The sequence below is a fragment of the Puma concolor genome, chromosome E1 (genome assembly GCF_028749965.1).
Source record: "Puma concolor isolate L17-30 chromosome E1, mPumCon1.1.hap2, whole genome shotgun sequence".
NCBI classification, from domain to species: domain Eukaryota; kingdom Metazoa; phylum Chordata; class Mammalia; order Carnivora; family Felidae; genus Puma; species Puma concolor.
This window is the reverse complement of record NC_141680.1, coordinates 60183474-60459493: the sequence shown is the minus strand read 5'-3', so window position 1 is coordinate 60459493 and position 276020 is coordinate 60183474. Positions and strand designations below refer to the sequence as shown.

Sequence of the window (276020 nt, the reverse complement as noted above, 5' to 3'; positions counted from 1 at the left end):
GAAGCCCTCGGGAGGCAGGGCGGCCGGAGGGGATGCCAGCGTGTCCATCTGTGCTGACGTTTAGCCGAGGGGTGCGGCTCGGGTACATGTTTTTTTTTTTACTTTACGCTTTTTTGTATTTCTTGACTCCTGATGAAAACGTCCTGCTTTCAGTAAAGGTGACCATAAAGATCCCCACGTGTGCACGACTCACAAAATCCCACCACCGTTCAGAGAAGCGACAGCGTCCTTACCGTGTGTCCCCCCAGATAATCTGTCTTGAATTGCTTGGCAGGGACCCTGCCTGCCTCTGACGGTGCCTTGACCTCGCGGGGGGAGCCGCCGGCCCACGCTCCCTCCCGGGTGTCACCGTGTCCCCTGCGCCCTCCCGGGTGTGACCGTGTCCCCTGCTTGCTCTCCTCCAGCGACTGGACCCCGCGGCGCTGAAGAAGCTGCAGGCCACTGAGGAGCTCGGCGTGCTTGTTTCCAGAAACGGCTCTGTGTTGGGTCTGAAGTCTCAGAATGGATACGTTCCTCCAAAGCCACCCTTGGGGTCCCCTTCCCCCCGACTCTCCAAAACGCCCCCCAACACTCCGACCATTCTGGATGAGCCCGGAAAGAAAGTCAAGAAGCCGACTCCCCTGCACTTCGTGTCCCCGTCACGCAGAGCTTCTCAGGGGCTCCACGGTACCAGCACCGGGAGCTGCAGCAGGGGCGAGGGCCGCAGGCCCGGCTCCTGGGACGGCAGGGCTGCTGCCCCCTCTACCTCACCCAGGCTCCCGGCCGGAGTGACTGCCAGCGGGCCCGCGGCGGGCAGCGAGCGTCCCGAGCCCGACAGGAGGGGTTCCGGTGGTCCCAGCCCGGAGCACTCCGCCAGCAGCGACCCCACCAAGGCCCCCCCAACGCCCGAGAGCGGAGCCGCCCCCTCGGGTGATTCTCAGGGAACAAACCCCAGAGCGCTGCCGGGCGGAGAGGACTCCAAGGCGGCGAAGCCCAAGCCCCCCGTCCTGAGCACCACCGCCACTGAGCCCGCAAGCATCATGTCTCCTCCACCAGCCAAAAAACTGGCCCTTTCTGCCAAGAAGGTGGGTGTGTGAGGGTCTTGCCGCAGGAAGTGTGTCTGTAGAGTTCAAAGAGCAGGTTTGGTGCTAGTCTTGGGGGTGGGGGTTGTGGTGGGGCCTTCGGCCCCCCCCATCGACCGGAGGAACAGAGTGGTTGTGGGCACTCGCAGGATGCACGGGGCCGTCCCGGGCGTGGGCGGGGGCCCGGGGGACGCTGGTGTGATAATACTGCGTGTGGCTGTCGGGGGTCGGGGCGAGGTGGCGGTCCCCCGGATCCGTCCGTAGGCAGGATCTCCCGCGGAAGCCTCGGGGAGGACGGGGCAGGTGCGGTGGGCGGACAGGACGCGGGCGGGCTGCACCTCTGCGTGTAGCACGAAGCTCGAGGATGCGACTGTTGTGCTGAGACTTTTGCTTCAATTTCCTTCCTTTTCTCCTTTTTGTTTCTAACCAAAAACACTTCTGGTTCTTCTTCTACCATTCCCCACCCCCACCTCCCTCTGTTTTGTCCCCTTCTGTCCCCTCATCCTTCTTTCTGGGCTCTTTCATTTTTACTTTTCGTTTGTGTTTATTTTCATTCTTGTTTTCCCTCTTCACTCACGGCAACCTCTTTTAGACCACCAAGTTTTTATTTATGTCAATAACTGCAGGCCAGCACCCTGCGGAGGGCAGCCGGCAATGACCTCCGTCCACCCCTCTCACCATTGTCCGACCTCACCTACCCCAGGAAAACCACTCACCCGGTCGCCGCCTCCGCCTGGCCTGTCGGTGCCATCAGGTGAGCCGTGGGCGCGGGCCCTGCAGGCCGGCTGCTCCTCCCCTGTGCTTAGCGTGTGCTTGGCTGGTGAAGACTCACCAGGTCTCCAGCCTTGCGGGATGGACGGTGTTGTGCAGCTGGACGGGTACAGGGCGTATCCCGCACCGACTTCTCCCTGTTTTCCTGGTTTCCATGTGGCAAAGGAGCCCTGGCCGGTCAGAGGCGGCCTGATCTCTGCCACACTGATGTTTTTTTTTTTTTACTGGTCTTCGTTTTCTGGCTGTCTGCCGTGTCCATGTGGTGACGGTGACGTGCCTGTGGTCCCTCCCCAGCCTCACGACGGGACCGCACAGGAGAAGAGGAAGGCGGGAGTCCCAGAAGGACCCTGCGTGGACTCATTTCTGTGAGCCCACCGAGGGGTGTCTTTTTGCCGCCGGTGTCGTTTTGTGCGTCTCCCCGGGCCGTCTGGGCGCGCTGGCCTCCGGAGCTCCGGGCGGGCGTCCAGAGCGGGAGGTGTGGCTCTCTGGGGGGGTCTGTTCAGGCTCCGCGCCGACGCGTCTCCCAGCCTGTTACGCACGGGGTGCGGGTGTCCCTCAGGGTGTCGAGTGGTAGGAAGCGGAGTTGCCGATGTGCCCGGTCGCCCGGTGGCCGGTGGGGCCTTTGGCGCCTGTGGAGGGAGGGAAGGAGGCAGCTGGGTGAGGCCGGGACATGGTGCTGGTAGTTTGGTGTTCGCCGTGGGCGCTGATGTGTCCTCCCCACCCCCCGGCCGCCCCGGGGATGGTGTGGTCAGCCGCGTGTTCCCGCCACCCAGCCTCGCCCGCCCTCGTGCTCGGGCTGGACCCGGCACAGTGTTTTTGCAGCGGGTAGGTCCTTAGACTCTTAAGGCATTTGCTGTGTGTTTCTTACTCTTTCTCTGACGCGCAGCTTTTTCATGACATTTGCCAGGGGGCGCGGTAAATGGCGTGGTAGTTACCTTTGTCCAGCTGACAGTCTGTTCCGGTTTAGGGAACAGCTTCCTGTTTGCTGCCATGACCCTTCCCGGCAGGCTTTGTCATCACTCAGTCCCGAATGAGAACAGTGAGGCCCACAGAGGTTAGCTGTCTTGGGACCCTGCCGCCGGCAGGAGGTGGGCCAGAGAGTCTGGCGTGAGGGAGCCCCCGTTCCTGCCCCGTCCCCGTCTAGCCGCGGGGTCTGCTGTAGAGTCTGTTCCCCTGATTTCCCAGAGCCCCCCAAATTGGGGAGTCCTGGTACACGACCCCTAGGCCTGCACCGGCCCTCCTTGCAAGGCTGGCGTCCTGGGCATGAACATCGCGAGGCTCGTGGGGAGCTTAGCGAAGCTGCTTCTCCCAGCACACTCGTGTTGAAAATTAGCAACAGGAGGGGTGCCTGGGGGGCTCAGTCGGTTAAGCGTCCAGCTTTGGCTCAGGTCACAATCTCAACGGTTCATGGGGTTGAGCCCCACATCGGGCTCTGTGCTGACAGCTCGGGGCCTGGAGCCTGCTTTGGATTCTGTGTCTCCCTCTCTCTCTGGCCCTCCCCCGCTCACACGCTGTCTCTCTCTCTCCCAATAATAAGCAGACATTAAAAAAAATTTTTTTTTAATTAATATCAAGAACTTGCAAAAATACTTCAAACCGTCTGGTGATAGGGACAAAGAGATATGTTACGACTTTTATTAACTTTGACCTTCGGTGTATTTGCGTTTTCTCGTGAGTCTCTCTTCTCACTCGCTACGTATGACCAACGTACGTCTAAGGTTGACAGCGGGGAAAACCACCTGAAAGGGAAGGGGGCCGAGGGTGGGTGGGAAGGGCCCAGCTGTGCATCAGAGCAGCGTGTCCTCACAGGGCGCTCTCACCTGCTCCCAGACCATCCAGCCGTCCGAAGCTCCCCGTCGGCCCCTGCTCGTCACTGTCCAGTAGCCCCCGACCCCTCGGGACGTCAGACCCACAGAGCTGCTCCTCCGCCTCTGCTCCCCTGCCTCAGGTCAACGGGGGCTTCTGGGCCCCTCCACACCAGCTGCCGGAGGCCAGCAAGCCCCCCCGGAGCCTCTGTAAGAAGAGGAAGAGGAACCGGAGGGGAGAGACGCAGGGGCGGGGCTCAGAGACGTGCGCGGCGGCCGCAGCCCCTCCGGGGAAGAGGAGGAAGAAGAAGGGAAAACGCGCGGAGGCCGTGGACGCCTCCCCCCTGCAGGAGGGGCAGGTGCAGAGGCAGCACCGGGGCCTCGAGCGCAGGAAGGAGGGCCGGGCGGAGGTGCCCGTGGACCGCCTGGAGGAGGAGGGCGGACGGCAGCAAGAGAACGGCCAGCAAGCGGGGTGCGTGGCCGACGGCCACCAAGTGAGCGGCAGGAAGAGGAGGCGGGAGGGAGCCGAGGGCCTCGGCGCCGAAGACGGCCTCCCGCAGGACCCACCGTGGCACAGGTGAGCGCAGGGAGCCAGGCGGCCCCCCACCCCGCCAGCAACACGGTCCGACCCAGGTGGGTGTCATCTGGCAATACAGCGTGCCGACCAGGCTTCTGGGACGCGGCCGCGTCGTCAGGTGTCTCGCCGGGGCGGTGAGCGGGCGGCATTGTTCCAGAGCCGGCTGGCGTGGTGCGTGCCCCCAGGCGGCACGTCATCCGGCCTGTACGACTTGCCCGGGTCGGTTGCAGTTATGGGCTTTTCTCCCCGACCGTGGCCTCGGACAGCTAGCACGCTCTGTCCTGCTCACGTCGGGGGGTGGGGGGGGCGGTTTCTCACGGGGGGCTCTTCCGCACAGTTAGGCATCTGCCATCTGGGAGTTCCGGGGCGAGTGAACCCCCACTCTCACTCCCCGTTTGCTCAGAGCTGACTGTTGACTGACTTCCCGGCAGCTGTTCTCTCTTGGATGTCACCGAGTCAGAGGCCAGTGCAGCATCTCCAAGGAAAAAGAAAAAGAAAAGAAGGCAGCAGGAGTCACGGCAGGAAGTACAAGAGAACGAGCTCCCCGAAGCCTGCAGGGGCGAGACGCAGAGGGGCCCTGCCGTCCCTGGGAGCCAGCCCTCACCGGCCGTGAACGGCAGGCGGCCCGGGGACCGAGCAGGTGTGCACCCGCCGAGGAAGGGGAGCCGGGGGCTGGGCCCAGGCCGCGTGGCTGTACATCCGGGAAGGGGACCGCAGGGGAAGGGGGCTGGGCACAGGCCTGCTGTATTCCAGAGGCAGGTGCGGTGCAGGGGGAGGGGCCAGGATGAAGACCTCTTACCTCTGCTCTGTCCCCGTGGGCAAGCCGCCTGCCCTGGGGGTCACTGCCTCCCCATCCGGACAAGCATTTGGCTGTAACTACTCCGGAGAAGCAGAGAGGTATACGCGTGCGCTTCTCCACGTTCTGGGAATACCGTGTTTCTCCCGATTCAGGGCTCTTCCTGCCTGAACTTTCCCGTCAGGATGAGTCCTGGGCCATCCAGCCTAGAGTTCCTCCGTGACTCTTGAACTTGGAGTGTCGGCCTGTGTTTATACTTGGCCTTTTCTGAAGATCACGTGGCCTCTTGCTGCCCGGGTGCCCAGTGTTTCGGCTGTTCCCCAGGCCTTAAACGCCCGTGGCTCAGCACCTCCTCTGGCTTTTGTTTCCTTGTTCCCTCAGAGCTGGCCAGCCTCAGCTGGGTGCTCCTGACAGCGTGTCCGCTAAGCAAAGGGTAGAGAAGGTCACCCCTGCTCGGGAAGGGACCCGGCAGGCGGCAGACTCCGTGAGATCTGCTCTGCCGCCTGGGGATCCAGTTACGTTCGTGCTTTTGGGGGCGAGCGGGCTGCTGGGGAGCGCTGTGTGTTTGTCCAGCCCCTGAGAAGCGAATCTGGCTGGGCGTTGGTTACCGTGGGAAGCGCTACCACGAGGCCGTGACGAACAAGGCGGCCAGCGTGTCGAGAAAACGTCCGCACGGAGGTGGCCACGGAGCAGCCTGGCCGCGGTCGTCAGACCCCGGCTTGCTCTGTCAGCACGCTGAGCACGTGGAGACGGTGCTCGGGCCTCAGGGCCCACCGCCCGGCGCAGGTGCCCCCGCGGCCCCTCGTCTGTTTGCTTCCCATCCCGAATATCACAAGGCTGGGCTTCGTGGGCAAGGGCCTTCACGGCCGGGAGACGGGGAGAGCGTTGCGGTAGCTCAGCGGGACCACTGGCCCGGGCCGTGCTGTGGAGCAGGGCAGGAGGCTGGAGAGGGCAGCGGGCACTGGCCGAGGGGCACCGCGCTCGGGACACGAGCCCACACTTCATGGGGTCACTGACGAAGTGGAGGCCAGGAGAGCAAGGTCCGCTTTGTGCCGAGGGAAGGGAATCCGTTCTGGCAGCCGTAGGCAGAGGAGCTCGGGCAGAGGTTGGGACCAGGCAGACGTCGTTTCTAGAAGCCTGAGGAGGGTGGTCAGAGCCGTCAGTACCCAGGTGTCCGTGGTGGCCTGGCCGTGCCGGGACGGGGCTGAGAGACCGCCTCCCCGGAAGCTGAGGTGATGCTGGTGCTTTGTGGTTCCCTCCGGTTCCGGCCCCTCGTTTCTGGCCCCTTCCCTGGAGGAGGCGCCGGTTCCCACAGTGGGGTGCTGGGGTTTTGGTCTTTTCCGAGAGTCGGGGTGGTCGGTGGGCCGTTCTTCGTGAGAGGCAGACGTGGTGTTTGTCTGATTGTAGGGCAGGCACGGGCTCCTCGCGTGTCCTGGGTCCGAGACGGGGAGGCCGACGTGCTCCAGGAGCTGCTTGAGTATTCCTCAGATAAAGCCTACGGGAGGAAAGGTACCGGTTTTGAGCCCGGGCAGCGCAGAGGTCTCAGGTGGGCCCTGGGGTCACGATCCTGGGGCGCGGGAATTGCTGGGCTCCAAAGATGAGCCGAGAAGTGTCCGTTCAGAACTGGTCCCTGGGGGCGGGGAGAGCAGACCCTGTGCCCCTGGGCGGCGCGGGCCGGGCGGGGCGGGCACGGGTTGGAGGGAAACATCCGGTGCCTGAGACCTCTGGTAAACAAGGGTGTGGGTCTGAGAGGGACTAACTGCAGGCTGACGACGCAGAGCCAAGGACGTCTGCAAGGAAGTCACGGAACCCCTGACTGTCCTGCTCGCTGCGGGCCCCTCTGCCCTCCCCCGTCCTTCTCTGCATGTCCGTTTCACCAGAGGGTGGCACTCGACCGTTTGAGTGTATCAGGAGTAGGCCCGTCCCTGTCTACACCGCGTTCTGGAAGCCGGTGCACAGAGGTGTCTGTTTTGCAGTGTTGACGTGGGACGGCGAGGTGTCGGCCGTCAGTCAGGACGCCATTCAGGACAGCAGATGGGCCCGCGCGGCCACGGTGATCGACGACTGGGACGAAGAGTTCGATCGAGGGAAGGTACGGGGTGTGCTCGTGGCCGGCGTGGCGGGGTGCTCGTGGTGGCCCCGCTGAGGCCTGGCTCAGGGAGACTAGGCCCTTTGGGGCGGTTGGAAGCGGCAGTGGCCTGGTGAAGTCGTCCGGGACGGCGGGAGGTGGCTGCTGGGCTCGATGCCGGCCTGGCCGCTCTGAACGTGGCGTGGCCACGGACGAGGCGTCTGTCCCCCGCTGCTTTGTTCCTGCCCCAGCAAGGTGGGGACAGCGGGGACGCCTCCCGCGGGCTGCACGAAGAGAAAGCCTGTCGATTTGGTGGCATGTTGAGATCCGTGTGGCCCCCCCCCCCCCCGCAGTAAGCCTTCACGAGGGGCTGCGGGAACGGGGACGAGTTGTGACGCGTGCGGTTTCTTGACGCAGGAAAAGAAAGTGAAAAAGTTCAAGAAAGAGAAGAAAAGAACCTTCAACGCCTTCCAGAAACTTCAGAGTAGACGGAACTTTTGGTCTGTGACTCACCCAGCTAAGGCTACCAGCCTCAGTTACCGCCGCTGAGTTTGCTGCTGTCGAGATGGGTCAGTGTGTGTGTGTGTGTGAAGCGGATGTCAGTGTGGGGTTCTGGGCTGTGTCTGGTGCATATGCGTGTGTGTGCTGAGGTGTGTGTTAAGTGTGGGGGTTGTGTGATGAGGTGTAAGGGTGGGGGTGTAGTGCGTGTGCGCGGGACAGAGCTGGCTCCGTCTGATGTCACGTGCTGACTGGTGTGGACATGCCCTCCGGGACGTTGGCGGGAGTCCCAGGCTCTCCTTTCTCGTCAGGAGCAATGTCCTTTGCCCCACAGCCTCCGGAGACGAGGTGTCCTTCCTGGGTCCTGTCCGTCTGAGCTGAGAGCAGCCTCGCCGAGGACTTTGTGCCCCGTGGCCGCCAGGCCGGCACCGCGAGCCCGCCGCAGGAGGACGGCCCACGGAGGCCCTGGGCTTCTTTGGATCGGGACCTCTGGTGTCACGGCGTGAGCCGCACGGTGACGCGTAGAGCGGGTGGCAGCACGCCGGGCTGGCGGTGCTTGTGGCCCGCGGGGGGCGCGGGGGAGGACGGCGGCCGCACCCCTCCCCGCGCATCCTCGGGAGAGAGGGCGAGACGTCCGTCCCTTGCTGCTGGCGGCCGGCGCTGCCGTCTGGTCCCGGCCTCCCCGTCTCTGCGGGGGTGCTCTGTCTATGCCTTACGTGTCCCCTCAGAGGGTAAGCCCGAGGCCGCCGCCCACCGCACTCCTTCCTTTTCTGGAATCGGGGGCGGCCCTTCCGGTGTATCGTCCCCTGCGAGAGACTCTAGGCCGGCTCCGGGGAGCAGGGGCCTGGAGACGATGTGCCGACACGCCTGCCTTTCCGGCTGTTTATTCCGAGGTGGCTTTGCCATTCCTTCCCCTGCAGCTGCAGCGACCCGCGGGTCTTTATCGAGGTGGTGGTCTTGGGGTAGAACCCTTTTCTTTTGCTACTTAATAGAAGACTTTCGTTTTGACCAGGTCTGTGGCTTCCGTCAGCAATATATTTCCTTCCCCCAATACGCAATACCAGCTTTGTTTGCTCAATTTTGTGAGTGCTTTTGAATTTAGATGATTGTATGATTCGAGATCACTTTTTTATCTTGCTCAAGCTGTGCCTGCGACTTGTAATTTAATAAATGTGGGAAACCCTCAGTCGAGGTGGCGTTTTCCGGAGAACAGACACGTGACCCAGTAGTACAGGGCATAGAGGTCAATCTTAGAGCGACTCCACGGAATACGTCTGCGCGTCCTTTCCTCTTGGGAACATCCGCGTGGAGGTGGGCTGACGTCTGGTGTGGACCTGTCCGTCCTTCGCGGCCTGAGGCCCGCCGATGCCCTTGTCCGGCACCCCTGTGCCACACTCTTCCCGAGCCTTGCCGCTTGCTCTGGGGCCGGGGGGGGGGGGGGGGGATCAGAAAAAGCGTTACATGTTTCACAGAGGGAGGTACGTTAATTTTTTCACGGAGGTAGTTGTGTTTGGTTTTCCTTTCTGTCCTTCTATTTCTCTTTGGAAAAGGTGGGAGAGTACTAATACCCTGGCCCGCTCTGGGGCTGCTTCTGGTCCCAGCAGGAAGCTTGGGTGCTGTGTCACCTGTGCGGGGGCCTTTTGCTTTTTCAGAGGACGGAACCTTGTTCGTAGATGAGGGTTGCTCCCCACCCCACCCCACCCCACCCCAGTCCCCAGTGTTCTATGGCCTTGTCATCTGCCCGTTTGGGGGGGGAAGACAAGGGCCTTTATGGGCAGGGCTTCCCCCCCCCGTGCAGTGTTGACCTTCATTCTTGTATGGCCCTATTTTTCTGGAACGTTCTATAGTTGAAAAGGGAAGTTCATTGTCTGCAACACAGAATTTGTCTCTTTTCTTGCTCCCTCTTCAGACCAGTTCTTCCCTCATCCGCTGTGTAATTATGAAACCTTTTTCTAGGAAAACATGCCCGTTGTGTCTTGGGCGGTGCTGAGCACCGGCCTGTCTACAGCATTCATCACTGTTCGTAGGGGCAAGCCCTTTCCTCCCGCAGAAGGTCGTTAGCCACACTGGGAAGGGGAAAGGGTGAGCCCGGAAAGTCAGTCCAAACCCTAGGGGATGTGTAAATATATAAATATATATAAGTAACTAAAGCTTTTATATGATAGCAGTCACTTGGTTGACTTAGAACATGGGTTTAATTTAACTTTGTGTTTGGGGGGAAGGGTCCCCCTCTCCCACTGGTCCCGTGTGGCCTCACTCACCTGCCTTTTCCCGGTGGGCTCAGCCCACTGCGTCCCGTGCGCCACGCCTCCGCTCCCGGGGCTGAGGCGCCCCAGACGTTGCCAAGATCCGGGTGCAATAAAACGAGTTTTTGCGAGCCCTGCCCGTGTCCTTGTTTTTCTGTTTTTCTCCCTTTGGTTTTGTCAGAGTTGCATTCCAGCCCCCGGCACAGGTGAAGGCTTCCCCGTGGTGTGGTGCTGTAACCCGCCGGTACGTGGGGAAAGCGTAGAGCAGATCTTCGTTAAGGAAGAAGAGGAACCAAGGGGTTTATTCAAGTGTATTAACAAATACGTTTATTGGAATTTAAGACAGGGGAGCCCTTTGAAGTGGCCCGCCAAGCCTCGTGGGTGATTTGCAGGGAGGACTGCGTTGAGGAAACTTGGAAACCGTAGCATTCCACTGAGGTTTGCTGCTGTTTGATTTTTTTTTTTTTTTTTTTTTTTTTTTTGGTAACTGAATAACGTCTGGGTCTCTGCGGGGAAAGAGGAGAGAGAAATGATAGGTTTTATCGAACTGTGAGTTTTCTTCAGTCAGCAAGAGCAGCACAGGCCTCCGGTTTGGGATCCTCCCGGCTTGGCTGGTGCCCGGCGGAGAGCAGGTGCGGCCGCGCGGGTCGCGCCCCTTGAGCCCCTCCTGACGCGGGCAGACGGGCCCAGCTGCTCCGGCCACACGCTGGGGGGCGTGGTGAGGAAGACTGGATGCCGGGGTCCACACAGGAGCTTAATTTGGGCTCATCTGCTGAGAGGGAGGAGCCGGGTCTGGAAGCTGGGGGAGGCCACCGGGGGCGGCAGGTCGCCGCACAGGTGACCGTGACCCTGATCGGGAGGTTACGTTGGGCCAGAGCCCCACCTGTGAGTGGGAGACGGAAGTGAAGGCGGCCCTAGGCTGGAGGCAGGCTTCCGGCAGGTGGGTTCGGTTCCGGGTACTCCGCGAACACCACCAGGCAGGCCTGTTCCTGAGCCCCGCGGCTGCTTCCCTCTTCCTCCCCCCCAGTGTCTCCTCCGAGTTCCCACCCAAACATGCCCGTCATACCCGGGCCTCTGCCACATCACTAAGAGCAGATGAAGTGAGACCACAGCCGGACGCACACCCAACGGGGTGCCCGGTGGGGTGGGAGAGTTTGGGGCGGCTGATGGCAGCCCAGAGGCCCGGCTGGCAAAGCCCAGCTCATGTCCGTAGTTCATGAATCGGGCTGGGCGGCGGTAGGCTGGGGTCCACTTCAGCTCCAGGGCCCGGCGGGCATAGGGGCAGGACCACCTCCTCGTCACTGTCACTTTTCCAAACTGTAGGGGTGCCGGCCGTACGTGTAAAGGTGAACAGAGAGCTAAATCTCCCAGGTGGCCCGTGGTCTCCAGGGCAGGGACCGGCGGCTCTGGGTGGGAACCACGAGGATGTCCACAAAGCATGGGGTATGTTTTGGTGGATGATGTCTGCATGAGCCACGTCGTGCGGGCGTCTGCGTGTGGGGAGTTCCCGTGAGCTCCCGCGCTACTTGTGACGAGAGTTTGCAAGGTCTGGTTGGCGCCGTGGACTCTGGAGCCTGGTGGGGGTGGAGGGAAGACAGGTGTGGACGACCCGTCCACTCGCCGGCCAACAGTTGCCCCAGGACGGCATTGGAGGTGGCAGTGGAGAGGTGGGGAGCTGGCATCCGGGAGCGGAAGGTTCCGGGTAGGGGTAGGACAGCTCCTGGCCTGGGTGGGCAGTTGAGTGGCAGAACCAGTGTTGCAGGGAGGCCAGTGGGTGACAGATTCCCTGCAGTGATGCAGTCACGCCTGAGGAATGCGCACGTTCTGGGAACGGGAACCTCGGGAGGGTCACAGGGGTGAGATGTAGGTGAGCTGTGGGCTCCGAATCTTGGGGTTCAGAAAAGTCCAGGCGTTTGGCCACTGCCCCCACCCCCCCACGCGGGGAACCCACTGGGGTCACCGTGGCCGTGAGTGTGCCCTCCGGTCCAGAGAGGGGCCTGCGTGCCAATCCCTGCCGATTCTCCGGAGCGTGGACAAGCCTCCGTGTAGACGGGACACAGCAGGGGAGAAGGAGCCCCTCGGGGGGCCGTAAGACGCCTGGTTCTTGGTAGGTGCTCAGCAGCGTGGTTCTCCCCCGGCCCCTCCCTTTGGCCACACGCGTGCCCCGCTCCTTCCTCCCCCGCCTCTGCACGTCTGGACCAGCTGGCTGCCCGTCTTTATGAGGCTCTGCCAGCCCCTCAGTGGTTTTCCCAAACGCCGTTGCTCCCTTCCCGCCTCTGTGCCACTCACTCTTGGCGAATGGTTTCTAATTCCGCTACAGGAACCCCCTCCCGCTCCGAAGCAGAAGAACAAACCACGAGGAACCACCTGCCCCCCCCCCCCCATCTTCCTCTGCTCCTGGTGGTTCCAACACTCGTGGGGCAGCAGAGTCAGCTGGGCGGGTTATTCCAGGCCAGTGTGAATGAAACTGGAACCTGGGAGCGAGGCTTGGGCATCGGCATTTAAGACCCCTCCGCCTGCATGCTACTGGGCGGCCAGTGCCGAGAAGCACTTATTCTGGTCCCAAGCGAGCCTCAAATGTGAGCGCGCGTCAGAATCACCAGGGGGTCGTTCAGACACCCACGTTGCTGGGCCCCATCCCCCGACAGTCTGATTCAGCAGGCGGGGGCAGGGAGGGGGCTGAGAGCGTGCATCTCGAACGTTCCCAGGGGGTGCTGGATACGATCCAGTGGTTCTCCTATGGAGTGGCCGGCACGAGGGGGGGTTTGGGAAGGAAGTCAGGTGCGTAGACGGAAGACAGGAAGACTTACGCTTGACCCGTGGGGACCGCCACAGACCACAGACAGCAGAAGACGCGCCCGCTTCCCTCGGTAGGGCTGGTATCCTGCCTTTGCTCTGGAGGCCAGCCTCTTCCACCCTCTGGGGGTCCGTCTGCCTCCTTCTCTCATGACCTGTTCACTTGTCTGCCACCCTAAAATCCCTGGTCTCTGTGTCCACCCCAGCCACCGTCTCCCCCAGCCAAGCCTCAGCTTGCTCTCTGCTCCTTCCTCGAGGTCCTCAGCGTGCTGCTCTCATTACTCCACTCAGCGGCCCCATCCGCAATGTGATGGGCATTTGCCACAAGCCCTCTTCTGTATTTGACGCTGTTCACTGCCCCCCGCCAAGAGTTCTTTTTCTTTTATTTTTTATCATTGTTTTATTTTAGCACAAGCAGGGGAGGGGTAGCAAGGGGGAGATAGGATCTGAAGCAGGCTCTGTGTGGACAGCAGTGAGCCTGACGCGGGGCTCAAACCCACGAACCGTGAGATCACGGTCTGAGCCAAAGCCGGACGCTCAACCGACTGAGCCACCCAGGCGCCCCTTTTTTTTTGTCCTTTAAATGTTACAGTTGTTGCGTTAAATGGAGCCAGAATCCGTCAGGTCCGATCAATACATCTCACTGCCCGATCAATGTAACCCTGCTGAACGTCTTTTCCCGGATGCCCTTCTGGCGAGTTCTTGGCCCGTCTTTTGTTTGCCTCCTCTTAGCGGGTCCTGCTCCTCCCGGGCCCCTCCGTGGCTGGGGGCTCACCCCCTACCCCGTTGCCAAATCCGGAAACGTGACCACCCCCCTGCACACCTCCCTCCCATCACCCCCACACACTCCAGCAACGGAAGTCTCATCTCCCCAACGTCCCGTCACCGCCACCCGTCTCTAAGCTTGAATCCCCACCATTTTTGTCCTGACCCCACCCCACCCCCCAAGAATCAAACCAGCTCGACCTCCCGTGGGCCTGCTTCCTGCTCTGGTCTCCTGGCCCCCAGGACGATCTTTCAGGACAGGAAACCCTAGGCAGTCGCCCCCTACAGAGGTTTCCCACACCTCTGGGCTAATCCCAAACGCTGACTGCACCTGCACGGCCTCGGGGCAGCCGTCTGTCAAGGCCTCCAGGGCTGGGCGGGCGTGCTTCCTCCGAACACAGTCTCCGCCTGGCTCTCCTCCAGGAGCAGCTGCTGCTGGGAAAAGAGGTCAGGTCGGGTCCCAGGGTCGTGGGATCAAGCCCCGCGTCGAGCTCTGCACGGAGCGTGGAGCCTCCTTGGGATTCTCTCTCTCTCTCTCTCTCTCTCTCTCTCTCTCTCTCTCTCTCTCTCTGCCCCTCCCCTGCTGGTGCAGGTGCTCGCTCACTCGCTCTCTGTCTAAAAACTAAAATCATCAGGGGCGCCTGGGTGGCGCAGTCGGTTGAGCGTCCGACTTCAGCCAGGTCACGATCTCGCGGTCCGTGAGTTCGAGCTCGCGGTCCGTGAGTTCGAGCCCCGCGTCGGGCTCTGGGCTGATGGCTCAGAGCCTGGAGCCTGTTTCCGATTCTGTGTCTCCCTCTCTCTCTGCCCCTCCCCCGTTCATGCTCTGTCTCTCTCTGTCCCAAAAATAAATAAACGTTGAAAAAAAAAAATTAAAAAAAAAAAAACTAAAATCATCAAAAAGAAGTGATCTGTGTTTATTTTTTTTTAACGCACCTCTTCCTCCTCTTTCACGCTGATCATTCCGTTTCCTGTCTTACGAGGCCACAGTCACGTGCTTCCAGTGACCAGCAGTCACTGGCCAGAGCAGGGCCCCGGAAACCTTTGTCGGGGGAGTGCACTGGAAAAGCCGCTTGAGGAAGTGTCACTCGTGACTGTGCACGTGGCCCGTGCTCGGAAAACGGGCCGCCCACCCTCCACCCACGTCACTGGCTTCAAATGCCGCTCCTTTTTGACGTGGCAGCTTCCTGAGCCCAAGCCCCTGTGCGACCCCCTTTGCTTTGTTCTGTTTCACAAGCGAAATCATCGGGGCAAAGTCTGGCGGGAACTTGAGCCCCCCCCCCCCCCCCCCGTTGGAAGTGAGAGCCTGAATCGCGTGGCACGTGGCCAGCTGTCTTCTGGGCGGCACGGGAACAGTTGGTGACAGCTGGATACAATCAAGTTCCATCACAAACGGATTTTAAGTGCCATTCACACAGAAGAAATTGCGAGCTTTAGCAAAATAAAATCTGGGGGTTTTCAAAGCAAGACAATGCCCCAATCTCGGCCCGCACGAGCGATCTGGTCTGTGGTCTCTTATGTGTGCGAAGCGCCCTTTCCTCCCCAGCACCCCGCCTGCCGGGAGAGCAGAACCAGAGAGCCAGGGAAGAACCCCTCGCAGGCCAGCTGCCTGGTCCCCTGGCTTGGGTTTATGGAGGACGCCGGGTCGAATGCCTTTCTCAACACCGTTCCCGCTCGCTTTTCTAGAAGAGCCCCTGCCTGCCTTCCACTCTGGCCTCAGGTGGACACGAGATCATGACCTGAAACCGAAGTCAGATGCTCAACTGACCGAGCCACCCACGCGCCCCTAAAAGTTCTATCTTAAAACTTTAACAGAGGCATAGGGGCGCCTGGGGGGCTCAGTTGAATGTCTGACTTTAGCTCAGGTCATGATCTCATGGTTCACAAGTTCGAGCCCCACATCAGGTTCTGCATTGACAGCGTGGAGTCTGCTTGGGATCCTCTCCCTCTCTCTCTCTCTGTCCCTCTCCCTCTCTAAATTAATTAATTAATTAATTAAATTACTATAAATAAATAAATAAATAAATAGGGGCGCCTGGGTGGCTCAGCTGGTTGAGCGTCCGGCTTTGGCTCAGGTCACGATCTCGCCGTTCGTGAGTTCGAGCCCCATGTGGGGCTCTGTGCTGACAGCTCAGAGCCTGGAGCCTGCTTCGGATTCTATGTCTCCCTCTCTCTATGCCCCTCCCCTGCTCTCGCTCTCTCTCTCTCAAAAAGAAACATTAAAAAAGTTGTTTTCAGTAAAACATAAAATAGGTATATATTTGGCCTTTGGTATATATGATGTATAATTTAAAAGCTCTATATGTCCCAGGCCTACCATAACAAAGCCCCACAAACTGGAGGGCTTGAAACAACAGAAATGTATGCCCTCTCACCATATGCTTCTGGACGCCTGAAACCTGCAGAAAGTGTGGGCTGAGCCGCACTCCTTCTGACGCCCCCAGTGGCTCTTGGTCTGTGGTCACAACCCTCCAATCTGCCTCCTCTGGGTGTGTCTGTGCCCTAATCTCCTTTTCTTAGAAAGTCACCAGGCATTGGATTAGGGCCACTCTAATGACTCCGTTTGAACTTGATTCCATCTGCAAAGAACCTGTTTGCAAAGAAGATCACAATTCACCGGTGTTGGGGGCTAGGGTTTCAAGGTTCCTTTCTGGGGGCCCCAGTCCAACCCCTAACAATATGGAAGGATGTGTAATGAAGAGTCTCTCCTACCCCTCCCGTCTGTCTCTGGCAGGAGCTCTCCGAGAGGCAGGCATGGCCCGGGCACTCCGTGAGGGTAGGGCTTTCCCGCCACTCTCTCCGTGGCTGTGTCCCCAGCACCCTGAACAGTGCCTGGTACGGTGCCGGCCTCCAACACACATTTGTCGGGTGGCCGAACATACAAGTATAAACGTCTGCTACGTGTGTAAATATTTTTATTACAAATGGAAACATATTATAGGCTCCGGTTCTGTCCCTGCTTTTTTCACTGCCTAGAGCTTGGGAATCCTCTCACGCTGGTCAATACGGAAACCGGCCTCAATCTCTTTAAAGCCTGTGAACGGTCCTTTGTAACGAAAGCACCATAACACATGAACCTGCCCCCTGTTGAACACAGATTGCTTCTGAAGAAGTTTGAATCCCCACAGTGTAAGCACAAGACAAATTATTAGTATTGTTTTTTGTCTGAAACCTTCCTTCATAATTCTGATTTTTAAAAAAATGTTTTGAATGTTTATTTTTGAGAGAGAAAGAGACAGCATGAGCAGGGGAGGGGCAGAGAGAGAGGGAGACACAGAATCCGGATCAAGCTCCATCCAGGCTCTGAGCTGTCAGCACAGAGCCCGAGATGGGGCTCGAACCCACAAGCCTTGAGATTACGACCTGAGCTGAAACCAAGAGTGGGACGTCTAACCAACTGAGCCACCCAGATTTCCCCGATTTAAAAAGCTGTTCGTGGCGTCCGACTCTTGGTTTCAGCTCAGGTTCTAATCTCGCCGTCTGTGGGTTCGAGCCCCACGCTGGGCTCTGCACTGACAACACGGAGCCTCCTTAGGATTCTGTCTCTCCCTCTCTCTCTGCCCCTTCCCTACTTGTGCTGTCTCTGTCTCTCTCTAAATAAATACACTTTAAAAAATAACATTAGCATAAAAAACCTTTTATGGACCAACCACAGGGAAAAGGCACATATTCAAGGTCGTCTGAAGAAACAGCAATGCAGGACGGAGGCCTGGGTTACAACGGGCAGACTCGGGGGGAGTCCCAGGTCCTCCGTGGAGTCCCGTGTCTCCCAGCTCTCCCTGCCTCCAGCTCTCTCCCCTCCAGGGGCTGAGGACACAAGCAGCTAGCGAAGCCGGCCTGGTGTCTCCCACCCTGCACCGCGGCCTCTGTGAGCCTCAGTTTCCAAATCTGTGGTTCAGGGAAAACATCGAAGCAATCCCTGTGAGTCACAAACGTGATCTAATGGAACGTCTTCGCCAGTGACTTTGAGTCAGAAATACATGTCGCATCCTTGCACGCCTTCACACCCGACCGAAACAAGCACTATCTTTATTACGTGTGACAGATGCGGATTTTGGATTTTAGTCCATTTTCATCTAACGATGATTGGTTCCTCCACTGTCGAGAGTTGGGACCTGCTATTTGAAAGCCCCTGCTGGAATAAAACCTTGTCAGGTAAACGAACTTGTACACAGTCAAGTGCCATGCTAATTGCAATGATTAGCATTCACACCAGTGCCCCTCATTATCCTAACGGGCTAACATTTGGGAGTTGGGACCGCGATCGATTTCCGTGTGGAGAGTGAGAATTAACCTGTCATCTGAATGGCTTTTCTTCCCGAGGGTTGGTCACCGAGCAAGAGTTCAGGTGGCAAGGGACCCCCGTATCGTACCGTTAAGGGAAGAAAGCCAGCTCGGGAATGCCTTGAATCTCCTGGTGACTCTGGCCTAGAGAGTGGTCGGGAGAAGACACAGAGGGGACGGACGTCAGCGAGAGTCTCGGTGCTCCGCTAGGGTGAAAGGAGATCACCAGGTCAAAGCCAGTCGATGGAGCATCGAAGCCCAGGCCAACACAAACAACATGCAGCCAAAGCACTGAGCACACACACCCAAAGGACATGGTCACGCCGGGGCCCAAATAGGACTCCCTGCTGTAAAGTCCCCTCTATAAACTAGACCATCTGGCGAAATCGGTGAAAATGAAACTCATGAATCCACCAGAATCAACCTTTTAGGAGAAAGATAACATAATCTATTCAAGAGAAGTGTCTAATTTCTGGAATCATTTGAAAGAAACACTTGGGGGGCGGGGTGTGCCTAAAGAAATGGAGACACTAAGGTTCCCCACCAAAGGCTGGGTTGGTCCGCTCGTGAAATTAAGAGGGATGTTCGGGAAGGAGCCATTCTCTTAGAAGAGTGGGCCAGAGCTATAGCCCCGCCCCCCAGATAGGATGTAAAGATTAGGGTTCTTTAGGCTGTTATCTTGAAATCCGTCTCCTCTAACAGAAGTGACGTCAGCCAGCCGTGTAGAAGTTGAGCGGAAGACAGGGACAGACCTGTCCCTTCAGAGATCAGTTCTGGGCAGAATGCATGTTTACAGGCAGAGGCTGCATTTTGTGGGCAGGAAAGGGTCTGGAGGGTGGAGGGGCTGGCCCAGGTCACAGGGCTAATCAGAAGCAGATCTGACATAAAAGCACCAGAGTCTCCTCATTCATTCTTTCTTTCTTTTCCCTCAAGGGGAAATTACTTTTCTTTGTTGCCTAGAACAATTGAGAAGTCCTGGGAGGCATACTTGAGGGTTGGCCAGTAATGAAATAGGCTGCCGGGAGGGGTCACACTTCCCCCACCCCCGCCCCCACCATGGAGATATTCCAAGAGAGGTTCATGAGCATTCAGGAACTTGGCCAAGGCCGAGCTCTCCTCCAGCAGCCCCAGGTGTAGCGCACTGTGTTGGGTGTCCAATGATCTGTATACCAGGAGGGACTTGGACCAGCCAGAGTGACCGAGTGATCCCGAAGTCCCTGAGGGTCCTGTAATTTTTATGGCTAGCACTAAACCAAGAAAGATCCCGTGCATCTGGGAGTGGCTAGAAAAGTAGCATTTTTTTCCTTTATTTTTCTAAATTAACAACGATGAGGATACATTCACACAGTGTAAAAAGACCAGACGGCACAGAAAGACCATGACAAAGTATAGAAGGAAACGTAGGTCACGGGGCCCCTGGGTGGCTCAGGCAGTTTAGCCTCCAACTCTTGGCTTCGGCACCGGTCATGATCTCACGGTTCGTGAGTTCTAGCCCCACGTGGAGCTCTGTGCTGACAGTGCAGAGCCTGCTTGGGATTCTGTCTCTCTCTCTCTGCCCCTCCCCTGCTTGCGAGCTCTCTCTCGCTCTCTCTCAAAATAAGTAAATAAACTTAAAAATGAAAGAAGGATGAAAAAGTCTCAACCTCCTTTCTTCCAGTTTATTCCTTTTAACTTCTTTTGTGGAGCCTTCCAGAAAAATCGTTTTGCACAGAACACCACATATATTTACACGCAGCATTTGTATCTACAGGTGAGTGTTTCAAAGTGGACAAGGGAGGGCACCGGGGATTAAAAAACACTGAAACTGTCCATAAAAGTTGTGAGCTATCAGTGTAGACAAGCTGGCACTCTCAGGAAGGAACGGTTCCAGCAGGAAAGTCAGCCGAGACGGGGTTGCACTGGGGACAGGACGGCCCACAGGAAGAGTTATCTTCACCTCCCTCTTGTGACTTGTCTAAACCCCCAGAGGTCCGTGGATGTCCACGGAGGTCCTGAGGTAGTGCACGGTGTTTGGGTGAGGAGACCTGAGTTCTGGGGCTGTCATTCCACAGCCCTGAGATTTTCCTCTTTGTCACAGAGAAACGGCCTTCGTGTCTCACTTGATCCCTTCTTATATTCTTTTGCTGTCTTGTGAGCAATTATCATAAAGGGTCGGGTAGGAACGCAGTAAGATGCGGGGGGGGGGGGGGTTAGCATGGTAATGTTGGGAGATGTCCGGGAGAGGGGAGAGGGGCCACTCCCTGGTCCTTGCCTCAGCCCTGTGTGTGCCCTGGACCTCCTAGGGCTTCAGTTTCTTTGTCTGCAAGATCTCAGGACAAACTGTTCTCCAAGGGTCTTTCCAGTTCATTCTTCCATCCCCTCACTGGTTAATGCAAGCAGATACCTGTTAAGGAGCCCAGCGCCCTGATAGCAGAGGTCCCCAACTTTCAGGTGCAGAGCTTCCCTGCCCCAGCACAGCAAAGGGAAGGGGACTGGTTAAGCCTGGTGCGGGCAAATAAAACACGTAGGGAACAGTCTAGAAACGTGTGGATTTACAGATGCAAGAATCAGGAGCACGAAAATCCTGAAATGCTGGGGGGTGAGGTGCCTCCCTTTGAAACCTGATCCAGGAAAATTCAAAGGACTAATAAAAGCATGTATGAAAGCAGTGAAGTCATGGCACGCATGGGGCTAAGGTTTGGACCACAGAAATCAATGAATTCAAATGCTCTGCAGCCTCTGGCCGAGGACACGGCCCTCCCTGGCAAGCTGAGGCGGGCATGACCTTCGGGGCTGACGTCAACGAGGACCACCCTTCCCTTCGGTGGCCGGACGCGACCTTGGGCGTGTGGGCGGCAGCCCGCCGGCTGTGGGCTGGGCACGCCGCGCCGCCCTTACGAAACCCGAAACAGGCGGGGCCCGCGGAGGCGGCCGGGCGGGGCTTCGGGACCAGGGGGCGGGGCCCGGGCGTGCGCGGGTGCGCAGGCGCGGGTCTGGAGTTGGCGGCGTGCCCGGGGGTGCGCGCGCGCGTGTGGGTGTGTGGGCGGCGGGCGGGGTCTCGGGGGAGGGAGGGCGGGGTCCGGGGGCCGCGCGTGCGCAGGTGCGGGCCTGGAGTTGGCCGTGTGCGGAGCGGGGGGCGGGGGGGAGGGAGGATGCGCGCGCGCGTGGGCGGCGGGCGGGGTCTCGGGCTCGGGGGGCGGGCCCCGGGCGGGCGCGCGTGCGCAGGCGCGTGCGGGCGGCGGCCGCGTGCCGGGGCGCGCGCGGGTGGCGGGCGGGGCCCCCCGCGGGAGTCGAGGGGCCGGCGGCGGCGGCGGCGGCGGCGCGGGCCGGGGGCGGGGCTCTGAGCCGGGCCGAGGCGCACGGGGCCAGGCGCGGCGGGACGTGAGGGGCGAGCGGCGGGGCCCGGCGCGCATCCCGGCGCCGGCACCATGGAGGAGGACGACAGCTACGGTCAGTACGGCCCGCGGCGCGGCCGGGCAAGCGCCCCCTCCCGCGCTTCCTGCCGTGTCCGCCCGGCGCCTCCGGCTGCTCGGGCGGCTGGCGCTTCGCGGCGACGGCGGTGCGGGACTGGAGCCCAGGGGTCGGCGGTGTTCGGGGACCGGAGGCCGGGGTCGCGCGGTGTCTCCTGCGGGGGCCGCGTCCCCCTAGTTTCGGGCCTCTCTGGGGTCCGCAAGTTGTGTGCCGGGTCCGCGTCTTTGTTCGCGGGCGAGGAGCACACATGGGCGGCCACGGAGCGCACAGGCTTCCCCGGGGCGCTGCTGCGGGCGGGCTGCGGGGAGCGGGCGCCGTCGGGCGGGCTCCGGCCCCTCCGCCGGCCCCCGGCGCCCCGCGAGCTGTGCCAGCCCCCCGCGAAGCCCGGCCGCGCTTCGGGAACACCCAAGTTTGCGCTCCCGCGGGTGCGCGCGGGGACAGATGGCCCTGCACGGCGTCCCACTTGACAGTTCCCACATTGCCCTCCTGCGACCCTTACCGTCCCCCCGGCCCCCCGAACCGCTGGTGGCCGGGAGCCGGCGCATTCCCCCCTCCAAACAGCCTGAAACTGCGGGGCTCGCCGCAGGTTCCTTGGGAATTGAGTAACATTGTATTCGGGAGGAATTTCGGAAAGAACTGGCAACTAGGACGAGGGGCGAACTTGGGTGGTTTTGGTAGCCGCGCAGGAGGCAGCCCCATTTACAGCGCTTGTGCGGCTCGCTGGAGCCGGTCCGGGGGCAGTCGCGGAGGCAGGTCTGGTGTCTTGTGTTTATTTACAAGTAAGGCGTTGTGGAGCTGTTGGCTGCGGAAGAGGGGGCCTGTGACCCGCAACTTGACCCCGAGCCGCGCGCCGGGGAATGTGCAGCTGCTCTCTAGACCCACTGGCAGCTCAAGTCCGGAGCGCGTTGGGGATGGCGACCGTCAGACGTCCCCGAGTTACCTTCCAAAGAGAAGCCTTCTGTGCGCTCCTTTTTGTGATGGGGGGGGGGTGGGGTGGGGGTGGGGATCACCCACTGGCTGGCCTCAGAGGATCTTTCCGCCCCTCCTGCCTCCTCTTTTCTGCACATGAGAAGCTTCGCCTGCTATTTTCTCTTCCTTCTCTTGCCATTGAATCTGCGTGGGACCCCGGGGTTCTGCCAGGCTTTCTTCTTGCCCTCTGCTAGTGTTCTGACCCGCCAAGCAGGGCAGGAAGCTGTCGGTCTGGTTGCTTTTAATGCAGCGACTGCTTTGCCAACGGGCATGCGGTGAATTTGTGCTTGGAAGGGGTAAATGGAAGCGGGCGGATTGGTGTCCTGGGGCAGCTGTACTGGATTAGCACAAACTCGATGGCTCGGAACAACATAAATTTATGCTCATGTCGTTTTGGAGGTCACGAGCCCACATTTGGGTCTCGCTGGGCTGCTGTCAAGGTGTTTGCAGGACTGTGTTCCATTCTGGGGGGCTCTGGGGGAGTATCCATTTCCTTCTTCAGCTTCTAGAGGCCACCTTAATTCCTTGCGGGGTGGGGGGGGGCCTTTCATCTTCAGAGCCAGCAGGTAGCCTCTTCTCGTTCCTCTCTGACCTCTGCCCCTTCTTATTAGGACCCTTGTGATTACACTGGACCCACCGGGACGGTCCAGCTTAGCAGGGGTACTCCGCAGGGGTAATCCCACGTTTGCCACCTAGGGTAACACAGTCATCAGTTTTGGCGATTAGCTCACGGACATCTTTGGGGGCCGATATTCTGCTGACCACACGTAAAGATGAGAAAGAAGTTTATTCTTCCCCTTTATACAGTTAAAAATGTCATCTTCTTTGTATTTTGGTGGAACCAAAAACGTTGGAATTAAAGAAGATTCCCCACCCGTAGGGCTCACCACACAAGAAGTACCTAATAGCTACGAAGAATAAGAATGTCAGTTCTTTGAGGGTTGTCTCCGTCCCCAGAGCGGCGGTTCCCCTCCTGGGTTTTACAGGGAACCCACCTTGCGGGGGTAGGACACGTGGGGTGCAGACTCATAGAGCACACAAAATGCGCGCCCAGACGGTCTCTCGGCACCTCCAACCTCCGTCGTGTCGTGAGTTAGCCTAGCGCACAGGCCCTGTTTTTAACGTTGTGTCTCAGGGGAAGGATTGTGGTTTCCTGGCTGCCATGTGGGCATGAAACACTTCTGGAACAGAATTCGTTCATAACACGCTGAAGACAGAGGATGAGTTTTAGACTTTCCCTGTTCAATTACAGAGAACTTAAAACACTAATAGAACGGCCTTTTTTTTTTTTTTTTTTGAATGTTTATTTTTGAGAGAGAGAGCGAGCAAGGGAGGGGCAGAGAGAGAGACACACACACACACAGAATCCGAGACAGGCTCCAGGTTCCAAGCTGTCAGCACAGAGCCCGACGCGGGGCTCGAACCCACGAACCGCGAGACCGTGACCTGAGCCAAAGTCGGACGCTCAACCTACCGAGCCACCCAGGCACCCCCAGAACGGCCTTTTCCGACTGTGGACTCCGGTGTTCTGTAGACCCAGTGGCCACACCTTCGAGTTCGGATGCACTTCCTCTCGTAGACGCGCCCTGTAATGCCGTCTTTTTAATTCAGAGGTTCTTAACTCACTGGACAGGTGTCGGGTGCTTCGCACGGTGCACGTGGTGGGGCACAATGGACTGTGAGGACCCGGGCCAGGGGTAGGAGGAGAGTTCAACAGAAGTCCCCTTCGGGCTTTGTTTTCTTTGAAAACTGTGGAATTGGTGATTTTCTAAAAGCTTAATTGACGTTGGAAGAGAGGTGTGCCTATTGCTTGTGGCTGGTCGATCTTTGTCCCCCAGTTTCTTTCTAAACACTGTGAAATAATTGGGACATTTTTTTTAAAGGGTCACGCTCTCTTCTTAGGTCACCATTCTTTGCGGATTTCACAGTTCTCTTTGCAAGAGGAAGAGGGATTTTTGCCTTCGTAGATACCCTGCCCGAGAAAAGACTCCGTGACCATTCCCCTTGGTGCCTTCTGAACTTGAGCGGACATGGTAAACCTTCAGGCCACCTCTTAGCGGGCCTCTGGGGCCCTCCCGAAAGCGTACGTGAAAGTTTTTGTGCATGTGTGTATTTGGAGGGTCCTTAGCTTGGTTCTCGGGAGGTTCTGACCCAGGAATCGCGGTTCCAGAGTCCCCGTGTGTTGTCCACCTCTCTCTCGGGACAGATTGTGAGGGAGAGGTGGGCAGGGCCATCCCATAGTGACTTTGCAAGCATTAGCCGTCAGGATTCTGTGTCACAGTTCTGACATCAGACCGTCAAATATCTGAGCAGAGCCGCTGAAGATCTTTGAACCCGTGGTGCCACGTATGGCCTTTACTTCTCGAACACAGCTCCTACTCTCCTTGCTTTCCATTAGCTTCAGACTTGTCCCAAGTTTCGCCATGAGGGAGAACTGGCCTGTAAGGAGTAAGCTTCTGTGTGAAGGACACGCTGACCTCAGCCAGGGCCCGACTTCCGCCATCAGAAGACCAAACGAGGTGTGGGCAGTGGGGTGCGTGGGCGCTGCTGTGGCAGGGGTGGGAGCCCCGTGCCTTCAGGGGAGATTTGCTGTCTCGTCTCTGTGCCTCGGGGGCAGGCCAGCGTGGGGTTGGGACCCAGCACAGACCCCTCGGCAGCCATTGAGGGAATAGTAGTAGACTGAACCGGGTTCCATGCTACAGAAGTTCATGTTCATTTTTAACGTTTTTTTTTTTTTTTTTTTTTTTTTAATTTATTTTTGGGACAGAGAGAGACAGAGCATGAACGAGGGAGGGGCAGAGAGAGAGGGAGACACAGAATCGGAAACAGGCTCCAGGCTCTGAGCCATCAGCCCAGAGCCCGACGCGGGGCTCGAACTCACGGACCGCGAGATCGTGACCTGGCTGAAGTCGGACGCTTAACCGACTGCGCCACCCAGGCGCCCCCAGAAGTTCATGTTCAGTGGTTAAGTTTTTGCCTGCCGCTCTCCATCCCAAACAGAAACAGGAACACCCCGTTTGACCCTGTGCCAGACCAGTTTTCCTTTTTTTTTCCCCCGGTGATAATGGTGTCTTTCGTTGTTCTCAACTTCAGTTACACGCTAAGTGATTTGCCTTTATGGAAAACAATACAGTTCTATGAAGTCAGGGTTTCCTTAGAAAAATCTGGAACATAAGGTTACCATAATTATACATTTTGTGGTCTTTAAGGTAGATTTCCAGGGGTGATATTAACCTGTCAGAGGCGATAAACATTTTTAGAATTCTTGGTACATGGTGCCGACTTGCTTTCCAAAAGGGCTGTACAGATATACCCTGTTCCTAGCGATGTATGGGGGAACGTGTTTGAGTATCAGGGCAAGTACGCCACTGGTGAGGATTTGCATTTGAAAGCTTTTTTTTTTAAAGGAAACAAATCTACTGGTTACAAAATGGCACCTCATTAAATCACTAGCTGGGTTGAAAGATTCTTTTGCGTTTTTGCGTATTATGACCTGCGTGTTTGTGTGGGATGATGGCTTCTTTATTTACTTACCTGAGATTAACTTTTTTTGTGTGGCTGCGAACAAATGAACTGACTGTTTTTCTCACTCTGATGTTTTCAGCATGGGGAGAGATTTTGGGGTTGGGGTGAGATTTTGCCCAATGGTGGTGGTCACCTGTTTATCTTTTTTTAATTGTTTCTCTTTTTTATTTGAAAGGGTTCGTTTATTTTGAGAGAGAGTGTGAGCAGCGGAGGGGCAGAGAGAGAGGGAGAGAGAGAATCCCAAGCAGGCTCTGTGCTGTCAGCATGAGAGCCCGACACGGGGCCTGAAACCATGAACCCGTGAGATCATGACCTGAGCCCAAATCAAGAGTTAGACGCTCAACCGACTGAGCTACCCAGGCGCACCTAATTTTTCTCCTAAAGATTGAAGATCTCTCAACCCATATATTGTCTTCTGGCCAAATACAAACGTTTCCTTTAGAGGAGAACTCATGAGTTAGGTAGCTCTTACAGGTCTGGGTTATGATGATACTTGGGTCGGTCCGTGGGATCTTAAGGCTCATACCCGTTTCTTTCTAAATGTCCCGTGTATTAATCACAAGCAGTCTTGCCAAATGGGTTTTCCTTAATGTGTTTCAAACATTCAAGATCAGGTAGTTCTACAGAAAGAACTGGAAGAAGAGTGCCTTCCAGTTCAAGGGTGAGAGCGAACCCACGGGTCAGTTGGCGAGGGTGAGGCCGACGTGTGGGCGTGTTGCCCTGGATTGTGGGGCCGGGTGGGCGCCGGAGTCCGCCCCCGAAGACCTGTCCGCCCCTTTCCTGTTCGCCCTCCAGCACGAAAGACTCGGACAGCGGGCTCCTGGAGACAGTACTTTGCCCGAACCTGTCCATTGGCTTTGTTGCCACACTGCCTCTTGATTGTCTAATTATTGTTGCTTAGTTTCAGTTGCAATAATAGAGGCACGGAGGAGGTGGAAAATGATTTAGAAATGTTCAAGAAGTGAGTCCCACATCCTCTGAAACTGCTGGTAATGTTGTTTTGTGGGTCTCTCTGCGCTAAAAACACGTAAGATAGGCTGAAGGCTGTGTAGGGGATTTTTGTTACCCGTCCTTATCCAGGATGGTGTGGCAGTGTCTGTCTCTGTGATGCTGAGGTGGCCGTGAGCTGCTTTCTGAGCTGCCTGGCTCCTTTAACAAGGGTCAGGACATGACCTTCCTTATCTGAGTCTTTTCCTGTTTTTTACCTTTTTTTTTTTTTTTTTTTTTTTGAGTCTTCAAGGTTTCCTATTTCAGAAGAGTACCTTTCTCTGGCATCGTTACATTGCATATTGTAATTATTAATGCTGGTGCGAAGGATGGAATCGGTGTCCTGCTATTAAAACACCTTTCCTCTTCGGTAGTACCGTCGTAGGCCCGTCTGGGCAAGCAGTTCGGAAGCGCGTATTCGGTCAGCCAGCACCCCCCCCCCCACCCCAGCGTGCACCCCCCCGTTGGCAGGCGTGCTCGGAGCCTAGAAGACAGACGTGGAGGCCTTGAGGGCGAGGGTCAGAGCGCGTGTGGCAGGTGTGAAAACCCTGGGTAAGCAGCTGGAGGAGTCCTGCCTGGAGCTGGGGTCGAACCGGACTGGACGGACGACAGTTCACAGAACTGGGCTCTAGAAGCCCGGTCGGTGCCAACTAGGTGAAGATGGCAGGGAAATGACATGTCAAGCAGAGAGAGTGAGCCAGGGCCAGCAGGTGAGGGGCACTGGCCCCTCTGCACCTAGAGAACAGGAGGCCACAGACACAGGCCCTGGGGGGGGGGGGTTAGGGGTTAGGGGGAGAGGACAGAGTCATGGAAGTCATGGAAGGCTTCTGTGTGTTCCAGAGACTGTTCTCTGAGCCACAAGGAGCCTGGGGGGCTGAACTGGGGTGTTTCGTGGTGATGATTTTGCATTTTAGAAAGATCCCACTGCCTGCCGTGGTTCCAGGGGGCAGCGGGGAGATCGTTAGGAAGCCGTTGCCGCCATCCTGGTGGAGGAGGAGGACCTGGGCAAAGGCAGTAGGAGTGGGCAAGAGGGGGCATTGACCACAAGGACCGACAGTCATGGGGTCTGGTTGCCACGGCTCGGGAGAGACCTAGCGTTGCAGGAGCGAAACAGGGTTCCAGGTGAGCGCCGGGCTGCTGTCTCAGATGACTGCTTGGAGAGAGTCTTCAGTTGAAGGCAGGTGCTCAGGTTTGGACATACTGAGTGGAGCCCGGGGAAATGGGGAGGTCGCGTGCTGAGAAGAGGGCGAAGGCTGTGGTCCTGGGCAGGGACCCCAACCGACTGAGCCCCCCAGGCGCCCCAAACACCAAAATGTGTATTAAAAAAAGACTATAGGGGTGCCTGGGGGGCTCAGTCGGTTGAGCGTCCGACTTCAGCTCAGGTCATGATCTCACAGTCCGTGGGTTCGAGCCCCGTGTCGGGCTCTGTGCTGACAGCTCAGAGCCTGGAGCCCGCTTCCGATTCTGTGTCTCCCTTTCTCTCTGCCCCTCCCCTGCTCGTGCTCTGTCTCTCTCTGTCTCAAAACTAAAATAAAACATTAAAAAAAATTAATACACGTTTTGAAAATGATTCTGAGCCAGTCTTGAATTACAGGATTCACTCACGGCTCCTCGAGCAGGACCGGGCTCATGTTCTCCTGTCTGTGGGGCTTTTGTAGCCAGCAGCTGCCGGGGCCACGTGTGTGTTTGCACCTATTAGCTTAAGTTACTTTAAGTTCTGTGTTTCCCTGAAACACGGCTTCCAGCAGCCCTAGTGACTGAAATTAAGAGGATATTTTGATTTCTAGCTGTGTTCTCGTGTTTCTGGCTGCCCGCTGGATGGTCCCCTTGGCCGTACATCCCCGTCTCAGATTCCGCGTGTCTGAAGGTGTCCTGCCTCTCCTCCAGTCTAGTCCTCCCTCCAGACTTTTCCTTTGTGGGTTTTTTTTTTTTTTCACTTTTACCACCATTACCTATCACCCCAATTATTCATGCTTGGAAAGACATTTGATTCATTCTCTTTCTTGCCATCTGAATTGTTTTCCAGCTACCCATCCGTCTTTCTGCCTGTTGAGCATTTTTTTCATTACCTTCTTGGTGTCAGGGTGTTTGCTTGAATTTTAAAATACAGGCCTGCTTTCAGGAAGCTCCTAGTGGAGTTGACATGTTGAAAAATTTCAAGACCGCACAGCAGGAGCTCTGATGGACATGTGAGCAAATGCTGTGGGAGTCTGGAGGGTTCGGTTTTCACTGTGCTGGGTGAGAGAGAGTTCGGGGGCGGCGGGGGGTGGGGGGAGCACCTGGCTCTGGGGCCGGATGAGATGAGATGGGGGCACACCAGAGCACAGCAGGAGTTCACAGCCTGCTCTGTGCTGAGTTCCTGCCGAGCACTTTGCCTGAGTTCTCCTTCCGTCCTCAGGGTGATCCTGCAGGGGAGGAGCACAGAGCCTGCCCCTCCCCAGGTGGAGAGGTCGCTGTGTGTGTGAGGTGGCCTCACCGATAGGCGGCAGCCAGATTCGCAGACCCGAAGTCGCTTCTGCTGTGCTGTCTGCTCATTCCTATTCCCCGTTATTTCAGACCCCCTTTCCCACTTCCTCTGGACCCTCTGTGCTTTGTATCAGCTTTCTAAGCTCTCTGTTTCTCCTGGAATTGGGGTGCGGAGTTCTGTGTCTTGATATAATTTGGGTAGTTTTGTAGTTACAGCCTACATTGGGGGTCATTAAACAGATTTAGATTGAAAGAGCCCGCTGTTAATTTTAAAATGGGTGGAAATTGGAGGGTTCCAATTCCAGTTGGAGGGAAATTGGAAATGGGTTCCACAGGAGGCCATTCTTGCCCTTCATCTGTTGGATGGTGTCGGTTTCGAGGTCAGCGTTCCCTCCCAGGGCCTCTGGTGACCCGGGCTTGGTGTGGTGGCAGGGGTGTGACGGGCTGGCCTTTGATGAGTCCCGAGAGCCAGAGCTTGTGTTGTGGTTGGGCAGCCAGAATGTCAGCGAGCAGTCGGGTCACCAGGTGACAGTTAACGTAAGTGATCCCCCCCCCCCCCCGCCCCTTACAGATCGTACTGAAGTTGGCCTCTCAGCCACTTACAGGGACCTTTCATGACACTCCTTGCCTTTTCGCCCTTGTGATGAAATAGAAAAGGCTGTTGAGAAAAGAAATGTCAACAGTGAAGTAGGAGAAAGCGGCTGGAGAATAGTATTTCTTCGGGCGAATGACAGAGCGTCTTCTAGCGTCTTCCCACCTGAGGCTCGGACTTGGCAGCTTTGTCTCCTGTCCGGGGAGAGGCCGGCGTTTGAGCAGGGCCCCCTCAGGACAGTGGTACCCTGGAGGGGTCACCGAGGATGCTGACACAAGGTTTCAGCTCTGCGGGCTCAGAGACAGACTTTGGGGGCCTGGATTCCTAACTGTGACACGAGATTGCCCATTTAGTGCCGTGCTTGAAGGAGTTTTAAAAGCCGGCTTTTGCACATTTGGCTCTCGCCAGCCATCCCTCGGAGCTCCCACAGGGGGCCTGTGGTTCAGGACAGTGGGGGGCCTGGGGCGCACCTCCCGGTTCCCAGCCGGGGGCCCTCACCCTCCTGTCAGGGCCACACTGGACGGAGAGGGAGGCGGCACACAGCCTCTGGGTGACCTGGGCCGTCTCCTTGGAGCCGAGGAGCCTCCGGGGCTCCTGGTCTGGGATGCTCCCCCCAGGGCGCTTCTCCCTTGTCCCCATGACTTGTCCTGATGTGGAACCGCTTTTCCTTCAGCCCGTTCGGTAACTTTGACAGCGACCTTCGGGGACTTGCCTCTGTGCCCAGACGAAGCGTGGAGGAAAAGAACTTCTGAAGAGTCTTAGGATTGTAATTGGAAGATGATTTCCTGGATTTCCGATAACCCCACAGAACTAGGGATGCCCCCCTGGACTTGGTGGTCTGACTCTGGCTGTGGCCGCGGGCGCGGGGAGGCTTCTCCACCGCTGCTGGCCTCGGCGGCTGCTGACCTCAGCGAGGCCCCCCGGGTCCGCCGCTCACAGGTCTCTGTGCCTCGGCTCAGCCCGCCCGCAGAGGCCCTCTCGCTGGCTCTTCCCCCGGCTCGGATGCCTTCCTCCCCACGTCCTCCCGGTTCGTGCCCTTGCCCGCCAGCCTCGGCTCGTCCCTAGAGCACCTGCCGGCAGTCACGTGACTGCGTCCACTCCGTCTCCACCGCCTCGGCGTCTCTGGTTACCGGCCGGGCCCCAGGTGCCCGGCGCCGGCCCGGACCTTGCGGGCTCTCGGAGTGCGTTGAAGGAGTCGCTCCGGCCGTCTCTCCGTCTGTGGCCGACAGGGAGACGAAGGCCACTGAAGGGGCCCGTGGCTGCCCGCGAGGTGCAGTTGAGATGAGAATGTAGCCCTTCACCTCACTTGTAAAATGTCCCACTTCGTTCCTCTGTTGTCCCGTGCTTTGTTCGGGGGCTCGGTTCCTGCGGCAGCTGGCTGTGGCCGTGACCCAGGGGGGAGGCTCTTCGCCGCTGAATTGCCGCTGAGCTGCGGGGAGGGTTATGGAAGCGCTTTCCGTGCGTTCCGAGATTTCAGTGCGAGTCTTAAAAAAGGAACATTGAGACGAAAAATAGCGTTATTCTGCTCTTGAAAGACGACTGCGGCAAGGAGGTTCTTTAAGAGGGGCTCCCGCAGGGGTGCCTGGGTGGCTCAGTCGATTAAGCGTCCAACTTCGGCTCATGATCGTGATCTGTCCGGTCCTTGAGTTCAGGCCCCGCGTCGGGCTCTGTGCTGACAGCTCGGAGCCTGGAGCCTGCTTTGGATTCTGTGTCTCCCTCTCTCTCTGCCCCTCCCCTGCTCACGCTCTGTCTCTCTCAAAAAGAATAAATAAACATTTTTAAAAAATAAAAAAAAAAAATAGGGGCTCCTGCATTCTACAGGAGGTGATTTGTGGTGTGGGCTTACTTTATTCTAGGAAGCGTTGACGTGTTTGACAAATGCCTGATAAGGAGTAGACCTAGGTTACCAATTTTTCTTCAGGATTAAAAAGTCAGGAAAGCAGCCGGACATGGCGGCGGAAGGCTGCTCTGACTCGGGATCGCTTCTGGATGTGCCCTCGTGTGTTGGCGAGGCGGGGACAGTGACTTTGCTGTATTTGTATTCTCTTCCTGTGGCTGCTGCTCAAAAGATCGCACGCTTACTGGCTCCAAACAACACAAATTTATTATCTTATTGTTCCGAGGGTCACAAGACTGGGTCTCACTGGGCTAAAACCAAGGTGTCAGCAGGGCCAGATCCTTCTGGAGGCTCCTGGAGAGATTCTTTCCTTGCCCTTTTCACCTTTCAGAGGCTGCCTGCGTCCCTCGGCCCCTGGGGGCCCCACAGGCCCCCCATCTCAGGGCCCGCAGTTATTGCTAAACTCTTAATCTCATCATCCTGATCCTGTGTCCCCTGCCTCCTCCTCCTATATACGAGACCCTGGTGGTTCCGTTGGGCCCGCCAGACGATCCGGGATCATCTCCCCATCGTCGGGACAGCTCGTGCGCTGCCTTCACTCCCTCTGCGTCACTTCCCCTTCGCCGGGCGATTTAACAGATCCACACGTTCCCGGGACTAGGCTGTGGACGTCTTTGGTGGTTCTGCCGACCACATCTGCCCTAGGACTTTTGTCCCTGGGTGTTTCTAGGGAGGGAAGTGTCCCACGTGGGCAGTAAGGATTACAGTATTGATGGAGACTTGGTCTGCTCTTGGTAAGCATTTCCGGTTCTGGAAGAGCATTCCTGATTCAAAGGTCGAGGAGAGCACATGCAGAGCAGCCGTGAACTTTGACCCGCCCATCCTGTTTCTGCTTCTCAGCAACCCTGTCTGTCATCAGACGACCAGAGAACAAAGACCATGTTTGGTCAGAAGGCTGTGTTGTTGCTGCCGATTCTTAGGAATGTTCTTGTGCTTTCTTCAAGAGTAAGGAGAATTTTTCCAGGTTCCAGGTAATGGAAACGTCCCTGCACAATGGTGCTTGACAGGAAAAAGTTGTTCGTTATTCTGGACGGAGACACTGGCCTGACGTGATTTGGCGATCATTTTCCCAGGCATCTCCCCTTTTCTGCATCTCAGCGGACGTCTCCTTGCGTGGGGGAGGCGGGCTAGGGGCATTTGCTTTTGCACAGATTCGTGCCAGAGGCTCATTTGGTTTAATTTCCACCCCAAATAGATTTCAAGGATACGAAACCAAAGTTTTGGCCAAATACCACTGTTCTTTCTGAAGGTCCCGTTTTCTTAAACACATAGATGTGTGCGTATTTATAGCATTCTACTAAGAGGAATTTAAACTTCTGCTTTAAAAAAATTATAAAGATAATACATCTTTATGGTAAAAAGTCAATTGCTAGAGAAAAGCACATAGTTAGAAGTCAAGTTTGATTTTTAAAGGGGTTTTTATAGGCTCTAGGACGTTTGCACAATTTTAGTTCTCTGCCGTATCCCCAAGGTCGGTTGCTTTCCACACAAAAGTAGGTTACACCTCACCTGATTTCAGCCTGGAGCCGCGGGACTGAAGGAGGCAGTCCCTATGAGACTGGGTGGCACTTGGAGAAAATCAGAGTCTCAGGACGGTTTGACCGCGTCCTGGTGAACACGGACGTGTGCCAGAGCGTCGCTGCGAGAGCCAGAACTTGGAAAGCGCTGACTGTTCATCAGTGAAGAGACGGTTCAGCACATCGTGGTGTGTTTGTGTTGCAGAATACTAGGCTCCCCTCTGTGTGTACAGGTGCGGGGGATGGCCGATCGATGCGGAGTGAGAAAACAGGTGGCTCGTGAGGTATCGTGTTTATTTGAAAAAGTACGTATTTTATCAGTTCACATGTGTGTGTGCCAAGAAAACCTCGGTCGCCTTTATGAGGATTCAAGTCAGACCCAGAAACCAAAACGAAGCTGCAGACGGGGGACAGGGTGGGGGGCGGGGCAGGGAGGAGGTGCAGGGCCGGTGAGGGCAGAAAGAGTGGAGAAGAGTCCGGTCTTCTGGACAGTCGGGGAAAATGATGGTGGCTGAATAATGCTTATTTTGGGGTGGATTTTGGTTTTGAGAAGTGATGCCGTCAGACTTCCTTGGGTTCTGTATAGCTTTTAGAAAGATAGGGATGTGGTACACTGTGTGTAAAATTCCCTTTTAGTTCTATTTAAAAGTCTCACAGTCTGTGGGATAGTGGGATTTTTTGTTGGCCTTAAGAGAAGGCATTCAGACTCGTAAAATGTCATCGCGTTCTTTGTTAATCTGTAAAAACCTAACTATTTGGATAAGAGGCCAGGGTCAAGATATCAGTGGTCAAAAAAATAAATAAATAAAAGGAATTTACTGTTTCCTGAATTTTTGGTTTTAGATATCCACATTTGTAAAATCACCACGTAGTTTCCAGTTCCACCTGGAGACCTGTTCTAGTTGGAGCAGGCAGGTGTCTTAGGAAGATGAACATACGAGTGTTTATCTACCTATCTGAAGCTCGTCGTCTTGTAAATTGGGACAAGCGCGGTGTGGTTCCCATCCCTGGCTCATCTGCAGAATCGCCTGGGTGGTTTTTTTTTTTGTTTTTGTTTTTAAGAAATCATTGTTCTCCGGGGCCCCACTTGAGCCATACCTACCCGGGGCCCGCCAGGGTAGGATCCAGGAATGAATGAATGAACACACACACACACACACACACACACACACACACACACACACACGTTGTCAGAGCTCCTAAAAACTCCAGGAGCTCAGATGCAGAGGAACCTCACACCCCCTGGGGTGGGTGGTGGTAGCCCTGGCTTGGGCTGGTGCTCCAGAGATTGATCTGATCTCATCACTTCCCACGTCCATTGTGAGCAGTGACGGTGCGAGGGTTTGTGTGTCCCAGATTGTAGGAAGTGCCCTCCAACTGTAACCGGCTGATTGATGAGGTTTTGCTTCAGGCGGTTCAGAATTCCCCTTAGAGCGTTTTGAGTTTTCAGGCAGAGGTTGGTTTTTTGGGGTTTTCTGTTTTGTTTTTTTAGTTTTTTTTTTCTTTTAACATTTATTTATTTTTCAGAAAGAGGGAGAGGCCGTGTGTGCACCAGAACAGGGAAGGGGCAGAGAGAGGGAGACAGAGGAGGCCAAGCAGGCTCCTCACCCTCAGCACAGAGCCCAAGCCGGGTGGAACTCACGAACCTGTGAAACCCGAAATCAAGAATGGGCTGCTCAACTAGCTGACCCCCCAGGCGCCCTCAGGCAGAGGTCTTTAAGTAGAGGCTCAGCGGATCGAAGGAGAAGAAAAAAATCCAAAAACCCCCACAGAGCCAAGTTTGGGTTTTTTTTTTTTTTTCCTCCTTTATCGAAGCTGCGAGGTGTAGCTGCCTCCCCACCTCAGGTTCCCCAGGTGTCTGTGGTTTTTGTTTTGTTCCTTTTAGAGACGCCGTCCCTCTGTTGTTCTGTTGCCAGGCGGCCCCTGGGCTCAGGCCCTCTTTCCGCTCTTATCCGTCCAGCAAGGGAAGCAGCCTGAAAAGATCCTTCCCCTCTGCCCCTTGGGACCTGGCTTGCCAGGCGCGGGAGCCCGCGGGAGAACTGAGCCCAGTCACCTTGCCAGTGTCTTCCGGCCGCCTTCCCTCCCCTCCGGGCTCCTGGAAGGTAGCCTGACCCTCGGCCGCGTTAGGCGGCTCGCGAGGGTTGTCTGGCATCGTGTGTGTCCTTCTTACTCTGTCGCCACTTGGGCGGACTTTGGAAAATTCTTACTAATGGAGGATTTCGAAAATGCCAAGTAGAGGGAAGAGTGTAATTAGCTCGTTACTTGTGTACATTTTGGTGTAATTTCCTGCAGAGTTTATTTTTTTATTTATTTATTTTTTTCTGTGCTGTCAGCCCGCCTGAGTCCCTTTGGAAAAATGTACCATTAAAAAGTAAACCTAAAAATGGGCTCCAGTCATTCTGCAGACTCCGTTGTAGCTTTCCAGATGTGCTTTTCTCGGTCATTAAAATGTGTATGTGGACAGTGTTTTAGCGGCATCTGTCAGGGCAGGGCCCCATCCTCATAGAGGACAGCAGGCCAGCTGGCCGGCCGCAGCCTTGCGGGGGCTGGAAGCAGGTAGGGAGACAGTGGGTCACGAGCGGCTCTGCGTTCAGCGGGACCTCGGCCTCCCCGGCCCGAGTCCCACGGGGTGACGCGACAGGCCCTGACGAGGGCCACGCTTGAATTGGATCCGTCTGCAGTTGAGGGGCCGAGGACCAAGCACCTTTGGTAGCGAGCAGCGGACAAGCCAGGCCCCCTCCCCTGGGAGCCAGCGAGTTGCGCTGTGGTCTCCTTGACCAACCAGATGTGGCCAAAGAGACGTGCAGGGACGCCTGGGTCCCCTGGCGGCCCGCCTCTGCCAAACGCCGCACGTGTGGGTGCACCACCATTTAATTAGTTACCCCTCTTGTTGGTTATTTAGAAGTTTCCACTTTGGTCCCACGACAGGGTCATCCCTGTAACGTTGGTGGTAAAACTTCACCCACATTTCTGAGTATTTTCTTAGGCTAGATTCCAGCAAGTACGATCCGTCCCTTTCACAATTGCATCTCACACGAGTGTTTGATTGTATTAGTTTGCCCTCCTGACACTGAAGTGTTTTATTTTTAATTTATTTTTATTCCTTGTTTTTTTTAAAGTAGGCTCTACTCCCAACGTGGGGCTTGAACGCACAACCCCGAGATCAAGAGTCCAACGCTCCACTGACTGAGCCAGCTGGGCTCCCCTTATTGAATTGATTTTTAGTATTGGCTTTTTGATACAATGTTTAAATCTTCTTTTCTTTCTCCTCTCAGTGTTGGAGTGAACATTGGCTGTTCTAAGATCTTGTCTAGTGTCTGCGGGAGTCAGCGCGGAGATTGTAGCCGTTTAACCCCGGTCCGTTTGAAAGTATTCACAGCTATTTATTGAGCATCTGTTGGGAGCTGGGCTCTGTGCAGGCCCTGGGGTTGGGCATGAGCAGAGCCCTCAGGGACCTTAGGCTGTAGATAGAAGAAGCTGGTTTTCTGTGGATAGTGTGTGTCATCTAATTTCATTTCTCCGTTGAGTTCAGATGAGGGCTTCTTAATAAAGTTAAGGTGGGAACCCATCTGCCTTCAATTTCGTGGATTGTCGTAGGCATTTTTCTCAAGCTTAAAAAAATTTTTTTTAAGTTTATTTTTGAAGGAGGAGGGGCGGAGAGAGAGGGAGAGGGAGTTCACACGAATCATGATGTCGTTGTGAACAGATAGGTTTTTAAAATCGTTTATGGTAGGAGAGAAGACCGTCTCTGTTCAGACAGGGACACCGTGGTTGAAAGGAGCTTGACTTTTTTGCTTCATAACTCCCCCCCCCCCCCAATTTTGCCAAAAGGCATTGTTACAGATCCTTCATCGGTCAGCCTAAATTTTATTTAAAACTGGCCATCTTGTGCCTTGGGCAGATTCTCAGTCTTCTCTAAGGGCCACTGGACTGGGGTAATGACGCAGTCCTACCTGCCTCTCAGGGTCAGATGAAGGGTCCAGTGAGGTGCTCCGTGTACGTCAGTTGGGGAGTCGACACGCACAGGTGCCTGGGGAGTGTCAGCACCGGTGGCTGTCACCAGCAGGCGCCGCCCAGGGCTTCATGGGCTCCACAGCAATCCGACACACCAGAGGTGACATTTAAACGTCTTTAGTCATAACGAATACATTAATTCCCACTTGACTGTTGCAAGAAACTCTTCGGGTTCCCTTTTCTTGTAGTTTTTTTTTTTTTTTGTTTTTTTTAATTTAACGCATACTTACCTATGGTAAACTGTATCCATTCATGATTTTATTTTATTTAAACTGTATCCATTTGAAGTGTGCGGTTTGATGAGATCTATCTGACAGATTTTTGCCCCGGTGAAGGCGCAGTTGCGGTGAAGAGGTGAAGATCCGGGAACACTTCATTGCCCTGAGAAGATTCTCCCTTGTCTGTTTGCAGCCCAGCCCTCTCTCCCACGGATCTGCCTTTTGTCACTACAGATCAGTCTGCGTTCCCCAGAATTTTATATTAATGGGATCATACAATGTATTCTCTTGCGCCTGGCTCTCACACAGCGTGAAGTGCATGAGATCATTGTTGGGAGTGTCAGTCTTCCCTTTTTATTGCTGAGTTATTTTATTTCTACTATCTGCACAGACCACATTTTATTCATCCATTCACCTGTCACAAAGATGTGGATTATTTCCAGTTTGGGGCCACCGTGAATTAAGCTGCTGTGAGTGTGTGTGTGCGAGTCATTGTGTGGGCGTCTTGGGTTAGTACCGGTGGAACGGCTGGGTTATACGGCAGGGTTTTTCTTTTCCCTCGAAGATGTTTTATGTAGAATGTAATAGAGGTAGCAACGACTGGTGTGTGTAAATGGTATGCAACAGTCCCGAAATAAGTGTTAGAAAAGCTTTTACTGATTGTAAGCATAACGCGCCAGTCTGTTACAGAACGTTTTAATATATTTTGCATCAAATAAGAAAATCAGCATTTACCCCCCCCCCCCAAAAAAAAGTCACAGAGTAAATGAAAACATTTTTTTTCCTTGTTCTTGTAGTAAAAAAATCACAGTTTTGAACTTCCTTAAAATTGGGGAGAAAGCCTCGCACAAAATTACAAGTATAAATCGCTGTGGCTGGGCCCCGTGCAGGGTTGGGGGGAGAAGGGGCCCTTTGGAAGGTTCCGTCAGCATTGTCTGCTTCTCCTGCGCTCTCCCCTTTCCAGAGCTCCTCTGTGTGTCTGGGGGAGCTTCTCTGCAGTTCATGCTCTCGTGCATGACGTTTATGACACAGCCCGCATGGGAGAGTCTGCCGCGCTCCGTGGGCCTAGCGGGAGAGGCGCCCTCTCCTGTTACTAAGGTGTTTGCCCCCTACTGGGCTACACCACCACCCCGGGGTAAATCTTCTTTAACGATGGGGGGGGGGTGTGTTTGTTTATTTACTTATTTGTTTTTTGAATGTTTATTGTTTTGAGAGGGGGAGAGAGAGGGAGAGAGAATCCCAAGCAGGCTCCACGCCGTCCGCACAGAGCCCAACCGGGAGACCGTGACCTGAGCCCAGACCAAGAGTCAGACTTCACTGGCTGAGCCGCCCAGGCGCCCCAGTTTTTTAATTCATTTTTAAGTAGCTCCCACCTCCAGTGTGGGGCTTGAACTCACGACCCTGGGATCAAGAGTCGCATGCTCGACGCGCCCAGCCAGGTGACCCTGTTAGCATTTTGTTTGTTCGTTTGTTTTTAAGGGATTTTTCTATAGAATCTTTTGAGAACAGTTCTGTTGTTTGGGGGTTCTGGGTGTTTGAACTCCCAGGTAGATGATCTACTTTGGAATCAAGGTATTGATTGAAGGTTACTCTGAAGAATCCGTAGTTTACGTCCCCACACAAGTTAGGTGGCAGGGGTCAAACTAACTGAAATTTGGGGACGTTGGTCTTTGCATAGTTGCAGCGTGGTAAGTCACCGATTGAGTCTGCTTAGTGCCTTGTTACGTGCTGTTTTCCATCGTCACTGTTAGTACTACTTAATTAAATGCTTGGGGTCTCCTGCAAGACTCCCCGGGACCTCGCGGAAGCCCCGTGTGGCTGACGACAGGTGCCAGCAGCTGTGTGGTCCTGGGTTTACTGTCTGTCAGCCTTGCGGGGGGGCGGGGGGCATGAGAAGCCTGGCCTCAGTGTCCTCACGCTCCTGGGTGCTCACCCTGTACTCCCCTCGCTCACTCCAGCACGCGCCTAAGGCCTTTGGGGATGGAGGAGTCAGTCTTTGGTGGGGGGGGGGAGGTGGGGGAGGGGTTGGTACCCCTGAGTGCACCCTTTTTTTTTTTTTTCTTGATGTCACTGTTTCCCAGCCGAGATTATAGATGACTTTGCGGCAGGACTGTTTTTTTCCTTTTTCTTTTCTTTTTTTAAAATTTTTATTTGTTTTTGCGACAGAGGTAGAGCATGAGTGGGGAAGGTGCAGAGAGCGAGGGAGACACAGAATCCGAAGCAGGCTCCAGGCTCCGAGCCGTCAGCACAGAGCCCGACGCGGGGCTCGACCTCACACACTGTGAGATCGTGACTTGAGCCGAAGTCGGATGCTTAACCGACTGAGCCCCCCAGGTGCCCCTGGGCAGGACTGTCTTGTACTAAACAAACAAGTTGTTTTACGGTACTACCTGTAGCTTTGAATTTAATGAGGCATTTTACACTTTCAGGATAAAAGTTCATCTGTACGAGCACTTGGTGAGGGGAGGTTTGTGGCACTATTTGCATTTCCGTGGTCAAAGTTACAAATTAACTTACGTGCCTGCAAAGTTCCCAGGGGCAGCAGCACTGATCCCCGTGGCTCTGAAACCCGGTGATTGATGATAGAGACTTTACTTCAATTAGATCCTCTTAAAAGGTGACTTCTGTGAAAATCACTGCGAAACGCATCTGGTAAAGCTCTTTCCTTTACAGCCAGAGGGAGCACTAGATAAAATTTCTTTCTTTTCCTCGCACGCTCTGAACTACGGGGAGTAGAGAAAGGAGTCAGCGAGTGGAGACCACACCACCAGCTTTGTCGCGGGGGGAAGGGGCGGAGGAGTCGCCTGATGTGGAGCGTCTGGGAAAAGGTGGCGAACGTGTAAAGCAGGTCACGTTTCTCACGGTTTCTTCCCTGCTGATCGGATCTTCTGAACTTGGGAATTCCGGTCTGACCTAACCCGCAGCGTCACGTGCTGCCTTCCTTCGAAGTCTCCTACGTTCATACAGCCCCTCCTCATTACTCGTGGGTTCCATATTCATGAATCTGCCTTCTAACGTTTATTTGTAACCCCAGATCAGTCCCCAGAGCAGTGCTTTCATGCTTGGGAACACGTGCGGGCAAGTGGGAACTGCCTGGCGCCCCCTGAGGGTTCGGGGGGCGGGGGGGACACGGCACTGCCCTGCCCCCCAGTTGTCACTCCCCCTGCCGTAAACAGGGTCCTTTTTGCGGCCCGTTTAGTGCTGTGTCTTCCCCCTTGTGTTGGTGATTTCGCCGTTTCAGGCAGCCCCGAGCACAGTGCTGAGGTGCTGTCCGTGTCCCCGAGTGCAGGGAGGCTCTGATGTGCCCCACCGAGATGTGGCAGATGAGCTTCCTCCAGGCCTGAGTTCAGTGTCGGCGAATCAACAACGTAGACTAAACGAGATGCCCTTAAACAGAAACACACCTGAGGTGAGCCTGGATATTGACGGCTGAGAAAATGTGATCAGGGGGCTCGCAGGAACCCAGCCCTGCTCTTTCCCGGGAACACCGGTTTAGTGCTTGGCCGTTGCTGGGACACGACTACCCCAGTCACTACAGTGGGCTGTCTCTGGCCCTGTCCCTCCCTCCAGGCTTCAGGCTCGGCCAGCTTACTGCCTCATTTACCATCCCTCTGGGGTGTCTGAAGGGGGTCTCCCGTGAACTCAGGGTGACACAGCTCTCCCCGTCCTAGGAAATAGCACGTCTGTCCACATAGATGTGCAGGTCAGATGTCGGGAAATCAACCCGGACTCCCTCCTTTCATTTTCCAGTTCATGCTGCCTCCAAAACATGTCCCCAAGCAGTCTGCCTGCCTCTGTCTCTACCTCCTGCCGCGTTAGAGGAGCCCCCCGGCCCTGCTGCCCACAGTGCCACCCCGGCTTCCTGTGATAGATGCCACTGTGTGCACCTGTCATGCTCTCCCTTTTCTGGGCATGTGAGCTGTGCCGGCACTTGATTGGCTGTCCCTTTTCAGACCCAGAGGAAGCAGGCCGAGAAATGCTTCGGGCAGCATTGGTAAGGGTTTCCCCGGGTCAGGGCTGCTTCTGCAGCCCGAGACCGGCCTCTAAACCTGGTAGGAATATTTTTGAGGCTGGAAGGGATTTTTTTTTTTTTTTTTTAAGGGAATAAACGTCTAAACAGTAGTTCAAGTAAGAGCTTGAAGAAAATCTTGAAGGAACGCCCTTTCAAAAGTAGAGTTTTCTTGTTCGGATCTTACTGAAACCACTGCCTTCTGGAACAAGGGGAGGAGATGTTACCACAGTGGTTTCTGCTCGGTTTGTTTAAAAACCAGTAACAGGGGCGCCTGGGTGGCGCAGTCGGTTAAGCGTCCGACTTCAGCCAGGTCACGATCTCGTGGTCCGTGAGTTCGAGCCCCGCGTCAGGCTCTGGGCTGATGGCTCGGAGCCTGGAGCCTGTTTCCGATTCTGTGTCTCCCTCTCTCTCTGCCCCTCCCCCGTTCATGCTCTGTCTCTGTCCCAAAAATAAATAAACGTTGAAAAAAAAAAATAAATAAATAAATAAAATAAATAAAAATAAAAACCAGTAACAGATGCCAAGAAAAAAGCTTAGTCCGGCCGACTTCTGTGGTGCCACCCGTGCCCTCGTTGCCCTGCCTCACGACAAAAAGCGGGCACGGCCCGCCTTCCTCGCCAGCTCCTCTGTGGTGTGATGGCTTCGTCCCCACTGGTTCGGTTTGTTCTCTGCCAGCTGAGTAAAAGGATGGGCGGAGCGCACAGATTTTGTAACATTCGTCCTGTGGTTTTACAGAGAAAGGGGTGATGTATAATTAGAAAGGCCGAAAGGGAGCAGAGGAGACAGGAAGGAGGTGCGCAGCGCTTGTGCAGCGGAGTGGATGTCCGGGGCAGAAACGCGCGTTCCCCGCCCCCACCCGCGCTGAGGCTTTGAGTTTTCAGAGAAGCGCTTGAATTGCACGCCGCGGTGTTCACCGTTTTCGTACCCGGTGAAGGCTGGGCATTTTCTCGAAGCCCAGAACACCCAGTGAATGAATTTGATCTTCCCTGCTTCTCACTAATTTTGTATTCCTCCAAGGAGTAGAAGTACCAGAAAGATCCCTTCTGGAAATATCGGTTGAGTTTATCATAAACGATTGGTGCTTGTAATGCATTACTTATTTTTTTTTTTTTTTTAATTTTTTTTCAACGTTTATTTTTGGGACAGAGAGAGACAGAGCACGAACGGGGGAGGGGCAGAGAGAGAGGGAGACACAGAATCGGAAACAGGCTCCAGGCTCTGAGCCATCAGCCCAGAGCCCGACGCGGGGCTCGAACTCACGGACCGCGAGATCGTGACCTGGCCGAAGTCGGACGCCCAACCGACCACCCAGGTCGGCCACCCAGGCGCCCCAATAATGCATTACTTTAATCGAGTTAAAGGATGAACTTTCCAGGTAGCTTTTTCTCCATGCCCTCCTACAAAGCTGTTAAACTTGTTTGATCCTTAAATATTTTCCTTTTGACCCAGGACGGTGTGAACCGTCCATTCATTCTACAGTGGGATGATGAGTGTTTATACTGAGCTGATGGAATACCTAATGCGATTATTAAAAGCGTGTGAAGCTGGCTCGGCAGACGCTTTTCACCTTTGGGAATGGGAATCTTAGATCACAGAACCATCAAATAGTCAGAAGTGAAACTCGTAAATGCGAGTCAACACTTTGAGTTTGTTTCCTACGTACGGGGCATGGTGGGCGACGGGAGAGCGCCGTGGGAGAGGCAGCGGACTCGGAAGAGCAGGTGGGATTCAGATGGAAAACTAGAAAATGTTGCAAGATTTGTTCCTATGACAGCGATGCACCTGCGTAGTTTAGAAGGTCACGCCCCGCGTGGAAATTGACGTGAGTGCTCACAATAGCATTATTTTTGGCAGCTGGCTGTTCCTCCCCCGTAGAATGGACAGAGTAAGGCGCAGCCCTGCTGTGGAATAGTATTGAGCCACGTAAAGGAACGAAGCGCTGATCCGTGCTGCAGCAGGGCTGAGTCTTGAAAACACGTTAAGGGGTAGACGCCCGACACAAAAGGCCGTCTGCCGTGCTCAGGCGAACCCATAAGCACAGACAGGTTGGTGGTTGTCGGGGACTGGGGGTGCGGGCAGCGGGCAGTGAGGAACGGCTAATGGGAATGGAGTTTTCTTTTTGGGGCGATAAAAACGTCCTAGAATTAGATAGTGGTGACCGTCACGTGCCTTTGTGGATGCACTAAAACCACTGAGTGGCGCACTTAGAAAAAGTAAATTTTACGGTTTGCAAATTACATCTTAATTAAAAAAAAAAAAAACTCTCCCTTGAGGAAACTGAGCGTTGATACCATTTTCAGATTTAAGCAATTTTCAAGTATTGTCGTTTTCATCTAAATAATGGAACCCACAAGGTAACCAGCACTGACTGCGTTTGATCTTTTAAATTTTTTTTTTTAACGTTTATTTATTTTTGAGACAGAGAGAGACAGAGCATGAACGGGGGAGGGGCACAGAGAGAGGGAGACACAGAATCAGAAGCAGGCTCCAGGCTCTGAGCTGTCAGCACAGAGCCTGACGCGGGGCTCGAACCCACGGACCGTGAGATCATGACCTGAGCTGAAGTAGGCCGCTCAACCGACTGAGCCACCCAGGCGCCCCTGCGTTTGATCTTTTAAATTCAGATGCACTGCATCGATTTCAGCCCCCTTGTTTAACAAATGCAAACAAACATTTGCCATCTTGGAGGAAAGGAAAAAAAAAAATGGTCTCACTAACTGATGAAAAGGAACAGCCTCCTGTCCCCCCCCCCCCCCACCCCAGACCTGCCCTGCTGCAGCCATTCTGAAATTTGTCAGCTGTTTATTTGTCACACCAGGTATTTCCAGTTTAAGACACAATTCTCCGACAGCTTTTCGACTGCCTGTTTCAGACACGATCTGTTGACTTGGCGTTGACCACGGTAGTCTCTGCTGGGCCACGTGGTCTCCCCAACCACACTGCCTTTCTTGTACAAGTCTGCTTTTCCCGGAGCTGTTCTTTGCCCCAGTTTGTCCTTTGCCTGGGTTTCTTTGAAATCACCAGTTGCTTTCTAACATACTCCCCCTCTGCCCTCAGCTTCTCTCGCATGTTTTCTGCCTGCCTGGACACATCAGTCCCTTGTCTGTGCCTGGACAGTGCCCCCCGTCCTGCTCAAATCCAGAGAGGTTTCTCTTTGTCTACGGCGTGGCCTCTGTTTTGACTTCGCTACCACTCATTCTGGGCTTCCCTCTTGGTTGGAGCACCTTTTCTTAGTAGGTCCCTGTCTTTTCTGTTTTGGGTTTACCTTAAGTCTGCGGAAGCATATTTTCTAGAAGTTTCCTAAGAAAGGCTATGTGGGAAGTTTGTGTTCTGAGTTTGCCCATTAGAGAGTGTCTTGACGTGTCCTTAACCCTTCTTATTTTTGGGTTTGATATAAAATTCGTTCAGTAAAGTTTTCTTGTGATTTTGAAGGCTGTTTCACTTGCATTGTGTTCATGAGGTTCCCCCACTGTGTTTCAGGGAGCTGGTTTGTTCATTTTTGCCGGTGTGTAATGTTTCATTGTTTGAATGTATCACAGTGTTTACAAATCTCCTCCACTCTTGATGGGTATTTAGGTGGTTTCCAGTGTTGGGTTATTGCTACAGACGCGGCTCTGACCTTTCATAGTCACATTTCCTGGTATTTGTGGGAAGGGCACATCCCCAGCAGGCAGCTCTTGTAGAAAACTCAGTTTGCGGGTCCCCCCAGCGCGCCCCCATGATCTGTGTGGCCCCTCCGTCATGCACTTACGTCTGTGTGGGGCTCTGCCTTGGCTCTTCTCGTTCTTCCCCTTCAGGACCACACTGCCTTCTAATCCCTGAAACAAACCGGTGAAACCTGCAGGCGTTGTAGTTTGCAGCAGCGGCAAATCCGGAGAGCTTCTGGAAAGAAACTGACGTCTCTCGTGTAGGAGTCACGAATACGGCTTCTCCCTTCGTTCATTATGGCCTCTTTAAAGTCTTGCAAGTACGTGTTAGGATTCCTTTTGGTAAAACTCTTGCACACTGTTGACAGATCAGTTCTGTCTGCTGTCTGCTGTTCTGTAGTGTCTGCTTCCTGTGGGGCGCTAATCTACTCAAATGCATTTGTGCTCTGTGTAGTGATATTGCTGTGACCAGCAGCCTTGTTCAACCCCGTCAGTGATTGTAGGAGTTCATCTTTAAGGTTTTTTACCTTTTCTATGTGGTCAAACCAACTGTGATATAATGATGGGTTTTTTTCTTTCTTTCTTTTTTTTTTTTTTTTCCTAACCTCTTTCCATTCCTTATGTCTTCTCTTGCCCTGTGTAACTAGCTAGGGCATTAGGATTCTCCCGGGCTCCCTGGTTGAGAAAGATTGGGCTGGAACATCCTCTAGCTGAGTTCAAAGGCAGATTTCTTCTCAGTCTTAATGGAGAAGCTTTCAGCTTTTCCCTACAGAGTATATAACGTGCAGTATAAATTGTACGTACCCTTCATCCTGTGACGAGAACATTCCTCTGCCTCTAGTTTTCCAAGAGATTTTTTTGCTGTTGTAAATGGATGTTCCATCATTTGGGCACTTTTCCTGCACACGCGTGTGATCCTACCGCATCAGAGGTCCGGGCCACCCCTGCCCCGGCCCCAGCGCTGACCAGCCGTGGTTGGAAACGTGAAGTGTGCCCTGGTATAGAAACGTGCACTGCACTTTGAAACCTTAGTACAAAGAAAATCATGCAGAATGTCCTATTAATTATTCATTAAATTGGTCGTATGCTGAAGCGTCACAGATTATGTTGGATTAAAAATTTATTATTAAGGATCATTTTACCCGTTCTTTTAGTTTTTTGACATAGCTGCTAGAAGATTTAAAATGACGTATATGCCTCACGTTTTAGTATCGTTGTGGATAACACTGGCTACACAGACCCAATGCTTGTCGTACAAATTTGGTTTGTGACGACAATCGCTGTCATGTATTCAGGGCTTCCTGGACGGATGCACTGTTCCAAGCACTTTCACGATAACCTTGTGAAGTGGGAGGATTTTCTCCATCTCCTAGAGGAGCAAACTAAGAGGCATGGAAAGAGGACGCAGCTTCCACACACAGAGCCTAGAAGGTGGGACGTCCAGGACCGCCCTGTGGGCACTTGTCTCCTGGGCCTGTGCTTTTAGTCACTGCCTGTCCTGACCGTGGTGACGTCTCCCATCAGCAGGAAAAGGATGTGCTTCTTGACAAATGGTGATGGCACTTGACTATGCAGTCAGAAAAAAAGCTTAAAAATTCAGATTTCCTTTGTCATTCTGTACTTAAAGGAACCAAAAAAACTCCAGATGGAGTATAGATCAAAGCATGTATACTTTAGGGGCGCCTGGGTGGCTCAGTCGGTTAAGCGTCCAACTTCAGCTCAGGTCATGCTCTCACGGTTCGTGAGTTCGAGCCCCACATCAGGCTCTCTGCTGTCAGTGCGGATCCTCTGTCTCCTCTCTCTCTGCCCCTCTCCCTCTCCCCCCCAAATAAATAAACAAACATTAAAAAAAGTATATATACTTTATATACATGTTTGTGTATGTGTACATATGTATCGTATATACTTTGGTAATTGACTTGAAGGTTTTTCTTTTAAGTATAGAATGACAAAAATATGTAAATATATGTAATACATATTATATATACACATACATGTGTATATGTAAATTTTAAAGCGAATATTTTTACAACTTCATTGGAAAGGAACACCATTTCCTAATAAGATCACAAAAACCCAGATCATAAAAGAAAAAATAATTTACAGACTTCATGTGAATGGACTTAACGTATAAATTTCTATTGTTTGTTTTGTGTGACATAAGTTAAAAAGTTAAGATGTCTCATAGAAGTTAAGACAGTGCAGTTGGAAAAAATATTTGCAACGCTTACAAGCAAAGGATTACTATCCAAAACATGCTAAGAGTACCTGCAAATTAATAAAAAGACAAACAGAAAAGAGGACCAAAGATATGAACAGTTCACGGGAGAAGCATAGATAGCCAATAACAGTAAGTGTTGGCTATTCCTAGTAAACGGGGGAATACAAATTATAATAGCCGTCAGATTACCAAAGTGCAAAAGAGCATTGGTGGAGTCGGGGGACGCGGACATCCTCGTAGTGTGTGGCGTGGAATTTGAGGGGGCAGTTTGGTACCACCGCCCGTGGTTGTACTGCCCAGACCTTGGTTTCCCATCAGCACCACAGTCCACTAAAAGCCGGGGATCGTTGGCGAAATGGTCGATCGCGGGGCTGGGGCAGGGAAAAGTACACAGTGAACCCGCCTCGAAAATCTTCTGATGGCAGAAAGTCTAGAAGTGCTCAAAAAGTGCTGGGGACGGGTTGCAAGCCACAGGAGCCACCGTGAAGCAGCCGGCCGATGGCACCAAGGTGAACGGGCAGGGGAGGACGACGGACTGCTGGGTGGCCGCCCCTCTAGAGCGTCTCCCACGCGCACTCACCAGTTACACAGGGACATCACTTTACAGAAACCCGCTGCTCACCTTTACCACACCTTCAAGGTTGGCGTCACTAGTAAATGGACTCAGCCAGGTCACGGGCCTCCGACATGACGCGCTGAGAACACGACCTTGCCTCTTGTGTCGTTTTGGCCAAAGTGCCCGACCTCAGGGAAATCAGAAAACCTCCAACAAATCCAAACCGGGGAACCTTCTACAAATTAAGGGGCCGGTCCTCTGCCAGGGCTCAAGTCCACGAGACACAAGGACCAGGGAGCTGTCACAGACCGGGGACTGAGGACACAGGACGACCACAGGCAGGGGGACTCCTGGATTAGATCCAGGAGAAAGGACGGTAGCGAGAGAGCTGGAGGCGTCCCTGGGAGTGTGGCCGCCTGTCCACGCCCAGCCAGCGTTAACTTCCTGGTTGCAGTAACTACTGGGGTTACGTAAGGCGGAGAAAGAAGGTGGTGCTGGGGGAAGTGGGGGAAGCGGGGGGGGGGGGGGTGGGGGCGGGGAGATGGGGACTCAGGGACTCCATGTTGTTGCCACTTCTCTGCAAGTCTACAGGGATTCAAGACACAGAGTTCAGTGCCCACGCCAGCGCTCTGTAGTTCAGCCCTCCCCACTGTCTTCCCCAGACACCCTTGCGCAAGCACGGAAAGCCTGGTGGAGACGCTGATCTAGCTCAGCCCGTGGCAGCAACTTCAAGGTCATCAGTCGGAAACGGGAGTGCGGCACACACTTTGCCGTGCGGTGTACCGGTTTCCAAAAGTTGAGATCCATACGCTCCAACACAGGGAAATGTCCAGGACCTATTAAATGAAAAAAGTAACCTGTAGAAAAGCACATACCGTTTAACCTTTGTTATGCAGGCCGTAAGAAGGGACTTGTATGTTTTGTGTTTTATATCCTGTCCCCTGGGCCTCTACCGGGAACACAGTAATCCTGTATTTCTTCTCTAAATTAGAAACAAGAAGAGGGGCCTCTGGCTGGCTCAGTCGATGGAGCATGTGACTCTAGATCTCAGGGTTGTGAGTTCAAATGCCATGTTGGGTGTAGAGATTATTTAAAAATAAAATCTTCAGGGGTGCCGGGATGGCTCACTCAGGTAAGTGTCTGACTCTTGATTTCAGCTCAGGTCTTGATCTCAGGGTCGTGAGTTCAAGTCCCACACTGGGCTCCATACCAGGCATGGGGCGTACTTTAAAAGAAAGAGAGAGAGAGAGAGAGAGAGAAAGGAAGGAGGGAGGGAGGGAGGGAGGGAGGGAGGGAAGGAAGGAAGGAAGGAAGGAAGGAAGGAAGGAAGGAAGGAAGGAAGGAAGGAAGGAAAGAAAAATAAAGAAATTAAACTATTTAAAAAATTAAAAACAAGAAGAAAGTAGGTTTGGTGTGTTTTGCCTTCAATGAGGTGATCCTTTCTTGGTTAAAAGTACTCTGGGTGATCATTTAGTTTTCATGCTTTATTTCACAAGCAGTTTACTTTGATAAAAACAAACATGAAGACTGGAATTTAACCTTCAGGGAGACTCTCTTACTGGCCCAGCTTTGTGGCTCTCAGACTTGTTTCAGTAGAGGTGCTCTCATTTAGGCCACGCCAGGGTTCTGGGGAATCACGCCGGACCCCACGCCGCGTGTTGCTATCTGGTTGCCGTGGGCAGAGCGTGCGTCCCACAGGAGGAGGGAGCACGGAGAGCAGATCAGCCGCGGGAAGAACCCCACTGGGCCCGCTCTTGGCAGGCCGGGGTCAGCGAAGCTCCTGACACCCTTCCTGTGTCCTGAGCTTGCCTCGTCGCGAAATGACGATGATGGGTGGTGATGGTAGGAGGGTCCCCTGCTCTGCTCCGTGGCTGTTTGTATGCCAAAAGAGATTCTGTATTTCTGGGACAGTATCTGTGTTTCTTTGCAAACTGATAAGGTGCTTTTAAAAATTACCCGATTGCCTGTTGTGCATTAGTACGTATCCCTTTAGTTAACATGGCAGACCTCACGAGACTCTGACAGCTCCGTGAGCCTGTTACCTGCTTGGACCTTCCTGTCTTTGTTTGTTTGTTCGTTTGTTCGTTTATTTATTTTGAGAGAGAGAACATGAGCAGGGGAGGGGCAGAGAGGGGGAGAGAGAATCCCAAGCAGGCTCCATGCTGTCAACACGAAGCCTGACGTAGGGCTCGATCCCACAAACCGTGAGGTCATGACCTGAGCCAAAATCAACCAAGTGAGCCACCCAAGCACCCCAACCTTCCTGTCTTTTTATCCCTGAACTTGTATTTAATGGGTCCCTCTTCCATGCAGACTTCTTTTCAGGTAGGTTTCCTGGCTGGGAAAAGTATATACACTCCAGCAACCGGGGTGACTTTGGATATAAAATTAGCTTGGAAAAAGAGTAGAGTGTCTGGACTGAGGATTTGTTTGGGGGAGGAGAGTTCGGCTGGGGGCCACATCCCGGGAAGGATGAGACAGTGTTGCGTGGGCACAGAGATGCCCCTGTGCCCCTGTGCACGTGGCAGGAAGAGCCAGGCCTCCAAGGGCCTCTCGCCCGGTCCGCTGTCTGAAGGTGCCCTTCCTCTCCCGGACAGCACCTCCTCACCCTGATGGCCAGTGTCTGCGTCCTTCAGGATTGTAGCCCAGGGTGGTATCGGACCTTGCCAAGATCTCCTCCTTAACACCAGGGAACGCCACTAGGATTTTTCCCAGAAGTCACTCCGCTTTTGTGGACTGCCCCCCCTACTCTCCCAGCGACTGATTTGGGGCATCCTTCCACTGAGAGCTAGGAGCGCCTGGCCTCCCGGATTAGTCCTTAGCACGCCGCGTGCTGGCATCTGTGACTGCTGCCGCCCCTGGGTCCTCCCATCCCTGTCATGTGCCGGGGAGGCACAGTGTCCCCATCTCTGTGGCCCCAGTGCACAGCTGGAGGGTCGGCAGCACCGTTCAACAGGCATTGTTTAGGCTGAACACACAGTGAAAACTCAAGCCCTTTTTGAATGAATGCAGAGTCCTCAGCAAATACCTTGTTTTATTTTTTTGTTATTATTTCTTTACTTTGAAAAAGAGAACAAGCTGGGGAGGGGCAGAGAGAGAGAGAGGGAGAGAGAGAGAATCCCAGGCAGGCTCCACACGGCCAGCGTGGAATCTGATGTGGGGCTCAGACCCATGAACCGCGAGATCATGACCTGAGCCAAAATCTGGAGTTGGACGTTTCACTGACTGAGCCACCCAGGGGCCCCAGCAAACAACCTTCTTAAAATAATGAGCCATGTGTGTGTGACCAGTAGCTAGGAAATGGGAGAGCAGGTTTTCCAAGTGTGTTAGGCTCTCTAACCTAAGGTTCCCAGGTTGGTGAGACCTTCTCCTAAGGAGACCCAGGCAATGGGGGGAGAGGGGGCCCTCAGCCTGGGTCCCCAAGCTCGAGCCTCTAAACAGAGAGGTGGCCGTGGTCATCAAATCCTGCAGGGGCTGTGTAGTTTTACTGATCTTCACAGAGAGGAATGGGAAGCAGGACGTTGAGAGAAGAACATAAATGCATCTCGTATGTCACAGAATCGTAGAAGAGAGAGGCCTGCGTGGTCTTTCTGTCTTGGGGGCGTTGTGACTGTGGCCCGGATTTCACCTCGGCGATCCTGTGCCCCCCACCGTATTCGGTGCTTTCGTAAGCCTGCTCCCCACACACGCGCTCCTGGTTTCCTTCTGCAACCCACGCTAGTTAATATATTATTTATCACGTGTACGATACAAGTTCCTACCAGCTGGTAACCTGTTCCCACAACTGAGCCAGTGTGCGGACAAAGGGCAAACCAATTTTAATTATTAAGAAAACCATTTCAGAAAATAAGACAGAAGCACTGGTAAATATCAGCAGGGCATGGCCCGTCCTAGGTAAACCATGAACATCCTCTTTTTCTCCCCATACATGTTCTAAAGGTCATTTAATTTATCGGCCAACTTGGCCAGTTGTCAGCCTTTTAACTGTGTCTTTATTTAGCCAGCAGAGGGCAGCACAGATTGACTTTACCGCATCCAGTATTTTTTTTTTTTTTTTTTTTTTTACTTTAAAAGGCATTTAAAACTGCTGTACCAACTAATTTCTAGCACAGTTTGAATTTTTTCTTCTTTCTCATCTGAGAATTAGTATTGTTGCTTCCCCGTCTTTGTGGAGGACGATGTTTTGATGTTTACGTTTAGCCTCACAAATGCTGTTACATTCTTATTTTCTAAAGTGTTTGTGACCTGTTTGCGAAAGTCTCCCCGGACTGGTGAGGCTGGTGATGGTGGCTGCCGAGTGCAGTATGTCGGGACATTGGTCCACCGTCACCAGAAAGTGGGGAGTCGTTTAGCCGGAGTCCCGGGACGGGTGCCACCTGGACCCGCCCCGGGAGGAGTGTGACCCCAGACGCGGGTTCTCGAGCACGCGGGCTCTGCGTGAGCATCTGATAAATGTATCCACCCCCTTCTCAGGAAAAAATGCGTGTAAGCTCAGAAACATACGGCTTCTCAGTTTTATGGCATTTTATGGCATTGATAATGGATTTTCTTCACACAGAAAAGAAGACCAGAGTTTGTGAAGAATTGTACCTTCCTATTCTTTCCTTACGAGAGTTAATGACTCTGCTTGGAAAAAATTGAAATTCAAATTGTGTGTGAAAAGGAAAGGGCAGAAGGGCATGGTTTAGATTGTTGTTTTTTAATATATACCTAATTGATTCTGACTTTTTAAAAGTTTACCTTTGTAACCATTTTATTTAAAAAATTTTTATTTTATTTTAGAGAGTGCAAGACCTCCCCCCTCCCCAGGTGGGGAGGGGACCAGAGTGAGAGAGAATCTTAGGCAGGCTCCACACTCAGCACAGAGCCCGATGCGGGGCTCGATCTCATGACCAGCATCATGACTTGAGCTGAGATCAGGAGTCAGAGGCTCAACTGCCTGAGCCACCCAGGCGCCCCTTGACTTTTTCTTTTGATGATAAGAGTGCTTTAAAAAAAAAAAAAAGTGCTAGAAACTCTGCCTCACGGCAGTCTGTATTGGCAGATAGTCAGGAACCCCAGTACGCTCTCTTCCAGGTGCAAGGTTCGCAGTTGTCATGGAATGGCCATGCTCTTTGAATTCTTCGTTTGACTTCTTTGCAACACACACATATTTCCTTTGTCCTCAGCACCACCCCCCCATTTTGGGCAAGATCTATTCATATCTGTGAGGAAAACAGTACAAATGTGTGTCGTTTGTTTTATTTCATTATTACTAATTTTTTGTGTTTGTTTTTGAGAGAGAGAGACAGAGCACGAGCAGGGAATGGGCAGACAGACAGAGGGAGACACAGAATCCGAAGCAGGCTCCAGGCTCCGAGCTGTCGGCATGGCGCCCGACGCGGGGCTTGAACCCACAAACTGTGAGATCATGACCTGAGCTGAAGTCAGACACTCAACTCACTGAGTCACCCAGATGTCCCTAAATCCGTGGTTTTTAGGTAGCCCAAGCAGTGGTAACCTTCCAAAGAGTTTGCCGTATGTGCAGGGGTGTGTGTGTGTGTGTGTGTGTGTGTGTGTGTGTGTGTGTGTGTGTTTTGCTGCAGAGAGCTGCTGTGTTTGTGTCCCCACCCCCTACGCACAGCAGCTCTTCTGGTGACCGTGTGCCCCGTGCCGCCCTCCTGCTGGCAGCTGGCCAGGAAGGATCTAAGCTGCAGGGGAGGAGGCCATCAGGAAGGGGAATGATTTACCCTCACAGCCCAGAAAGGCTGCAGGGCTCCATGGGCCTTTGAGAACGGAGCTGAGGGAGGCTGGAAACGGGAGGCTGGATGGAAGGTGTTCATGGCGGGCAGGTACGCTCTAGTCTCCCCTCCTCTGTCTTGCCGCAAGGCGATGTCTCTTCCACTTTCGGTAAAACGCGAAGGTTTGATTCCCAAAGGAGGATGTGGAGGTGCGTGGCCTCGAGCGTGCGCGCCTGGTCTCTCCTCCACCTGCCCCCCGGCCCCGGTACTGCTGGCCAGGGTTACAGCCCGCACAGCCCAGGTGGGAGGTCGGAGGGTGGCTCTTGGGGTTAGTAGCACAGAGAACCCACAGAGTCGCTCCCGGGCTCTGCGCGGCACCCCTTTTTTATTTTACAGGGAGACCCAGCCCACCACACACCGCTTCCGAGCAGGTTGTTGGTGCCGGGCTGTTAGACAAGGAGACACAGCCTGTGTTTACTAGATGCGTAAGGAAAACCCTCCGCGTTAAATAGGAGAACAACACAAGTGGAAGAAAAGATACTTGAGGAACCACACCATAGCAGAACGTCTTAAAAGCCACGGACTTCAGAGTCTTAGGGGTAGTATTAATGAAACAAGAACAGGATGCTATCCAGAAGGAATATTCAGAATTAAGAGTGAGTGCGTGCACCCTGAAAATAGCAGAAAGGGAACACCGAGGGCCAAGCGTGGAGGACGAAGCAGCCGTCCGGTGCAGGTGGCCGTGACATGGTACCCCTGACCGGGTAGCCTCTGCAGCACACGTGTCTCTCTCTGGGTGTGAGGCTGGGGTCAGAGAGCCGGCCCGCGTCAGCGCCTCTTGCTGAACTCTCTCCTCCTGGCTCCCAGAGGGCCGTCCCGTGTGCCCACCAGCTACAGGGACAGCCACCTGCCCTCTGGCCTCTCCCCGTGTGGCTGCCGGTCCCACGTGAGCAGGGACTCACAAGCCGATTGCCTCCCAGAGGCCTCACCTCCAGACTCCATTGCGGTAGGGTTTCAACACACAGATTTGGGTGGATACAGGCCTTCGCTCCGTTGCCAGAACCCTTCCTAGAAAGTGGCTCGACAAGGAGATGAAAAGCAGGGTGAACAGATAAAAACCAGAGGATCCACGGCAGAGGGCCAGCGTCTAACAGAAACACTGAGAGCAGCTGAGGAAAAGGGTAGGACATCGTTAGAGATCATAAGGCTTCAGAATTGGGGTCTACCTAGGGGCCAGCATGGTGCGTGGAAACGAACTCGCACCCGGGCACCTTGGGACGAAGCTGCACGGCACTGAGGGCAAGGGCCTCGAAAGCTTTCGGAGAGGGGAAGAAGGTCCCACGGAAAATTCTGGGAGTCAGAAGGGCACTGTAGCTAACAGCACCGTGGGGACAGGGGACGACGAGGGAGTGCCTTCACCGTTGCGAGGAAATGATTTTAAGTTCTGTACCCAGACAACATGCCGGTCGAGTGTGAGAGAAGAAGAGGGGTATTTGTGGACACGCAGAATCCACGCAGCAATGAAGACCCGCCCCTGCGCGTCCTTGTTCTGTTATCAGAGGGTAATTCAGGAAAGAAAAGCGCACGGAGTCAGAGGAACCGGAGCCGGCAAGTGCCAGGGGGACGGGGGGAAGCTGCAAGGCCAGGCCGCGGAGGCGCGTGGAGGCTTTTGGAGGGCCGTCGCCAAACACAGGCTGCTCCGAATGTTTGACCCTGTGGACAGTTTCCTGCCTGAGTGTAGAGAGTTTGGCATTCGGCCCGTAACGCAGAGAACTCCGCAAACGGAAGAAAAGAGACACTTAGCGCCCGTCTATGGTAATTTTAACCACAGTAGGTTCTGTAGCTGAGTCGTGAGCAGTATTTATGGAAATAGTAAGTGTTGATTGAACCCAGAATTTACGTGTGACTCTACCGCGTGCGTGCCAGTGTGTGTGTGTGTGTGTGTGTGTGTGTGTGTTGGGGGGGGGAGGGGAGAGGTAGAAGCCAAGCCTTCGTCCATCGTGGCAGGCAGTTGGTGTCCAGAATTGAAAACTCGGGAGCAGAGAGTGTAGGTGTGTTACTTGGAAACAGGGAGGTGATTAGCAGAAGGCCTAGCTAAAAGGGCTACCTCTGTGGAGCAGGGTGCAAGGGCGGGGGATACAGTTGGGCAGGAAACTGTGGGTTTCTGTTTTAAGCCATAGGTACTGTTTGTTTTTTGTACGATGTGTGCATGTTCCTTTGGTTGAAGAAGATGAACCAGTCATGAAGGGTCAGAGAAAGATCCGGAGGGGCTGCTAGCAGGGTCGCGTTAAGAAGGGTCTTAAAACCATGAGGAGGAGCTGAGACTTCTAGGCAGCTGCTGGGGCCGAGGCAGACCTAAGGAGAGGTGCCCGGCAGCCTGTGGTTTGGGGTCCGCCCTTCTCCGTCCTGCTCTGCTGGAGGCTGCCTGGGTGCACTGTGCCCGCAGGCTCCCCTGCCCTCGGCCCCCGCCGGAGTTGTCCAGGCGGTTGGTCAGAGGAGAACGAGGCCCAGGTATTCTCTCCCTGCCAGGCGGCTGAGGGTTAGCCGAGTCCTGTCCCCAAGGCAGCCAGCCACCGCCACCTGCGGGCCTGGCCCTGATAGGGTGCTCCTTCCTGCTGACCCTAGGGTGCTTCCCTGCCACTTGTGAGTCTCCCCAGACCCCACCCTTACTTCTGTAGACACTGTCTCGGTTCACCCTCCAGACTCCCGCTCCTTGGGATCATGACTGATGTAGGTATCACGCAGAGAGAAAGGTTTCCCCGGGACGTGACGTGAATATTCATGTACGTTTCCTCCCAGCGTCATTTCAAACCATCACGAGGTTGCACGTTCCCGCCTGCCTGTCCCCAGAGAAGACGAGACGGGGGTAAAGGACTCAGGCTATTGAAGGTGTTTTATTAATTGAAAACATAACACGTCTCGAGTCAAAACGCCTGTAATCCAAGCGCCTTCCTGTGTGAGGTGGATAGGAGTAGCCACAAAGGGCTGCCTTTCCCTTTGTTGGTTTCGTACTTGCTGTGGGGCTGGGCCAGGGGCTGGGCCGCCCATCTCATTCCTCACACGGCTCTGAGGCCTGGGTAACTGTTGCGCTTTTGTCTTTTCCTTGTTTTCCCAGTGGTTTCAGAGTGTGCTTTGAACTTGTGCACAGCTCCGTTGAAGGAGCCGCGTATAATCTTGCGTGCTGTATTTGGGACTGATGCCGGAGCTGTGCCTGGCGAGTAGGGCGGCACTTTGTTTCCGTTTGCCCGGGAAGGCCAGGTGTCTGCCTGTTGGCTGACGTGCTTATACATAGCACCCACCTGCAATCTGAAAAATGTCCCAAGATCTGGGGTAAGTGATGCAGTCACTTAGGAGTGAGTCAGACGTAGAGTTTGGTGCTTTGGTAGTTAAACTTCTATTTTTAGGAACCGAAGTTGCCCTTCATTCACAACTTCGCTTTTTAAATAATGTCATCTGCTGCACTAGCTTTGGAACAGCGGTGACCGTGCGGCGGGCAGCGTGGTGGCCCGCCAGGTGCGCCTGCCGTGCTCCCGGTTTAAGGCCTGAGCAGCAGTTCTCCTGCCAACAACTTACACAACCGGGACGGGAGCCGGTCGTGAAGGGGCCGCCGTCCCCACATGGGGATGAGCCTTAGAATCCCTCCTGGGAAGTGAACTGGCCAGCGGTGCCGCGCAGGGCGGGGCTGGAAGTCCGGGAGGTCCGGGCAGAGGCTGAGGCGTGCCCTGCGCCCTGGGGCGGGGACCCTGGTGGCAGCTGCCGCCCAGAGACGGCATGTGCCTTCCCCCGCCCGCCCAGGCCAGAGGGCTTGGGCCACCCTCGACCTCTCTCACACCCACAGGGAGTCCGTCAGCAAGTCCCTGGCGCTGCCTTCCAAGTGAATAGAGCAGGACTTTGATCACTGTCCCGTCGCCCCTCGCCTGGGTGGCGGCAGCGGCCTCCCTGCCCGTCTCCCTGCTTGTGCCCCTGCTGCCCCGCGGCCGGAGTCATGACAGCGGAAGTCCGCTCCTTCACTTCGTGCCCGCCCCTGGCAGCGCCTCCCCGTCTCACCCACCGCGGAAACAAGTCCCGAAAACAGCCCCCAAGGCCCTCCGCAGCTCTCCCCTGCCTTCCCCGCCCTCCGGCCTTACCTTCCCCTCCCACCGCTGTCTGCTCCGCTCCAGGCCCGGGCCAGGGGCAGCCAGCCCCTACCCGCTGGGTGCTTACCTGCCCACGTACGTGCATGGTCCTCCCCGCTGCCCTCCCTCCCCAGCCCCCTGCGGCCCTACGTGCCACGGGGGCCGGTGCCCGGCACGCCGTGGGGTACCCAGCACTCCACGTGCCCGGAACGAAGCCGGTGGAGGAAGAGATGACATATTTGATTGTGACACACAGAAACTTCTATAAAGGGAAAAGATACCACAACTGCTATTAAAAACAAGCGACCGGTTGTGAGAAAAGATTTGCGACGTTAAAATAAATGTGTTTTTTTTGACGTTTATTTATTTTTTGAGAGAGAGAGAGAGAGAGAGTGCGCACATGAGCCAGGAGAGGGCAGAGAGGGAGGGAGACACAGCATTGGAAGCAGGCTCCAGGCTCTGAGTTGTCAACACAGAGCCCGACGCAGGGCTCGAACCCACAAAACGAGAGACCATGACTGGGGCTGAAGTCGGACGCTTAACCGACTGAGCCACCCACGTGCCCCAAAGTTTGCAACGTTTAATACAAAGAATTCATAATCTCCAAATCGATAAGAAAATGGGCAAACAGTATGAATAAGCAGCTCAGAAAAGAGGAAATACCTCAGACTGTTGAAAAGGTCATCAGCACCACCGGTCATCAGGTCAGTGTAGACAGTAACCGCCGAGAAGCCGTTTTTCACTTCTCAGACTAGCAGACGTGAAGTTTGTCCTGCCAGGGGGGAGGCAGGCTCGGGCAGGGTCTGCGAAGGCGGCAGGTGCTCATGCCGGGAAGGGGGTGGGCGTGGGGGTGGGGGGCAGGCCTGGCTTTGGGCATCTTTTCCAGAGAAACGCTCTACCGCTTGACAGGCATGAAGTAGAAGTGACCCGTCCTCTGAAAAGTTGGGATCCGCATCAGAGACCGGCCCTGGCCCCAGAGGGTACAAATAACTGATTTGGGAATGAGTAACTTAGGTTTTGAAATGGGGCTGGAGGGGACCTGGCCTATGACTCGTTCCAGAAAGAGATGCTCCAGAGAAAGCGTAATTTTGATGTACTGAACTGAAGGTAAGAAGTTGGTTTATGTTAGTTGCCTCTACAAAACAGAGTGGTTTCCAAAAGTATATGTTTGTGTGTTTATTTATCATCAGACAAAGAAGGGAAACGGTGGGCCGGGGCCGCTGCCCTGAGACAACTGGGGCCACGTTCCGAGCGTGCCTGGAAGCGATGCTCTGGTGTCTGGCCGTAGACGTGTGCCTTTCTGCCCGCGGTCAGGGCCCGGCCTCAGGACGGCTGGCCCCGCGTCCCACGCGCCTGCTGCGGGAGGCGCGCTCACGACCAAGGCTACCGGGAGGAGGGGGTCGGGGTCCAGCAGCGGAGCTCGGTGCCGGGTTCCAGGCTTCGGGCGAGTCGGGTGACACCCCTGGGCCTCGGTGTCAGGCGAGACCCTCACGGGGCCATGAGTTAGCCGTGCCAGGCCGGGCCACGGGACCTGCAGCGATGACGCCCGAGGCACACGTTGTTTCGTTGGTCCCTCGTAAGTGAAGTAACTGAGGAGGGGACCCGGTATCTAGGTCCAGCAGTTCCGCTCTGAGAACGTTTGCTCGGGGGATGATAAAGGGCCTGCCAGCATGTGTGCCCGTGGGTGTTGAGATGGGCAGGAAGAGCGGAAGCCACGTAGAAGTCTTACAGTAGGGGATTGGTTAAATACCGTCTATGCTGTGAATGACAAAAAATGTGATCAGCTTGCGTCCGTCACCATGGAAAACCGTTTGTCATAAGTAAAAAATGGCCGATTATAAAAAAGCATGTAAAACATCGAGTTTTTGTCTTTCTGTATATGTATTTATTTCTTTATAGATCTATATTTCTCTCTGGATGTATATACTCTAGATGTATCATCTCTAGAGATGATAAAAACACATTTCAAGAGATACGTGTTTGTGTAACATATATGGTTATTATACACGTCATATATAGGATCCAAGGTACCTATAGAGGTAAAAGATCTATTTGTACATGTGTGTGTACAAAGAGACAGTGAGAATATAATACACAGAACAAAAATCTGGAAGAATATAAATAATACGTACCAAAGTGTCACCAGTGGTTATTCCTGAGTGATAGGCTTTTTTCCTCATTACCGTTCATCTGATTTCAACAGTAAACACGTATCGTGAATATAATAACAGTATGCGGAAACGAACCCACAGGAGAAAATAGGGGATAAAACCGAACTTGTGTTGGAAATGTCCTTGGAATTTTCTTTTTCCTCTCAAAATCTGCTTTCTTGCCTGGGTGGCTCAGTCGGTTGAGTGTCCCAACTCTTGATTCAGCTTAGGTTATGATCCTGGGGGTCATGGGATCGAGCCCTGTGTCGGGCTCTGTGCTGAGTGTGGAGCCTGCTTAAGGTTCGTTCTCTCTCTCTCTCTCTCTCTCTCTCTCTCTCTTCCCCCCTCCCTAGCTCTGTCTCTCTTCTTCCTCCCCTCCCTCTGCCCCTCTCTCTAGCTTGCTCTCTCTCTCTCTCTCTCTCTCTTAAAATCTGCCTTCTCCTTTTAGCCTGTGACCTCAGAGCATACCGTAACGATGACGGTGTCTTAGTCATTCTCTTCGGAAGTGTGCCGCCCTCTCGGTGTGAGAGCACCGGGGCTTTATGGGACTCTCTTCTGAGAAAGTGCTCACCAGGTGCAGGGACACGGGGGCTCACCCCGTCCATCGCTGTGGTTGAGTCGGAGGAGAGTCCTGGAGGGCGGCTGCCGGGCTCCTGGGCTCCGGCCTCGGGCTGCTTCCAGGGAGGAGGAGACGATTAACTGGTGAACTTCCTCTGAAGCTTCTTGAGCTCGACTCCAGGAACTGGGTGGTGGCCGTGACGCCTCTGCCGCGGGAGGCCCATTGGTCCCCGGCATTCAGGAAGGCGCTCTGAGCTGTCCCGGCGCCCGGCGGCCCCGCAGGTGCTCCCGCCCCACCCGGCCCCGCCGCCCAGGGGAGCTCGGCCGCGCCAGCTGGCCTCCGAGAAACACAACCTAGCAACCTTCGGGGCCCTGCTCTGGTGGGGAAAGATGGTCCTTAAAACCCAAGAGGAGGATGGTGAGTCCCAGCCCCGCCCGGGCGTCTGGAGTGGGGGTGAGGTCTCTCTCGATCCGTGTGGGCGACGCCGGGATGACAGTTGTGCTGCCTTTCGGGGGGAGCGCAGCCCAGGCTGTGGGCTCGCTCTCGCTGTTTTCGGGAGCACGGCCGGAGAGTGCGGTGGTGGGGAGGAGGCCGGGGCTGGCCCGTGTCCAGACTGAGAGTGATGGTGAGGAGTGCGGATCGGAGCGACCAGGGAGAGCCCCTCGGAGGCGTCCGTTGGCACTAAATGAGGTGTGACGGAGGGGCCGTTCGGGGTTAACTTGATCTTCCTCTTTCGGTATTGCTGCCGGCCGCCAGAGGCCCTGAGGGGTCTGTAAACTTCCTTGGTCCTCTCCGCACCCACACTGTATAGACCGTGACGTTTTAAGTAAAGGGGCAACAAGTCACGTGGCCCATACACCCTGAGGACCCTGGGAAGGAGGTGCGCGAAAGCCCCTTCTGTTGTTCTGAAGCTCGCGTGTGGACGTGTGTCTGTTTTGTGATGTCGTCACCAGATGGCAATGTTTCAATGCTGGAAGACACAGCACAAACATGTACCAGTTTGTAGTTAGTAATGAATTACGTGGATGAGTTTGAAGATTTCACAGTAGATTTTGTGAAAGTTGGAACGAGTTTTGGGGGTCATTTTTATGCTTTTCCTTATCTGGTTCACTATAAGATACATTGGAAAGCTTCACCTCTTGAGTGCAGATTATCTTGGCCCGTATCCGCGGGTGACTTGGAAAGCTGTACCGTGTAGGAAAGACTCTGGGAGGGAGGGACATACAGGTGTTCGTGATGATACTTTTGAAGACGGGGCATAAAGAGAGGCAGTTCCGGGTTAGCGTTGAACAGCCCACATGGGAGGTGCTGTATCTGGAAGGTGGGTCCACCGTAGCCAGGGTCTCTCGTTGGAAAGGGGATACGTGCAAGAGTGGAAGAGAGCACTTTACCGATGATTCGGGGGCAGCAGGTGTGAGCCTGGCCTGGGCAGTGACCGCTGGTCACTCTTACACGCCGCTGGTGGTCCAGGTGAGCTTGGCCTCAGACCCAGGAGGGGTCCTGCTGAACAGTCACTTCGAGGCTGACTCGGAGGGCCCCGTGTCATCGGCCTCTGGCTGTCCCGGAGGGCCTGCTGATCCAGCCTGAGCTGCGCGTTGTGTGCGCTTGGCCCAGTGGTGACAGCGGGCACCATCTGGGGACTGAGGACTCTCGGGCTCAGATTTGAGAGACAGGGTTAATGGGCAGCTTTGCTTTGAGTGAGTCACCGTCAAGAGCGGGCCGCTGTCCACTTCCCTCATCGCCTCCCAGGAGCGCTTTGGCCTGTTGTGTATTGGGGACGTGAGGGAGGACGGCGTTGCCCTTCTAACTGCCGCTAAAATAAACGCCCGAGGGATTACGAGGAGACACAGAAATGGCATTCGGGCAAACGTGAACGGGAAGGGAGCAAACGGGCCTCCCTCCGGCGGGTCCCCGGGGTCCCTGGGGGAGGGGAGTGTCCGCATTACGCTCCTCACAGAGCAGCTGCCTTTACTAGTGCCCAGGACGCCGAGGACACCCCGGATGAAGGGCAAGTGGGGGTTTGAAAATGTCTCTAGGGAAGTGAGACCTTTCCTGCTGCACGAATCTCAGACCCGTAATCCGTAAATTAAACGTGCTCTTGGCCGCTGTCCTTCCCTGGTGCCTGCACTCGTCGGCTCGTCGGCACCCGTTCCCGTGTCCTGTAGGCGTGGGAGCCAGCGCGGACGTGGTGCACCGAATGGGGCAGTGTCTTCACAAGCCTGGCCTTTCGGTGCGTAGTCTACCCCCTTGATTTGCCCTCGAACCTTGCCTTTGGGCCAGAACCCAGGCTCCCCCGTAGGTGGAACACGAGGCCCCGGCAGGCGGAGGCGAGGCTGTCTTCCGGGTGCCAGCCCAGTCCCGACGCGCCCTGGGCCCTGACCCCAGGGGTGCTCGCTGTCCCCGGCCACCAGCCGCTTCCCGGCCTCCTCACCCTGCGTGGTATGTGCGTCCACAGTAGTCTCTGCTTCCCCACTTGAGTCCATTCGCCCTTCGAGTCCTGGCTCAGAGGCTTGACCTCCCTGAGGCCTCTTGGTGTCCCCAGGCGTCCTCCGAGTGCCGGGTGTGCGTGGCCCCTGTGGCAGCGTGGACCGTGGCTACAGGTTCACAGGCCTCCCCGTCTGGCCTTGCTGTTCTGTGCAGGGCAGGGGCCGGAGCCGTTTAAATCTGAGCTCCGAGCGCAGGCCGGGCCTGTGCAGGTGCTCAGTAAGTGGAAGTGCATGCGATTATTCCAGTAAGAGAAAATAAAGAGCTAAGGACTCGGCCAGTGAGTTCGAATTGGCCTCTCTTAGTAGGTTACTTGTACTGAGCGAGTCTTCCCTCGTCTATAAAACTGGACGTGACCGTGCGCATTTCATTGTCAGGAAATACGCAGGGTTCACAGGTGGACTTCCTTATCTCGTCCAAATAAAAGCGGGAACGGAAGAGAAAAATCTTAAGCTGTGAGAGTCCATGTGAGTCTAGGGAGGGGTGGGATGGAATGAGGTAGAGTGCCTCCCCACCAGGGTAGTGGATTCTCAGGTGGCACCTGGAATAGCGTCCCACCCGATCCCCTCGTCTTAGCGCGATCCTCATGATTGTGCCGGCCTCGGTTGGGCAAACCGCTTAGGGCGCGGTGCACAGGGAGAGGGGTGGCCCACGCACTGTAACTAGAATTAAGATAGGTTTTGCTGGGGCGCCTGGGTGGCGCAGTCGGTTAAGCGTCCGACTTCAGCCAGGTCACGATCTCGCGGTCCGTGAGTTCGAGCCCCGCGTCGGGCTCTGGGCTGATGGCTCGGAGCCTGGAGCCTGTTTCCGATTCTGTGTCTCCCTCTCTCTCTGCCCCTCCCCCGTTCATGCTCTGTCTCTCTCTGTCCCCAAAATAAATAAACGTTGAAAAAAAAAAAAAAAAAAAAAAAGATAGGTTTTGCTCCCTTCCTTGGGGGTTGAGTTTGTGATTTGCAGATCAAAATGGTTGCATCCTTACTTTGAAGCAAGAGCACCTCCCAGCGGACCTGCTTCACCATCTGCTGTGGCAGGTCTCGAAGGGGACTGGCTCTGGTCGGAATCTTCTAGGCCCTTCTGCGAGCGCACCAGAGACGTCGCTCCCAGTGCACAGAACCGCCCTTTCTTTCTGGTGAGGAAGGCGAGCGGAAATGAGGCTTGGGTCTGCCCCTCTAGAAGAGTGAACCTTTACCCGTTGTCTGAGGCTTTCTGCGGCCTCCCGAGTTCCCTTGGTTATGGAATATGAAAGCATGGGCCGGCCGCCGGCGGTCAGGGCCCGGGGTCCGACACACAGGTGGGGTGTGGAAGGCAGCAGGTGGAATTGTCTCAGGAGCCAGCGTAGGTAGAAAGGGAGGGCAGGTATCGTGGGTCTAGGCAGGCCCAGGTCTGGGCCTTCGGAGCGTGTATCTGCCTACAAAGTGGTCAGCGGACAGGGCCTCAGGAACAGGAGACCTTCCTGTTGTTGCCATCAACCCTCTCTGCTTCTGGAAGGGTCGCTGAGGTGTGTTTGTGGTGGGGCGGTAGCACCTGCTTGCGGCTTGCTGCGGGTTGAAGGGCTAGGCCTTCTGGAAGTGTTGGACGGTGCCGGGCTCTCCCTTTTCCCTTGCATTTTGACAGCCCTCCAAAGGCAGCTTGACTGGCTATACGTCGTTCTCGTCTCTGCTCCTCTAACTGCTTGTCCACTGGGCTGAGATTTCCTTGTGACAAGTAGACTTGTAGCTGCTGAAGGCCTCTCCTGTCTGAAGAGCTGCGGCTGGTGGGGGTTTCGTCTTGCAGCGGGGACAGTCACCGACCCCAGTGTGGCCTCAGACCCGTGCAGCCTCAGCAGTGACCCGGTCAGTCCTGCCTGGCTGGCCGCTGTGATCACCAGGGCTCCCCGAGGGACGGCCGGCTCCGCCAGGAACCCACGTTCACGTGCTACGGCCTGGCGATCTCGTGACTTCCTGTGCGTGTCCCCTGAGTACATGCTGTGTCTGCCCACGTAGATGTGGGTGACACACTGGAGGAAACCGAGGGGCAGGTCAGGCCCCACTTCCCTCCGCTCCGCTCCGCCAGCGGTCAGCACTCACCCCAGCACGCCCCTCCTTCCTTAAGGAAAGAGCTTCCTTACTGCACAGAGGGCTCCCGAAAGCTCAGCTTCTGACCTAAGAAAGATCCGGTGAATTTCTTTTCTGAGCCCGTGGCTGTTTCTGCGTCTCCTTTCTTTCTGGTGTTTAGAGTCTCCTTTCTTCGGTATCTTCTGTTAGAGTTCAGGATTCTGGTGCAGAGAGTTCAGGCAGAGCCCCACGTACAAAACCACAGCAGAATGGTGTGGCTACAGCAGGCGTTTTACAGACATTAGAACAGAAGTCAGGTGTACTTTTTTCCACAAAAGAAATATTTAGGCGTCAATCTGGGCAAGTATTTTGTGGTGTAGGTAAGTGGCTGGTGGCATTTCCGGATTTTCTCTGAATAGGAACTTCAGCATACCGTGTTGCCTGAGCTGTGGACGCAAACACGCGGTGAGGTTGCAAGTGACGCGTCCACACCCACACTTGCTCGCAGCCTTTCCACGCAGTCTCCGAAGACGGTCCCCGTCGGCACCTTCAGGCGCGTCCTTCTCAGAGTCTTCTGTGCGCTCACACACCTAGTGTTCTGTGGTTTCCTGTTGCATGGAGTGTGTCTCAGAGATTTTTCTAGATTAGCACTCCCAGATTATTTCATTTCTCTTAGTGACCACATCATGTTTAAGTAGTCTTTCATTTTTGCAGTCTTGGGGAGGATGCGTGTTGGGTAAATTCCTAAATGGAATTCGCTGAATCGAAAAGCACGTGGCTTCTAAGATTCGGTCCTGTGGAAAGGTTGGGCCAGGTTACACGCCCCTGGCCTGTGTGCCCCCACGTCCTCGCCAGGGTCTCCTGTGTCGTCAGACATTTTAATTTCTGCCGGAATGACGGAGAGCAGTATGGTATTCGTGTTTTGATTGTCGTGTTTTGAATTTTTAATTTTTGGAGCGTTCGGGCATCTCTCCACGTTGGCCACGTGTGTGTTTCTCCTCGTGTCTGCCTGTGTGTCCTCGGCCCGCTGTGTTTGTCGGTGACTTTCTGGTCTTCGTGCTCCTGTCCTTGGGACTTACAGAAGTTCACCCTCCCACGTGCTTGCGTGTTTGTGGTCCTGGCTGCTTACGTCTGCACCCAGGCGTTTCGTTTCAGTGCAGGAAACACACTCTCCAGGACTATGGCCATAGTAATCCGTGCTTTATTCTAGAATTTTTATGGTTTCTTTTTCTACATTAAAATCTTTGGTTCGGCTAGAATTTACTTTGATATAAATGAGGTAGGCATTCAGCTCAGCCTCCCCCCGAATGGCTGCCTGGCTGATTGCCACACCACCGTTGTCCGAATAATCCCGCTCTTCCTTATATTAGTGTGTCTTTTCTCCCCGAGACCCTGTGACTTGAAATGTGGCCAGGTGTGTCGGCCTCTCTTGAGTGTCCCCCGGGCCGCTTCCCGTCACCGAGCCTCGTGAGCGTCAGTCACCAGGAGCGACTCTCTAACTTCATCTTTTTTCTCCTTTGTACTTTTCTGGACTGTCCGAATGTAAATATTTTCATAAGGACTTTGATATTATTTCATTGATACCGTTTCTGTAAAAATCTTGCTGATACGGTTTTTTTTTTTTCCCTTTCTTTGTTTTGAGAGAGCATGAGCAGGGGAGAGGCAGAGAGGGAGAGAGAGGATCCCAAGCACAGAGCCCAACGTGGGGCTCGAACTCACGAACTGTGAGGTCATGACCTGAGCTGAAATCAAGAGTTGGACGCCCAACCCACTCCAGGTGCCCTGATGTAAAGGTACTTTTAGGAACCGTGACCTACATACTGAGGGGAGACCTTTTCCTGTAGGGGTTTTCCTTTGTTTTCCTGGTGACTCTCCTGCCGCTGTGAGAGGCCGGCCCTGCCGCAGTGGCCGTGCGGGCCTTGGGGATGGGAAGGAATTTGTCCAGAGAAACCCGTCACAGCAGACCATCCAGGATAAAGGCCAACAGGAGAGGATCTGTTTGTCCTGGAGGGGAGGCCACCAGAAACCTCCCTGGTGTCGGGAATTGACAGCCAGACCCCCCACCCTCTCATGGATCACATCGCCTCTCCAGTTCATTTTGGAGACGGAGAAGCGCCACCCAGGGTCCCGGAGCGCAAAGAACGTGGAACTAAGCTTTGCCCACCCACTGGGGCCCTCTCGTGGCCCTCCTCCCCGCAGCGCGGCTCCCGGTGGCTCAGCCGTGCGCTCTGCAAAGAGCCGGAGGTGGAGGGCTCTGAGAGCAGCCTCTCAGGACAGGACGGATACGCCCTTGGCCCGGCCCCGCGGCTGGGCCCTCCGTGCCTGTCCCAGCTGCGCCCGCCCGTCCCGGGCCTCCAGCCCCTCGGAAGCTTCTCTCAGAAATCAGAAGACCCTCTCTGGATCCCCAGCGACTCTGATCAGGGTCAGGGTGTGGTTCTGGGAGCCGGGTTTTTTCTCCTTTGGGGTTAGAGTAGAAAGCGCTGCTCTCTTAAGAGACCTTCAGGCCCTGCCCGGTGGGAACAGATGTGTGGCAAGAAGTATGTATGCTTCTCCCTTTTACTAAAGGAAAGTTAAGCACTTCTAAGGGTCAGGAATGGAGCGGAAGTGTTGAAGAGCTCCACGCCTCAGCTGCCATGTCACACAGACGGGGGCGGGGGGGGGGGGGGGGGGACGGAGAATCAGGTGCTCTGCGTGCTGGGCCCGGGGCCGCTGCCCAGGTCAGCTGGGACTTGCCGTGCCTCACGCCTCGACACCTAGGATGAACCCGTGTGGGGCCTGGATGAATTGAAAGATGGTGATTTATCTCCACCTCAGAAGCTGTGGCTCAAGTAAAGTGAGTGCTGCCGCCTTCCCCCGCACGTGTGGTAAAGGGTCACTGGCCGGTTCCGTGCGCCCCGGGCGGCGCTGGCCGAGGGAGAGCAGGAGGGAGGGCAGGACGGAGGGCCAGCCAAGCCGTGAGCACTGCGCGGGGGAGCCCTGTGTCAGCCTGCAGTTGCAGCCCTGAGCCGCTAGGGGGCGGCAGAGGACACTCAGTTCTTTGCTCCCGCTTCGGAACCCAGGTTTTTACTGCACTGGACAAACGCCCTGTGTCCCTGTCCCTGTCCCTTCGCGACCGTGACCGCTGAGAAGCCCGCTCTTTCTTTCTGACGCCCCTCCCCACCACTTCTCACCGCACCTGAAGTGCTTCTCTCCGGCTCAACAACAGCAGAGTCCAGATGTCTTGGTGTCACATTCAGAGGACACGGTGGGACTCCAGCTTCTCCACACGTTTCCAGAGTGTTCTTTCTCCCCTTTCCCCGTGCGACTGTCACTCTGCCCAGCCTGGAGTGCCCTCTGCTGCCCGGCTCCGGCCTCGGCCCCTTGCGGAGCCTTCCGGCAGCCTGGCCGCTGCATTCACGGGCCCGACCCCACGGCACCTGTTGCTAGTGTGTGTTTGCACGTGCTTGCTTCTTTTTCCTCCAGAAGGAAGGGGGCTCTTGGGGGGCTGAAAGCATCTCTGAGCGTCTCTGTTATCTTCTACAGTAACTAGTGGGGCGCCTTGTTTATGGGTGGTATGGGCTTTTTTTTTTTTTAAGATTGTTTTTTTTTTTAATTTTTTTTTTTCAACGTTTATTTATTTTTGGGACAGAGAGAGACAGAGCATGAACGGGGGAGGGGCAGAGAGAGAGGGAGACACAGAATCGGAAACAGGCTCCAGGCTCTGAGCCGTCAGCCCAGAGCCCGACGCGGGGCTCGAAAAGATTGTTGAATTAACAGTCTGAGAAAACCTTTTTTTTTTTTTTTTTTTTAATTTTCTCTGCTTGTAGATTTCCTGAGATTACTGGCCTTTGAACGGTCTTTTTCTTTGATCACTGTGATTTCATGACCTTGATCATGGGGCTATTTATTTTAGCATCTGTCTTCTTTATTTCTGAGGAGGGCCATGCTGCAGCCTTTCGTTGGCGGCTTTTTCGTCTGACTTCCGGTCCGCTCACTTTGTGGGTCATTTTGTTTGTGCCGCAATGGACTCTGGTGGCCTCTGCTCCCAGCTGCCCGTGGCCCACATTCAGGCCGAACTTTGTCCAGGTTCACGCGCTGCCGGTGAAGCGGGCTGTAGGACCTCTGCCTGCACAGCAGGAGGAGTGGGCGGTGGGTGGCAGTGAGCCTTGCACGGGAGGGGAGAGGTCAGGAGCCACCTGCTGTGTGTGTGTGTGTATTTTTGTAAACATCAGTAATGCTGCAAACAAGGGGACGTAGCTGTGGTTGTACATTTACAGTATGAGGTCCATCTGCGCAGATGAAACCCCTGCGGCGGACCCTCCGCGGGCGGGGGTGGGGGGGAGGGGTGGCGGTCCATCTTCGCCTTTGCAGAAAGCTTGTTTCCTTTTGCAGTCTAAAACGAAGAGTTTATAAATAGTTTTCGTGTTTGTTTCTCATAGACTTGCTATGATTCTTGTAGATCAGAACTGCCATTTTGACACAAAAATAAAACTGTTCATATGGCTGTTTCTTAAAAAACTCTGCTGGGCTGCAGAGTTGGGATATTTGGGTCGGGTCTGGTGACCCTGTCATGGTGACGAGGAATCCACAGAGAAGGGAACCCACGTTAGCGTGGCGAGGGCTGGGGTGGGGGTGGGGGCACCTCCTAGCAGAAGTCAGGGGAGGGTGTGGGGATGTTTTTTGGTTGTTTTTTTTTCCCCCCTCCCTTGTTGTTTATCTGGAGCAGTGGTTTTGCCTTCAGGGGGACATTGGGCAGCGTCTGGAGACCTGTTTGGTTGTCACATCTGGAGGGGGCTGGGGGCGGGGCGCTCCGACGTCCAGTGGGTGCAGGCCAGGGATACAGCCCAGCATCGCCCTGGACACCCCAGGACGGGGAGTGACCTGCCAGGAGGTCAGCAGTGCCGCCGGGGTCAGAGAGCCCTGATCTGTGCTTAACGGTTCCTCTTGCGTCTTTTCTCCTTGTTTGGCACTTGCTTTTGAGACCTGTGTCTGCCCCTGTGAGTCAAAGGCAGCATTTTCTCCCCGGGTGGCCTGTGCACAGCTGCCCCGGGGTCATCCTGTGTTCTGGTCTAACGTGGAGCCCGCGTCTTGGGGTCCGCGGGTCCAAGTGTGTGTGTTTTCATGGTGCTCCTGGGGTGTCCTCGGGCTGTCCGAAGTTTGAGAGCTCTCGGGCCGCAGTGATGTGTCCTGTCCCAGCCACTGTCCCCGAATTCAACCTGCCGAACGCCTCCTATCCAGAACGTGCTGGAATGTGAGATTACAGCCTCTGGTGACCGAGTGGGAGGTGACCCCTCCGCCAGGAAGGCCGGCGCGCCCGTGTGGACCCGGTCTGGTCGGCGTCACTGCCTGCTCAGGGGGTGCCCTCCGTTTGTCCGCTCGGTGATAAGAGGGCACCTGACGGCAGCGCTGCGTCCTCCCAGGGAAGCAGCCATCAGCCTTCTGCTCCTGGGGGGGGGGGGGGGGGGGGAGGGAAGAGCAAGCACAGCCTGCCTGCGAGCTGGCGGCGCACCCCTCCCCCAGGAGGCCGCGTGGGGGGTAGTAGGAGGGGCCGGCTGTAATCACATTCATGGAAATGCGCCCGCCCGCGAGGAGCCCCCGGCACACGCGCCGAGTGGCAGCCAGGCGGCAGCTCCGTGCGGCCATCTCTGTCCAGGCCAGCCTTCCCCGCCGGGACCCGCTCCCTCTCCGCCCTCGGTCTCCGCTTGCTTCTTGGCTTTTGTCTCCTCGCCGCCTCCTCTCCGCTGCTGTCACACATGCCGTGCTCGCTCCGTCCCTCCGTCCGCCCGGGGCTGCGGGAGCTCCCCGGGGCCCGGGACGATGGGGTCGCGGTGCCGGCCCTCCGCGGCCTCTGAAGCGGAAAGCTGCGAGCTGCCCAGGCTCTGACCGGGGCGCTGCCAGGACGCTGGGGCTGCAGGAGAGGGGCTTGCCTCGGGTAAGAGGCCGGGCGGGGGTGCGTGAGCGCGTCGCGGGGGTCGCGCCCAGTGTGCGGACCCCGGGCCCCGCTCGGTCACGCTTTGCAGCCGGGCTGGCTTGCGCCGCTGTCTCCGCACGTCTGCCTGTGGTCTCGCGTTCTGCTCCCCCGACCTAGGGTTTTCCACTAGCTCCTTGGGGGCAGGTGTCCAAACCCTCGGCCTGAGATTCAGGAAGAAGCTCATCACCGATGTCGGTGGTCCTCCGGGGTGAGGTGAGAAATGCTAGGACAGCAGGAAGCAGAGGGACGGATTCAGGGCGATTCTGTCCCCTCTGGACCCACCCCGTGAGTTTCTGTTTTATTCTTTGAGTCCAGTGGAGCCGTTCCTGGGTCCGGGTAGCCCTCCTTCCAGGAGTTGGAATTGCACGTTCACTTTGGTCCTCGGGGTCCATTGCAGCTGTTAGACCGGCTGAGAATGTTTGAGTGTGCAAAAAATTAAGGGTTTTACAGAGAGGTGGCATCCAAATAGGTTTTAGGAACAGGTAAAGTGAGAGAGAACCGGCTTCCTAAAACCTGCACAGAGCCCCTGTTTTGGACTAAAGGGGTGTGGCAGTGCAGCTGGGCAAGCCGGAGGTCGCCTGCGGCCGGTCCCCTTCCTCAGGAGATGGGGGGGGGGGCAAGCCCGGGTGACTCGGGGTGTCTGGAGGGCTCCCCCAGAGCTGAGCGCTCTGCCTCTGCGTCACGGAGGCCAGTGTGAGAAAATGGTTCTCCCGCTGAGCTGGTGCGGCTCTGCTCCCTGCTCTGTGATCACACCCGGCCTTGCACACGGAGGCTGCACACGGAGCTTGGACGTCTGAATGCAGGCGAGAACCTTCTGCAGTCCTCCAGCTGGATCCCGTGTTAGCTGCCGGGCTATAGACAAGGGGGAGGGTTTTAAAACGGTTGTTTGCTAGTTCTTAGCATTTATCGAAAGCAGATGTTAACTTTGTTTTTCTCAAGCAAACTTTTAGGGTACAATTTTATGACTTCGTCCCTTTTCCTGCCTGGAAATTTGACCTCCTTTCCCTTTGGTTGCCTGGCTAGTCTTGGAGTTCTAGGATTTATTAGATAAAATGTGTCAATTCCCTTTAGTGTGTAAGGTAAATGGTAGAATAGCTTGTTTTTTCCCAGGACGGTTTATGGGGCTGTGTGTGTTTTGTTTTGTTTTGTTTTTTAAGATTTTATTTTTAACTAATCTCCACACCCAGTGTGGGGCTCAAACTCACAACGCCGGCACCTAGAGTTGCACGCTCCTCCGACTGAACCAGCCAGGTGTCTGTGGGGCTGTTCAGTACCTGTTCTGTCATTGGAGAAGGGCGGTGATGATGACAGGCCCATTCGTGGGGCAGGGTGAGGTGGTGGCTTGCCCAAGGTCACAGAACTAATTAGGTGAGGAAAACCCCCAGCAAGCGTCCCCTCCCACCCCAAGCCCAGATAGCTTCTCTTCGGAACTAAGGAGGCTTGAGTCATTAGGGCGGTGGTTAGATGAGCCGACCGGGGTGGGAGCAGAGTTTTTCTTAAAGATGCGAATATGGGGGCGCCTGGGTGGCTCAGTCGGTTAAGCGTCTGACTCCGGCTCGGGTCATGATCTCGCGGTCCGTGAGTTCGAGTCCCGCGTCAGGCTCTGTGCTGACAGCTCAGAGCCTGGAGCCTGCTTCGGATTCTGTGTCTCCCTCTCTCTCTGCCCCTCCCCTGCTCATGCTCTGTCCCTCTCTCTGTCAAAAATAAACAAACATTAAAAAAAATCCAAATTCTGTTATCAAGATGCAGAATATGGTTATAAAATCATTAACGTATCTGCTCTTCTCCTAGTCTGTTAGCAGGTGCCTCGGGCCTCTCTGCTGAGTATCAGTTATGTTAGCCACACGCTAGTTTAACTCTTTTCCGTCCACGTCGTGTATGCACATTCCTTCAAAATCTCCTAGGCCGTGAGTTGGCAGTGAGGCATTTTTAAATCACTCTACACAAAAGTGAAGTCATGAGTCAGTCGTGGCAGACGAGCACAGTAAGCAGAAACGAGGGAGTCGGGATATTGCTGTTAACTTCTTGTGTGTTTATCTTTAATCACGGTACGATGCACACAAAATAACATCTATCGTTGTAAGTGTAGGGTCCGGCTCGCATCGTTGTGTGAGCAGTGTTCAGAAGTTTTCCGTCTCGTAAAACTGAAACTCTGTCCCCAGCAGCACCACGTCCCCCTGCCCCCTGCCCCCTGCATTGTCCTGTCTGTCTCTGTGGATGTGGCTGCTCTAGGGACCTCACAGAACTGGGATCCTCCAGCACGCGGCCTTTCACGACTGGCTGACCTCACCGAGCGTGCTGCCCTCAAGGTCCATCCACGTTGGGGCAGGTGTCAGAACTCCCTTGCTTTTGGAGGTGACAATGCAGTGTTCGCTTTTACAAAGGATTGCCGTGGTTTCGACTTGCAGGGAGGAAAGCCCTCGGTTTTCTCAAGTTGGCAGACTTCCTGTGAAGGTGTGACGTGATCACGTGTGCTGTTGGCTCGCGGGTGCCCACGGGTTCCCGGCTTCAGTCACGTCCGTGTGCTCCGTCCGTCTCCGCCCCCCCCCCCCCCCCGCCCCTTGCCCTCTGATCCCCGTCCTGAGGCCTATCTGTAAAGTTGAGGCTCTCAGTGAAGTCCCTTCACCATTACAGCTGTCTGTGGTCCGTATCTCCGCATGGTGCCCGGTCCCTGGGTCGTGCTGCCATTTTGGCTTGTGTTCTCCCCGTCTTAGATCTGATCCCAGGGGTTTCTCGTGTCAGCTTGGCATTGAGAGTTTTGTGAAGGTTGGCTACACGTCCATCTCCGATGCCTGAGTTCTTTCTCGTCTTTTGAACTCTTCACACTGCGAGTCTCGGGGATTTCCGGGGAGACCGGGTGACTCACCCCCGTCGGGTGGGGCCGCGTGAAGCGTCCAGCTGGAACGGTCTGCACAGGCGTGGGGGCTGTGAGCACCGGCCCTCTGGCCTTGGGTCTGTGGCGGGGAGAGAATCTGCCTTCCTCCCACGGACAGTTCCCCGGATTGGCACTCGTGAACCCCAAAGCTGTTAGTAAATAGCTGTGTTCTCTCTAGAGCTGGCAGCAGCTTCCAGAGGGTGTAAGGAAGCTTGATGCTTCACTTTGCTGCTGCTGCTGCTTTAGGTGGGGCTTACGTAGGTTTCTGAGGCTATGTGGTTTTTGTGTTTCATAAAACGTACAGGTCGGTAAAGGGTTTGGCTTCGGTTAGCTGGGGTTCCTCAGGTGCCGGTGCTCTCTGGAGGGCGGGGTTGTGTCCGGACACAACGTTGCGCTCCCCTGGCTTGGGGGCGGGGTGGGGGCGGATTGGACCAGGGTGTTTTCTCCTGTCTGTTTACCTTCTCCACACTTGGGGGGAAGGGAAGCGCCTTTCTAGACTCTTGGCTTTGCTTAAAACATTTCTCTGCTGTGCTGGTTTAAATTTGGACCCTTCTGAGCCACCGAAAGGCAGGGGCTGTATATAAGATGGGTGAAGATTAGGATTGGAAAAAGAAGACAAGTGCTGTGCTCTACAGGCGGGCAGAGGGAGCTGGCGCAGCCGGAGGGCCTGTGGAAGCACATCTTTAGCGCCCCGGGGATGTAGGACAGGGTCCTCCACTTGGGTGGGCGGCTGCCGGCACTCCTGCTGAGCAGGGACTGCCGTCTGAAGAGCTGCCTTTTCTGTTGAACTTCATGGCGGATGGCCGGGCACCTGCTCGCGGCCGCGGCTGCGGAGCGGGGAGCAGTGGCTGCGCCATGTGCGTATCGATGGGAGCTGTCCCTTTAAGACAGTCCTCCTTTGTGTATGCTGGTTGGAGCGCATTTCAGCTCAGGGGCTCTGCCTGCTGGTAAAATCTGCAGAGCAACATTGAAATAAAGAAATAAATGGAAGCTTCCCTTGTGTGGCTTTTCTGTTCACAGCTGAGCACAATGGCCCCTTGTTGTTGTGGGCACTTTAATCCCCTTGGTTCAATTGGAACCCTGCGAGGGACTGGGGAGGGCCCATCCTGGACCGGTCCCCCTGCTGTAAGGGGGACACCTTGTCAATTAACCTTTGCGGGAATCATTCCCGAGGCCCCCAGACCCCCAGGCGCTCTGCTCCCCGCCTTTTGTGCTCAGGCCGCTGCCTCCCTGGTTGCCCTTCTTTTCAAGAGAAGGGGGGCTCAGCCGCCTTCCTGGCACAGAAGCGTGGCTGCAGCACGTGGCAGTCGGGGGAGGGAGGAGTTGTTTGTTGCTGTGCCATCTGGCCCATCAGCCGATCTTTTACAGTTTAACCCTCATGGCTTCGAGGGAAAGCCACGGCGTGGATACATGCTCTTCGGGGTGCATGTGGCTGTGTCTTCCTTTCCAGCCCAGCAGGCGGCCCGCCGGACCCGGGGGCGGGGGCGGGGTGGGCTGGGTCACTCACCCCTTGGGCTCCCCAGCCATGGTTTCTATTCTTCTTGCTGTTAAGTGACACGAAGCATTTTCCCCCGCGGCATCTGTTTTCCTCGTGGGCAACGTGGGGGTGAAGGCTTGTACTGAACGGGGCGTGTTACCTTGATGAGAGGCTGAGTGCAGGTGGTCCGTTTTCTTAAGTGCTGGGGTTTTCCTTGCCTCGGGAACAATTGCACGAGCGCGATGAGATCTAAAGCTGCCCCCCTTTAGAAAGAAAAGTTCTCGGAAGATTTGCTGAACCAGAAGGGAAGCAGTGCTGTGATTGAAGGTGGCCGAGTGTGGGATGCAGGGGGGCTTAGAGCGCCTGTGGTTAACGTCAGGAGACGGCATCGGAGTACCTGTGGACAAACGTCTTGTTCGTTCTCACTGCAGATTAGCCAGAGGCTGCTTCCTTGTGACCACCAGGACATGGAAGGCCCGTCTTTCCTGGTAACGTAGATTGATGTTTTCTTCATCTTAAAAATGCAGTAGCACCTACGTGTATTTTTTTTTTTTAAGCGAGTATTCAGGAGCCCTTGGCCCCCCCTCTCTCTTCCCAGACCCATTCCCCAGAAGCAGCCGCTAGTAATTAACTTTTTCTGGCTTTCAGCGACCGGTAGGTGCTGCCGCATGCATATTAATACTCTCATCCCGCTGACTGTTTTATCAGCGTCAGAGATGGTCTCTTGACCTCTCTCACCGTGTGTCCTCTTCCTCTTCCCTCTCCCCCTGTCCCATTTGTTGGTTCCTTTATTTTCACCTTTGGAACTCCCATTCACACGTTTCCGACGTCGTTTTCTTGTTCCCGACTTTGTAGGTCTGTCGCTGCTTTTTGTAAGCAGGTGCCTGGCGCCCTCCTTGCCTTTCCGTTCGCCCCTCCCCCGGCCTTCGCTGCAGGTACCGCGTGATTTCCATTAGCCTTTGTGCTGTGTGTGCAGGCCGGCTCCGCAAGGTGACGGTGGATACGCCGCACCGGCGCGAGGATGTTCCTGCGGCTCGGCCCGGAGCCCGCGTGTGCTCTGCTGGGCTCCCCCCTCGGGAGCCGGTCCCAGCGCCCAGGTCCAGTGGACTGCCCTTACCTTCCGCTGCCTGCCGCCAGCCGTGGCTGCCTCGTGATTCCCCTTCGGTGTCGTTTTCTCTGTTTCCAGTGATCGTCCTGGTGCTGTGGAGGGAAGGCCCAGGACCCCTCCCTTGCCTTCCCATTGCTTCTCTGGGGTGCGGCTCTCGCAGCCCGTCATCGGTCTCCTGTTCTGATCCGGTCATTCTGACCTTGCGTTGGGGGGGGGGGTGTGCTCCCGAGGGAGCCCCATCCTTGTGAACACGTTTTCCTCCTCCTGAGGGAGCACGGGGGGACAAACGTGGAGTCCTCCTGTGTCTGAAATGATTCTATTTTGCCCTCCCCGCTGACTGAGAATTCCAGGGTCAAAGCGGTTCCCGTGTGGACCCTTGAAAGCCCTTCCCGTCTCCCAGGGTCCAGCACGAACCAGCCACGCCTCCTTTCCCTTCCTGCTCACGGAGGTTCTAGGATCCTCTTTAATCCTCCAACTCTTGAATTTGTTTTCCAGCTTCTGAACGTTTACAACGTATGTTTCTCTGTGGGATTTGTAAAGACCTCAGGACACGGAGTCCGTTTCTGCTGTTCTCCAGTGCTTTGACTCTTCCTTCTGCGGGAGTACCTCACCTTTATCTTGTAACCCTTTTCTGGCGGGGGGACAAAAATACGTTTATTTTCTAGGAGTGTGTTCTTTCGTTGTCCCTCTTTCAGGGTTTTCTGTTCTTTTCAAGTTTTCTTTTGTTCCGCTCCAGGGTGGGCTTTTGCCGTTTCTTGTTCGGGCCGTGGGCTCCGCTGCCTCCGTGGGTGCAGGAAAGACACGGGGCGGGTTCGATGCGAGCTCCGCGTGTGGGGTGGGCCTCGTGTGCAGCGGTGGGGGGCGGGGGGGGGGTCTGCTTCAGGCCGGCTGGGCGCGGCCCTACTTTGCTGTAGGACAGCACCCGGGTCCCCCAGCCTAGCTGCTGGCCCAGTTCTCCTGTTTTGCCTCGGGCGGATACGTGTGCAAGATCTTCGGTGTGCGGGGGGTGCTGTGGACGTGGCAGTGGTGGGCACGCGGAGTAGGCCTTCCAGAAGGGGTCGGCACTCTGCTTGCTCTGTCCCAGAAGTTTGTTGAAATCTCTTCTGCCAGTGGCCCCTCTCCCCGTAGTCTTTGATGTTGTAGGTTTATAGCTTTGTAAAAATGCCTTTACTGTTTCTAAAATAGTACCTTGGAAGGGGGAGGGCCAGCAGCACATTCTGAATTTAGAGCACAGAAACTAGACGGTGGCCTTCTAGAGAAACGGTCGTGTGTGAGCGTTCACCCAGAACGGCTGGGTGCTGAGGTTCTGGAAACAGAGCAGCCACAGAGAGTTTCCATGTGGAACGAGAAAAATCGGTTTCTCGGGGCGCACAGCGCTCTTGAGATACAAATTTTCTACACGATGGTTCTGGTTTTCGTCAGCCTCATTCTGAGGACTTAGTCTTGCCTCCGCCTGGGCAGGGACTCGCTGATCTGATTAAGCCGTCTCTGGCTTCAGAGTCAAAGCCTGATGATTCTCCCCCATGGAACGGCTATTAAAAACGAACTGTTGCCTCAAATTTTCAAAACCTGTTATGTTAGAACGAATGTTTGTGTTCCAGGACCTCCGGAAATTGTTTCTTAAAGGGACCTTCCGGTCCTCGTGGATTAGGAAATCTGCTCTGTGAAATCCAGAAACGTTAGCACGAACTCCTTTAAAGCCTGCTTTTCTCTAGAAGGGAGGATCTGTGTTTCGCCTTTTGTGTGGTCTCTCAAAGTAGGGTTGGCTCTGACTAGAGCTGATCTGTGTGACTCACAGGGGACCACCCCCTCGGGGCTCTCAGGGACACAGCGAGGCCACTCCTGGAGGGTGACCCAGCCTGGGTTTCGGGGGTCCGCCGGAATCCTGCAGCCTCTAGCGTTAGTGGGACCCCGTGCATTAGTTCTGCTGTGACCTCACGGCCACCGTTAAGAAAACGAAGGGTAAAATGATGGCGTCAGTGGGCTTCGCATGGGGAAGGCATGGTTGTGATACCGTCGTGTGTGGAGAAGATCGGGTCGTGATGGCAAGTGCGTTTTTCAGTGCGTCTTGGGGAAGTTTAAAATTTGGGCACTTCTGGACAAGGGTGGGGGAAAGCTGGGTAGAAAAACGAAAAGCCAGCTTACCTAATGGAGCTAAGTTACCTGTGCTGTGGGTATCGTTGTTGTGTGCGCTGCTTCTACCCTCTTGTGTTGTCTTCCGTGATTTTCATGAAACGTTTGGGGAAGGGAACTGGCCCCTGCGTGCCGTAAAGTTTCGGTGTCACAGTTCGAAAGAGAGTCGTGGGTCCTACGCTTTCAAGCAGGGCTGCTCTTCCAGCTGCGTGCTGTCCGGGAGAAACATACACGCCGTAGGGGCACCTGGGTGGCTCGGTCGGTTGAGCTCCGACTCTCGGTTTTGGCTCAGGTCACGGTCGCGCTGACTGTGCGGAGCCTGCTGGGGAGTCTCTCTCTCCCTCTCTTTCTGCCCCTTCCCGGCTTATGCTTGACTCACTCCTGCTCTCTTTCTCTCTGTCAAAATAAATAAATGAACATTAAACACAAAAAGAAACGTAATATGAGCTGCGTATGCAGCGTTACTTTCTAGTAGCCCACGTGAGAGCCACTTAGAATCTTTTATTCATCAAGTTACGAGTTCAGTGTGTAATCGACATCAGCCGTTGTCAGAGAGATCTTTCCCTCTCTGTGTAAAGTCTATGCCCACCGTCCATCTCAGACTGGTCCAGTCACATCTCAGGTGCTTCGTAGCCGCGTGTGGCCCGTGGCTCCTGTACCACGTGGTGTGGCTCTGACGCGTTTCGGCGCCTGCGTGAGTGTGCAGGCATCCGAGCGCTGGCGCCTGCGTCAGGCCACAGGGGGGCCTTTCGCTCTTGTCCCAGAGGAAGCAGAAGCCGCCACCTTCCAGCTCCCACCAAACGCCAGGCGGGGCGCGAGGCACTCTCTCTGTTGGACTCCGTGCGTGCGGCAGCCCGATGAAGCGGGTGAGGGTGTGCGCCTGCTCTGCTGGTGACAGCGTGTGGCCCGAACAGGCCACGTGACTTGCGTAAAGCGACCCTAGTCGGCGTGGGGTGGGCTGGCGCCGGGATCTGAGCCCAGGTTTTCCCGCTGCCAGTGGTCGTTTTCCCCACGGACCGTGTGGCTTTCGCGGCGCCTTCAGAAGGGTCACCTGCGGGCTTGCGTCCCGCGTCCCTGTGCTTACGGGCGAGGAGAGGCGGGCTCAGAGGAAGAGGTGCTTCGTGGGGAGAGCCGTGCCTGTGAATTCGGTACTTTGTTCTCAGGATGAGAGCTTACTGAAACATATTCAAACAGGAGCGCCTGGGTGGCTCAGTCGGTGTAGCCTCTGACTCTTGGTTTCATCCCGGGTCATGATCTCACGGTTCTTGGGATCGAGCCCCACGTTGGTCCCTGCGCTGACAGCACAGAGCCTGCTTGGGGTTCTCTCTCTCCTTTTCTCTCTCCAAATAAGTCTAAAAACACCATACTCAACCGGAAGGGCATAAAGCAGCGAGAAAAGTCTCCGTGACCCAGTCCTCAGAGTTAAGCACTCCGTGGGGGGTACATCCATCTAGATTTTTTTCCTCTGTACGTGTGTAATCCGTCCCCTCCCCCTCCAGCAATGGCACCGAAGCGTTCACGTGGTTTCGCAGCCGCTGCCCCCCCCCCCCCCACTTAAGGGTGTCACAAAAGCGGTTCAGGGTTCGGGGTGGGCCCGGCGAGGGGGCCGAGGCCTCGAGAGGCTGGCTCACCGGGGCCTGACGTGCCCCCGCTGTAAGGGCTGAAGATGGCCAGGGCTCGGCTGACAGTCCTTTCATCCCTGGCCAACCTCATCTGACCTCAGGCCGCCTTTTCCCTCTCGTTTCCATGGCAAGTGCTCGTGGAGCAGAGCGGCTCTCTCATCGGGGTGCTCTCTTCCTTTGGTGAAGCCGGTGAACGAACGAACGGGAGCCAGAGCTGTCCCCGTTTCCAAAACGGGCTTCTCGCTGCTGCCGTGGTGTCCTTGTCCTTTTGTGGTCTCTGGAGTCTGTTTATTTTTGGTGACAAAGCTTTCTTAGTAACATTTCCCTCCTTTCTTGTAGTTCCCAGTGACCTGACAGCAGAGGAGCGTCAGGAGCTGGAGAACATCCGGCGGAGAAAGCAGGAGCTGCTGGCCGACATTCAGGTAGGCGGTGCCAGCAGTGACACGTGCGGTGTGACAGGTGTCCTTCCCAGAGCCTCCTCACCAGGTGTCGGGAGTTGACCCCCCCCACCGGCCCGGGGCCGAGCCTCGTTACTGATGGTCACTTTGGCTCCGCCCATGACAAAGTAGACTCTTCGAGGGGTTGGGAAGGCCCCGCCCGGCCGGTCCGCCGTCCTAGGTGACCCCCAAGTGGAGCCCGCGCTGCCGCGTGGGGTGTGGGTGAGGCTCAGGTGCTTGGAACACCGACCTCAGGTCAGGCCCGGACCCGCGTCTGGTTCTGGCGCTGCCTCTTTCTGGAGGAGTGACTCAGACACAAGGATCCGGGCTCTTTGAACTTGACAACGAAGATGCGGTTGATAGGTTGCTGTGAGGGTTGAATGAGGTCCTGCTCACCCGGGACTTAGCGTGGCTGCGGGTCCCTAGGAGACGCCTAGGCAGCCATGGCTGCTTCACCAGAGTGTTTCCAAGCTGTAACCGCCACACTTTGTAGAAGTAAGTCATAGGGGCGCCTGGGTGGCTCAGTCGGTTAAGCGGCCGACTTCAGCTCAGGTCATGATCTCACGGTCCGTGAGTTTGAGCCCCGCGTCGGGCTCTGTGCTGACAGCTCAGAGCCTGGATCCTGTTTCAGATTCTGTGTCTCCCTCTCTCTCTGACCCTCCCCTGCTCATGCTCTGTCTCTCTCTGTCTCAAAAATAAACGTTAAAAAAAAAAAAAATTAAAAAAAAAAAAAAAGAAGTAAGTCATAGAAGCCATTGGCTGGGCTCTTTTAGCCCTCGGGGCAGGGAGCTCGGGAGAGGGGAGGGCGGGGAGGGGACACACCCTGTGACCCCAGAGCTGCCCAGTATGGAGAGGAAAGACTTGCTCACGGTGTCGGTTTCAGTATCTTTGATCATCTGCGCAAATTCTCGGATTCCTGTTTCACTGATAAATGCCGGGAAGTCTGAGCAGATGTTCACTCAGAGCCCCCTTCACCGCGCCCGTCCAGCCAGCCCGTCCAGTTCGAGGGTCTGCTTGCCTGCCTTGCAAAGGCCGGAGCGTGGGACGGACGATCCCCCTGCCGGCCGCTTGGCGGCAGTGTCGGCCCGGGCCAGGCACCCCCGGCCCCGCAGCCTGGGCGTTTGGGCAGCTCTTCCCGAGTCTCCCGACACCTGCTGGGCTCCGAGAGGCTGTCTCCGGGCTGCCGTGTCTCAGTGGGAAGGCTGTGTTTTGCACAGTGCACACGACTGGAAGTTCTGTCCTAGACCGTGAGCTCCTCGAGGTCAGGGGCCGTCTTGCTCACCTTTGGTTCCCTGGAACGCTTCCTTCCTGGCAGGAGCGCCATAAATATTTGTCGAATAGATGAACTTCCCACTGTCTGTTTCCACGTTAAGGTTTTTTTTTTTTTTTTTTTTTTTTTCCCTGGTTTGTCTTTATTTCGTTTTGGTTTATTTGCTCTTGTTTTGGTTGGGGGGAGTTCTAGGAGATACGCCAGGCCCTCCTGGTAATTCCGGGCTGTCTGTTTTGTAGAGGCTGAAGGATGAGATAGCAGACGTGGCTAATGAAATCGAAACCCTGGGGTCCACAGAAGAAAGGTGAGTCTGTCCAGCCCCTGCTTGCGGCACACGGACGGAGAAAGTGCACTTTCTGTCCTCGGTCCCCAGTAAGCACACGCACCCCCTGGGGTCCTTCAGTGCGGGGGCTCTGACCATGGGGGCTTTCCACATCACTGCAGGGTGCAGGGGTGGAGCCAGAGAACCCCGAAGGCCCCCAAAGCCTGAAATAGCCCTTAAATGACTGTGGTCACTGCCGTTTCTTCCCTCGTTGTCCGTGGTGTTGGCATTTTAGAGTTTCTGTTTTCCCTTTGTGCCAAGGAAAAGCTTAAGGCTGCCTGCACCATTTCCAAGGAGGAGAGCGCGTAGACAGGACATTGTAGCGCCACACAAGGAGCGTTTGCAGGTTAACCACGTGAAGCGTCAGTGACTCCAGAGTTTAATTTTGAATGGGGTTCCCAGACCGTTTTCTAAGTACTTAATGCGATAACGGGGCTGTGTCTAACTCACTACACGTCTGTATTTTTCTAAGCCTAAGTCCCCTGTCTGGCTTCCTAAGACCATCTGATTTTGTTATTTTAAGCGGGTGTGGGAGGTGCCATTAGAGATTAGTGTAACCCACGTTCTGCAGAAAGTGGCCAGCTCATCACTTTCAGGCCCCGTGTTGTCACTTTGGGATTATAACCTTCTTACTTGCCATTACAAAAATTTGTAGCTTTAAAGCAGCGGATAAATTAGGGTTCGTCAAAATTTAAAGCTTGTGCTCTTAAAGATGCTGTGAAAAGAAAGGACTAGGTAAGCCACAGACCAGGAGAAACATTTGCAATACGCGTGTCTGAAATAGGATTTGCCTCTAGAATGTGTATGTGGAACACGTGCTAATCAGTAACGAGAAGACGGCCCAGATGAGAGTGGGCCGGGGGTCCCTGGTGTCGGCGAGCGCTGGGGATAGAGTCGCGTGGCCGTGGGGAGACGGGCGTGGCACTTTCTTGTAACGTGAGGCTGACGCCCGTGCCGTGGCCGGCAGGTCGGCGCCCCGCTGTTCATTCGAGGGAGATGAACGCGTGCGCAGAAAAAGGCGTGTGTGGGAGTGCTTCCTGCGCTCTGACGTCACACGGTGCCAACGGGAGGCGGCTGCAGGCCACGGGCCTTTGTCCCGTGGGCCAAGGGACGGGCGGAGGGAGGTAACGCACGATGAGCTCACACAGCGCACCCTTGCCGGTGGTGAAAATGCTCTACGGCTGGTTATGGTGATGGTTGCACCGCCCCGTGAGCTTACGAGAAGTCGTTCGAATGTACAGTTAAGTTGGGTTTATCGTATGATGTGTACATGCGACCTTAATGAAGTTTCTTTAAAAGTCACGTTAAAAAAAAAGGAAACGGGTGGGGTAGAAGGAGCAAATGAACGTGGCGTCAGGGTCACGATTCCAGCCGACCTGCCACGCTGAGACCTACGTGGGCCCGTGCTTCCCTGGGTAGGGTTTTCAGAAATCCCTGTGAGCCGGCCGACGGATGCAGGTGGGGACGATGGCGGTCCCTCAGAACTTCCCGACCGCCTGGCGCACCCACACGGCCGTGCTGGTTGTTTTTCAGGAAGAACATGCAGAGGAACAAGCAGGTGGCCATGGGCAGGAAGAAGTTTAACATGGACCCTAAAAAGGTGAGGTGCTGCCGGAGCCCGCGGGCTCTACGACGGGGTCTCTGCAGCGCTCGGTAGAGTTCCGCGGCCCCCGTCCCAGCTCCCTGCCCTTCTGTAGAGCACGTGTCACGTGGTCCGCGCTAAGCCGTGGCTCCTCAGGGGGCTCCCCCGACCCCGTGTGTCAGCCGCCGCGTACTTATTAGACACTTCCCGTGTGTCCAGAGTGCCCACACCCGCTCTTGTCTGCCCTTCCGCCTCCTTTCTGGATGTTTCCTGGGTGAGCGTCGTTGGCGTCTGTGCTGCCTTTTCTAGGGGATCCAGTTCTTGATAGAGAACGACCTGCTGAAGAACGCTTGCGAGGACCTCGCCCAGTTCTTGTACAAAGGGGAAGGCCTCAACAAGACAGCCATTGGTGACTACCTGGGGGAGAGGTAAGGCCTGGAGAGACACCTGTGGCAGAGTGGGTAGGTCAGGAGTTCCGGGAGGCTCTGAGTCCTTGAAGAGAGTCTTGTCCTACGCCAGCGGTAGCCACACTGGCACGGAGAGGGTTCTTCTGGGGAATAGTGGCTGGCGTCGCGGAGGCGTGGGGACAGAGGGACGTGGCTCCTTCCTTGCCGTGTGTGCGGAGCCCGCGGGACCGTGGCACTCAGCATGGAACACTGCCTGGCTGGGGACGGCCTGATTCTCAGAGTCGGTGCCTGACTTCCGCTCCCCCCCACCCCCCGCATCTTTTGTTTCTCTTGATAGAGACGAGTTTAATATCCAGGTTCTTCACGCGTTTGTGGAGTTACATGAGTTCACTGACCTTAACCTTGTCCAAGCGTTACGGTGAGTGAGTTTGAGGAGGGCGCCCCAGAAGGTGGGAGGGGCACAGAGAGAGGGAGACACAGAATCGGAAGCAGATTCCAGGCTCTGAGCTGTCAGCACAGAGCCCAGCGCAGGGCTCGAACCCACGAGCTGTGAGATCGTGACCGGAGCCGGAGTCGGACGCTTACGCGACTGAGCCACCCAGGCGCCCCGTGAATTTTTTTTCTAATTTTCGGCTTGGAAAACCCTTTGATTCCCCGTCTTAGGGTAGGAAGTCAGTGGTTGCCGCACTTCAGAAGCTAGCAGCCAGCAGGTTTCCCTCCGTCCCTTGGGATTCAAATCCACGGGGAGTGTTAACAGCCGTACCTGCGGAAGGCGGGGGGTCTCCCCGGGCCCCGCCCAGTGACGCAGCCCGTCCTCGCCACTCAGGCAGTTCCTGTGGAGCTTCCGGCTGCCGGGAGAGGCCCAGAAGATCGACCGCATGATGGAGGCGTTCGCCCAGCGATACTGCCGGTGCAATAACGGCGTGTTCCAGTCCACAGGTAGGGCAGTCCCGCTCCCCGGTGCTGACCGCCATTTTGCACGAGATCCTTCCTCGGCTCTGGGCAGTTCCCAAAACAAAAGGTTCACGCCGGGAACATGGACTGAGACGTTGGCTACGATAGCGAGCAGTTGGGAAGGATCCAAAAGTCCAGGGAGGAGGGACGAGGGGGTGGGAATCCACGTCGTAGTGTCTGTGAGCGAGGCCACGTGCTGCAACCACTAAAAATCACGTTCTTCATCTCCGGGGCTGGCTTATCTTGTAACTAGAAGTTCGAAAAGCGCAGCATAGGAACTCCAGTCAATACCACCGTGATCCCGCTGTGGTGACAGGCGGGGGTAACGTGCAGTGTGCCGTGCGCCCGAAACTGCTGGAACGCTGTGTGTCCGCTCTGCTTCGGTGTGAAAAAAAGAATTAAAAAAAATTATGTGTACAAAAAGAGGTTTTATTGCCCCGAGAGAATGCTAAAGGCTAGCAAGATGGCAGGATCGAAAACAGCGTGTCTGTTCCGATTCCAGTTCCGTCAGGAGGGTGCGTCCTGAGGTACGTTAGTCACGTGCTGCCGGTGGGCACGTCCGTTCGCTCGTGGGATGGAGGAAATAAGTTGTTACCGGGTGGCGGCATCATAGGTGTTCTGTGTTTTCTTTCTTGTACGTTGTGCTGTTTTTCGGGTTGTCTGCGGAGTACCCGCCCTCCCTTAGCGATCTGAACAATAATCCCCTTTAAGGCCTGAACAGTCGCCGCGCCGTTTTGTGTCCCGCCCTCTTGGGTTAGTGGTATGTAACTTTCAGTTAGAGGGCGTCCGGGCGTGAGGATCGGTCTCGTTCTTTCGAGAGCACGTCTTGTGTTCTTGATCTCGTTGGGTATTTCTTGTTCCCTCAGGTGGGATGTTTCTGATCGTTTGTTTGCTTTTCTCTTTAGACACTTGTTACGTCCTCTCGTTTGCCATCATCATGTTGAACACCAGCCTGCACAACCCCAACGTCAAAGACAAGCCCACCGTGGAGAGGTTCATCGCCATGAATCGCGGCATCAACGACGGAGGAGATCTGCCCGAGGAGCTGCTCCGGGTGAGCGCGCTCTGACCGGGAGACGGGGACGGGGACAGGAGAAAGGCCTGTCGCTTAAGTGTGTGAATTCCATGAAGGCGCAGGCAGTGTGGCCGGCCGGGGGGCTCGCTGGGGGACAGGGCAGTGGTTTAGGAGTCTGAATGTCAAAGTGCGAGTGCAAGTCCGGCTACTTTCCTTTCTCTCCTAATTATCCACTAGGCACCTTATTTATTTTGTCCCTGGGAGCCGCCTGAGGGCAGCACTGGTCACGCTCTGCTGTTCTTGGTGCCTAACAGACGTGTGGCCCGTAACACGTGCTTATTGCATGAATGAAGAGAAAGGGGAGGGGGAAGATCCTTCTAGAACCAGAGACATGCAGTGTCCTCTTTCATCCCAGAATCTGTATGAGAGCATAAAAAACGAACCGTTTAAAATCCCAGAAGACGACGGGAATGACCTCACCCACACTTTCTTCAATCCAGACCGAGAAGGCTGGCTGTTGAAACTCGGTAAGTGACGCACTCTGGGTCAGGATTCCCGACGCGGAGTCTTAGGACGGCCGCACGCATGCGCGCGTGCGCGCGCGCGCACACACACGTGCGCTGTGGGGTGGTGGGGGTTGGTGACAGGAGGCGCTGTGGGGAGTGCAGACGAGTTGCTGTGAAGTCGCATTCTCCCAGCAAGCTCTGCCTCCAGAGGGGAAGCGAACGCACGGTCCGCGCGGTGCCCCCGTGGGCTATGTAGATACCGCTGGGGACAGACTCACTCTGCGTGAACACGGCTCCCGTGGGCGCGCGCTCCACGGTTTGACTCCGGAGGTGATCGACCGGGTTTTGTCGCGAGGCATTTCCCAGAGGACCTGGCCCTCTTCCTCTCTCCGCCCTCTCAGTCCCCGGGAGGGTGGTGGCCAGCGGCGTCCGTCTCTTTTCTTGCCGTCACACCAAGCGTATCTGGTGCTCCCGCCTCCCCCTCCCCCCCCAGCGCATCATCACCTCCCCCTGCATCCGGCTCCCACAGGCAGTGTGCATGGCAAACCTGAGCCCTTGGCTGCAGCGCCACCCACAGCGGTCTTCCTCCTTCTCGGGCAGTGGTCCCCCCGCCCCCGCCTCCTCTCCAGCCAAATCAGCCCCCCAATGTTTTTTTTTTTTTTTCCCATTCCCAAAAAGAACGAAAAAAAGTATTCGTCTTCCCTCTGCCAGAAGTGAGGCCATGTGGCTGAGGTCTGTGGTCCTGCCTCGTGTGCAGGTGACGGAGTAACCAAAAGGAGAAGCAGTAGGGTTTTCGTGACATTCGTGCCCACACGTGACTATTTCGTTAATTGTTCCAGAACACGGGGAGAGCCCCTGGACATAGTCACAGCGGTGTTTTGGCCCTGAGAGAACACGTACGTTCCTGTTTTCTTGTGCCTCCGCCTTTTGACGCACGGTTCCCTCATCGTCAGGAGGCGTTTGCTAGAATGATCCCCCTCTACCGTTTCAGCCGCTAGTCCCGGTGAAGTCAGAAGCTGTTTCTCTCTTGCTCTGACACCTCTGGGAGCCGCTGAAACGGAATCGTTCATTTCTGACCAGTTCAGGCGGCGGTAGGATTTCTGTTTCCTTTAAAAAGCATGTCCCAAGTCCTTGTGTTTCGGTCTAATGACTTAATTTATAAATCCTCCTCCAAGCACTGGTCAGAGGCTTGACCATCTCTCGAGTGAGTCAGCATTTCTCCTGTGTTCAGAAGCCAGTAGAACCTTTGAAGATAAGGCTCTAAAGTCGCTCACCCCAGAGACCGCCGTCCCGCTCTGTGTCTTGACTGCCCGGCGGGTCGAGCTAAGAGGAAACCCGCTGGAAATGGGAAAATACACCCCAGCTTGGATTTACTTCCCCTCCAGTGAAATTTGTTTCGGCGCTAATGCTGAGTGGTAGCTTTGACAGCCCAGGTGCTAAAATTAGAACAGTGCAGAGAAGATCTTGGCTCTTGCACCAGGATGGCATGTAAATTCATGAGGCATCCTGTATTTTTAAAAGGAAAAAACATGAACGGAATGTGGGACTTGTTTTCAGGTCCTCGAATTACCTTTTCTAAACCTCCTCCGAACCAGGAACCGACCGTTCGCATCGTGTTTTCGTTGTGGCCACTTAGACTCACCCCCGTGTGCTCACAGGCTGCGGAAGGCAGGGCCTCCGGCCGCCTGCAGCGGTGTGTGTGTGTGTGTCTGTGTTTGCAGATAGCTGTAAGAACGCGTGTTCTCGTGTGCACACACATGTACGTATGTATTCATGGGAACGTGTGTGCGCATTCTTGCACACGCTTCACAAAGTGGTCGGCATCTGCAGAAAGACAGTAAACTTTCCCCGGAGTAGTCGTCAGACTCTCTCAGCCCTAGACTCTGGATGTGCTGATAAACGTTAGCTTTGTGAGGACCGACCTGTAGCATTTTGGGGGCCCGGTTTTCGGTGGCGCCGCGGACACTGCCTTCCCCGGCTGGCGTGTGGCGGTTCGAACCGGCTGCCCCCTTCACGCGCCAGGCAGTGGCGGGTGTCCCGCTAGGGATTTTCGATTTTGACTCCCCCAGGCAGACGTGAATGACTAATACGTTGCACTTAAAGGTGAAGGAGTCGGGTTTAATTTCTTTGTTTTAATTTTCTTTTCTCCCTCATTTGTATGTTTCCATGATTTTGGCTGTCCTTTTCCTTGCCCCAAACTCCAGGAGGTATGTAACCGCCCCCCCCCCCCCCCACCTGCTCGCTCGCTCTGCCAAGGCCACTCTATTTGCCGCAGCGTTTTCTTATTTTGTCCCTTTCGGTCATTTTGTTTTTTAATCGCTGGTGGTAGTGTTAATGCTGCTTCTAACTTACTGTACAGTCCCTAGGGAACTGGTCAGGCTCAGGGGTTCACGGTGTCCCTTTCAGGACGAGTACACGGTGCATCAGACAGCTAGGTACCAGGCCGTGGAATAACGGAAACTTTACTGACGGCGGTAATGCAGGAAAACCTCCGAAGGGTGGGTTTCTAAAAGCAGAGGGAGAATTCACTGGATTTTGCCTTGGAATGACTGGCCAGGCGAATCCTGTGTGCGTTGCATTCAAATTGGCACCTGTGAATTACGGTAATTTCTCAGGCGGAGAAGAGGAGGAAGGGGAGGGAGGTTTGCCTTCCCAGTGCCGCATGTGCTTCTGGTATGTCCTGAGCAGAAGGCACACCGGGACAGGAAGTGAATGACACAGTTCGGGACATTTGCCTTTGCGTGAAACAGGGAAACGGCATCTCCTAAACTCAAAGCGATGCCAACTTGGAAAAAAAAAGACAAAACCCAGAAGCCCCTCCCAGAAGTCCTGGGGATGAGGGGACCGCATTACGCCCTCGGCTCCGTATTTCATGTTCTGTTTTTCTCCCTCCTCTTTTTCAATGACTATTGTTCAAAACCCAAAATTGGCCCTTTAGTCATGTTGTTGGTATCTCTTCTCCGTTTGCTGATTTGGGGAGTATGTTTTTCCTAGAGGAGGAGCCCCTCAAGTGTGTGCTCCAGCGTTACTCGAGCGGAGAGCTGCACGTAGAATGAACAGCCCCGACAGTGACATTCGTTAGAACCTTCTGGGGGGTTGTCAGCTCTAGGGAAGAGGGCGCCTGGCCGTGACGGGGGTGGGAGGGGTCCTGTGAGTTCCACAGGGACTGTCCTAGGTGCGCGCATTGGTCTGTCTGCTTGTTTCATGTCTGTTTCTTTCAACATGGAAATGTCCCCCAGCGACCTCCGTGATCCCTCACGGCAGAGGTCTCTGTAACGCAGCAGATTGTCAGGGGAAATCAAGCTTTCATAATCAGGGAGGGAATCTTCCCGGCTTCGCTTTTCCTCCTAGATTTCCTTCCGCCTTCTTCCTTTCCGCATCTGACCCCTCCTCCATGCCCTCCGAAGCCCCGAGTGCCCCTGGGTGGTCCTGTGGGGGGAGCGCATGGGAGTCAGCATGGTCGAGGTGTCCCGTGTACAGAGCCCTGCGTGGGGGTGACGGCCCACGAGGCAGAAGAGCTGATTTCTCAGGCCCTCGAGTGGGGGAGGGGGCTTCCTTTTTATAACATATCGGCTCCAGTTCTAAATATATTCCTTGTTTTCTTTGCCATCCTCGTTTGTTTCGATGCTGCCCAGCCTTTCCCATTTTCCACATGCATGTCCTATTTCCACCTGTGGTTTTTCTCCTGATTCATGCCCTAGGGCCTTAGGGACCGGAGGCACAGGCTCACCTCAACTGGCAAACGGCCGCAGGGGGTCCGTCCTCGCTTGGCGCTGGCACAGGGCCCCCGGCGGGTGGGCTGCGTGCGCGTGCTGATGGCAGAGCCCTTCGTAAGCTGGGTCTGTGCCGCTTAGAACCGTGGCCCCTTGCGATGGGTCCCTTAACCTCCCCGGGGTTCGGGCCCCCACACAGAGCCGGAAGAGGGATCGGAAAGCCCCACGGTCCCGCTTGATGCCGGGACCAGCGCTGGGCGCGTCGTTCCCGTCACACGACGGGCAGTGCTCACGCCCCGTCGGGAAGCATCCTCGCACCTGGCGGCACAGCCTTACAGGCACGCTGCTCTCAGCCGCCTCTGGCGAGGGGCAGGAGAGCTCTGCACCCCAGAGGCCTTTGCGAGGCGCGAGGGAGTGATGTTCTCTGTAGGCAGAGTCTCCACAAGAGCACGTGCTGCTGGGGCAGCAGGAAGTGCTTCCAAAACGGCACGCGTGTCACGGCACGAGAAGGCCTTGGCCTAACTCCTGTGGGCTTCGCGTCCAGAAAGCCGCCCCTTGCCCGACGCGGGCGGGGTTGGGACGGGCTCGGCTCACGGCCGCGAGGGGCGCACACGTGGCTTCACTGAAACCGCTCGCGGCTGAGCCTCGCTCCCCAGTGTCCCCCTCCGCGTAGGAGCGCGGCCTCCGCGTTGCGGTCTCACTCAGACCTCGCGGAGGGTGAAGGGGCCCCGGGCGCTCGCGGCCACTGCTCTTAGCGCCCGTCTGGCCTGCGGCCCCTCCTCCAGCCCGTCATGTCCGGAGCTCCAGGTGGGGAGCCCGGGCTGGGGAGGTCCTTGAGCGCTTTTTGCGCCTGGGCTGGTCCAGGACTCTGGGGAGGTTCCATTGGTAGGACACCGGCCCTCAGAAGCTGGGAAGCCAGAGTAGAAGCTCACTCGAATCAGGAAGGTGGGGTAGAGGGCGAAACCACGGGGGTCTCCAGGAAACCTGTAGATTTGCCCCCGAAGGGGTTAACACGTCTGAGTCCCCCTTTCTTCCCTCCCGCCCCCTCCCGCGGAGCCCGTCCACGTGCGCCCCGGGCCGGGTGACCTGCCAGTGTAGCTCGGGCCGGGGCTGCCCCTCTCCCCCCTTTCTCTTCTGTGGGCCCGTCCCCGCCACGCCGGTGGGCTTCTGCTGGCGCGTCTCCGGCCCAGTCAGGCTCGCCCTGCGTGTCCTCCTCGCCTGGGCATCCCTCCCCGAAGCCATGCTGTCATCCCACCATCCCGAGCTCATCTCCGGGGGCCGCCCGACCTGCTTGCTGTGCTTGCTCCCACGGACTTTCACTCTGTGAAAGGCGCTTCTGTTCTGGCTCTGTGTCTTGTCACGGATGTAAATTTTGCCATGGCCTCCATGTTCCCCTGGTGCCTGCCCCCGCTTCCTCCCCCCTCACGCTCTTCGAGGGGAGAGTCTCGTGCGTCACGGAGCCCGCTGCGGCCTGCCGGCCTCCTGTCGGACACGCGTCTCTTTTTGCTCTGCAGGTGGCAGGGTCAAGACTTGGAAAAGGCGCTGGTTTATTCTGACCGACAACTGCCTTTACTACTTTGAATACACAACGGTGAGCGTCTGCCCGTCGGCTGTGGGACCAGGGGTGGGCCTGGCCTCCGTGGCCGCTGCCGCTCTAGTCCGATGCGGCTGGAGGCGGCCGTGAGGAGGGGGCGCGAGGGGACCCGAGGCGAAGAGGGGGGGAGCCAGGACGGACCCCAGAGCCGGGGGCCCCGAGATGCTTTGGGCGTCTCGGTGAAGGTGGTGTGGCTCGGAGCCCACGTCCCCCCGCCGGGATCGGGGCAGGAGAAGCCCGGAGGGGCAGGCGGCAGCCTGACAGGACAGACGGCGTTAGAAACGGGGTTCGGGGCCGGGTCCGAAAGGGCGAACTCGGGTCAGGTGCCGAGGAAGAGTTGTGGCCTCCTGGAAAGGGAGGTGAAGGAAATGGCGTTGTGGAGAATGCAGATGTTCTGGTTTGTGGAGAGGCAGTCCAGGGGTGAAAGGCCTAAGAGGGAAGAAAGCGAAATGAGATGGGGGGGCTGGAAACCACCTGCACTTTTAAACTGAAGTTTTCTTGAAGCGTGCAAGTTTTATTGGTTTTCAGCGGGAACGGAATAATAACCGTAAATACGTGTTACATGTAAGTTTTTAAAAAAATTTTTTTAACGTTTATTTATTTGTGAGAGACAGAGAGACAGAGCGTGGCGGGAGGGGGGGGGGAGGGGGCAGAGAGAGAGGGAGACACAGAATCCGAAGCAGCTTCCCTGAGCCGTCAGCACAGAGCCCGACGCGGGGCTCGAACTCCCAGACTGTGAGATCGTGACCTGAGCCGAAGTCGGACGCCCGGCTGACTGAGCCACCCACGCACCCCAAGTCTCTTGTGATAAGAGCCTATGAGAATAAAGATTACAAGATAAGACCTTTTCTGAGGCTCCCTCTGATGCAGCCCCCTGAAAGCCTGGCAGGTCGGCTGGGGCCCAGCCCAGCTCCCCACCTGCAACTCGATCCTCTCTCACGTCTCTGGTGGGACCCGTGCCTTGGATGAATCAGGGAGGCTGAGTTGGGGACAGCCGGTGTCTGTTCTGACCCTCCTGCGGCAGTGAGGACGAGGAAGTGTCTTTTGTAGCAAATGCGGAACAAGCGTTACTTAAATGGAAAATGAAAGTCCCGGGTGCACAGCTTAGGAGGAGCCGCGGCCCCGGCACGTTCCTGGCCACGCTGCCAGGTGGCTTTCTTTGGTGGCATTCCCTCACCGTGGACGCCATACGGGTGTAACTTCTCACGCGGCGAGTGTGTATCAGCCTGTGATTCAGGCACTCGTTCCGAGAGGGAACCACTTACGACAGTCATTTTCTGCCTGTTTCGCCCCCAAAGTACCACTCAGAACAGCGTGGTACCTTCCTCTCTGTCCCCTCCCATCCCCCGCCCAGCCCAGATTTTGCCTTTTTCCTCAACGATCTCAAGACTGAGGACACCTTAAAAGTCGTGTTTGGATTTTTTCATTGTTCTCCGGGTCAGAATGAAACACATACAGGCATGCGAACACGATATGCCCGAGCACTGGCTCAGTCTCCGTGGCGGTGCAGTGAGATTCTAGAACCCTGTGTCCTTCGGGGTGCTGACCGGCGGCATCATGGAGTCCTGCACTCGGTGCCAGCACTGCATCAGGCCGTCGGAAGGCAGGGAGGTTTCTGCAGACGCTGAGGGGGCCTCACAGTTAACGTGGTGGGCAGAACTTCCACGCAGAATCACCTAGAACAGCGACGGGATCCAGTAGCAGTGGGGGGGTGGAGGGGTGGGGACGGGAAGAGGGACGACCCCTTGGGCTCACCAGCAGGGGCGGGGGCATCTCTGTGAAGCCCCCGCTGCCTCCCCATTGCCCTGAGTCTGAGAGAAGCAAACCCATTAGAACTGTGTCCCTCTTGTGACTGGCCAGCAGTAAAGTCTGATGCTGGGGAGGGAGTGGTGACGTGGGAAGAGTGAGAAGATGGGCCTCACTCTGCAGCGTCAGGGAAGACGCTCTGGGCTGTAAACTCAGTTGGGAAAACTGTCCACCGGGGGTGTGCGTCCACAAGCATTATATCTGCCCCAAGCTGATGTTGGACGTTCGCAGTCCCCAAGGAGAGCTGCAGCTCGGCAGGTGTCTGAGGTGGCCCTGCCCTTGGCTCACCGTGCTCTCGTGAGACCGTGGAAGGGGCCGGAACACAAACTGTCTGACCCACCCCCACCCCCCCGCCCCAGGTTCAGACTGGAAAGCAAATGAGAATCGCAGTGATGTATTTAGAATATAGCTGTGTAATCGTAGGCTTGTAACGTACGTATTAACAAGTTAAAACTTTAAGGAGAACAGATCAGCCGAGAATAAAATCCCTATCGTAGAGGAACGGTTGAGACAGTCAGGGAGCTAGTATCTGGAAAAAACAAGTATTAAACCAGTTCGAGAGAAGGTAGTCAGTTCTGGAGGACAGAGAAAGGTGATCCCAGTACCGGGCTCCTGGCATCTGCATGTGCAAGGACACCCTGTGTTATGTGGGGTCACGCCCTGGAAAAGAAAAGGAACCTGGATCTGCAAATCGAGAGTGCACAGAGTCTCAGGGACATTTGCCGCAGGAGCTTGGTGCCCAGCTACACTGTTGAACTTGGAATGAAGTCTTTGGCTGTCGGTTGGCTGCATATCCAGGAGAGGGAGGTGTGAAGGTTGACATCAGATGTCTGGCAGGCGGGGGAGAGAGAGAGAGAGAGAGAGAGAGAGAGAGAGAGAGAGAGAGAGAGAGAGAGTGTGTGTGTGTGTGTGTGTGTGTGTGTGTGTGTGTGTGTAGGGGCCTTTGCCAAGAGGGGAAGTGCTGGAGGGGGCCACTGGGGCCGAGGGCAGGCAGGGGTGTTGTAGCTCTGTTCCGGACAGGAGTTTAGGTGCATTTTTAGATGTCCGTGGGGTTGTCAGGAAGGCGGTTTCTCTTTGAAGACGGTGCAGTCTGGCGAGGGGGAAGATGGGGCGGGGGGTGAGTCTATACACACAGCTCGGCCCCTGGCATCTGGGGCACCGAGCAGGGCACCTGGAGTGAGACCAGGGCTTCCCGGGGTTGCCGACACTGGAACACAGGCTGATGAGATGAGGCGGGGGGGGGGGGCCAGGCAGAGAAGCGGGGTGGTCTCCTGAGTGGGAGCGGCCAGCGTGCTCCCCGCTTGTGGGCCTCCCGTGGGCTCTTGCCACATTCAGTCTTTCTGGAGCCTCCCCCGGGCGTTCTCCTTGCAGAGGCCTCTGGTTACAGGGGGCCCCATACCCGTACATTCCTGACCCTTTTCTGATTCTAGAACGTAGGCTGTGGGCCCTAGAGCAGATCTGTGAGCTCGAGGCCACGGGGGAGGAGCCGGGGAGTTGTGGGTGAGGAATGCGGTAGGATGCGTGCTCGTGCTTGTGACGCCAGAAGTAAGGACTTCATGTCTCTGTCCTGCAGGATAAGGAGCCCCGGGGAATCATCCCGTTAGAGAATCTGAGTATCCGGGAGGTGGAAGACTCCAAAAAACCAGTGAGTATTCGGGGGGCAGGGGGACAAAAGGGACGGGTGTAGCGGGTCTTTGACAAGGACTGAAGTTGCAAAGATCCACTTAGAACTGAAAAGTAGCGTCGTTCTTCTAACGTGGCCTGCCTTTAAAACTATCTTCCGCGTTCAAACCAAAGATGAGGCAGTAAGTGACCTCTTCGTTCTGTCCGTGTGGCTTCGTGTCACCTGTTGAGTGTCACACGAGGGATGGAATTGTCCCTGCTTAAAAGGCAGTGGCAGGCGCTCATGATGGGGCCACTCGTGGGAGGCCCTTCGGGTACCTTACAGATCCCTCTCCTTGGGAGTCCGGCGACGCGGCTGGGGGCGGGGGCAGGGGCTAAACCGCATCCCTGTGACGTCCGGCTCTCCCTGCTTTCGGTTTGTTGGGAGCAGGACAGACGTGTGTGTATCTGGCTGGTACCTTCGCTATCAGCCTTGTTGACGTGCAGCCTACGTTCTGCAGGTTTCCACCTCTAGGCTCCTCTTCCCCGTAGGGAAATCCGCATTGCCTATGTTTTACGGAGGTCAGGACGGTCTTTTGAGGAGTAAAGTAACGTTGTTTCTGTGTCGGTGGGCAGCTCTCTCAGATCTTTGTCGCTCTGTCCCTCTCTTTTCTGATTCTCAGAACTGCTTCGAGCTCTACATCCCCGACAACAAAGACCAAGTAATCAAGGCCTGTAAGACCGAGGCCGATGGGCGGGTGGTGGAAGGGAACCACACGGTCTACCGCATCTCAGCCCCGACGCCTGAGGAGAAGGACGAGTGGATTAAATGCATCAAGTAAGTGGCATCTGAAAACAGACCTGCTTTCGCCTGACAAGGGCTCTCACCTCTCGCAGGCACTTACTATACAAATTTTATATTTTTTTGAACAAGAGTACAAGTGGTGGTGGGGGGGGGGTGGGGAGAGAAAGAGAGAGAGACACAGAGAGAGAGAGAGAGGATCCTTAGCAGGGCCCGTGCTCAGTGAGGAGCCCAGCACGGGGCCGATCCCACGACCCTGGGATCATAACCTGAGCCGAAGTCAAGAGTCGGACGCTCGGGCTCCCGAGTCACCCAGGTGCCGCTCTCAAATGCTTTATTGCTGCGGCTGTTGAGTGCCGCCCGCCTCTGTCCTGGGTCCTGTGTGAGAGCTGGAATTCCCAGGCTGCTTTTCAGTGGGTCTTTATTTTTTTTTTATTTTTTTATTTTTTTTAACGTTTATTTTATTTTTGAGACAGAGAGAGAGCATGAACGGGAGAGGGCCAGAGAGAGAGGGAGACACAGAATCGGAAACAGGCTCCAGGCTCTGAGCCATCAGCCCAGAGCCCGATGCGGGGCTCGAACTCACGAACCTCGAGATCGTGACCTGAGCCGAAGTCGGCCGCTTAACCGACTGAGCCACCCAGGCGCCCCTCAGTGGGTCTTGGGCTGCTTGACCACGACAGCGTGTTTAAGAGAGCACCTCAAACCGAGGCTTCCCAAAGTGCACCTCGTAGACCCGAGGAGGGGCCGGGTGACCGGGCTGACAGGCACAGGTGCCATTTGTCCAGCTGGTCTCCCACGTCGTAGGAAGCAGGTCTCGTTTTCAGGACGGCAGCTCAGTGGAGATAAAATATCATCACGTTTCGTGAGTCTCCCTCGGTGGTACGTTGTCCCGTTTACAGGGGAGGAAACTGAGGACCGTGGAGGTCGTGTAATTTGCCCAGAGTCACATGGGTGCGACCCAGGGTCCCGAGACAGACTCGCACCGTTCACGGCTGCGCTGTAGGGAGGGAACAGGGTTGTCAGGGTTACGGAGGTACAGACAGCAGTGGCCCCGGGCTCGGCTCTGCCCGCCTGGCTGAGCGGCACGGTGCGGGGGTGACTGCGGCGAGGGCTGTCCGCATGTGGCGAGCTGCCTCCTCCCTCCCTGGGGCCTCTGTGGGGCCTGTCCAGACGGCCATCGTGCCCGCGTGTGCGGTGTGGCTGCTGTCTCTGAGAGCGCGTCCTTGCTCTCCCCGTCGGGTGCTTGGTCCGCCAGGCGTCACCGGCCCTTTCCTTAGTCTGCTCATTACTGGGCTGTGTGACTCCCCCGGAGTCCAGGGGGGTGGCCCTGACCGGGTGACCTGAGGCCCTGCAGCCCTGCACGGCCCCTGTGACGGGCACTCTCCCGCCCGGGCCACAGCCTGCTCCTGAGGGGGGAGCACTGTAGCTTGGAGTCTGCTGTGGTGGCAGGGCCAGGGTGAAACAGCAAACAGATGAGTGAAGGCGGGGCAGAGGACAGACTCACCCAGAGTCAGCCCAGAAGTCCTTCCTGGGCGCGTCGCCTGCCCTCCCGCCAGACTTCGGCTTCCCCACGGTACGGCGGTGAATGGCGGGCTCCCTGGTGACTGGGCACGCCTCCCACCCCTTCGGAGCGATGGGGAAGGCTCCCGGGACGTCTGGGGGTGAGACCGGGTCACGTGGTGGGCATGCTCAGCGCGCCCCGGGCCCTGGTAGCTTCTCCCCACCGCCCCTCGATGTGTGGCATCTGCAGGGGCCCTGTGTGACCCTCGCCCAGCAGACGAGGCTCCAGCGTCCCTGTGGACGTTGGGTCGTCATCACCAGAAACGAGACAGAGCCCTCCGCTTGTGGCGAGCATGGGGTGCCCCAGGGAAGGGCTGGTCACTAGATGGTACACGTGAGACGAGACGTACACGGTGTGTCCGCTAGCCGGCATTTGAAGAAACACTTAAAAGCCCTCCACCGAGGTCTGGGCAGGGGAGTCGCCATGCCCTGGGCATCCTGGGCAGCGAGTGGCCCTCGTCCACGTATCCCTTGCTGTTTTTACCGTACGTCTTATAAAAAGCACTCAATTCTTTAATCCTTATGGAACTTATGCTTAGTATGTGGTTCGAGGTGAGGGATACAACTCACTCTCTTGGCCGAATGGACGGTCGTCCTGATAGCTGATTTGCCAGTCTGAGGCGCCCTCTGCGGTGTTCCCATGCCCCCGTGTGTGCGTGGCCCACGGGTCGTGGACCCCTTGTGTGATCGCGGTGGCATCAGAGCGTGTTTTGTTCTGGCCGCTCACGGCCTTCCCCGCGCTGCTCTTCCAGATGGTCTGCTCTGCCGCCGGGGACGCTGGGCGTTGTGCGAGGTCGGGTCCACCGTTCCGTCCTTCAGGGAGCGTGCACACAGGCCGTCCCCGGGGCCGCTCTGCCCAGCACCGCCTCGTCTCCGGTGCGGGGTTCACACTGTTCGTGCTCTCTGGGCGCCGTCTCCTTACCCTTCACCGCAGCCCGGGGAGTAGACGCATCCCGTTTTCCAGATGAGGACACTGAGGCACACAGCAAGGCCCATCCCAGTGTCCAGAGCCACAGGGTGGTGCTGGTGCTCAGACTGAGCCCGTGACTCCAGAAGCCGCGCTCCTGGCGGCCGTGCGGCCCTCAGCCTCGGCGCCGTGGCTCCCGACACTTTAACTGATGCCTTCGTGGCAAGTGCCCTCGGGACACGTGCCGGGGACCGTCGGTTCTCGCTGCCCCAAGGAGCCGTGGAGACACTCCTCAGGGACACATGACCTCGGTTGAACAGGTCGCAGTCAGTTGGCCGAGCGGTCATCCACGCTGGTCAGCGGGGCTTGCGAGCTCGTGTGGAAAGTAGTCCGTTCGCGGAAGGCTTCAGGACGCCCGCGCCGCAACCTGCTTGCGAGCGGGGAGTGACGGTGACGCGGGGCCGGCCCTGCCGTCACCATTCTGCGCGGTGTCTCCGGGGCAGGGCCGGGACACAGGCTCCCTCCTCACCGGGCTGTGCACACAGAGCGGAGCAGGCCTGGCCGGCCGCTCCCCGAGGGCCCAGCGAGGGTGTGGACGGCCCAGTTGCGCGGCTGTCCAGTCGGTGTGCCCGGGACAGACCGCCTGCCGTGGACGGGTCGGGTAGTGTGGTGCCCACGGTCTTCGTGGAGCTCCGGTGCCACACTCGTCCTTCTGGGCTGGAACGCGGTTCCATGCTGCCCTAAGTCTAGGTAGAAACAGGCAGGGAACGCTCCGGAATCGTCTCGTCACACGCACCGTGTGTCTCTCTCGAAGCTCGTGTCCCTTCGGTCGTCGTGTGGACCCCGTGGAGGTTGGCCCCACTGCCTTGGCCTTTGTGGTGGCCGTCGAGTGGGGCAGGGGGCACCCGTGCTACTGCAGGAGCCCCAGCCTGGGCTCGTCTCCGGGCCTGTTCTCAGTCTTGTCTCTTTTGTCCCCTCTCTGTGTCCAGAGCAGCCATCAGCAGGGACCCTTTCTATGAGATGCTGGCGGCGCGGAAGAAGAAGGTCTCCTCCACGAAAAGACACTGAGCCTGCGCAGTGAGCGGCCCCCGGCGTGCGAGGCGTGCGAGGCCCGCGAGGCCCTGGGCTCTGTCTCCCGTCTCCTCCCACGGGCGGGGCCGGGCTGCCGAGCAGGGGCGTCACCTGCTGGGAGTCACCCCGGATTCCTAGACACTGGCTTCAGCTCTCGCTGTCTGTTTTTAAGTGGGAGAGGGTAGGCGGTGGCACCGGCGGGGAGGGCGGGGATGCCCGAGCGGCGGGGGGGCCTTGAGCCTTTCTCTCCGGAAAGAACAGAGCCCAGCCCGTCGGCAAACCCGCCCCCTTCAGGTCTCTCGCTCGGCAGGTCTGACAGCGGAGCTCGAAGCCAACTGGTTACCTCTCGGTTATCTCCCTGTGAAGAAGCCTTCAACCCTGCACCGAAAACACACGTGCCGATATATTAGTATATGCTGAGAAAAAAGTGGAACGGAAGACAAGCCACGTACTATAAAGATATATTTTTGTGTTTTAAAAGAAAGAAAAAGTTAAAGTAGCGCCTTTGCACGGCGTTCTCCCCGGCGTGGTGGCCTCTCCGGGGCGGCAGGTCCCCGGGCAGCTGGCGGGTGCCGCGGGGGCTCCGACCCGTCCGGGACTCCGTGCCCCGCGGCCTGCGGCGGCCCGTGTCTCCCTTCCAAGTGCCGGGGGCGCCGAGGGGAGGAGAGGGTCCCGGCCGCTCATCTTCTCTCTTTCCAAATCCTTCTTGTTGGGCTTTAAGATGCAAGGTCAGCCTTTTCCTTGAGCTAAATACCCAGTAACCAAAACTGTGAGGACGGTGACCCCAGCGAGGTTCCGGCTGATCTGCTTCTGACTTGGTGGCTCCCCGTCCCCCAGACCTTCCTCCTCGTTTTAGAGGACGGGGGTCTTCCCTGATCACCTTAGGTCTTCGGCTCCTCTGCCTCAAAGCCGGCCCCGCCCTGGGCGCATATTGGGGGGGGGGCCCCCGAGAGGCAGGTGGGGCGAGGGGTGACGAGGCCGGCCTCAACTGGAGCCGGCCTCGCCCCTCCTAACTTACGGTGTGAAGGGAGCCACGAAAGGCAGTCGTCCTGCTGTTCTCTCAGGGACTCTCGGGGCCGCTCCTGCCGCTCGTCCGGGCTGGATGGCGCCTGGCCCGGGCCATCCCGGCGCCCCCAAACGGCCGGGGACCAGGCGGTGCACGCGCTGCCTCACGGAAGAGGAGCTGGCGGTCTCCTCGGGCCGCGCCACGCCTGCTCCGCCGGCACCGTTGGGTGGAAATCGCTTCTGTAAAAGGGCACGAAGGGGGTGCTGAGCGGGGTACCCTCTGGGGCCCCCCACTTCATACAGGTCCTACCGGGGCTCGTGAGGGCGGCGGAAGGGGGTCTGGGCTGGATGCCCGCGGCCGGCCGGGTCCCGTGCCCCGGTTCTGGCCGATAGCAGAGAGACCCCTGCGTCAGTATTCGTCTATTTATCAGAGGTGTACATAATCCGTGTATAGTTTTTCTCCTTTTAGATTATTTTGTATTTGTTTAAAAAAAAAGAAAAGTTTTGTCAAAATATAAAATATGAAGAAATGACCGAAAGTTGTCGACAGGGTTTCAGAAAACTTATAATTATTATCCCAGTTGTCTTGCGTTTGTATTTTTGTTTGTCTTGTTCTGTTTTGTTTTTTTTGGCATTGGAAACGAGTGCCAAGGAACCGCAGCGAATAAACTCCACGTCTGCCCAGAGCAGCTGTGTCGTGCGTGGCCTCCTTTGTTCCCTGGTGACCGTGAGCAGGAGGGCCGTGGCCGGCGGGCGCCCCCAGGCGGGGGGGCCGAGTGACCTCGGTCGCGCGGCCGGCCGGCCGTCTGTCCGCGGCCCGGCAGTAACGCACGCGGGAAGTCGGGCGAGGCGCTGTCTCGTGCTCTGCGGGAGACCGCTCACTGCTTGCCCCCTTTTGTCTCAGAGAAACAAGGGACCAACCTCCAACGTCGAGCTAAGGTCGAGAAATGCGCCTTCGGCTGGTGGAACGTGCGTCGCGCGTTTCCGTTTGCAGACGTGCCCACGCGGCACCGGGGAAGAGTCGCGGGGAGCCGGAACCGCCCAGAACACGGACGGGCCCGGGCCTGCCCCTCACTGGCGGTCCTTCCCCTGAAACAGCAGCGCGTTCCCTTCTGCGTCCTTCCTTCGCGCGGGTTTGGGGCGCTTCGCCTCCAGGCCTTCTCGATCTCTGCGGGCGTCTGCAGCAGGTAGCATCTCCTAAACCCGTGCGCCGCGGTCCGCTGCAAGGGGCGTCTCGGAGAGACCAGCGTTCCTTTGCGCGCTTGGGGCCGGCGCCGCCCTTTTCAGTCGATCCCAGACCTCTTGCTCACAGCCCAGCCCTCCCTCCCCTTCCTCGCTGGGCGCCTGCAGTGTTTCTCGCGGACCAGCTGTCTCCCGCCTGGCCGCCCCTGCTGGCGCCCTCCCTTCTGCGCGGGAGCCCTTCCCCCGTCTGTTCCCGGGATGTCCTCCTCCTCCCGGAGACCCCGGCCCAGCCAGCCCGCCCCACGTCCCTGCCACGTCCCTGGACTCCCCATCACCACCTGCACTACACTAACTCTCTTCTGTTGGGGAAGGAACGCTCTTTGTCGTACGGCTGGCTGAGTCTTGGGTTGGTTGTTTTTTAAGTTTATTTATTTTGAGAGGGGGGCGGGGAGACAGAGAATCCCAAGCAGGCTCCGTGCTGTCCGCGCACAGCCCAACGCAGACTCGAGCCCACGAACCGTGGGATCGTGACCTGAGCCGAAATCAAGAGTCGGACGCTCAACCGACTGAGCCACCCAGGCACCCACAGCTCGCTGAGTTTTACGTAACCACGCTGCATTTAAATTGTACGGTGGTTTGTCTTGGCCCAGGCAGGGTCCCCCAGAGCCTTCCTCACTCCGTGCTCGTAAACCCCACAGGGAAGCAGGAACCACTTGGTCCTGCACACAAGAAGCTTCAGTATCTGCGCCAGAGGCCCTTCTGGACGGGGCTGCTCCATCACCGGCCGATTTGGGGGCCACCACTCTTTAGGCCTTCATCACCAAGGGCCCTGGCCTGACCGAGGGCCAGAGAGCGCGAGGCGTGACCCGACACTCTGCCGGGGTAGCGAGAACGTCCCGATTCCAGCCCCCAGCCCCCCACGACCGCTTGGCTGAGCCCAGCGGGGCCGGGTGTTGGGCCAGCCTCCCTGAGAAGCCGCCCAGACCCCATGAACGCAGGGGGCTTTGCCGTGCCTGCCTCTGCCCGGTGGGGTTCGGGGGAGGAGGGCCTGAGCAGAGTGGACGCGGGGTCTGTTTTGCTCTTTACTTGGGTTGCCAGGAAGCTCAGGGTCAGGGGCGCAGTCCGTCACGCGACCCGGTCCTGCTTTTTTCACTTACCCTGCTTCTTTTATTTTTATTAATAGACGGTATTTTTTAGAGCAGTTTTAGGATTGCAGTGATACTGAGGGGGCGGTACAGAGATTTCCCGTTGGCCTCCTGCCCCCGCATCGGCACAGCTGCCCCCCCCCCCCCAATCCGCATCCTGCCAGGGGGTCCGTGTGTTACAGCTGACAGGCCTCCACTGCCACATCAGCATCCCGCAGAGCCCACAGTGGGCACTCGGGCTCCCTCTGTGGCTTTGGACAGACATGATGAGCTGTAGCCATCGTTACAGCATCGTACAGAAGACATTCGCTGCCCTGGACGTGCTTCCTGCTCCCCCCGTCCGTCCCTCCCTTCCCGCTGGCCCCCAGCAGCCGCGTTTTTTTTTTTTTTTTTTTTAATTTTTTTTTTTTCAACGTTTATTTATTTTTGGGACAGAGAGAGACAGAGCATGAACGGGGGAGGGGCAGAGAGAGAGGGAGACACAGAATCGGAAACAGGCTCCAGGCTCCGAGCCATCAGCCCAGAGCCCGACGCGGGGCTCGAACTCACGGACCGCGAGATCGTGACCTGGCTGAAGTCGGACGCTTAACCGACCGCGCCACCCAGGCGCCCCAGCAGCCGCGTTTTGACCCTTTGTCTATTCTGTTCTTACCGTAACATCAATCTGAATTTATAATCTCCATCTTTTTTTTTTTTAAGCAGAAATTTAAGGGGGCGCCCGGGTGGCTCAGTTGGTTGACTCTTGATTTCATCTCAGGTCACGGTCTCGTCCTGAGATCGAGCCCCACACCAGGCTCCGTGCTAACCGTGCAGAGCCCGCTTGGGATTCTCTCTCTCTCTCTCTCTCTCTCTCTCTCTCTCTGTCTCTGCCCCTCCCCTGCTCGTGCTCTCTCTCTCTCTCCCACACACACACACACACACACACACACACACACACAAAATAAATAAACTTCAAAAAATGATGATGCGATTGAGAACTTAAGGCAGAGAATGCTTTCCGAGAACTGACGACGTGGCTGGGGCTGGAGCGGCCCCTGGCCTTCCCGGGGAGCACGTCCTAGCTGCCCTGGGGCTCCTCCTGGGTGCCTGCCGCTGGCAGGGCGGACGCCAGCTTCGAACACGGGGCACCCCCATGCCGCTTGGGTCTCCGCCTCGCCAAAGGGGCTGGCTGCCTGTGCGCTCGTCGGGGTAAGCAGGACGCGTCCCCAGAACCTGCGCGCCTCAGCCCGGCTCGCCAGCCGTCAGCAGGAACGGACTGTTCGCAACCAAGGCAGGTGTCTCTCTGACAGAGGCCACCCCGCGTAGACGGGGCCGTAGAGATGAAGCCCTTCTTTCTTCAGACACGCGGACCTAACGGCATCACGAGACACATTTGGGTGTGCGGCGCCACCGGTGGGGGGGGTGCCACCGGCTCCCCCAGAGCCACACACGGCACCTGACATCATCCTTTCTCTTCCGTGCTTGAGCCAGTCTGTCCCCGAGGCTCCCGAGGCACCTGTTTGAAGACTTGCTAATCCCCTTATCTCCTAGGAATCAGCAGGGTCTCCTTTTGTTTTCTGAGGGAGGTAGAGCTGCTACTCCCTCACCGGAGCTCTGATCTTGACAAACCAGCCCTCCCGGTCGTAACCTCTCCGTTACGAGACTGTCTTCTCGGGACGTGTGGGGACGCACCGTCTGGCAAGAGCTTGTGTGTCCGCCTCACCCAGGAGCCCCCATGGAAGCGGTTCTAATTATTTGTGGGCCCCAGGCCCCTCTGTGAAGCCAACGTGAGCTACGGACCGTCTCCACGGGACACTGCCCAGAAAGCCCTAAGTGCAGATCGGCAGAGTCCCCCCTCCTGAGCCCCTCCGCGGGGCTAGCCCTGGTCTAAGGGAGTAGCCCTGGTCTAAGCCTGCCCACGCTTTCCATAGCTCGGCTGGGGGGGGGGGGCTCACGTAACGGGAACCTGGGAAGCTGCATTTCAGTCCACACACGGTTCGCCTGTTCGCTCCGTGTCTGTTCCCTGAGGGACCTCAGTCCGCTCGCCCCACGGCAACACGAACACCACAGACGGGGGCGGCTTAGCCCGCGGAAACGTACTCCTCGCAGTTCTGAGGGCGGGGAAGTCCAAGATCAAGGTGCCGGCCAGTGCAGTTCCTGGGGAGGCCCTCCTGCCTTCTCGCTGTGTCCTCTCAGGACGGCCCGGGGGGACGGAGGGTGTGTGGGGGGGGGGGGAGCAAGCTCTCCTGTGTGTCTGGAGAACCCGGACCAGTGCAGTCAGCAGAGGAGACGTCAGAAGCGACCCCAAGAGGGGGGCATCTGCCAAAATGACTCTCGCCAAGCGTGTAGGCGGAGAGCTGGAACCATAGCTTCCTTAGGCACCCGAGACGGCATTCACCTTCCCCAGGCAACCGTGTGACGCTACTGACCGCGTCAGCCAACTCTGCTAACGCCCGGATGGCCGGTAACACCGCAAAGTAGCGCGACACCCCCGGGACTCGGACGCCAAGTTTGTGAGCTTGGCATGACACCTTCTGGGTGCTGGTGGCACCCTCCCTTAGAGACCGCAGGGAAGCGTGGGCTGCATCAGGGAGTCCTTAACACGTGCTGGCCCCACGGGGCATCAGTGCAGACTCGAGGGGGCACCTCACCTAACGTCAGGTGCACCGTGGACCCAGAGTCTGGAGAGCCTATTGAAACCCAAGGTTGGGGACGGGGGGTGTGCCGAGGAGACTAGGTGACTTTACGTTGACCCCGGGTTGAAATGGAGACAAGCAGGGGCGCCTGGGTGGCTCAGACGGTTAGGTGTCCGGCTTCAGCTCGGGTCACGATCTCACAGTTTGTGAGTTCGAGCCCCGCGTTGGGCTCTGGGCTGACAGTTCGGAGCCTGGAGCCTGCTTGGCATTCTGCGTCTCCCTCTCTGTGCCCTCCCCAAATTGTGCTCTGTCTCTGTCTCTCAAAAAAAAAATAAATAAATAAATGTAAAAAAAAAATTAAAAAGAAACAGAAGCAAGCAAGGAGTTAATACAAGTCACTGGACATTCCTCGGAGGCCGACAATCAGGTTTCCAGGGAGCAGGGCCCAGACCGCAAACAAGCAGCCCGTGCACGTTCAGAGGTAAGTGCAGGTGCTGTGCAGACGAGGGCGCGCCTACGTGCAGGTGTAGGTGTTTGTTGGGACGTGTGTTGTGTTTCAACTTCCCAGCGCTTATGACTTCACCTTCAACTTGGGATTCAAGGGCTGGGTCTGGAAATGTCCGCAGACAGAAGAATGTTCTTTAGACAGGTGTGTGAGGAAAAGTCCGTTTTCCACCTCCTGTGTGTGTGTGTCTCTCCTTTACCTTCACATGGAACACTTTGCTTTTGACGCTTCTGGATCCCCCCCCCCCCAAAAAAAAAACAATCAGAAGTGATACCAGGTGGGTGTCCCACGGTTTTGCTGCGTTCGGGCACCGTCCACCTGGAGGTAGCGGCCGGCCTCACAGGTGAAGGGCTCGGTTTCCGGAGAGTGCCCCCCCCCCCAAGCAGGGGGTCCCCAGGGAACCCACAGCCTCAGTCAGACTTGGTGGTAAGCTGCAGTTTCCCATGATTCCCCTTCTTGGGTTTGATTAATCTGCTAGAGGGACTCACAGAACTCAGGAAAACCATTATATTTACTAATTTATTAAAAGATGTGATAAAGGCCGTAGAGGAACAGCCAGGGGAAGAGATTCACAGGGCACGTTCCAGGGGGGCATCTCGAATGCAAGCACTGTCCCCAGGAAGGTGGGGTGAGTCACCCTCTCAGTACACATGGATGCGGTCACTAACGCGGAAGCTCCCTGAACCCCATACTTTGGGATTTTATGGAGGCTTCCTTACTTGGGCTTGATCGATCACTTATCCATTTCCAGCCCCCTCTACTCTCCCTGGAGGATGGGGGCTGGGCCGAAAGTTCTAAGCTTCTGGTCATGGCTTGGTCTCTCCAAGCCGGAGAAGGTTCACCTCTTACATTTAGGTCTGGCCCATTTTGAGTTAATTTTTAAATTAAAAAAAAATTTATTTAACATTTATTTATTTTTTGAGAGACAGAGCATGAACAGGAGAGGGGCAGAGACAGAGAGGGAGACACAGAATCCCAAGCAGGCTCCAGGCTCTGAGCCATCAGCACAGAGCCCGATGCAGGGCTCGAACCCATGAGCCGTGAGATCATGACCTGAGCCGAGATCAAGAGTCAGACACTCAACTGACTGAGCCACCCAGACGCCCCCCTCATGACTTTTTAAAAATATGTTACAGGATGGGGTGTCTGAGGCTCAGTTGGTTAAGCGGCCGACTTTGGCTCAGGTCATGATTTCATGGTTCGTGAATTCAAGCCCTGCATCAGGCTCTGCAATGACAGTACGGAGCCTGCTTGGGATTCTCTCTGCCTCTCTCTCTCTGCCCCTCCCCTGCTCGCTCACTCTCCTTCTCTCAAAATAAATAATAAATAAACATAAGAATATATATATTTTACTGGATTCAGTTTGTTAATATTTTGTTAAGGATCTTTCTGCGTCTGCACTCTTGAGGGACATGGTGATATGGTCATTTGAGCCATCACACCAGATTGGCGGCTCTGTGACAACGGGAACTCTGTCCAGGTCATCTCCGGGTTCCCAGCTCCTAGACGGCACCTGGCCCAGGGAGGGCCCTCGGGACAGGTCCGTTGAATGAATAAATGCATGACAAGAAGCCACAGGCTGCTTTGTGCCCGACAGGATCATGGGAGTATTTTGTCAGAACCCGTTTTCTGCAAGCCAACAGAATGTGATTCAGATGCATTAAGAACGTCTCGGGGTAGGTGCTCCGACTCGTAAGGTGGTCCAAACTTGTGAGGCTGGAGGTTCTGCGAAGTTGTAGGGGGAGAAGCAGCAGAGGAAGGAGGAAAGGAGCCTGTTTCGGGGGGCCCCACCCCTCTCCCCTTGTCCCTGGCCCATCTCCTGCCGCCTGAGAGCACGCTCCCTGCTCGCAGAACTCTCCTCCCTACTCTCCCTCTTGGCAGCTGCAAATTCTCCCTTAAACACCTGGCGGATCCGGGTGCAAATGCATCAACTCTGCACACGCTGTGAACAAACTGAAGGCTGCAGCTTGCTCTCTGGGTGCAGGGGAACTGTAAACGCCACCTTCCACGCTAACACCATCACCGTTATCATAACCGCCGGCCGTGTACTGTGTAACTACCACGTGGAAGTCACTCTGCTATGGAAGGCCTCCGGCCAGCACACGGCATAGATGGGATCTGGAGCCATTTCTCTGGTCGCTGCCGGACCAGACTCTTCTCCGGAGTGGCCAAACCCTGAGGCCGTGGACTGTGATTCTAGCCTTGGCCTTCCCCACCTCCCCAGAGACCACGTTCGAGGCTCCCGTTCCCGCGGTCGCCCTGCGCCGGGCCCTCCAATGACCTGTCTTCCGTGGGGCCGCCTGACTGCCCTCTGCAGCGTGGGGGCCGTGACGCCCCATCACGGGTCGGCGGGGCGGTTTCCCAGCCAGCGCACGGAGACATCCATGAGAATATCCTCAGCCCTCTTGCAACTTTTTATTTTCAGGTATTTTCAAACTCGTAGAAAAGTTGCAAGCATAGAACGGAGAATTCCCGTACACCTTACCCACCTCCAATTTTTAGATATTTTTCTACATTTCATCTGTTTTTTCCGTGCTTCGGCCTTAGGTTTCTGATTGCAGGGCTTTCTTTTTCGTATATCTCCGAGTGTGTGTTTGAGGATATTTATTCAGTCTGGAGGGCTAAATTACAGCTTTCTCCTGCCTCATGGGTGATGTGGGAGAGAGAATTTCCATCAGCAGAAATGCTTTGTGTCAGATTTTCTATTTTCTTCTTAAATAACTTTCTACGGAGTTTCTCTCGAGTTTTTCTATTCTCAGATCTTCCGGTGAAGGGGTTCCTCGTTTAAGAGCGCCCCGATCTTTGAATGTTCCTGGATCTAGTACTTGCCGGCGTGCAAGAATTCGACTTAATTCAACCCGATTCTGACACTGTCTACCCGAAGATAGCATCAGATTCCAAAGGCTAAGGGTCCGGTCCTACAAGACTATTCCCCAGCCCCCACTTCAGATGCCAGTCCCCAGGGCAGCTGACAGCCTGCAGATGGGCTGCAGATTGGGGGTTCCAACGACCCCCTCCTTAGGTCCGATTAATTTGCTAGAGCAGCTCACAGAACTCAGGGAAACGCTGAGCTTTACCGGTTTATTAAAGGGTATGATAAGGGATGCAGGTCAACGGCCAGATGGAGAGACAGGAAGGAAGATGTGGTGTGGGGAAAGGGTGGGGAGCTTCTATGCCCTCTCCAGGTGCACGGGGCCTCGACCAGGGCCTGGGCTCCCCTCCAGGCTGCCCCTCCTGGAACGAGGGTGGTGGCCTGGAAGCTGCAGGGCACTGGTGCTTGGAGGCTGGGACCACTGCTAGGCGGCTAGGCCTGGAATGTGCCCACGAAGCGGGAAGCTCATGTGTTCCTAAACTTTCCAGAAAGAATCATCCGTGCCTGCCAGTGGCTTCACCTGAGTGAATTCACCTCTTTTTCCTTGGGCCGTGCTGGCAGTTGGGCCGTGTGCCCTCCCCCTGGGGGCTTCTCCTGGCCTCCTTCCTGCCTTTTGTAGTGGCCCGCACATCCCTGGACCATGACATCACCAGCTCCGACCCTTGACCCTTACTACCACACACAGAGCTCGGCCCTCCCGCCCTGGGGGACAGCGCCCTCACCTGTAACTGCCCGAATACGGCCGCACTCAAGGGGCTGGACGGTTCGAGGCTCTCCCGGCTCGGACGTGCGGCCAGCGTCCCTTGAGGGTGGCTCACCTGGAACCAGTGACAGGTGTGGGAGGGGGCCAGGGCCCGGGCCGGGCCCCGGGCTCAGCCCCACGTTTTGATACTCAGATTTTGGTCTCGTCTGTGTGGGTTCTGGCAGGAGACGGCCTCGGTGGAGGACGCAGGGAGTGTGCTGTTCCCACTGGGCCTGCAGAGCTCTGTCTGCGTGTCCACGGGGCGCGTTCCGGAGCCCGCTGCCCGCACAGGGCTCTTGGCCTCTCCGGCCTGAGCGCGAGTGGCCCCTGCACTTTAGACCAGCATTCACCGTATGGTCGTAGGGGCTCCGAAGTTCTCGCACACAGGACGGTCGGCTCAGAAGGGAGGATCCGGGTACATTTGGAAAGCAAGGACTCCAGCTGGCACGTAGCGGAGTCAGATCAGTTGTGGATAGATTGTTCTCTCTCCTTTTTATTCTACGAGCTGCCCCGCCCCCATCCACCAACACACACACGCACACCTCCCTGCTCAACGTTCAGCTCCTGGGTTTTTTGTTTGTTTATTTTATTTTTGAGAGAGAGGGTGGAGGAGGGGCTGAGAGAGACGATAGAGAGAGAGAATCCCAAGCAGGTTCTGTGCTGGCAGCACAGAGCCCAGCTCGGGGCTCAAACCCATGAACCGCGAGATCATGACCCGGATCAAGAGCCGGACGATCGAGCGACTGAACCACCCGGGTGCCCCTCAGCACCTGTTTTGAATGGACCTTTTTCTAATTAGGAACCTAATTTTAAGAATCCACGGGAGAATGAATTTTTTTCTGAATTACAGATCATAAAATCATTGTCCGTTGGCCAGTGTTGGTCAGAAAAGAGAGTCTCTTGTGCGAGGACGTGTGAGCTGAAACGGTACGACGTCAGGTTAGTGAGCTGAGAGCCACATCTGATGCCTGGGGTGGGGACAGGCGTGTGCGGGGGGCCTTGGACGGGGGCCACACTGCACGGCTGACACGCCCGCGTTCCTCTCCGCCAGAGCCCTCCCGGTGTCAGGTGTCGTGACGAGAACAGCTTCGCGCAAGGGCAACGAACGGGGTGTCGGACGGGTGACGGAGGGAGGAATTACAGAGAAGGACCAGGGTGGGAAGTCACCGGGAACAAGGGAGCGCCGTGCCTCTGGAGGGCGTGGAAGCTCCGGGCGTGGGACCCGCGTGTTTGTGGACCACCGTGGGCTTCCTGCCCGCCGCGTGCTCTCCTTCGCCACGTGAACACCGTGTGGTCAGGGGGCCGTGTCTTGAGGGCCGTTGTTCTAGAATTTCAAATGACTGGCCTGACATGGTGCGTGGAGGTCTATAACTTTTGACCTTCCTATTTGCGATCGCAGCTACGCTCTCATTCCTCGCGTGGGTTCGTCTTGCCAGACTGTTGGCCGGTCTCGTGTGTCTCTTCAAAAGACCGGCTCTCCTCCCGTCGGATCCGCAGCGGGTTTTCCCCCGGGGGCGGGAAGATCGGATACCTTCGTGCGTTTTATTAACCCCTTGTCCTTTCTTCTTCCCATAGTGCGGGTCCGGCGCTCAGCTCGGTTGTACCCAATTGTACACCAAAGTGCCTCTCTCTGTCTCGGGGTAGGTGCGAATCGACTGTTATCAACCCGCTGTGTGCGGACGTGGGGTTCTATTTCCATCCCTGCTCAGACGCGCCTCTGACAGGCCCGTCCCCGCTTGGCAACGAGAAAACTAAATTTAACTCAGCTTCACCCGGTAAACAGTTCTGCCGGGCATTTTTCGCTAGCATCGCCTGGTTTAAAGCTTCGTCTTTCTCCGGTAAACACCCGGCCCCGGCCGGTGTGAGCGCCACAGCCTGGAGCTGGCCCCGGCTCCCCTCCAAACGCCGGCAGCCAGCCGCAGGGGACAGGCCGTGGCAGCCCTCTGTCCCGGCACGCGCCCCTGCACCTGCCCTGGGAACCGGCCGCTGGGGTAGCGCTCCAAGACGTCCGTGTCCGTGGCTGGCTGCAGGTTTGGGGGGGAGGGGGGGGGTGGGGGGCTTCTCATCCGGTTTTGGCTTCGCACGGTGACACGGGCCGTGGCACATCTGATGGTCTTTGAGTTTGGGGACCCCACGGACGCGCGCTGCCCGGCACCCTCCCGTTCCTGTAAGAGGGACACTGGCAGCCCACTGGGCGGGGGTGGGGGGGCAGGGTGACGTAGCAGGTCCTCCAGTAACGCCTGTGGCCTCTCTGGGTCCCCAGGACTCCCCGCACGGATGCGCCCGCAGCTTCTGCTTCTCAACTGACCGCGAGGAGGAGACGCCTTTGCGGAAGCCCAGGGCCTCTCCAGACTTCGGGCAAGATGACGTCATAGCTAATGGTGGGCGGGCTTCTTCACACACACACACACACACACACACACACCCCGTCTCCCTTGCTGTCCCTTGTCACGCTTGACCATCCCTGGGAGGAAAAGCAGGCAGCACACTGTCTGGAGTCACTGCCGGGACCACCTTCCTTGTGGAGCGTGAGTGTGTTTTCTTTCCCACGATTTCTGTCCTCCCACCGGCCTCTGCGTCTCCTCCGGGGCAGAGCTCTGAAAGCTTCGGGGGAAAGGTCGGGACGTCCTTGGGCGGCTTCCCACCTCAGAGCCTTTTTCTTTCCCCTGCCCCTGTTCTGGTCCTCGCCGAGCGATCGTCCTACGACCCGGTTGCCCGGGACCGGGGCTGGATGTGTGAGACAGAAGGAGCGGCCGTCCAGGGTTACGGCGGTCGGGGCAAGACTCCTGTTCCCTCAAAAAAGCCCGGCTGTTGAGACTGTTGGCTCCACACTTTCATCAGCAGAGGGCCACACGCTGGATGGACGGCTTGAAACAACAAAATTCTTGCACGTCTGAAATCAGGGTGTCTCGAGGCCGACCCTGGGGCGGGGTCCTCCCCATCTCTCCCAGCTCCTGGCGGTGAATCTTGGTGTCCCCAGGCCGACAGCTGCCTCTCCGTCTCTGCCCCCGTGTCACACGGCCTTCCTCCCTGTGCCTCTGCTCTGTCCTCTTAGAAGGACCGTCTCTGGGTTGGGGCCCACCCTGACCCAGGAGGATCTCATCTTTACTGACCACGTCTGCAGAGACCCTATTTCCGATAAGGTCTCACTCACAGGCTCCGGGGTGGACGTCTTTGGGGGACGCTCTCCAACCCGGTACCAGGTGGGAACGGCCCGTATGCTGACGTCGTCACGGTCTCAGGATCGGTATGCCCTCTACTGACGAGCAGGCTGGGCCCGGGGGGCAGGTGTAATGTCTGTGGCTCGCTCACATTTCTTAACCTGTACTCTCTGCCTGAGCCAGAAGCTCTGCCACAGCAACATGTGTTTCAGAGGCCAGAATGCGGTCTCGCGGGCCTTGTTAATCCCGCTCATCCTGCCTCAGGGGAGACTTCCAGAACTTTCTCCCTCGATTGCTGCTTTGTGGTCCCAGTCCGCGGTGGAAAATCAGTAAGGGGCCCCTCACCCGCTTCCCAGATCCCTTTTCAAGGAGACCACGAGACCGCGGTACGGAAGCGAACCGTTTCGTTTCTAGAGAATTCGGCGGCACTTAGTGATTCACACTGGCGTGCGGCCAGCGCCTCTCCCCGGTTGCGGAACGCTTTTGTTACCCGGAAGGCAACCCCGGGCTCGTTAAGCAGCGGCTTCCTGTTGCGCCCTCCCCCAGCCTTTGGCAACCACCCGCTTTCTGTCGCCATGGATTCCCCTGTTCCAGAAATCTGAGGCCTTTTGTGTCTCAGCGACGTGTGCAGGGTCTGCTGGCGTCATGGCAGGTGTCAGAGTTCCGTGCCTTTCTCTGGCCGAACACCGTTCCATGGTGCGGCTAGACCACAGATTGTTGACCCACTCACTGCACGTCACGGACGGGCGTTGGGTGGTTTTCACGTCTCGGCCGTCGTGACGAATGCTCGTGCGAACGTGCTCGTGCGTTTATGTGTTTCCGTATCTGTCTTCAGTTCTCCCGGGCACGTGTTCAGGAGTGGGATTTCCGGGTCACGGGGCAATTTTATGTTTAGCTTTTTGAGGAAGCACCAAGCTGTTTTCCACGGTGACCGCGCCATTCTACGTGCCCGCCAGAGCGCGCGAGGGCTCGTCTCTCCACATCCTTGCGAACGCCTGTTATTATCTGTCTTGACTCTGGTCCTTCTGTGAAGTCGTGTCTCATTGTGATTTGGATGCTGTGGTTCCCGTCACGGCTCCATGCGGGCGTCCGATCCCTCGTGCAAGCTGTTGTGGCCGTGTGGTCCTTACCGCTCTGGAGTCCCCAGGCCCCCTGCCGCCCTGGTTGCGAAAGGACAGACGGAGGTGTCTCCTACTTCAGTTTTCCCATAATCACGTCCCTTCGCAACAAAGTGGTGAGCTTGGGAGACACCCAGGAGCCACCCTCAAGGCGCAGGCTCCTTACGAAAGACCAGACAAAGCCCGATGGCAGAAATGACACTTCTGTCCCCGCAAGGTCCCCCCGATCCCTTAGCTCAAAGCGCGACCGCGTTCTGGGTAAAAAAGAACCTACTTTTATTCTGAAGGCCCAGCCTGTCTTGCGTCTGCACTATTTTCTCCCACGCTGTTCCACCAACGCCGTGCTCTCCCGCCCCTGCAGACAACTCACACACGTGAACACACATCCGGAAAAGTCTCCAGATCCCAAGACGGATTCCAGCACTGTCTGTAAACCCCGGCTCTCCAGGCCCACTTTTATCTCGTTTTCATTCCTAAGAGGCCCCGGGGCGTTTGGTTTTCATCACTGACCCCCTGAAGGCCCGGCCAGCTCCCTGCAGAGAGCGCACGCGGCCGGGCTGGTGTCCCTTCCCGGAGCCTCATTCCTTAGGTCTGGAAAGTTGGAGGCCCTTCTGCATCGTGTGGTTTATGTCAAATGTCTGAGCGCATTCGAAGCAAACAGACAGCTTCATCCGCTGGGAGGTTCCAAGGCGTAACTTGAATTATCAAGCTCTCGAGGGTGGTGGCCGTCTCCGTAAGTCGCTGGAGAGAGACAGAAGCAGGTTCTCAAGCTGACGGAAAAGGGGGTGAAGACAAGAGCCTCGGACACGGACCAAGTACAAGGAGGGGGTGTCCTGGGTCCTGGAAGCACCCCACATTGGCTTTTCCAAAGCTGCTGCCCGAGCCAGGCACGCAACCGATTTCCATCTGAAAGGTGTCCTCCTGGCCATCGGCAGCTTTGAGAGCCTTCTGATGGGACAGACGGTTCCCAGGCTCTCCCTGGCAAAGATGGAGGGAAGGTACCGGATACCCAGGTCAGAGTGAACGCTTATCACCTGTACATTGGAGGGACAAACCCAGGGCAAGCGTGTTAGATGCGCTAAGACAGAGCGCTGGAAAAGCACCCCAATACCGGCCCTAGCAAGACTGGGTCGCTACCAGCACCCCTAAAAGCAGAGAAACGCTGTGGGGCCTCACGCCCCGGCCGAGAGCTGTGCTCTTTGGGTGAGGCTTGAAGCCTCGTCAAGCTCGCTTAAAATTCAGGTTTCTCAAAGGCGGTTCAGCGATTCCAGAGCAGGCATCGGGCTCCCCACGTGTGAGCGCGGTGCCCTGTGCCCGATGCCACACTTGCTGCCTTGTGGATCGAACCACCGATGCCAGAGGTCGCGGGATCTTAGAGGTCACCCGGTTAATTTACTTTGTAAATAGGGAAACCGAGGCACGGAGTGGCGGGGCGCCTCTCCCAAGGGCACTGAGCTGACCTGTGCGGGGCTGGTCCGAGGGCTCGGGTGACCGCTCCTGCCGTGCCAGGCGGGCGCTGGGGCCTACGGCACCTTCTCCCCCACGTCGGAGCGGGGGTTCACCTTGAGAGGAAAAGGTCCCGGGTTTCCCGTCTGACTTGCTCGCGTCTGAGAATCTCTTCTCACCGGCTTGTCGAGAGATGGCCTCATGCCATGCTTCGGGATCCGCGGCCCGCGTGGCGGTCCCACTGTGCCACCGGCATCAGCTCTGCTGGGCCCGGGAGAGACTTTGATGCCAGGTGCTATGGACTGTCCACAATGCGGGAGCTCCCGGGCTCTGGTATTGAACTTGGCCCAAGTTCCTAACGCACTGTGTACCAGTCAGAGCTTGACCGGAGACACAGAACCAGGAGCCTGTGGTGTGTGCGTGTCTGTGTGCGTGTGTGTGTGTGTGTGTGTATGTCTAGATTTGTCGCAAGGAGCAGGCTCACGTGACCGAGGGGGCTGGCAAGGCAAGGCTGAGGTTGTAGGAACGGCTGTTAGGAAGGGTGCTGGCCAAAGCTGCCAAAGCTACAGGCAGGAGTCTTCCTTCTGCAGGGAAACCTCAGCTCTGCTCTTCAGACTTTCAACTGATTGGACGAGGCCCCCCCCCCCAGATAGCCCAGCATCGTCTCCTTCCGTAAAGCCAGCCGATGATGAACTTTTATCCCATCCGTAAAATACCTTCCCAGCAGCACCTAGGTTAGCGTCGGAAAGGGTAACTCGGGGACTGTAGGGGCACCACGAGGACACAGAAGGCTGACCCCTGCGCGCTCCGCCCCTGCAGAACGAGCCCCTTTATACTGACCCGTCCTTGAAACTCGAGTTTGCCAACCCCCCCTCAGAGCTGAGCCACAAAAACAGCGACCTCACCATGCTGCTGCTGACTTGTTGACAAGCAGGAATCGGGACCCAGTCCCAACACGCTCCATTTGAACCCGCCGCGTCTCCTTTCAGTTTGCCAGCTCAGGAGGCCCTGTCCCTCAGGGCTTGGCCAGCAGTGAGCCAGGACCCGGAAAGGAGCCCAAACCATCAAATCCCATAGAAGGGTGTGGCCTTGACTCTGGGGCATGGGGTCGTTGCGTTTGGATCGGCCCTGTCTTCAGGGCTACAGAAAACCTAACCCAAGCTTCTTTAAGCCTAAAGGACTGGGATTTCTTTTGCACAGGACCCAGAGCCCCCGGGGCAGATGGGGCTCAGGATACCTGGGACATTCCAGAATGCTGTCAGGACTGTCTCCATTTTCACTCCTGCTCTGTTCACCTGGTCCACCGCTCTCTTCCTCTGGAGCCTCCTGAACGCCCCGGGTTATGATTTAACCCCCCCCGGGAGAGGGTGTGTCAGCTCTTTCTGAACCCCCAAGTTCAAGACCCTGGGGTGAACCCCCAAGTTCAAGACCCTGGGCAAGCAGCAGCGAGTGCCGTTTCTAGTTTGGCCAACCATGACCGTGGGGGTGGTGGAGAGACGTCCTGCCTGGAAAGTCCACAGGGTGGTGTGGCCGGCAGACTGGGTGGCCACCCTGAGCCCTTCCCACCGGACAGTATGGTGACCGTCCCCCAGTCCCCCAGGCGAGTGGGGGTGGGGGTGGGAGGATGGGCCAGATGGCTGCAGGCCTCAGCACCCCTGCCTGCCTGGCTGCCTGCTCCCCCATAGCTCTGCACACGGCATCCCACGCTCTGGATCTTCCTTGATTTAAACTTGTATCTTAGAAATGGACTTTTCCTGGGGCGCCTGGGTGGCTCAGCCGGTTAAGCGTCCCGACTCTTGATTCGGCTCAGGTCATGATCTCACAGTTCGTGAGTTTGAACCTGGAATTGGGCTCCGTGACGGCAGTGCAGAGCCTGCTTGGGATTCTCTCTCTCTCTCTCTCTCTCTCTCTCTGCCTCTCTGCCTCTCCCCTGCTCATGCTCTGTCTCTGTCTCTCTCTTTCAAAATCAATAAATAAACTTAAAAAAAATGTGTTTTTCCTCTGTCCCAGGTCTTCAGGCCTCTTTCATTTGCCAGCCTCGTGCTTCTCAAACTACCTGTGGCAAAGGACCTATTTTTTGGTTTTATTTCGCTTTTAAAGTCCAATCTGTTACAGGACTAACAATTTCGTAAAACGCAATAACGCTGAACTGTCGGAAAAACGACCGTGCACCTAGATGCCTTGGGAAGGGCAAGGTGTTAGCAGAGTTTGTGAACGCTGGCTCTCAGCCCCGTGCCCAGTGTGGGCCCAGAGCAGTCAGGTCTCCGCCTGTTCCTGAGCATAGGCCTTAAATGCCAGGTGATTAACCGAGGAGTCCAGCGAAATCTTCCCCAAGCCAAGCGCTTACCCGGCACTGTTTCAGCTCACGGAACTCTACATTTAATGTGGGAAGACAGACAGTAAATAAACGTGACAAATGAGTACATAACGGCAGTTCGTTGGAAGGTGATGTGTTCTTGCGGGAACAGTGGGGCGCGGGAGGGCAGGGGGGTTGAGCTGGTTGGGTTTTCCCCTTGGGAAGGGGGATTGCAGTTTTAAACAGGGGAGTCTGGGTGACAAGTGATGATGTAAACCAACCAGAGAAGGCTGTGCAGGGCCGTCCCCATCAGGGAACACATTTGCGTTTCAATAGGGACATTCTCACGATCAAAGGAGCAGGTGCACAGGCTGAGAATCGAGGCCCCGTTGACACGCGCTATCTTTGGGGCAGGTGCAGGGGAAGAGCAGGGCGGGTCTGGAGGAAGGTAGCGGCAGACGGACCAGGACAAGAGCAGAAGACGACCGAAAAGGCAGCCTCGAGGACGCCAGTCCTCACCGCCCGCCGAGCTCAAGAGGAGGGAGGGCCCGCCAACCCAGCGGGAGGCAGGCCAGTCCGGTGACCTAAGACGGAGCAGACAACCCGGAAGTCTCCCGTCTTGGTGCGGTCAGCGGGTTCTTCAGCAACCGGAATGTTCCCGTTGGCATTCCCACCACCACCGCCCTCCCCCCGGGACTCGGTGTTCCACCTGGAAAGAAAAGAACAGAATTAAGGAATGTGCCCAGAAGCCTGGAAATAGTATGAAGGATGCCCAAGAGCTGCTTCGAAATTAGAGATTTTGTAGTTCGTTTTCGCTTTCGGGGCGAAAAAAGATCCCACGAGAACCTGCGCGTTTATTGTTCTGTTCGGCAAAAGAAAGAGTGGAGACGGGTGATACCAGGTAAGACCCGTTCCCTGCACCAGACCTGTTCCCGAAGCCTTACAAATGTCTCTCTTCACCCTCATGACTCCCCTAGGTTGGGGGCGCTTTTATTATCCCGCGTCTCGAACTGACGTGTCGAGAGGCTGGATGCCAAGGTTGTTGAAACCCTGGCGATTTGCCTCCGTGTCTGGGCTCCTACCCACTCGGCCATCCTGCCTCAGAAGCACCCTACGCCCCCCTCTGCAAGTTGGGGGATGCTTTCCCAGGCGGAGGGAGCGCCCAGAGCCCCTCACGGTACTGTGACACCCCTACCCGGGCAGGTCCAGCTCCATCTCTCAGAGACAGAGGGCCCGAGACAGCCCCATTGCCCAGGCTGGGCTCCTGAAGCCGGGGGCCGCAGCTGAACTATTTAGAAAGTCTCCTTCCAGTTTTCCCAAGGCAGCCTGAGACCACACCATGAGGACGGACACCCCCCACCGCCGAGTTCTCTTGACTGAAGAAGAGGCCAGTGGATTCCCAGAACCACAGGAGGTAAGTCCCTGTCCTGTCGGAGGTTGGCCTCGCTCCCTGGCCGCCCCGTCCGCTTGTGGGAATGAACAGACGCCCAAGAAAGACACAGGCTGCTTACTCAGGGCTCGTCGGTGGGGCACTGGCCACCGTCCCTGCGTTTGCACAGGGACGGGAGAGCCTATGGCGGAGCGGGAAGTGGGGGGGGAGCTGTGGGCTAACGAGGAGCGGGACATCCTTTGTGGCTGGGTCTGGGGCACGTCTATGTTTTCCTGATCGGTCCTGGGTTGAAAGCGAGGGAAGATGAGGGAAGCCACGGTTGCGTGAAGGTTCTGTTGTCGCAGACGGTCCGGCTGCTGGCCGTTTTGTCCGTCCAGCCTCTCGCGCTAATCGGGAAAGCTGGCTCCCACGAATTCCGAAGCGTCCTGGCAGGCGGCGTGCCCAGGGCCGTGAGGGTCCGCCGTGCCACTGGAGATGAATGGCAGGCCCGGGTGCCGGGTGGCTTTACGCCCTGGTGTGGGGACAGTCGTGCAGTGGTCATTTCCCAAGTGGCCTCACTGTGGGGACCAAACTGTGGGGCCGGGAGTCCCCTGCCCCAGCCACCCGCGCTTGTCCGGCCATTTCCCTCAGAAAAGGCTGGAGGCTTGGGGTTGGGGGTTCGGGGGAAGGAGACCCACTTAGCTTGCCTCGTTCTGCTAATCAGATCAGTCTCTCCTGCGCTGCGTTGTATTAAAAGTAAGAAATGGGGGGCGCCTGGGTCGCTCAGTCAGTTAGGGGTCTGACTTCGGCCCAGGTCATGATTTCATGGTCTTAGGTTCTAGCCCTGCGTCGGGCTCTGTGCTAACAGTGCAGAGCCTGCTTGGGATTCTCTCTCTCTCTCTCTCTCTCTCTCTCTCCCTTTCTCTGCTCTTCCCTTGCTCACGCCAACCCCCCCCCAAATAAATAAATAAACTATTTTTAAAAAAGTAAGAAATACCCCACTGGCGTTAGGTCTCTTGCACATCCAATGCAGCAAATGGGGCTCACTTGATGTCCAAGCCTCCATACCCTCCATGACCTCACCCCAAGCATCCTGTGATGGGTAATTTTATGTGTCTGCCTGACTGGGGTAGGGGATGCCCAGGTGGCCGGTGAGCTATTTCTGGGCGTGTCTGTGAGGCTGTTTCCTGAAGAGATTAGCATTTGAATCCAGTCAGGCAGACCAGGTGGGCATCAGCCAACCCGTTGACGGCCTGCATGAAACAAAATGGCGGAGGAAAGGCTCATTCACTCCCTCTGCTTGAGCTGAGACCTCTGTCTTCCCATCTTCTCCTTCCCTCGCCCGTGGGTGCTCAGGCCTTTGGTTTGGACTGACCCACACCCCCAGCTCTCCTGCGTGTCCAGCTTGCAGACGGCAGGCCACGGGGCCTCTCAGCCTCCATCATCACATGGGCCAACCCCTCATTAAACATGTCTTCCTGGTTATTTCTGTGCATATCCTACTGGTTCTGTTTCTCTGGACTAATGTTCATCCCTAACTTCTATTCTAAATCTATTCTTGACTTTATCAAAACCCTTCGTGGACCCCGTTTTCAGCCAGTACTGCCTTTTGAGGTTAACAGTTCCCTCACCTCTACTGTCTGTTGAGTTGAAGGTTATCATGACTTAGGGGCGCCTGGGTGGCCCAGTCGGTCGACCGTCCGACTTTGGCTCAGGTCACGATCTCACGGTTCGTGAGTTCGAGCCCCGTGTCGGGCCGTGTGCCGACAGCTCAGAGCCTGGAACCCGCTCCGGGTTCTGTGTCTCCCTCTCTCTCTGCCCCTGCCCTGCTCATGCTCTCTCTCTCTCTCTCAAAAATAAACATTTAAAAAAAATTTAAAAAGGTTATCATGAATTATTTGCATGCCCTTTGATTTTCTTCAAATACTGCATCAAAAAGTTGTCTATCTTGGTCACAGAGTTTGGGGCCTTCCTTGAGTTCTGCCCCCGAGGAGTGTGCCTCCCCTCCCTGCTTTCAAGCCTGGTGCTCTGGGCCCGGTGAGGAAGCCCTACACGTTTTAATGGACTTTTATGTTTCAGTCATAGTTTCTGCTTCTCTGTTTGGTAATTCGTTCGTTCATTTCTCAGGTGTTTCTTGAGCCAACTCTGTTCCAAGGATGTGCCAGGCGCTGGGGATTCAAGAGCAAGCAAAACACGCCAGGGCTCTGTCCTCGTGAGCCCGTCTCCTCGCTGGGCCTCAGCCCTGCAGCCTTCCAGACCCCAGTGGGCTCTTTCCCGTGTCCGGGTGGAGGAGAAGGGCTCCGGGGAGAGCATCCCTGGCGGGGTGGCGCCCCCCTGTGTTGGGCGGGGATGAGCCCGGCCGCTGCCTCCTGGCCTCTCTGGGCTGCGACAGGTGTAGGCGTCCCCAGGCTGGGGACGGCTTCTCCATCCTGGTGGCTCTGTGAAGGAGACAATGGTCACAACCGGCCCGCGGGACGCCTGCCTGAGGGAGTGCAGACAGAAGGACAGACGGGCCCCGACAGGAGCCTCCCATTTGTCCGCCAGCGGTAGGCACATCCTTGCTCTGTTGTAAACTCCCTGAGCCCCGGAGACAAGTCCCGGCAGCCGCCAGCAAGGGACCTCACAGGAGGCAGCCCCCGTGCGCCTCTTGGACAGACAGCCGCGAGTGGCTGCAGCGGCTACAAACCCCACTCTGCAAACCGGAGGGGACATCGGCTTTGCAAGTGCAAGTGTCCCCGCCCCCCCCGGGGACAGTTAGTGGCTTGCGGTCCTGAGCTCACAGCCGCCCCTCCTGTTCCCTCCCAGGCGTCTTTCCGCACAAGGCCCGTGGGGATCCCACCCGACCTGAGCGCTGTGCCTTCCTCACCGAGCCCCTGACCCACGGAGGCTACGCGTTACCGTGGCAGGTGCCTGGGCTGTGCCGGCTACTTTTCAGGGTTAGAAATGCCTCATTTTCGGGGCTTAAGAGGCGCAAAGGTCTGAACTGTGAGACAGCGGCTCGTCCTCTGTTTGGTTTTCCAGTGGTCGCTCTAAAATCCACTCTAGGGGCGCCCGGGGGGCTCCGTGGATTAAGCGTCTGACTCCGGCTCAGGTCATGATCTCGCGGTCCGTGGGTTCGAGCCCCGCATCGGGCTCTGTGCTGACAGCTCAGGGCCTGGAGCTGCTGCGGATTCTGTGTCTCCCTCTCTCTCCGCCCCTCCCCGCTCGTGCTCTGTCTCTCTTGCGCGTGCGCTCAAAAATAAATAAATGTTAAAATTCACTCTAAGTGTCTTAGCTACTTGGCTTTAATAACTGTTGCAGGTAACTGTGCAAACACCCACAGGGCAACGGCGATGTCTCTCACCGGCTTGGCGGCACTCCAGTCGGCCTGGGGAGGCAGCATTCTTGCATCGGAGGCTTGGAGCTTTAACCCCAGAAGTCCCTTGGAATTTGCTCTCCTGGGTAGAAGGCACCATCCGGCTGGTTCAGAGAGGACCCTGCCGTCGCAGCGCCAGCCGCGGCTGGCACCCTGCCAATGGCTGTCTGCAAGGGCCTTGAAAATAGTTCTTGGGTTTTTTTTAATCGTCCTAGTTGGAAACTCAAGGAGCAGAAAGATAGGCGAGTTGCTACGATTTGGGGACACACCACCCTGTGTGGATCCAGCAGGAAATGGGTTTGCACCTCCTCTTGGGGGGCGGTGGGGGAGACCCCCGACTTACAGGGGAACCAGCTGGCGTGGGAGGTCACAGACGCTTCTAAATGAGCAGTTCCCGAGCCCCCAGGGGCCGTGACGGTGTCCTGAACTCAGGAAGAAAAGAAACGTAGCCGGTGAACGTCTTCCCTTCTGCCTTTCTCGAAGCCAGGGGTCAGCAACACGGCCTCCCGGCCACACCCAGTCCTCGGCCTGTTTTCTCAAGGGATGTTTGATGGGAACACAGCCACACCCGCTCATCCCCCAGCTGTCTGTGGCAGAGGTGACCGCTCACGACACACCCCACCCGGCTCTCGGAGCCTAGACTGGTTACCACCTGGTCCTGCGCGAAGGTTGTAACTCCGAGGGCCCCTAAGGCCCCGGAATCCTGGAAAGACGGGAGAGGCCGGTGCTGAAGGGTTTGCATCTCAGAGAACTCAGCCTTGGTGGCGTCCTGACCGATGGCAGGGAGTTCTCAGCAAGGCCCCGTGGTCCTGTTTTCCCCTCAGGAAACCGTTTAGCCAGGAGGCCTGCGAGTCACGGGCCAGGCCCCCGGAAGGTGGGAAAGTCGTCTCATTCGGTGTCTGGGCAGAAGGACCGGGACGGAGATCATCCGAGGGACTCAGCCGCCGGGCGGGGGTTCGTGGGGCTACAGGAGGGACCCGGGGGCGAGTGGTCCAGTCGGGGCAGGAGAGGGAGGGTGTGTCGGCACTGGACGTACCGAGGTCCTCAGCAGACAGTGGTGCCGAGGGGCCACCGCACCTGCCCTCGCCACCACTGTCTGCCCGGTCGCCATCTGTACCTTGGGTCGCAGGCACCTGCCCCGCGGGGCGGTGGGAAGCGGTGAGGCAGGGGCTGAGCATCGTCAGTCCGTGCCGGGCGGTGGGGGTCCCTGCTGTTCCCCTGCAGATGCTCTTTCCCGGAGCCAGCTGCGGCGCGGGACCCACGTCCTGCCCTCAGAGCCTCCACCTTCCCAGGCGACAGGGACCCTCTGCTCGGGGAGGAGGAGCACAGAACGGGGCAGGAACCACGGGCCCCCGGCGGGGGCACCGAGCTGCGCTGAGGAGGCAGGTGGGAGCCCGGGCTCACGACTTGAATTTTGCTCAGCGGACGTGTCATTTTCAACACAGACCTTTGGTTTTTCCCCGAGTGATGGGGACACTGAATGCAGCCGGGCGGAGGGAGAGGGCTCATCTCCGGCACCCCCGAAGCTGAGCGTCACAGAGGACCAGAGGGGAGTCAGTGAGCGGGGCGGGCGGGGAGTGGCCGGGATTAGGAAGGGGTGGGGCTCTGCCCTGTGAGGTCAGGCTGCCTCGGCCGGTGGTGTCGCTGGTGACTTCGTGGCGTCAGGATCACGCCTGGAGTTACTGGCACAAAGGGAGGGATGCACCCCAGTGACCGTGACCTGAGGGGGCTGGGGGGGGGGGAAGCCCGGGACCCTCACGGGCAGACGGAGCAGGTGGGGGGCGTGCAGGGAGGTCTCCGTGCTCTGTGCTGAGAGCGGGGGTCCCGGGGGCGATGCCTCGTTCAGGCCCGCGTTGTCCCCGCTGCTGGGCAAGTTCCCTGCTTCCGTTCAGTGCCTCACCCACCGAGGCCACTTGTTTCCTCTTCTTCTTTTGTTGTGATCTAATACACAGAACAAAATTTGCCATCCTAACCGTTTTAATTTTTTTAACCTTTATTTATCATTTCTGAGAGAGAGAGGGAGCACACGCACAAATGGGGGCACAAATGGGGGAGGGGCAGCGAGAGAGGGAGACGCAGAATCCGAAGCGGGCTCCAGGCTCCGAGCCGTCAGCCCAGAGCCCGACGCGGGGCTGGAACCCACGGACTGTGAGATCATGACCTGAGCCGGAGTCGGGGGCTCAACCGACTGAGCCCCCCAGGAGCTCCCCATCTTAACCGTTTTAAAGTGAACACTTCAGTAGCATTTAGGGCGTTCCCAGTGCTGGGCAACCGATGCCCATAGAGTTCCAGAACCTTTTCATCAGCCCACAGGGACAGCAACCCCCCAACCCCCATGCCAGCTGCCCCTATTAAAAATCCCCTCCTCTCCCCCACCCTGCCCCCTCTCCCCTCGCCCTGACCCCCCACCCCCACCCCAGCGTCCTCCAGTCAGCCCTCTGTCTTATGGTTTTGCCTACCCTGTACATCTCATATAAATGGACTCCTATAGTATGTGGCTGTGGCTTTTTAAAAGTATCTTGTCGGGGCGCCTGGGTGGCGCAGTCGGTTAAGCGTCCGACTTCAGCCAGGTCACGATCTCGCGGTCCGTGAGTTCAAGCCCCGCGTCAGGCTCTGGGCTGATGGCTCAGAGCCTGGAGCCTGTTTCCGATTCTGTGTCTCCCTCTCTCTCTGCCCCTCCCCCGTTCATGCTCTGTCTCTCTCTGTCCCAAAAATAAAATAAACGTTAAAAAATAAAAAAAATAAATAAATAAAAGTATCTTGTTTTAAAAGAATTTGCTTCCCAACTAACAGCTAGGCAAAGGATCTAAACAGACACCGCCTCGAAGAGGATACACAGATGAGAAATACGTACACAAGAAGGGACTCCGTGTCGTGTAATTCCCCGACGAGAGAAGGGCACATTAAAGCCACAACAACGAGATGCCCCCGCTCACCTGTCGGGATGGCCAGGATCCGGAGCACTGACCACACCGACGCTGGCGAGGATGTGCAGCCCCCCGAGCCCACTCACTGCTCACCGTGCAGCCCCTGCAGAAGACAATGGAATAATGGAGAGCGGGAGAGAGAGACCCCTCTAGCAAGTTCCCCAAAGACATGCAAAAGTCTTAAATGCACGTCACTGAGTGAAAGAAGCCAGTCTGAAAAGGCCACAGACCGTGCGATTTCAACTCTAGGACATTCTGGAAAAGGCAGGACTCTGGAGACAGTAGGAGGACCAGCGGCCGCCAGGGGTTGGGGAGGAGGGAGGGATGAACGGGAAACACGGAGGGTGTTTAGGGCAGCGAAGCCCTCTGCGTGAGGCTATAATGGTGGGTATACATCATTACCGTCCATTTGTCCAAACCCATAGAATGTCCATTTGTCCAAACCCATAGAATGTATCACAACCGAGAGGAACCCTACAGGAAACTGTGGACTTCCGTTATAAAAAAAAAACAACAACAACAACGTATCAGTGCGGGCTCTTCAATTTTAGCATACATTCCACATGAACGCAAGGTGTCACTGATGGGGAGAACAAAGACAGAAAGAAAAGTAGATAAAATTGTATTTCCTTGTAACCTGCAGCCTTGGCTTGCGAGCACAATTTGTTCCAGAAACACGCTTGTAACCCAAAGTTCTGCATGGGGGCCATGGTATACGCTGGCACGGATGTCGACTACAATACAGTATTAATAAACTCTTGTCATAGACTGTATTTAACGTAACCGGCAATAAGGCAGTGGAGGAAAGGGTCTATATCCGCAGGCAGCCTGACCTAGAATGAAGCAAAGCATTCCTGAGCTCACTCTTGGGTGGAAAAGCAAAGGACTGTCCAAAATGTGACAAAAATTACCCTAGTGCCAATTGTGGGCACCTTCCAAGGTTTTGAAAAATCACTGATTTCTGCCAAACACCGTGGCCTGAGACCAAGCATCTGAGCATAGGAGACGATCATCCACAATCCCCCAGCGAGAGAGAGAGAGAGAGAGAGAGAGAGAAACAGAGAACCACTGGATCAGTTGTGATCACGTGACATTAGGCATCATGTACTACTCGCGTCGCAAGACCTCGCTTGTTTATCAAGTTAAAATTTATTAGAAATGTTTGCTCGAGCAGGGGAGGGGCAGAGAGAGAGAGGGAGAGGGGGACGCAGAATCCGAAGCAGGTTCCAGGCTTCAAGCTGTCAGCACGGAGCCCGACGCGGGGCTTGAACCCAAGAACCGCGAGATCACGACCTGAGCCGAAGTCGGTGCTTAACCGACTGAGCCACCCAGGTGCCCCGTGTTCTTTAACATCTGAAAATCCTTTTGGAAACTTTCCCCCATCTTTACCTCCCCCAACTCCAACGTATATGATCAGTTGCCCCTCACAACCCTAGTGCGGCTCTTTCTGCCCACGGACCCTATCCCCGTGCTTTAATAAAACCACCTTTTTGCATCCAAGACATCTCAAGAATTCTTTCTTGGCCGTGGGTTCCAAACCCCCATCACCCCAAACCACACCGTTACTAATAGGGGAACTGGGGGGTGGGGAGGGGTGGGGACTGAGGAGGTAAGAGGCATATCAGAACTCTGTAGTTTATACTCAGTTTTTCTGTAAACCTAAAACTACCTTAAAAAATAGTCTATTCGTTTAAAACACAAAAGAATCTCTTTCTGCCGTGTGTTAAAAATGGATTTCCCAGTTTTATTCAAAAACACCTGTAACTGCCCTTCGAATTTGATAAAACTCTAATTCAGAGCGTAGGGTCTCGCTAAATATCCCACTTGGCTTGGGGAGGCTGCCCCCAGGTCAAGGTACTGTTTTTCTGTGGCTTTGCATAGGAGCGACAATGACTCCAGCACCTTCCTCCGATCCGACCTGTGTCTGAAGCTGGCCTGTCCCTGGTCTAATCGCGCCTGTGCCTAGAGTCACCTGGGGATGGGATCAAACCCCGGTTCTGAGTCCCAGGGACGGGTGGAGAGGCTGCCTTCCCACCAGATCCCCTGAGGTGGTCTGGTCTGAGGACGACCCAAGACTATAAAATAAAGCTTTGCAATTCAAACGATGCCTCGAGGGGTAAACCAGCAGCATTTGGTGAATTGGAAAATCGGATTCCAAACCTGGCTTGCTAATTACAAGCTGGGTGGTCCTGAGAAAGTTCCCCACCTCTCCGAGAACCACAGGGAATTCTTCTGGGTTCCAGGAAGGTTCCTGGGGAAAACACACAGCTTGTGTCCACTTCTACTGCAGTCATTTTGGCCCCGGCAGCAATGAGAGGGCCACCAGTTAGCCCCACCGTGTCCCCAACTCTCCTGGGTTTTGTTCTGAAAGTCCCAGATCCTGGGCAGTCCCTTGGCCCCAGGCACACCAGGACAGCTGGTCACCCCGAATTATTAGTTGCTTTTGTGCTAGCCAAGAAGACAAAGGACCACTGAGATTCTAGCTTCAGGGACGGAGGCCAGACTGAGGGATCAGGCCTTGGGGGATGAATCTCTCAGCTGCTCAGGGTGACTGGTAGGGGGAGTCAGGAAAGAACGCAGGATCCTCCCCAAAGCCTGGACAATCTCCCCCACTACACACACACACACCGGAGGAGTCCTGGGGATGCACACAAGCCCTGTCACATTGGAACAAATGTCCTTGGGGTAGATTTAGAGACAGAGAGGCGTGAGTCAACCCACAGGCAGGAAATCTCCTTTCCAGACCTCCTTCAAATGCCGCTTTCCTGACTCATTACTTTCAAAGCACATTTAATTTTGCAAACAAAGCCGAGAAGTCCTTCCGGCAGTGGCCCAGCCGGCCCCTGGGGCCCTGTGTGTCTCTCTCCCTCCGCTGAAGTTCAGAGTTGAACTTGAGCAATCGGGCAAGGCAGGATGGAGGGGAGCACGCACGCACGCACGCACGCACGGGAGGGAGGCTCGTGGTGCTTTAATGGGAAAAGCCTGGAGTCTTACAGCCTTGTCCTGACTCTCAGAGGTTACTCAGGGCACTTAAGTTCACCTTGGAGGCATTTGTTTTCCAGTAGGAGCTCTTATAAACTAAGTCACTGAGAAGGAGAGTATTCTGTAACGCAGTTCAAACTTTTGAAGAAATAGTCCAAAGACTAGGGGTCGTGTTGCTTTCAAGGAAGCAATATTTGATATTTCCTGGTCTCCAGTAGATGCTGAGCTAGAGGAACCGTGGGTCTCTCGAAGCCTGGCCTGTCCCCCTGGCTCCCAAGCACAGAGTGTTGCCCACCTGGCCGATGTGATGGACGAGCAGCCGGCACCGAAGAAATGGTCAGAAGAGGGGGGGTCCGTAGGGCCTGGCCTGGCACCTGCTGGAACGCCTTCAGGGCACGTCCAAGGTCTCCCCTGATGGGGAGACAGACAGTCAACGATAGATCAATCGACTGCGAGGGCTTTGGCAGATTCTGTGTCCCTCGGGAGGGGTCCTGGCGTGCACCTTGCTGCTTGTGCCGGGACGCGTTTGTCTCCGAGTCGAATCTGCCCGGATTTCTAATTCGTTCTCTGTGACTGTTTGGCCACGATGGGGTAAAGGGCAGCGAGACTCCCCCTCTGAGGGGCACTGAAGCCTCCCCAGGCAGGGATCCCCACTCAGACCCACAGGGAAGATTTAAAGCCTGGACATATGGCCTCGACCCCTGGGGCGGTGGGGCCGGGCACCATTAAGTCCAGAAGCTTCCCAGGTGATTCCACTGTGCGGCCACCGGAGAACCATGGCGGGAAGCCACACCTGCTTTGCTTGGTGAAGGGAAGGCCGGTTTTGAGGGTGGGTTCTCCTGGAGCTTGAATGACCAGAAGGAAAGGAAACACAGGAGGGCCCTGGTGGCTAATGGCTGCTTCCGATAAAGTTACTCCAAACAGAGACCAAAATTGTATTCGAAACCCGGGGGCTTGTTTAGATGAGGACGGCTGGGCCCCACCCCCAGACTTCCCACTAACAACCTGTAGCCCTAACCGGCCCCCAGGTGCTCCTGCTGGTTCAAGGACCTCGCATCTCACTCTGCTCTAAACAGAGATAAAGCTCCCAGGCCCTGAGCTGGGCTGCACCCGCGGGGCCCGCCCGGGACACAGGAGGCTTGCGTGGCCCACAGCCAGTTTCCAGCAACACAAGGGCCTGGCCTGGCAGGGGGACGGGGCGTGGCTCCTGGAAGGCGTGGGGTAAGTGCTTGACATTGAGCTTTGACTCCAAGGCACCCACTGGAAGCCGTCCATCTTGCAGGAGCACATTGCCTGCCGGGTCACAGGCCAGGAGCAAAACGGCCAGATGGGCAACTAGGCCCCCCACCTGGAGTTCCCCTTTCAGAAGACGCGGCCTCCGCGCTCCTGAACCCTAATTCCCCTCTTCTGTTTCAGGTTAGCCAACAGTGAGCCACCCCGCCTTTGGACCCTCACAAAGGGAGAGCCCGAGGTCCACATTCTGTCTCTCTCATCCCCTGTGACCTTGCTGTGTGCGCCTGGGCATGCCGTGTACCCTAGGACTTGTGGCTGATAAATCTGGTCCCTCCGAGGTCCCTGTGGTTTTGCTGAATTCCGCCCTGAGCCACAGGCCGGCGGGAGGGACCCCTCTGTCTGCTGCCCCGAGGGCCAACTTCTGCTCCCCCAAACTCCGAACCCCTCACGAGGTTGAAGCCTGAAGGCTTCTTGCCCAAGCTGGAGACGGGTTCCTCTGAGCGCTCTCTGTCTCGGACAGGCTGCTTCTCGGTGCTGGGGCCCAGGTTCCAGGTCTGCCTAAGCCAGTCTTCGGGAAGAATCCCGTTCCGTCACCGCCACCCCCGCTGCCACTGATGTCTGCTCAGGCTCCTCGGCCCCCGCCTTCGGTGTCTTAAGTCCTCGGCTGCCTCTAGCCAGAATCCCTGTCCCCTGGCGTCTCGCGTTGGTCATTCCCACCCACGGACCCCTCGCTGCGCAGGGCTGCAAATGCCCAGCTGCCTCTGCTGTGTTCGGAGTTGCGTCTGGTGCTTTCCTCCATCCCAGTAGCACCGGAGGGTCTGTCTCTCTCAGCTCAGGCCAGAGTCGGCTCTGTTCCTCTTGGGCCAGCCAGCGCGAGGCATGTCCATCAACCGCCGGCTCCCGTGGGGAGCACCGCTCACCGACCCCTTTCCCCGGGGGTGGGCAGGGGCAGATTTTGCCGCAAAGCGCTCCCACGGGCCTGCCCCGTTCGCAGCCTGGACCGCTTGGAATTAACACACTCCCCTCCGTGCCTGTCGGGACCTCACCCCCGGGCTTGCTGTCCCAAGAGCCCAAGCTAGAAAAGGCCTCCAGAGTGCCTACCCTTGCGGCGACCTGTGGCAACCTCGAAGGCCAGAGAACCCTCTCTCTGGCCACACTGCCCTGGTCACAAAGGAAGAGTCCCCTGCAGGGCCAGCCTGGCAGGCAGGGTTCGGCCCTCCCTTTCTGCCCAGTGCCAGGGCAAGGACGTGCCTGGGTGGGAGGACAAAGCCCGACTGTCCTCCCATCCCCCTTCTGCCGGGAACTCAGCATGAGGACGTGTGTCAGGGCTGGAGCAGAGGGAGGATGTCGGGGCGGGGAGGGCTGACGAGAGCCAGATGGCCGGCCCCCTGCTGTCCGCAAGCGTCCCCAGCAGGAGAAAATTGTCCTGCGATTGTGTTTAATGACGGGTCACGTCTGCTGTGAAACCGGGAGGAAGTGCTTTCTGGGGCTGGTGAGTGGGGGATGAGTTTTCTTGGAGTGGTCTGTGACTGTCAGCAAAGGAAGTGAGTGACTGATGTGCCCCGCTGGGGGCCCCAGGGCGGAGGATCACCACCAGCCGCCCATGGCTCGGCTCCGAGGGCATCTCCCGGTCCGGAAGCTTCGCCCGCTGCCCTGGTCGTTTCCAGAGGGCCTGCCGCTCCCGCTGCGACACGGACAGTGGGTCCGTGTCAAAAGTGCCGCCTGGAAAGTGGGTCCTCCTCTGTCTTCTTTGCTCAGGTGGGACCCACCGGGAAACTCCATGGCCCTCACGGGTCTCTCCCTCGCATCAGGCACAGCACCCACCCTGGAGCCCTAGGGCTGTGGTTCGAGGGCGACAGGAGGTCTCCCTGAGTCCCTGCACGTCCACGATTTCAGCAGGAGACATTTGATCCTTTGCGTCTCACGGACACACAGACCCTGGGGAAGCACATAGGGTTTCAAACAAGGGATGGGGCTTCGAGGAAAGAAGGGCTCCACCGTGTTTCCAACACATCTGACGGAACACCAGGTTGCATGAGGTTAAACAGACCTCCTAGCAGCAGGACTTCTCAGGGCCTTTGTTTCTTTGGTAATATTTACAGAAGGCCTGAGGTGGCCCAGGCACAGTGCCCGGTGCAGTGCTCATCCAGAGGGCTGGGCACTGGGAACTTTCTGGATGGATGGATTTGATGGCTCTGGGCACCTCACATGAGTTCATTCCCTGGCAGTCAGCGATGTAAACACCTGTTCATGTGCTTGTTGGTCACGTGTATGTCTTTCTTGGAGAAAAGTCTACCTTTGTCCATTTCTTTTTAAGTGTTTTGTTTAAATTTTTTTATTCATTTATTCATTTTTGAGAGATAGAGTTCAAGTGGGGGAGGGGCAGAGACAGAGGGAGACACAGAATCCGAAGCAGGCTCCAGGCTCCGAGCTGTCAGCATGGAGCCCAACATGGGGCTCGAACCCACGAACTGTGAGATCATGACCTGAGCCGAAATCAAGAGCCACATGCCTAACCGACTGAGCCACCCAGCTGTCCCTTAAGCTTTTTATTTTGAAGTTTATTTATTTTGAGAGTGAGAGAGAGTGTGTGTAGTTCAAGGCGGGGGGGGGGGGGGGGGGGAGAGAGAAAGAGGGAGGGAGGGGGGAAGAGAGTGAGAGTGCGGAGCCTGCTTGGGATTCATTCTCTATCAGCTCAGAGCTCGACATGAGGCTCGAACCCTTAAACCGTGAGATCATGACCTGAGCTGAAATCAAGAGCCACACGCTCAACTAACTGAGCCACCCAGGTGCCCCCTTTATCCATTTCTAATTATGTTGTTTGCATTTTTATTATTACGTTATGAGTTCTATATGTATTCTGAATACAAGTCCCTTATCAGATGGAAGATGTGAAAATACTTTCTCCCATTCTGTGGGTTTTTCTCTCTCTTTATAGTGTCCTTTGAAGCACAGAAAGTTTTCATTTTGATGATGCCCCATTTATCCGTTATTTTCTTTGATCTCATGCTTTCGGTGTCCCACGTAAGAAACCATCGCTTCCTGCAGGGTTGTGGAGATCAACTCCTCTGCTTTATTCTAAGGTTGTGACTCTTACATTTAGGTCTTTGATCCATTGTTAGTCAATTTTTGTAGGTGGTGTGAGGTAGGGATCTGACTCCTTTCCTGTGCGTGTGGGCTGGACTCGTTCCAGTGCCGTTTGTTGGAAAGGTTACTGCTTCCCCTGCTGGACTCTCCTGGCATCCCTAACACCAACTGCCCATAAAGGACTTCTAGGGTCTCCGTTCTGTTGCATGCATCTGGATGTCCGCCGGATGCTCTCAGTCTTGATTACTGTAGCTCTTGTAGGCAGTGTTGAGCTTGGGAAGTGCATGTCCTCCAACTTTGTTCTTTTTTCTTTTTCTTTTTTGTTTATTTTTGAGAGAGAGACAGAGTGTGAACAGGGGAGGGGCAGAGAGAGAGGGAGACACAGAATCCAAAGCAGGCTCCAGGCTCTGAGCTGTCAGCGCAGAGCCTGATGTGGGGCTCAAACCCACAAACCGTGAGATCATGACCTGAGCCGGAGTCAGTCGCTTAACTGACTGAGCCACCCAGGCGCCCCAACTTTGTTCTTTTTCAAGATTGTCTTGGTTCTTCTTGGCCCCTCACATTTCCCTGGCATAGGGTGAACCAGTTTTCTGATTTATGCAAGAAAGGTAGCTGGGATTTGGATAGGAATTGTGTTGAATCTAGATCAATTATAGATCAATTTGAGAATTGTCATCTTAACAAGACTATCTTCTGAACCATCAACACAGGATGCCTTTCATCCACCTAAGTCTTTTTAATTTCTCTCAGTGATGTTTTCTTGTCTGTTTTCAGCATATACGTCTTGCACTTCCTTATAAAATCTAATCCTAAGTATTTCGTTCTTTCTGATGCTCTTGGAAGTGAAATTGTAAGCAGAATTGATGTTATTGTAAATGGAAATCGTTTTTTGAACTTGATTATCGGGTTGTAGTGAATAGTATAGTGGGATGTCAGGATGCATGTTGTGATGTCTATGCGCCTCCAAAGGGAAAACAAAAAGATGCATAATAACCAAAGTAATGAGAGGGGGGACAAAATAATAAAAATTATTTAATCCAGGGGCTCCTGGGTGGCTCCGTTGGCTGAGCATCCGACTTCGACTCAGGTCATGATCTCGCAGTTTGTGAGTTTGAACCCCACGACAGGCTCTGTGCTGGGAGCCTGGAGCCTGTTTCGGATTCTGTGTCTCCCTCGCTCCCTGCCCCTCCCCCACTCATACTGTCTCTCTTTGTCTCTCAAAAAATGAATAAATGTTAGAAAAGAAATTAAAAAAGAATCCAGAAGGTGGCAAGACAGGAGAAGAAAGGCATTCTGGAAGAGGTGGGATAAATACCAAGCACTAAGACAATAAACCTAAATCCCAATATAGTAGGGGTTACAGAAACTGGAAATAGGCCGAATGCTCCAGCTCAAAGGCCGAGATGGCTCAACTGAGTTTAAAAAATATTACAGTCTTCGAGCCTCCCCATGGTGGTGGGCGATGGAGGTTTGGCCATTTGTTGCACCACTGCTGGTCCCTCAGGTCCCCAGGGAGAAAGTTCTAGAAGTCCCAGCTGCTGAGGAGACCTGCAGAAGTTCCGTGGCAGTTGGAGCCCCTCAAGGGAAGGGAGCCATTTCCTTTCTGGTCCAGGAAAGCGCCGCTGGCCGGTTCACCCTGCCTCCGCACGAGCATTTGCTCAGCTGGTGAGCCTTTAATTGTGTGAGGGGTGCTCGGACCCCAAAGCTCTGTCCTCTCTGGGTCTGGGCAGGACGTGCAGGTCGCCCACCGCCGCCTCCCTCCCTGCCTTCCCGGGGCCCTCACTCCAGCTGCTCCAGACTGTTCTCTGCTCTGCCTCAGCCCCCTAGTCCTGGCTTCTTCCAGTCAAGTCCCAGGGCCCCCGGAAAGCTGGAGCCGCACGGGTCCTAGGTGGTAATAAAACCACAGTGCTCCCCCTGCTCACCTCCTCCCCCCCCCCCAAGCACTCCAGTGAACCCTGCCCCTGCAGGAAGATCCACAGGGTCGTCTCCTGGATGGGGGTGTGAGCAGCTTCTGAGGGGTCTATGAGGAATCTGTAGTTTGACCCCTTCATGAGCCTGTGGTGGGGGGTGGGGGGCGGCACGGGAAGGCCAAAGAGCTGGGCAAAAGTTGGGGTACACTATGGCCACAGTCGGGGGGGGTGGAGACCACAATGGACTTGACGCTGCTCTGCACATGGGCTCCACCCCTGCCTCCTTCTGAGCTCCGCCCATGCACTTGGGGTGTGATGTCTTCCCCGGGACCCTTCAACCTGACCCTTCTCTGGTCTTGTCTGCCCCCCACCACCACCCCCATCGGACCACCTGGCTCCGATCATCTTCTGCCCTCCCTTCTCACCGGCACCCATCTCTACCTTTCCCAGCTCTTAGCTCCCTGGTCTCAATTCACACAAGTGCACCCCACTGGTGTGTGGTCCTAGCCCCTGGAGACAGCCCCCCCTGGCAGCACAGGCCCCCCCCCCCGGCCAGCCAGAACAGACAAGGCCCCCGGTCCCTCCCTCCCCCCAGCCCATGCACCGCTGAAGAGTGTACGTTCACAAGGAACCTTCTCTCACTGCCTGGTCAGAACAGAGGTTTCTAGTGGCTCCAGAGACCGGGGGACGCCAGGTGTCCCGGTAAACAGAGCTGCGTCGGCGTCTCTGCGTGCCAGAGGGACGACCGCGGTCTAAGGAAGCGTCACGATGACCATCACCCCGGACGTCAGGTTAGAGTATTTAGAGGGAGTCGCCGCCCTCATTCTGAAGTTCAAGCCCGACAAGTGGAGCAAGATGGTGGGAGCCGAGGAGAACCTGGCCTTGTTCACCGAGTTCTTTGAGAAGCCGGACGTGCTGGTTCTGGTTCTGACACTCAGTCCGGCCGGCATGATCATACCCTGCCTGGGCTTCCCCGCCTCCCTCAAGTCCAAAGGCGTTTACTTCATCAAGAAGAAACCGGGGAACGTCAAGAAGGATACCTACAAAGACCAGCTCATCTACGGGGACATAAGCCCCAACCCTGTGGAGCACCTGGTCGCTGTTGTGGAGGAGGTGGGTGCCCCGGGCGGGCCAGGGGGCCAGAGGAAGGATCTCCGGTAGTGGGTGGTCTAGAGCCCTGCCACTCATGGGGTGGCCCACGGGCCACCGGCATCAGCCTCCCTGGGAGCCCATTAGAAATGCAGGAGCCCTGATGCCGATGGAAGACCTGTGTCCTTTTTTTTTTTTTTTTTAATGTTTATTTTTGAGAGAGAGAGAGACGAGCAGGGGAGGGGCAGTGAGGGAGGGAGACGCACAATCCGAAGCAGGCTCCAGCCATCAGCACAGAGCTCGACGCGGGGCGCAAACTCATGAACTGTGAGATCGTGACCTGAGCCGGAGTTGGACGCTCAACCGACCGGGCCCCCCGGGCGCCCCGACAGACCTGCATTCTGACCAGACCGAGAGCCCCCGGCCCGGCACCTCATTAGGTGGACAGCCACACCAGCCAGAGTCCGAGTGACGTAGCTTTCTGGCCATTGCTCTCCTCACGTGTGAGATGAGGACTCGTGGGACCCAAGTGCCGACTCAGGGCTCGGGCCAGCGTCCTTCCATCTGGAGGAGGAGCCTGGCGGGCCCGGAGCTGACAGGGTCCGCGTCAGTCTGCTCCGGCTGCCACAACAGGGTACCACGGGCCTGGGGGCTGGAAGTCTGAGATCCAGGTGTGGGAGGGGTTCCTTCGGGAGCCTCCCTCCTGGTCCTGTAGATGCCGTCTCCTCCCCGTGTCCTCACCTGGCCGTCCCTCCGTGTCTGTCAGCGTCCAGACCTCTCACAAGGACGCCAGTCGCGTTGGATTTGGGCCTCCCACCCGTGTGACCTCATTCTAACTCGATCACCTCTTGAAAGGCCCGTCTCCAAAGACAGCCACACCCCAGGGTGCCGGGGTTGGGGCTTCACATGAGCCGGGGGGGGGCCGGCTCTCCCCTCGCGGAGCTGGCTTTGACGGCAGGCGGCCGTCCTGGGCCCGCGCCCCTCTGCCGGCCGTGCCTCCCCCTGGCATCGATTCGGGGTCCCCACTCCTCCTGGGCACCACCGGGTCGGAGGACACACGTGGGCACAGGTCCGGGGCCCTTGCCTTCCAGGTGCTCTGCTCTCTGTTAAACCAAAGCGAAAACTTGAGCGGATGGCCCCGGGTGGTCTCGGAGGACATTGTCAGGCAGGTCCACAAGCTGAAGAACGAGATGTTTGTGATGGGGGGCAAGATCAGAGGGACGACGCTGCTGCCCGTCCCGGAGCACCTGGGGAGTCTGGACGGCACTCTGGAGTCCGTGGAGAGGTAGGCGCCTCGGCCCAGGCCACCGGCCGGGTGCGGGAGTAGCCGACCGGTGGCCGGCAGGGTTGGAGCACGGGAGGATGGGGTGCCGGGAGACGGCGCTGAGTCCGAGGTCAAAGGCAGGGGGGCAGCGCGGCGGGGGTGGGGGGAGGGGGGGACTGGAGCCCCTCCCCCACCACGCACGTGTATGCGTCCAGGCGGCCCGCGGCCCGTATAGGGTGTCACACAGGATATCCAGATCTAGGACGTGGGCACCGAGGGGCGTGGGAGGGTTTTGGGGCAGGCGGAGACCGCACGTGTAGATAGAGGCTGTGTCGTCCCAGAGGCCCCGGGAGGCACGAGATGTCCCCCTGCACCTGCCCGAACACCACGTTCAGCTGGCTGGTGTGCGAGGCGCTCGGAGCTGCTGCGGGGTGACGGCGTGCTCCATCTACTCGTGTCGGAGGGTGACCGCTCTTGGGGGGCTCACTGTGTAGGCAGGTCCTCCACACAACCTCCGACACACGCCTTGTGTGGCCCCGGTCAGGATGGCACAAGGAGCCCACCTTGGACATGGTCTCATCCTTGTTCAATCTGGGCCTCTATGAGCTGGGAGGTCCTCCTCCCCCCGATCCTCCTGCACCCTCCTCCCCCCATCCTCCTGCACCCTCCTCCCCCCCATCCTCCTGCACCCTCCTCCCCCATCCTCCTGCACCCTCCTCCCCCCATCCTCCTGCACCCTCCTCCCCCCCATCCTCCTGCACCCTTCTCCCCCCCATCCTCCTGCACCCTCCTCCCCCATCCTCCTGCACCCTCCTCCCCCCATCCTCCTGCACCCTCCTCCCCCCCATCCTCCTGCACCCTCCTCCCCCATCCTCCTGCACCCTCCTCCCCCCATCCTCCTGCACCCTCCTCCCCCCCATCCTCCTGCACCCTTCTCCCCCCCATCCTCCTGCACCCTCCTCCCCCATCCTCCTGCACCCTCCTCCCCCCCATCCTCCTGCACCCTCCTCCCCCCCATCCTCCTGCACCCTCCTCCCCCCCACCCTCCTGCACCCTCCTCCCCCCCATCCTCCTGCACCCTCCTCCCCCATCCTCCTGCACCCTCCTCCCCCCATCCTCCTGCACCCTCCTCCCCCCATCCTCCTGCACCCTCCTCCCCCCATCCTCCTGCACCCTCCTCCCCCCATCCTCCTGCACCCTCCTCCCCCCATCCTCCTGCACCCTCCTCCCCCCCATCCTCCTGCACCCTCCTCCCCCATCCTCCTGCACCCTCCTCCCCCCCATCCTCCTGCACCCTCCTCCCCCCCATCCTCCTGCACCCTCCTCCCCCCCATCCTCCTGCACCCTCCTCCCCCATCCTCCTGCACCCTCCTCCCCCATCCTCCTGCACCCTCCTCCCCCCCATCCTCCTGCACCCTCCTCCCCCCCACCCTCCTGCACCCTCCTCCCCCCCATCCTCCTGCACCCTCCTCCCCCATCCTCCTGCACCCTCCTCCCCCATCCTCCTGCACCCTCCTCCCCCCCATCCTCCTGCACCCTCCTCCCCCCCATCCTCCTGCACCCTCCTCCCCCCCATCCTCCTGCACCCTCCTCCCCCCCACCCTCCTGCACCCTCCTCCCCCCCATCCTCCTGCACCCTTCTCCCCCCCATCCTCCTGCACCCTCCTCCCCCATCCTCCTGCACCCTCCTCCCCCATCCTCCTGCACCCTCCTCCCCCCCATCCTCCTGCACCCTCCTCCCCCCCATCCTCCTGCACCCTCCTCCCCCCATCCTCCTGCACCCTCCTCCCCCCATCCTCCTGCACCCTCCTCCCCCCCATCCTCCTGCACCCTCCTCCCCCCCATCCTCCTGCACCCTCCTCCCCCCCATCCTCCTGCACCCTCCTCCCCCCCACCCTCCTGCACCCTCCTCCCCCCCATCCTCCTGCACCCTCCTCCCCCATCCTCCTGCACCCTCCTCCCCCATCCTCCTGCACCCTCCTCCCCCCCATCCTCCTGCACCCTCCTCCCCCCCATCCTCCTGCACCCTCCTCCCCCCCATCCTCCTGCACCCTCCTCCCCCCCATCCTCCTGCACCCTCCTCCCCCCCATCCTCCTGCACCCTCCTCCCCCCCATCCTCCTGCACCCTCCCCCCCCATCCTCCTGCACCCTCCCCCCATCCTCCTGCACCCTCCTCCCCCGTCCTCCTCCCCCTCACCGTCCTCCCCCTCCCCCCACCCCCCTCCTCCTGCATCACCCTCCTCCTGCATCACCCTCCTCCTGCATCACCCTCCTCCTTCTCCTCCACCACCCTCTGGGACGTGAGGCAAGATGCCTGGGGCCTGTTGTCTGAGGGCCGCTGGCGGAGGCGGGTGGGAGGGGGGGACGATTCCTGCCCAGAAGGGGCAGAGCTGGTAAAACCCGGCACCTGTGGCTGTGAGAGCATCTTCCCCCACCTTCTGCTCTGCAGGATCCCCCCCTCCCTGGACAACTCGCTGCTGCACGCCATTGAAACCGTCATCATCGACTGGTCCCACCAGATCCGGGACGTGCTGAGCCAAGACTCGGCCCAGGCCCTGCTGGACGGACAGCACCCCCTGCCCCGCGTCGAGTTTGAGTTCTGGGATGCCCGGCTGATGAACCTCAAGTGCATCCATGAGCAGGTGACCGGGCCTGAGCTGCTCGGCAGCCACCGTCTAGCCAGGCGGACTCGTCACCAACGCGGCCCTTCCATGCGGACCCCCAGGATCCCCGAGGCCCCGCGTGCAGCCCTCCACTCCAGAGGCCGCAGGGTCTAGGGTCTTTGAGTCTCTCTCGAAAGGCTCCTTGTGTTCTTTCTCAGCTGAACAGGCCCAAAGTGAACAAAATAGTCGAGATCCTGGAAAAAGCCAGAAGCTGCTACTGGCCGGCCCTGCAAAGCGTGTACATGAACGTCACTGAAGGTGAGCCCAGGGAGCGGTCGGTGCCTTCGGTGAGGGGCTGGGGCGCCTCCCCTCCAGCAGCTTCCTTTGGGGAAGGGTGGTGGGTCTTGAGGAGCAGGTGTCGATGAACAGAGAGCCCTTGCTCTCGTCCCGTGCAGGGCTGAAGGAGGCCAATGACATTGTTCTGTATCTGAAGCCTCTGCGGATCCTTCTGGAAGAGATGGAGCAGACCGACTTCACGGTGGTGTGTCAGCCGGACAGAGGCCACTCTGAGGGGCTGGTCTCGTGTCTTAGGCGGAGGGGGCCCCCCACGCCACGGGGCTTCTTGGCCGGGAAGGGCTGCGCGGTCCTGGGGAGCGCCTCTTCCTTCCGCTCTGGGGTCCCGTCCTGGAGGCACACCCGCCCGTCTCCCCCCCGCCAGCTCCCCACCGTCATCGCCAAGGTGCTGTTCACGACCGGCTTCATCTGGGCCACCTCCGAGCACGACGACACGCCCTCCCGGATCATCATCATCCTGCAGGAGTTCTGCAACCTGATCATCGAGATGGTAACCTTGCCCCTCCCTGTCTCTCCGTGTCCCCGATGCTGGCGTTCCCGGGCGGTTACGCGCATGCAAAGTGGCTGGCACCGGGGTCTACGGGCCCCGGGCTGAGCTTGGGCCCTCTTGGTGGCCACCCAAGAGTCCTCCCAAGACCTGGCCAGTGCCAGCCCAAGCTGCCCCCCACACCTGGAGGGAGGACAGCAAGGGGACCGAGTCCCAGCACCCCAAGACTCGGCCGGGATTGAGGGGTTTTATGCACCTGCCCCGAGATCCTTCCGGATTCCCTTCCTTCCCTGCTTGTCACCAGCCTGCCTCAGCCAGCCACCAGCCTTTGAGTCTGGGCCACCTGTGGGTGGTGTTTGTGGGCCTGGACCCTGCAGCGGGGGGCAGAGCTGTATTTCTGGGTCCCTGGAGGCCCCTGGTCCCGGGGGACGGGGATCTGTGCAGCAGCCCATCCACTGCGGGGCTGCAGGGCCCGGCGAGGCAGGGAGCCGGCCGACCGGTTGGGGCAGGGACATAAGGGACGGTTGACGTGTCCCAAGGGGTAGGCCGAGGACCCCGTGCCGGGCTGTTCGTAGCCCGCTGAGCGGCCTGTGGGCAGTGCGCCCGGATGTCCCCCCTGAAGAGCTCGGTCACGACCTGGGAACGCCTTCTCTTCGGCCCAGACGCGCAATTTCCTGAGCCCGGACCTGGTGCTGAAGGGCCTTCAGGGCGAAACAGAGGAGGTTCTGAGCGGCATCTCTCTGTCCGTGGGCGTCCTGAAGGAGCTCTACCACACCTACGACTTCTGCTGTGCGAACATGAGGCTTTTCTTTAAGGTACGGCCTGACGTCAGAGCCGGGTCGGGGGGCGACTCCGCGCGAGCTCCACCTGCACACGTGGGAGTGTCTGGGCCAAGCACGGCCTCCCTTCTCTCTCCCCCCTTGAAGGACAAGGAGCCGGTGCCTTGGGAGTTCCCTTCGTCCCTGGCGTTTTCCAGAATGAATGCCTTCTTCCGTCGCCTCCAGACCATTGAGGTACAGGTGACGCTTGGTTCAGGCTGCCCTTAACCTTGGCAGAGCTGCGCCTCCCGTCCTTACCCCGCCACCATCACACAGCCCCCAGCAAGGAGGATGAGAGTCCCGCCCGAGCATCCGTGTCGTGGGGAAACCGAGTCACGGGCCGGCCTCCTCCGCGCCCGGAGCTGTCGGCCAAGAACAAAAGTGGCCCGTTGTGGCTGCTTCTCCACACCCCACACCTTCTGTCCAGGAGCAGGCTGATGACAAATTAAGCAGGCACAGCCAGGGAGCCGGGAGGCCGCGGGAGAGGGCTAGCGGGGCTAGGCTAGGGCAGGTGTGGATGGACGCAGGACCCCACACGAGCACTGTCGGATACGTGGAGTGACCGAGCAAATGAACGTTTTTAAAGTTTTTTTTTTTTTAATGTTTTTTTAGTTTTGAGAGAGAGAGAGAGAGAGCAGGGGAGGGGCAGAGAGAGAGGGAGACACAGAATCCAAAACAGGCTCCAGGCTCCGAGCTGTCCGCACAGAGCCCGACACGGGGCTCGAACTCACAGACCGGGAGATCATGCCCTGAGCCGAAGTCGGCCGCTCAACCGACTGAGCCACCCAGGCGCCCCTCAGTTTCCTTATTTGTAAAATGGGCTCATAACAGTACCTATTCTGTCCAGTTGATGGGAGACGGCCCCGGCCTCGGCACCGGCCCGGGGGAGTGATCAGTGCCAGGCCCTAGGTTGGGCTCCCGAGGCTGCGTCAGATCCTCAAGGAGCCTTGAGGATCTGGACTGGGAAATAGCAGCCTCACACGGAAGCAGCGAGGTCCCGTGAACGGACCGGGTGTGATTACATGCCAAGGTCAAGAGCGAGTGGGGGTTCCGGGAAGGGAGACCCCCGCCAGAGGCCAGAATAGTTGCAGAAGCCTCCAGGAGGAGACAGGGCCCCGCCTCAGAGGCGGTAGGATTTACATGCAGGCCTCTGTCCCGGCATCCTGGGCGTGAGGGCATCCTTTCAGACCCCCGTCAGGGACGGGCTCGAAGTTGGGGACGGGCTTCCAGGAAGCAGAGGATTTGAAGCTGAGTCAGGACATCAGAAACTACATGGTGCCTTTCCAACCGCCTCCCCCCACAGCTGAGGAAATGGGGACCCCAGTAAAGCGTGATCTATGGAGAGGTGCCTTTTGGGCGGTGTGGGGTCCGGACCAGAAGAGCCCAACCTCCTCACGGCTTGGAGGTGACTCTCAGAGTGTTCCAGAAAGCACTTTACAGAACAGAAATGAACAGAGGGCCCCCCACTGCCCTGAGGCCCCCAGGGTTCTTGCTCCCTGGCTCCTTCCTGCTGGATAAGTGGCTCATCCGTTGCGTTTAGTTACGGAGATTACTGGGTGGGGTTTTTTTTCCCCCCCTTCCCCCAGGATCTTTATAAAACAGCCATCGAGTTTCTGAAGTTGGAGAAAATCGAGCTCGGGGGAGTGAGAGGGAACATCCTTGGAAGCATGGTCACCCAGATTTACGATGAGGTCTTTGAGCTGGTGAAGGTCTTTGCCGAGTGCAAATACGACCCCTTGGACCCTGGAGATTCGGTAAGTCGGGGGCCTCGGCCGGATCCACGACAGACGCCCCGGGTGTGGGAGGCACGGGGGGGGGTGGTGTGTTAGACGGTCACGTTCTGAAGACGTGCTCACGACAATTTGCGCACTCAGATGGAGCCCCGAATCCTGCCAGCGGGCTCAGGGTCGGGGTCAGAGCGAGTATTCCCCCGCTTTGCATGCCCACTTACCAGGTTGGTGTTCTGATTCAATCGCAGAGTTTTGACGACGATTATGCCGGTTTTGAGACCAAAATTCAAGATCTGGATAGGCGGCTGGCCACCATCTTCTGCCAGGGCTTTGATGACTGCAGCTCCATTGAGTCATGCGCAAAGGTAGGCGTGGGCAGGGGCCTGCTGGCCGCAGTGTGTCCCAACAACACCCGGGGGGGTGACACCGGGAGCCACCTTGGGGTGACCGTCTGGAGAGGAGGGGCTGGCCCAGCCGGGGGCCTCGCTCAGTGTCTCAGAGCTCCTTGGGTAACTCCTGTCGGGTTTTGTCGCCAAAGAGTAAGGAAGGAAAAAGAGTAAGGAGCAGGTGACAGTTCATCCGTTTACCGATAGTCACTAAGTGAAGGTGTCCCTTCTCACTCGATTCGACCCTCCCCCTGCTCAAAAGGACCAAACGTTAGAGTTGCTGTAAAAATAAAACGTGCACTTTTTGACCCGCTGAGCTGAATTCACGCCCTCTTCGACATCCGAGGCTCCACGAGTGGCCCCGGCATCGTTAACAGGGACCCGCCGCTGCCCTGTGGGTACGTGTCTGCCTTCCGTGTACTTTTCTATGATTTCCAGGTGGCGAGCGTTACGTGTTTTTAGCACTTTTGCGCTTAGAAAAAAGGCATGATGCTATGGAAAAAGAATGTCAAAAAATAGATGGCAGAAAGGCGCTAACCCCCCCTGGATAATATCCGTTCAAAAGGGAAGCACGGGGGCGCCTGAGCGGCTCAGTCGGTTGAGCGTCCGACGCTTGATTTCGGCTCAGGTCTTGATGGCAGGGTCGTGGGATCGGGGTCTGTGCTGAGCCCGGAGCCTGCTTGGGATTCTCTCTGCCCCCCTCCTCTCTCTCTCTCTCTCTCTCTCTCTCTCTCTCTCTCTCTCTCTGCCTCTTTCTCTGCCTCTCTCTCACTCCCTCTGCCCCTCTCTCCCCCACTCACGCTCTCTGTCTCTCTAGACTTGCCTACTCTGGCCCGGCAGGTTAAAAATTTTTTGAACGAAGCCGCCAACATGTAAAAGTTGAGAAGGTTCACGTGAAAGTCCAGACTTTCACCTTCTCTTGGAAAAGGCGATCTGGCCACGCTGGCCTCTACCCAGCCCCTCGTAGTAACAAGTGGCTGAAGGGAACAACTGTTCCTCCCTGTGGACAGAACGTGGCGTCCAGTTGGCCCCAGCCCCCACCAGTCCTTCCCGCCCTCGCTCACCCCTCTTCGTGCATTTCCGGGGCCTGCCTGGTCCCAACAAAACGATGGAGGGGGGCCTCTGCTGATGCCACGGCCCCTCTGGAGAACGGGCATCAAGCATTCAGATGAGTAAATATATGTATGTACTTGGGGAGGTTTTTTATTTCTGCCTGGTTTTCCTCGTGTTTCTCAACGCGGACGCTCTGCGGGTCAGACCTGCTGCTTCCCCTGCTGTGCAGGCTCTAGGCTGCTGCAGGAAGTTCAGTGCCCACAGGGGACGCCCAGTAGTCATTCTAGGATCTTCGGTCCCACACGCTCGGCTGAACTTGTCACCCACGTTAGCCATCTCCTTGTGCCAGCTCGGAAAAGTCCAGAAGCCTGCGCAGGGTCACGCTGTTAGCCAGCCAGCGGCACGGCCGGGACCCCAAACCAGCCCGAGCGTGGCCAGACAGTAGGACAGTCGGGGTGGCCCAGGTAGCTCAGGGTGCTGACCATCTTCCTGGATCCTGGATCTCCCCAGCGGAAATGGCCAGGATGTGCCTTTGCCTTCGCCTTCTAGACCTTGTTTTTGCAAACGCAAGGGAATCGGATCTGCAAATGGGATGAGCAAGTTAGTCTCAGATTCAGTCGGTGCTGCAAGCAGAATATCCGTGAATGCAAATTAACACAGCAGTGGAAGTGCTGTTCCCGTCTCTGGAACATTCTTCCCCCTAGGTAGCTGCCTCAGGCCAGCGCGAGGCCTCCAGGACTTCCCTGCAGACCCGCCGGCCCTCCCTGGTGTCTTCTATTGTGTGTGGGTCTCTGTGCGTTCATTGTCCTCCGGGCTCGAATATCCCCTCCCTAAAGGCAGGCGCTTGATTTGGGTGCACTCGGAACCCAGCCAGCCGGGCACGACAGCAGGTGCTTTTGGGCTCTCCTTGCCCAGGGAACTGGCTCCGGCCGAGGGAGCGGAGTGGTACTGGGGTCCCAAAGCTCCAAGGGTCCCAAACACAGGTTTCCAGCCAGTCCTGTAACCTGGAAACAGGAGTCTCCCGCCGCACCCCGTGATGGGGTCTCCCAAGCTGGAGGGCAGCGCGGGAGCCGGGCGGGCCCTGTGTCTCCCCTCTTGCAAGGGCAGAGCTGAGAGACGCGTACCTGTGCTCTTGGGGCTCAGGGGCTGGGGCTTTGTGCTGTTCAGTCCAGGGGCCTCAGGGAGCTGGGCTGTTGCGGCCAAACCAACAAGGTCGTCCCCTTCGTGATCGGGAGCCTGCGGTCAGCGCCGCGCTGCGAGGGGCAGGGTGTCCGGGAGGAAGCCCCCTCCCCCCAGGCACTCGAGGGGGTGGCGGAGGGAGGGGGCCACGAGCCAGAGCACAGAGGTCATGAACAGGGCACTCTTCTGCCCGGGCCTTTCTCGTCCCCTCTCCTGTCACAGCCTTAATCTGAGTTCTGCATGCAAAAAGGAAAGGTTCTCTCCGAAATTTTAACTTTGTGCTCGTGCTAGATTAAAAAGAAAAAGAGAGGGGTGCCTGGGTTGCTCGGTTGGTTAAAGGTCTGACTTTAACATCTAGGCTCAGGTCCTGATCTCTCGCTTCGTGGGTTCAGACCTCCCCACGGGCTCTGTGCTGACGGCTCAGAGCCTGCAGCCTCCTTCGGGTTGTGTCTCCCTCTCTCTCTGCCCCTCCCCTGCTCGTTCTCTCTCTCTCTCTCTCTCTCAAAAATAAACATTAAAAAAAGGAAAAGGAGGGAGAAAACGGTGCCTGTAAACCGTTTCCACATCTACCTGCCTTTCCCTCCGCACCTGGGAGCATTTCCTCTCCAGCTTGACAACCCTGAGCCCTAATGAGGACGGGCCCCCGGGGCTCCCTCCGTCCCAGCCCGTGGATTCCCTGCAAGTCCCCAAGCTGCCCCGGTGCCATCTCTCACACGCAGCCAGGAAAGTTCTAGAGCAATTTTCCGCATGATCTCCTGGCAGAAAATAAGATTAGCTTCCTGCCCAGAAGCCAAAACCATGTGAACGCGGAGGGGGGGTGGTGGGAGGGGGACCGGACAGACAGACCGTCAGGAGGGTCGTGAACCAACCAGAGGAACCTGTGTCTTCCAGGGGGCGCTTGTCAATTTTGTGAGAACTTGCGACAACGGTGACCCCCGGTGGCAGCCCCCCCACCCCGCGGGGAGCTGTGCTTGGAGCCTTACTTTCTCCCAGCGATCCAGCTACTCTGTCTGGCTTTCCGGGGGCCTGAAGAGCTCTCCTTCTTCTGCAGCCGGGTCTCACTGTTGCCCAGAAAGGCCATTTTGGGGACATTGTCCTATTTTTCACACCAAAAACTGGGGCGAATCTGAGACTTGGGTCCAGTGCCCCCAGACCCCCAAGAGCCTTGGACCTTGTGACCTGAGCACCTTTGATCTCCGTTTGCCTCAAGGGCCACTCTCATTGGCCCCAGTCCGGGTCTGGGATGACCTCAGGCCAGCTGAGGAGCTTCCAGAACTTTCTCTGTCTGGGTTCTAGGAAGGGCTCCCCCTTCAGGCCCAGCCCAGGGCCCTAGGCTTTGCTGTGCCTTGACCGTGAGCTGTGACCTTTTAGGAAAATTCTCTGATTCCAGCCAGCACCCTACCCCAAACATCCAGATAAAATATCTTGCTCTCTTCTACTAAGCGTTTTATGTTCTAAAACAATTCCTAATGTTGAGCATACATAGGCCATGAGGGCGATGAGCCAGCTACTTGCAGAGGTTCTCAGGCATGGTTACTGTTTTCAGAAATGTGCTGTGTTGCCTCCCAGGTTAATTTGGGCCAATGGCATCCAGCAGACAGGTCTGCAGGCCTAGCTTTCCTCTCAGGGTAAAGGACACATTACGGGGGATGCGGTAACCTGGGCTCGAACCCCCCAGCGTCACAGCCTACTCCACATTCCAAACCTCCCTCTGTGACTTCCTCAAATCCTTGGGGGCGACGTTCTCAATCAGTGCTCCCCACCCCCCCGGCATCTCTGCTCACTGCCTGGGCCCCCGTCCCCACCTCTGCCCCCACCCTGGCCAGCCTGACTTCTCTCGGGCCTTGAATGTTACCAGACCTCAGACCTAGTTTGTAGCATTGGCTTCCAGCCAAGCGTTTTGGGACCCCGCGTGCGTCAACCTGCAAATCACGGAGGCGTCGCATTTAACCAGCTGCTCCGCAGAGGAAGATTCTGTGTCCTCGCCCCGTTGGGCCAACAGCCACGCGGCGGGGGCGGTGCCGGGGAGGGGGCCGCCGGCGGGGACCCCGGCGAAGGCGCGTCTCTCCTCGCTCCCCAGCTCCTGTACATGTGTGGGGGCCTCCTGGAGCGACCTCTCATTCTTGCTGAGGTGGTGCCCAGGTACTCGGTCATGCTGGAGCTGTTTGACGCCGAGCTGGACAACACCAAGACCTTGTACGACGCCCAGCTCGCAGCCTCCGCAGACGGGAACATCCCCCCGCTCCACAAGAACATGCCCCCCGTGGCCGGGCAGCTGAAGTGGAGCCTGGAGCTGCAGGAGAGGTTGGAGGCACCCATGAGGGACCTGAAGCACATAGACCACCCGTGAGTCGCGGCCCTGGGGGGCAATGCGCCTCCGTGGCAGCAGGGGAGGGGAGGGTCCATCCTGACTCCCGAGGCCGTCCCACCCTTCACGTTGGCCAGGCCTCTCCTCCCCAGAGCACGATCCCGGAAAAGACCCCACTCCCGTCCCCCCTCCTCCAGCGGGAGCCTGCTCGGCGAGCTCGGCCCTAAGGATCTGGCTTGCCCCCGCCCCGACAGTCAGCCTGAGGGAGAGTGACAAAACGGTCCAAGTGAGGACGAGCACTGGCTGGTCGGAGCCTGTCACGGCAGGACGCGGCCACTGTCGCTGTGTCTGGCGGAGACGCGGACGCAGGCGGGGGAGGGGAGAACAGAGAGAAGGCTTCAGCTGTGCCCTGACTGTAGGCCGCCCCGGGCCTGGGGGCTGGAGGGGTCGCCTCTGCGATTGGTTGGGGGGGCGTCTCCGGCTTTCTCCAATCCATCCTGAGTTGGACGGGAAGCTGGCAGTCCTCAACCAAGTCCTGGCCGTTTGGGGCCAGTTGTTACCGGGGCGGGGGCTGACATCCTGGACCCGTTGCTGCCGTCACGGGCGGTTGTCTGTCTGTCCGTTCAGTCTCCCGGCCCAGAGGAAAGGGAAAGCCAGCTGCTTCAGCACCCCCAGATCTGGGAGCCGCACTGAGGGCGCTAAAGAGACCCTGAAGGAGGCGGGCACCTCACCACCCCACCACCCCATCACCCCATCACCCCATCTGACCGATTCCAGGGTCATGTCCAGCACGGAGGCCAAGCTGATCTACCAGAAGTACGACGAGATGATGGGGCTGCTAAGAAACTACCGCGAGAGGACCTACCGGCAGTGGGTGGCCGGCGTGGACCAGGATTGCCACTTCAACCTGGGGCAGCCCCTGATACGGCGGGACCCCGTCACCAACCTCATCCGAGTCAACTTCAGCAAAGCGGTGCGTGCCGTCCTGCCGCCGTGTCCAGAGGGCGTCCGTGTCAAAGGTTCCACTGGGACCAGGGCCCCCCTACGGATGGCGGGTGGGAGAAGCCCAAAGAACAGACCCGTGGCGTATTTAGCTGGAACTTTACTGCGTGAGCGGTAAAGCGTGTCCGCGACGTGTCTGAGGCACGAGACCAAACAGCAGCTTCGGTGACGATAGTCCTTCGCAGCTTGGCTGCCTCTCCTGTGGTCTCAAGAGGCAACGTCAATCTGAGAATCGACAGGAACACGGAGAGAAAGGTCCTTGCGGGGTCTGAGCAGACGGGCCCTCTGGTTAAGTCAGGCAGGGTGGAGAGGATTCACGAGTGGGCTGTGGGGCGTGCATCCCAGGGCTCAAACCTGGGTAGCTGTGAGCCAAGTGCCAAAGACAGAGGAGTGGGGTGGCCCGGGTTCCGGCCACAACGCACCTGCCACGCTTTAGATCCCGGCAGTGATACCGTGAAGGCAGATGTGAGGTTTCCTCTGAAACCTTCTCTTCCACTAAAATGGAGTCTTTTCTTTTTTTTTTTTAACTCCACACATGTTTACTGAGCACCTACTTTGTGTCGGTGCTTGGAGTAAATGAATGAACGAAGCAGACAAAAATCTCTGTCCTCCTGGAGCACACCTTTCACTGGAGGACGGGGGCGGGAAGGAAGGAGAGAGCTGGGGGGAGGAGGGGCAGGAGGAAACATAACTTGGTGTAACAAAAGCACCGAGGTACGTGATACTGAGCAGGTAGGGACGGGTGCCTCCGAGGACCTGGAGGACTGGGGGGCAGGTTGAAGTTTGGATGTCGGCAGAGACTTGCGGGAGGTCAGGGAGTTAGTGGATTCGAGGAGAAGCCTTTGAAGAGGGCAAACAGCTAAGGCGAGGACCACACGGGTGTGGTCGAGGGGCAGCGGGGAGGCCAGTGGGGTTTGGGGTCGGGGTGGAGTGAGCAAAGGGCTGGGGAGGGGAGTGGAAGAGGAGGTGAAGGGAGGGGTGGAGGAGGGCGGGGGACAGGGCACCGAGAGCCTCCAGGACCAGCAGAGGGACTTGGGTTTTCGTGTGCCGAGTGACGTGGCTGCCGTGGCGGGTTTCCGAGGACAGACGTGCCCCGATGTGGTTTGTATATTTCGGGGATCCCTCTAGGTGCCACGTGTGAATAGACGGGGGGCGGGGACAGGCGCAGGGGCAGGAAGCCCAGCTAGGAGGAGCCTTTTGCCATAATCCGGGAGAGAGACCATGAGATGGTGGTGGCCCAGATCAGCGTGTCGGCGACGAAGGTGTGAGGGGCGAATGGCTTTTGGCTGCAGAGCCCGTGGGGCTCGGACGGGTTGGAAATAGAGTCTTTGACGATGACAGCCTGAGCCCCAGCCGCTCTGGGCTGGCCCACTGGAGGGGCAGAACTGCCATCAGCTGGAGGCGGCGAGCAGAGCAGGCTGAGGGGAAGACAGCCTGTTCTGGCCACGTTGGGCTTGAGATGTCGTCTGGACGCGCGAATGGAGACGCTGCGTGGGCGGGTGGATACGGGAGTCCGAGGGTCGGGAGAGCGGTCTGGCTTGGGGACACAAACTTGTGTGTGGTGCCACCCACACGTGGCTGGTTCTTAAAGCCGCGCTGTTGGGTGAGGTCGCCGAGGTGAGAGCGATCGAGAGGGCGCACACCCTGGGAGTCTTCAGCATGCAAACCTCTAAAGCGTCAAAGTACCGCCTGATGGCGGTGACTGGGAGAGCCTGGTGTCCTGGATGCCAACGGGAGACCGTGCGCCCAGGACGGGGAGTGACCTGGGAGCGCCCTTCACCTGCGCTGCTGAGGGCCGTACCGTTGGGGTCGCGCCCTGACCTTTTCTGTGATCTCCATTGGCCCTAGTTGGTGGCAGTTCTGAGAGAGGTCAAGTACCTGGGTTTCCAGCAGCAAAAAGAGATCCCAAGCAGTGCCGAGGATCTGTTCTCACAGCATGAGACCTTCCGGAAGTTTGTGGGCAACTTGGAACTCATCGTTGTCTGGTACAACGAGGTGAGCTGGTGTAGTTTGGTTTTACTTGCCGAGTTTCGGGTTTTGTTTAGGACAAACAAAGGGGTAGGGTCTCCAAGCGCAGTAGAGGAGGTGAGGACCCCCTCTTGTTACAACGTGGCTCGAGCCACTCCGCCATCAACCCAGACAGCAGCGGCAGAGATGGCGACGGAACAGCCAGTGATGGAAACCTTACTTCCACTGGACGTTGGCCTCCGTCCCGCGATTGCTTAGAGGCGCCGTACTCTCCTAAACGTAGTTTGCCCTTGGGGAATCTCAAAGTCATTCCGTTACTCCCAGTGGGGTGTGGCGGGGTGGGCGTCTCCTGGAATCCAGCCGGGTTTACAAATTTCCCAGCGACCCTGTGACCCAAGAGGTGGAGGGCGGGAGCTGGCCTCGGGGTAGGCTGGACCGGGACCTGGGAGGGGACAGGTCCACCTGTGCTCTGTGGAGCAAGAGGTCCTCTTCCGCCAGATCTGGGGACCTCACACAGGTGGTCGTGCAGAGGCTGGTTCCGAATCAGGGCTCCCAGTGACTGACCGGCCCCGGGGGCCGGGGCCTCCGGCTCCGGGGCTGTTTGTTCTACACACCTCCTTCCTGGCATGAGAGCCCCCGGAAGCTGAATCCGAGATCAGAAGGGGACGCGGGGAGGCGTGGACTCGGGTCGCCGTGGGCCATGGCGGGCATCCCTTTCCACACAGACCCCAGAAGACGCTGCCGCTGGGGCCACATGACCTTTGCTCCTGCCCAGGCTGTGGCGGACGAGGCTGCACGTGGGCTCTGCGTGAGCCTCCTGGGGTGGCCGCCACAGGCCGCCACAGACGCAGTGGCTTCCGACGGCACACGTCTACTCTCTTCCGGCTCCGAGGTCAGAAGTCCAAGATCTGCTTCCTTCTGCTGAAATCAGAGACGGGCCGCTTCCTGGCGGGCTAAGCCGCCTCCTCGCCTGCCTCCTCGAGGCCACCGCCTTCCGCGTCCCTCTGCCGTCAGACGACACCCCTCCGGCCTCTGTCTCCTTTGTTACGTCCCTTCTTCCCCTCCGACCTTCTCGCCTCCCTCTCACGAGGACCTTGTGATTGCGTTGGGCCTGCCCGCCCGGATAATTCTGGACCACCTACCGGTCTCTAAGTGAATCTCATCCGCAAATTCTCTTTTGCCGGGTAAGGTGGGACGGTCGCAGATCCCAGGGACTAGGACGCCGACGTCCTTGGAGAACCATTTGGCCCACCACACCCGCCTGATCCACGGGGCCACCAAGATTCCCTCTCCTTGGAGCCCTGGGAATTTGGAATTGGCTGCCAGCCTCCTTCACGTGGGAGTCACAGAGAGACGGAGAAGGACAGAAGCACAGGCTGTGGAAGGAAGGGAACAGGCAGCTCAGCCCGTGGCCAGAGAGGCCCCGAGAGTCCAAGGAGGTGCCTGAACGTGGACTTTGCTGGTCCCATCCCCTTGGGCCCCCCAGATGCGTCCACGTCTGTGGATTTCCTGTTGGTAACCTTACTCGTTCTGCACTCTCGTGAGACTCGAGCCACCGACGGCAGGTTCACGGTTCTCGCAGCGAGCTTGCCCCCCGACGGGAAGCACCGTCTGGGGCCTGGAACGTTTCCATTTTTGTTCTTGTGCTTTGTGCCTCAGATCCGCCCAAGAGATGCCTCTGTTCATGGGTTCCTGAGCCGAGGGCCCCTTTCTTAGAGCCGCAGGGCCGTGCCTCTGTTGCCTTCCCTCGCCTGTCTTGCAGGAGTCCTGTACCAAATGCCCGGGTCCATCCCGCACGGGCAGGGGAGCGTTTGCACCTGCTGTCCGTCCCTCCCCAGCAACCTCCCCAGGTTCCATGTGAGCTGGTATTCACTGGAGCACGGCACGCCCTGCACCTCCCTCCTAGGACCTAAGAAAATGGCAGCAGTAATGCTGAGTCCGAAGGGTGTTTCTGGAATAGCAGATCGTGCTTAGCCAACCTCTCCTGTAGGAGACGGTGGCCAGATCACACCGTGTGCTGGACCGAGCCCAGCAATCTGGTGCCAACCAAGAGAAGAGTCGGAATATCCGAAGATTAAGAGAGAGGCCTTGGGGAGACCCGGGAAGCCCCCCGCTCCTGGTGGAGGTGACCCCCTTCGTGACCATGCTGGCAAAGTCGAGCGCGAAGTGAAGCGGGCCGGCTCGGGCCGTCACGTCGATTTGTCAGAAATACCGCCGCCACGCGGTGACGCGTGTGACGGTGGTAACGTCACCGAAGACGTGGTCAGTGGAAACTGAAGGAAGCTCGTTTTCGTTAATCGCGTTTCTCAAGATAAAATTGTAGGTGGCTCGCTTATGTGCGCCGTCCCGCATCAGGCTCTGTGCTGACAGCGTGGAACCTTCTGGGGATTCTCTCTCCCCTTCTCTCTGCCCTTCCCCTGCTTGCTCGCTCGCTCTCTCAAAATAAATAAATAAATAAGCGTAAAAAAAAGAGCCCGTCTTTGACTTCTGTATTTCCACACGAAACCCAGCCACGCCCACTGCTCTCCAACTCAAGAAGCCAGCGGCACGTTCGCTCCGGCTACGGATGCTGTCTGTCCCTCTTCTGTCCCTCTTCTGTCCCTCTGCTGATACAAACGTTGGGTTAGGGTGAGGAGGCCTGGAGCTAGAGACGCTCGCTGCTGACGCGGATTCCCCTCTTTAGAGACGTGCCGGGCCCTTCTCGTCCTTCTCGTGCTTTCTGTTGGCAAGAGACCACTGGCCTGCAGACGGCTCAGGTCTGTTAGTGTCCGAGCCAGAGAGGGGCACGCGGTGCTTTAAGGAGTCTGCTGGGGTATCCGAGGGACCGCCCGAGTGTGTTTTTTTCCCCAGGTCACACTTCTGAGGACAGCACCCTAAAGGCGTGGGTTTATAACATAGGCTCTTAAAAAATACACAGGACGGACGTATCCTTACGTGGATCTCATCGCCGTGGGCTCTGTTTACTCTGGCAAATACGACAGACATAGTGGCTACTTTTCTGGGCGGTTACTACGGAAAATAGGCAATAAACGAACGGCCTTCCTGAGGCCCTGAGTGTCCACGTGCGTCGTGGACGGGACGCGCAGCCTGAGGCGGCCCCGGCCAGGCTGGCCTTGGATTCGGAGCCCGGGACATACCTCCCGGCTCTGCCCGTGACGCAGTCATCAGGAACTCGGCACCTTTCCCAGCTGGAGAAGTTCTGTGTGAAGGGTTCCCCGCTGAACTCTAGTCACAGGACTTAGTGACTAAACACACCACAGAGGCGTGCTATGAAACGATCTCACTTGGGATATGTTCTCAAAGCCACAGCACGGGTAATTGGGAGGGGACCAAGGCCCGTTATAGTTATTTCGTATCTAAACTCTGATGAGTGGAATCGGTACCTTCTCGTTCACTCGCTTTGTAATTCCATAGATGGAATTTCTCTTCTTTCCGTCCTGTTTCTATCGGTGATAGGTTTGTAAGCTTTACTTCTCTGGCCTCACCCACCTGCTTAGAGAGTGAACCACATGAAAACACCTGAGGGCGGAGGTCAGCAGAAAGGGGTGGCAGGGAGGTGGGGGGGGGGCACGTAAAAGGACCAAATAAATGTGAGGGATTATTCTGAAAGGCAAGAGTGGTCAGCGTTTAATGTACGATTTTAACTCTGTTTTGCATCCCTCACTTTATAAAGTACAAGTGTCCTTGAAAAGTTATATAAAATAAAAATGTTGCTAGGTAAAAGGACATTCCAAGACTCCAATGGTGCTTGTCATTTAAAGGAATAATTTACAGGGGCGACTGGGTGGCTCAGTTGGTTGAGCGTCCAACTTCGGTTCAGGTCATGATCTCACGGCTCGTGAGTTCGAGCCCTGCATCGGGCTCTGTGCTGATGGCTCAGAGCCTGGAGCCTGCTTCAGACTCTGTCTCCCTCCCTCTCTGTCCCTCCCCTGCTCATGCTCGCTCGCTCTCTCTCTCTCTCTCTCTCAAAATCAATAAACATTACATTTTTTAAAAAGTTAAAAAATAAAGGAATAATTTGTAAAAACTGTATACACCCTCCTTCTCCTTTTTCCTCCTGTTTTGTGAATTGATGTTTTTTCCAAGCCTTAAATGAATTTCTCTATTAGAGCAGGGTAGAAGTGTATCAACACTATATAGGACCTGGATGAGTGCTCTGATTCACAAACAGCTTGAATAGCTTCCCTGTAGATCCTACATCTCCTTTTCTATTTTTTTTTTAGTTGTTTTTAAAATTGTTTAAATGTTTGTTTATTTTTGAGAGAGAGAACAGAGGATGATGGGGGGCAGGAGGGGCAGAGAGAGGGAGACACAGAATCTGAAACAGGATCCAGGCTCTGAGCCGTCAGCACAGAGCCCGATGCAGGGCTTGAACTCACGAGCCGTGAGATCATGATCTCAGCGGAAGTCGGACGCTTAACCAACTGAGCCACCCAGGCACCCCTCCTTTTTTATTTTTTAAAGTTTATTTATTTTGAGAGCGAGAAAGAACATGCAAACAGGAGGGGCAGAGAGAGGGAGAATCCCAAGCAGGCTCCACACTGTCAGTGCAGAGCCCAATGTGGGGCTTGAACTCATGAACTGCGAGATCGTGTCCTGAGCTGAAATCGAGTCGGATGCTTAGCCAACTGAGCACGGCCCCCCCCCACCACGCCCTGCCACACACACACACTGCCCAGGCACCCCCTGGATCTCCTTTATATACCTAAATTGCAGGCTTGGGGTTTATGACCAAGGAGAGATTCTGAGCCCCGACCTGCTTCAGTTACTCGTGTCCATTTCTCTGAGTTTCTTTGTATGATTTTAAGCCAAATAAAAACAGTTTTGGATTACACACTCATTATTGTCCCATTATCACCTTTCCTTCTGTTTCTACCCCATTCCGTAGGTAGCCAAGAGTTAAGTGCATACATAAATCCTTGGTGATAAAAGTAGTTTTTAGAAGCTGAAATCTCCTGGAATTTGAATTATACGTAATTCCCAATTAAATGACACAAGTTGTAATTGGTTTGGTTGGTAATGGGTAAGAAAACCCTAACCATGAGACCATTTAAAATCTGGCTGGATTTGGAGCAAAGACCCTAAGACTGTAGCTTTTGTGTTGCAGATAAAGACCACCGTGATGGATGTAGAATTTCCACTAATAAAGTCAGAACTGGAAGCAATCGATGTCAAGTTATTGACTGCTGAAACAACGCTGTTCTGGAACGGGGAAGGTACTGAGGCCATGTTTGTCTCACTGGGAGGGTGACCAGCAGATCAATGGCGGTGGGGCGGGGTGGGGGGGATGTCCTCCCTGTCCAGCGTCTGTCCTATGACACTTGCAAATGGCTGCTTCTGCCTCCCGGTTGGGTGGGTCCACTTTGACTCCAGTGGGGTTATGTTAAAGGCCATCGGAGAGTTCCACCTGCTTGCCCTGTCCCAAAGAGCCCATTTGTGTCACTTACAAATGGAATCAGGCAAAGACCCCTCCGGGGAACACCAAGGGTCCCAAGGTTTTCACAGTGGGCTTTTGGGGCCTGGGGCTCTTTGGTGGTTTCCTGGGCAGGTGTTGGAGAAGCAGAAAGAAGTGTGCTCACAGAGTCCCTTCTTCCCACCACGGGAGCAGGCAGAAGCCTTCCCCCCTGATGTCCCTCCCCTCTGGACCCACCTCTGGGTGGCCACCACCACCAAGGCTGTCTCCTTTATCAAAGCCTGCAACTTGCCCTGGGCCGTTTTTTGGCCATATCCTGTCTCCACTGTCTCAATTAGAAGGTGGGACCGTCCACCTCCCTGCAGCCGGGGTTGGCCTGGACTTTCCGTGCAGAGAAGATACACTGCTTCTCACTGTGGCCCAAGGACGCACCTCTTTCCAGCCGCTGTGGCCCAGGACGCTGAGACCTGTCACCATGCTCATGTGTCTCCAGTGCCCTGCTGGTGGTTGGAGGGGCAGGGGCGCGAGGGGTCCCCTCAGGGGGTGGGGGCCCGAGAACTGATGACCCACCTATTTGGGGATAGGGAAGTCCTGCTTCCGAACAGACGCTGTGTGCATCATCTGTCAACATTGCGTTTGGAGAACTCTGGATGAGCAGCGGGCATGTTTTCCAAGCGCTGTCTGGCAGTGATGAGCGTGAAAGCCTGCCCAAGACTTTTCACTGTTCTGAATTGTTCATTTCGTTATATTCCTTGATGTTTATATTTTAGGTGTGTTAGAGTATATCCAAGACTTGCGAGAAATTCTACATAACTTGCAGAACAGGATGCAAAAAGCCAAGCAAAATATAGATGGAATTTCTCAGGCCATGAAGGTGAGTAAGCAGCAAGGTATTATAGAGCAGGGCTTAACCGGAAGCCCAGGAGAGGGTCCTGGGGAAAAGGCACCCGCGGAGATGTTCACAGAGAGTCCCGAAGGCAGCAGGAACTTGTTGTGTGAGGCTCTGGACTGCACAACGATGTCAAGGTGGTCCCGAGGCAGAGAAGTCCCAGGCCAGGGTGCAGAATTCAATTCTGTTCCGTTCTGTTGAGCTCGGCAAGAGTGCTTGTAGGGTCCTCTCTCTGCCGGGAAGGCACCGGGAACAGGGGGCAGGAAGGTACCCTGAGACTCAGCTCCGCTCAGGGAGGCACCGAGCTGACTTTCACTCAAGCCCAATCCAGGAAACTGGGGGCGAATTCCTTCACTAGCTTCCCCACGGTCCGTCATCAAGGCCCTAACGTGCAGAGAGACATCTGCAGTGACACATCCAAAGTGGAGCTTGAACTGCCCTGCCTCGTTAATTTACAGTCTACTACATGACTCCATTTTTTTTTTAAGTTTATTTCTTTAAGTGATCTCTACGCTCAACGTGGGGCTCAAACTCATGACCCTGAGATTAAGAATCACGTGCTCCACTGACTGAGCCAACCAGGAGGCGCCCCACTCCATTTCATTTTTAAAACAATCATGTTTAAGCTCTATTTCTCCATCGGTATATCAAGATTAATCACATTCTGTTTTACTGCCCATCATGCCCCCACCCATGGGACCTCAGATCTTCTGCCTCCTCCGGCCACCTTCCTGCAAATGTCTGAGCTGGAAGAGTTTCACGTTTCTGACTCCGGCCATCGTTTGGTTTTGAGTCTCCTTTGTCATGGTGTGAACTTTCTTTTCTTTTCTCTTTTTTCTTTTCTATGTTTATTTTTGAGAGGTAGGGAGGGAGGGGCTCACCAACACCCGCTTGGGTTTACTCCATAAACTGTAGACCGGGATCATTGCTCGGTTGTCGCTTGAGTGGAACATTTCTTCAGGTGGTTTCTGCGGGCAGGAAAGGTGCATTGATGACCTAGTGGGTCCTTGCTTGTCCAAAAATCTGTCTCTGTTGACCTCACCTGCAGCTGTCCTGTCCAGGTGAGCGATTTTTTTGATACGGTCCTTTCCTTTCAACAGTCTAGAGACATCTGTGTATCAGCGAGCTCGCGCTGCCCTGACAAAGCCCGCTGGCTGGGCGGCTTAAACAGCAGAAGTTCATTTCCTCACAGTCTGGGAGGCAGGACGTCTGGATAGGGTGCCGTCGGGGTGGTTTTCCAGAGGCCTCTGTCCTGGGTTCCCAGAGGGCCGTCTCCTCCCCGTGTGTTCATGTGGTCATCCCTCTGTGCATGTCTGTGTCCTGATCTCCCCTTGTTATAAGGACATGAGTCATACTGGGCTCGGGCCCACCTAATGGCCCCATTTTGCCTTCACCAGCTCTTTAAAGACCCCTTTCTAGACACGTCCCACGATACCAGGGGATCCGGGCTTCAGCCTGTGAATTTGGGGGACACGGTTCAGCCGTCACAGTCCCTGTCTCCCAGGCCCACGTTGACAAGGCTGGCGATGGTGTGACTGTCCTGTGGGTGCCCCTGCTCTCTCTGTAGGCACGTAAAGTTCTTCGTCACCGTCGGGGCTCAGAAATGCCCCCGCAGTGCTTCTGGACAGGTGTCTCCTCTTGTTAACGCTCCCCAGACTTGGTTAAGTGCTTCCTGTCCCAAAGAGGCCGAATCTTCTGTACCTGCTCAGTGTCTCACGGGTACCCCCTTCGGGAGCTCTGCCAGTCTCCACGTTCTCCACCGGGGCACAGCAGGAATGCTGGTTCCCCTGGCTCTGAGCTTGCTGGGGTCAGAAGTGCGTTCTGACTGCGCCCTCTGTGTCAGAGCGGGAGGGGGGGTGGGCACATTGGCCTGGCTGCCGTAACACGACATCTCAGCCTCCAATAGCACGTGTTCGCTCGGCTCTGCTCTGGAAGCTGCAGGTCTAAGATCAGGGTGCCGTCAGCCGTAGTTGATGGCGAGGGCCCCTTTCCTGCCTCACATGGTGAGGACACAGTTAGTCTCTCTGCCTTTTCCTATAAGGACACTAATCCCATCGAGGGGCCCCATCTCACCTGGCTGGGCCTTCTCACCTCCCACATTAATCTCAGTTACAGGGGGAGCAGTCACCGGGCCCCTCGTGCTGGCCTCAGGGCCCTGCCCCCAGCCGTGTCCTCTACACGTCCATTCAGAAGCTGCAGCCCGGCCGGAAGGGAGGGGGTGGATGGAGGGCCACCTCACTCAGGGTTTGGGTGCAGAAACGGGGTCTGGCTCGCCCAGGCCCTCACACGGATTACTCCATCCAAAAACAGCAACCCAAACAAGACAGTAAATAGTATCTGACTCCCCGGCTGCATGAGGAAACCAAGTAATTGGAAAAGAAAACAATTCAAGTCAGTCTATTAGACCTGAAATAAATAATGCAAAAAAAATAAATAAGGCGCATGTAATTCTCAAATACTGGGGAGAAGGGAGAGGCAGGTGAGCTAAACCTTGGTTGCTCACACTCGAGTCACAAGACGGTCTAGACATGACTCAATCTGACACAGAGAGTCCCACAAACCATCTCGAGTGCTGGGGCAACCGAAGTTTCCAGTGGGGACCAGGATGGAGAGACAGGAAGACATGGGGCCAAGGGGGTGTGGGTTTTGTCCAGAAACTTTTCCCACTCAGTGTTTTGTTGCTGTGTGTATCGATGAGAATTTAAAATGAAAAAAAAGGGGGCACCTGGGTGGCTCAGTAGGTTGGGCATCCAACTTCCACTCAGGTCATGATATCATGGTTCATGGGTTCGAGCCCCGTGTTGGGCTCTGTGCTGACAGCTCAGAACCTGGAGCCTGCTTTGGATTCTGTGTGTGTGTGTGTGTGTGTGTGTCTGCCCCTCCCCTGCTCACACTCTGTCTCTCTTGCTCTCAAAAATAAAATGTTTAAAAAAATTTTTTTAAAAAGATCTAACTATTGGATAATAGAGCAAAATCAATATCGTAATTGCCGATGACAAGAATCCTTGTAGTAGAAGTCCCAATTATAGGAGGGTCAGAGCCCCCTATCCCCGCTCCCCCGACCCAGCAGTAGGTCAGCTGTCCCCACAAGAGGGACTCCTCCCCCTGGGCCTGCTATTCGGAGCCATGGATGCTCTGCCCAGCTCTGACCACACACCCCTCACCACAGATGCCTGCCCCAGGGTGATTCCTCTTGGGCCTGGTCAGGCAGGTAGAGCCATCCAGTGGTCTCCCTGCACCCCCCACCCCCACCCCCACCCCCCGAGGCTCTGCCTGGCTTTTAGGCAAACCGTCTAAGCTCTCTGCTCAAGTGTCCTCAGGGGCCCCCAGGCCTCTCCGAGGGACAAGGACATTCGCATCAACGAGCAGGCAGCGAAGGCACAAGACCACAGGTGTTTTCCCCATATGTTTTCCTCACTCCCACCTGTGCCCTGCAGGACTGGTCGGCCAACCCGATGTTTGAGAGAAAGGACAATAAGAAGGAGGCCCTGTTGGACTTGGACGGAAGGATGGTCAATCTCAACAAGCGCTACACTGCGGTCAAGGACGCCGGTGTAAAGATTCAAGCCATGGTCATGGTAAGGACTCGCCCAGAAGGGGCTTCGAGAGGCCACTCACTTTCAGTAGAAGAAGGAGAGCCAGAGATGTCACAAAAATTACTTTAGTGGTCACGGAAGTTACTCTCTTTACTCCGAGAGTCTCACTTGCAGAAAGCAGACAGACTATGGTAAACGTACCCTCGGTTAACGAGTTTCTCTTGCTATGGGCCTGCCCTCCTCCGTGCTAAGGGGTCGGCATGCCCTACCCTGCACAAAAGTGGTATAGACCAGTGACATCGTCGTACAAGGTCAGCAAATCTTGTTTCCCTGGGTCACGCTGCTTGAGGACAGGCGCCGTGTGTCTCTGTTGTCCTTGGCGCTTTCCCGACGAAACACGTAAATGCGGGTGAGGAATGTGGAACGTGTGTGCCTGGTGTCCCGGTGCCGACACGTTCCGACTGGGGGGATGTGAGAGCACTCACCTGCTGGGCTGCCCCGAGCATAGGTTGTGCCTTGTTGCCAACAGCCTCAAGGGGCCGTGGGCCTCTGTCCTGGCCGGGGCACTCTGAGGGAGAAGGAGAAGCAGTAGCCTGGCGCCCCTGGAAGTTCTACCCAGGTTCCCAACGACGCGGGGGTTCTCACACCTTCCTCACTGGCCGCCGTTTGATCCGGCTTGCGTTTTAGCTTGTTTCTGAGGCACGTATGAGAGGTGGAGCTCTGCCTTGGCCCCCAAAAAAGAAGATTCTACCTTGAGCTCAAGATATTTTCAGGGCAGTTGTTTTTGGGTTTTCTGATGCTTGGTACAAATCATGGATGTGGACTTCAGTGATGGATCACCACACCCAGACAGACCGCAGCACCACCACCCGCCCCCACCCTCCACCGCCCCACCAGGGAGGAGGGTATCTCATTGTTCTCATGGTCAAGCCATTGTTTACAAGGCCATTGCCCCAGTGGAGTTACTTGACTGGATCAGAAGATATTCTGTCTCGTTTCCAGACCCTCTTCCTTCCCCTTTGCCTTGGTGCCAGAAGCTCCTGCTAAATTAAAATGTGTAGCTGCAAACCTATTACTTGGAAGCGTTGACCAGTTAACCTGTTAACGCTCTCAGATGTGTTGGAAATGGGCAAAGCAGAGAGAAATTTGGCTGGAGTGAGGGAAGGGTCCACAGCACAATGGCACAGAAAGAGGACAGAGAGGAGGCAGCGCGCCGGGGAATAGGAACCTGGGAAAAGTGGAAGCCAGCAAGCTGAGGGGGCAAGGCTTTGTTGTCCCATTTGCCAGAGTCCTCGATGCACGTAATAATCATCTGAACCATTTCTTTCTGCCTTAGGCTGAAGTTACTTAGGCCTGTGTCTTCTTTCCCCTATTAGAAGATAACTGCCCTGAGGGTGCGGACTGGGCCATATTCATCTTTGTTTACCCTATAGCTCTCAGTGTCTTACAGATTCATCCATCTGTTCATCCACCCATCCATCTATCCACCCATCTGTCTACCCATCCATCCATCCACCCACTCAACCATCCATCCATCCATCCATCCATCCATCCATCCATCCACACATCCAACCACTCATCCATCTAGCCATCTAATCATCCATCCACCCATCCGTCCACCCACTCATCCATCCATCCATCCATCCATCCATCCATCCATCCAAACACCCATCCACTCATCATTCCACCCACCCATCCATCCATTCACCAGCTCCTGCTTTGTCCCAAGCATCCTGCCACAAGCTGAAGGTACAGCGGTGGAAAGGACAGTCAATCCATGAACTCATGTAGCTTGGTATTAAGGGGAGGTACAGACTAAACACAAATAAATACAATAATTCAGGATTGCATCTGTGCTATAGTAGGCACAAATAACGGATTGCTAGAGGGATTACAGGTAAGAGGCAGGAACAGAAGCCAAATCTGAGATGAATAGGGTGTGGCCAACGGGGGGGTAGGAGGGGCTTTCCTTTGTGAGAAGGTAACATTTGGGCTGAAACCTAAAAGGTCAGAAGAAGGAAGGCTTGGCAAGAATGGGAAGCAGCCTGTGGGAAGGCTCTGACGTAGAAAAGAGCCCGGCACTTTCAAGAAGCTAAAAGCAACCCCGTGTGCCTGGAGTATGTGAACAGGGACAAGAGTAGCCCAGAGAGTCCCCTAGTGAGTCGGTTAAAGAAGGAGCAGGTGAATCCATGAAGCATCAGCCGACTGCGTGGTTCTGTTCGCAGGAAAATGCTGAGCTGTTCAGAGCAGATACGACGAGCCAGTCCTGGAAAGACTACATCGACTACATTGACGACATGGTCCTGGACGAATTTGACCATTTCATCCGCAAATCTCTGAACTACCTAATGGACAACATGGTCACGGATGTGAGTTATAAACATAAGATACACATACATTTGTGCTGTACTTACGGTATTGTAACTGCAAAATAAGGTCTACTTTGCAATCTATAGTTTGCATAGACCAGGCTATCATGTTACAAGTAAACAGACCTTAAAACCTGCGTAGGGGGAACTCCTCACCCTGGACTTGAAACTGAGATTCCTGCATGCCAGGACCCTCTTCAGGCCCCAGCACTCAGGGCATCTGGTCACCGTGCATCGGCCAGGCCCTGCCTTGCTGCTAGGTGAGGGAAAGCAGGCACCGCTGGCCCCCTAGTCTTACGGATTGGGCAGGGTGTACCCTCCTGTCGGCAACATCAGCTACCAACCGACTCAACCCTCCGCGGGGCGGGCGGGAGTGTAAAGCAGGCCGGCAAAGAGGACGTGCTGGTTGATTTCATCCCGGAATGTTCTCCATCGTTTTCCCCGTGGGTCAGCCCTCCCCGAGCCATGTCTTTTTCATTACAGTAGTTCCCAAATGGTATCAAATATGCTAGTAGGGCATGATCAAAGATCCCCCGGCCCACCCAGTGCACCCACTGGAAGGACAGTGGGAAGGACAGCGAGGCGCCCTCGGACCAGCTGCAGAGATGGATGGTTCATGCTTGAGCCCAGCACATACGTCTCAAAGGCCGGGTGTCACCAGACAATCACAGACCCAAAACTCTGTTGATGGATCGTCATCGTTACTACTGACTCTAAGGTTCACCAAGCAACCCACAGTGATGCAAAATGTCAGCAAGTTCTGTAATTTATAGTCACCATCAAAACCATGACGATCCCCTGATGACAAAATGTCCTTCTCCAAAAGTCCCAGGGAGTCCCCATATTTGCACGCGGCCCAGCAGCAAGAGCAGAGCCCTGAGTCAGAGGCTTTAGAAAAGCCTGGTCATCTGAGTTGGTGGCAACTGACCTTTTGTGCCAGTTAGCAATTCACTTAAACACCAGTAGACACCATCCATTGGTTGTATTGGGTTCTCAAGTCAATCGCCCACAGGGCCATCGTGGGACTGTGTTTAGAAGAACACTAGCAGCCGTGGAGTGGATTTCACGGCCACCCGTGGGCCTTGGCCCATCCTGGGAGCATCGCTGGTGTGGGGCTAACCTCCATCGGGTCACCTTACAAACGAGGCCATCACCCATAGCCATGCAGCCTCGCAAGGGGGATCCAGGAACAGACAGGGTTGCGGTGCACACATGCTTTATGAACGGGAAGTCCAGTGGCTGGCTGTCCTTGCTGGGGCACAGCTGAGGCCGACCCACCTGGTGGCTGGTATTCCACAGCAGGTGTTTTAGTTGCTTCGCTAATTGGCCACAAGGCAATTTTGCCATGAGAGATAAAAGAGGGACATTAAAAAGGCCCCCATGAAACAGGACAAAACTAATCATATTAATAATTTCTTCTGGGGCGCCTGGGTGGCTCAGTCAGTTGAGCGTCCGGCTTTGGCTCAGGTCATGATCTCACGGTCTGTGAGTTTGAGCCCCGCATCGGGCTCTGTGCTGATGGCTCAGAGCCTGGAGCCTGCTTTGGATTCTGTGTGTGTGTGTGTGTGTGTGTGTGTGTGCGTGTATGTGCGTGTCTCTCTCTCTCTTTCTGCCCCTACCCCACTCATGCTTTGTCTCTCTTTCTCTCTCAAAAATAAAATCATTAAATAAATAAATAAATAAATTTCTTCCTTCATTTAAGAGAGGTATCCATTTTCCAAATACTAGGGTGCCAATTGGTAACCGATGGTATTTGCCCCGTGAAAGCGTCTCCGCTGACGTGTCCCCTTGGCACACCGTCACGTGTAGGTTGATAGGCACCCAGCGTTCTGCAGGAAATACGGGAAAATGCTGATGCCGTCGCGCGTCGTAACTGGCGTGCTCTCCGTTTCTGGGAGAGTCGAGCGTGCAACCTGGCTTTACCCAGCCTTGTTTCACACTCCCAGGAAGTTCACCACCGTGTTTTCCATCAAGCTGACACCCGCGGTTGACCTCCCCTGGCACCCACGGCGAGGGCTAGCCGAGGTTTATATCGTGTGATAAAAAATGCAGACACCTCTGAGAACAAACCACCAACGGGCTATTTTTTTTTTTTTTTTTTTTTTTTTTTTTTATCTTTTATGGCAAAGCTGTTCGACCGTCAAGGAGTTCTGTGGCGAGGGTGCTTCACCGCACAACTACCTAGAGCCAGGGGCCTCCAGAGATGGGAGGGCTGTGCTTTCTGGAGCGCAGCGAAGCCCGTCCTGCCCAGCTGGGACACCGCCCACCCCCAGCCCACCATGCACTGTGGGCCACTCACAGTCACCGGCCACCACTCCCACGCTTCATGCGTTACTGACTTACTTAGTCCCCATAATAACCTCAAGAGATGGGGACAGTTGGCGTCTCTGTTCTACACAAGATTATCCTCATTTTATGTTTTTGGGGAGCCTGGGAGGCCACACAGCTGGTGAGCTACAGATACAGGCTTTGCAGTGAGGCAGTGGGGGGGTCCCCTGCTCCAGCCTGCTCTGAGCCCTGCGGCTCAAAGGGCCCGGGAAGGCGTGCTCCCCCAAGTGCTCCCGGCCGGCCCGGGGCAGCCCTGTGGTGCCCGGAGGGAACACTGGGACCTTGGGAGAGGTTCATCCGAGCTCCAGGTACTGAGCCCGGGACGATCTCTTCCAGGGGAGCGTGGCACCGCTGTTTGAGGTCCTCATGCAGCTGGACGAGGACGGGCTGGTCTTCAATCCGTCCCTGGAGTTGGGCCCCGACTATGGCTTCCTGATGCTGATTGAGGGCCTGATCAACGACATCTACACTGCAGCCAAGCTCATCCCCCGGCTGGCCAAGAACCGAATGAGCTACAAGGTCAGTCCGGGCCTCACCCGGCCCCACCTTCCTCCCCTGCAGAGGCTCCTACGGCTCCCCTGTTCCGGTCACCTCCCCGACGCGCCCCCACCCCACCAAGATGGCAAGCGTGTGCTCTTACCCCGCGTGCTGGTAGTTCGCTCCCTTCTGGAGGTTAACCCTGTGAGTCCCTCAGTGCTCGGGCATCTCGACCAACACGCTTCCCTGGCTCGCACATCCTCGGACCCTCGATGCATTAAACACCTGGAAACAAGACCCAGTTCGAGCGGATTCTCCAGACACAAAAAGGCATAGGAAGTTAGGCTCCCCCTGGAGGGAGGCCTGAGGACGTGTTTGTCAGAGTGTTGTCTGTATAACAGGGAAACCCCAACTGGAAAAGACCTAAATGCCCTCCAATAAGGGAGCTCTCCAGTAGATTCCAGTAGATTCAGGCCCATCCGCACAAGGACAGCCAGCTGAGTCCCAAACATGAGCCAGGGGTGGAAAGAGGCTGGTGACAGGTTGTTAAGTGTTCATCAAGTTGTGGCACAACGCGTAGAATACGATTTCATTCGTCGACACAAACAAAAGTCTGTATTTCTGTGGATACACTCCGAACTGTTAAGAGTGCTTACCTCTGGAAACAGGATGGGGTTAAGGATGGGGGACGGTGAGGGGTCGGGGCGGGACAGGGGGTGCAAGGTTTTTTATTTCATATATGTGAGCACCGCTTAAAGTTTTGGTAACGGGCATGAATTCTTTGCAATAACAGGTATTTACAACAAGAAGCTCTGTACTGTTAGGGAGGAAGGTGTGTGTGCACACGTGCGTGTGTGTGTGCCTGTGTGTGAGCGTGTGTGCCCGTGAGCGCGTGCGGTGAGGTGGGTACACAGAGGAGATAAGTGGCAAGGTCAAGGGTGGCTTCCCAGAGGAGCTGAGTGTGCACGAGTCTTGAAGGGTGAGGAGGGGATTTCCAGGCCGACGGTATCGGGCAAAGAAAACGGCCTGAGGATTTCTGAGCCACAGAAAGGGGACGAGCCCGGCCCAAGTGCACACGGCAAGCTGTTCCAGAGCCCAGAATAGAGTCTGTCACCAGACATTCACTCAGGTATGGACGTGGGACCCCGTGAGCTCCGGAGTCTGGCAGGATGCGAGTCTGGAGCTCCTGCAGCCTCCGTGGGGCTCTGAGGGGATTCATTTGCTGAGGAAGCCACACGTGGAGGAGGACAGAGCAAAGTAAGACAAGGATCCTGCTGATCATGCCACACCCCAGGCCTTGCACCCCCCCCCCCCACACACACACACACCGGTCTCATTCCTACCTGTGGGATCTTAGTTTACGGAGGTGACTGAGCGGCGATGTGGAGAGGCCGGTGCCATTGAGAGGAAAGTTAGTGCTGCTCACAGTTCCCATAGAAACGGGAGGCCTGGCGGGCCCCGAGGGGTGGCAGGGATCCAAGCAGGTGCAGTCGGGAGGCAGAAGCAGGAATGAGGAGGATAGCCCAGGCCAGAGACTTTCGTGGGGTTTCTGCAGGAGAGGCAAGGCTGGTGAGGGAAACAGCTCAGAACTGGCCAGTTTGCACTGACGTCAGTGACTCTGAGGCCCAGGGGTCACCTCGATTACCTGGTACCTGACCCTGGGGCACTTAGGATAGGAGGAGCGTTGGCTTGGGATAAAGGAGGTGGTGGGGGCGGGGGGTGGATGGTGTGTCGAGACCCAGGGCTGGATGGTTTGCATATGAAGGGTGTGCTCCCTGTTCCTGAGCCCTTAGTCTCGCTCAGAATTGGCTAGTCCCCAGGAGGGTGGTGTCTCCCCAGCCAGCAAGGTTTTTTAAGACGTCAGTGAATCTTGGGGCGCCTGGGCGGCTCAGTCAGTTAAGCGTCCGACTTCAGCTCAGGTCACGATCTCACCATTTGTGGGTTCGCGCCCCGCATCAGACTCCGTGCTGACAGTTTGGAGCCTGGAACCCGCTTTGGATCCTGTGTCTCCCTCTCTCTCTCTCTGCCCCTCCCCGGCTCATTTTCTGTCTCTGTCTCAAAAATAAATATTAAAAAAGTTTTTTAGAAGATGTCAGTGAATCTTAAGATACGAAAATAAAATTTCGTAATTTTATTTCGTAAATAAATTACGTAGACGAAATTTATTACATATTACGTATACGAAAATACGAAATGGGTTTTCTGTCGCTTGAAACGCAGAAGATTCTGTCCAGAACAGGCCTCCTCTGGTCCCCGCTCTAGCCATCGTGGTGGACTCCTTTCAGTTCCTCAGACGGCCGCGTCCTTCCAGCACAGGGCCTTTGTGCCTCGCTGCTTCTCTTGCTTTTTGCCCCCCCCCCCAACCATCCAGCAGGGGCCCGAACAACGGTCACTTCCGCAGGGAGCGTTCCCCCCACCTCCTCCCCGGTGAACGTTAGGGCAAGTCTCAGGGTCTGGGATTCTTTGGTGAACGTCTGACCCCGCCCCTGGACCCTCCGTGCGAGCCCTGTCTAGATCCCCCGTGCCCACCCCCTCGTGTGGCGCACAGCAGGTGCACGGCGCGGATGAATCAGTGTGTGAGTCACCCTGGGGTCCGCCAGACAAAAGTCACGTTCGACGTGATCTCCTCACGGGCGAACATTGCAAGTGGTCAGATTTCTGTTTCCCACCGTGAGAGGTTAGCAACGCTCCCGCCAGCAGGGAGCTTCCTTGCAGGGCGGAGAGATGACCTCCACGCCGTGACCCCCGGCAAAACCGCTCACAGGTCTGCTTGTCTCCTGCCCGCTCCCAGGCAGACCTCGAGGACATGTCGGACCTCATAGAGACGAGGGAGGAGTTGTCCAACCTGGTCCTCAGCGCCATGAAGGAGGCCGAGGAGTACCAGGACTCCTTCGAGAGGTACTCCTACCTGTGGATGGACGACCCCCAGGAGTTCATGAAGAACTTCCTCATCTACGGGCGGGCGGCCACCCTGGACGATTTGGACACCCGGGCCGAGGAGGCCCTCCCCAAGACGCCGCCCACCCTCGCCCAGTTCCAACAGCAGGTGCGCGTGAGCCTCGCCCCCTGGGATCACCCCCCTCCCCCACCCACCCCAGGGAGGGAGGTCACTGGGCTCCGTTCAAACCTCCGGTGAAAGGTTCAAAATGCGGGTTTTATTATTATTCGGGTCTGGTGACTCCAGCCGAGCAGGAGATGATCGCCATGGAAGAGTCTGTGACTCACTGGTTCCAGGAGGAGGAGGCAGGCCCCGCCCCGCAGGGCCACGGGGGCAGCACTGGGGGGCAGCACTGGGGTCGGTCCCGAGGCAGAGGGACAGAGGGGAAGGCGTGATTCACAGCCTGGAAGGAATATTCGGGAGAGGCAGGGCAAGGGGACCTAGGATCAGCTAGTGGGAATCACGTCAGTGGATTCCGCGGTGTAGGGCTGGTGCCTCGTTGTGGGGACCAGGCCCTGGGGTGCTGAGGACAGGGGAATGTTGGCCCCGAGGGCGAAGAGGGTGGTTGGGGAGTGGGTTCTGGGTTGGTTTGTATAAGAAAGACGCTCCCTGGGGAGAGGCCTTCCCTGGGAATTTGCCAGCCTTGGGAGGGACCGTCCCACCAGGCTCAGCAAGGCTGCAGGTGCCAGAGCAGAAAGACGGAACGTGAGAAAAACCGTTAATGCGCAAACCTCCACCTGTTGCCCGCGCGCACGGTGACGGGGAGTCGCCCGTGAGCAGCAGTGACCCGCCCCCAGGGGAGACGCGCACCAGGGCCGATGCCGCCGCACGGGATGGGGGCGGCTGGTGGAGCATGAGAGCCCCGAGAATGGAACGCTGCACAAAGAGGGCCAAGTGTAGGGTGCCCTGAGCCTGCCCTGACCGCATTCACCTATTGGCTTCTGGCCCGTCCTGCAGAGGCCGTGCTGGCCTTGCCCGATGGCATCCCTTTCCGACAGGTTGCCTGAGCTGGGGACGGGCCACTGGGCTGCGGGGAGCCCGGGGCTGCCGGGACGGGAAGCCGTGCCCCGCAGGGGGGTGGGGGCCACCTGCGTGCTGTGCCGCCGCCTCCCACGGCCGCCCAACTGAGCCGTGGCCCCGTTTTCCAGATCGATTCCTACGAGAAGCTGTACGAGGAGGTGTCCAAGTGTGAGAACGCCAAGGTGTTCAACGGCTGGCTGCAGTGCGACTGCCGCCCCTTCAAGCAGGCTCTGCTCAACATCATCAAGCGCTGGGGTTTCATGTTCAAGCGTCACCTGAGCGAACACGTCGTCAACAGGTGGGCACCGGGACCCCGCAGCCCATCCCCGCCACCCTGCAGAGGGCCGCGTCCCTGGAGAGCCAGACAGACAGGCTTCCCTGGTGCGGGTGGGCGCTCCTCCGGGCCACGGGGTGGCTGGAGGTCAGGCTTAGAGGCCAGTGGGCCCCCAGCAAGGGGTGGGGGTGGGGGTCCCAGCGGAAAGGTGTCACCGGCTGTGAAGGGACACCCTGTGCTTCGTTCGACACCTGTTTATTGAGCACGCACGGTCTGCAGCCTGGAGGGTGGGGCAGAGCAGGCTGAAGTGTCACCAGGGGACCGGCCCCACGGGACCAGAGGCGGCAGTCAGGGCCTTGAGGGCACGGTGCCGGGACAGAGTACGGGAGGGCTGAGCTCTGCCCAGGAGGCCAGTCTGAGTGGGGCTGGTAAGGCGTAGGGTGAGGGTCAAGGTGGTGTCGGGGGGAGGACAGGAGCTCTCCCTTGCTCAGCACGGCCCCGCAGCACAACGGGGGAGCCCTCGGGGCTGGCCGCCTCCTCCAATGGGCCTCACCCTCCCCGTGGAGGGGGGCGCCTGTCACCGGGCCCTCTCGTTCAACAGCCTGGCTGACCTAGAGGCCTTCATGAAAGTTGCCAGGATGGGCTTGACAAAGCCCCTCAAGGAGGGGGATTATGACGGTCTCGTGGAGGTGATGGGGCATCTGATGAAGGTCAAGGAGAGGCAGGTGGCCACCGACAACATGTTTGAGCCCCTGAAGCAAACCATCGAGCTGCTCAAGACCTACGGGGAGGAGATGCCGGAGGAGACGCATGTGAAACTGCAGGTAGACAGTGGCCAGGTGCCGCGCCGTGCAGGGAAGAGGAGAGGAGGGCATCCAGGGAAGAGGGGAGGGAGGCCGCCCAGTGCTGGGCAGGGTTGGGGGAGGAGGGTGTGCAGGGAAGAGGGGAGGAGGGCATTCAGGGAAGAGGGGAGGGAGGCCGCCCAGTGCTGGGGGCCTTGCAGTGGGGGTGCAGGCTGTCTGAACAGGGACAAGGCCTCACGCGGGGCCTGCACGATAAACCTCCCCTCTGGATTCAGGAACCCCGTGGAATGTCCCCACAGAGGAAGGGACACTGAGGCGGCCTCCAGGGTGGGGCCAGTGGGGCCTCCCTTTAACTGTTGGATTAAAAATGCCCCTGTACCCCACGCCTGCCCCCGAGGACGGGTCCGCCCTGGGTGCGGGGGACAGTGGACGGAGAGCGGGGTCAGCGGAGGCCCCGCAGAGGTGAGGGGCAGGGCCGTGAGGCCGAGGCAGGGCCGGCTCCCTCCTGGAGGGGCACGGGGGCAGCTGCTCTGGGAACTGCCCAGCCCGGAAGGCCCCGGGTCAGCCCGGCTCTCCCCGTGGCAGGGCAGGGTGGAAGGGGGAGGGCCTCAGCATCTTACGATTAGAAGTCCGATAGTTGCTCAGGAGTGGAGAACTTTGAAAATACAAAAATCCATCTGATCGTTAAAGCCGTGCTTAAACTAGCAAGATTCTAGAAATGGGGAGAAGGTTAGTGGTTGCCCACGGACGGGCTGGGGGCAGATACAGAGACCACGTAAGACGAGTTCTTCCCGGCGAAGGACCGTTCCGTGTGTGTGCGCTGAGGATGTGGTCACAGGGACCTAGACGTGGGTTCAGATCGCTTAGGACGACACACGCTCACGCACAAATCGCGTGCACACTCGTGCGCCGGTGGAATCGGGTTGACGCGGGGTGAAAGCAGACGAGGTCTGCCACCCGGTTCCCGGAAACATGCCGATGCTGGTTTCCTGGGGTGGGGGTCGCACCGCGGCCGTTTGAGATGCCAGCCCCAGGGGGAGGCTGGGGGAGGCACACAGGACTCTCTACTCCTTTGGCGATTCCCCGTGAGTCCGTCACACTTCGCGATAGGAAGTTTCTTGAAACAACGGAGAAAGGAACGGCCCCTGGGCTCGATCTGCCGCAGGAGCTGCCCGAGCAGTGGACAAACACCAAGAAGCTGGCCATCCAGGTGAAGCAGAACGTGGCGCCCCTCCAGGCCAACGAGGTCAACATCCTGAGACGGAAGTGCCAGCAGTTCGAGGTGGTGCCATCCCGGGGGGCCGGGCCCGCACCCTCCACGTGGCCGGGCTGGGGAGGGTGACGCGGCTGCTCCTCCCTTAGCTCAAGCAGCACGAGTTCAGGGAGAAGTTCCGGCAAGAAGCGCCGTTCACCTTCACGGACCCCGACCCCTACAAGTCCCTGAATAAGGTACGTCGGTCGAGGCCCCGGTGCCTCTCGGCCGTTCCTCAGGCTGTCACTCGTGGGCGTCCAGGGACGCGGCCTCGAGGGGCCTGGCCTCGGGGCTGTGTGTGTGCGCAGGTGTCCCCACGGACCCCAAGTCCCGTGCCCGAGCCTCTCACCACGTCCCCCTCCGTCTCCGCTGTTTCATCCGTGACCGGTGTCCAACGTGCAAATTCCACGGGGCTGGGCCTGACCACCCACTCGGGCTCGGGTCCCGCGGCCTCCCACGGGGGAGCGTGTGGGGCACTCAGGACTAAGCGCAAGAGACCCCAAGTGCATGTGACCTTCAGGGTCACCCGTGCGTGCCCTCCCCCAGCCTCTGGTCTTCCCACGCAGCTTCGGGGCTGCCATTCCCCAAGATGGTCCCCAAGATGGTCCCCGTTCTGCAGGGTCACGTCCCTGAGCCCAGTGGGGAGGCGCCCAGCGTCTCCTGGAGCCTGAGGGGCCTGGGCTGATTCTGCAGGGGGATCCCGCGTGAGCTTGTCTAGTAACCGGGTGTGTGCGTGCGAAAGGCCTCTTGGAGCCACCCGCCCGCACGCACGGGGAGCCCACCTTCACGCCCGCGCAGACAACGCGCGTACTCGACACGGAAGTGCCCACTCTCGCTCTCCTGGTTTGGGGTGACTCTTGCCTTCCTCCTCTTGCCCAGGCTTCCGTCATATTTAAAGCCATCAGGCATTACCTACGTAATGCTTAATAAGGTAAAAAATAAAATAAAATAGAGCGTGAAAATTAGGAAAGCCTGGAAGTCTCAGGAAGTTCGCATAGAGTCCGTCCACTCCTTGAGCCTAAACCGCCTTCCCGCACGATCAGAAGCAGCGGGCGCCTGAAGGCAGGAGGGGAGGGTAGCGACCGTTGCCCCATGGTCGGCGCGTGGGGCTGGGACACAGCAGGGTGCTGGCGGCGACCCCGAGAAGGTGCCCCGGGACGTGGCGGAGGGCGAGAGGGAGGCCGGCGCTGAGTGCCAACGGTGCTGTTGACCCCCTCCCTCACCATCCCCCCCAGCAACAAAAGAGTATCGCGTCCATGGAGAGCATCATGGACTCCCTGTGCAAGTCCGGGAGCCTGTTCGAAGTCACGGTCCCAGACTATAAGCAGCTCAAAGCTTGTCACAAGGAGGTCCGCCTGCTGAAGGAGCTCTGGGACATGATCGTCATGGTGAGGCGGATGGCAGGCACCAGGTGTGGACGGGGCAGGCCAGCGCCACGGGGACCCGAGGACGGGGCGGCGGGGGGACGGGTGGCTCTGCGCCGGCCGCAGCCCAGCACCCGGATGTCGGGGGGAGGGGGCTCTGCGCCCCCACTGCACCCCAGCGCCCAGACGAGGTGCTCCCGCTAGCCTCCTGCCGCTCGGATGCGACGGCGTGGCCGACGCGGGCACCCCCTCTCGAAGGGTAGTGCACGAGCTCCTGGGGGCTCCTGCTGCCTCTCCTCCCAGCTCCCCCGTTTGCAGAGACGCGTGAGCCTTCTCTCTCATTCTCGGGATCGAACTTGAGGATCTTTGTCAAATCCTCCTCCCCTGCGAGAGGGAAAACCATCACGCCTTTATACGGAGCCGAATCTTCTCCGCGAGCTAATCTGGGGAGAACTGCTCTCCCGGCGTGACGCAGGGCTCCCGTACGGAAGCACCCTCTGTCTCCTCGTTTAGTTCCTCATTCAGGATGGCAGAGGTCGATGTTGAAGATGACCGCACTGAGCCCACGCAGTGCTTACACAGGGGGAGGCGTCTCTGGAGTCACAGGCTCTCTTACGACCGCTCCTAACAAGAGCGGACACATGCTTACTTTCCACACTTAGCTGAACTCGAGTCTCTTGCGTCGGAAGGCCATCCCAGCAGGCAGCGGTAAAGCCAGAGAGGACGGGTGGCCGCGCTTCCCCTCGACAAACACCACTCAGCACAGACTAGAGCCTACGTTGCCCGGGAGGGAACAGTAAGCGTTTACAGCCAGAGTATTTCAGGGACAGCTCTCCAGACCGAACTGGCCAGGACGCTTCTAGGAAAACAGGATAGAGAATAAGCTTAAACCTTCCAGAAAGAGCCACTGATGTGATTGAGGTTTGCCTCTGAGCATAGCTTCCAGGCAGGTTTCTTGTAAACACCCCCACCTCTCTCTCGTTCGGTAACAAGTACTCTTGTCCGCCCGGGCCTCCCTGCCTCAAGTGCCCGTGCCGATAATCTCGTCGCTTCGATCCCAGCTACGCATCCGTTTTCAGCCCATCCCAGACCCAGAAGATCTGTGGTCTTCTGTCGTCACTGTTGGTAGGGTTTTTCCCAGGGGAACATCCTGTGTCTTCCGGTTTCTTCTAACACGTTGTCACCAGTCAGTATAAGCCAGGTTACTCTGCACTAACAAACAGCCCTGAAAGACAGCTCTGTGTTGTTAACAACAAAAGCGTATTTCTCTTCCGTGCCGAATCCACGCGCTGGTTCTAAGCAGCCCTGGGGCGGCTCAGAGATCCGAGCTAGGTAGCCACACGCGTGTCCGTGATTGCCAAGGCGACAGAACTCAGAGTTGTAGCCCTGGCAGTGAAGTGCCTCTGCCCTCAAGTGCCAGGCATCACTCATGTTTTCCTGGTCGAAGCACGTCGGGTGGTCCTGTTAAGTAGAGGGGCCTTTGAGTTAAGAGTCCAACTTCGGCTCAGGTCTTGATCTCAAGGTCCGTGTGTTCGAGCCCCGCGTCGGGCTCTGTGCTGATGGCTCGGAGCCTGGAGCCTGCTTCGGATTCTGTGTCTCCCTCTCTCTCTCTCCCTTTCCCCCGCTTGCCCTCTGTCTCTTGTTCTCTCAAAAATAAACAAACATTTAAAAAAAAAAAAAACAACTATAAAAAAAATAGAGCAATAACGCCCACCATAGGACACTGCCCAAATCTATCTTAACTGCCGACTTCTAAGTTGTATCCGTACAACTCGTCTCCCTGCCCCGGCCCCCGCCACCCTTGTATCTGTCCACCTGACCACCCTCGCTGTTCCCCGGGGGGCCACGGCAGGAAGGTAACCCGGCCGTCTTCCCGAACCTTCAGTGAGCTGTCCCCACCTCAGGTGAACACCAGCATCGACAACTGGAAGACCACCAAGTGGAAAAATATTAACGTTGAACAGATGGACACAGACTGTAAGAAGTTTGCCAAGGACGTGAGGTCCCTGGACAAGGAGATAAAAGCTTGGGATGTCTTCGTGGGGCTGGACAACATGGTGAAGAACACCATCACGTCCCTGCGTGCCGTCAGCGAGCTGCAGAACCCCGCCATCCGGGACCGCCACTGGCACCAGCTCATGCAGGCCACCCAGGTAGTGCGCTCGGCGGCCGGCCGGCCTCGCCGCGGGACGGGCCGGCCCGACGCGGGCGAAGCCAGGCGTGGGCAAGGCCGGCTTCGGGTACTTGTGACCTGGACCGGTCACGCGGGGGGGGGGGGGGGGGCTCTGCGCGCAGAGGGCCCCCGTGCTGCGTGCGGCGCTCTGCTGTGGCCGTCTGGGAATTCCTAATAATTTTTTAACAAAGGGCCCTATCGTTTTCATTTTGCACCGGGCCCCGCGAATCCGGCAGTCGGTTTCGGTTGTAAGTTGACTGTCCACAGGGTTCCGGAAGTTCGGCTCGGATGAACAGCTCTCCTGGCTTCCCCGTGCACCCCGGGACCACAGAGCCCTAGCGTCCTAATTTTCCCAGGGGTGTCCCCTAGTCGGGGGGCTGTTATTGGCATCGACATCCGCAGGAGGCAGATAGGAACAGTTCCCACCGTCTGCAAGCATTGAACAAAACTATATTGGACAGCAACTCTGCAGAGGCCCCACAGCGGTGCCCAGGTAGAGAGAGAGGGAATACACAGCCTCTGTTCTCAGGGAAGCGAGATGAGGATAGCACGAGCCATCATATTCGGGATCCCCGAGTGGGATTTTCAGCAGCGATTCTGAGTTTAGAGGAGGCATCCTCTCCGAGGGCAGGGAAGGACAGAAAAGGCTTCGGGAGCAGGTGGGGTGTGGCTTGAGCCTTGGGAGAAAGACACACAAGACGACCAGAAAGGCTGTCCGGAGTCCTTGGGTGCTGAGACCACAGCTTTTCCAGGCCACTGGCCAGCAGCTTCATATGCCCACCCAGGCGCCCCAGGAGAGATCCCTGGCCGGCGATCAACAGGCACCTAAGACGCCCCAGCCGGGGACTTAGTGAAACCCCAGCAGCTATTTTCCCAAATGTGATCGGGAGACGCTCCGTTCTATCGGTTGGTTAAGCCAGTTCCCAGAGGGGGCTCAGAAGCGGTGTCGGGAAATGTCCGTGTGACGGCAAGAACGAAGGAGAGGGCGTGTGGAAGGGGTTTGAGGACTGCGTGGCACAAGGCCAGCACCTGATTCTGTCACTAGAGCGACAGTGCCCGAGACTCAGCTCTGCCTGCTACGAAAACAATGGCGAGTAACGTCAATAGCATTGATCCCTGAGCAGGTGCGTTAGCGTCCTGGGGCTCCTACAGCAAAGAACCACACACCGGGGGCTTCCAACCACAGAAACGTGTTCTTTCGTGGCTCTGTGGCCGGAAGTCTGAAATCAGGGTGTGGGCAGGGGTCCCTCCCTCCGAAGGCTCCTGGGGACAGTCCTTCGCCGCCTCTTCCAGCTTGTGGTGGCCCCAGGCGTTCCTTGGCTTGTGGCTGCCTCCCGCGTCCCACCAATCTCCGCGTCTGTGACCACATGGCTTTCTTCTGCATTTCAAAGCCCTCTCCTCTCCTCTCCTCTCCTCTCCTCTCCTCTCCTCTCCTCTCCTCTCCTCTCCTCTCCTCTCCTCTCCTCTCTCTTATAAGGACGCCTGGGTTTAGGTGCCACACAGATAATCCAGGATGATCTCATCTCAAGAGCCACTCACCCAAGTCACGGAGCCCGTCAACGGTGGCACAGAGCTCCCGCTCGCTCCCCCCCTGCAGCCCGGATTACTTGCTCACCTGCCTCTCTCCACAAGGCACAGAGATGTCTGTCCCGTGCTAAAGGACCTGATGCGGAACGTGCCTCTCCCCCCACCCCACCCCCCAGGTGAAGTTCGAAATGTCAGATGAGACCACCCTGGCAGATTTACTACAGTTAAACCTCCACAAATACGAGGACGAGGTCCGGAACATCGTGGACAAGGCCGTGAAAGAGTCGGGGATGGAAAAGGTATTTTTTTTTTTTTTTTTTTTGTCAAAAGCAATGTTGTTCGTATGGGATGATGCTCAACCTGACCCACCAGCCCACCACCTACAAGCATGGGGTCCAGCGGCCACTTAACACAAAAACAAAAGCTTGGTGGGCTTTCTCTTAACCGACGCCCCCCAGATACTTCCAGAATTTATTACCGAGGAAAAGATCCTATCCCTCCACCCAACTCCTCCACCCCGGCTATACTTCTGTCTCCTGTGTGCAATGGTGACACTTTTTTTTTTTAATGTTTTATTGATTTTTGAGAGAGACAGAGACAGAGTGCGAGTGGGGGAGGGGCAGAGAGAGAGGGAGACACAGAATCGGAAGCAGGCTCCAGGCTCTGAGCCATCAGCACAGAGCCCGATGCGGGGCTCGAACCCACAAACCGTGAGATCGTGACCTGAGCCGAAGTCGGACGCTTAACCGACGGAGCCACCCAGGCTCCCCAACAATGGTAGCACATTTAAAACTGCCCCGAGCTCTCTCCTCTCATGGAGCACCCTTGTTTGTGGCTTTGGAGGAGAGGTGGAAGGAGGGAAGGCAGGAGGGCTGGCCACTGGCTGGCTGGGGCAGTCCCGGGACACAGGGACACTGGGGAGGATTCCCTCTGCAGTTCAAACCTGTCTCCTCACCTGCTTGGCGAGTGTCAGTTGTCGCGTTTTGGCTTTCTCTGAGCCATAATTCACATGCCGTCGCACTCACCCATGTAACGCGTACAACTCAGTGGCTTTTGTCTCTCCATAGATGTGGGCAAGCATCATGTGGTAGAATTATTCCACGTTGGGACATTTCCGTCAACTCAAAAAGAAAGCCACGCCCTCTAGAAATCCCCCCACCTTCCCGTACATCCCTGTCCCTCGTCTAAGCCACCAAAAACCCACCGTCCCTATGGATTTGCCCATTCCACCGTCTCGTATGAACGGGGTCACGCAACGTACGGCCTTTTCCGTCTGGCTGCTTTCACGTGGCGTGATGTCTTCAAGGTCCATCTGTGTGGGAGCGTATGTCCGAACTTCATTCCTTTTTATGGCCCAACGGCCTGCCGATGACCTGTTCGTTTTGCCTGTCTGTTCATCTGTTGACGGACAGTTGGGTTGTTTCCCCCTCTTGGCGGCTGTCAGTGTTGCTGGCGTGAACGTGTCGGTCTTCTCAAAGCAGGGCTTCGTCCCGTGTTCCAGAGAACTCCGGGTCCTTCTCGGCCCCTCCTGCCAGCCGCTGAGGGAGCCCGTTTCTGTGTCCCCTGGAAGGTTCTGAAAGCCCTGGACAGCACCTGGTCCACCATGGAGTTTGAGCACGAGCCGCACCCGCGCACGGGCACCATGATGCTGAAGTCGGACGAGGTGCTGGTGGAGACACTGGAGGACAACCAGGTCCAGCTGCAGAACCTGATGATGTCCAAGTACCTGTCCCACTTCCTGAAGGAGGTGACGAGCTGGCAGCAGAAGCTGTCCACGGCGGACTCCGTCATCTCCATCTGGTTTGAGGTCCAGAGAACCTGGAGCCACCTGGAGAGCATCTTCATCGGCTCAGAAGACATCCGCGCCCAGCTGCCGGAGGACTCCAGGCGCTTCGACGGCATTGACCTGCAGTTCAAGGCGAGCACAGCCTTCTCCCTCCTCCCGGGCTTTTGCGGGAACGGCTCTGCGGAGAAAACGCGGCTACTGACGCTCTGCGGGGCGGGGGGGTCCCGTCTCTTCCCAGGCCCTGATGGAGGAGGCGGTGAAAACGCCCAACGTGGTGGAGGCCACCAACAAACCCGGCCTCTACGACAAACTCGAGAATCTGAAGAAGAGGTGGGTCCCCACGCCTGTCCGGGTGAGAGGCGTCCTGGCTGCAGGGACCTGAGCCATCGGCCCGCGCCCCGCCCCCTCCCCGGGCCATGACAGAGCAAACCCCCCTTCCTGGGGGCTCGTGCTCTCGGCCACAGGGTGCCACGCTGGCCACGCAGCATGTGTCCGGCCTCAGAGGAACTCCCGCAGCGTGTCAGGTCGGAAGGTCTGAATGAAACGGGCTGCGAGCCGGGCGTCTCCGGGGCTGTCAGCCCAGTGCGGACGGGGCTGGGCTGGGCTGGGCTGGAGGAGGCCTTCCCAGGACTGGGCCTCAACAGCCCCCTTTCCTGCCCCCTCCTAGCCTGGCCGTGTGCGAAAAGGCCTTGGCGGAATATTTAGAGACCAAAAGACTGGCTTTCCCGAGGTTCTACTTTGTCTCCTCGGCTGACCTCCTGGACATTCTCTCCAACGGAAACAACCCCGTGGAGGTAGGTGGGCCCCGGGCGGCCCTGTGCTCGTCCCCTCGGCAGCCCTGGCTGGGGTGGAGGCGTGTGGGTGCACGTCACCTCCACAAGGCCGTCCGCGCCAGAAACTGCTGGGGGCCCGGCCATGACCGCGTCACTGGACGCGTCTCAGATCCTGTCCCATACCTCCCGTGCCTCGTTGTCCTCATCTGGAAGATGGGTTGGAGGCCCGGGGCTTGGTGAGCCGCTGCTTCTCAGAGACCCGCCCGCTGGCTGGTCCTAACAGACCCCAGGCCCCGAGAGCCAGGAGGAGAGGTGTCCTTGAGGCTCTGCTGAAAGAGAAAAAGGTAACTAACTAAGCAGGTGGGGGAAACGACTATATTTCACTATACTTTCCTTGAATCGTAAAGTCACAGGACGGCGCGGGGTGGCCCAGGGACACGGCCTTGTCAAGGAAACGGAATCTTCCGGAACAGACCTTTGTCTCTCAGTGCCGGCTCCCGCCTCAGAGCCCTCCGCTGTGCCCTTGGTTGGTCACGCGTGTTTGGTCATCACCGATCAGAGGAGGGGGAGAGAAGCAGGCCGCGTGCCCCCCCCCCCCCCAGTCCCTGGTTCACCTGACCCAGTGTCTGCCCTGTCCCGCCCCAGGTGGGCCGTCACCTGGCCAAGCTCTTCGACAGCCTGTGCAAGCTGGAGTTCCGCCTCGATGACGACAGGAAGCCTCTCAAAGTCGGCCTGGGCATGCACAGCAAGGAAGACGAGTACGTTCACTTTGACCAAGAGTGTGACCTCTCGGGGCAGGTGAGCGCCACGGGCACATCCACGCTGGAGGGACAGCGGGGACCTCTGGCGGGGGGTGTCGGCACGGCCGCCGGCCCGTGACGGTCCTTCTCTCGAATAAAAGCTTCACCAGCTTCCTTACAGCATTTCCAGAAACGCCTGCCTGAAGCGTATCTTGCGAGCCAACAGCCAGAAGAGGAGGGGTGGGGAGGGGAGGTTTCTGACACAGTCCAGCTGTTCGAGGGCTTGTGGGGGGACCGCCTGGAGGGGCCCCGAACAGTCAGATCTAGGGCTTTGACCAGAGAGCTCTCCTCACCTCGGGCGGCCCGTTGCCTTCTCTAGCCTCCCTGAGAGGCCACCTCCTGCCGACAGAAACTTCCGGCAGCCCCTTGTCCACCACCCCCCACCCCCGTCTCATTGCCCAACTCAGCAACCAAATGGGATTTCGACATCATCCTAAACGAAATGTAGCTCAGAGAAATTCGCTGGGGGAGGAAAGAAGAAGATCTCAGGGGCGCCTGGGGGGCTCAGTCGGTTAAGCATCCGACTTTGGCTCAAGGAAAATCAGGACAAGGTTGGCAGGGCTGGGGCAAGAGCCAGTCACGGAGGCGTGTTCAGACCCGCTTCCCCCCCGGTTAGCTCCTTACAGACACAGTTGGCCTGCACCATCTTTAGTCTAAAAGAAAAACCAACCTGATTGTCCTGTTTCCACCCCGCCCCCCCCCCACCGCCACCCACCTACCCCACCCCCGCCAGCAATGGCTACTTGAGGGCTTGTATTTCCAAATACAAAGAAGGCCCGTCTGCAAGTTTGTCCCACGGGACCACCTTGGGCCCTGACACGAGGCACCTGAGGAGCAGCCAGAACATGCCGGGGACCCGAGAGGACAGACGCCATGTCTCCCAACATCAGTAGCACCCCAGGGGCCCAGACATAGCCAGTCTTCTAGAATTTTCTCTGAATCCCCTCCCCTGTCTGCCTAGAGATCACATGCACGCTTGAACACCCAGCCCAGTGTGACAAGTCTCCGGGAGGCGGGGGGGGGGGTGGGTGCGGGGAGCACCACTGGGCTTCCCAAGTGTATTTTGTTAAGCGGGTCATTCTTCCTGCTCTGCAAAAACCTTGACTTTCCTACCCCTGGGGTGACGACCACTGGTACTTTTTTTTTTTTTTTAATGACAAAGCGAGTCTTTGGAGCTAGCTGAGCTCAGGGCCCGTCAGGTTAGTGTGGCTCCCGTCCCCAGGTGGAAGTCTGGCTGAACCGAGTGCTTGACCGAATGCGCGCCACGCTCCGACACGAAATTCCAGAAGCCGTGGTGACGTACGAGGAAAAGCCGAGGGAGCAGTGGATCTTTGATTACCCAGCCCAGGTCTGAGGCTCGGGTGGCGTGGGGGTGGCTGTGTTCACCTGCCCCTCGGTCAGTCCAACCGGTAACGGCCTATCTGGCCGGCAGGGACTGTTTTATCAGAAGTGACGCTCACAGCGCGGGCGACGGGGGGGCCCCCGTCTGTTTTCAGATTGCGCTCACGTGCACGCAGATCTGGTGGGCCACCGAGGTGGGCCTGGCGTTCGCGAGGCTGGAGGAAGGCTATGAAAACGCCATCAAAGATTACAACAAAAAGCAGGTGCGTGGTCCCGCGGGTCCATCCGAAGCACTGCCGAGAGATTTCCAGAGGCATCCGCTCTGCGGCTGTGCCCTTGCGGGATTGCCCTACCCGTCAGTCGGCCAAAAGCGCTCCAGTCTTGGCAACCCGCAGTGGTTCTGCCCAAAGGAAACCAACCGTTTTAGAAATACGTAACTTTAGGGGCGCCTGGGTGGCTCAGGGGGTTAAGCATCTGACTTCGGCTCAGGTCATGATCTCACAGTTCGTGGGTTCGAGCCCCGCGTCAGGCTCTGTGCTGACAGCTCGGAGCCTGGAGCCTGCTTCCGATTCTGTGTCTCCCTCTGACCGCCCCCGGGCTCACTCCCTGATAGCGATAGTACTCGCTATCAAGAATAAATATACATTAAAAGAAACTTATTAGAAACGGATAACTTTAATTTTTTGGTCTGCAAATCATCAAAGGCTACCGTGAGCCTTTTTTGAAAGATTCTTGGATCTTCTAGTAAAGTTTGATGTTGGAAATATAAAAAAAAAAAAAAAAAAAAAATTAATTGATTTAAAATCATTTTAAAAAATAAGCAAATAGAAAGATTCTTGGCTAGGGGTGCCCGGGTGGCCTCTTCGGTTAACCGTCTGACTCTTGCTTTCGACTCAGGTCGTGATCTCACGGTTCGTGGGATCAAGCCACACATGGGGATCTGTGCTGACAGCACAGAGCCTGCTTGGGATTCATTCATTCGTTCATTCCTTCCTTCTCTCTCTCTCTCTCTCCCTCCCCCCCCCCCGTCCACAATAAATAAATAAATAAATAAATAAGCATTTTCTTAAAGAAATTTCGAAACTAAAGATAACTTTTTTACGTGAGGAAAGCTACCCATAACCCCCCCCCACCTGTTGTGCCAACCGTCAACGACTCGTATGTACACTTCTGATCTTTTCACGTGTATGTGATTGACTTGCACATAAATAACACACACACTATCTGCAGGGCTTCAAAACCCCCCGTTTTTACTGAATACCCACCATCTCCCCGTGGCACTAGATTTTTCTCGGGCTACGTCATTTTTAGAGCCTCCGCGGGGGGCGCCTGGGTGGTGCAGTCGGTTAGGCGTCCGACTTCAGCCAGGTCACGATCTCGCGGTCCGTGAGTTCGAGCCCCGCATCGGGCTCTGGGCTGATGGCTCAGAGCCTGGAGCCTGTTTCCCATTCTGTGTCTCCCTCTGTCTCTGCCCCTCCCCCGTTCATGCTCTGTCTCTCTCTGTCCCAAAAATAAATAAATGTTAAAAAAAATAAATAAATAAATAAATAAATAAAAATAGAGCCTCCGCGGAATTCCATCAGGGGCTGCTCTGCTTACCCCGGCCCCCCCCCCCCACACTTGGGGGATATGAAGAACTTTCTCTGCGCTCCCTGTTTGTAAGCAAAGGCGTGCCGGTCGTGCCTACCCTACCGTCCCCCCCCCCCCCCCCGGCCGTGAGCTCCCAGGGGACCCACGCAGCCAGGCAGGGTGGGGGGGTGGGCATGGGCAGCACGTGGGGTCCCAGCCGAGGTGCCTCTGCCCCTGCAGATCAGCCAGCTGAACGCACTCATCACCTTGCTCATTGGAACCCTCACTGCCGGCGACAGGATGAAAATCATGACCGTCTGTACCGTCGACGTGCACGCGCGGGACGTGGTCGCCAAGATGATCACGGCCAAGGCACGGGCGCTCGGGCAAGGGTCAGGTGTTCGGGGACCCCAGCCCCCCGTTCGTGCCTCTTCCTGGGGAGGCCGCTCTATTCCTGGTGGCAGCCACCTCCCCCACCCCCCCGTACCACCCCTCCCAACCCCATCCCTCCCTGAGACTCACCCCTGGTAAGCAGTCAATCCGGGGGGAGGGGCTCGCTCGTCAGCAGGATTGGGCTGGGGGGGATGGGGTGGGGTGGGACCCTGCAGGAGGGACAGGGACCCTTCCCGGGTCAGCTGTGGCTCCCACACTCCGCCCTCCTGCCGCCTCCCTGCAGGTGGAGAGCTCCCAGGCCTTCACCTGGCAGTCACAGCTCCGGCATCGCTGGGACGAGGACAGGAGACACTGCTTTGCCAACATCTGCGACGCCCAAATCCAGTACTCGTACGAGTACCTGGGCAACACGCCGAGGCTGGTCATCACCCCGCTCACGGACAGGTGAGGGCACTGGCGCCCGTCGCTTCCCGAGCAACCGGGAAAGGAAACCGCCTGCTTTCTGCGGACCCTTCCCCGTGCTCCCTCGCGCTGTCAGACCCGAATGTCCCCGCCCCCGGCCCCCCGTGGCTGACGGAACCAGGCGCTTGGGTCAGGGAGGCCTGCGTTCCGACTCAGTCCTGCCGCCCGGTGGGGACACCCAGCCTCGGGCGCCGTGTTCTGGACCGATCACTTCACTAGCCATGCGGTCTTGGGGGGGTGGCTTATCCTCTCTGGGGGCCTGCGGCGGGGGGCGGGGGGGTGCCATCTTACGAATGAGCTTGTGGAAGAAGGAGCGATTTAATGAGACGAAGCACTCCGACCGGCCAGGAGGTGCTCAGAGCGAGCCCTCCAAGATGGTGAGGTGACGGTCACTGGTTTACTCCGCCCTGCGGTGGGCACAGCGTCTGTGCTGCGTCTGCCCCAGGACGGTGCTGGTTCCTGGGCCGCGTCTCGTGCGCTGGCCGGGCCGGTCCCTGTCCCTCCCTGGCGCCCAGCAGGTGCACCATGGGCACGACGAGCTGACCCTATGGTGAGAGGAGAGGGGGCAGCCGTGGGGTCGCTGCACTCGGGATGATCAGAGGTCCCTTACAGATGCTACATAACCTTGACCCAGTCCCTTCACCTGATCATGGGCGGAGCCCCTGCCGGCCCCGCCGGGACGGGAAAGACCGAGACCACCAAGGATCTGGGCAGGGCCCTGGGCACCATGGTGTATGTCTTCAACTGCTCTGAGCAAATGGATTATAAGGTGAGCTCCCAGGCCCAGAGGGGGCGGCCAGAGGCCCCCGTGGGGACCACGTACAGCACCCTCCACGCTCCAAGCGTGTTCTAGGCATCTGGACACTGCAGGCCGAACCAGGGGAGGAGAGGCCCCAGGTTCCCGGTCTGCAGAGTCTCTGTACCCAGCAGGCTCAGCAGTTGTGTCCCTGCTGGCCGTCTTGGCCCTCCCGGGAAGCTGGCGCCTCCTGGATGTGACTAACATGTCTGGAAGAGGCTCCTAGGGTCAGCATGCCCAGCCCCGAATGTCCTGACCTGCCCTAGGAGGGGACCTCCTCCCAGCCTCGGCTCTGAGCTTTCCCCCTGGTGGCTGGGGGCACCTGTGTCGTGGTTCATCCAGCCTGGGGCTTCCGGGTAAAAGCAAGTCCAGGCAGGCTTAGGAGGGGAGCTAGAGGCCAGGCCGGGCCCCGCCAGGCCCTGGAGACTGTGCAGAATGGTGTCAGTTTTCTGAGGGCCCCGGGAGAGTGCATACCCTCTTGGAGGCCCCGTAGAGCAGCTTCCGACAGGAGGGCTGGGGGTGGGCCTGAGGCCAGGAGCCTGGGCCTGCGGGGGCCTCCAGTCCCTTCCCCACCCGCATGCGAGCCCCGGGGCCCGACCCTCCTGAGGTGGCACCAGCAACCTCACCAGCAAGGCCACGGTCCACGCCAGCCTCTGTAGTCCGGAGAAATCAAACCTGAACCCGGACGCCCCAGAAGGAGCGTAACACTCCCTGGAGCCCTCGCAGAATCCCTGAAGACTGCCGATCACCCAGCTGAGGACTGAGGTGCCAGAAGCATCTGGAAGAAACTGACACTCACGCCCCACCAGCCCCTCAGAGAGAAGCCCCCTCCCTTGTGTGCAAGAAGGACATTGCACGAATGCGCTTGTCTGAACTGTGCAGCTGGGGCAGGGGGTGGCAGGGCAGCCCCCGCCCCAGGGAGATCACCGGGGCAGGATGGGCTCTCCCCAGCGGCCAGCTCCACGCGGTATTAGCCCCGCCTGAGGCAGGGGCGCCGGCCCTCCGCCTGCCTTCCTCTCCCCAGGGCTCCCTTCTCCCCTCTCACCCTCTCTAGTCCTGCGGCAACATCTACAAGGGCCTGGCCCAGACGGGAGCCTGGGGCTGTTTCGACGAGTTCAACCGAATCTCGGTGGAAGTCTTGTCGGTGATCGCCGTGCAGGTAGGGCCCCGCGGGGCTTAGTGCGCCGTGCAGCGAGGGGTGCTGTGGCACAGAGACGGGTGGTCTCCCCCAGGGCTGTCCCTCGGGGGCCCGGGGTCCGGGCAGGCACACGGAAGCGAAACCAGTGAGCATCGGAGAGAGCGGCGTGTACGTAACCGACTGCAGGTGAGGGGCTGCCGGAGTTTGCTTGGAGGCCGGGGACAGAGTTCTTTGTAACAGGTGTCAGTGCAGGATGCGTTAGAGAGCGGTGCTTGGAGGGGAGGGGGGAATCTGCCCGTGAACTTCGGGAATGCACCACGGGGGGGCGCTGGGGACGAGGTGGGGACAGGATGCTCAGGTGGCGACAGCCCTGTGTGCCCACTCCACACTCCTCCAGTGATCCCACACACGCAGGAGGTGAGAACCACGGGGCTCTCTCCGGGGAACTGAGGCCAAGCTGGGGGTCCAGAAGCAACTTTGCATATTCCAAAAGGCCCCGGAGGTCAGGCTGTTGCTGGTGCACAGGACCCCCACCCCCACCCCCAACCCCACCCCCACACAACAGACAGAGAAACAGACACAGGTCCCCGGAGCCAGGCCTTCCGGCCAGCACACAAGGCTGCGAGGCAGAGCGGGGGGCGCAGAGGGGACCCCGGCCCCCCTCCGCTCGAGACTCACAACCTGGGCGTGGGGCCCGGTTGAAACTCACTGATTGGACTCCCCAGCTCTGCGCTTGGCAGGGATCGGAACCCTCTGTGTTCAGTGATCGGAACCACCTCCTAACCCACAAGATGGTTTTGAAGGCACAGGCTGGCCCGCAGGATGGGAGGTGAACGTGGGTAGCTGACATCCTCCACTGTTACCCTCCTGACACAGAGCTGTCCCCGAGCCCTGAGCCAGGGGCCAGGAAGGCAAAGAGGGGACGAAGGGCGATGCCTTGGGGTGCCCCCGGCCCCAGTCCACCAGTGCAGCAGCAGTTACTGCCCCACCCCCTAAGTCGGTCACTGCACCCCAGAATGTTTTCTGACTCGAATGGACCAGCAGGGACCGGCCCGGGGTGGTAGCTAGAGGCTTCGCGTGGGGTGGGGGGGAGCCCTTCTGGAAGGGAGCCCTGCGCTGCGGGCCAGCCGGGGAGGAAAGGCCAGGACCGAGGGCGGGAACTTTGCTGGGAAGGCGGAGACTCTGAATTCAAGTCCAGGTGGTTGGAAGGTTTTAACCGCGATCGTGGGGCGCCCTCCAGTGGTGGCGCGCGGCCTCGCAGCTGCTCTGCCGGGGCGGAACGTCAAACCCGGCCAAGGACCCCTGAAGTTTAGAGTTCCCCCAGGGCCGGCTTTCTTAAAGACTGTCTGACACAGAGGTGGCTCTGATCAGTGCTCCCACGCGGCACTTCCAGGGCAGGAACGGGACACACGGAGCCGCTAGGAGGTGAACACCACTCAGCGATAGTGCAGAACAAACTCTGAGGCAGCTTCGCCCTTGGGGGACGGGGGCGGGGGGGGCGTCCCCGGCGTTCTGCTGGGTGACATCACGTTACACGCCGCACGACACCCTGGCGTTCTGCTGGGCGACGTCATATTACAAGCTGCACGATCCCACACAGCATTCGTGAAATGGCAGGGTTACAGCAGTGGGAAGCCAGGGGCCAAGGAGAAGGTGGGGGCCGGGGGAAGTGGGGCTATGGCTATAGAAGGGCACGTGAGGGGTCCTCGTGGTGACGGCAATGTCCCTTGTCTCGACTGTCTGTCGGTGTTGTCCTGCTTGTGATGCTGCACTGCTGCTGTGCCAGATGTTACCACTAGGGGGCGCCGGGTAGGACACGCGGGGGCACCCGGGCATGTGCTCCGCATTGTTTCTGAAAACTGCACGTGAGTCTAGTGTCTCAAAATGAAGTTTCATTACAAGGAGAGAAAACAGGGCCTGGGTGGCTCAGTCGGTTAGGCATCTGACTCTTGATTTCAGCTCAGGTCGTGATCTCAGGGTCACGAGATTGAGGTCTGAGCTGGGCTCTGCTCTGGGCATGGAGCCTACTTAAGACTCTCTCTCTCCCCCTCTGCCCCTCCCCCCTCAAAAAGAGAGAGAGAGAGAGAGACCAGGAGCGTCCTCTGCAAACTCACAGCCATGCACTTACTTTATCACAGATGGAGATCCAGCCTGAAGAAGCTGTTCATTCCCACGCGGACGTGTCTGTGTGCTTGTTTAGGTAAAATGTGTCCAAGATGCAATTCGGGCCAAGAAGAAAACTTTCAATTTCCTGGGAGAGATGATAAGCCTCATCCCCACCGTGGGCCTGTTCATCACCATGAACCCTGGCTACGCGGGACGCACCGAGTTGCCCGAGAACTTAAAAGCCTTGTTCAGGTGCGTGGGCAGAGGGGAAGCTAGCCCAGAGCAAGCTGGGGGCCAGGGGAGGCCGGGGACACGGGGCCCCCCAGTCGGGGAGGCGGGGGGTCTAGCGGGCAGGGCCCCCTCTGAAAGTAGACGGCGGTCTTCCCTCTCTGCCTTCCTGGGGGGCACGGGGCACGTGCCCTTCGGTGGAAGGCAGGGTTCAGAGAAGAGTCCGTAGAACAGGTGTAGGGCCTGGCGACAGCCCGGGCGGAGGGCAGAGGGCATAGGAGGAACCAAGGAGGTGGAGAGTGGAGGGGGGCTGCTGGGAGCCCACCCCCTCGGCCCCGAAACCCTGACGCTGCGGGCTGCCTGGCAGGTGAGGTGCCGGGCTAGCTGACCAACCATGGGGTGGCGGGAGGAAGACGGGAGAAGCCGGAGGCCCACCCCGCCGATCTCCCCCCAGGCCCTGCGCCATGGTCGTCCCCGACTTTGAACTGATATGTGAGATCATGCTGGTGGCCGAGGGCTTTCTGGACGCCCGCCTGCTGGCCAGGAAGTTCATCACGCTCTACACCTTGTGCAGGGAGCTCCTGTCGAAGCAGGTGCGAGCTGACGGCATCTGGGGCCCGCAGGGCGGCTGGGGGGGGTGCCCTCCGGGCCGGTCTGGGGAAGCTGCCCGAGCCGGAAGACACGCTCACGTCCGCCGCCCGTGCCTGCCCTCCCCAGGATCATTACGACTGGGGCCTGCGAGCCATCAAGTCCGTGCTGGTGGTGGCCGGCTCCCTGAAGAGGGGCGACCCCAGCCGGGCAGAGGACCAGGTGCTGATGAGGGCGCTGAGAGACTTCAACATCCCCAAGATCGTGACCGACGACCTGCCTGTGTTCATGGGGCTGATCGGGGACCTCTTCCCTGCCCTGGACGTGCCTCGCAAACAGGACCTGAATTTTGAAAAGGTAGGTCCTGGCGGGCCCTCGGGTCCAGCCAGGAGGGGGGTGTCGCGCCGGCACCTCCATGGCAGGTGCGACGGTGGGGCACGCGGCTCCCTCTGCCAGAGAGGCCCCCTGGAGCCACGAACGGCCTTCCAGCCCCGGGGGGCCCCTCTTTCAATGCTGGGGGCCGGGTCTCCCGGGGGACAGGAGAGGGCTTCGGGCAGGTCTGTCCCCCGCAGGGGTGCTCGGGAGAATCACCGGCAGGGCGAGCGGGCGAGCGAACACAGCCACGCCGGGGGCCTCCCTCACAGTACCCCCTGCCAGGCAGGAAGTCCCCCTCCCGCCAGGACCGCCTGGTTCCCGCGCCCAGCACCCCGCCCTGTGCGCGCCTCCCCAGATCATCAAGCAGAGCGTCGTCGAGCTCAAGCTGCAGGCGGAAGACAGCTTCGTGCTCAAGGTCGTACAGCTCGAGGAGCTCCTCCAAGTGCGGCACTCGGTGTTCGTCATCGGGAACGCGGGCAGCGGCAAATCCCAGGCACGCCGCCCCCCACCCCCATCCCCCCGCCCCCCCCCCCCCCCCCCCCCGCGCAACCCTCGCAGGGCCTCGTCACCTCCCCACACCCCTGGGGCAGCCGCAGCCCTTGTCCTGGGTCCTCCTCTCTTCCTGCTCCTTCCCCCTGGACACCAGCCACCTGGCCCTCTGTGGCCAGTGCCCCACCCCCACCCTCCTGTTCCCTCCTGCCCCCCTGTGCAAGCCCCCCACGTTCCTGTCCCCTCCTCCCCCCATGTGAGCCCCCCCACATTCCTGTCCCCCCCTGTACCAGCTCCCCACGTTCCTGTCCCCACCTGCCCCCCTGCACCAGCTCCCCACCCCCCCTCCTGTCCCCTGCCACTACCTGGCATAGTGAGAAGCAGAAGGTGGCGGCCAATATTACTCACATCGATAACATCGGAAGATTCTAAGCCAGCCAAGTGTCCAGCTGGCCGCCCACAGGATGGGTTCCCGTGCTATTAATTCAAGATCGTTTCCAAAGTAATAACACGGGGGACGCTCACAAGTTATTTTTAAAAAGGCAGAAACTGTATGAACCCAGTCTTCTAAAAGGAACATATACATATGTATGCATTTTTAACGTTTATTCATTTTTGAGAGAGAGAGGGAGAGGGGAGGGACAGGAAGAGGGGACAGAGGATCAGAAGAAGGCTCTGTGCTGACAGCCGACGCGGGGCTCGAACTCAGAAACCGCCAGATCATGACCTGAGCCGAAGCCCGATGCGCAACCGGCTGAGCCCCCCCAGGCGCCCCACACGTATGCATGTTTATGTCTGCACGCACACACGCACACACACGCGCGTTCACGTGAACCACCGACAAGTGTCCTCAAACACCCTTTTCTCTGGGTGGAGGGATGGCGGGGAGTTTTCTTCCGCGAGCGGGGACGGACTCCACCGTCAGGAAATCGCTGCGAGTTTTCCCGAGCTTAGCCCGGTCTCCGGGCACGCGGTGCTCCGCTGTCCGCGGATGGGAGCGCCTGCGGTCCCCGTCCCCGGGTTACTTGCCTCGGCCACCGTTCGGGGGACGCACGCTCACCCGTGTGTCGGCAAAGCACAACAGTCGCGGAGCAGGAATTCTGCCTGGGGTTCGCCGGAGGCCCCCGCAGCCCTCGTGGAGGGCACCTTCCTGGGTTTGGTGCCGGAGTGGCCGGGCCCCCGAGCCTGGTGTGAACACCCACCCCCCCACCCCCCCCCCCACACCCAGGTCCTCAAGTCTCTCCACAAGACCTACCAGAACATGAAGAGGAAGCCGATCGCTGTGGACCTGGACCCCAAGGCAGTCACCTGTGACGAGCTCTTTGGGATCATCAACCCGGCCACCAGGGAGTGGAAAGACGGTAGGAGGAGCCGGGTCCGGGCAGGCGGAGTGGAGGCGGGTCACCAGCAGGCGTCCCAGGGGCACCCCGGCCCTGCTCACCCACCCCGGCCCTGCACACCCACCCCAGCCCTGCAAACCCACCCCGGCCCTGCTCACTCACAGGCCTTTTCTCCACCATAATGCGGGACCTGGCCAACATCACTCATGATGGCCCCAAGTGGATCGTCCTGGATGGGGACATAGACCCTATGTGGATCGAATCTCTCAACACCGTCATGGATGACAACAAGGTTCAAGGGGCTCCTGGATTCTAGAGCTAACCCTCAAAGCCTGGCGATGGCCCGGAGGGGGGCAGGGGGCTCACGGAAGCACGTCACCACCTGCTGCACACAACGGACAGAACCTTCCGTAGACTGGCCCTGGGGAGTGAGACGGAACCTTCCGTAGGCTGGCCCTGGGGAGTGAGGGTCTGTCTGGAACGGCAGCAGCATGGGTGCAGGGCACAGATATGGAAAACTTTCTTGCCTAAATGGCATGTGACATAACGTGGCAGGACGTCTAACATCTTGGAAGACAGAAACAGAATTCAGAATGATCTAGAAACAGCGGAAGACGACGATTCTTACTTGGGTGGAACAGGGAACACTAGAACTCCGGGAGGGGGGGGGGCGGGGCCACGCTTTCCAGAAGCAAATGTGGTATCACAGTGATGCCCTACGCGGTGCTCACTTCGAGAAGCCTCCTGTGTTGTCTGGGGGTGGGACAGGTGTCAGGGACATCTAGGGAAGCTGGCTGGTGACGAGCACAGGTGCACGGGCCCTCTTTGTTCTGAGACGCCCCGGTGTGACGAACCATCAGGACAATGGCACGTCGGCCGCTGAAAACCCACAGGCCTGACCCCCTTCCCAGGTCCTCACTCTGGCCAGCAACGAGCGAATCCCCCTGAACCGCACCATGAGGCTGGTGTTTGAGATCAGCCACCTGAGGACGGCCACCCCGGCCACCGTCTCCAGAGCCGGGATCCTGTACATCAACCCCGCAGACCTGGGGTGGAACCCGTGAGTTGGGTTTTCGCTTTTCCGTTCCAAACTGGCAGAGAAAGGCGAGGCTGGTGGCGTTTCCGAGTCGCCTGTGCGGGCGTGCGGGCATTCGCTCAACAAATTCCGCACGCGGGGCCTCCCCCGGGCCCCGGGTCACGGCAGCGGAAGGACCGGCGACAGCCGTGTAAACACGAGGTGACTAGCACACGGCCCCGTGCGCCGGGAACCCTGCGGGGAAGCGTTCCCGAGAGGAAGGCGCAGTTTGGGCTGACACCTGGCGGGAGAGGAAGTTTTCCAGGCGGACAGAAAGGCAGGGAGCTCGCCGGGCGAGAACCAGCCTTGACGGGAACGTGGCGGGGCGGGGCGGGGTGGCTAGAGGGGGAGGTTCCGGGGTCCCGGTGGCGGCCGGGTGTCCGTGGACGGAGCGTCAAGCCTGAAGATGCTCTTGGCAGGAAGGAGCTGATACTGGACCGGCCTGCGGGGCCCACACGGGGGCCCTTTCTGGGGTGAAGAGGGCCGGCCACGCCAGGGGACGATGGGTGACCACTGGGGGCAGGGAGGAAGGGACAATGTGAGAAATGCTCAAAATCTTAAGAAATGGAAGATCTGGCATTGATTCGGGGGCCCGAACCCAAAAGCAGAGTGTTGGAGGGTCTGGTTCCACCCAGAGGCCCCCAGGGAGCCGGCGCCCCAGGCCTTTCTCCTGGCTGCTGGTGGCTCCGGGCCGCCCGTGGCCACCCTTGGCTCGTGGATGCCTCACCCGATCTCTGCGTCCACATCCACATGGCCACCTTTCTGTGTCTCTTGTGGTCTCCCCTCAGTCCCCTTTTCTTGTAGGGACAGTCATGGGATTGGGGCCCGCCCTCATTTCGGGATCCTAACCTTGACTACATCTGCAAAGACCCTTTTCCAAAGAAGGTCACATTTATGGGTCCTGGTGGACATGTGTTTTGGGAGCCGCTACACCACACGTGAGAGTTTCCAGGGTGGGAAGGCGAGGCAACAGGAGGGAGGCGGAGGGTTTGGGGGCACCGGAGGGGGGTGGGGGGTAGGAAGGAGAGAGCCGAAAGGAAGTCTTGTGCCAGGAGTGGTTCTCGAGGCCCCCGGAGGAAGGACCAAGCCGGTGAGCGGCTGTTTGGGGACGAGGTGGGGGGGAAGTGAAGAGGGCAGGGGGCCAACACGCGCCCCCCCGACCCCCGGGAGGAAGGCATCCCTCCCACGGGGACAGCAGTGACTTGAGGCCGGGAGACCGCAGGGCACATCCCAGAGCAGGAAGGGGAGCAAGGTTTCCCCCTGGGAGCCGGGCGGGGGCTTACCACGCTTTGCCCGCGGACACAGATCATGGAAAGGATCGGTCTGTCATTCTGGACAATCCAGGGTGCAGCGGGGCAGACGTTTTAGCTGCTGGTCCTCCGTCCTGATGGAGGCACGGTAGGAATCGGAGCCTGTCCTCGGGGCTGCGGATGCCAGGCTAGCCGTGTCTGGTGACGTGAGCCCCCCGCTTCTGCCCCATCCTGGAAATGATGCGCTCGCTGACCCACGAGGGGGCCGGACGCTGTTTATGCTTTAGGCAGGGCACTTAGCGCTCACGGCAGGCCAGGCTCCCTTCTGCGGGCTCTAAAAATATCAGCCCAGGCAGTCCTCACTCCCACTCAGAAGTGAAAAACCTGGGAGCCAGACACGTTGAGTAACTCGCCCAAGCTGCTGCTGGCCGAAGTGGATTCAAGCCCAGGCAGCAGGCTCCAGAGTCTGTACCGTCACCCTTGGGGTGGCCCGCTTCTCAACAACCCACGCCAGCAGCGGGTGGACACCAGACAGGCCAACACAGGTCCTCAATGGTTCCCTATTGCATTAGTTTGGACGCCTCCGTAGAACGTGACAAATTCATCTCAAACTAGCTAAAGCAAAAAAAAAAAAAAAAGGTTGGCTCAATTCACCAAGCGGTGCTTCAGGCACGGCTGGATCCAGGAACTCAGATGATCTAATGAGAGGCGCCTGTTCCTCTGTCTTCCCTTCCCTTCCTATCCCCCTCCCCCTTTCCACACAGACGATGTGAAATCTTTCTCCTCCCCTATGTCCAGCTCTGCCCCCATCAGTAGTGGCTTCATCTGGGGTAGCGAAGATGTCTCCCAGTCGTTCTAGGCTACAGGACCCCCTATGGCTAGAATGCCAGAGGCAGAGCGCACCCCCACGGCCCCGCCACCCCCGTCAGACCCTCTCAAGGTCTGCGTCTGGCCGCATCACCAGGCAGGAGCGCCAGAGTCACTCAGAGGCGCCGGGGATGTTCACCAAGGGGAGGGAGGCCACGCGGGCCCGCCACGGTGGCCCCACCACCCGGTGCCCCCCGTCTCCCCCAGGGTAGTGAGCAGCTGGATTGAGGGGCGCAAGGTGCAGTCGGAAAAGGCCAACCTCATGATCCTCTTTGACAAGTACCTGCCCACGTGCTTGGACAAGTTGCGTTTTGGGTTTAAGAAGATCACGCCCATACCGGAGGTCACGGTCATCCAGACCATCCTGTACCTGCTGGAGTGCCTCCTCACAGAGAAGAGCGTGCCGCCCGACTCCCCCAAGGAGCTGTACGAGCTCTACTTTGTGTTTGCCTGTTTCTGGGCCTTCGGGGGGGCCATGTTCCAGGACCAGGTGAGCGGCCGGCCCCCCCCCCCCCCCCCGGGGAGCCAGCCGTCCAGGCGGGCCTCTGGGCGTCCCTAGCCGGGCTCCGGTTTGCTTTTCAACAGCTCGTGGACTACCGAGTCGAGTTCAGCAAATGGTGGGTCAACAAGTTCAAGACGATCAAGTTCCCCTCGCAGGGAACCATCTTTGACTACTACGTAGATCCCGACACGAAAAAGTTCCTGCCGTGGACAGAGAAAGTGCCCTCCTTCGAGCTGGACCCCGACGTCCCGCTGCAGGTGCCCGCCCCGGGGTGGTGACAGTTGGGGAGCGGGACTCAGCGCCCCGTCTCACACTTCGTGACGGGTCACCGAACACACACGATTTTCAACAGTAAACCCGGGGACTTGGCAAACCGTTGGGTCTGCAGGTTAGCCGGGAGGTGGAAATCAGAGGTGCAGGACGTCTGAGGGTCACGACTCCTCCCCCCCCACCCCCGCCCCGGCCCAGGCCTCTCTGGTGCACACCACAGAAACCACGCGTATCCGCTACTTCATGGATCTGCTCATGGAGAAGTCGTGGCCGGTGATGCTGGTGGGGAACGCAGGCACGGGCAAGTCGGTGCTGATGGGGGACAAGCTGGAGAGCCTCAACACCGACGACTACCTCGTGCAGGCCGTGCCCTTCAACTTCTACACGACCTCGGCCATGTTGCAGGGTGGGGCCGGGGCCAGAGCGGGGGTGCGGGGCTGCGGGGTGGGGCTGGGGCCAGGAGGAGGGGTGCAGGGGTATAGGGTGAGGCTGGGGGCAGGAACAGGGATGCAAGGTGAAGCTGAGGCCAGTCTGGGGTGCAGAGTGAAGCTAAGGCTAGGAGCCAGGGGTACAGGATGGGGCCGGGGCCAGAGCAGGGGTGCGGGGGTGCGGGGTGGGGCCGGGGGGCAGGCTAGGGTGCAGGGTGGGGCCGGAGCCAGGAGCAGGGGTGCATGGGTGTGGGGTGGGGCCGGAGCCAGGAGCAGGGGTGCATGGGTGTGGGGTGGGGCCGGGGCCAGGAGCAGGGGTGCAGGGTATAGGGTGAGGCTGGGGGCAGGAACAGGGGTGCAAGGTGAGGCTGAGGCCAGTCTGGGGTGCAGAGTGAGGCTAAGGCCAGGAGCCAGGGGTACAGGATGGGGCCGGGGCCAGAGCAGGGGTTGCGGGGGTGCGGGGTGGGGCCGGGGGGCAGGCTAGGGTGCAGGGTGGGGCCGGAGCCAGGAGCAGGGGTGCATGGGTGTGGGGTGGGGCCGGAGCCAGGAGCAGGGGTGCATGGGTGTGGGGTGGGGCCGGAGCCAGGAGCAGGGGTGCATGGGTGTGGGGTGGGGCCGGAGCCAGGAGCAGGGGTGCATGGGTGTGGGGTGGGGCCGGAGCCAGGAGCAGGGGTGCAGGGTATAGGGTGAGGCTGGGGGCAGGAACAGGGGTGCAAGGTGAGGCTGAGGCCAGTCTGGGGTGCAGAGTGAGGCTAAGGCCAGGAGCCAGGGGTACAGGATGGGGCTGGGGCCAGGAACAGGACTACAGGTGGGACCAGGGGCAGGAACAGGGGTGCAAGGTGAGGCCAGGGCCAGGCTGAGGTGTAGGGTGAGGCCAGGGGTATGTCAGGGTACAGGGTGGGGCTGGGGCCAGGAGAAGGGGCAAAATAGGGGGCCAGGTTGAGGTGCAAAGTGGGACGGGGCCAGGTGCAGGGGTGAGGGGCGGGGCCAGGGGCAGGAGCTAGGGGGCGGGGCAGGGCTGGGACCAGGAGAAGAGGTGAGGCCAGGGAAAGGGGTGCATGCAGTAGAGGGCCAGGTTGAGGTGCAGAGTGGGACTGGGGGCAGGAGCAGGGCACAGGGGGGGCTCAATGACCACGATGGGTCCTCACAGCCCCGTCTGGACACCCCCAGTCACGCTCATCCCAGTGGCTGGCCCCTTACCGCCACATTCCCCATTATCCCTTTTCACTGAAGACCCAGGGACTGGCCAGGGTCCCCTTTGCCGGCCACGCCCCCTCCACTGGCCTCCGTCCTCAGAGGAGGGGGGATGGGAGTAGTCGCCAGGACCCCTCGTCCCAGAGCTCCTGGACAGATCCCACCGGGAGCTCCCGCCACAGCCAGTCTGGGGTGGCCCCAAGGTTGTCCAGGCGCAAGGTTCCTGCCGCCTGCGCCTTGGACCCTTGATGCCCAAGGCTCCCGGCTTTGCTCCTGGGGGTGACGGAGTCGAAGCCCACCCATCCTCAGGGCCCCCTCCAGGGCCACTGCCCAGGCCACGCCACCTGGTGCTGGGGACCACGGGCCCCGTAGGACCTCCCTCCAGGATGTACCAGGCATGGTGGCAGCTGGCTGGCTCCCTTCTCCAGGGGTTCTGGAGAAGCCGCTGGAGAAGAAATCCGGGAGGAACTATGGTCCGCCAGGCACCAAGAAGCTGATCTACTTCATCGACGACATGAACATGCCCGAGGTGGACAAGTACGGGACCGTGGCGCCCCACACGCTCATCCGACAGCACATGGACCACGGGCACTGGTAAGCGGGCGGTGGGGCGGGGGCTGCGGGGAGGGTCCAGGACCAGGATGCAGACCGGGCCAGAGGAGTGCGCCTCCTGCGAGGCTCGGGACAGCCCGGCCTCCCTCCGCCCCTCGCTCACACGGGCCCCCGTTCACAAGACACCCACGGTAACGGCACAAGCACCATCCGGCATTAGCAGGACGGGGACAAGGACTCGCAGAGGCTGACGGCGGATCGGTATCCGGAGCGTGCCAGGAATTCCTGGAAACCAACAACAAGCAATGACTCCCAGCGGAGAAAAACGCATAGTGGGGGGGGGGGCGGTGCGGGGAACCCCAACAGGTAAGAGGCACGTGAAAAATGTAACCTTTCGGCTCATCCGAGTCCCTGCAAGTTTTGTCAGGGAAAACGGCCAGCCTATCTGAGAATCGTCGTTGTCATTATCATTCATGATTAGAACGACCCGGGCCAGGCACCCCTGCCCTGTGTCGGGTCTCCGTGCGTTAGCGCATTTAGTCCCCGTGCTGGTGCAGGGCATGGGGCGCTGGGCCGCCTTGCCCGGGGCGGGGGGGGGGGGGGGCCGATGCTGCTGGACGGCAGAGCTGGGGCGGAAGCTCACGCCTGCACGCTGAGCCACCCCGCCGCCTCGTTTCCAGATTTTCCTTGAGGACAGGAAGTGAAATCGGCCCGTTCACATATAAGCAACACTCATGGCGGGTTTCGGTCACCACGTGCGAGAGACGATGGCGGGCGGGGTGGGGGCCGGTGGCACGACTTTGGGGGGGGTCTCCCTCGCGCAGGTACGACAGACAGAAGCTGACGCTGAAGGACATCCACAACTGTCAGTACGTGGCTTGCATGAACCCCACCTCCGGATCGTTCACCATCGACCCCAGGCTCCAGGTGGGTGGAAGCCAAACTCAGCTTGTCCCGCCGCCGTGGGGTTGAGGTCTCAGAACAAGCACATCCCCTACAGTATTCGGGACACGCTTACTCATCAGGACAATTGTTTGTTATTTACCTAAAGCTCAGATTTATCTATTATTTTTTTTTGTTGTTTTTTTTTTAATGTTTGTTTATTTTTGAGACAGAGAGAGACAGAGCATGAACGGGGGAGGGTCAGAGAGAGAGGGAGACACAGAATCCCAAGCGGGCTCCAGGCTCTGAGCCGTCAGCACAGAGCCTGATGCGGGGCCTGAACTCACGGACCGCGAGATCGTGACCTGAGCCGAAGTCGGATGCTGAACCGACTGAGCCTCCCAGGCGCCCCTCTGAAACTCAGATTTAGCAGGATCTCCCATACTAACGTCTGCAACCCCATCCAGGCAGGACCTCGCTTCTGAAGGATCTAAGCGGATCCTTATGATTTCGTTCGATCTCACCACATACGAGGCCCAAGGAGGGAGACCGTCCGTTCTGACCATGCCCGCGAGACACTAGGTGACGGGGGCAGAGCCTGCGCCCCCAGGCAGGCAGGCAGCCCGGGCCACCAGCTGGTCCCCCCGGGGCCGCCTGACGGGGATCTGTGGTTGTTCCCGGCAGCGCCACTTTTGTGTGTTTGCCGTGAGCTTTCCGGGCCAGGAGGCCCTCACCACCATCTACAACACGATCCTGGCCCAGCACCTGGCCTTCCGCTCGGTCCCCACGGTGGTTCAGAAGATGAGCGCCCAGCTGGTGACCTCGGCCCTGGGTAAGCTGACGGCTCATCCCCTCCCCTCCGGTCAGGAAAACCTCCTGCTTCATGGGGCTGATGGCTTCTTCGTGGTCTCCCCTGGCAGATATGTTACTTATACTTTTAAAATCAATATTTTTAAACGATGCTATGTTGCAGCAGGAGATGTGATGAAATCCAGCGGCTTGAGGGGAGGGCGGGGGTAGGAAATTCAGTGTACGAGGAGTGATTTACACGTCAGTAGGGCAGCAAGCCTCCCTCTTCGGCCGTGCAGAACTTCTTACTCAAACTGTCACCACCTTGTACTCCATTTGCCTTCGAAACTGTACCTTAAGCTCTGCCCTTCCTGAGGCCGTTAAGAGCACCTAAGAATCGATGTATCTTTTTCCGGTAACAGCCCTGCATCAGAAAGTCACTGCAGTGTTTCTTCCCACCGCCGTTAAATTTCATTACGTCTTCAACCTGAGGGACCTCTCCAGTATTTTCCAGGTACTGTTCTTTCAGCCCTCTTCTGGCCAAGTCCCTGATCCGTGGGTGCTCTCCTCCTGTGCTGCTCTCAGGAGAGAAAGCAAAGCGACCTATGGACCGATGACAGCAATGATGATGGGGCTGCGTGTGTCATTACCTTGTTGTTTTGCTTGCCTGGTTGCATCTCCCCCCTAGAAGTGTGGACCCCATGCAAGCAGGGCCTATCTGGGCCGTGATCCCCGAGCCCCAGAGAGGGTCTGGAACGTGGTAGACTCTCCTTAAGAACCTGTTGGACGTGCCCGGGGCACTCGGTCGGCAAACGGCTGAGCCAGGACCGGACACAGGCAGGCTTGCGGCGGATCCCCGGCCCGTAACTGCCCGCCCTGTGGCCTTCGAGAGTCTGGTTCCCCCTCGTGGCCAGACTCGTCTGTCCCTTCTCCGCCAGCCACCCGGTTAGAGAATGAAGGCATCGGCCCTGTCTCGGGAGGAGGATTCCCCCACATCTCTGCCCGCGACACAGCCTCCGGGATGCACGTGGCCTCGGCCATCCGTGGCTTGGCAGATCACCGCCTGGGGAAGTGACCACTCTCTCGCGTCAGCTGCGTACGGCACCTGGCTGGCCTCCGTAGTGCAGCTGACGACGCTGACCGTCCCGTGCCTGGGGCAGGGGCTCTTATTCTCCACAGCGGAGATCCTGAGGGTACCGCTCGACCTAGTCCGCCTCTGGCTGCATGAAGCCGAGAGGGTGTATGGCGACAAGATGGTGGACGGGAAAGACCAGGACGTGCTGCGCAGAGTCACGATGGCTTCCACCAAGAAATTCTTTGATGTAAGTCAAGCCACCAAGTCCCTCTGATGAGCCCCGACAGGCTCTAGGAGGGCAGGGTGCCTGGGTCCCGCCGATAAGGCGAGCCCTCTCGGAAGGGCCCCGACGTGAGCGTGCGAAGGACCGCGCCGGGTCCCTAGAAATGACTCGGTCACACGAGTGTGTGTCTGGGGGAAGGACTGACGCCTCAGTAGGCCGGGATGTGATGAGCTCCCTCCGTCCGCTTGGGGTAGAGAAAGGCCTGCCTGGCTCATGGCGCTCTGCTCGTACGTCCTAGGCTTTCTTGGAAGATTCTTTTCTTTCTCCTGACGTGATGGGAGATGGGACCGTCCTACCGGGGAGTTTTTTGCCCGCTGGTCTGCAGGGCCCCAGCAGCAGCGGTTTGGGCCCATGAAGACTCGGCCCGGCGTCCCGGGGCCGCTGCGGCAAGCAGCGCGATGTGTTGAGCTGCGTGCCCACGATGGACCGTGGAAGTGCCTTACCTCTTATTCCTAGGATCTCGGCGAAGAGCTTCTCTTCGCCAAGCCAAATATCTTCTGCCACTTCTCTCACGGGATCGGCGAGCCCAAATACCTCGCGGTAACCAACGTGGCCCATCTACACAAGCTCCTGGTGGACGTCCTCGACAGTTACAACGAAGTCAACGCGGTCATGAACTTGGTGAGGGGCGTGCGCCGTGCTGACAGCACAGGCGAGGGGCCGGGACCCCGCTTTCCCCGTCCCGCCTCGCTGGGAACCACAGCGGTGCCCTGGGGCGGCGTGACTCCTGGCAAAGGCCACCTGGACCCCCCTCCCCTCGCCCGAGGAGGGTCTGGGCCGTGGACGGAGCCGCATCCGCACGCCCCGGGATGCCAAGAAGCCTCTCGGCTCTCGGCAGGTGCTGTTCGAAGACGCGGTGGCTCACGTCTGCAAAATCAACCGCATCTTGGAGTCGCCCCGTGGGAACGCCCTGCTGGTGGGTGTGGGAGGCAGCGGTAAACAGAGCCTCTCGCGCCTGGCCGCCTACATCAGCGCGCTGGACGTGTTCCAGATCAGCCTCAGGAAGGGCTATGGGATCCCAGACCTCAAGGTGAGACGTGGCTTTCTGACGAGCCGCCCCTGTGGAAGGGGAGGAGGCGGGGGGCAGGGAAACTCTGACGACGCGCCGGTCCGAAAAGAGGCCCCCGGGACACAGAAAGTGAATGTCCCTGCAGGGTCCTCGTCGGAGGGAGTAAGGGCCGGGACACGTGCTTCCACCAGCGCCCGCGCCCCTGTGGCCCAGGGGAGAGGCCGTGCGGGTCCCCGTCCCCGCCGGGCTGGAGTCTGTAGGGTCAGCCCAGCAGCAGCGGGACCCGGTTCTTGCCCCTGGTCGCCGAGTTGTTCTGTGTCGTTCCCGGGTCCCCAGAGTAAATAATTCCGGGCGGTTACTCGGAATTACGAACTTGGATCCTGCCAGGCTGCTTTTTGAATTAATCAAACAAACATTAGTGTCAACGGGTCTCCCATCGCCAAGACGTGCCGCGGAGGCTTTTCATTGATTTCTTTTTCCCGAAAGTTTGCTCTGGCCGGGGAACTGTGCTCATCAGACATGAGTGGCCCAGGGCAAATCGGCGTCCTGCTTCAGATTAGAACTGAAACTGATTCGACCGCATTACAGGGGGTGCATCTCTCTCTGCGTTGGTGCCGGGGGGCCGCTTCTGCAGGCCGGACCCAGCGGGGACCCTCCCCACTGCACGGGGCCCCGAGGACCCTGAGGGTCATTGGTGGGCAGCTTTAGCGGGGTGACCTGGAGCCCTGCCGGGGCACAGCGCCCTGGGATGCTCTGCGGGAGGAGGTGGGCCGCTGGCAGAGACCCTTGGAACAACAGTGGGGACGGGGTGCTAATTCTCAGCCCTGCCGGCTCTGCCAGGGGGGCTCTGCCAGGGACCACAACCTCTGGACAAGCATGTGGCTTCTGTCCTTGGCATTGTCCCCAGTGGATTCTACTCTTTCCAGCAAAGGACTAGCCGATGTATTTTTAGGTCCTTGCGTTAAGGGAAAGGTCTTCCTACGGGGGCTACACTGCCTCCTGGACTGGACCAGCTCGCAGCTTAGCTGGTCAAGTTAGTTCACTCTGATTTCCCAGGTGCACTCGATGGCATTTAGGACCCTCGCCTCTGAGCTGTATCATCTCACTGGGTTTTCTCCACTGAAAAGTTTCTAATCTATCAACCAAGTTATACTGGTTTATTTCTTTTTTGTAATGTTTACTTATTTTTGAGAAAGAAAGAGAGAGAGAGACAGAGTGTGAGCAGAGGAGAGGCAGAGAGAGAGGGAGACACAGAATTGGAAGCAGGCTCCAGGTTCTGAGCCATCAGCACAGAGCCCAATGCAGGGCTTGAACTCATGAACCGTGAGATCATGACCTGAGCCGAAGTTGGACACTTAACCGAATGAGCCACCCAGGCGCCCCAAATACTGGTTTATTTTTACAATTGCATCCCGGTGTCTGTCACTGTGTGGATTTTGTCCCTGGCACGTCACTTTAGGGCCAGTTGTGAGTGTTGAGTCTGAACAGCGTTCTTACAGGCGATCTGAGGACTGTGTCCTCAACACCCACTGCGAGCCGGCTGGTGCTAACTGCCCGCTATCACTTATTGAGCAGCTGCTGTGTGTTCAGAAGTAAAGAAGCAGACAAAGCGGGCTGACAGGCCTTGTGTTGTGCTGTTAGTGATGTGATGTCGTTACGCAGTCCATACCATAAGCTGTGGACGCCCGCTGGAGGTTAGAGGCAGGAAAGGGGTCAGGAACCGCCCCCGAGGGACACTGTGGAGAATCCTGGACGTGGTCCCCAGGAAATGAGATGCCATCAAGTGTTTGAGCAGAGAGAACCAAGACCTGGGAAGGTCCTAGAACAAAATGGAGGGCGGTTTGAGGACCACAGAGAGTGCCGCGGGGTGAGCGGTGGGGAGGTGCAGAAAAGCCTCGTGCCCCACAGGGGCTGGGACCGGGCTGTGTAGGGAGCGGGAAGGGAGAGACCTGAGGGGCAGTCTAGGGGTGCCCCCACCCGCCAGGGCTCTGCCTGCACAGGAGGGAGTAGGGGGGCAGGGCCTCGCTGGGCTCCCCACTCTCCGGGCCCCAGCGCTGCCCTGTTTGTATTCCTGTGGGATGCTCCCCCAAAGCCTGAGTCATAGCCCAGAGAGTAGGGATGCACCTGATGGGGAACCCCGGAAGTTGAGCAAAGGCCCAGCCCATGGTCTGATGATAATAAGCAGCTTAGGGGGCCTCCCAGCCAGAGATGGGAGCGTGTGCTCCCCTCCACCTACGCCGACCCCTAGACTCCCCCTGGACGCGGGTGATCACTGACCTCCTTGTCAACGAGGGGCGAGTGGGGAAGGGACCCGCAGGCACCCGAGCTTTGGGAGGTGACTGTGACGTCCGCACCCGGAGCGGCGCCCAGCAGGGTGGTGCCCTCCGACAGGCCGCAAATGAGGCCGGGGCAGATCTGGGCTGGGGGCCCGGGGGGCAGCCGGGAGGAACCTATGTGATGCCGCTCCGCATACACGGGCATCTAAGGAATTTGGGGGAGAGGAAGGACGTGCTGGGGGGCTGGGAAGTGCTGGGAGGTGGGAGGCGGGGACCCCAGGACGGGACCAGCAGCCTAAGAGGGTGGGAGTGAGGGACGGGCAAGAGAGAACACGCAGGGCCGAGGCCACATGAGGGCAGGTGTGGCCGCCAGGGTCAGAGGGGTGAAGCTTTGAGATGGCGGGGCCAGAGCCAAGGCAGGGCAGGACAGGGACGCAACAGAGGAGGGACAGCCTCACGGGCTCTTCTTGGGGCACCGAGAGAGCCAGCCGGCCGAGCAGCGGAGCACCTGTGGGCTGATGGGAAGGAGCCACAGAGCGAGACGTGGCGGGAGGGGGAGCAGCTGGGTCAGGAGGAGCCCCTTATCCCCATTCCTAGGCCTTCAGTCTTTCCAGAAACTTCCACCCTGACCTGGACGGCCGTACAGTTAGCTTTGCGCGCCTCAGCCAGTCGGGCCAGACTTGGAATCTGAATTTGGGGAACCTTTGCAGCTTTGCACCCAGTGGCTCCCACCTGCAGGAAGAAAGGGGCCTCCGCGGCATCCTGCCGACCCCACCCCCACCCCCACCCCAGAAGCTGCCTTCCCACTCACAGACCCGCTGCCCTCCGCCACCTCCCTGGGGGTGACAGCCGGGCCGCACACGCTCAGGCCTCTGGATTTAGACACATCTCCAACCACGGGCTCAGTGGGGCGGCAAGACGAGGAGAGCCTTCCTCCTAGCTCTGAGGCTCCTCCAGCCTGCACCCCTGCCCCTGCCCGAACCCCACCAGTGTGGCCCTCCTCTTCTAGCTCAGGACCTCCCCTCGCTTTCTTTCGTGCTAAGTTGTCAAACACGTGGAACTTGGGGCTTGCTTTCCACCGCCGTCCCCTCCAGCTAAGGACCTTGGTAGCGTTTCTGTCCGGACAAAGACGCCAGGGAGGCTGGCCGCTGCCAGAGGGCAGCACTGAGCCACACGGGATGCCTCCAACTGGCCCGTTTTAAAGCCTTTGAAAGGATTACACGGGCCCATCGGTCTCAAAGAAAAATTAGACATTGCACGTAGTAGGTCATCAAGCCCTGCAAACTCGCATTAGTACCTGGACGACAGACGTTTCGAACGAATATTTACATCTCTCGCGTGCAAGGGGGCACAAGCAACGCGAGGTATTCGTACCATTCTGACACGTGTTTGTTCTTTCTCCTTTTTACTAGTCTCCTTCGCGGATGCTTCCAGAATGAGCATAGTCGTTTCGTGGGGCTGTTTCTTTAAATCCTAGTAGGGACGGGACAGGCGTTTCGCTCCGTGTAGGGATTGCTCGGAGCGGTGTCCTCCTGGCACTGAGCTCCAGACCTGAGCCCGCGGTGCATTTACTGAGGACCTCCTTTGGGATCTCTATTTGAGGGCTCCCCCCCCCCTTTATCTTTTCTCGGTAGCAAACTGTGTGCACAACACAAAATTTACCGTTGTCACCATACAGGTCAGTGGCATTGAGCACACCCACATTGGTGTATAACCCCTGCCCCACCCTGTCTCCGTCTTCCCAAACTGAAACACGAAGTCCCCACCCCTGGCGCCCACCCCGCTACGTTCTGTCTGTATGAACCTGACCACACCAGGGGCCTCCTGCCAGTGGAATCCTACGGTATTTGTCGGTATTTGTCGTTTGCGGACGGGAGTCACGTCCCCCAGGCACATCCGGGTTGCGGCAGGTGTCAGGATGTCTTTCCTGCTGAAGCCTCAATAATCCATCATATGGAGAGGCCACCTTTGTCCGTTTGTTGGCCGACGGACACTTGGGTTGCTTCTGCCCGCGTGGGCTCTGTGAGCGTGGCTACTCCCCGCCCAAGGTTTTGGGTCCCTTTCTACAGACCCCGCACGTTGCTTACAAAGCTGATCCCCGGTTGTCCCCTCCTGGGTGGTCGTGGGGGACGCCTCCAAGCAAACGTCCTGTGACCGACCCTCGGCGTGTTCTCCTTGCGTCCAGGTTGACCTGGGTGCACAGTACATAAAGTCAGCTGTGAAGAATGTCCCCTCGGTGTTCCTGATGACAGACTCCCAGGTGGCCGAAGAGCAGTTTCTGGTGCTGATCAACGACCTGCTGGCCTCGGGGGAGATACCGGGGCTGTTTACGGACGACGAGTTGGAGAACATCATCTCCTCTATGCGACCCCAAGTGAAGTCCCTCGGCATGAACGACACTCGGGAAACATGCTGGAAATTCTTCATTGACAAAGTGCGCAGGCAGCTTAAGGTGGGAGCTCGCGTCTTCGCAGCATCCCGGGGGGCCCGGCGCGGGGCTCAGGTCCTTTCCTCCGTGCGGAGTCGGGTGGGCGGTGGAGGGGCTGCTCCCCCTTCGCACGTGGAAGGCCCATCGGAGAAGACGGTGGGGCTGCGTGGTGGACGTGAGCCGACGGAGGTGTCTCGTGGCCAAGAGAAGCGTTTTCTACCCCCCCCCCCACCCCCGACACACACACGGGTGTAAATAGATGAGGAAGTAGGCCTTGACCTTCAACGTTCTTTCTTAGGGAAACTGGGCTGAACTACCCCACTGGACTGAGGGCACTTTGGGTCCTTTTCTCCCTTCTGTCAGCATCCAGAAGGGGCAGCTGCCCCCCTGACCAAGATGGTGCTGCCCTCTGGGAGGGTTCAGCCCAGTAGCTCTTCTAGAACCTGCTGGGTCACACAGTCTGACCAGTAGACATTGTTTGGGGGCTGAAGGAACCCCTGATGGATGCTCCCCGTGCCCTGCCCGGCTTTTCTCCGGTCGAACGGCCACTTCCAATGAGCCAGCCCGGGGTCCCCGTGGAAGGAGAACAAGGAGGGGCCCGCAGGGCTGAGGCTTTTCCCAGTCCAGCCAAAGGGACCCCAGGGCCTGTTTGCATAGCACCTATGAACAGCTGGGGTCCCAGGGAGTCCCGACTGTCTGGGGATTAGCCACCTTCTCGGAGGCCTGGAGGAGGCCGGCCCTGTCCTTGGGCCTTATCTGCCCGGCCTGGATGCACATTCCCCACTCTGTCCTTCATCCGGCCTTTCTCTCCCCCACTTTGCGGCGGCCGTGACAGAGGGCCTTACCTGCACACTTCTCCATCCCTCACGAGAGGCGTGAAGTCAGTGGAGCATTTATCGGTTGTGACGCAAACCCGGAACCCCGGGTGCTCTCTGCGGACACCCGAAACGGACGACACAGAGAGCTTTCCTTCCGAAGGAGCTTTCTGCCGGACTGGCAGGCTCTGGCCTCAGCAGCACCGTGACCGATGAGCTGCCCCTCTGTGTCCCGCCTCTAGGTGATCCTGTGTTTCTCTCCCGTGGGCTCCGTCCTGCGTGTGCGGGCAAGAAAATTCCCCGCCATTGTCAACTGCACGGCCATCGACTGGTTCCACGAGTGGCCAGAAGATGCCCTGGTGTCCGTGAGTGCACGCTTCCTCGGGGAGACGGAGGGCATTCAGGTGAGTCACTGGGCACGGCCCCCTCTGCCGCCCCCTGTACTGGGGCTCACAGAGCCGGGAGGGTGTGCCGCGTGGGACAGGGGGACCCCACGCACTCTGCCTCCGGGCAAGTAAGGACTCGCCTTGGTGCAAAATTTAAGAGAAGGGAGGGAGTAACTTCAAGCAGTCAAGATCGGTGATGTCTTAATGTGGTTCGTTTAACCATCCAAATTAATGCCGAATAATTCACAACGAAAGAGTATCAAAATTGATCAAAATCGCAAACGATGATGAGTTTTGGTTGTTTTTCACGTCCTGCATTGCTGTGCCCCCAGACTCTCGTTTCTGCCAGCTTGGAGTCCCCTCCCCTGAGGCCACGGCCCCACGGGGCTGGAGCAGGAGGGTTGACACTGGGGTACAAACAGACGGAGCAGGTCAGGCTTTAAACGTAGTGCCTGATCAGGGCTGCCTGGGGAGCCCGTGTTTACTTGATAAGCGTGCACAGAGGCCCACACTTACTCTGGTCTCGGGCTCCGGCACAGCCCTGCCCGGGGCTGCCCCCGTCCCCTGTGCCCTGGCCCTTCTCCTCTACAGGCCAGGATGGCTGTGATGGGGAAGTCAGTCTGCTTGTCTTTTGCAGGCCGTTTCTTTGATCGAAAGACGGTGCCCACGTTCACTGTTTGAGCTAACTGCTGGCCTAGAAATGGCCATTAAACCCTGACCCGGCCAGTGGGGGAAATGAGGAGCCCTAGAATAAGTCACACTTGGTTATCATGTTTTGTTTTGTTTTGGACACATATTCAGTTACTAAGTACTGAACCTGAAATTAACCGTGGGCCTGGTGGGTAAAATCTGGTGGTCATTGCTAGAGCACCTACTCTGGGATGGGCCCTTCCCACACTTTGCTCGGGGCACAGATGTGGGGTTTCCAGCCCCCCCCCCCCACCAAGATTGGGGAAAGGCCCCCACGGCTGGCACCACCAGCGAGGGCCGCAGGGCAGATGCTGAAGCAGCAGGTATCAGGGGGAACACGTTTCCAAATTACCTTGAATCACGGCTGGTATGGCTTGGACCATTCCTGGGACCAGGCGCCCAGGCAGATGGGGTGGACCCAGACGGTGGTGGCTGTGACCCTGCCGTGGGAAGCAGGACCCAGCATAGGACCCTTCGCACAGTACATGCCTACTGGATGGCCCAGGTCACTCAAACATACCGTCGGGCCCCGCACTCTCCCAGGTATGGGCGGGCGTGGAGGTGATCATGGGAGTCAAGCCATGCTGCGTCCCTGGCACTGAGCCAGACCCTTGGTGGTACAATGTCACCAAGCGCCCACGACGGCCTGCACAGGCATTGCTGTCTTGACGGCCCCCACTCCTCCCGGGGCTCCTCCAGGGCCCCCACCGGAGTGGGGTCGCTCCCGCCAGGGGACAGGCAACCAACGGCCCATCTTGCCTTTGCAGGGAGATGTCAAGGCTTCCATCAGTCTCTTCATAGCCTACGTGCACACAACGGTCAACGAGATGTCCAGGCTGTACCTGGCCACCGAGAGGCGTTACAACTACACCACCCCCAAAACCTTCCTGGAGCAGATCAAACTGTACCAGAACCTGCTGGCCAGGAAGAGAATGGAGCTGGTGGCCAAGATCGAGAGGCTGGAGAACGGCCTGATGAAACTGCAGAGCACAGCGTCCCAGGTAGGGAAGAACCTTCCCCCGAGTCAGAGGAATGGGATTCCCGCCTTAGAGAAACGTCCATTCTCACGCCAGAAAGGACGCGTGGGTTTTCATATTAAAAAAAAACAAAAAAACAAAAACGGGTTCGAAATGCTTTCGCAGTGCTGACGTTACGTTGGGTGCTTCGCGTCGGCCGAGCCGGGCGGGATTCGTGCGTCCAGTCCTGCGCGTCCGTGACGTGCCTGTTCCAGGACGCCCTGCACTGAGGCCACCCTATCACTTACTGCCTCCCCGCACCCCCCTCCCGCTCTGTGTCGTGGCCCCGGGGCCCAAGCTCACCCGTCTCTTGGTGTCTCCTCCCCGAGGTGGATGACTTAAAAGCCAAGCTGGCGATTCAGGAGGCTGAGCTCAAGCAGAAAAACGAGAATGCCGACAAGCTGATCCAGGTGGTGGGTGTGGAAACCGAGAAGGTCAGCAAAGAGAAAGCCATTGCGGACGAGGAGGAGGCCAAGGTGGAGGTCATCAACAAGGTGTGCAGACACGCGGGGCCTCCGTGGGCTGTGGCTCATGGCTATGCCAGGCCAGGCCTCCCCTGAGTGGTCAGTATCTCCCATAGGCCTAGGCAAAGGCCAGGAGGGCTCCCAGACCTACAGGAAGCCCCCTGAGGGGGCATCTCTCCCAGCTCAGAGGAGGGCCGTCTCCTCTTGGAGCTGTGCCATCTGTCCCCAGGCCACCCTGGTGGCATTTCCAGGAGCTGGTAAGAGACGCAGGTTCTCGGGCCCTGGCCCAGCTCCGCTGAATCAGGTCTGCATTTTAACAAGATGCCAGGGACCTGTGAGCACATTAAGGTTTGAGAAGCGCCCCGCCCTTGGATGGGGGCCCCGGTCCTCAGACCCTGTGCCAGGAGCTCCCTCCAGAGGTGCCAAGGTCACTGGGCCGGGCGGGGCGGCAGGAGCTGCAGAACCACGACCCTCTGAGGCTCAGGGTGGTTGGCAACGTGCCCGGGGGTCTCGAAACTAGGGAGTGGCAGTCAGGACCCACATCCACACCCCAAACTCTGTGACCTGCCTGATACCACGCGTGGCTCTTAATGTCCAGGCACCCACCACTCTCCAACCCCGGGGTCAGGGGTGCTCCCCGGGGAGGAAGCCCCGGGTAGTGCCCCCGGGTTAGCCTGCCCAGGCAGCGCCTTCACCCCAAGAGACCTGGGCCACGAGGAGCCCCCGCCACTGGCTCTGAGGCCTTACTGTCTCTTAGTGCCGGTGTGTGATTTCTCCAAAATGGAACAGTTCGGAGGTCTGGCTCGCCCTCCCCGTAAGGAAGTGAGAACGTGTTCACGCACCTGTGTGTTTGCTCCTCGGATCGGGAAGAACCCCTCCGAGTCTCTGGGTGCCGAGCACAGAGACCAGTAGCCGCGTGGTGTCCATCAGGAAGGAGCCAGTAGGGGCTGGGGGCTTTTCTGGGTGCAGAGGACGAGGACAGAAAGGAGAGGGTCTCTCTGCAAGGCACCCCGTGGAGAGTGCATCCTGCCCCTGACTTTAAGAACACCGTGGGGCACGACCACAGGAACGGGCGTGGAAGGTGCTGGCTGGGCAGGCTGCCCCAGGGATAGCATCCGGGCCTTCCTCCCCAGAGCACCCTAGCGGGGGCTCTTTCTGGATGCAGGGGCTGGAGAGGGGTGGGTGCCGGACATTAACCGCTGTCAGTCCCGGAAGTGGGGGCCATTCCAGAACCCCAAGTCTGCCACCCCCATGGCTCATTCCAACCTGTTGAGGGGCAGGGGCAGAGGGGCGGAGAGGAGAAAGGCGGGCTCCAGGCGGTGACCAGTGACCTCCCGGGCATGAAGGGGAGCACGGGGCACAGCACCCTCCTCACTTCCGTCCGTGCTCTCGCTGCTGCCCAGGGCTACACACACACACTCTCACACGCAGCCCCCACCAATCCCTGTGCTGATCTTTCCCGCGTGGCTTCCTTCCAGAATGTCACAGAGAAACAAAAGGCATGTGAAACGGACCTGGCCAAGGCGGAGCCGGCCCTGCTGGCCGCGCAGGAAGCTCTCGACACGCTGAATAAGGTGCGGGAAGGGAAGGAGCAAGAAACGGACAAGCCAGAGTGGAGGAGAAAGCCGTGGTGTGTGTGTGCAAGCGGCCACAGGCTTGTGGAAGCTTCCCAGGGTGGTCCCGGGGCCTGCGGGCCCCTTTCAGGTGCTCCCCATCTGTCATTTTCAGAACAACCTGACCGAGCTGAAGTCCTTCGGGTCACCCCCGGACGCCGTGGTCAACGTCACGGCCGCCGTCATGATCCTGACCGCGCCGGGGGGCAAGATCCCCAAGGACAAGAGCTGGAAAGCGGCCAAAATCATGATGGGCAAAGTGGACACGTTCCTGGACTCCTTGAAGAAGTTTGACAAGGAGCACATCCCCGAGGCCTGCCTGAAGGCGTTTAAGTGAGTCAGGCTCGACCGCACCGCCCAGCTCAGCAGAGTGGTGCCAGGGTCCCCCGGGTCCCCTCCCGCCCGCCCCGGCCAGAGACCTGTTCCCAGGGGAAGGCTGTGCTGGCCGGGGTGGAGCAGGGCCTCAGGCCGTGTGCAGCAAGGTGGGCCCCCGGAGCTGGCGGGGGGCGGCCTGGGGAAACGTGGCCGCACGCAGGTCCTGGGGCACCTCAGCACCCTCTTCCTTCCCCACCGGAAGGGGTCAGTGCAGGCGGAAAGGCCCGTGGCTCAAAATCCACAACAGCGCATGGGAGGGTCTAACAACCCGTCACACAGCCCACAGGACCACGAGAAACGCCACCAGGGCCCCTAGAGGCGAGAGCAGTTGCACACACACATACGCACGCATGCACACACGTGTGCCGTGTGCATCCGCTGACTCAGGCCCCGTCGTGCGTGCTTTCTGCTTCCCGCTGTTGTCACCGTAAATGCGCCACACCTGGAGGGGCAGACCCGGTGGGCTGGCCGTGTTGCTGAGGGGCGGGCGGGGGGAGCAAACCAAATGCCCACAAGGGGCCTCCACCACCGGGAGGTGGACGCGCGCTCAGCCTCCTCGCTGGCGCCGGCTCCCCCACGGTCGAGACGCCTGTGTGTGTGCAGAGATCGCAGGGCTCCTGGCGCTGACCGGAGAACACGTTTTCTTGCTGGTTCATCGGGCTCTCCTCTAACCGCCGGACGGCCTCGGCGGCAGGCGGAGTGTAATTTCCCTAACTGGTCCCAAACCGCGGAAGATTCAGGCCGTCTCCGTTCTGCCAGCTCCCCGACGGCCGCGGCCCCCGACGGGTGTCTAAACACGTAAACCTGTCGCAACGTCAACCTAGAGGAAACACGAAGTAAACCGAGGGCGGGGATGGCCGGCTGTACTCCCGGCCGACGTCCAAATTGCTCGTCGGTTCTATTTTGAATTAACCCATTCGAGAGTCTTTCTGCAGGGAGTTCAGTCTGTTACGCTTAACGACGTCGCTGTCGCTTCTTAAAATACTGGTTTCCAGAAGGGTCTAAAGTGCCTCTGTGCCCCCTCACACCCCAAACCACTTCTGGGGCCAGACTTCAGTGTTTCACTTTTTTCTTTTTCTTGAAGACCCTTCCCCACCACGCCCCCCCCCAAAAAAAAAACCGATTCACCGTGCTCCCTGGTAATTGCCTGTGCTCCGCGGTCAGGGGCCAGCTGAGGGCCGGAGGGACAGACGCAGGGGAGGCCTGAGGCCTGCAGAGCCCACACCTGCTCCCCCTCCAGGCCCTACCAAGGCAACCCGACCTTCGACCCCGAGTTCATCCGCTCCAAGTCCACGGCCGCCGCGGGCCTGTGCTCCTGGTGCATCAACATCGTGCGCTTCTACGAGGTGTATTGTGACGTGGCCCCCAAGAGGCAGGCCCTGGAGGAGGCGAATGCCGAGCTGGCGGAGGCGCAGGAGAAGCTGTCACGGATCAAAAACAAGATTGCTGTGAGCGCGGGTCCACACCGGCACCTGCAGCCCCGGGGGCAGGGCGGGGCGGCGGGGGGAGCACCGGAGCCAGGCACTCACGCTGCCCATCACTACCCCACAGAGGAGGGGTGGGCGCGGCGGCCTCCAGGTACTCAGCACCGCAAATAACCCCCGCAGCCGCAGGGACCAGATGCCCGCACTCCTCGCTCCTCGGGCCCAGCCGGCACGGGAGGCCCCGCTCGGCGCTCACTGCTCACGGCCCCGCTGCGCTCGCTCCCGAGGATGCTGGGACACCCAGCACAGCCCCACTTGAGGGCCTCTCTCCGTCTGTTTTCCCAGGAACTCAATGCCAACCTGAGCAACCTAACGTCAGCCTTTGAAAAGGCGACAGCGGAAAAGATCAAGTGCCAGCAAGAGGCAGATGCCACCAACAGGGTGATCTCGTTGGCCAACAGGTAGCTCTCTCGGCCCCGCGGGTGCCCCTCCTGTTTTCAGGTGCCCTGAAGGGTCGGGCGGCTTTTGGAGGGGGAGGAACAGCCCCAGGTGCAGGCAGCAATGTCCCCACTTGTGCTAAGTCATGAGGACAGACCCCCCTGACGGACTACTGGCCAGTGTCCCCACCTCCCGGAGCCGGTAGCCCTCCACGACGCACCCCTACGCATCCCGTGACCTCGGGCAGGGGGGGAACCCCGCATAACCCAGACCTACCCCGACCTGCTTGGGATGCGGCATCCACAGACCCCACCCCCCCCACCCCCAGGGCAGATCCCCCTTGCTCCCACTCTTACCGCCCGTGGTGTGGGCACCGGCTTCCGGGGCTTCCAGAGCAGGGCTGTCCAAAGGGACTGGGGCCACACCCATCATTTTATGTGTTCTGGTTGCCACCTTAGCAGAGGACAGAGAGGAAACGGACTTCGATAATGCATTTTACGGAACCCCAAATTTGATCATTCCAACGTGTGATCAGTTGTGCTCACATGTGATCATTAAGAATGACCGGTGAAAAAAAATAAATAAATAAAATAAAAAATAAATAAAAAATAAATAAAAAAAAACAAAAAAAAAAGAAAAAAAAAAAAAGAATGACCGGTGAGACCACTGATGCACGTTCGCCCCCCCGGGCCCTTGAAACCCACACACACACGTCAATTCAGACCGGCCACGCGGGTGTGGGCTGGCCACATGTGCCGGCGGCTGCCCCCGTAGACAGCAAGGCTTCAGGACTTTGTCTTTGGATTTCCGAAAGCGACGCCCAGAGCCTGGCACAGAGCTGCCGGAGGGGTCGGTCCTAGTGCATGGCTTCTGGTGGTATTTTCTCTGCCCCGGAGGGGGCCGGCAGCCCACTGTAGCTGTGGTCAGTGAGACACGGGGACCCCGGGAGACCCCCAGCCTGCACGGCCCTAGCCTCCAGCAGGGTGCAGACTGGACCACGCCTGCCAAAAAAAAATCAAAGCGCCTCCCTGGGAGGCAAGGGCCCCTCGGGTGATGCTAAGGACTGGCCTCGGTGGGCCTGCGCTTTCAACAAATATTTCAATGTTCTCAGGCTTGTGGGGTCACATCTAGGGTCAGGGACCAGTTCTCAGGCCGGTGGCCCGTGACACATGATGCGTCCCCTGCAGTCCCCGCTCCACGTGGGCCAGCTGCCCTCTGGATGCCACACTGGCCCGTGGCCGCCGTGGCCACTCCACCTCTACCAGGACCTGTCACTTGCCAAGCCCGCGCTCGGCGGTGACCGGGCTGCAGCTTTATATAGCACGTGGGTGAAACATTCAAATAACGTCAGCGGAGCAATGACATCAAGGCAGAACTCGGTCCCCAGCTGCCTCCAGGAAGCATTAGTTTTGCTTCCCTGAAGCAGTCCTTCCCCCAAACGTCCCCCAACGCATTTCCACTGCCGAAGCTCTGAGCCAAGGAAGGATAGGAAATGCCCAAGCCTCACGGCATTAGAAGCGGAGGCCGCCTTCCGGTCTTTCCCTTGGCCCCCACTGACCTCGTGTTTCCATTCAGGCTGGTAGGGGGATTGGCATCGGAAAACATCCGCTGGGCTGAGTCGGTGAAGAACTTCAAAAGCCAGGGGGTCACCCTGTGCGGGGACGTCCTGCTGATTTCCGCCTTCGTCTCCTACATGGGCTACTTCACCAAGAAATACCGCAACGAGCTGATGGAGAGATTTTGGATCCCTTATATAAATAAGTTAAAGGTAAGAGGTTGGGTTGCGTTTGTAGCTCAGGAAACTTGGGGAGGCCCCTGGCAGGGCAGACCCAGCCAAATGCCACACTCACAGACGCTCTGGCCATTGTGGGTTTCAACTGTGGCCCAGAGACTCCTGGGTGACTCAGCTGGTTGAGCATCTGACTCTTGGTTTCAGCCGCAGGTCATGATCCCAGGGTCGAGGACTGAGCCCCGTGTCAGGCTCTGCCACGAGTGTGGAGCCTGCCCGGGACTCACTCTCTCTCTCGCTCTCTGCCCCTGCCGGCTTACTCACACGTGCACCTGCTGGTGCCCTCGCTCTAAAATAAATAAATCGTGGCCCAGCGTGCTGCCGCCCTTCTTGGCGGGTTCCCAGGGGCTCTGTCAGTCGCTTGGCTGTCTTCCAGACGACACGGCTTGTCCGTGGTCTAACCACAGACCTACCGTGTCACTTGGAGAGCTGTTTCCCGCGGGGCAGTAAGGCCACATCACCTCTTCTGAGGACTAGTGCTCCCCCCTGGCAGGTCCCCATCCCGATCACGGAAGGTCTGGACCCCTTGAGCCTACTGACCGATGACGCGGACGTGGCCACTTGGAACAACCAGGGTCTCCCCAGTGACCGCATGTCCACTGAGAATGCCACCATCCTGTGCAACACAGAGCGCTGGCCCCTCATCGTGGACGCCCAGCTGCAAGGAATCAAGTGGATCAAAAACAAATACGGCCTCGAACTGAAAGCCATCCGCCTGGGACAGAAGAGGTGCGTGATGGTGGCAGGCAGGAGCCGGAGGGGCCTGGGGCGGGGGGCGGGCTCTAAGCGTAGCCACTGGCCGCTGGGCCCCTGTGTGTGGAAAGTCACCTGGGGTGTTTCGTCCTTGTTAAACGGATGGGTGATCTTGAAACACAGATGCTGGCCTGCAGGTGGATTTGTTTTCCCACATTTGGCCTTGGGGAACAGCGGCAAGAGTGAAGAAGCAAACTCGGGGCTCTCCTCTCTTCCCCCCAGTACTTGCCACAGCTGCGGGCAGGAAGTGCTCACCTGGACTCCAGCCCGGGCTGCGTCCCGCCCGGCCGTGTGCTGGCCAACGGGCTTCCGGCTGGTCATTTTCTCATTTCTTATCTCCAGCGGGGCTGGCTTCCTTGCTACAGACGGTCACTAAGGCCACCCCGTGCGCCTTCCTGGAGCACTGGGGACGTGGAGCCACACACAGAAGTGAGAACAGAGCTGTGCTCCCATAGGCCCGGAGGGGAGCGCCCCTCGGGGAAGGCGGGTCGCAGAGGACATGCACTGCTGGCCCCTCGGCCGCTCGTCTTTAGGTGCCTTCTTGCTCTGACAGCTGTCCCTGGGGCACCCAGCGGTGCTGTCACTGAGCCCCCCGCATTAAATGCCCCCCGTGTCGTCCCGCAGCTACCTGGACATCATCGAGCAGGCCATTTCCGAAGGGCACACCTTGCTCATCGAGAACATTGGCGAAACCGTGGACCCCGTGCTGGACCCGCTGCTGGGCAGGAATACCATTAAAAAGGGAAAGTGAGTTCCGTGTTCCATCCGTGCCGACGCCCTCAGTGGCCAGGTGCGGCCTCTGCGTGGAGAAAGCGTGGGGAATCCTGCCTTCCTGGTGGGCAGCCGGGTCAACAAAGTGCCGGTCCCCAGGGAGAGACTGGCAGGTGCAGAACAGCATCCCGGCCAGGAACACGGACACCAACACCTGCCGGAGGCCCCCTGCCAGCAGCGGTCCTCAGTGGCCACACTTCTTCCATTTTTACTCATCATACAAACCATGAGCCTGCGGTAGCTTTTTTTTTTTTTTTTTAAATTCAGGTGAAATCTACCCGACATAAAATTAGCCATTTTATTTTTATTTTTATTTATTTTATTTTATTATTTTTTTAATCTTTATTTTTGAGAGCGAGAGAGATGGAGTGCCAGTGGGGCAGGAACAGGGAGAGGGAAACACAGAATCCGAAGCAGGCTCCAGGGTCTGAGCTGTCAGCACAGAGCCCGACGCGGGGCTCGAACCCACATACCATGAGATCGTGACCTGAGCCAAAGTCGGATGTTTATCTGACTGAACCACCCAGGCGCCCCCCAAATTAGCCATTTTATTTTTTTTTTAATTTTTTTTAACGTTTATTTATTTTTGAGACAGAGAAATAGCATGAACGGGAGAGGGGCAGAGAGAGAGGGAGACACAGAATCTGAAACAGGCTCCAGGCTTTGAGCTGTCAGCACAGAGCCCGACGCGGGGCTCGAACCCACGTACGATGAGATCGTGACCTGAGCCAAAGTCGGATGCTTATCTGACTGAACCACCCAGGCGCCCCCCAAATTAGCCATTTTATTTTTTTTTTTTAATTTTTTTTTAACGTTTATTTATTTTTGAGACAGAGACAGAGCATGAACAGGGGAGGGTCAGAGAGAGGGAGACACAGAATGGGAAGCAGGCTCCAGGCTCCAAGCTGTCAGCACAGAGCCCGACGCGGGGCTCGAACTCACGGACCGCAAGATCATGACCTGAGCCGAAGTCGGCCGCTTAACCGACTGAGCCACCCAGGCGCCCCCAAATTAGCCATTTTAAAATGAACGATTCAGTGGCACTGAGTGCAGTGTTTTGCAAGCATCACCCCTGTCTGGTTCCAGAACACTTGCGTCCCTCCAGATGGAGACCCCGTACTCACGAAGCAGTCACTCCCTATTCCCCCCCACCGGCCAGGCCCTGGTGCCCACCACTGTGCTCTCCAGCTCCGTGGATTTCACATAAAGGGAGTCCTGCGGCGTGGCTCTTTTGGGTCTGGCCGCTTTCCCTGAGCTGTGTCTTTAAGGCTCGTCTGTTCAGTAGTGTGTCAGGAACTCATCGTTCTTACTGCTGAGCAACCGTCCGCAGTGTGGCTGTGCCTCATTCGGTTCCTCCATTCACTGCTTGATGCACTGAGCTGGTATTACTTTTCTAATATAAAAAATATTAGGGGTGCCTGGGTGGCTCAGTCGGTGTTTCTCTCTCTCTCTCAAAAATAAACATTAAAAAAATTTTAATTAAGTCAACTTTGAAAATGTAAACGTCAAAGGTGTTAGGGGCCACCCTTCAATGCAGGGGTGCGTGCAGAAGCCCAGAACAGAGGTAACAAACAAATATGCTGATGTCCTAGCCTCTGAAAAGAGCTTGGTATGAGCGGTGATACCCGAGAGTTGAAGTTAGAAGCCTCCAAAGCAGTGAGCTCAACCAGAAAGAAGGGGAGCAGAGAGAAGAGGTCCCCCCACAGTGGATCAGCAGACCAGGTTCTGGCCCTGGCTGTTCTCAGACTCCCCCCACCCTCGGGGGAGCTTCCAGAACGTAATGGTGTTCTGAATCGGGATGTCAGCGTCCTTCTGGTGTTCGTGGCCCTGGGGTGGGGCCCAGGCGGAGTAGTTCTGTGCCAGCTCCCGGGTGAGTACAAAGTGTCGCTAGAGTTGACCAAGCCCCGCGATCCCCACTATAAAGATCGGCACAAACCAGCCGGAGAGAGAGCAGGTGCACCTTCTAGAAGGTCCTGACCACAGGCCAGAGAGAAAGACTGGAACAAGCAGAGACACAGCCCTTTCCTGATGACCCGAGGAGGGTCGGTGGTGGCAGTGGGGCCCGGGGCAAGGGGGCCGCCAGGCTGCTATGGGAGGTGGTCTCTGTGGGTAATACCGCAGCTCTAACCTGCCTCCCCTAACGGCCAGGTTCATTAAGATCGGCGACAAGGAGGTGGAGTATCACCCCAAGTTCCGCCTCATCCTGCACACCAAGTACTTTAACCCGCACTACAAGCCCGAGGTGCAAGCCCAGTGCACCCTCATCAACTTCCTGGTCACCAGGGACGGGCTCGAGGACCAACTCCTGGCTGCTGTGGTGGCCAAGGAGCGCCCAGATCTCGAGCAGCTGAAGGTACCGGGGCCTGACGTCAGCCCCACGTGGCTCGGGGCGGGCTGTTCAGTCACAGCGAGGTTCCCTGACCCAGCAGCGGCCACCCCAAAGCATCCCAGCCTGTCGCACCGATGGCATTAAGTGCACCAGAACGAGCCACTCTTCCTCCCCGGTGGCCTCCCAAACCGAATTCCAGACCAGACGACTAATTCACTGACGGCAGAGGAGCCTCAGCGGTGCCCAGACGGCCCCATGTGCCAAACCGCTGCCCCACCAGCATGGCCTTTGCGGCCGGCCCCTGTGCGTGGTCAGAGCGGGCTCAGAGCGGTCCCAGGCCCTGCTCCCTGGCCACACACGGCTGCCCAGGACAGGCTCAGGCTTCTCCCGTCCGTGCTGGGGCCTCAGCTGAGCGGTGGGGGCAGCGCCGGCCCCTGCCTGAGCCCGCCCCCCAGCCCCCCGGTCTGTCCCTCCTGCAGGCCAACCTCACCAAGTCTCAAAATGAATTCAAGATTGTTCTGAAAGAGCTGGAAGATTCCCTGCTGGCCCGTCTGTCGGCGGCGTCGGGGAACTTCCTGGGGGACACAGCCTTAGTGGAGAATCTGGAGACCACCAAGCACACAGCCAGTGAGATCGAGGAGAAGGTGAGCGCGCAAGGCCGCCTCTGTGGGGGGCCGCCTCCCCCGGTCACTGAAAAGAGAAGCCACAGTCCCATGCATGCCCCGGGGCCCAAGGCAGGGAGCAGCATGCCAGCTGCCAGCCGAGGGTCCCCCCAGGCAGGGGGCGGGCCCACTGCCCTCTGGCGCTATCCACCTGCTCATCCCACTCGAGCCCCATTTTTTTTTGAGGTACGAGAGGCAAAAATGACAGAGGCTAAAATCAACGAGGCCAGAGAGAACTACCGGCCAGCCGCAGAGAGGGCGTCCCTGCTGTACTTCATCCTCAACGACCTCAACAAGATCAACCCCATCTATCAGTTCTCGCTCAAGGTGTGGGTGCAGCCAGGCTCCGGGGCGGGGGGCCTGGAGTCCACAGAACCCCCAGCCGTCAGGACAGTCGGGGTCCAGGCTGTAGACAGAGGTGGGAAGAGGGAGCTGGGGCACGGGATCTGTTCCAGGCCAGCACCCCGGGGAGGGGCTCCTCTCCCGGTGCCCCAGACCCCCACCCGCCGCGGAAATAAACTGGAGCCCCCACAGGAAGCACGGGGTGGCCTCCAGCCCCATGAGCCTGTATGCACCCCTTCCCCAGGCCTTCAACATGGTGTTCGAGAAAGCCATCCAGAAGACCGCCCCGGCCGAGGAGGTCAAACAGCGAGTGATCAACCTGACGGACGAGATCACCTACTCTGTCTACATGTACACGGCCCGCGGGCTCTTCGAACGGGACAAACTCATCTTCCTGGCCCAGGTGGCCTTCCAGGCAAGTCTGGCCTCCCTTCTCGGAGTGTGGCCCGCAATGCAGATTCCCGGGTGATGGCGTTCGTTGGAGTCATCGAACGATGCTGGGGGACCTGCTTGGGGTTCTGTTGGCACCGGGCACGGTTGTAGGTGGCAACCACTGGAGGGGAGGTCCGTTAAAGAGAATTCTACAAAGACCCATCATTCTCACTGCATTTACGTTAATGCCGAGCAAGCAGTCCTGCGCCAGCGGGCGGATAACCACCGTGGACGCCGAACGCTATCTCTTAAGGAAGTAAAGATACTGACGGATAAATAGTTCTCCTGTTCATACAGACAGACCCGCTGAAATTGACCAAACAGCCATTAAATGGATTGTTCCATTAAATCGATCAAACAGCCCCTCCACCCTCTGGTTCACGGTCTCGTGGGTGTGGCAGAAAACACGAATTTCTAGATAGCTTCTGGAAGTTTGCTTCCCTTCCAAACTCAAACTATGAGTCAGGGTCCAGGTCGAAGAGGTTTTCCTTCACCTGCATGAGTTCCTGAGCGGCAGGCCCGGCGTGCGCTTTCTCCCCACCGAGGGGGCAGCAGGATACTTGATGCACGCCCTAAATTTCCAAAGGAGTTTCTCTTCTGACCAAGAGACAGAAAGAAAAAGAGAGAGGGTCTGACTCGCGTGAAACTCTGCTCCGTGGCGTCGGAGAGGAGCTGCGTGGCTGTCCGTCTGTGGCGCTGCGGTGACCGCGGCCCCAGCTCCCCGGCCAGATGGACAGAGTGGGCCAAGCCACCTCTCAAGGGCCGAGACCCGGCCTGCTGGGTGCCCACAGAGCTGGTGGGCACGCGTGACAAGGCGACACGGACTAGGACCCAGAAAATTCCCCGTCCCGAAACGTATGTGTATATGTACCGGAGACGTACGTGTCCCAAAGAACTGACTTGTATACGAACACAGCAGCTCTGCTGATAATCGCCACAAGGTGGATGTGGCCCAAACGTCCATCAGAGGATGAGTGGATAAACCACACGTGGTCTCTCCACACGACGGAACATCATTTGGCTACAACGTGGGTGAACCTGGAGGACAGAGTGACAGAAGCTGACGGGAGCGGGCCACATCTGCAGGATTCCACTGCACGGGGCAGATCCAGACAGAGCATAGACCCTGGGGTCACCAGTGGCCCCGGCTGTGTGTGTGTGTGTGTGTGTGTGTGTGTGTGTGTGTGCTGTGCACAGGGTCAGGGGTTCCCTTTGAGAAGAAGAGATAGCTCTGCTTCTAGATAGAGGTGATACGATTTTACGAAAATTTTATGCTTTAATAGGGGTAAGGCGGTACATTTTGTGTCCTGTGTATTTTACCACAATTTAAAAAATCAACAAGTCAAGGTGAAAAGAAAGTCTTGCCCGGACCCAGAGGGCAGGACGGGCCAGGGGTGTGAGCTCCTCGGCCTGCCCTGGGTCTGTCTGTACGTCTGTGACCGAGGTCCCAGGTGCTCCTGCCAGGGACTGGCGGCCGCCCTGCCCTGCCGTTGTGGGCTGACGTCTGAGCGGCCCCCGTGTCCCCCCAGGTCTTGTCCATGAAGAAAGAGCTGAATCCGGTAGAGCTGGATTTCCTCCTGCGGTTCCCTTTCAAGGCCGGGGCCCTGTCGCCGGTGGACTTCCTGCAGCACCAGGGATGGGGCGGCATCAAGGTGGGCTGCGGGCCCCATCACTGCCGCCCAGCCCCTGGGGCTCACGCTGGGGACGTTTACAAGGCGGACATTCAGCGAAACGGGGCGGGGGGCGGACCCCGGAGGAGGGGCCGGGGTGCAGAGGGCTACCTGCCGGCTCGCAGGAAACTCTACTTTCTTGTCTGAACCCGGCGGTCCTTACGACCCGCACACAGCCCTGCCTGCACCCCGCAGGCTGAGCCACGGGCGGGGCGGCCCCTCCACCACCAACCCCTACCTCCCGTTCTGGCCGAGTGCAAAGGGCCAAGGAAGCTCCTCCGATTCCGGGCACACGCACTCAGGGGCCCTGGGGGTCTCCGTTCACAAGACCTGAAGAATGGGGTCCCCTGCGGTGGGAGCTGCCCGGTCCCACAGCCCTCTGGGGGGAGGAGGGGAGGAGGCCGGCCCCGGGTCATGCGCTCCGTGGTTCTATCCGGGGCCCACAGTGGAGCCAGCGGCTCCTTTTAGGGCCGAGCCAGGCGGCCCACCCTCCGCCAGCACCGGGGAGCTGAAAGGCCATCTGCCCCCAGGCCCTGTCGGAGATGGATGAGTTCAAGAACCTGGACAGCGACATCGAAGGGTCCGCCAAGCGGTGGAAGAAGCTGGTGGAGTCAGAAGCCCCGGAGAAGGAGATCTTCCCCAAGGAGTGGAAGAACAAAACTGCGCTGCAAAAGCTCTGCGTGCTGAGGTGCATGCGGCCGGACCGCATGACCTACGCCGTCAGGTGGGCGGGGCGCCCGGGGTGGGGGAGGAGCTGCCTGTGGCCCCACCCTGTGGGGGGTGGGAGGGACGGGGACCGCGCCCACTGGCGCTCCGCCCCCTCCTCCTGCTAGCCTGAGGCACAAGTGATGGGGAAACAGGACACCCCACCTGAGCCGTCAAGATTCTTCAAAGTGTGGGCGTTAATGGCTCTGGGGCCACACAGAGTCCTTTTAAGATGCAGTGGGAACAGTGGCAAAGCCATCAGCACCCCAGGACTTTGATGCCCTCACTGGCTAAATTGAAGCTCAATCTTTTCCTCAGTTTTGGCTCCTTTGCAGAGAGAACTGTTCCAATTTCGTGAATAATTTCTCTGCCCCCAAAACCTCTGCACGACTGGAAAATTAATCACCATGGCCTTTCGGCAAGCCATCCCGTTCACACCCCTGCTGGGACTGTCCTCTCACAGAAAGGCTCCAGGAGCCACAACATCACAGAACACCTGCACCGATCCCCCACGGGTGACACCTGAGATGTCCCATCCACCCTCCCCTGGAGCAGAGAGGACTTCCCTCCTGCCCACCAGGGCGACCAGGGAGGACGGAGATGCCACCAGAAGGAGGGAGGACAGAGCAGACAAGGAACCAAGCTCAGTGTCTGTTCTCCGACATGACACATTACAGTGTCTTTGCCTTTTCTTTGTCCTAGCAGAGCCCAAAAGCAGCCAGATTCCCCAAACGGTGCCTGTGTCCCTAACAGAACTCCCCTCCAACCAAAGCAGTGGCCGGACTCTGCCACTGGCTGTTCACAGACATTTCTGTTTTGCTGTTTGCTGGGGGCTCACGGGCAGGGCAGGAAGGGGCCAGACAGAAACAAGACATCCCCGTCATGTGCTGGAAGAAGTTGGAACAAAGTCTGGGAAAGGTCAGGGTGAAGGACGCACACCTGGCCAGCACAGCGGGCACACGGCCCCCTGGGGGAGCTGGGCATATTCGGGTGTCCCTGCCGGCTGCCTCCAGAGCACTGTGATGAGTCACCACCTGCGCCCACTCTCCAACATGGCACGATACGGTGTCACGAAGGAAGGAACTCGGACCCCATGAGCGTCTGCACCTTGCAGAGGCCTGGGCGACCCCAAACACCAGGTGAACCCAAATCCCGCTGTGACGTTTCTGCAGTGTCCCTGGGTATAGAGAAGCAGTGTAGCTTAAAAGCAAGGGAATTGAAATCCACAGCAAGAAAACAGCAGCACTCATCGAGGGCATACCGTGTGCCAGGCACCATTCAAAGCATGAGCTCACTCGGGGGCCCCCCCATGGCCCGAGGCTCACTGGCCCGGAGAGGGCGGCACCTGGGGGTGGGGGTGCCGGCAAACATCTCTCCCAACAAAGGCCCTGGTTTGCAGCAGTTTCTGTGATGTGGCTTCTCCACTGTGGCTGTCGCGGCTGGGAGCGGGCTCCCGCAATCCTCTGCCAAGGACTCGGCGCCCAGAGTGGCGGAGCCCATCGGGAACCAGGGTGCGCCGTTCATCGTTAATTCACCGGCAGAGAATGACCACGTGGCCTGGCCACATCATTAGTAACCGTGATTTAGTGACATTCCTGCCCACGTTCCAGAAGTCCTTCCTGGACAAGGATCCTAGCATCCACATTCCCAGCCAGTTCCAAAGGCCGGAATCGAGGACAACTGGAGGCCTTTGGAAGGCGTGCCCCCCCACCCCACCCCTCCTGGCCAGGAGCCAGCATCAGTTTGGGAAACTGCACAGAAGCCAGCCAAGGCCAGAGCAGCGGGTGAACACTGTAAAAGTGTCCCTGGAAAGTCCTGAGCCTCCGAGGTTCCCCACGGAGTCAGAGGGAAGGAGTCGGAGGGTGTGGGGTGGCCTCCAAGTGAGCAGGCCACCAAGAGGCCACCTGACGGTCCTCCAAGATGAGGACAGAGCATCCAGATGGCCGGCTGCTTGAGAGCGAGCACCTCCTCTCCCACTGTTCTTTCGGACTGACTTGCTTCTTCTAAAGACACTGAATCCTAGCATTTCAGCTCCTGTGACTCATTGAGAATACAGTAAGCTCAGCCGTCGGTGATGGAGGGAGAGGGGCAGAGCGAGATCCAAAGGTCACCCCAAAGAACACTAGATCTCCCATGAGAGGGGCCTCGATGGACCCCAGACTTCTGAGGGTCAAGAAAGACAGTTTGGGACTTGGAACAAAGAAGTGCTTTTGTGAAGAGAAATATTGATGTACGTTCCTTTTTTTTTTTTCCCTGTGATTTTTCTGATGAAAAATCTGATGTTTTGTGGTCCTTGAAGTTCACCAAAATGGCTACAACGTGAACATCCTTCCTCCTCAACCCCTGGTCGGAGGACTGCCAGGATGCAGAGCCCCATCTGTGTTCTTCTTGCCGCCCTTGCTGGAGCAGAGAACTTGACCCGACCCCTTTCTTGGGGGCACAGAGGGCTCGAAGGACCCAGGGGCCTCCTGGCACCCGGGCGTGCTCACCTGTGATGCCCTGGGTTGTGGCCCCACTGGGGCTTGTGTCCCCACCCCCCCCCCCAGGTGACCTGGGAGCCTCTGAAAACGGGGCAGCGTGACACGGCCTCACCTGCTCGCATGCAGGCCTCTCCAGGGAAGTGTGCCCTGCAGGGCCGGGCAGAGACAGCGGGTGCCAGCACCTGCTCCCCCTCCACACCCTCTCCCTGCAACAAGGAAAACCCCCGCAAGGACTGCCTTCCGGCCGGGGACATCCTCTGCCTTAGAAAGCCTACTAAGGGGGCGCCTGGGTGGCGCAGTCGGTTAAGAGTCCGACTTCAGCCAGGTCACGATCTCGCGGTCCGTGAATTCGAGCCCCATGTCGGGCTCTGGGCTGATGGCTCGGAGCCTGGAGCCTGTTTCCGATTCTGTGTCTCCCTCTCTCTCTGCCCCTCCCCCGTTCATGCTCTGTCTCTCTCTGTCCCAAAAATAAAAAAAATAAAGAAGTCTTCCTGGAGAACCTCCTTAAAAAAAAAAAAAAAAAAAAAGAGAAAGCCTACTAAGAAATGGCCCTTCCCCCTGGGGTCACAGCCCACCCTGTCCCCCTCTGCCTTCGGGGCTGACCAGTGCGTCTCCCTCAGGAACTTCGTGGAAGAGAAGATGGGCAGCAAATTTGTGGAGGGCCGGAGCGTTGAGTTTTCCAAGTCCTACGAGGAGAGCAGCCCCTCCACGCCGATATTCTTCATCCTTTCCCCAGGCGTCGACCCCCTGAAAGATGTGGAAGCCCTGGGTGAGTGTGGCCGGCTGGGGCCGGGGGGGGGGGGGTGGTCACAGAAGGGGGCAGCCACATCATTGGTGGTCAGCAAATGCCCATCAAAACCGCGGTGAGGTCTCACAGCTTCTGTCAAAGACCCAGAAAGTGATGGGCATCAGAGGGAGCATGACAACAGGTGTCCGAGCAGGTACTTCGTAGGGCTGTTGGCTCAGCCAAAAGGCAGATACAACCCAGCGTCCCTCAACTACTGAATGGCTAATCCCAACGTGGTAAATCCATTCAACGGGCTGGCGCTCAGCCACAAAAAGCAATAAAGTGCCAACACGCGCAACCCGCAAGGAGCTAGAAAACACTGCGCCGGTTGGAATCCAGGCCAGACACAGAGGCCCCATTTATGTGGTTCTGGTTATCTGAAACATCCGGGATAGGTAAATCCGTAGCGACAGACCGCTGTGATGTGGCAGCGGTGGGGGGAGCGGGGAGCGGTGGAGGGAGAGGAAGCAGAGGGGCGGGGCATCATTCGGGGTGATGAAAACGTCCTGGAACCGGACGGATGGTTGCACAACATCGTGACTATTAAATGTCACCAGACTGTATGCTTTAAGATGGTTCTTAAATGGATAAATTTGACGTTCTGAAGTGTGTTTTACCACAATACAAAACAGAGCAGGAAGCGTGTGGAATTCTCAGCTGGGTTGCGGAGACTCAACCTTCGTCAGAGGCCCCCCATGCATTTCCTCTCCTTTAGGAAAGAAACTGGGATTCACCATAGACAACGGGAAACTGCACAACGTGTCCCTGGGGCAGGGACAAGAGGTGGTGGCCGAGAATGCTCTGGATGTGGCGGCAGAGATGGGACACTGGGTCATTCTGCAGGTACGGAGGCGCCCCTCTGGTGCAGGGGCTCCCCACCCTGAGGCGGCCGTGGGGACAGGCCCGAAGCCTCGAAAGAAAGCCGGTCAAGGGGTTCGCACCCACAACCGTGGGAGGGGACAGGCGGCTCCCAGGACGCTGGGGTTAGGCCCGAGGACCCCGAAAGAGATGCTGTTCACAAAACACCCGAGTGGCCAACAGCACCCCTCCTCCTCCTCGTTTGGGGGAAGCAAAAGTGGCCTGGGGGCACTCTGTCCACACTTTGGGTAAACCCGGCTGGGCCCAGCAGCCTCTCCACCCCCTCTCCTGCACCTCAACCAGCACCTCTAGGCCTGCCCAGCTCCCACTGACCCCAGCGTGTGCTGACCTCAGTCTGCAGGGCCAGCCTGGTCCCACGTGGAGACCCCAGCTTCGGGCCATTCCTTTTTACCCAAACCTCTCAGGGGAGGGGTGGGGACCGTAGCGTCCAGCCTTGTGCCGGCGGGGGTGGGGGGTGGGGGCGGCTGGGAAGGACTCACCGTGGGGCTGGGGGTCTTGAATTACCGGAGCACAAGAACGGACTCCCAGGCCTCAGCCGTGTAGCTGACATTCCATTCCCCAGCGCGCCCAGGGGAAGGGTGGACGGCGGGCACCACCCCCTGCCAGGGAACGCGGTCGCGGCGGAGAGGGGCGCATGGGCGCTGAGCCCCAGTCTCGGCCGCAGAACATCCACCTCGTGGCGCGGTGGCTGAGCACACTGGACAAGAAGGTGGAGCGATACAGCACGGGCAGCCACGAGGACTACCGCGTGTTCATCAGCGCCGAGCCCGCCCCCAGCCCCGAGTCCCACATCATCCCCCAGGGCATCTTGGAGAACGCCATCAAGATCACCAACGAGCCGCCCACGGGCATGCACGCCAATCTGCACAAGGCTCTGGACCTCTTCACTCAGGTGAGGCGCTTCCCTCTGGTGCGTCCCCGGCCCCCATGCAGCCCCAGCCCCTGGCCCCCACTGTGGGGGGAACTGTGGGGACGCCTCTGCACAGGTCCTCGGTGCAGCACGCCACGCCACAGCGCACACTCGCACCTTGCACCACAAAATCAACATGTCCGCGCAAAACTGAGTCGAATGTGCGATGCGTTCAAATTACGGCTGTAAAAACCAGAAATGCGTATTTTTAACCACTTTCGCGACCTGCGAGTCAGTGCAGGTAAATGCAGTGTGCGTCACCTCAGGAAGGGGCCCTGCTCCTGGCGGTTTGCTCGGGGCTGCCCCCCACCCCCCCGGGCCTTCCTCTGGCTCAAGAGGCAGCAGAAGAGAACGGCCGGGCTCTCACTGGCTCTGGCTGCCGGGCTGCTCGCTCCCTGCCGCCCCCCGCCACGGCCCATCCCCACGGGGCCTCCACCTGCTTCGGTGGGGCTCCTCCCTCCTCGAGAGTCCTTGCACCACCGGACCCCTTCCACAAGCCCCTAGCATATCCCCCCGATCTTCTGTTCCGCACCAGAACTTTCTGGGTGCGCTCACTTGATCTCCCCAGTGGGGTCGGAAACCTTTTTTAAGGAAGACGACACCCCGTACCGTCTGGTAACACCTACAGAGATCTCGTTGTGGAGCACATTGTGCCGAGAACGCACAGCGAGCCCCTGTTCCTGGAGAGTCTAGGCTAGTGTTCACATGCACATGAGGGGGAGCGCTGGCCACCGCCGAGGACGGTCCCTCTCATTAAAGGAATCCAGAAATGTCCTGAGTTTGGGAATGTTTTATTTAGGAAGCAGTTTAATCCGACTTAAAATCAATACTTAGGTGATAGAACAGCATTTCTGAACGACAGAAGCACAAGAAATCATGCTCCCCTCCAGCCCTCGTGGACCGGGGCCTCAGGTGGCCAGTCCCCGCCCACCCTGCCCCTCCCGCCCCCAGCAAGCTGCTGGCAGAGGCAGGACTCGGGTCCCAGCCGGGGCACCTGTGCCCCCCCACCCCCGCAGGACACCCTGGAGATGTGCACCAAGGAGATCGAGTTCAAGTGCATCCTATTCGCCCTGTGCTATTTCCACGCCGTGGTGGCCGAGAGGCGCAAGTTCGGGGCCCAGGGCTGGAACAGGCCGTACCCCTTCAACAATGGGGACCTCACCATCTCCATCAACGTGCTGTACAACTACCTCGAGGCCAACACCAAGGTAAGGGCGAGCCTGGTGCCCAACGGGTTTCTCTGCCCTCCCACCCTTCCCACCTCATGCTCAGGACGCATCACGTAGAGCTTATTAGTCAAAGAAAACCTGCCCCGTGACCCCACGGGGCTGATAGGACGGTTGTTACCCAGGCCCTGACCACCACCCCTGCAGCACCTGTCAGCTGTCTGGCAATTTTCCCACTTGTTAGCACACTGCACGGGGACAGGTATTTTTGGGGACCTGCCCCGAAATCCCTGGGCGGGAGGAGTGGATGAGGGACCTCCCCGGGGTGCAGTGTCTGGAGACAGAACCCAGGTTTAAAGGGAGAGCCAGAAAAATCCCCCTGGATAACAAGAGCGCTGCTTTCGTTCTCCTGAAAACGGAAGTAAATGTGTGCAGTGATCTGCAAGGGGCCTCGGAGGACCGGGAGTGGCCGGCCGCCCCCCCTTCCCGGTCCCTCTCGGAGTCTGGCTCAGAGAGCCTGGCGCTGACACGGGAGTGCTGTGACCCCCAGGAGAGGCAGACGCCTGCGTACCCCATACGCCTTGGCTCCCCCGAATCAGCAGAGACGGGACTGAGGCATGACGCAGGGGTGGGCAGCAGCGGGGGACGGGGGGCCAGATGGTGGGACCAGGCAGCACCCCTCCCAACGCCCTGGGAACAAGGTCGCAAGCGAAGCCCGGCTCTGCCCCTGACCAGGCACCCGGCCTCAAGCTTTAGGGGTTAAGCAAGGGAAGAGCCCCCGGCTGGCTTAAGGGCACGTCTTGGGCCACCCACCCGTTTCCCACCCTGCCATAAAGAGCTCAAGACGCGAGCACAGCCCCGCACGCCTGCTCCCCGCAAGCAGCCCAAGACAGGGGCCATCTGTGACCACCTCTGGTGGCCTCTGAGGGCAAACAGCGCCGCTGCCCTGGCCCTGACCACATGGGACAGCCACCGCCCGAGTCCGAGTGCAGGGTGTCGCGTGCTGGCTTCGTTCCTGGCGAAACCCAGCCCCGGGAGGCAGGAGGGGCCAGCAGTCAGCTCTCCAGGGGGAGGGCGAGGCCTTCTCCACCCGTAGGTTGGGAGGGCTAGAGTCAGAGCTGAACGCTGGCAGCCGCCTACCAGCACTCGCGAACAAGCACATGCTGGGAACAGCCACGACGAAGGGTCACTGCCATCTCTGCACTTCGGTTAGAGAAGTCTCCTGGGGAGATGCGCGTGGGAGGGACGGTCTCACTCGAGTTTTTTAAAGACGTTTATTCAGACTCTCGCCCCACCGTAGTACGCACGTACAGAAGCCAAGGTGGGTAGGAAACTGCTCGAGGACGCGTGCCCAGCAGACAGCAGTGAAGGACACAGGAATGCGCTTCCCGCCGAGCCAAGTGCACCAGGCCGGGGGTGGCGGGACCCCTCCTCTGTCGTTAGGTAACACCTGTGATGATGTCCACGTCCCACGCTCGCATCCCCCCGCCCCCGACTCCGAGCAGTAGCTCGGGAGAGGCCGGGCACCGTCTCCGACGTGCACTCCAGGACTCCCACCGGCACCGTCCCTGCTTGTTGGTCCCACGGCCCCCACCCCGCGGGGACGGACAGGAGGCAGCTCGTGGGGCCAGGGGCCTCCCAGAACAAACAGACTGTCCCCAAAGCAAACAGGCAAAACGCAGAAATACGCAGCTCAGCACATTCCCAAGATAACGAGGCAGAGCACAAATTTTCAGGCACAGAATGACAATTTACAGCATGTGAATATTTTGAGTAAAAGGAGACCAAATCCATCAACCGTTCAATCAGCAAGCTCTTAACCGTGTCAGGAGGCAGCCGCGGACCGACCGCCAGTCCAAACTGCGGGTGGGATGTGAGCTGTACTGAGTACTCTTGGGGCAGGTGAGAGAACGGAAAATACCTCATTAATTCACCGTCTCCGTGATGGTTACTGCTGCTGGAACAGGGCTCCTACGTGGGTGCTGGCAAATCTGAAACTTCGCGTGTGGCTGCCATTTGTGGCTCCCGTGCCTGGCCCCGGGCTTCCAGATCCCCCCCTAACCTGGACTACAAGGATCCCCCTCGGGCGGCGCTGTGGGTGCAAGGAACAGCGATGTGCTGGCGCCTGGAAGCCGGAGCTCACCTGCTGGCTTCCCAGAGGAGGCGGCATTTGAGCTGGCTTCGGAAGTCGGGCGTCGCCTTGGTGAGTGGTGGTGGAAAGGAGCGTTCCGGGCTGAGCATAAGGTCAGACGCCCCAGGTTGGGCAGGTGAGCTCCCCTGCTGAAGCTCCCGGTGCTGCAAAGCCCTGCGGGGCACACAAGGGGCGACGAGCCGGGAAACTCGGCGCCAGGCAAGCCCAGCGGGATGGCAAGAAAGACCCACTGGACGGACACACTGCACAGACCGACCGGCCAACAGAAACGGCATCCGAGCATCCACACCCCCAGTCAGCACAGAATTAAACCGCTCTGGTCAGGAGTCACGGGTGGCTGCACGTTTCCGAGCAGGGGGTCACAAGGGTGGCCCGAGCGAGGGCACAAGTTGGGGCTGCAGGGCAGGCCTCGGAGCGGGACGTCCTGGGACACAGAGGCCAGGCTGTGGGCAGAGGGGAGCCGCTGGGCAGCCCTTGCCAGAGAAGGCGGGACCCCGCCAAGGAGGGGCGGGCCTCCGGGTGAGACACCGCCGGGGCGGGGCAGTCGGGGGAGGGGAGGGGAGGCCTGGTAACCCGACGGAGCAGCGGACAGGGCGGCGACGGGGTGACAGGAGCCGGCCCTCACCTCACACTGATGGCCGACTGTCGGTTCTTACTGACCCCAACGGGGCAGGGGGTACTTCTCCTCACCGCCTCCATCCTTCCTAAGGTGCCCTGGGATGACCTACGCTACTTGTTTGGAGAAATCATGTACGGCGGCCACATCACAGACGACTGGGACCGCCGGCTCTGCAGGACGTACCTGGCGGAGTACGTCCGGGCAGAGATGCTGGAGGGCGAGACCCTGCTGGCCCCGGGCTTTCAGATCCCCCCCAACCTGGACTACAAGGTGAGGGGGGCCCTCTCTCGGGGACACAAGCTCACCCTGTGACGCAACAGCAGCAAAGGGCAATGCTGTCCTGGCCGGCTCTGGGGGGCCAGCCTGGCGTCACAGACAGAGTATCAGTGATTGGGCAAGAGGGCCGGGATGGCTTGAAACACAGCCTCTGGGGAGGGGGCGTGGAGGCTTCGTTCATGTGGCTGGGGTGGGGGGTGTTAGAGAACCAGTGGGGTTGGTACAGAGGGCAAGGCGTGGGCGGAACATTCTGGTCAGAATTGCCTCGTCAACGGCGGACACAGGTTCCTTGGCAGCCCTGTTCACCGACCGCCCCTCTGCAGGGTTACCACGAGTACATCAATGAGAACCTGCCCCCCGAGAGTCCCTACCTGTACGGCCTGCACCCCAATGCAGAGATCGGCTTTCTGACAGTCACCTCAGAGAAACTGTTCCGCACGGTCCTGGAAATGCAGCCCAAAGAGACCGACTCAGGAGCAGGCACCGGAGTATCTCGGGAGGAGAAGGCAGGAGTCTCAACACGGCGCCCAGCGGCACAGAAGGGGCGGGGCCCAAAACCTGGGGTCGGAAAGTGCGTCCCCAGAAAGCGGGCTGGGGCTGCGAGCCGGCTGACAGGCCCCAGTGGGGCCAGTCCCTGGGCGGCCTCCCCCCCCGTCAGCCTCTAACGTGACTGAACTGGCCCATGGGCGGCGAGGGAGGAGCTCACCGGTCTGGATGCATAACAGTCCCTCCCCATGAGCTCAGACGACCACGGTGGGCTCACCCCAGTAACACAACCCAGACAACGTAAGACCTCTCCCTGCACTCCCCCTTGCCTTCTCGTGTGCAATCGGCACGTTTACGTTGCTTAGGAAATCCTGGACAGGTCCTAGTAACAGGCAGCCAAGCAGGGGCTTCCCGGTAAATAGACCGAATTCTGGATCGCAAGACCCTCGATGCTATGAGGCCTCAGGACCCTTTCCTCGGTGTGATGACTGACACCACACATCTCCCGACCGCAGTGGGATACATGACCCCGTGCGGGCCACTCCTGGACAGGGTGTGACCACGCGGTCCCCAGGGACAGCCTACACGGCAGACGCGGTCAGATGACCTGACATTCGGGAATGTCTGAAGGCACCAGGCGAGGGTGGTCTGCTGCCCCCGTGGCCAGAGTCCCATGGTCTTGACGATGGGACCCAAATAGTCAAAGCCTGTCGGCCAGCATCCCCTCTTCTCGTCAGATGTGTGGCTGCACCCCTGCACCCTGCTGTTCAGACACCCCCCCCCCCCCTCAGCGCCCTTTGCTCCAGGGGTCCTAGCCGTGTGCGTGCAACGCAGGCTCCCCGACCTGGACGCCGGGGGTGGGCCGGCAGGTGCGTGCGGTGACGGGGCTTGTCGGGGACTGACCTCTAGGTGAAGGCCGTGCTGGAGGAGATCCTGGAGAAGGTCCCGGAGACATTCAACATGGCCGAGATCATGGCGAAGTCAGCCGAGAAGACCCCGTACGTGGTGGTCGCCTTCCAGGAGTGCGAAAGGATGAACATCCTTACCAACGAGATGCGCCGCTCACTGAAGGAATTGAACCTGGGGCTAAAGGTAAAACACACGGGTCAGCCGGGACCCAGGGACGCGACTTCGGAGGCAGGCTGGTGCCGCAAGCTGACTCACCTCGCAAGGCCGCTGCGGGACGCGGGGGCGGGGGCGGGGACCGGCCCTGGGCGCTAGCGAAGTACGGTCTCCTGTTGGTTCCCTGGTCCTGAGCTGCAGGCCTGCCAGGCCAGGGTGGCGCACACCGGGGCTCCATGCCAAACTGCTTTCTCTCGAGGGCCCCTGGCACGGCGTTGGGGGGGGGGTCGGGGGGGGGGGGAAGGGGGAGACAAGGTGTGTGACCAGCCCGGTCTGCGTGCCTACCAGCGCCCTGTCCGTTTGTCCCTTAGGGGGAGCTGACCATCACGACCGACATGGAGGACCTGTCCGTGGCTCTGTTCTATGACACTGTGCCCGACACATGGGTGGCCCGGGCCTACCCCTCCATGATGGGCCTGGCAGCCTGGTTTGCCGACCTGCTACTCCGAATCAGGGTAAGGACCGTCTCCGCGAGTCACAGGAGGCCCGCCCCGCCCCCAAAGGCCTCCGGGACTGTGGCTGAGAGAGGGGTGGGAAGGGGCGGCCGTGGGCCCCACCAGAGGCCCCCGCCGGGCTGGCCCGTGTCACAGCAGGGCTGGAAGGGCGCGGCCCACACCACACAGACGCCTGACAGTGCAGGCGCTTCCTGCAGCAGGGAGGAAACGGCGGGTCCGAGGCGGGGGCAGCTTCCATAGACCGCCACAGCCCTCTCCGCCACAGCCCAAAGACCCAGGGGGGAACCCATCGGGGAGCCGGCTCATCAAAGCCTCCTTCGGGCCCCCAAGTTGTCCTCAAAGGTTGAGGCCCCCCCCCCATGCCCCTCTTCCCGTTACATTTTAACTGGAGTCGGCGGGTACCGCTGTGGCACAGGTAGGCTGGGCCTCGCTGACCCATCTGCGTGGCTCGGGAAGGTCGGGGCGTCACCCCGATGGCATACTTCCACCAGGAGCTCGAGGCCTGGACGACGGACTTCGCCCTGCCCACCACCGTGTGGCTGGCCGGCTTCTTCAACCCGCAGTCCTTCCTCACGGCCATCATGCAGTCCATGGCCAGGAAGAACGAGTGGCCCCTGGACAAGATGTGTCTGTCCGTGGAAGTGACCAAGAAGAACCGGGAGGACATGACGGCCCCGCCCCGAGAGGGCGCTTACGTGTACGGGCTCTTCATGGAAGGTAACGGGGTGCCGCTCCCGCTGGGCTGGAGGAGAGGCGGTGGCTGGAGGGGCAGGTGGGAGAGGTGCGCGGAGGGGCGGGTGGGCCTGAGGCCCGGCGCCGGCCGGGATGGGTGGCACGGCTGAGACGGCACGCTCAGACAACAGTCTAGAGCCCGGCCAGCCTGGTTCGGCTTTGCCAAAAGTGGCGTGAGCACCTGTTTCAAGGCAGTGTGGGGCGTGGCCCTCGCAGGACAGCGAGAAGCAGGCAGCCCCGGGGCAGCCGGATGTCCGGGGGCGCCAGCCACCCCGTCCTGCACCCGCTGAGGCCACCGGGCAGCCCCGTCCCTCAGACCCGTGGAGCTGAGTGGCAGCTACCGCACCACAGACCTCCGGCCCACGCAGCGACTCACGTCGCCCCCTCACCTAGGGGGTGCAGGGCTTGGCCAGCAAGGGCTCGGGGCTCCCCGGTCCCCATATCAGAGACGAGCACAGCAAGAGTCGCTCTACGTGTTTATTTTGGAATTACAGACAGGAAATACAAACACCATTAACAGGGTGAGTAGAAACAGAGCAGTCTGGTTAAAGGCAAATGAAAGTTCCGTGTGCACATACATGTAATCACGTGCACTGTGCGTGCACACGTAGGCTAGACGCTACATATGAAGGGCATCGGGGAACGTTAATCTCCCGTAACATTCAGCTGGAGGTACGATTTCCTGCCACCGAAATTAAGAAGGCTGACGGGTAGGTTCTGGAAACACCACAAATGTAAACGGGTGGCCCCGAGAGCTTTAGGCTGAGCTGTCCCTCAGAGGCACGTGGCGGGGTCCCGGGGGGCACCGCGTGTACCGCATCCCATCCCGGGCCTCCGCTCACGGCTCCGCTTCCAGCCACCCCTGTGCCAGTCCAGCCCCGGCACCCCGCCGGCCCCCGGTGTGGCTCACGGCCAGCACGCCACACGGCGCCCGGGCACGACCCCACGGGCCCCCCTGACCTCGCTGCGCTGTCCTGCAGGAGCTCGCTGGGACACCCAGACCGGAGTCATCGCCGAAGCAAGGCTGAAGGAGCTGACGCCAGCCATGCCCGTCGTCTTCATCAAGGCCATTCCTGTGGACCGCATGGAGACCAAGAACATGTATGAGTGTCCTGTGTACAAAACACGCATCCGTGGCCCCACCTACGTGTGGACCTTTAACCTCAAAACCAAAGAGAAGGCGGCCAAGTGGATCCTGGCGGCCGTGGCCCTGCTCTTACAGGTCTAGCCTGGCTGGCTGCCTGGGGCCTGCAGCAGGCCCCCCGCTTCGCCGGGGTCAGATCCGAACCCCGACTTCAAACGGACAACAGAAGCTCAATCTTGCAACGGCCACTCATTTTTATAGAGACTGCAGGTTGCTTTTTGTTCTAACTAACCCAGGCACTTTAGAACCACGGAAACGTGGCCTAGCCAGAGGGAGGGGACAGTGTGGAAGAGTGGGGCACGGTCTGGATTAAAACAGCAAAGTCACTTAGCTGTGCTTGTCTGATTCACGGGGGCCGGCCTGCAGCTCAGCACCGGGCAGCCACCAGGGGCCTGGCACGGGCTTGGGGGTGAGGCCCCAACCCCCAGATCCCGACCTGCCGGAGGGCCGGAGGGCCGAGGGGTTTGTCTTCTCCCACAAGTGGCACACAGACTTTGGGTGCGGCGGTCACACCCTCTGGCCTGAGGCTATACGCACACCACCCGCCAGTGAGGGGGACAGGGTGTTCCCTCCCAGGAGCTGCCACCTCCACACAGTCCCCTTCTCCCGGAGACACGGGACCTCTCTGGGTTATGACAAAGCCCCTCCTGTCGCCGGAGTTTGGAGACCTGCCACTCCAGAGGCCACTTCTCCCTCAGGCGGAGCTGCACCTGCCCGCTTTCTAAACCGTGGGAATAGAACATACCAAGCATGGACGCCGGGCCCCCCCTTAAACATGTGTGTCCTCGGAGGTCACTCACGTGTCATTCTCACAATAGCGGAGTCCATGGGTCCCTTCTTAGCAGACTCGGCACCTTCCTCTCCTCCTGCCCTGGGGTCCCCTCCTCCCCGGGGGGGGGGATTCGGCCTCCACCGCCTAACTGCGAGCCGGGGCCGGGGAATCCTGGCTTCTAGACAAGTGAGGCCTCCCCGCGGTGAACCGCGATCCAGGGGACACTCACGGCAGCGGACGCGGGAAGGCCGATATCCCCGTCCCTTCGGACAAGCCCTCAGCCTGTTTGTGTTTCAGGCCTTTGAACTTGTCCGGGGAGACAGGACTAAGAACTGTCCCCCCAGGCACACAGCCTGCTGCACACGGCGGGGGTGGCCGGGCTGGAACGACCCAGCTGACACCACAGGCCCGGACTTTCCGTGGCTGTTCCAGCTATGTGAGCGGGCTGCCCTTTGGGGCTGGCTGGGGTAGCGGCACAGACAGGACGGAGTGACGAGCCAGAAAACCAGGGCCACGGGGAAGACAGCCAGCCGAGCCCGCAGACCCCCGAGAAGATGGTCTCCGGGGAAGCCCACAGGCCAGCGCTCAGGCTCAAATGCGGAGCAAAGGGAGCCCTCTGGGAGTATCTGGCTTCAGGCCAGGTTCCATCTGATCCTGAAGTTCGTGAAAACTTTTTTCCAAGCATTCGCACCAGAACCACAGGAGCGGAGACCCCCAGAAGACCTAACTCAGAGGGCGACAATTCACAACGGCCCTGGGGCCCGGGAGCTCACAGAAGAGGGAAAATTGCCCATCAAATCCTCCCGCGGGGACTGAGGGTCCAACCCCTTTGGGGCCGCCCCTCAAGGCAGGCAGGACTCTGGGCCACCGGACCAGGCTGCCGGGCAGCCACTCTGCTGGCCAGGAGGGGTCGCTGCTGCCCTTCGTGTCGGAGACAGAGGGCCAGGGAACCAGAGGGGGCGCCGGAGGGCCAGAAAGCCGGCCGCCAGCCACTTCTCAGACTAGAGAGAAAACTAGTGGCCACCAAGCAACTCATTTTTAATCCCTGGTAATAATCCCCAAATGGGAAGGCTTTCCAATTTGCCTTTAGAGCCTGAAATAAAACAGCAATTTATTCCACACGTATTGTGGGTAGCCAACAAAATTATCTCCCAACTTTCCAAGAGATGATTCACCTTTGGGTTGCAATCTGGTGCCGGGGGGGGGGGGGGGGGGGGGGGGGACAGGGAGTGGGCTAGAAGCCCACCCTGCGTCTGAAGGTGCCAGCCTGCAGCGCCCCCCTCTGCACCAAGCCCCCACCTCCTAGGGGACCGGAGGGGCTGGCGGAGAGTGCAGGGCTGGGGGGGGCCCAGAGCCGTCTTGAGGGAATTAACAGAGACAAAGGGAGCAGCTGAGTGTGGAGGGCACAGGCTTGATTGCTCAAGCCAGGCTGTGGCACAATGTTTACTCTGGTCCCACAGAATCTGCAGGAATGTGAACGCTGTTTACCGAAAGCCTCTCTCCAAACAGAAACCCAGCGCCCTGGCACATTCTTTTGGCTTCTCTAGTCTAATTGTCCCACAGGACAATTTAATAACTAGTATGAAGGCAAACAGTGTTAACTGATGTGCCACTGCCCCAAAGCAGCAGAGCCACGGCCGCGACCCGATTCCCAAACACGACTCCCACCCACTGAAGCCTGCACGTCTGCCAGCCCTGGGGAGGGGGAGAGGGGCTGCAGATGCTCTCGGTCTAAGATGAGGCGCCAGAGCGCCCCGTGCACACAGCCAGAGTGTAGATGAGGCCGGCCTTCCAGAACCCACGAAGGTGACCGCCAGCCCCAGCAAAGGAGACACATAAAGGTGCTTCTGGGGCAACACGCAGCGGTGGAAAGCAATCTGTCCCCCCACAAAGGATGGGCCGCCAGACCCTGGGGCTGAAAGGCCTTCTCTCAGGAAGGCCTCTCTGTGCAAAAGGTTCAAGCTCCTGGAGATGAAGAGATTGGGCAGCAAGGTTTTGCAATCTGCTCCTGAAGACAAGTGGGGGCGGGGGCGGGACCTTGGCCTTTGACAAATCTACGCAACAGGACGTGAGTTTCAAAGATGCCCCGCTGTGAGGTGTTTAGAGCAGATCCAATAAAAAGGGGGTTCATTCATTTGCAAAGAGAAAAACCTGAGGGGAACCCACAGATGAAAGGAGGCTTGGCTGACGGTCACCGCACAAGTGTGGACCTTAACCGGAACTTCAAACACATGGAAAAAATTTAATGAAATAAAAATACTTCTAAGACAACTGCAATTGTGAACACCTTCAGGGTATCTGATGACACTAAGGGATTCCAGCTAATGTCTCAGGTGCCACCCTTGTGTCCTGTTTGGGTGGGGTTCTTGTTTTTTTAATAAGAGACACAATATCTAGGGGGAAGGGAATGGCAATGTACACACATTCTTTAGGAACATGGGCCAGTACGTAAATATCAAAAACCAAAACCCGATAAAAGAGTTAAAAGTGGCTGCGGGGGAGGGGGAGGGGAGCACAAGAGGGCAGGAAACAGCTGCAGTCTGTTTTCTAGCTGTACTTTTCTAAATTTGTGTATTATGTGAATAAAATCAAAAGTAATTAAGATAGAGGAAAAACTGGATGATGAAGTTAAATGCGATGTGGTCTTAATGGCAGAAATGTGGCTCCAGCACCCAAGGGAGCCGCTGCCGCCCGAGCCCCACTCCCCCTTCCCTGCACCCCCACACCTGGGGCCGGTCCCATCCGGGGCGTCTGGGGGCGAGGGCAGGCTCACTCGGGAGAGGCCCCCCCCTCTACCGGCAGCTGCACCCGCCAGGCCCCCCACCTGGCCTCCCCGCAGCCCCGCTTGCGGCCGCCTGAGGACACAGCCCACGGCTCCGGGCGCCAAGCGGCAGCCTCCGTCCCTAGATCCCTAGTGGCAGGCTCCTCCTGAGTGGGCAGAGCGTGTCCGGTCTCCAAGCGCCCCTCCCGCTGCCGTAGCCCCGGCCCCGCTCCGTGCCGCCCAGGCCGCCTCACCTACATCCAGGCCTCGAAAACCTGGATGATGACCATGGTGATTCGAGAGACGGAGCCCTCGGGCCCCCCGCGAGGGGACCTGGGAACCCCCCACCCAGCCCGAGGCGGAAGCCACCAGCTCCCCCGCCCCCCCAACCCCGTGGCCTCGCTGGGCAGCACCTGTCCGTCCTCAGAAGAAGTTCTTGATCAGCGGGGTCACCATCTTTACCCACAGCTTCACCTGCCGACTCGGCTGCTCGAAGGTGGCAGACGATACCACGCCTGAGCACAGGTAGAGCTGCTCCTGCTCCTGAGGAAGAGGAACAAACCATCAGGGCCTCCTGCGGCGCGGGCCGGAGGACGCGACATGTGGAGCCCCCCCGGGGGCGGGAGGGGGATGCTGGCCCGTGGGCCACCCCTTCCCTGGCAAACAAGCTCGGGAGCCCCAGCTTCGATGCTTTCGGAACGCACGGGTGTATGGAACAGGCGACACGGAGGGAAGTACAGCCGGTAGGAAAAATACTTACACGTGACCCCACTAAACGAGGTAGAGCAACTCACAGGCACGATTTTTAATTTTAACTTTTTAGGACTTTTTAATTTTTTTTAACGTTTATATTTATGTTTGAGACAGAGAGAAACAGAGCGTTGAGCGGGGGAGGGGCGGGGGAGACACAGAATCCGAAGCGGGCTCCAGGCTCCGAGCGGTCAGCACAGAGCCCGACGCGGGGCTCGAACTCATCAACCGCGAGATCGTGACCTGAGCCGAAGTCGGACGCTCCAGCGACTGAGCCACCCAGGCGCCCCTCAAAGACATGAGTTTTAAACGGGACGGTTTTTCTTTTCTCAAGTCAGCAAAAAGTGGCTTTGTGATATCGTGACCCTGTGCCGACAAGAGGTCGAGGAAACAGGCGATCTCGTGCACTGCTGATGGAAACGGGTCACGCCTGCTTTCTAGAGAGCAACAGGTATGAAAGCCTTAGGAAGCTCTGCTTGCAAGAATTTATCCCAAGAAAGGGGCCCCTGAGTGGCTTGATCAATGAAGTGTCCCACTCTTGATTTCAGCTCAGGTCACGATCTCACAGTTCGTGAGACTGCGCCCTACATCAGGCTCTGCGAGGACGGTGTGGAGCCTGCTTGGGATTCTCTCCCTCCCTCTCTCTCTGTGCCTCGCACACTCGCTCTGTCTCTCTCTCAAAATAAACTTTTTTTTTTTTAAAAAAGAATTTATCCCAAGAAAATAACTATGCACTCAAGATTTTTGTATGCTGATTATCTGTCACAGCAACATTTATGAATAGGGGAAAAACTGGAAACCACCTAAATGTCCAACACCAACTAGTCAAATATAATAAACCCCCAAGACAAACCAGCATTCACCACGATATAATCGTGTTCTAGAAGAACGACACAGAGAATATAATCCTAATGTCGTTAACAAGAAACAAGCTATGCCTCTCACAGGCACAAAAAATGAGAGGGAATCCTCAGAATGACTTCCATGAATGGAGGAGGTGTCTTCTAAGTTTTCTTCATGTCCACGATGAATGTTTACTTTATATTTAAAAACAAATTAAAAAACAAAGAAGCCTTCTCTTAAGCTGTGCTTAGAATCTTTGAGAGAAAGCTTTTTTTTTTTTTAAAAAAAAAACAATACACCCTCCAAGTCCTGTGTTCCCATTAATAAGGTATTTGAAGAAGCAGCAGGAAAGTGACCCTGACTGCCTCCACCACTCAGGGCTGAGACAGCGATCCCTCTCTGGACCTTGCATCACTCCGTCTAGAAGACACCAACTTCATCATAAGGACCGACCATCCCGCAACATCATAAGGACTGGACCAAACGGCCTCGAAGGCCCCGCCCACTGTAGCAGCAGGGGGCACCAAAGGGAGCGCGGGGAGGGCACAGCCCACGGTGCCAGGGAGCTCACGCTCCCTTCCTGGGGGCAGCGACGCCCCAGCGAGAGAGGGCAGAGGACACCTCACCCTCCAGAACACGAGGGAGCTCTGGGAAGTGTCCACGTGGAGGGCTGGGCAGACCCGGGGCCCCAACTGCATTTCTCCTGCGTGGTTTTCAGGCTCACGGCCTTCGCCACACGGAGCAGGGCACGGGCGGCACGACTACGCCGGGTGGGCTCTTCTAGGACAGCTCTCACCCTCAGGCCTCCTGACGGCGGCAGCGAGGGCCCCAGTCTCCAGCTGGACGTGCCTGGCCGGTGTGCAGATGTCTCCACAGACCCAGCTTTATGTGTTCAGATGGATACTCAGCCGAGAGTTCAAATAGATTACCAGAAACACTTAAGTTTCCTCATAGACCCCACAACGGGGCTGGAGAAGGAAGTCAGCTGATCAAGGTCACAATGCTGTTCAAGGGAGTCTTTCTTGGGTCACAAGTGGTAAACCATGTTCTCTGAACAAAACCAGGAAGCTTTCAGTTTTTATCGTGCGTACTAAGTCAAGGGAGGGACTTCGGATTCTGATAAAAATACCTCTCTATTCCCAGGGCCCAGCGTGCTACAAATAGGACCCTTCCCAGTATCCCAAGGAGAGCAGGGACACGGGCAGCCGGGGTTTTAGGGACTTTCTGGGCTGTGGGGCCACTGTTCTGGCTGGGCAGCCCCAGGATCAGGCACTATACGGGCCACCTGGCAGGGTGGGGGGAGGGCGAAGTCCCAGCATGCAGGCATACAGGTGGAACTGCCTAGAAATGAGTCTCCGCACGCCAAAGCCACAGAAATCAATGTACCCCTGAGGAAGGGAAGAGCTAAGAGCTGCAACAATCCTCCCACAACCCAAAGCCCCTGGGATTCAGGTTTGGGAAGAAAAGGAAAATATCCCAAATATGTCATTTAGGGAAAGAGCTGCTGACCGCAACCCGCCCGAATTTTCTCAAGATCCAGGATGTGGGTTCAATCCCCTTCCTTGGGCAGTGGGGGGGGGGGGGGGGGGAGCGGCCAGTACGAGGACCCTGGGCACAGGCCTGGGGGACGCGCCCCCACAAATCAACCCAGATTGTGGAGAACTTGTCCCGGCCCGAGGCCAAGTTCACACCCACAACTCTGTGCTGACCTAGGGCGGAAGTTCACGCAAGTCCAGCAGACCCCACCGGGGCGCAGCCCTGCCCCTCTCACACCAGTGGCCCCGACTGGAGCTTCAGCTCTGAGGCTTCCTCATTTTCTGGAAGCCTCACGGTAGCAAGAAACCTGCTGAGCAGATCGGATTCCGCACCGGCCACCCAGAACACAGCCACCGCCACTTCCTCTCGCCCCTGGTCGCGAAGGCCTTCCCGGCACCAAGGCCCCACTGGCCGCTGACAGGATTCCCAGATGGCAGAAGGCAGGTCCCAGGGAACAAGGCAGTTACCGTTTCCTTGTCCAGCAACAAAGGCTCCAACCGTTTCGCAACACTAATTCCCAAACACTGGAGAATAAAAGCTTAACAAAGTCAATAGCCGAAGCTTCTGAGGTCTGGCCTACAGCAGCGTTATCTGTATTCCTATGACTCAGGAGGGAAGCTGGCACCTTCCATGGAAAGGCTTTGCTGTAAAGGTCACAAATTCACGAGCCCACAGCACCGCCCTGGTCTCCTGCACAGGCACAGCACTGGTGCTCTCCGAAGTCCAGCAGCACTGCCACAGGCAGGCACAGAGTCCCACGAGAGCACCAGGGAATGCTCAGGAACTTTCTGTTTTCCTCTGAATGTAAAACGAAATATTACACCACAGAAGGAGGGCCAAGACAGCTGCTGACTCTTTGGGAACCACCCTGCGACCTGCCCCGGTGAGGAAACCAGGTTCTCCCCACTGCTGCTTCGGGCCCGAGCCGGCCGGCAGCACGGGGCCCAGGGTCTCCAACCCCAGCTCAGGACAAAGGGCTGCTCTCCCCACTTCCAAGTGGGTCTTCCAAGGGAAGCAGGAGGATCCTCGATGGGCCACCTGTTCCCGATGGCCAGCATACCCCGTGCCGAACCACCAGAGCACGCCCCACCCCCCATGCTCAGGACAACGCTGGCCTCTCGTCACGGACAGAGGAACAGAAGCCCTGTCCCAGCTGCAAGCACGAGGAAAATAGCACAATGGTTCCAAGACGCCGAAAGTCCCCGAGGAAAAGGGGGCCTGTTCGGCCAATCGCCATCCCCCTACGAGGGGGGGGGGGGGAGCTGAAGCAGCCAAGGGTTTCTGCTGGGTCCCACACATCGCCCACCTCCAGACTCTGCAAACACACCACGAGGGAACCCCGCTGCTGGCTGGCACACTTCCAGACCCTCCCCATCACCTCCTGCGCCTTCAATCCCAAGCCAGAGCACTACCAAAGGAAACCACCGGGGAGTGAGACGGAACCCAGGTGATCAGTGCACAGGGACGCTAGGGCATATGAACCTAGGAGCAGGACTGTCCAAGCCCTGGCAATGACTCAGTTCGCCACGAAGCCCCTCTGCACTGGCACTCAGGGTTCCTTACGAGGTCTGCCTCTTCTCTGCGTCCCCTGGCAGAGACACTGGCTCCCGGAGTACCCTTCCTGCCTGCGTGGCAAGCCTTCCTGCTGAGGCTGTTCACCAGAGGCCCCAAGTGAGCCTGGCTCCTCCCCCTGGTGGCCCTTCACACGGACGTGCGTTCTTACAAGAGGCTGGGGACCACAACGGATTCCTAATCTGCGTCCATGTCGCAGTGAGAAAACAATGCTCTCCTCCCGCACTGAAAGGATCCCCCCGGGGCTGTGGGGTAGGGGCCCCTCTGGGGAGCGGCCACATCTCAGGGCGGCCCCGCAGCAGGTTTCTCTCGGGACCGCCACCAGCAGACTGGGAGGACTCGCTTCTTTCTCACGCGGGAGGCGATGGCGGAGACGGCTCTCGGGGGACCCGGTGAGGTGAGCAGGGCCGAGCACCCAGCTACCCACCCCTCACCCCAGGAAATCCCACTCGTCCCAACCAACCTGGTGAAGCTGCTGCTGCAGGGCCCGGCTCTCCGTCACTATGGCGATCTGGGCCTCCAGGTCCCGGTGAACTGACCTGTACCCAAAATTAGGAGAGCCAATCAACGTGAGGCAGGGCAGGCTGCTCCCTGCCAGGTACAGCCAGAGGCCTGCAGGGAAAAGGAAACGTGCAGACAGGAAATGAGCATCTGCTGAGAGCCTCTCCATGCTTCGCTTTGTTCAACCTAAGGGAAAAGCAGCCCTGCCGGGAAGGAGCGGTCGGGCAGGACGTGCTCTCCGCCCGGGCGCTGTCAGGAGGGCACGGACCCCCGGCGTTCCCAGGAGGCCGCCTCCTCCTCTCTTGCCCAAGCACGGCGAGAAGTGGGCTCTCCAGGGAACCCCAGAGGCCGCTGCTCAGGTTCCGCTCTCACGGCCCCGTGTGGCAGCCCCTCCCGGAGACCTCAGGGCCCCTAGGCCCCCCTCCGAACAGCCTCAGCCACATCTTGGCCACTGAAACGCGGAACCCACCCTGGCCAGAGGCTCCACGGTCCTGCCATGAGCACTGAGGGGATGAAGTAAGTGCACCAGAGTCCAGTCTGTACCTGCTTCTCAGGAAAGACACCCCCCCGTGCTAAGAAGGTGGACGAGGGAACGGCAGGTTCGTCCACCCAAGCCCGCAGGCACGGGGCTGTCCCACGGGTGTGACAGAGGCTCTTGGTAAGCACAGGTTACTCCGTTCTGCACCCCTTCCCACCTACGGACACGCGATTCTCCGACTCAGGCTGCCGACACACCACGCCCAAAGGGACACCAGAAGTGAGTGCCCGCTGGGGACCCGAGGACATCCAACCAGACAGGCAAAGCCCACGAGAGGCCAGCGGAGGAGAGAACCCAAGAGGCGCCGTAAGCTTCCGTCCCACCCCAGAAAACACTGTTCCCCCTATCTTGCCAGGAGATGAGCCAGCCGACGGCACAGCCAGAGAAAAGGCCGGGCACAGGATGAGGCGATGGGGGGTACAGGGTCCTGCCTCGTCAGACAAGAGGCAGGTCTTCCACTGTGTCCTCCCATCCCGAGTCCCAAGGCCTGCCCGGACGGCCCAGTGCCCATCACAACTACTTCTGAAAAGACTGTCCCAAACCTGACCTCCCCGGGACATCTACTGCCCTAGACTTCCTTCCTCCTACGCGACCCCAGACCTGGGTCTGGCCCCCGTCTTTTCCTGCACGTTACACCCAGGACGCTCAGCCCAGAAAACCCAGCCCAACATCCGGTGCCCAAGTTGGCCGCGGCTCCCCCGCAGGGTTCCCCTGCTCAGGGCCAGCCTCCTCACACCCTCCCACCACCGCTGGTCCCTCCTCTGCCAACACGGCCCTTTCAAAGGGCCCTCGGGCGCGCATGACCATCGTGAGCGAATCAACGACGTACTACACGCCAAGGAGCCTAAAATAGAAGGCCATTTCCTAATTCTCACTCAGAGCAAGAGCATTTCCAAGAATATCTTGGGTAAGAGATGACGGTGCTCTGCTGCCTGTTCCTGTAATGTGCTCGACCCTCCCCCCCGCCCCCCCACACACAGGGGCCACATCAAAGCTGCTCGCCTGACTGTATCGCTCAGGCAACTGCACCGTCCCATGGGGCCACTGCCGCACAGGCAACCACTCGGCTCCCCTCATCTCGTGTCAAGAGACCACGGGGTGGGCCAGATGCCCAGCGAGGTCCACTGGAATGGCTGCGCCTCGGCCACTGCAGTTCTGGCTCTCTGCCTACGCCAGGCTCCGCCTCTCCTGCCCCTCCTCTCCACGCAGCCCGGAGCTGGGGGGACAGGGCCAGGGACAGAGGAAAGGCCGCCTGCCATCGCTGTTCCAACTCTTGCGATGGGCTCAGAAAGACTGAAAGGCACCGGGGCTGCTGAGTGCCGCCCATCCAGCTGGCTCTCCCAAGCCCACTCTGATGGGACAGGGCCAGCGAGCGGTAGGGAGGCCCGACCCCAGCTAAGGCTGATGTGAATCACGCCACCCTGCGTGTGTCCATCCAAGGCTCCTGGACTGCGGGGCCCGGCAGGGAAGGCCAACAGGACCCGGTCCCGTGTGTACTTTTTATTTCTGAAATCTGCCTAAACGTAGACGGCTTCCTCCTGAGGCAACCTAGGGGCCAGCCACGGGAGGTGGGCGGCCCATCCCCAGCCCCCTCCGACGGCTCCTTGTGCCCGCCACCGCTCCCCAGCCTGATTTCACTACCGGCCCCTGAAGAGCTTCCGTAGACCCGTTTTTCCTAATCGCCAACCCCGAAAGCTCTCTTGTTCTCTGATGAAGGGGAGCACGCAGCCTGTGACCGCCCCACCACCTTCCTCTGTAGGCCCATGTGGACCACGATCTTTCTCCACCCGAAGGACGTAAAGACCACAGATGGCGAGGCCCCGCTGTACCCGTGCCCCAGGGGCTCAGGACGCAGCCCCAGGAACAGCCAGCCCCTCTGGGTGCAAAGCTCCACGAGGCGGATGTCTCACCCCTGGGCCAGGCCCCCAGGACAGTGGGAAACTTTCATTCGGGCAGGAGCTGTAGCGGGCAGGAGCTACAGCGGGTGCATCCCTGCTCCGGGCCTGAGCGGGGGAGGGGAGGGGCGGGGGCTCAGGGCACTTCCCAGCAGGGCCATGAGCCTGTTATCAAGGCCGGGCCTGACCTTTGTGCTAAACACCAATCACTCTATGACCTACCACACTCTGCAGCCGAAGGGACCGCACTGACAGCACAGAGGGGACTGGCTGGGGACGGTCCTCAGGCCCTGAGAGAGCATCCTGGGGGGGGGGGGGGGGATGCAGATGACTGTACTGAGCCCCAAGGCTACTGCTGGCTCTAGGCTCTAGAAGGAGAACCCCTACTCCCCCCACCGCCCCTGGGGCCACCTCTGCTGCTCTGCCTGCACCTCCAGTCCCTTCAGCACGCGGTCCCAGCATCGTGCCACAGAGTAAACCTGGTGACTTGATGGCTCCCACGGTGCTCACTCACCGGGCCTCTGGGCCTTCCTGATGGGCCCCGGCCACCTGCCAGCCTCACTGCCCCCCGAGGCCGCCCCCCTCACTCGTCATGCCCCTCGAGGTCTCGGGGCTTCACATTCCTGCTCCCTCTGCCTGGACCCTTGGGCCGGGGACTGCGTTCAGTGTCCCGTCCACAGAGAGGCCTTCCCGACACCCCCATTTAACAGATCTGTTCCCTCCCCTTGCTCTGGTCTTCTCCATAACCCTCTCCACCACTGGACATTGTATCTGAATAGAGTCATCGGCCCATTATTTGTTTCCTATTAAACCAGACATCCTGAGAGGACAGGGGCTTTGTCTTGTCCCCAGTGACTTATTCCCAACCTCAAATGCTGCCTGGCACACAGCAGACACTCAATAAATATTTGTTTAAACAAATGAGGCTAAAAGTGCATCTTCTGACACATGATGATGAAGTACAAAAAGCTCTGAGTTCTAAAGCGAGAGCTCAGGAACGCTTCTGAGTATCACTCCAAGGAAACATTTTTTTTAATCTTTTTTTTTACATTTATTTATTTTTGAGAAACAGAGTGAGACAAAGCGTGAGCGGGGCAGGGGCAGAAAGAGAAGGAGACACAGAACCTGAAGCAGGCTCCAGGCTCTGAGCAAGCGGTCAGCACAGAGCCCGATGTGGGGCTCGAACCCACGAACTGTGAGATCATGACCTGAGCCGAACTCAGACGCTCAACCGACTGAGCCACCCAGGCGCCCCAAAAAATTTTACCTTATGCACCCCTCCTGCATCTCTGCCACAGTATTTGGCAATACATTTCAGAGGCTCTCAGACCCGTATAAAAATAACAGGGAACAGGAGACATCACAGCCTTGCGCTAAGAGGAGTAAGCACCCGCCTGTTACACTCCGGGCCACAAAGAGGCTGTCTGCCCTGGTGTGCACCTGCCAGCGCCCAGGTGAGACACACGTGCCCTGGGCACACAGGGCGCGGCTGCCCGGCCTGCACTGCAAGCTCACCTTTGGGCACTACGCCAACCGGCCGCCTTTCGGGAAAGCAGTAAAAATAGTGACAATTCTCACAATCATTAACAGATTCCTCTGTCAGCAGGAGCCAGAAATCTCTTAATCCCACAGCCCTGCCCCGCCCTAGCCACACACCATGCTCTCAGTGCTAGGATACCACACCCAGATGAAATCTAAGCCAACACCTCAAAACTCATTTTCTGATCCTGCCCCTGAAATGTCCTCCAGCGTGGACGTGGCCCCTGCCCGACGGGGCTGCGGCAAAGCCGCGTGCCTCTTGCTCCAGCCAGAAGCCCCACAATGGGACAGCAGATCAGGCCACTCCCCTGCTGGAAGCGGGAGAGGTGAGAAGCAGGCCACACACACACACACACACACACACACACACACACACACACACGGCACCCTCACTCAGGCACCCCTGCGGCTGCTGCCTCTCCAAGACCTCAAGAGGTTAGCTTGTTGGCACGGCACGTGGCCGATACGGTGCTGACGACCGCCAAGAAGGCCACTCTGCACCTGGCCCCTGTACCCCACTCTCCACCAGGATCAGGTTTCCAAGGGGAATCCCTGTAGCAGCCGAGGTGTCCTTCGGTAGGTGGGTGGAGAAATAAACTGTGGTCCGTCCAGACAACGGAATGTTACTTAGCACTAAATGCCAAGAGCTGTGAAGCCACGAAAAGACGTCGGGTTTACGAACCTCAAACGCACCTCACTAAGTAAAAGAAACCAGTCTGAAAGAGTCACGGGCTGTGTGATTCCAACTGTATGACATTCTGGAAAAGGTGAAAACATGGAAACAGTGAAAGGACCAGCGGCTGCCAGGATTCGGGGGGAAATGGGAGGGACAGACAGGAAGCACGGAGGGTGTTTAGGGCAGTGAAACCCTCCGTATAATACAGTGACAATGGGCACATGTCCTCCTCCGTGGGAACTCACGAATGCACAAGATGAGCCTCAATATACAGCATGGACTCTGGGTGATACCACGTGTCGACGTCAGCTGATCGGTGAGAATGACTGTGCCTTTCTGGTGCCGGATGCTGACGGGAGGGGGGAGGCTGTGCGTAGGGGGAGGGGGGCAGGGTAAGGGCAATCTCTGTGCCTTCCTCCCAATTTTGCTCTGAACCCAAACCGCTCTAAAAAAAAAATTAAGTCTCCTGGAAGTAAATGCATGAAATAAGAGTATAAATTGTCATTTAAAAGGGGAAAAATAATTACTTAAGCCGTGAAGGGCCACACTGGGCACTAATGCCCACGCAGTAAACCAGAGCAGGTATGGAAAAAAGAAACGTGGCTGGACGCCCAGCGCCTCTTCACGTGAGCCGCCAGCAGCACTCGTGGTGTATCCTGCTCGCGGAACCTCACCCAGGCTTCCAGACTCCAAGTCTGGTGCCTCCTCAGCATTCCGAATAGGTGGCCTTTGCAAAACCCCGAAGAACACTAGACAAACCACGTGGCAAAACTCTCTGGGGTACGTGCCTTTAAACAGTGGAAGGTTTCTCTGGTACTTTGAGGCAATGTGAAAATGGGGTAGAAGGGCACCCGGGGGCTCAGTCGGTTGAGCGGCCGACTCTTGATTTCAGCTCAGGTCGTGATCCCGGGGTCGTGAGACCCAGCCCTGGGTCAGGCTCCTCAGTGAGCACGGAACCCGCTGGGGATTCTGGCTCTCTCTCCCTCTGCCCCTCCCCTGCACACTCTCTCCCTCTCTCCAAAATAAAAAAATAAAAATAGATAAATAGATAAAACACAATAAAAAAATTTTTTTAAGCCATCTATGCTCCAGTCTGCTACGGGATCAGCCAAGCATGCCAGTGAGACACGCCTCTACTCAGGAGCCCACCGACCAGAACAAGTGCTGTTTTCACAGCTACCTTGCTCCGTCTCTCCAAAGACGCCTCTGAACCACCGCTTGACATCCTCACACTTGATAGGCAGGAGAAGACTGAAGGACGCCCCCCAGCCCTTGGAACTCCCTGCCATTCCCTGGCACCTGCTGACCGGTGCGGTCACTTCCACGAGGAGGATTCCACCTTCCCCCCCCCCCCCCCCCCCCCCCCCGTTAGCTTCCTGCGGGCAGGGAGCACGCAGACTGTTCCTGCATCACCACACTCACGAGGCCACCGGTAGGTTCAACGCAGAGCCCCTCCCTGCCCGACTCCTAGGGGGCGCGGCGCTGTTGGATCCACAAGGATATGCACGTGGCAAACGTGGGGTCCAGCTCCCTCTCCTCACCAAGGGCTTCTGGGAGCATGAGGAGTCAAGATCAGCCAGGCCCGTCCTGCGGGAGCCTGGATAAGGCCATCAGGGTACCGGCTACTCAGCCATCGACAGGAACGAACAGACGCTCCACTTGTCCCCGGGCACAGGCCTGGCCGAGAGTAGACAGCAAACCCAGCCCTCTCCCCCACCGGCACCTGGGCTGCCTGCTCCTCTCGGAGGCCGCTTCGGGCAGAGTGAGCATCCAGGGATGAGCCAGAAAAGGGGGCTGACTTAGGACCCCCGGCCAGTACCGATCACAGTCACAGGAGAGGATCCTGGGCTCTCCAACACGGAGGGATCTCTGACCCCTGGCTCCTCCTCACGGGCCCATCCCCCATTCTGTTTCTCACACACGTGCCCTGGGATCCCCGCCTTCCCCACTAACCCAGTGCTCCCAGGAGTGCAGGGCCCCACCCGAGGGGGGGGGGGGCGGGGGCAGGAACATGCCAGTCCGGGAAAAGGCGAGACGCACTGGAAAAGCCGGTTGGGTGTTTCTGTTTCAACGGTAACTGGGGAGTCGCTGCACGTTTATCAGCGCGGCTTCAGGGAAATAACCCCCAGCCCGGTCACAACTGTCAGGCCAGGCTGAGCTGGGAGCCCTGAATGCCAAGGGACCTCCTCGCTGATCTCACCACGGGACAGACCGGGAGCGGGCGCCGTCTAGGCGGACCCCACACAGCTCCCCAGGTCCTCGCGTCCTCTCGGAAAAACAAAGCTTCTCCCGCCGTCCGGCTGCCGTCTTCGATACCCCACACCAAGGCAGCGTTGTCATTCTCAGAAGTAACGAAACCAACCCTGAGATACTGCCCACACCCTCGCTGGCTTAGCCCCACCTGTGCGGTGCAGCCCACCAGCGCCAGCACTCGGGGACAGTTCACTTCCACACCCAGGGCCTCCGAGCGGGAAGTGGGAACCACCCTCGAGGCCGGAAGCTTCACCCTTCTGAGCGGTGACAGTGACTCTCGAGGCATCAGAAACTGGAGAGGTTTTTTTTTGTGTGTGAATGCCACATTGGATTCGTCCCCGAGAGAGCTGGATGCAGGTCTAGGGCAACCTGGGCGTCAGTATTTATCAAGTACCCACGGGTGAAGAGCACCGACGTAACAGAAAAAGAGTCCCACCCAATGATCCCCAAGGGACCTCAAATCTAAACAACACAGACAAGCGGCCGTGGCCGTCTGCAGCCCGGACTCCCAGTCCGGGACCAGAGGTCAAGGTACCGCCGTCTGCTCCCTCCTCGACCAGCCCTTGAGCAAGACTCCAGGGCCAGCACGAGAGCACAAGGGGCCTCCGGACCACCAAAGAGAAGCCAGAAAAGCCACGTCCGTCACTCGTGGCCGGGGGCTCTCTGTGCCAGTCACTCTTCCTTCAACACAGGACTATGACCCGTGGAGCATGGGAAGGAGTGACTACACGTGAGGCAGGTGCCCTCGAGGCATCAGGCAGCAGCGGGGACAATCCCTCTGCGGAGCACACGGTTTTAAACCCGTTTATCCCCATCTCAGACCACATTCCTGGGATTACGGCACGTGTGGGCTGCCCCGGCAACGCACACCCATGCCTGCGGGGGACCATAACCCACATACGGTTCAGACCACGGCCCACGTGGGGGCAGCGCTGTGCGGCTAAAAACGGAAAGGACAGGGCCTCGATCTTCACAGCTATGAAAAAAAGAGGAAGATTCACACAGAGGAAAACGAACCGCAGTGGCGAGGCAAAGACCGAAAACCGGGCTGTTTAATGCCAAATAAATAACGCCTCACGAACCCTCCGTCCCCGAGGAGGGCATGGCCAACACGGGAAAACTCCCGATGACCAAGTGAAGGCGACATCACGCACCTCTTCACCCATCCGAGAAGTTACGCGTACGCTTTCTAAAAGAGCCGCCCCAGCCACGGGAGGTTTTAACTTCCGGGCGCAAAAAGGGAGAAACAGGCGCAACCGAAACACGCTCAGACACGAGGCTGCGGCACGGGCGCCCCGGCGGCTGGGAGCACAGGACAGGAGGAGGGCCGAGCGCTGGCGAACGGGCGAGCCCCGCCGCCGCCGCGTACCTTTGGCGTGGAACGTCCAGCCCCTCCGCCAGTACTCCTGCAGCCGCACCCGCTCCTGCTGCCCCAGGCTGCACACCTCGCCGTAGAACTGCCGCTCGATGTGCACGTAGGCGGCCGGGATGGCACCCGCCACCCCCTTGGCCCCGAAGAAGCCGTTCACCTCCGGGGAGGCCAGCAGGATCTGGTACTCGGCCCGCGTGCCCAAGACCAGGTCCATGTAGGCCTGGGTCAGGTTGAAGTAGCCAGTGGTGAGGTAGACCTTGGCGCCTCGCTCAGCCTCCGTCAGCAGGGTCTCGGTGACGATCTCGTCAATCTGGATCTCAAAGGGCTTCATCTGGATCAGTGGGTAAATCCAGGTGTCGGGGGCCGGCCTCCGGTCACCAGCAGCTGCCGCGTCCTCCTGGGTCAAGAGGGAGTCGCTGTGGAAGGTCTGGGCGTGCAGCACTTGCTGGCGGGCCCTGGCTGAGTTGATCACATCCATAACCCTCTTGTTGGCCGCCCTGCAGTATGCGGCCCGGTCACCTGCAGGGACACAGGGAGGGAGGAAAGCGGAGGCTCTGGACTCCTGCCTGGCACGGGGACGCGGCACGAGACAGGCAAGCGCAGATGCCCCAACTGACCGTCTGGCGACACGCTCCCGCGGAGCGCAGGCAGCAGGCCGCAAGCAAGGCTCCCCCGTGGGGGCCTCTGTCAGTTCCACGTACTCGAAGTTCAAAAACAGACCAGACTACTTGAGGGGGACAGAGACGAGGGGAGCGGGACCTCGGGATGCGGTGCCTGGGAAGGGCCTGTGACGCACACGCTCCCGACCCGCACGCCGGGGGCTGGCGCTCGGCACGCAGGCTGCACCTGAGCGAGAGCGTTTAACAAAGGCGCGTGTGGGTGTGCGAACCACAGAGCGTGGGCACAACTGCGGGCCGAGCGAGCTCCACACGGTGGGAGCGGGGCCCTCGAGGTACAGCGTGGGGACAGACAGGCTCGGGGCCCCGCGTGTCTACACGAGACACTGGTGGCGAGCGGCCGTCTGGACACACAGGACAGACGAGAAAGGACCATAAACGCTATCGGAAGGTGAACACTAACGAGTCAGCATCCGACCTGAGCCGTCGGGGTGAGACCACAAGCCCAGCAGGAGCAGGGAGAGAACGAAGAGCAGAAGGGAAGAGAAGAGGACACTGAGTGTCAGTGCTGTGCAAAGCCGGCCCTCTGGGGAGATGAGGCGACAGCAGGCCCCAGGCAACACCGAGCCAAGCGTCCGAGAGGGACGGACCGGGACGGCCGCCCCGGTCCTTACTTGCTCCCACGCCTGAGCGCCTTTGGGGGTGGGCTCCGGGACAAGAAGGGGTGCTCTGTGCAAACCGTGTCACGGTGACAGCAGCACCCACACGGGAGGAGGTGCCACCCACCACAGGAGGTCTCAGGCTGTCCTTCTGAGTGTCGTGAGTGTCCCCTGCGTCCCTCCGAGCCACTGTGGTCCCCAGAGCACATCTGTGCAGGCCCGGCCGCCCCCACCTGCCCCCTTTGCGTGTTGACTCATCCTTCCCAGAACGCGGGGCCCTCTTCTCTGCATATTCATGCCTGGCCTGTAAAGTCAGACCAGGGGTCAGCCGATGTTTCCTGTATGGGCCAGATAGCTGAGTATTTCGGGCTCTGTGAGCCAAAGGGCAAAACTGAGGATAACACGTAAGTATTCGTACGACAAGAGAGAAAACAAATTTCCACAATTTTTTTTTATTGATGAAAATGGAAAATACCATAGCAGTAACTGAGCGTCCAGGCCGGCAGCAGGCAGGGCAGGCACCCGGCTCACAGACTAGCGCCCTGGACAGGGGCTCTTGTCCTTATACGGTCAGCGCTTACCCCTCCCCACGCTGCTGACACTGTTGCAAATTCAGCAGCAGGCCTTCCCAAAGGCCACCAGGAAGCCACAGGAATCACAGGAATGCAAATGCCCCCAGAACGCTAGCTGCCAGGGTTTGCCTGTCTCCAGGGAGCAGAGCTGAGGGCTCTCCCATTTCACTTTCCAGGCAGGAGGCCACAGGCCTCCGCGGAGCTGAGAGCCACAGAGCCTCTCGCTCCCCGCTGGGGAACTGGCCCTGGGGGGGGGGCTGCTTCCTGTAAGCGCAGGCCAGACCCCTGCCAGGCCAGGTCCCCTCCCCCAGGCACCGGCTGAAGCCCGCCCTCCCGCCTTCCCTGGACCCACAGAGCAGCACCGACGGCCCGTGAGTCACCTCTGGCGGCAGAGACACAAGCAGAACGAGGCTCTGCCACCCAAGGGTCGCCGGCCCGCAGCCAGGCCGCCAGAGGCGTGCTCACCACAGCCGGCGGCCCCGCCCGCCAGCTCAGGAGGGCAGCGGAGCCCAGGACCCTACCTTTGTAAGGATGCACCATCCCTTCCACCACCTGCACCGTGTCATCCCCCTGCAACTGCAGGGACACGTCCCCCACCGCATCCACCAGCTCTGTGAAGAAGTCTGCGATCTCGGGGCAGTCCTGCAAGAACACGTAGCGGTCCTGACGGTTGGTGAAGTAGGAGTCGCTCAGGTTCGCGCTGCAGGGAGGAAACAAGCAGCTGAGGACTCGGGCAGGACCGCGGCGGGTCCCGGGGAACCAGCAGGGACGGGGCAGTGACAAACACGGACGAGGACCCCACGGCAGAGACCGAGTAACCAGCAGCTCCCCTGAGCGTGAGGTGACACGAAGGAGGGAGCCGCAGAGCCCCGCCCCTCAGAGTTGGCAATCAGCTGAGAGGAGAACGCCACTTATAAAGCCAACTACCCCACGGGGCTCGTCACCGACGCCCGGGCTTTAGAATCAGAAGACGTGGACCCGCCATTCCGGCTTGTTCTTCCTGTGTCACTGGTCTAGTCTCCCGTGGATACAGCGAGGAGAGCACGACGCGGGTCTCCGCGGGGGTCACAGCGACAGCACACACAGGGCGCAGGGCGGGGCCTGGCAGCCACCAAGCGCTCTGCAAGCCACGGCTCCCTCCTGACGGCCCTTGGCGGGCCTCCCGCTGCCACGGCAGACGCGCTGCCGCGGAAGACACTGACACGGTGTGACGACTAGACCAGAAACCTACGACCACGTTCTCGGAGGCTTACGAAGATGGGTCTTCCCTTCTCTGTGTTCTGCAAACCTCTGCCCTGAACGATATCAAGGGGAGGTCCCGGACGGAAGGCAGCAAACTAACCCACTCAAGATGACGTTGTTGTCAAAGAGGTACACCTTAATGTGCTGCAGGCCGATAGTCTCATTGAAGCGCTCGGGGATCAGGAGCCGGAGAAGCCCACGGAGGTTAGGCGTGTGGAAGAGGGAGACGCGAACCTGCTCTGGAAATCTCTGCAGCAGCGGGAGCAGCATCGTACGTGAGTTCTTCCTACCTAAACACGTGGGCAAGGGGAAGGACGAGGATGGGCGATTCACACCAGGAAAAACACCCCGCCAGCCGGGGGGGGGAACCACCTACCGCCCATCACAATCGGCCAGAACCCCTGGTGCCATCGCGAGCCCGAGGGGCTCAGACCGAATTCAGCTCTGGACACCACCACGTCTCAGAGCAAGACCGGAGCGGTCGGTGCAGCAGACGCCTGCCATTTGGGCACCCGGCACCCATTCACCCCACCCCACCCCCGCCCCGGGAACTGTACCCAAGTCCCTCCCAGGGGTACCACCCGCTCCACTCTCGGCGTATCTACTCGGCGTAAAGAGGGCTCCACCCACCCTGAACCCTCACCCCAGCTCCACGGGAGGGCGCCCGGGCCCAGGCGGGGCCGGTCAGCGCGAGACAAGGACAAGATGTCACGGCCAGATGGGCCTGGGGCCGCCAAGGGCCACCGCGTGGAGCCCGAGAATAAAGCCAGCCCAAAGGAAGGAGGGCCGGCAGATGAGTCCTGGTGAACACCCAACCCCCCAAATCAACCTGCCCAGAGCGGGTCAGTCATGGGAGTCAAAAACAGTCTCTTTTTGGCCTAAGTTGTTTTTCCTTGGGCTTCCAGTCACTTGCTACGGAAGGAATGCTGATACTCTGGGCTGTCTTCAAACAGCCTTGCCTCTGCCCGGGACGGGGGAGACGAGAGCGTAAGTCGTGAAACAGGCTCCGAAAGAGGCAAACTCGGGGCAGGGAACGTGTCAGCCCTACCTCTTGAGCCCCGTGTAAAGTCCAAGAGAATGGACACCTTGAGGTCTGAAGGAAACTTTGCTTGGAGTGACTTTTCTAGAGTGCTTTCCAGGCAATCTACCTACCAAGGAGAGAACCCAAAAGAACAAAAGTATAAGATCCAAAAAGATGATTAGGTATTAAAAAAAAGGATCTACTTTCCAGGTAACACACGCCCCCCCCCCCCCCCCCCAAGCTGCGCCCAGTCCTCTCGGAACACACACACACACACACACACACACACACACACACACACACACGTGCCCCGAGTGCTCAAGAGTCCGTACCACAGAGACCAGTAACAGTAACCAGGTGACGCCACCTGGCACCCTTCTCCAGCCGGGCCTTAAGGAAGAGAGGGTCTGTGGGTCAGAGACACGTTGCCCGAGCAGTCTGGACCTTGCCACTCTTGGAAAGGCTAAGAAAGACACCAGTGCTCGCACATTTCAACGGACAATCCCCACCGACACACGGCAAACAGTGCCTACACGCGGAGAGCACTTGGTAAATATTTGCTGAGCCGATGAATCCAACACACAACCTGCCCGCTGGCCACTCTCCATGAGCTGGACGTGACAGTCTTCTCCCAGAAGAACAAACAGGCTTCCCAAGCCTGCTGCTAAAAGCATGTCCTGAAGGCAGAGGGAGGCCTCCCTCTCAGAGCGGGAGAGGACAGAGTGCTTCTGACCCGGCGTCCCTCGTCCTCTGCCCCCCATCCCCGGCATCCTTCCCCAGCCCCTAGCTGTGCATTTCTGGACAGCGACGAACAAGAGAACGCCGTGGGCGCCAGGCCCGTCTCACCGCGTCAGAGTGCAAGGCGTCCTGAAATGAGGATAACAGAAGCCCCTCACGCGCGCTCACGTGAAGTCAGCCTACGCGCCGTGCCCGCGCACCGCACCCCGCGCCGCGTGCACCAGTGGGTTCCGCTCCTTCCCATCTGGCCCACGTCACCGTGGGCGACGGCAGGTCCGGGCGGAACGAGCTGACCCCAGCCCAGGCGCCTGACCCCAGCCCGACCCGCACGCCACTCATTTGTCTAGGACGGGGTCAGAAAATCTTTTCTGTAAAGGGCCAGGGAGTAAATACTCTGGGTCCGGTGGGCCGGATGGTCCCTGTCACAACCACCCAGCCCTGCAGTCCCGGCAAGAGAGCAGCCACAGACAACACGTTTGTGAGCGAGCATGGCCGTGTTCCAACAAAGCTTTGTTTATGGACACGGGAATCTGAATTTCACACATTTTTCCTGTGTCACAGATAGCCGCCTCCTTTTCATTTTTCCCCCAATCATTCGAAAACACAAAAACCATTCTTAACCCACAGGCCATACAAAAACAGGCGGCAGGCCAGACGTGGCCTGCTGAGCCCTGGACTGGCAGACACGAGCAGCCCAGGAAGCCCTGTGCAGGGTGAGGAGGACGCGTGAGCAAGGAGGAGCTCTCCCCCGCACCCCTCATTGGCCCTCCTAACACACCAGACAACCAGCAGCCGGCGGGGAGGCTTGACCCCAACTTCCCAGGGCCGTGTGGCCGGTGAGGGTGGGGGGGGGAGTCAGAGCGAATCTGCTGCCGTGGGGACCACCCCACCTGAAACCTTACCAGTTCCTGTTCCAGAGGACCCGTCCCCAGGTAGAGAGACGCCATCACGACCCGTCTCTTCGCCACTTTTATCTGGCCCTGAAAGAGGAAAAACAGTTGCCGATTGTTCCCAACAGCCCACTGAGAAAACGTACAAGCCTCCAGGCTGAGCTCGCTTACGCCTTACGGTGAGCTACCAAGTAAGGCCCCACGACCCTAATTTAAAATACTCCCCCCCGAAAGTAAGGCACGGCCTAACTGTACGAGCCACGACACAGCCATCGAAAGAACGAGGGAGGTCTGTGCCGTGACCTGACAGGGCGCCTGTAACATACCGCCGAGATGAAAGCAAGTTGCTCCCCCACCTACTGCCCCCCCCACACACCCTGCTGACACAGGGGCTTCACGACTGCCGAGAGCGGTCCCTGCGGGCAGAGCAGGAGGGCAGCGTGGGTGCCAACCTGCATGCCCCCTCTGCACCCGCATGGTTGACTTTTATAACGAGCACGTACGAATTTCCTCTGAGATGCGGACAGCTCCCTAGGGACGAAGACAGACCAGACGGGCATTCAAAGATGACTGTGACCTCGGTCCTCTCCCTAGACCTGCTCCAGCCCGGGGAACAATGACCCCCTCTGGAGTTCGAAGCACCCTGCCCCAGAGGCGGGTGGCGAGGGCAGAAAGGTCGGCGGCATTCCAACAGTCAGGCTCCGTCAGGCTCTCGAAGGAGACAGGAGGGCCAGGCCTCTGGGGAGGCGGCAGGCGGGAAGAGAGAAGCAGGAGGCAGGGCACGTGTCTGCTTCCCCACCAAAGAGGGACGTGGCCCCCCCAGCCCCCCAGCCCGCACAGGAGGGCCGCCCTGACTCCAGGAGCAGGCAAACACACCAGCAAGAAGCCTGCAGACAAGGAAAGCACGGAGAATTTTCCCAGCTCGCCACCCCCTCTGTCTCTGTTTTGTTATTTATGAAGTGCTCCCGCGGGGACCGCGGGGACGCAGACCAACAACTCGGGTACAGGCACCCCGGCTCAGGCAGCAGACCGCCTGCGGGTGCCGCCGCCAGGCCCGTGGGAGCAGCCTCGGCTGTAACGAGGGCTCGGGGCCAGGCAGACGACAGGCTGCACTCCCCAATCAGGGAACAAGGCCACTCTGTGGGCCCTGGGAAGAGCTACATCCCACTCTGCACCACCCATGCGGGGAGAACTGCCCTCGACTCCACCCAGAAGGCAGGACAGAAGGGCCTCCTCCCGGCCTGCCGGGCCAAGCCCCGGGGCCCTTCCTGTCCTCCGCGGCCCTGCCCGGGCAGGTGCGCAGCCTGGGGATCGCCACACGGAGACGCAGCCAGTCATTCACCCAGAGTAGACTAGAACACGAAAACCTGCCTCTGCAGAACCGGTTTCTTCAAGCCAAACACAGAACCAAGTAGGAGCAAAAGGCAAACGGCCTGACATCAGTTCTAGCCAAAAAGGACACACGGGACAGAGGAGCAGTGCAGGGGAGAGGTGGGGAGAGCCTGTACACAGACAGGGAAACACGCACGCACGCAGAATGCATTCTGGAACGAGCCAGTCAGAAATTAAGCTAAGCGGCGCTCCGCAGCACAGCAGGGCCAAAGGAGAAGGGGCGAGTGTTCAAGTCAACTACAGACCGTTCGGTGGAAAAGTTAATCTCTACATACATTTCCTACGACCTCCCCCCTTTCTGCCTGTCTGACCTCGTCAGACCTTAACTCTAACATCATTGCCAACTTGAACCCAGAGAGTTCATGTTAATAAAAATTGATCAGCTTCAAATGAATTATTCCGATTCGCAGCTGAACCTGGAGGACTTGGATGAGACCGGAAGACCTGGGCACTGAAGGCTCAAGCCGAGCCTGCCCGCCTCCCCCCCCCAACAAAGGTTAGCCCCTCCCCCAGTACAGAAAAGGCACAAACTGTAGACAAAGTCACAGGAAAGAACAGGACTCATAAGGCCTAAAACCGGATGTCCAAATCTCCCAGTGGTCTCTAAACACCTCCTCACCGAACAAGAGAATTCCAGCCACTTCCTACACATCGAGTGTCATCCGTGGCTCGGCCGGGTCTTCGTCTCCAGGACGTTCTGTGTCCTGAAGACGTTTGCAGGGGCCTTCGTGCCATATCTAGAGTAAGGTTCCTTTCGTCTCAGACCCCGTCGGCAAGGACGCCCACAGCCCCTCACGAACCTCCCTTCTGATGGAACCAAAGCGGTCAGTCTGTCCGTAAGACTCAAAATCCAGGACCCGCCCCTCACGGGCCCACACGCTCTGGGCTGCTCTACCTGAGATGCGAGCCACACAGGAGCGTCCGAGGACAGTGCAACTCAACCATCTGTGAGGCTGAAAACCTAACAGGGAGAAGAACCCACAGCAACAAGCAGGGTAGCCATCAGAAACTGCCACAGCGCGGGGCGCCTGGGGGGCCTCAGGGAGTGAAGCGTCCGGCCCTTGATTTCGGCTCAGGTCATGATCCTGTGGTTTGTGAGTCAGGGCACTGCGTCAGGCTCTGTGTTAACAGTGCAGAGCCTGCTTGGGAGTCTCTCTCTCTGCTCCTCCCCCGCTCTCTCTCTCAAAATAAAAAAACTTAAAAAAAAAAAAAAGAAAAGAAAGAAAGAAACTTACAGAACAGAAGACACGTCTGCTCAGGACACCCTCCCACCCCCAAGTCCCCAAGCCTCTAGCTCAGACGTCCCTCCTTCTCTCCTGCGGACACAACTTACCTTCATGAGCTCAAAAAATTCCGCCGGGGAGGAAAGCACCCTGACGTGCGAGCTGCAGACCCCAAACTCTGGGACCAGGTTCCGGATCCACTGGAACCTGTGCACACCCTCTGGACACAGGCAGCAAGGAGGGGAGGTGACCTGGGGGACCGTTGGGGACAGCAAAGGAGCCAACAGCAGCCATGGTGACCTGGTTAAAGAGACATGCAAAGGGTCATACTTCTCAAACACTCCCTTCAAAGTCTGTCCCAGCTACCGGGGGACAGGTGGAAGTGGAGGGTTTTTGTGTTTTAACCGATTTCAGATTTTCTAGCCTAGTTCAGGTAAGCCCGAGGGCTTTTCCTTCAGCCCGTCCAAGCTGAGCAACTTGAGAAGTGCCAAGGCCTAGAGAGAAACCCCAAACTGGCAGCTGGGTCCAAACAACTCCAAATCGAGAGCGGCCACGAGTAAACTCACGGAAGCCACCGCACGTGCTCAACACAGAGGCGCCCCGACAAACCCGCCTGCACAAAGCCACTGAAGGCCACCTGGAACGAAGGCAGGCCCGGGATGAGGGTGATCACCGCAACCCAGGCCGCCAGCTGTGTGACTGCAGAGACAAACAAGGCTTTTATTTAGGGAAGGACCTAGAAAAACAAAGTCTTCTCTTTAATACTCAGCTGTGGAGAGAAGAGCTGGAGCAGGAAGAGCCTGGAGGAGGGGGGGCCATCTCGGCCGTGGCGACAATCGCCCCCCCTCGGCCCTGGGACACACCGTCCCCGGGGATCATGCCACATAAAGCTGCGCCCCAGACAGGCTCCACTCCGCTGAGGCAGAGACAGTGGCAACCGAGGTCCTGCCCTCGCACCCGCGGATCCGCAGGTCTGCCGCCCGCCCCGGCTGGCACCTCCATGGGGACAGGGAGGGAGGGGCAATACACCCGGAGCCCCACGCGAGCCCGGGCCGACTCCGAATCCCAGCAAGCAGCAGCAGGAAATCCCTGTGCTGTGCGTGACCTTCTACTGCAGCTTTGCGAGGGGCTCTGGGGAAGGGACGCTGCAACACCCCAAGCAAGGCCTGAAGAGCCACAGATTCCAGGAAGATGATTTCATTCACTTGCCTCATGATAGAGCGCTGAATCTTCCCAGGGCCTGCGAACGTCCCTACACAGGCGCCAGATGGCCCACAGCTGTGCTTCCCAGAAAGCCCGTCGGTCTGTCCCGGCCGACTCATTGCCAAGAACGCTTTAGTCAGCGGGTGGAAGGTAGCGGTTCCCTGGATCCGGGGAAGTCGGGGACTGGCCTGGGGCCCCACGGTGCAGAGGGAGGAGAGCAGCTAACCTTTCCCGCTGTCTGCGATGCGGGGGGGGGGTGACGGCACTCGGGGCCACTGGCTCGCTAAGGTTCTCAGGTGATGAGCGGCAGCTGGCAAGCAAAAGGCCTAGACACGTAAACTAGCAGCTGCTGCCTCAATTTCCCAAACCGTAGGCCTTGTTCCTGTAGTGCTCAAAGACAGCTTCCAGGAAAGGGAAAGACGCTCCAGTCCAATGGAAGACCACAAGATGATGGGAAAGCCTGTGGGACAATCCATCCGAAGGCCCGAAGGGGGCCTAAAGTCTACCAGTCATTCAGTAAACATGGTCCATCCGAGGCGGAAAACCCCACAGCAGCAGCACCAGACCGACGTACCCCCAGTCTCACAGCACCTGTCATCTCTCAGACCAAAGAAAGGACCAGGGCGCCAGCTAACACCCCGGGCCACACCCCCCATCTGGGCCCAGAGACTGCAATCAGCTTCCCAAAAGGGAGATGCGGAAACACGTCCTCGGCACACAGCAACCCAGGAGGGGGCCAGCGCGGGCCCGGGGCCTCCATCCCGGTCATCGTGTGAGCACCCCCTGGCCCGTGAGGGGCGCAGGGGAAGAGCTGCCCGGCCCCGGACTCCCAGAGCCCAGCGGCCTCACAAGCTGACACGCCTGAGATCCTCCAAGAACGACACAAGACACAGGTGCTGCCATTAATTAAAGGTCAAAACATACAGCACATGGGCTTCGAGTGACCGAAAAGGGGAGCTCTCGGCGCCGGAGCCCCCGGAGGCCTTACAACACCTGCCTTCAGACGGGCTCCCTGAGGGCTGCGCCAGGAGAGGGGAGGGGCGAGCAAACCTAAGGAGTGGGAACTGGCAAAAGCCACCGTGAGCGGGAAAACTGGTCTCCGCGGCCAGTCCCCATGACACACACGCCAAGGGGTCCAGCGTCGGCCCCGTCCTGCCCGGGAGAGGCCCAGGGCAGGCTCGGGCGGGCCAGGCTCAGGTCTCGTCCCTGCCAGGCAGCTTTCCCCGGGAATGTTCCACCAGGGCCTCCGTCCAAGATCTGTTGAGGGCTTTTTTATGTTGGCTTCCTGTTTAATCTGTGTACTGACAGGTTTATTTTTGCTAGAGAGGAGAAGGAGCTGAGAGGTGGCAGGGGCCCGGCGGGTGGGGCGGGGGAGACCCCGCCCTCAAGTGGCAATTTCGCACACCCAAAGTGGAAGGCACTTTGGAAAGGAGCAAAGCCTTCTACAAAGGGCCCCGCAGCGCCGACACAGGCGTGGGGAGACCACGTGTGGCCAGGTGACGATCTAACTCGAAACGAAGGGCCCCGGCCAGGGCAGGCACAGCCAAGCCAGAGTCCACTTGGGGGCCCACGCTGTTCCCTCACCTCGGCCAGAAGCCCGTGGGGGGGCTGGTTCCCGCTTTCCACAGCCTAACTCCTGGGAATCTTCCCAGAAAAGGTTCCTTCCAGTGCCAGCAGCAACCCCACTGCACAGTAACCCCAGTCTCCAGGGGCGACCACCTGTGCGGGCAAGTCCCCGCACCCCAGGGAGGTTTACTAAGAAACCGCACGTCCCAGGTCAGGAACCGAAGCCCCGAGAGATCTGAGGAGCTGTGGTTACTTTACCAAAAAAGCACAGCCATGTCAGTCACACACACACACAATTTCCACACCGAGACCTGGACGCCCCTGAATCATCTCTCTGGTACCACCTAGCCCCGGTTTCTAGTTACGAAGAGAGGAAGTGGGGAGAGGGGGTTGGGGACCCGATCACAGCTTCTGCTGACGACCCGGCCTCCCAAGGCAAGCCCCTTTACTCGGAATACCATGGAAGTTTGGAGAACAGGGCTAGGGCAAGCGGGTGCCAGAGGCAACAACAAATCTAGCGCACTGACACCCCCCCCCCCCCCCCCAGCCCACGATTCTAAAAGTGGAACAAAGCAGCACGCCCTCCAAAGGGCAGGCTCCGGCCACCGCGGGATGACAGGCCCGCAAAGGTTCAGCCCCAAGGCTTAAGGCTTCGGGCAGAGAATCTGCAGAGTCCCGCACTGGGGAGTCGGCTGGGTGTTAGGGCTCAGGACCCCTGACCTGGGGCCCTTCCTCCCCCTGGGTGAGGGGGGCGAGGGGAAGGCTTCAGGGTGACTCCAGGAGGGCACAGTAAGTATGAAGGGAGGGGAGCCGTGGGGGGGGCAGGGGGGGGGCCCCGGGGAGCGAAGTCTCTTCCCACCATCTCTAAGAGGAACCCACATCTGAACCGCCTTGACCGAGGAGGCTCTTTTCCGAGTCCCCAGACCGGCGGCCGCCACTAAGTGAAAACAGTGGAAGCCCACCTGGCCCAAGGGGTGATCCTAGGTGGGAAAGAGCGGCCCACCGTCCGCCGAGGCACCGGGAGGCAGGGGGACTGGAGTTCGTGACAGTCAGCCGCTCGGAAACGGCAGAAGAGCCACGGAGACACAACTGGACACCGCTCCTGACCCCGGGGGCCTCAGGGGAAAGAGGAGGTGTTTCTCCTTCTCGTGGGGAGACAGGAGCTCTTCATTTCACCAAACATCCTGGAGCTGCAGATGCTCCATGGAAAAACACTGGCACGCCTTGCATTTTCCCTCCGTCTGGATGCGCGACAGGGTGCCTGGAGGTCCAACCCCGCTCCCCCGTGGCAGCGGCGAGAGGCCAACAAAGGCAGGCAAACACGAGAGAATTACACCCCGGTCTACACTTCCCATGTCCCCTCCACAGCCTCTCCGCCTCGGAGGACAGGGGTCTGCTTCCCAGGGGCTGCGGAAGGTCACCCGCCCCAGCGGGAACCAAACAAGCGGGCCACCCTCTCAGGGGTCTTCTCAAAAGGGGGCATCCTGGGCTCTGAACAAAGAAAACAGCGATGCTACAGGACTGTCCTCAGACACTAACCACAAATCCTCCACGGACAGCACAGGAGCCCTACCCCCTGTCCCGTACCGCACTCGGGGTACTAACTAAGTGGCCCCCACCGTGGGCTCGGCCATGCTCCGAAGGTCCGTGGGCTCTTCTGGAACTGTAAGATAAGATTCGTGGTACAAGCTCTGTGGCTTGGATCCCATCCAAATCTGTACAAAATGACGAAAAAATGAAGTTTTTAAGAGAAACCAAGCTCGGTGGACTGCAATATTTTCAGAAACTACTTTTTAAGAAAAACCCACCCTCCCCCCAGTCATGCACACTGAAACGTCAAAAAGTGAGCTAATGAGAGAAGAGCAACAGTCATAGCACTTCCTGAGAAAAGCTCTCAAGAAACTACACGAAGGCACCGCACTTCCTGCGTCCCCGGCGGCAGGCGGCCCTTCCTGACTAGCGCAAGACCCGAGCCCGAGAAAGGGAAGTGAGTGTGAATTCCCGCAGGTTACAAAAGACCAACGGCCCTCTGCACTCCCACCACAAGTCCGGCGTGAGAGGCTGCGGCTGCCAGCACTTGGCTACGTGCTGACCAGCTAGAGGACTGTCCTCTGGACTTGCCCAAAAGGAAGTCGCTCACATCCAGGGGCCAGAAATCCCACGGAACCCACGACACGGTGTGGTCGGTCGGTGAGAGCACCAGACACAGCGCAAGTGCCTGTCGAGAACCAATCACACGTTCAACTAATCCAAAGGCTCGGACGGGCCTGACTTCCCAGCAGCCTCGAAAAGAACTCGTTTACGTGAATCAGATCACGTGTTCCCAAGTGGACGATCTATCCAAACGCTTTGATCCAGGCTCCCTGCTAACTCTCTAGGGGCACACAGCTGACTGACCCAGCCTAATGCACGTCCCCAGCCGCAGTGTGCTGGGGGACAGTCATGGTTAACGTGAACTCAACAAAGCTACAATTTAAAAGTCTGTCCGCTAATTCCCTGCAGGATCAAGTTTGAATTATTTGGGGGAAATTACGCTCTAAGTATCCCCCTCCCACCCATTCCATTACTGTAAATAAACCAAGAGCAGGCTCTACTAAACCCTAACAAGTAAGGAGCATTACAAAGTTTAAAGAAAAAGTGATTTCTGGAAATCTGGTGGTCCCTCAGAGTAGAAGATACTAACAAGCTGAACCGGAGGGTGCTGACCTGCCGTTACAACGGAAGACAATCTAACTGAAAGGACAGCCTTCTGGGGGGCGCCTGGGCGGCTCAGTCGGTTGGGCATGCAACTTCAGCTCAGGTCATGATCTCACGGTTCGTGGGTTCGAGCCCCAGGCCGGGCTCTGTGCTGACAGCTCTGAGCCTGGAGCCTGCTTCGGACTCTGTGTCTCCCTCTCTCTCTCTCTGACCCTCCCTCGCCTGGTGCTCTGTCTCTGTCTCTCTCTCAAAAATAAATGTTAGGGGCGCCTGCGTGGCGCAGTCGGTTAAGCGTCCGACTTCAGCCAGGTCACGATCTCGCGGTCCGTGAGTTCGAGCCCCGCGTCAGGCTCTGGGCTGATGGCTCAGAGCCTGGAGCCTGTTTCTGATTCTGTGTCTCCCTCTCTCTCTGCCCCTCCCCCATTCATGCTCTGTCTCTCTCTGTCCCAAAAAATAAATAAACGTTGAAAAAAAATAAAATAAAATAAATGTTAAAAAAAATTAAGGAAGGAAGAAAAAGAAAGAGAGAAAGAAAAGAAAAAGAACAAACGAACAGCCTTCTGGGTCTCTGTTTCCCTCTAACTCACGTTTGGAGCCCCCTCACCCCTCCTCATACTCACACCTACCCACACACCTAGAAGAGAGAAAACAGGACTTGAGTCTCAAAAATAAAGCCCTTTCTGCACATATAGCTCAAACTGAAAATCATTTGTTTGGTGTTTTTTTAGAGAAGGAGGCCACAAAGAAAATATTTCCTCGCATGGCAGGCAAGCTCGAGATTAGGAACCAGCGCCCCCCTGACACCTTTCCCACTGAGGTTCATCTACTCCAAATAACAAGTCGATTCTGTGTAGCCTGATGACTCCAAACTATCTGGTGTCGGCTGCCCCTCCTGAGCTCCGGATCTGTCAGAACACCTCCACCTGGACGTGCCTGGATACTAGTGAACCTGCCCCGAGGTCACCTTATCATCACCCCCAAACCCAGTCCCCTTTCTTACCCCCTGTTTTGGTGAAGCGTGCCTCCATTCACGCAGTCACCCAAGTCAAACACACGACCTACCCCCCAGGCACTCCCCCTACGCCTCCCCCACCAGAGCGGATTCTGCCTTCCACTCCCCACCACCTCAGGCCCAGACCACTCTGAAAGGAAACTATAAGAAATCTCAGAGCTTGCCTCCCTGGGTCTCAGCCCAGAGGATGTTTGTTCCTAGCTCCTCTCTCCACCTCCCTTCCCTACTCAGCGCCCCCAGTCAGCTCCTGGAAATGACTTGAGAACTGCCTTCCGCCTCTGCTGCTACAATCAGCAGCCCACATCATTCAGGATCCTTCCCTGAACACCACCAGCTCCCCCTTCTCTCCCTAGCCTGCTCCTATACTCCAAAACGCAGCTCTGAGATCACAGCCACCAGGAAGCCTTCTGTGACCTCCTGGTGTGCCTCTTAGGTGCAGCCGTGACCTTCTACCTTACTCTACTATTTCTTCTGTTATGGGTCTGAGCATCTTGAAGGTGGGGCTATGTCTTTACCTGTCTTCCTAGGCACCTACGCACAGCAGAGCAGTGCTCTACACCTGCATGCTGAATAAACGAATGAACCCAACAGTCCAAAGCAATAATGAGTCAGATGCCTGCTCAAGAGAAAAACAGTATTTCTAGATCACTAATTGGAAGTAATTTTAAGTAGCATTCTCTGTCACTATGGCTGTCTCTGTAACTAACAAGGAAACCGCTGCAAGGAAAGAACCCTCCTTTCCCCCCCACCCCCCGCCCCGCGTGTTAGCCACGAGGATTCACCAGGCACTCCAACAGTTGAGTCAGACTGGCAGAGCTAAAATCTGAAAAAGTCTAAGCTCATGACTACACAGAACTATTATCAATGAATCAACGACCAGAGTTACAAGAAACCACATCATTCGGGGAATGAGGCGTTGCGAGGTACAACCGTACGATTGGAGGAGAAACGAAAGTCAGCAGCCAATAGAGGATGAGTGGCCACACAAGACCAGAGAAACCCCAACACCAAGGCCACAAAGAGTCCGGGAAAATCTGCAAACCCGTAAGGCAGTAAGGCAAGAAGAAAAAAAAAAAAAAAGGGTCAGAAAGCTACAGTGTTGTCACAACACTGGTCACAGCACTTATCGGCAGTCAGTCCTAGTAGCATTTTTCCCCTAAGGATTATAAAACACAAATTTCAGACACTTGTGTTTCTTTGGCTTAAGTGAGTTTCTGGTTTAACTGTTGACCCAGAGATACAACTCCCTCTCTCCGCTTAATCAAAAAGAAATACGGTGCCACACCTCCTGCCTCCATTTACAAAAAGGACTTTGGGAAGTCAGTTTAGACTCTCCCCACTGCCACACTCTCCACCACCCCCCCCCCCACACACACACAAATCACTCAAGAGAAATGTCTTTTTCAAAAGAATTTGTTAATAGTCAATTCCAATGCTAAACAGGAATTAACAATGAAGTGTTCTTCCTAGAGTTTAAACATATACAGGGAAATTACAAAACTGCCTGAACACCTCATCTTTGAGGAGAACACATTTCTTGAAACTTTAAACCAAATTTCCCAGTGGTTTGATGCCGAGATGTGGAAGTCATCTGACTTCACTACCCACTGCAATGGCCAGGTCTTGGCCAAACACCAAGTACAGAAAACGCTGAGGCCACCTCTGCCCTGCCCCCGCCGGTTTCACTGATATGAAACTTAAAGCCATTCTGATCAGCAGGCTTCTAAGGGCTCAATATAGCCCCGATGCTATCACCTAAAAGTTACCCTGAATCAAACTCGATTTTTTACTCAAAATCATCCACCGTAACCCAGGATGAAGCAGGCTGCTTCCCATACCTAGAAACAGCACGCATGACTGGACCACAGATCTGTGCACGGAAAGTCAGGAGGTCTCATCCTCACCCAAGTAGCACAGATAAAATCTAAGACAACGCAAACCCTACTAAGGCATTTACGTCTAAGATCTTTTTCTTTTTCTTTTTTTTTTTTTTTCTTTTAAAGGACCAAAGGGGGCGCCTGGGTGGCTCAGTGGGTTGAGCCTACTGACTTGGGCTCAGGTCATGATCTTGTGGTTCGCGAGTTTGAGCCCCACGTCGGGCTCTGTGTGGACAGCTCAGAGCCTGGAGCCTGTTTCGGATTCTGTGTCTCCCTCTCTCTCTGCCCCTCCCCGGCTCATGCTCTGTCTCTCTCTCTCTCTGTCAAAAATAAATAAACATTAAAAAAAAAAAAATTTAAAGGATCAAGGGTAAGACTTGAGTGTCTCTGATAAGAAAACCATTTGCACACAAGAAATCTTTTTTTTTTCTTTTTACATTAGCACTAACAGCAGGCCTCTTGGGTCAGCATGTTCTAGGCAAATGTTGACTCTGAAAGCCCACTGCCTGAACAAACCGGTTCAAAGCCTCCCTCGCCATTTACATAAGTCACTTCAGTACTTTTCCAGAACACGGGCCCTTTGAAAAGTGTGAAGGGGGTGGGGGGGTCGAGTGGTTCCTCTTCCCTGGCCTTAGAGTCACTGACTCAGGATTGCTTCACAGCCCTCTCGGGCAGGATGTGAGAAGCGCTGCACGAACACAATCCCGGCTGAGCTGATTCACTCCGGCCGAGCCACCCCGCGGCCAGGACCACGTAAGGAAAAGACCCCCTCCGCACCCAAGCGGCGTCTCTCGCCACCAGACCCCGCCACGCCAGCCGCCGGGGCCCGGGGCGCCCGAGCTCGGCCCCCCGCGTGAGCGCGCACTCCCGGCGCGGAGGGAGGCAGGGCTGCGGCCGCGACCCCGCCACGGCCGGCCCGGCCGCCTCTCACCTCCTGCGCCGGCGGTCCCGGTTCCTGCCCAGGCGGTCGGACAGGCGCCCCAGGAGCGCGGCCAGCCCGGGGCGGCCGGGCAGCAGGCCCAGCAGTCGCCTCCAGAGCACCGGCCCCGCCGCCGCCGCTGCCGCCGCCGCCATGGAGACTCGGCGCTTCCGCTTCCGGCGCGCAAGAACTTTATTGACAGCGGCGCTCGCGGACAAGTGGCGGCGGGGGCGGGGCGGGCGCAGGTGTGCAGGAGGCGCGCGGGGCGCAGGCGCAGACGCCGCGGGAGCGTCCGCCTCGCGAAGTCCAGGCGGTGCCCGACGCCGGGGCTCCCGAGCAGGTGCAGCGGGCAGGCCCGGGGAACGTGCGGCTCTGCGAGCCGAGGGCCGCGTCCGTGGAACCGGGAGCACCTTCTCTAGCCGATCTTCGAAAAGAAGATGTGGCAATGTCCTGAGGGGCAGGGGAGATGGCTCTGACCCGAAACATGGGGTTCCTCGGCCGACCCACGTGGACTGGGACTCGGGAACCGGAAGAGCCGTAGGAGGTGGCCACATCGTCCTTGTCCCGGGGTGGGGGTGTTGTGGACACACGGGATGCAAAACATTCCGAACTCCGCTTCCACCCAGGTATCCCACAGAAGTCAGTTACGCGTTCCCTGCAAGAATGTTCGTCTCAGCATTGTGCATGATACCAAAAATGTGGAAGCAATCAACAGTGGGAGAGTTGGTGAAATAAATAATGGGGCATCGCTGCGTGGGAAGACCGCGCGCGGCCATGAAGAATTACGTCCTAGAAGAATCTTGAGTGACACAAGTGGAAAATCCAGATTTTAGTAGTATAGAGCTTATCTCGTTGGGAAAATTAAAAATTGGGAGACAGCATCGTGTGCAGACAGACTGAAAGTAAATACACAAAACCGCTAACATTGTTTACGTGGGGCTATTCAAGAGTTTCCAACTTGTTTACAACCAACGAGCGTTTCAGATTGTTTCAAGCTTTCCTTTACGTTTAGAGAGCTTTCCAAATACAAGGTGGACTCTGATTCACCTCTTCCGAGTTAGAAGTGGTGAATCATCAAATTTCCTAATTTCCAGTAACTAGGATGAGACCATCCATTGCCTGATTCCACTTTTGCACGGGGCCTAGGACAAGGGGTAGTTGTAGGGTCAAGTGGCTGAATGCCTGCACCATGATGTTTAATGGTGACCACAGGAGCATTCTACCCATCCAGAAGAGAGCTGGCAGCTTCTTTTTGCATGTGGCGGTGGTGCTTTGCCGGGTGAGGTATTGAGTGAGACAGACAACCATAGTACTGTCCCGTTGGCAATTTCCCATCTAAAATAAACTGTAGTTAATACGGTCGTATTACAGCATGGTAAGTTACACCAGTAAGTATTTACATATAAACAGCAGGCAATGACCAGTGCCTTCTGAAGCCACCCACCTAGAGCCTCTGTCCTTCATGGCTAGTTTGAAACTGTCAGAGCTGCTACCAGAATGAGGCAACCATGACTTTGCCCTAGGACGTGCACATTTAGAAGTTGCAAAAATTTTAAATAATGGTTTTCAGGGATTGAGCAATTTTCTTTAATGGTTGCATTTACACGATGACAAGACAAACACTTTCCACCAGGAGAGATGTCGGCTGGTTAGCGAGCACAGGTAAAGGAGATAAGTCACTCTCAGGTGACACAGGTGGCCCAGAGAAGAGGCCTGGGAGTACCCCAAGCTGCTTGGAGGGCCAGCGGGCTAGGCTGCGGCAGGGCTCTCCACTCACACCTTGATGACCCTGGGCCAGAAGGCATGTGCCCTCTGAGACCCCTGATGGCTCGAAAGCCCATCTGCTGACGCCCCCCTCACCCTCCTGCCCTCACCCACTGCTTTCTGGCCAGTCGCACCGGCTCCTTCCCGAACAGGAGGTGCCAGGGTTACAATGACAAGAGCTGATGAGACCGATGACAGATATCAGGTCTTCCCAAACGGAAAAGGAAACGCATTCACTGGAAGGAGAGTTGACGTCAGGGAGGGGTGGGCTGCGGCCCCTGATAGCCAGGCTGCTGTCCCGGGCAGGAAACATCAGGAAATCCTGAGCCAAGGGCCCATGCCTCACTGTCTGTGATTCACACACGAACCGAAAATCAGGCCAACGCAAGCGGAAGGCCCCTCCTCCCCAGACTACTTCGGGCGCAAGGGTCTCTTTCAGCCACAGGGCACTTAGCAAATTCCAGAAGGAGGAAGAGGTGGTCCAGCCCACCTCCCTCTGGCGAGGAGAAACTCTCCCGTTGGTTTGTTGGGTTTGTCCCGTAGGCGGGGGCTATCAGCTGCTTCTGAGGAGTGCACGCTTGGTTCCCGGGGAATGGAGCTTAGGTGCTGGGGGGATGAAGCCAGCTGGGGACCACTGCATTCTTTCATTCCGTCGTGCCCGGCCTCACCGGCCCGTCTCTTCTCAATCCCTCAACACCCTCCCTCCCCCCACCCCACCCCCACGCTGCCACCTCAGGATCTTTGCTTAGCTGTTCTGTCCACTCATGAGCACGTCCTCCCAGCTCCTCTCATCGCCCCCCCTTCCAGACTGAGACCTGACTCCAGCGCTCCGGGCTTCTGTTCCCCCAGAGCAGGGGTCGGCCAACATTTCCCTCAAGGGCCCAGTCGCGACTACTTTATCCTCTCGGAGCCGGGTGGCCTCACGGGCAACTGCCCAACCGGGTACAAAAGCAACCGCAACCAATACGAACCCGTGCAGCCGTATTTCCAATAAAACTTTATTTACAAAAACAGTCTGCCGGCCTGTGTGCCACGGTCTGCCAACTTCTGCTTCAGATCAGGTCTTTTCCCATGGCCGTAGCCGAGGTACCAGGCATTGAGGCCTCCCAGGCCTGCGTGGCCCTAAAAGTGCTTGAGATGAGGTCTTTCTAGCACCAGGGGCCTCAGGTGGCCAGGGGGGGCAGGGGGCTGCGGACGAGGCCCAGAGGAGCTGAAGGTTGTGAAAAACAAATCTGCCAAGCACTGAAGCTGAAAACAGCAACCTATGGGGGGGGGGGGGGGCGGGGAGCCAGTCAAGGTTCTTGTACTTATCATTTAAACTTTTCGGCGTCGAAAAATCTTGTCATCGGCGAAACAAAACCCCACCTGTCCCTCGACGTGATCCATGCCTCCCTGCCGCAGAGAGGCCCAGGATAATCTGGCATTTCATCAACAAGAAGCCCGGGCCCAAATTTCTGGACATGCCTCCTGGGCAGAGCGTGCCGGTTTGTTTCTCTGTGTCGCTGGTGAGAGATAAATGCAGCTCTCGGTTTCAGGGGAATCTCAGCCTCTTGTGGTGTGGCAGGCAGCCAGCGCCACCCCAGCAAGGACCTGCCGGCCTCCTCCCGATGTAGCAGTCCAGCGCGTGGGGAAACACTGCGGCCCGTGGCCAGTTCTGTCCCAGGGAATCCCTGGCTCTCTGGGTCCTGCTTGGGGAGCCGAGGCGAGCTGCTGGGGGCTCCTTGGCAGAAGCCCGTCCTGACACGGCCGTGCCCTGCTTTTCTCCCCACCTGGCCCCACGGTTAATTGAAGCAAGAAGCTAAGCGTGCCCTGGGCCTCGCTCGAGAACCCCAGCTCAGGATGAGTCTTGCCTAAAATGAGGCCACATCCACCGAGCAGGTGGGACTCCCAGGACCAGGCTGGATTTATTTCCAGTCTCTTGGAATTTAGGGAAGAGACTCAAAGAATGTCGTCCTTCTTGCTCTTTAGCCTAGAAAGGGGAGGTGGGAAGACGGAGGCCAGGTGGGGTTGCTGCCTCAGTGCCTGGGGCTCCTGGCGGGGAGCGGAGGGAGGAGGAGAGGCCGGTCCTGGGGGGTGGGCCTATGCTGAGCTGGAGAGCCCATGTCCCATCTAAGGGGCCAGTGGAGACCTGCCAAGTGTAGACCCTCTGCTGCCAGATGACCCATTTTTTCCAAAGAAAGCCCCAAAGTCAGATGTGAATGTGAGATTTCCAGATTTTTAAATGTCGTCTCAAACATATATATATATATATGTTTTTAATTCCCTGAAGTCTACCCAGTGCCTCTACGGGTCATGCTCAGCCCGTAGTTCACTACTCCACTCACATCTTCCGGTCTGCGAAACAATGTCCCAAGCACCACGGGAGAACAAGGTAAGAGTCGAAGATGGTAAAAGACCACAGTTCATCTGTTTGTAACGTTTGAATGTCGAACCCTGGGACTGTATTGCCTGTTTGTGAAACACATTTTGAGTCTCAAAGTTCCAAAAATCAGAGAATGTGTCTGACCCACCTCTCAGGGGTTGAAGGGGGAACAACATTCTCATCTTACCAGTTTGTAGCTGCCTCAGGTTGAGCCTGAAAGCAGGGATCGAAGGCCAAGGCCGTTAAGTTAGTAGGTGGGAGGGAGAGAGAGGCACAGTGAGCTGTAAACTCAACGGGGGGGGGGGGGGGTTGGGGCCGTGGATCCCAGACACCCTGGCACTGGAGGTGCGCCAGTCCCCGGGCACCTACAGGCTGGGAAACGTGGGGAGGTCAGGTGACCCCTCCAGACCTCAGCTTCCCACCAGCCTGCGTGTGTCACTTCCTCAGGGAATCCCCTCGGCTGTTCCCCCCAATAGATTCAGTCTCCCCATAATATGCTCACACAGCCCCCCAGGACTCTTCCTTTACGGGACTCATGGTGCATTCAAAATTGACTTGTCATGACATCAGCTGTGGGAGAATCTTGACCTCCTGGAAAGAATCTAAGTTTCCTGAGGTCCCAAACTGATAACTTCTGGGCATGCCGCTCAATCTCTGATGCGCAGGACGCGCTCAACAATGATCTCTTATGAATGAATGAATGAATGAATGAATGAATGAATGACTTTGTGAAATAAATCTTGTAGAAGCGGGAAGTGACTCCAGGTAGGTTTATCTACCCCAGAAATCTGGACCGCTGCTGGCATTTTGTTTACAAATACAGGGGGCTTATGAAATCCTGGGGAGGGGGCAGTACCTGTACCCCGGTTAAGAAACTCTGAATGACACAGCATGGGGCCAGATGAGAGCCAAGGGAGAAGTGGGAAGGAGGGGCTTAGGAGACCCACCTCAACGTCATGCTTTAGAGCCTCACCTCTGTCCCTGATAGAGACCCCCACCTCCCACTCCTTCGGACACTCTTCTCTGCCCCCATGGCTGGTTCTAGACCTTGGGAGCCAGAGAGAGGGTGTATCGTTTCCCCTTTGAACTTGCCCACGAATTGGTGCCTAACAAAGTGCATGCCAGTGTGTGCTTCACAATGCGGGGACCCAAGGACCTTGCTAGTGGTGTCACACACCTGTGTGACAGTCAAGGGGTCGCCGTGAAGATCTCACCACTGCGGGAAGCTTCATGCAGGGTGTGTGG

At 57.8% G+C, this 276020-nt stretch overlaps 4 protein-coding genes, 5 long non-coding RNA genes and 1 other non-coding gene across 15 annotated transcripts in view; 5 read left to right on the top strand and 5 right to left on the bottom strand.

The window, feature by feature from the left end:
• Window positions 1–9953, top strand: part of USP36 (ubiquitin specific peptidase 36) — a 36714-nt gene extending 26761 nt beyond the window's left edge. Inside the window, exons 14-21 of one of the 2 annotated variants that reach the window (XM_086688186.1) lie at window positions 405–1064; window positions 1688–1815; window positions 3663–4214; window positions 4646–4854; window positions 6418–6519; window positions 6987–7102; window positions 7496–7647; window positions 7911–9953. In XM_086688186.1, coding sequence (XP_086544312.1) covers window positions 405–1064; window positions 1688–1815; window positions 3663–4214; window positions 4646–4854; window positions 6418–6519; window positions 6987–7102; window positions 7496–7627 — 1899 coding nt within the window. In that variant the 3' untranslated portion in view covers window positions 7628–7647; window positions 7911–9953. Of the gene's footprint in view, window positions 1–404; window positions 1065–1687; window positions 1816–3641; window positions 4215–4645; window positions 4855–6417; window positions 6520–6986; window positions 7103–7495; window positions 7648–7910 lie in introns of both variants that reach the window. The other variant, XM_086688185.1, reaches the window with a different exon arrangement.
• Window positions 9954–20938: 10985 nt separating this feature from the next.
• CYTH1 (cytohesin 1) lies at window positions 20939–101206 on the top strand. 3 transcript variants are annotated; one of them, XM_086688191.1, is made up of 13 exons: window positions 20939–21093; window positions 80301–80383; window positions 81908–81972; window positions 83524–83590; window positions 83882–84000; window positions 84317–84397; window positions 84806–84918; window positions 85839–85987; window positions 86364–86475; window positions 91682–91758; window positions 95141–95212; window positions 95853–96007; window positions 99431–101206. In XM_086688191.1, exons 1-13 carry the CDS (start codon window positions 21072–21074, stop codon window positions 99507–99509), a joined length of 1194 nt encoding a protein of 397 aa, XP_086544317.1. In that variant the 5' UTR covers window positions 20939–21071; the 3' UTR covers window positions 99510–101206. The 3 variants fall into 3 exon arrangements, with proteins under 3 accessions (XP_086544317.1, XP_086544316.1, XP_086544318.1); XM_086688190.1 differs by lacking the exon at window positions 20939–21093 and adding an exon at window positions 60483–60696; XM_086688192.1 differs by lacking the exon at window positions 20939–21093 and adding an exon at window positions 70358–70707.
• On the bottom strand, window positions 57953–60477 carry LOC147574568 (uncharacterized). The gene is made up of 3 exons (XR_015244340.1): window positions 60189–60477; window positions 59703–59760; window positions 57953–59328 (listed from the first exon to the last, which is right to left on the bottom strand). It is a non-coding gene; the product is annotated as an uncharacterized LOC147574568 (long non-coding RNA).
• On the top strand, window positions 87867–87970 carry LOC112864725 (U6 spliceosomal RNA). The gene has a single exon (XR_003223996.2). It is a non-coding gene; the product is annotated as a U6 spliceosomal RNA (small nuclear RNA).
• A 26817-nt stretch (window positions 101207–128023) lies between the features above and the next one.
• LOC147574567 (uncharacterized) lies at window positions 128024–130749 on the bottom strand. Its single transcript, XR_015244338.1, has 2 exons — window positions 130567–130749; window positions 128024–128643 (listed from the first exon to the last, which is right to left on the bottom strand). It is a non-coding gene; the product is annotated as an uncharacterized LOC147574567 (long non-coding RNA).
• A 3261-nt stretch (window positions 130750–134010) lies between these two features.
• Window positions 134011–236343, top strand: DNAH17 (dynein axonemal heavy chain 17). Its single transcript, XM_086688184.1, has 81 exons — window positions 134011–134217; window positions 135116–135575; window positions 136643–136836; window positions 139266–139458; window positions 139638–139737; window positions 139875–139960; window positions 140138–140263; window positions 140923–141075; window positions 141187–141273; window positions 142665–142832; window positions 143057–143173; window positions 147507–147772; window positions 148512–148707; window positions 150585–150731; window positions 155812–155920; window positions 156888–156991; window positions 160444–160584; window positions 162768–162911; window positions 165576–165758; window positions 168508–168762; window positions 169803–169972; window positions 170550–170772; window positions 171917–172033; window positions 172114–172200; window positions 173239–173391; window positions 175272–175520; window positions 177244–177366; window positions 178638–178985; window positions 179092–179183; window positions 179521–179647; window positions 180272–180424; window positions 181649–181774; window positions 181923–182030; window positions 183577–183708; window positions 184013–184173; window positions 184804–184960; window positions 186042–186146; window positions 188326–188483; window positions 188914–189052; window positions 189177–189404; window positions 189778–189915; window positions 191140–191272; window positions 191416–191543; window positions 192163–192311; window positions 194651–194933; window positions 195029–195202; window positions 195414–195621; window positions 197266–197431; window positions 198214–198316; window positions 198956–199103; window positions 199483–199574; window positions 200221–200382; window positions 200875–201039; window positions 201257–201448; window positions 205889–206155; window positions 207189–207350; window positions 208790–209023; window positions 209368–209532; window positions 210981–211076; window positions 211231–211448; window positions 212731–212938; window positions 213260–213375; window positions 214928–215120; window positions 215635–215870; window positions 216519–216641; window positions 218814–219018; window positions 219474–219638; window positions 219843–219983; window positions 220243–220413; window positions 221960–222082; window positions 222631–222824; window positions 225906–226054; window positions 226788–226915; window positions 227616–227843; window positions 228878–229069; window positions 231889–232068; window positions 232398–232580; window positions 233470–233652; window positions 233994–234137; window positions 234629–234854; window positions 235850–236343. The coding sequence occupies exons 2-81, from the start codon at window positions 135231–135233 to the stop codon at window positions 236095–236097; spliced, it is 13389 nt and encodes a 4462-aa protein (XP_086544310.1). The 5' UTR covers window positions 134011–134217; window positions 135116–135230; the 3' UTR covers window positions 236098–236343.
• LOC147574566 (uncharacterized) lies at window positions 209019–215885 on the bottom strand. Of its 2 annotated transcripts, XR_015244334.1 has the most exons (4): window positions 214911–215885; window positions 213709–213805; window positions 210345–212911; window positions 209019–209834 (listed from the first exon to the last, which is right to left on the bottom strand). It is a non-coding gene; the product is annotated as an uncharacterized LOC147574566 (long non-coding RNA). The 2 variants fall into 2 exon arrangements; XR_015244333.1 differs by having other exon boundaries at window positions 209019–212911.
• LOC147574565 (uncharacterized) lies at window positions 230283–233604 on the bottom strand. Its single transcript, XR_015244335.1, has 2 exons — window positions 233464–233604; window positions 230283–232517 (listed from the first exon to the last, which is right to left on the bottom strand). It is a non-coding gene; the product is annotated as an uncharacterized LOC147574565 (long non-coding RNA).
• On the bottom strand, window positions 235806–270832 carry PGS1 (phosphatidylglycerophosphate synthase 1). Of its 2 annotated transcripts, XM_086688182.1 has the most exons (10): window positions 270662–270829; window positions 261486–261675; window positions 258773–258850; window positions 257160–257259; window positions 256212–256401; window positions 255391–255569; window positions 253019–253540; window positions 244711–244859; window positions 239960–240089; window positions 235806–235942 (listed from the first exon to the last, which is right to left on the bottom strand). In XM_086688182.1, exons 1-9 carry the CDS (start codon window positions 270802–270804, stop codon window positions 239970–239972), a joined length of 1671 nt encoding a protein of 556 aa, XP_086544308.1. In that variant the 5' UTR covers window positions 270805–270829; the 3' UTR covers window positions 235806–235942; window positions 239960–239969. The 2 variants fall into 2 exon arrangements, with proteins under 2 accessions (XP_086544308.1, XP_086544309.1); XM_086688183.1 differs by lacking the exon at window positions 235806–235942 and having other exon boundaries at window positions 244711–244786; window positions 270662–270832.
• Window positions 270282–272009, top strand: LOC147574564 (uncharacterized). Its single transcript, XR_015244336.1, has 2 exons — window positions 270282–270483; window positions 271276–272009. It is a non-coding gene; the product is annotated as an uncharacterized LOC147574564 (long non-coding RNA).
• The last annotated feature ends 4011 nt before the right edge of the window (window positions 272010–276020 follow it).

Coding starts and splice junctions, on each gene's coding strand:
- PGS1 (XM_086688182.1), bottom strand. CDS start 270,804: ATGGCGGCGGCGGCAGCGGCGGCGGCGGGGCCGGTGCTCTGGAGGCGA. Junction 261,676..270,661: donor CGGGACCGCCGGCGCAGGAG/GTGAGAGGCGGC, acceptor CTCTTTAACCAG/GTCACCATGGCTGCTGTTGG. Junction 253,541..255,390: donor GATGGTGCATCCTTACAAAG/GTAGGGTCCTGG, acceptor GTGTCCCTGCAG/GTGACCGGGCCGCATACTGC.
- CYTH1 (XM_086688190.1), top strand. CDS start 60,669: ATGGTCCTTAAAACCCAAGAGGAGGATG. Junction 95,213..95,852: donor TGGAAGACTCCAAAAAACCA/GTGAGTATTCGG, acceptor TCTGATTCTCAG/AACTGCTTCGAGCTCTACAT. Junction 96,008..99,430: donor GAGTGGATTAAATGCATCAA/GTAAGTGGCATC, acceptor CTCTGTGTCCAG/AGCAGCCATCAGCAGGGACC.
- DNAH17 (XM_086688184.1), top strand. CDS start 135,231: ATGACCATCACCCCGGACGTCAGGTTAGAGTATTTAGAGGGAGTCGCC. Junction 219,639..219,842: donor CCAGTGAGATCGAGGAGAAG/GTGAGCGCGCAA, acceptor TTTTTTTTTGAG/GTACGAGAGGCAAAAATGAC. Junction 233,653..233,993: donor AATTGAACCTGGGGCTAAAG/GTAAAACACACG, acceptor TTTGTCCCTTAG/GGGGAGCTGACCATCACGAC.